Raw genomic sequence first — 288,358 nt, forward strand, 5'->3', positions numbered from 1 at the left:
ACAATGAAGTGCACAGACTATGCGTGATGCAATAAACAGTGAGTGATTAGTATGAATTTAAATAGACACCTGAAGCATCAGATATTACTAGCAAAAGTGTTTTACAATATTTTATTCTAATTTTACAACCACTTTGCCTCCTTGATCTGCGTCTGTCTGTACTTTATGGTATACACATGTTGAGCAATTAAGAACTGTAACCAATTTATTTATTATTAATCAATTTAGATCTTCTACGGGTCAATTCTCCTACACAGAAATAACATCCCATGGACCAAGAGCCAAAAAACATAGCCACATTGGTATTGTTTCATACAGTCGCAGTCAAATCGAACAAAATGAGTTTTTAAGGATACAAGTAAGCATGAGGAAAAGGGAATCATAAAGCTAAAGGATGAAAATATCTATGCCAGGAAAATACTAACCAGCTTATAGCTGTATTATGTCAAAAAATAATATTCTTTATTTCAAAATTGTGCCATAATGTGGTATAGAGATGATCACTTTCAAGTGATTAGATTCAGTTTGCTGTGAAAACATGGTAATACAATGCCTCATGTATCCATCCAACAGCTTCACTTTGGAAGAGCCCAAGAGATAAAGCTTCCTGGAGAAAATCATCAATCTGAACTTGACCCCGGGGCTGATCAAATCTCGTGTGATTTCAACCACTGATGCTCTGTTTTTTCTTTTACAAACTACATTGTAAATACTATCTTCTCCATAAATAATAGCCCACTCACTTCTTGGCTGAATACAATCCTTGCTTCTTTCATGTCTGTTACTTTTGTGTGACAGTTTCTCAAGAGAATTTTCTGTAACCCTTGTTTTCACATCCTGAACTCTCATTTCATTTTCGTGGGATCTCACCCCGTCTTATGACTGATAAACCCTTTATGAGCTAACTGTTCTCAAATGTATGTATTCAGCCAAGTTTCTTCTCCCACAGTTCAGACTTGTACTCAATTCCCTGTGGGACATTTTCATTAGATGTCTAGTAGTTACCTGAGACAGAGCAGGTTCATAACCAAACTCCTGATCTTCCCTGAAAAACCTACACCAGCTTCAATCCTCCGTCTCCTCCGATTCATATTCCAATTGTAAAGGAAAAGCTGAGCTGGGCCTAGCTCATAAATCTAAGTGTAACAAGTGTTGGATTACTGAGCTGAGTTCTGCTGGACTAACTCGTAAATCTAAGTTAATAATTATCGGTTTGCTGATTCCCTGCTCATGTTTTTTGTTTTTGTTTTTTTGCTAGCCAGCTGGATTTTCAGAGACATATCTGGCCTTGGAATGTCGGTTTGCTGCCTCCCTGCCTCTGCTTTTGTGATAATGATGCTGCTAAAGCTGTTCCATGCCCATTGGCCAAATACCCCAAGCTTGTAATTAACCCTATAAAACCACATGCACACGTCTTGGAGGTGCTCAGAGCTTCGGAGCAGAAGCCCCTCTGAGCCCGCAGGCATAATACATCTGAGTACTCCAACCCTCCGAGTGGTGCTTGTTTCTTGGCTGGCCTGTCAATTCCATTAGACAATTGCCCAGGCAAAATTTCTCAGACTTGCCCTCAAATCCTTTCTCTCCCCACATTTATCACATAGGAGTCCTGTTGGCTTCACCTTCAGAATTTACCAGGATTTGACCACTTTTGACCATCAACCCTGCTCTCCCCAAGTCAGAGCCACCATCATCTCACACTCAGAATCTCCGAAATGGTTTCTGGGCTCCCACCGATGGTATCTGTTCAACGAGCAGCTGCGCCCTGCTCACTTCTGGTCTAGGCTCCCATTTCCCCTAGAGTTAAGCCCTAACCCTGATGGGAATTCTCAGCGCCCGCCCGTATGAGGGAGCAGTGCTGCCCCTCTGACGTTGTCTCCCCAGCCTCTCCTTCTACGTGGCGTGGCTTTAGAAGCATCACCCTGCTTGCTCTTTCCCGGACACACCAGGTAAGCTCTTGGCCGCTGGGCCTTTGTACTGGCTGTTTCTTCTGCCTGGAAATAAGATGTACACATGGCTCAACCCCTCACTGTCCTCAGGTCTTTACGCAAACATCCTCTAACTTGTGGGCCGCCTCCCCTTACCACTCCAGTACCACTGTCACACGTCCCCACCGCCTACAGCACACGCCACTGGCCCTCATTGTCCACAGTGCCATCACTTGTTAGCAGAGTAATAAAATTATCTTTCTGTTTGTCATCCTCAACTAGAATGTGAGCTCTAGAAAGCGAGATTCTCTGCGTAATTGGTTCCCTTATCTATTTAATCATCCAGAAAAGAACGCGGCACAGCGCAGCCCACGAGTGCGAGGAAGGGAAGCATGAGCGGCGCTACCCGCTGGCGCCCTTCCTGCTGCATTCTGTCTCTCGCTTGCTTCAGGGCTGCTCGGGTACAGGTTTCCTGGGAGTGAAAAAAAAAGTCTGAGGAGTGGAATAAAAGACAGCATGCGCAGGGGCCAAGCACGGGCCGGGCCCCGCTGCGCCGCCTTGGGCCTCAGAGCTCCGCGCCCCCCCACGGCCCCTCGCCGCCTCTCAGCCGCGCGGAGCAAAGCCGCCCGCCCGGAGCTGGTTCCCCTGACCCTCCTGAATGACTTCACTGATAACGCTGAGCGCTGCCAGCCTTCTGCACAAGGCACGAACGTTTTTCAGAGCGAACCTGCGACCCCCGGGCAGACACCGCCAGCGTCAGAACAGGTGGAATGACAGTCACCGCCCAGCGAGGAGCTGAGCTCGCCGCGTGCGGACCCTTTGCGCCGCTTCCCAGCCCGCGCGGGCGGCCCTGCAGCCACCGTGCTGGCCGCAAACGTCCGCTTGGTACGCGGCTGCTCTTTTCCAACAGCCGTTAGGCTCTTAGAAGGAATGCAACCGTCCTCGTAGTCCCGGGAGGAAACTGCGTGGAGGAAGCAGCTCTGCCCGCGGGCGTGGGAACCTGGAAACAGACGCAGGGAGGGCGGCGCCCTGAGGCCCGCGCCGCCCGGCATCACCCTTCCGTCTTCCCCGCCGTCTGAAATCGCCTCTGCCTGACTCTGGATTGCCTCTACTTCCTCGAAACTCTTCTCTGCAGACCCAGGAAGGGCAGTGAGGGAAGGTGCGTCAGCCCCCAGCCCCGAGTGGACGCCTGGGGCACACCAGGCACCCAGAGCTGCCCTGTGGGTTCTTCCGCTCTGGGAGCCCGTTGTCCTCAACTGGTCGTGATAGAGGGTCTAACGCTTCCACCCTCGGTGGGTAGTCATACGCTTCCACCTGTCTGTGTACAAGTAACTCTCACTAAGGGGTATGAGACTTAAAGAATGAGGTTTTAATTAATTAGTTAATTAATTTGTGGGGGAGGTAATTAGGTTATTTATTTGTTTTTTTTTTAAAGGAGGTACTGGGAATTGAACCCAGGACCCCATGCATGCTAAGAATTCAGCCTACCACTGAGCTATACCCTCCCCTCAAAGAGAGATTTTGTTGTTGTTCTGGGGGGAGGTAATTGGGTTTATTTACTTATTTATTTTAGTAGAAGTACTGGGGATTGAACCCAGGACCTTGTAAATGCTAAGTGCACACTTCACCACTGAGCTATACCCTCCCCACTAAAAGAGTGAGGCTTTATAATGAGCTCTGATATTTCTGTTCATTTAATATATTAACATATCTGTGCAGAGGGCCTCAGCTACTGGCCCCCAGATCAAAGAGGACTCCGAGGGTCACTCCACCTGTCCCTTCACTGCTATCAAGGCGCTTTGCTATTCTGACATTCAAAATTCCAGACGTCCCTGTTTTTCTGAGCGCAGGATGATCTTAACAAAGTTATCTGCAAAATACCCGTGAAAAGACAAGGGCTGAACTCTACCCTGCGTGGGTAACTGCAGCCCTTAGTAGACAGAGGACGTCGGCAACCACAGTAATTTTAGGATTCTCAGGCTCAGTGGAAGTCTGGGCAATGCAAACCTTGTGCATTTTTCACACCAAGTTGGTTGAACAATCTGCTCATGATTTGCATGTATCTCAGTTTATACTGTGATGTGACTCTGTCTCTTCTCCCTTCATTTCGTTTGCTCCACTGATCTAATTCTGTTTGTCTTTTTCATGCTGAATGTGATTCCTTATCTTTTTCTTCTCATTTAAAGTGCTGCTGCATGAATTAGAACACTTGCCGTGAGAGCTCTGAACCAGCAGTGTGTGTGTGTGTGTGTGTGTGTGTGTGTGTGTGTGTGTGTGTGTAAGTAACAGGAGAGCGGAGGACCCTCTGTGGCTCCACCAGGGCCTCCTCTGTATCCAGACACAGGTAAATCCACACTCTCAGCACCAGAGTGGGTTCCTGCAGAAACACTGAGTGATTTAGAAAAACAGTGCTTTCTCTCTCACTTGCCCTTCTGGCTTAGTGGGTCATTCTCTTCAATCTGTCTGTAAAATACACTCACTGAAGTCCTCAGAATGTAAATCATAATTGCTTGGAGGATGTGTTCTGTTCCCACCTAGAAAATCTTATGTTTATTAAGAGTCAGTTGATTTCTTCCCCAAATTCTTTTTTTAAAAAACAAATTTATTGTGTTATAATTTCTGTGCAGTAAACTACACATATTTCAGGTATACAATTTGAAGGATGTTGATAGATGTATAAACCTATAAAACCACCACCACAATCAAGGTACTCAACATTTTCATCGATATGTGGAATCTGAAAAAAAGACACAAATGAACTTATTTACAAAATAGAAACAGACTCACATAGAAAACAGACTCACGGTTACCAGGAGGTAAAGGGAGTGGGAAGGCATAAATTGGGAGTTTGAAATTTGTATTTCTTCCCCAAATTCTTAATTCTAGTTTCCCTTTTTAAAAATCACATTATTAACTTAACACAAGATATACCACTAAAATATGACTGCAGATAAAAGCTTTTATTTAAAGGATTCCCCATTTCAAAGCTCTGGAAAACACCAGAACTTTAGATCCTTTCAATACAATTCCATAAGAGTTAAAAGCGGGTGTTAAGGTCATAAATGATTAGAATATAATATGTATCTATAACATTCTGTATTCAGAAGATTTCTGAAACATGTTGAAACCTTACGTGGCTTAATTCTAAAATATTAATTGTATTTAATTCATCAGTATTTTTCATAGACACAAAGAATGATACAAATATTTATCGGGGGGGTCCACAATAAAAAATTTTAAATGGAAGAAATTATGGAAAATTATGTATCTTAATGGTGAAAAATCAAATCTCATTTAATATTAAATTTGTATCTTCACAATCACATGTGAGGTGAGCATTTAACATATGTTTATGATTTTTTCCTCCTAGAATAATTATTTATAAGATTAGCCAGAATTTTTGTCTTTTATCAAACTGATTAATATGAGTACTGAAAATAGGACAGCTTCTGAGTTAATATGATTTATCTATTAAATATTTTCACATCAAAGTATTTCTTTTGGTATCCTTCTTTTTAATATATGTATGTAATGAATTCAGCTCTGTCAAAATAACTTTAGGGGAAAACTGGGCTCTGAAACCCATCAGATAGAATCTTCTAGGAAGAAAGACATTGACTCATCTATTCCTTGGTTGCCTGGAAAGGATGTCTGGGCAGAAAAGGCAAAATAAATGCTTTGATACTATGTCCCTTATTTATGAGTCTTCAGAATTTTTTTCCCTGAACCACTCCAAGGTTATCTAATGCTGGATTATTCTTTTTATAATATCATTAGGGATATATAGATTTTTAACTTGCTGTGTTTCAGTTCATTCATAACATACTTAACTTGCCTCATCAGTGTCGGGGAGAATCTCTTTAAACACGACCACCTATTTTATTATCTTTCTTACCTTTCCCGCTGTTTTAATACTGTGTCAAACAATGTTTCAGCCTCATCTTGTGAAGTTTCTGTTCCAGATTTGCGATCAGTCTTCTTTTCTGAAAAGCTCTAGTTCTATTACTGAAAGATCAGCCCCCATCCCTGATGAGCCAATAACCCAGAGACAAGGTCTTGGAGCTTAGAAGGAAAGACGTGATTTTATTGCTTTGCTGGGCAAAGGGGACTCACAGCAGACTAGCGCCTTCAAAACTGTGAGCCCCCCTTGGGGATGGGGTGGGGTGGTTACACAGCCATAGCTCAAACAATAAACCATCTATAACAATCAACAGAACCATTTTCTCATCAGAAGACAGAATGGCGTCATGATGCCTCCAGGTGACCAGCTCTCTAGAGGCCAGAGGCTAGATTTCTTTATCTTGTAAGCACTCAAGGTGTGGTCTTCTTGGTAACTCAGGCTATTTTGTAAGGTTATAGTCCTGTGATCTTTTCCCTGGAGATGGACTCAGAGACCAAGCATGATTACAGCTTTTGATGACTGGAATAAAGTAGAAACAGTAAAATCAATAGCTTTAGTTTTAACAATGGGCCTGGAACTGTGAGTAGCGACCGGTCAATCAGGTCCGTTGACTGTTTTAAGGGCGGGCATAAGAATAAGCAGTCTGTTAGCCTAAATGCCGCCATTTTATTAATCCTCCTTCAGTTCCTTTTATGGGGAAATTGAATTTAGCATTGACAGTCTGGGTGCCAGGCATGCTGTTATGAGTACCTACTGATTCTTCAAAACAAACTTAGTGATGTGGAGGTTTTACATTAGTTCACAGTTTTATATTTATATTTCTTGTTCCTGAGAAGCTTTTTCCCCAATGATGCAATTATTATTTATTTGTATCTGTTTTAAAACAATAGCAATATTTTTTGACTAACTACATGATTAAAGACAACATTTTAAGCATTTTTTGGTCAGGATGTTGTCTTTAGCCCATATCCCTCTTTGAAGATTTGGTTAAAACTCGTGTTTTAAAGTAACTTAAAAAACAATTTCTCTCTGCATGGTTACACCACCGTCTACACAATCAACTTCATGTTGGTTTCATTTCCTTTTTAGATCTAAAGATTCTTTTTTTCTTCTTTTAGTTCTATAGAATCTTTAATTTATTTTTTAATATAGTATAGTAGTTATTCCAACAAGCCAAGCCTTTAATGTGAGACCATTCAGAAAAACACCTTTACATACTTTCCCTTTACTCTGCTCAATTCCTTCCTCCATTGATAACCATTCGATGGTTTTGGCTGTTTAACTGTTTTCCTTTAAAATATATCCTCCCCCTCCTTTTTTTTTTTTTTTTTTTTTTAGAAAATACAGTATAGTATACATGCTGTCGACAAATAAATGTGATGCAGGAAAACAGATGTGGGGTGTAAGAAGGGATGTGTCCTAGGTCTCGGTTGAGCCCCCAGGACGTGCCCCGCCAAGTGTGGGTCCTTGGCTTCGCGCAGGAAAGAATTCAAGAGGGAGCCACGGTTGAGTGAAGGTAGATTTATTCAGAGATACCCTGAAAGGCAAGAGAAAGGCCATGAGGTGTGGGGATTGGGTGCTCAGATTAAAAGTAGGTACACATTCCATAGACAGAACGTGGGCCGTCTCTGAAGAGGGAGAGGGGTGGCTGCGAGCTGGCTGCTGTGTTGCTGGTTTTTATGGGCTTGGTGGCTTCATATGCTAATAAGTGGAAGGATCCGTCTAAGTAGCCTGGGGAAGGGGCTGGGATTCTCAGGAAGTTGGCCATTTCCCACTCTTTGACCTTTTGTGGCCAGCCTTGGGGCTGCCATGGCGCCTGTGGGCGTGTTATTCACCATGTTAATATATTACAATGAGCATATAATGAAGCTCAAGCTCAACTAGAAGTTAAATCTCTCACATCTTGCGCCTCAAGGCCTCCTGGGGGTTGAATCTTTCACCATTTTGATGTTAATTGCTGTAGCGTTCCTTGAATGGCTGTGCCCTGCCCCCTTCCTGTCTCAAAAGCACAGCCTAAAAGTTGAGAGTTATGTTTTATTTGGCGGGAGGACTCGAGCCAGGATGACAGCCTCTCAGATCGCTCTGAGGGACTGCTCTGAAGAGGTAGGGGAGGGGGCTAGGATATATAGGAGTTTTACAACAAAGACCAGGTAGTTGGAACAATAAAAGATTGCTTGCTAACTAAAGAAAACCAGGCATCTCAAGTTAAAGAATTTAGTGCTTTTCTATGTATGGGAGGAAGCAAACATTTGGGTTCATCGAATACATTCCTTTGACAAGCACCTAGCTACCTAGGGCCAGTATCCTGTCCTTTCTTATTCTGAGTCCCCTCAAAGGGCACCACTGTGAGTGGCTGCAGAGGCCAGGCTGCAGAGGCCAGGCTGCAGGCTTGTCTTCACTGGAGGGTGGCGGCAGCCGCTAATGACTTGATGGTTTCAGCATTCTTTGTTTAATGATATAGTTTGCAGTATTTCTCATTCACAATGCTATTCTGCACCCTGACTCTTGTTGCACTTAAAATACATTTTGATGGTAACTCCGCAGCAGTGTATAGAGAATTTCCACATTCATTTGTTACAACTATGAAGTTTTACAGTCTGTGTATATGGCAGAGCATACCTCTGCTGAGTATATATCTGCTTTACCCTATGTTTACATTGTTTTCAGGACTGTCATTTTACATAAAGTACTTCAGTAAAAAAGCCTTTGCTCTCATAAAAACATCCTCAGGGTTTTTTCTTTACTCGTGGTAAAACACATATTACGTGAAATTTATTATTTTAACCATTTATTTTATTTTATTTATTTTTTATTGAAGTATGGTTGATTTACAATATTGTGTTAGTTTCAGGTGTACAACGCAGAGATTTGGGGGTTTTTTTTACAGATTATATTCCATAATAGGTTATTACAATATATTGGGTATAATTCCCCGTGCTATACATTAAATCTTTGTTGCTTATCTACTTTATGTGCACAAGTGTGTATCTGTTCATCCCAGACTCCTCATTGGTCTCCACTGCCTCTGCTCTTTGGCAGTCATGAGTTTGTTTTCTATGCTTGTGAGTCCGTTTCTGTTTCTAGATTCATTTGTATTATTTTTTAATTCCAGATATAAGTTATATCATACAGTATTTGTCTTTCTCTGTCTGACTTATTTCACTTAGTGTAATATTTTCTAGGTTCACCCATGTTGCTGCAAATGGCAATGTTTCATTCTTTTTTATAGGTGAGTAATATTTATATACATCTCACGTGTTTTATGTCAGTTATCTGTTCATGGGCACCTGGGTTGCTTCCATGTCTTGGCTGTTGTAAAGAGTGCTGCTGTGAACACAAAGGTACATGAATCTTTTTGAATTAGTTTTCATGTTTTCTGGATACATGCCCAGGAGTGGGATTCCTAGATCATATAGTAACTCTATTTTTAGTTTTTAAAGGAATCTCCCTTCTGTTCTCCAACCTGATTGCACCAATTTGCATTCCCATCAACAGTGTAGGGGGGTTCCTTTTATTTCTTTTGCCTTGGGAGACTGATCTAAGAATGTTTTGCTATGATTTCTGTCAGAGAACGTTTGGCCTAGTTTTCTTCTAGGAATTTTATGATGTCTTGTATTATATTTAGGTCTTTAAGTTTAGTTTTGTATACGGTGTGAGGGAAGGTTCTAATTTCATTGTTTTACACGTAGCTGTCCTGCTTTCCCAACACCGCTTGTTGAAGAGACTGTCTTTTCTCCATTGTGTATTTTTACCTCCTTTGACACAGATTTTCATTTAAGGTTTTTTTTTTTTTTTTTTTTTTGGCAGAAGGGAGGTATTAGGTTTATTTATTTATTTGGTTTTTCAATGGAGGTACTGGGGATTGAACCCAGGCTCTTGTGCATGCTAAGCATGTGCTCTACCCCTTGAGCTATACCCTCCCCGCCTTGACATAGATTAATTGATCGTAGATTTTAGCCATTTTAAATGTGAGGCAGGAGGGAAGGGTGCAGGATACAACCACTAAAAGAATGACACAGCAGTTAGCACGAAGATGGCGGAAGATTCAACTTCCAGTGGAACTTAGGCTTCATTACACACTCATTATAATACAACAGCTGCTAGATGGCTCTCCCACAGGCGCCATGACAGTTCCAAGGCTAACCATAAAAGATCAAAGAGTGGGTGATGGCCCGGTTCCTAGGAACCCCAGCCCCTTCCTCAAAGTAGTTGGAATAATCCTCCCACTTGTTAGCATATGAAGTTACCGAGCCCAGAATAATGAACAACCCTGCATTTCTCCTGCCTTTTGAGATGGCCTGCACTCTGTCTACAGAGTGCGCATCTCTCTGAATAAACCAACCTCACTCCACTATGGCTCGCTCTTGAATATCTTTCCTGTGCAAAGCCAAGGACCCTCAAATGGGGGTGTGTGTCCCAGGGACTCCACCAAGACCTGGGATACAGCCATCCTCTCACACCCCATTTTTCATGTATCAAATGTGCAGTTTAGTGGCATTAAGTGCATTCATATTGTTGTGCAACCATCACCAACATCCATCCACCCACAGAACTCTTTTCATCTTGCAAAACTGAAACCCTGTACCCATAAAACAACTCCCATTTCTTCATCCCCTGGCTACCAGCATTCAACTTTGTCTCTATGAATTTGACTAAATATCTCACAGAAGTAGAATGATACAGTATGTGTCTTCTTGTGATTGGCTTGTTTTACTTAGCAAAATATCCTCAAGATTCAACCATCTGTAGCATATTTCAGAATTTCTTTCCTTTCTAAGACAGTAATATTCCATTCTGTGTATATACCACACTTTGTTTTATCCATTCATCTGTCAGTGAACACTTGGGTTGCTTCTACCTTTGGCCCTGGTGAATAATGCAGCTATGAACATGGGTGTACAACATCTCTTCGAGATCCTGCTTTCCATTCATTGGAATATGCCCAAAAGTGTACTTGCTAGATCTATGGTAATTCTATTTTTAATTTTTGAAGGAACTGTTACCAAAAATTTGGCACCTGTCCCTAATGAGCCAAATAACTCAGAGGCCAGGTCTTGGAGCTTAGAAGAAAAGAGGAAGTTTTATTGCTTTGCTGGGCAAAGGGGACTCACAGCAGGTTAGTGCCTTCAAAGCTGTGAACCCACCTTGGGGATGGGGTGGGGTGGTTATACAGCCATAGCTCAAACAGTAAAGCATCCATAACAATCAGCAGAATCATTTTCTCATCAGAAGACAGAATGGCGTCATGATGCCTCCAGGGGACCAATTCTATAGAGGCCATCAGTTAGATCTCTTCATCTCATAAGCACTCAAGTCTTGTTCTTAGTATTTAGCCTACTTTGTAAGGTTAAAGTCCTGTGACCTTCTTGGAGAAGGGCTCAGAGACCAAGCAGGATTATTACTTTCAATTACTGGACTAAAGTAGAAACAGTAAGGTCAATAGCTTTAGTTTTAACAGTGGGCCTGGAGCTGTGAGTAGCAACCGGTCAGTCAGGTCAGTTGACCATTTTAAGGGCAAGCATAAGAATAAGAAATCTATTAGCCTAAGTGTGGCCATTTTATTATTCCTCCTTCAGAACTACCAAATTGTATTCCACAGAAGCTGAACCATTTTACAGTCCCACCAATGGTGCACAAGGGTTCCATTTTCCCCCGCATCCTCACCAACTCTTGTTGTTTTCTGTGTGTGTGTGTGTTTAAGATTTATATTATATTAGCCATCGGAATGAGTGTGAGGTGGTCTCAATGTCTCTGCTTTTAATGTGGGGAAATATGTCAGGTTAAAGACTGAACATTTCTGGAAATAAGATTTAGTATATTCTTTCTTTTCCAGATTCTTCTGACTCCAAGTAAACAATATCCCTTAAGTATTGATGTGATGGTTTTTACTTACCTCGACTGGGTGATTATCTTCCTCACTCAGATGAAAATGGGGATCCTGGGAAACTCCTCACTTCCCGGTTTTTATATTTTCAGTTTGATCACTGGACAAAATCTCAGACCCAGAGGCCAAATCCTCAACCGGCTTGTCCTAGCCAACTGCCTAGTTCTTTTCTCGAAAAGAGAATGCCTCAGGCAATGGCACCATTTGGGCTGAAATATTTCCTGAATGTCACTGTATGTAAACTTGTGTTCTACTTTCATAGAGTAGCCAGAGGTGTTTCCCTCAGCACCACCTGCCTCCTCCGTGGCTTCCAAGCCTTAAATCTTTGCTCCCATGACTCTAAATGGATGGAGCTCAAAACTAGAATCTCAAAGTACATTGGTTTCTGCTGTTCTTTTTGCTGGATCCTGAGTCTCCTACTAACTATACACGTTGTTATAAAGGTGACTGGCCCAAGCAACACCACAAATAATAGTTTGGGAAAAGGATGTAAGTACTGTTCTGGGTCCACTCTGGTCAAACTTAACAAACTCACTGACAGCAAGCATAGTGTTTTCCATTGACTATGTACTTCTGGGTCTCATGGCCTGGGCAAGTGGCTCCGTGGTCCTTGTCCTGCACAGGCACAAGCAGTGAGCCCAGCATCTTCAAAGCAACAGCCGTTCCCCCAGACCTGCCCACCAGGCCAGAGCCACCCACACCATCCTGATCCTGGTGAGCACCGTTGTTTTATTTTATTCTCTTTCCTCTGTTTTGACTTTCCGTGTGGCCCTCAATGTGAATCCAGCCCCATGGCTGGTGAACACCTCCCTGTTTGTGGCTTTGTGTTTCCCAACTCTCAGCCCCATTATGCTCATCACGCAGGACAGGAGTGGTGCTGAGTTACGCTTTGCCTCCAGGGAAAGACAGCTTTTTCCTTCCTGTGGTGTAATCTGCTGTCCTCTGCAGGGCATTCGATTATTCATTTCCTTCTTTATTCCCGTGCAAATGTCTACCAAGTGCCAGCTCTCCTAGGCAATTTTGATTAAAGCAATGTATCGGGGCAAGGCATAGCTCAGAGCTAGAGCACACACGATGTCCTGGGTTCAATCCCCAGTCCTTCCGTTAACAAATAAATAAACCTAATTATCTCCCACAACAACAAAAAAGGCCTGAAATTTTTGAAAAATAATATTTTAAATGTTTAAAAAGGTAATGTATAAAAAAGCAAACAACAAAAAACCAGAACCTGCCCTCACAATTTTCCAATTTCCCCAAAACAGGACGTCTCTGTAAATACTTGTACAGAGAACGTGAACCTTATTTTCACCATGTCCTTTAGCTGAGGGTATTTAGAAATAGTGTAATGTAGGTAATGCCTACATTTTAAAATACAGGTAAAATATCAGTGTGTGTTTGACTTTTTTTCTACACGTATACTTAACATATTTCTACACACACAAGCACACACATATATATATATTTTTTTCTAAATGCATCTGTGTCAACAAACATTACTATATATAAATAGATAAACAAGAAGGACCTACCATATAGCACAGTATTCAATTTCTTATAATAACATATAATGGAAAAGAATCTGAAAAGAAAAAAAATGTATATATAACTGAATCACTTTACTGCCCACCTGAAACTAACATTGTAAATCAACCACACTTCAATAAATTTTTTTTAAAAAGGGCCATTCTTGTAGGTGAAAGCATCTCTGCCTATTGTAAACTATTTAGTAAATACTCAGTAAAAATAAATACACATGGTTGTATTAAAAGTTATACACTTTTAATTTCTGCTTACATTAAAAGAGCAGAACATTACTTGGTCCTGAAAGAGAACTCATTTCCAATTTGTAATAACCAGTATTAACCAGTCTTTTATAAAAGCAATTTAGTAACTAGGTTTCTGTAAAAAATAATTTTTTCACATACTGCCACATCAAAACAATAATGAGAAGACCTTAAATTCAATTTTTCTTTCTATTCTACTTTCTAAATTTTCATACCAAAAAGCCAATTATAATCCACTAACACACCCAGCTATTCGTGTTTTCAATAAGAATCTCATTTTAAGCTTTTATTTTTCCTAAGAGACGCAGGGATTTTAGGGCAATGTTTTTTGGCTTATCTACATGTCCACTGGAATTATATTTCATTTCTTGAGAATGCAGGTGTGTGATTTTTTTCCACTATAAAGCTTGCTGTCACTATTTTGGGTTTACATTTTCCATTTTTTAAAAATAGAAATTCTCACATTCCCTGGTAGGCTTTTTTGCCTGTGAGTACACAGCAGACAAGGAAGACTCCTTATTTCTGCCATCACTTCAGTTCTCACAGGGCTTACATTTGGGAAAGGGGGGAGTACTTTTCATGTCAAACCAACCAAGTGTTTTCCAGTTAGTAAACCAAGGCTGCCAGCTGGCATTTGCAGTCCGCAAACATTGGGTCCCTATCCATTCCAATTCATAACCATAAAATGAAATTTGTCGTCGAGAACTTGATGCTGATCTGACTAAACTCAGTTTACATGTGAACGTGACGGACCCATAGAGGAAACACTTCCCACCCTATTTTGATGGGATCCCCTCCCAGGAAGAACCACCTCGAAATAACAGTAAATACTGAATTTGCTCAGGCCATTTCTAACTCAGCCTTCTCTATGCCATGCTTCAATTTATCCTTTCCTCTCTCATTTTATTTAAAAAAACCCTTTTTTTAATTTAAAAAAGTTTTTATTACTTTGTTGTTGCTGGGGGGATAGTTAGATTTATTTGTTTGTTTGTTTGTTTGTTTAATGGAGGTGCTGGAGGTTGAGTCCAGGACCTCCTGCTTGCTAAGCATATGCCCTACCACTGAGCTATTCCCCCCACCCCATGTTTCCCCTTTTTTGGTAACACATTTTCTTACTTTAAATGGACTTTAAGAATATGTGCTTATTGCTGCAGTGGTTATTAATTGAAGTCTTATGGTGGAATCAATCTAGATGTCCACATAAAGGCTGCTGTTTGCATAAATGATGGACCATTCACATACTATATTTCTCTACTGGCATAAAGTGAATGAAGCGCCTCTCTAACCTTGTGTGATGTTACTTTCAGGATATATTCTTAAGTGGAAAAAGGGAGGTGAGATATGTTGGCAAAAATTCAATGAACTATCAAGTTAAGGGAAAAAAAATGGGGGGGGGGGTTATTCAAGCCACACTGAGAATTTTACCTTGGGGAGCAGATTCTCAGAAAGCTCTGAGAACTAGTTTGCCTGTTAGAAGTTGGAGGCACAGTCATATACATCTCCAAGACAAAGGATCATACATCAAAAGGACATGCTGCAATTTTGCATCAAATTCACCAAGGATACATAGTGCAGGTAAGCACGTACAAAGGAACAGCAAGTCACCATGATCCCCTACAGTGCTGGGAAAGAATGCTATTCCTTTAAGAAGTTACATTGCTAACATCAGAAGAGAGGGAAAAAAACTGATCTTTGTGGTCAAACAGGCACTCCCATCTTTGAGAAGCTCTGGCTAATGTGTGATGCAGATGCACTCTGCACGTGAGGGAGGGGCCCAAAAAAACACAGACAGAGAATTCTATTTTTAATTTTACTTGTCAAGACCTAAAATATAAATTTTATTTATTTATTTATTTACTTATTTATTTCTTTTTCTTTTTTTTTTTCAGACCTAAAATATAAATTTTATTTCATCAGGTAGAGGTTGTATAGTATTCTACAATTATTCTTATGGTTGTGAAGGAATAAGAATATAAATAAATGTAAATAGACACACAGGCACATATATACACAACTGCATTTTAAATATTTATTTTATTTTACTATTTAAAAATATTTAAGAATTAACCAGAATCTTAAATGAATGAGGATATAAAAGGGCAGAGCTGAAATAGTATGGAGGAACAGAAATAGAAACTAGACATATATGAATTAACCTGAGTGATAGTTTTGAATTTTGGACACATATAAATATTTTGTATACATTTTTTTCTCTCTCTCCCTCTCTGTGGTTCTTTCCGCATAATTTCCATAGCTACATCTTCCAGTTCACTAATCTTTTGTTCTACAATATCTCATATGCTGCTCATTCCATGCAGCATATTTTATATTTTAGATGTTGTGTTTCTTTAAACTTTTATAGGTTGATTAAGATTTGTTTGGCATCTTATATTTTCTCTTTATTAATTTCAATTTTTCTACCCATAACTCCAAAACAAAATGTAAGACATCAATAAAATCTATGTAACATGCTTGTATGTCAGTCTGCCATGTTTGTGCTTGTTTCCAATAGACTTTTTTTTCTAGTGCTGATAGGTCTTGTATTTCTGTTTCTTGGCAGGTATAGCAATTGTGCGTTGGATACCAGATAAGTAACCAGTGTAAGATTTTAACTTGACATTGTGGGGTGTTGCAGTTTATACCAGAAACACAGATGACTCTCAAAATACTCACTTGTGTGAAAGAAACCAGACAAAAGAGTAAACACTTTTTGTTCCATTTATATAATGCAAACATAATTTAGTGAAAGAAAGAAATCAGTGATGGCTGGAGTTTTGGAAGCTGGTAAATACACCTTAGCCTACCAGTGAAAGAAAAGCAAATTTATCCTAAATCAAGCCATAGAAACTACAAAAATAGAGCCCAAATAAATGAACTTTGAAAACGGGTAAACAATAGAGAAAAGAAATGAATCCAAAAGCTGTTTTTTTGAAAAGATTGTAGAGCTCATGTAATCTGACTCCTTGCTCTCAGGGTTCACTGTCCAGTGCTGTCTACTATGGAATATCTGAAAAACATTGTTGTGTATATTTTGACTGGTTTTCTAGTAATTTATGGTTGGTAGGTAAATCTGGTCTCCATCAGCCAACTATGGTTGGAATTAAAAACCTTTACCTGAGGATATTCGAGTTAAGATTTTCCAATAAATAGTAAGAAGTATAGAGATGGTTATGATTATTATTTTTGAGAATATTAGATACAAAAACACATAGGTAAGTCCACTAGTTTTTTTGCTACAAGTCGATGGGTTCCTGTAATGCGCTCTGGTCCTCTATTTTCAGAAGAGATGTCTGAGACAAACGGGACTTCTCCTCTTCGAGACTGACGCCAACTTTCAGACTCTGTTCTGGATATCTGGGATGTCTGAAACATTTGACCAAATGAGCCTGGAGAACATTCTTAGGGGTTTTCACAGTCTTCTTCCCAGGCTACATTGTTTGAGGGCTGAAGGTGGAGATATGGACAGACCTAGGTGTATCCCTCACTGTGGGGGAGAAGCAAGTAGGCTGAATGTCAGCAGCCTTACTGAGTAGGCCGTGGGACCCAGGTTCAAGGTCACCACAACTTGCCTGTGTATGAGGTAAGAGGTAAATGTACACATGCACCAGTTAATGTAAGCTTTATGAACAAAGAAAGTAAAGGTACGCATGCGCTAGTAGCGTTATGTAAGTAGTCTAAACAAAGAAATGAATAACGCACATGTGTGAGCAGAATAGATAAAAGTAGGACAAGTGCGCCACGCGGGCGTGCGCCCTCTTGTTGAACTAGAATAAGGTGCTGTTTCGCTCCATGTCAGCTCCTCGAGCAGTTTGTTTCGCAGTACGGCAGCTCCTTGCACATTTTTCCATTTGGGCAGCTCAACTCCTCGAATCCCTCTTCAGCCTCCTTGGCTGACCCTGAAGCTATGGGGTTTTGTTTGTTTGTTTTTGTCTCCATGACGCAGGAAATATCAGGGCAGAGAAATATCCCATTCCTGAGGGCTCTATAGTTGTCAGCCATGCAGGGGAAATAACAGAGAATGGCCGAAGCGAGATCCCTGTCCCTAAAAGCTCAGATCCAGTGAATGTGAGACGTTCCTCTGCTCCGGCCACTCAGAGATGACAATAGTTAATTTCATTTCAAACGTAAAACAATACCGACCTGTGAAGAAATTTAGATACACGTGAATAGTGTACCTGGCATTCTCCTTTCCCCACCAACCACAGCTGACCCCTGTTCACGTTCACATCCTGTCTTTCGCATGAAGCATTTTACTGTGGCGAACTGGCAAATTGTGTGAGCTCCTCCACAAAAAGGTTTATTATGTTCAGCAGCAGGTCTCAAATTCTCCCCGTTCACCGTTGGAGAGTTTGGAGAAGGCACGTCTCAGCCTTCAGGTTCATGCGCCGCCATTGATGGGTATCACGTGGGATTTCATGCCATATAATCACTGGGCCCAGTTACAAGGGAAGATGGGAACGTAGTTAATGCGGGTGGACACAGGCCCACGAAACGAGAGAATCCGTTCAAGCGGAAAGCTTGTGGTTTCCAGGCAACCGTACCGCCTGCTTCCGGGATCCGCCAGGCCCAACCAACCAGGTCTCCAGCCAGGATTCTCCACCTTCCACGGGTGGGCGGGCTCACTTCCTCCGCAGATACCTTCTCTCGCGAGATCAGCGTTCACGGTGCGCCTGCGCAGAGAACGCCACTACCCTCGACTCCCAGAAAGCACCGCGCGTGGACGCTGGAGGCGTGGGTAGAGTCCTCGGCCCTCGGCGTTTTCGCTCCTGGGAGTTTAACGCTGACTGAGTTGTAAGCGCGGGCTCAGGCGCGCGAGCGCAGGAAGTTGACCGGAAGGCCCTCGTCTCCGGGAGCCCTGGGTGAGACCGCGGATATCCGCAGGTGGGTTAGGGCTTCGGTAGTGTGTGCTGGCCCGTGGGAGCTGACGGGCACTTGCTGTGTCGGGGGACCGGTCAAGCGTCCGTTTCCCCTGCAGACGCCCAGCGAATTGGCAGTGCAGGGTGGGGAGGGTAGAGCTTTATTACACCATGCGTTGTACTTACGCCGATAACCGTAGCCAGGGGTCAGGTATTAGAGCGGTTGCCCCACTGTTTCAGAAGACGTGGATATTTGGGGTCTTATATTACTTACAGATGGTGTAGCAATTAGTAAAACCACTCTGAGAAAAATTATTCCCATCTGAGAAAGGTTTTTGCTAAAGAGCGGCCCCGCCTCACGTGAACGAGATGATGACGTGTAGGATAGTGTTCACAACAGCAACCTGGATATGGCTGTCGAAAATCCAAACCGCGCAGTAAGTAGAATGGAGCAGAAAGATGAGAGAGTTTTGTTTGTTTGTTTGTTTGTTTGTTTTGAGTAAAGGTAGATTTATTTAGATAAATACTGCATAGAGTGTAGGCTGTTTCAGAAAACAAGAGAAAGGCCACGAGGTGTGGGGGTTGGGTACTCACGTTAAAGTTGAAGTAGGTATACACTCTAGACAGAAAGGTGAGTTTTTTGCAACGGTTTCAGCCTGCAAGGAGGGAATCTCAAGGATACTGGAGCATTGAGTTCTCAGTTGCTCACAGACTGAGGGATTTTTATGGGGTTAATGTGGGAATTTGACTTTTTCATCTGATTGGTCTTTCGTATTTGGATCAGGGTAGCTGAGTCAGGAAGAAGGAAATCCAGAGATGGTGTGAACACACTTGGAGTTTGAGAATTGGCTGGTATCCTCTGCTGATTTTGAAGAACTGTAAACTCCTGCAGCTGCGTCAGGTAAGGTTAAGTTTGGTTTTCTTTAATGCAGCTGTGTTGGCCAACTTCATTTTGTCCGTCGTATAAGTGACTCCGTTTTAGTTTTGGGTCTACACAATCCAGGAAAGAGGATGGATAATTGGGCTTGTCCACAATACTGGACATATACTCAGCCCAGTATTTTTCCTTCTATGGTTGTAGTGAAACAGAGAAACATCACTATTTGCTGCAGAATTCCCCCTTTCTAGCATTTGGGCATATTCTGCATGGCAACCTGTAGCTTCTCAATGTGATTGAGCACTAATTTTTCAGGTGGAAACCAGCTCACTAATTCATCCCAGGTAATTTACCAACATGCTGGTGTTTGCCTCAGCTCTGTGCTGAACCCTTCTTTTTCTCCACACTGCCCTTTCCTCTGTATCTATCAATTCTGGAAATACTCACCCTAACCCTCACCATCTTTGGATAAAATTAATGAAACACATTTGGCTTTTCTGTTATCTGTTTGCCAACAATATTTCATTCTGTGAATTGCAGTCACCAATCCTATTCAAAATATGAGTATTTTTAAAAATTGAAATGTAATTGACATATGACATATTAGTTTCAGGTATACAACATAGTGATTCAGTATTTGTATATGTTGCACAATGATCAATATGTCTAATATCCATCACTGTACATAGTTACAATTTTTTCTTGTGATGGGAAATTTTAAGATCTATTCTCAGCAGCTTTCAAATATACAGTACAGTATTAATTATACTCATCCGTTCATTACATCATCAGTAACTTATTTTATAACTGGAAGACTGTACATTTTGACCATCTTCATCCATTTCACTCGTTCCCTATCCCCAGCCTCTGACAATCACAAGACTGTTCCCTGTATCTGTGAATTTATTTTAGGGGGGAGGGTTAGATTCCACATATAAGTGAGATAATGCAGTATCTTTCTTTTTGTGACTTGTTTTACTTAGCATGGTGTTCTCAAGGTCCGTCCATGTTGTTGAAAATGGCAAGATTTCCATCTATTTTTGGCTGAATAATTTTCCATTGTATGTGAATGTATACACCACACCACATTTTTCGTCCATTCATCCATTGATGGGCACTCAGGTTGCTTTCATGCCTAGGCTGCTGTACATACTGCTGCAGTGAACATGGAGGTGCATATCTTTTTTAAATACGTTTTTATTGAAGTCCAGTCAGTTTACAATGTTGTGTCAATTTCTGGTGTACAGCACAATACTTCAGTTATATAGGAAATACATATATTTGTTTTCATATTCTTTTTAACCATAAGTTACTACAAGATATTGAATATACTTTCTTGTGCTATACAGTATAAACTTGTTTCTATTTTGTATATAGTAATAAGTATCTGCAAATCTTGAAGTCCCAGTTTATCCCTTTCCACCCCCTGAAGGCATGAATCTTTTTGAGTTACCGTTTTTGTTTCCTTCAGATAAATGCCCAGGAGTGGAACTGCTGGATCAGGATTTTGTTTTTGTGGTGGATGTTTAGGCTCAAATGAGCAGCTACATATAGTCCAGGTGATAAACTGTGGATAAAGGATCTCAGGGCCCTCCATCTTGCCTTCAGCCCTTATGGGATGAGCAAGATCAAGTTTTATGAAGATAGGGAGAGACATAGTTAAAGGGCTTCCTATACGTGGAAGTGAAACATGTCTCCCATTCAATATAGAAGAGACAATGGGAAAATTGCTGAAGTTGGTGTGAGGTATGAGCCAGCCAAATGGCCTGGAGCAAGATAGAGACTCCCAGGGGTTTGGTTGCCAGACTAGAATTTTATTTTTTTCAAACAAGTTTATTGTGGTATAATTTGTATACAGTAAATTATACATATTTCAGATGTACAATTTGAAGAATCTTGATAGGTGTGTACACCTATGAAACCACCATCACAATTAAGATACCTAACATTTCTATCACTCCCCGAGAGGTGCAGATTTTGAACTCCCAGTTAATCCCTTCCCACCCCTTTCCCCTCGCTCCTCAGTAACCATAAATTTATTTTCTATGTCTGTGAGTCTGTCTTTGTTTTGTAAATAAGCTCATTTGTGTGTGGTTTTTGTTTTTGTTTTGATTCCACATATAAGTGATATCACATGATACTTTTCTTTCTTATCCTGGCTTACTTCACTTAGAAGGATGATTGCCATGTCCATCCATGTTGCTGCAAAGGGCATAATTTTATTCTTTTTTATGGCTGGGTAGTATTCCATTGTATAAATATACCACTACTTCTTTATCCAGTCATCTGTCAATGGACATTTAGGTTGCTTCCATGTCTTGGCTATTGTACGTAGGTAGTGCAGCTATGAACACTGGGGTGCGTGTGTCTTTTTGAATTAGAGTTCCCTCTAGATACATACCAAGGAGTGGGATTGTTGGATCATATGGTAAGTCTATTTTTAGTTTTTTAAGGAATCTCCATATTGTTTTCCATAATGGCTGCACCAAACTACATTCCCACCAACAGTGTAGGAGGGTTCCCTTTTCTCTGCACCCTCTCCAGCATTTATTGTTTGTGGACTTGTGAATGATGGCCATTCTGACTGGTGTGCGGTGATACCTTATTGTAGTTTTGATTTGCATTTCTCTGATAATTAGCAATATTGAGCATCTTTTCATGTGCTTATTGGCCATTTGTATGTTTTCATTGGAGAATTGCTTGATTAGGTCTTCTGCCCATTTTTGGATTTTTTTTTTTTTATTAAGATGTATGAGCTGTCTATATATTCTGGAAATTAAGCCTTTGTCAATTGCATGGTTTGCGGATATTTTCTCCCAGTCCGTAGACTGTCGTTTTGTTTTGCTTATGGTTTCCTTTGCTGTGCAAAAGCTTGTAAGTTTAATTAAGTCCTATTTGTTTATTTTTGCTTTTATTTCGATTGCCTGGGTAGACTGCCTTAGGAGAACATTGCTGAGATTTATGTCAGATAATGTATTACTGATGTTTTCTTCTAGGAGTTTTATTATATCTTGTCTTATATTTAAATCTTTAAGCCATTTTGAGTTTATTTTTGTTTATGTTGTGAGGGAGTGTTCTGACTTCGCTGATTTACACGCTGCTGTTCAGTTTTCCAGACACCACTTGCTGAAGAGACTGTCTTTTTCTCCATTGTATATTCTTGCCTCTTTTGTCAAAGATTAATTGACCATAGGTGTGTGGGTTTATTTCTGGGCTCTCTGTTCTGTTCCATTGATCCATATGTCTGTCTTTATGCCAATACCACGCTGTTATGGTTACTGTAGCTGTGTAGTATTGTCTCAAGTCTGGGAGGATTATTCCTCCAGCTTCGTTCTTTTTCTTCAATATTGCTTTGGTAATTCTGGGTTTTTTGTGATTCCATATAAATGTTAGAGTTATTTGTTCTAGTTCTGTGAAAAATGTCCTGGGTAATTTGATAGGGATCTCATTAAATCTGTAGATTGCCTTGGGCAGTATGGCCATACAAATAAATGAATAAACCTAATAAAAAAGTACCTCCCCTCCCCCCCCAAAAAAAGCAGAAGCAGCCTTTGGCCAACTTATAGCCATCATAAGTTGTTCAGAAAGTCCCAGGAGGCAGGACGTGTGTGTGACGGTGTGTCTGAGGGTACTAACAGGAGTGTTCGTGGACTTTAATTTGAAAGTAAAATTTACAAATGAGGAATAACATGCCACTGGAACACAAAAAGTACTCTTAAGCTTTTGGACTTATATATCCTTTTTTAAAATAGTCTTGTTTCTATTTTTTAATTTTTTACTTTATTTCACTTTATTATTTTTAATGGAAGTACCGGGGGTTGCACTCAGGACCTCCTGCATGCTAAGCACATGCTCTACCACTGAGCTGTACACCCCCACCCCCAATTCACACATCTTTGATAAGTGTGTCAAGTGAATTCCCTTGGAAGAGGATATTACCAATATGCTGTTATACCTGTGCTCCTGGAGAAAGGTGGATGCAGTGGAGGCCTCGTCTGCTAAGACTGTGTGTGATGGCAGAGCTGTTGAGGTCTTAGATGGGGAGTTCGGAAAAGGTATGTTTTGTCCCTTTGGGGGTAAAGGCAATCTGCAGTTGAGTGGCCTTTGAAATAGGCACTGAACAGAGCATATTAGCCAAATCTTCAAGAGTAAAATATTACTGGTTTTGACTGCGCAGAGTCAGCAATTTTAGTAATACTGGTTATTGAGTATGGGGCCTTGATGGATGGGACCACAGCGTTAAGATTGTAGTTATCCATCATGGAGAAGCCCTTTAGTTTTTCCAGATTTAAGAACAGCAAAATTGGGCTGTAAAATGGAGAAATATTGGGGACAATCACCCCTTTATTAGATTTTATATAATAAGTTTTCATCTTTGAAAGCCCTGTTTAACTTATATGAGACCATATTTACTATCTTAGCTAGGATTCCATGGGTCCCATTTTATCAAGTTATTTTTTTTGTTTGTTTTTAAGAGAGAAATTTCTCTCTTCCTCTTTTTTTTTTTCTTTCTTTTCTGTTATTTAAAAAGAATTTGGGAGGTGGGTGGAATTAAGTCTGCTTATTTATTTAATGGAGGTACTGAGGATTAAACCCAGGACCTCTTGCGTGCTAAGCACGCACTCTTCCACTTGAGCTGCACCCTTCTCCCCTTGTCAAGTTAATTTTTTAAGTGCCAAAGCTCACTTTAATTTTAACTTACTATCAGTTGTTTTAGAGTGTCTGTAATTAGTATGTAATATTTTAAGGCAATGGGTATCGTGCGTTTGGGAAATGTAGGCAAGACTCTGAGGCATATGTAGTTTTTCCTCTATTTTATATTTATATATCTTCCTAAGACTGTAGGCGTCCATTGCTTAAATATGATGTGTTCACAGGTGTAACTAGAGCTTGAGCCCCAGTATGAAGTCCAAATACTAAAGTTAATATAGAACTTACATTTTAGAGGCACAAAAGCCAATCAATGCTCATTTTATCTGTTTTTTTTTTCCTTTTTTGTTGTTTTTTTGTTTTGTTTTTAACAGACTTTATTTTTTTAGAGCAGTTTCAGGTATACAGCAGAACTGAGCAGAAAATAGATTTCCCACAGAGCCCTCCCCACCCACACATATATACTCTCCTACCCTCAATATCCCTCATCACTGTGGCATATTTGGTACAATTGATGAACCAACATGGACACCTTATCATCAACCAAATTCCATCATTTACATTCGGGTTCACTCTTGATGTTGTACATTCTATGGGCTTTGACAAATGCAGAACGACATGTAGCCACCACTATAGTATCACACAGAGTAATTTCATTGCCCTAAAAATCCCTTGTGCCCCATCTATTCATCCCTCCCTCCCTCCCTCCCTCTCCCAAAACTCCTGGAAACCACAATCTTCTTACTGTTTCTGTAGCTGTGCCTTTTCTAGAATGTCATTTGGTTGGAATCATACAGTTTGTAGCCTTTTCAGACTGGCTTCTTTCATTTAGTAATATGTCTTTTGAGTTTCTTCCATGTCTTTCATGGCTTGATAGCTCATTTTTTTTCCCTGCACATGTATTTTTTAATTTACATGTATGTACCCTTCATTGTTTCTAAGAACATTCAGAGCTTTTTTAACTTTCATGGTTATCGAAGGAATAAAGCTAACCACAAAATAAAAATTAATTCCAAAAGATATATACACCTTGCTATTAACAGCAACATTATTTATAATTGCCTAGATATGGAAGCATCCTAAGTGCACATCGATAGTTGAATAGATAGAAGAGGCAGCATACATATATGTATATATGAAATATATATATATATATTTAATGGAATACAACTCACCCATAAAAAAGAAGGACGTTTTGCCATTTGCAGCCCTTCATTCACTTTTTTTCACTTCAAAAGCCAGAATTTTATAACTGGCAGAGACATTTCCATTACATCAAAAACAACAAAATACCTAGAAATAAACTTAACCAAGGAGATTACCTATACACTAAAAACCAAAATGACGCAAAGAAATGGAAAGATTTCTTGTGCTCTTGGATTGAAAAAATCAACACTATCAAAATGGCCATACTACCCAAAGCAATCCACAGATCCAGCGCAACCCCTGTCAACATACTCATGACATTCCTCACAGAACTAGAACAAACAATTCCAAAATTTATAAGGAACCACAAAAGACCCTGAACAGCCAAAGCAATCTTTTGTAGGTCTCTCTCTCTCTTTTTTTTTTTTCCCCTCTTTCTTCTTTTTGTTCTCTTTTCTTATGGTTTGATGACTGAAGAAGGTGCTTTAACATCTGTTGTAAAGCTGGTTTGCTGGTGCTGAAATCTTTTAGCTTTTGTTTTCTGTGAAGCTTTTGATTTCTCCATCAAGTCTGAATGAGAGCCTTGCTGGATAGAGTATTCTTGGTTGTAAGTTTCCCCCTTGCATCTCTTTAAATATATTGTCCAGCTCCCTTCTGGCCTGTACAGTTTCTGCTGAAAAATCAGCTGATAACCTTATGGGAGTTCCCTTGTATGTTATTTGTTGCTTTTCTCTTGCTAGTTTTAATATTTTCTCCTTATCCTTAATTGTTGTCAATTTGATGACTGTGTGCCTTGGTGTGCTCCTCTTTGGGTTGATCCTGTATGGAACTCTCTGTGCTTCCTGGACTTGGGTGACTGTTTCCCTTCCCAAGTTGGGGAAGTTTTCAGTGATTCTCTCTCCAAAAATTTTCTCAAGTCCTTTCTCTCTCTCTTCTCTTTCTGGGACCCCTATAATGCAAATACTAGAGTGCTTCATGTTGTCCCAGAGTGCTCTTAAACTGTCCTCATTCCTTTTTATTCTTTTTTCTGTTTTCTGTTCTGAAATAGTGATTTCCACTAATCTGTCTTCCAGCTCACTGATCCGTTCTTCTGCCTCATTTAGTCTATTCTTGGTTCTCTCCAGTGTGTTATTCATTTCAGTGATTTTCTTCTTCAACTCTTGTTTGGGTATTCTTTATATTTTCCAGCTCTTTGCTAAAAACTTACCTCTGTGCATCTAGACTCCTCTTGAGTTCTCTGAACATCTTTATCATCATTGCTTTATACTCTTAATAGTCAGATAAATTGCTTATCTCCTCATCACTTACTACTTCTTCTGGGATTTCATCTTGTGCCTTGGCCTGGGAGATATTCCTTTGCCACCTCATATCTTGTGTCTTTCTGTGTGTTTGTGGATTCCTTCCACAGGCTTTGGGATTGTTGTTTCCTTATTTCTAGTATCTGTCCCTCCCATTTTATATTTTTGTTACATAAATCTTTTTAGTATATATATTTTTGTATATACATTTTAGGTTTGCAGTTGGGACAAATTAAGGATCTTTGTTTTAATTTAGTTTGTATCATATATGCATGTCTAGCATATATTTATGTTGAATTATAGTATATAAAACATATCATTTCTTTAATTATCTTTTCTACCCTCTGTCTAGGGGTTTTCTTTTTTCTTTATCTTTTTCCTTTCTTTTAAAGTTTATTTTACTTTTTGATTCTGACATGTAATCTCCTGAAACCATGTATTTTAGTTCCTGCCTCTGGCTGATAGTAGGAAGAGGGAGGATGGGGAAGGGCCCAGTGCCCCTAGGCAGCAGCCTCATTTTTTTTTTAATTCAAGTATTTACTGAGTTCCTGTTATTTGCCATATAGTTTTTTATTTCCATTTTTACAAATTGAAGTATAGTCAGTTTACAGTGTGTCAGTTTCTGGTGTCCAGCATAATGTTTCAGTTACACATGTACGTACACATAATAATCCTTTGGATATTCTTTTCCATTATGCGTTACTACACGATATTGGATATAGTCCCCTGTGCTGTACAGGAGAAACTTGTTTATCTACTTTATATATAGTAGTTAGTATCTGCAAATCTCAAACTCCCAGCTTACCCCTCCCCACCTCTTTTGCTCCCTGGTAACCATAAGTTTGTTCTCTATGTCTGCGAGTCTGTTTCTGTTTTGTAAATAAGTTCATTTGTGCCTTTTTTTTAGATTCCACATGTAAGCAATATCATACGGTATTTTTCTTTCTCTTTCTGGCTTTCTTCACTTAGTATGACGGTCTCCAGGTCCATCCATGTCACTGCAGGTGGCATCATTTTATTCTCTTTAATGTAGGCAGCAGTCTCTTGGGACAGCTCACCTGCAGCATGATCACTCTGTTTCCCCCTCTTCTTTTTCTCTCTTAAACAGAATCTTTTACAATGGCTTATATGTCCAGAATGGTAAAGTTTCCCCCTTTCTACCTTTTTTCCTTTTTGTCTCCTGTTAGTCCCCAAATGTTTTTTTCCCCCTTTTGGGGGTGTTTTCCTTGTAAACTCCTGGTGGTCTCGAGTTGCCTCTGTGGTGAGGGTCAGCCTCCCTTTCTAGGGTAAAACAGTCCACCTCAGGAGGGCTGGGGTCTGCATCTGGGAAAGCAGCAGTGCCTCATCCTGGTCTTGGGCAGCTTGGTTTTAAGTGGCGACTCAGCACATTGATACAGGGCAGGGCACAGAAGCGCCCGCACGCTGACCGGGAGAGGTGCAGGCACAGCTGCGCTGAGAAACGGCCCCTGCTGTCCTGGGTGGAGGACACAGAGTGCTCCTTCCCCTTTCTCTCTTTCATCCCTCACTGGGCCACAGTCTCCGTGGATGGGATCCCTTGTATCCAGTGAACTGTGACGTCAGCGGGGCAGGCAGCATGAGAGCAATTTAAGCTCGGAGCCACAACTGTGTTTGCCCGGTGCCGTGAGTCTTCACGGGGAGGAGGCCTTGCACACATCTGCCCGTGTGTGGCCCGGAACCCAGCGTGCCCACACTCTAAGGGATTATCAGCAGGGGATTCCAGATGATAGAAATCAAGGGATCGACTTGTGTGTCATTGAGGAGGGCCAGCTAGGGACCAGGGATCCCAGACCACAGCAGTTACGTGGGTGGCCCTAGTGTTCTGCAGTTGGCCAGGCCTGTGGAGCAGAATAAAGAGTCAGCAAGGCAGTAAGCCTCTCTGCTCCATCGTGGGGGTAGCTTAGCCAGTCACTCCAAGTGCTGGCACACAAGATACATCTTAAAACCCAAGGCAGGATGCGGTCATGGACTGACTTGTGTCCCCTCCCCCAGATTCATGTATTGAAACCTCAAATGGGATGGTATTTGGCGATAAGGCCTTTAAGGGAGATAATTAAGGTCAAATGAGGTCATAAGAGTGGGCCCTAATCTGATAGGGTTGGCATCCTTATAAGAAAAGGAAGGAAGGTATAGCTCAGTGGTAATGTGTGCTTAGCATGCACGAGGTCCTGGGTTCAATCCCCAGTACCTCCATTAAAAAAAAAAAAAAAAAGAGAAAAACAGGAAAAGACACTCAGGTTGGCTCTCTGTGTGTCCCCAGAAGAGGCTGTGAGGAGGGAGGTAGGAGGCAGCAGCCTGGAAGACAGGTCTCACCAGAAACCAGCTCCGGCGCCACCTTGATCTTGGACTTCTAGGCTTCAGAAGTGCAAGACAATAAGTTTCTGTTGAAGCCATCCCACCTGTGGTGTTTTATTGTAGCAGCATGAGCAGGTGCCAGCTGGGAACAGGGCATCCCAGGCTCTGTCACCTTAAGCTCCTTTATGGTGAAAAACCAAGGCAGGAGACAGAGCACAAAGTAGATGCAGCCACAGTGCAAGTGAGTGCGTTCAGCCAATAAGCCGAGGGCTGTCGGGAGGCCTGTCATCACCGTTTGTACCTGAACGACCCTGCTCGCTGCACCGTCTGTTCTAAAATTTGTACCCAGAATGTGTGTCAGTCATGTATGGGAAGGTAACAAGCCTGGAGACAGCTGTCTTTGAAAGAAGCATTTATTACTCACATTTCCGCAGAGAAAGGTACAGCCATGCCACCCGGGGCCGTGTGGAGAGGGCCAGGGCCAGGGCCAGCCAGGAGGCAGGAGGGCCAAGGGGGAGCTCAGGCCTGCGCCTTTGTTACCACGGTGGAGGGAGTGTTTTAGGCTCCGACTTTCTGTACTGGGCAGGAAGTGAAACAGACATCAGGTCTGTTTGGGGGGTTTGTAATGCGACTTCTGCATGCCTGGGTCGCAAGAGAGTTGTAAACAACTTTGGGCATGAGTTCGGCTCCGCAATTACTGGGTGCCAAATACAAAATCTGAGAAAATGCGCTTAGCACAGCTTCGTCCCGTGTTCCCCCAGCCTCTGCCCACCCGACGCCTGCGTCATCTGCACTTGGCAGAGAGCTGCATCTTTTTCGGCACTATTGATGACTCAGTATGAAATATCCAGGAGCCGCCCCTTCTGAGCTTTCTCTGTCTGCTCCTGGGTTTTACGCACACATTCTGCTGGCACAGGCATCTCTCTTTCACAGTCTTGTTTCTGTTTCCCTTGTCAGTCAAAGGTCCCGATGCTTTCTCGGTGGAGATGTCTGAGGGCCACCGAGCTCAGTGTTGCTCGCTCTGGTCCTGTGCTTCCTGTTGTCCTTGCTCTGCAAGTATCTGCGTTTTGCATTTTTGCCTGAACCCAACAGGTCTCAGCTCGGCCTTCCTCTAACTTTCCTTTAGCTGCCCCAAGAGTAGAGAGTCTATACGTGAGGGGGAAGCTGGAGACCAATCTGAGACCCAGGAGAGGAGGGGCATTGAAGAGTGGCCTCCGCAGCCAAGTCAGGGAGAAGGCAGCTTCTGGCTGAAGTCCACATGTGTCCCACTGAGACTAGGTCCCCATCCCCATATGAAATCTTCCTCTCGCAGTTACTTGGTTAAATTGATTTTTATTTCTATTTTATTTTTTTAAAGGTGTCCGACATGATGGTTTAATGTGCATATGCATTGTGAAACGATTACCACAATCATCTGTCACCTCACATGGTTGACATTTTTTCATTGATGTATAATTCACACTCAGTGTTAGTTTCAGGTGTAAAACATAGTGAGATAACATTTATATGTATTTCAAGATGATCACGATGATCAGTCTAGTTACCTCCTGTCACCCTAGAAAGATGTCACAGTGTTATTCACTATATTCTGTATTTTGTATATCACATGTCCATGACTTATGTTAAAAGTGGAAGTTCCTTCCTCTTAATCCCCTTCACCTACTTCACCCATCCCCACATCCCCCACTTTGGTTAAATTTATTGCGAAGTTTTTTTCTTTTTTTCATGCTGTTGTAAATGGAATTGCTTTTCATTTAATTTCCGAATTCATTTATTGCTTTAATTGTGTGTGTGTGTGTTCTTTGGCATTTTATACCTGTAAGATTGTGTCATCTGCAAATAGAGATAGTTTTGCCGATTTCTTTCCAAGTTGGATGCCTTCTATTTCTTTTTCTTGACTAATTGCTCCAGTTGGAAGTTTCAGTACAATGTTGTCTGGAAGTGGTGAAGGTGAGCATTCTGTCGTGTGCTCGATCTAAGGGGGAGATTTTTTCTGTCTTTCATCGAGCATGATGTTGCCTGTGGGGTGCTCATAAATCCTTTTATGAGGTAATCGTAGCAGGTTGAGTGTTTTCATCGTTGTGAAAGGGCATTGAATTTCTCAGAAGCTTTTCTGTATCAGTCGATGTGATTTTGGGGTTTCCCCCCCTCCATTCTGTTAACGTGGTGTGTTATGTTGATTGATTTCTGTAAGTTGAACCCCCCTGATGGGTTTGTTTTGCTAGCATTTTGTTGATGACTTTTGTATTTTTATTCATAGGGGATACAGTTCTGGAGGACTCTTTTCTCGTGATGTCTTTGTTTTCGGCATCATCCTACTGACCTTGTAGGATGAGTTCTGAAGCATCCTGTTGGTCATCTTTTTTTTTCCCCCACAGTTTGAGAGAGATTAGTGTTATTTCTTCTTTAAATGTTTGTTCCCATTTACCAGTTAAGCCGTTTGATCCTGGGATTTTCTTTGTAGATTTTTTTTATTACTGTTAATAGTGTCTTTATTTCTTGTAGGTCTATTCAAATGTTCTACTTCTTGAGTTAGTTTTGGCATTTTATTTGTTTGTAGGAACTTTCCATCTGCTTTATTGGAATATACTTGTTCGCAGCGTTGCCTCCTACTTGTATATATTTCTGCCAGATCAGTAATAATGACCCACTTGGATTTCTGACTTTAGTAATTTGAGTCTTCACTCTTTTTTTCCTCTAGTCAGTCTAACTAAAGGCTTATCAATTTTGTTGATCTTTTTAGAGTAACAGCCAGGATATTTGTCTTTAAGTGCTTTTGACAGATGGCACTCAGAAGGTCACTGCTGCTCTGGGACTATTGGGAGGGGGCAAAACAGAGGCAGATCACTCAGCTGATCCCCTGGGAGTGGTCAGACATGCTGCAGCTCACAGCCCCAAGTCTTCTGGACAAGTTCCATAATGCCCCCAAGTCATCAGCAAACCCGGGGAGGTGGGGGTGGTGGGAAGGTGAGTTAACAGACTGCAATATCGTTTTCCAAAATTTGGCAACTTCTTTGTTTATTAAACACTCCCCTCGTGATTGTAAGTTTCCATGTTAGATTTCAGATTCCCGAAAGAGCTGATTCTGACAGTTTTTTTTAACCAGAGTCATCTCTGCTTTAGTGGCAGGGCAGGGATTGCAGATTCCCTACGCCACCACTTTGGGTAATGTCACTTCTGTTGGTGAGGCTTCTTTTGGTTTGTTTTTCTTTGTGCGGAGGGATTAGGTTTGTTTGTTTATTTAGAGGAGGTAGTTGAGATTGAAGCCAGGACCCCAGTGCGTGCTGAGCACACACTCTACCACTGAGCTGTACCCTCCCCCGCTGCTAGTGAGTTTTATTTGCTAAGTATAAATATTTTAAATCAGCATCAAATGAAAGATACCAATTCCTTTCCTCACTGTAAATCTGGAAAGAATTGGTCAATGAAATGACAAAACCAGTGTCATAATAAAGCTTAAGTTTGGGCACAAAAATTCATAGAAATTATGTGAAATTTAATAAAAATTAGACTTGTGAGTCACACGATAAGTTCCTGGGCGAGTATCATAGCATCCTCTGGGAACCTGTTAGAAGTGCAGATTCTTGTGTCCTGTCTCTGACCAACTAGTTCAGAAACATTGGAGTTGAGGGCCCACAATCTGGGTTTCACAGACTTGCTTTTCTTTCTGATATGTGTTTGACTTTGAAGACCACTGTGATATGTAATCAAAAATTGTAAGATAGCTCTGGATTAAGGTCATAATTTTGGTACAAAAGATTAAAGGTTGTATATTTCCAGGAAATAAAATGAAATTCAAGACATTATGTAGCTAACTGTAAACATTTATGTGAAATATCTGATTTGCCAGGAGAATGACACAGGGATATTAAAAGCCTTAGAAGAACTTGAGAAGCCTTAAATGACAAGGATATGATAATCAGGTAATTGAAAAGAAGATTCTTTGTCACTTGAATACCAGGGAAAATAAAGAAGGAACATGTAACTTAAGTTATACTAAAAGTTTGGCCATTAATTTGCATTATCTGAGCATAAAAAGGGAATGTTAAGTAACAAAACCTTGACCCTACAGAAATTAGAGTGATTCACTTTTTAGGATCAGTTAATACAATTAAAAAATCAACTAAAATTAAAAAAGGTGAAAATGTAACTTTTTACAATAGATATGTATTTAATTGAATATTTACAAAAATAATTTATAATAATCAGAGCTGCTGATGTTGTCCGTCTGGCTAAACCTAAACTGGACTTACTATTCTTACAACACAGATGAGAATGCTTGGCTAGTTTGTGCCAAGCCAGTCATCACGTGTGTGTACTGCTTCACATTCCAGCACAGTCCCCCTCCCTCCGCATCAGCACCGGACGTGGCAGATGTTGTCAGGTCGCCGGGGGCTCCTTGTGACTTGCAATTAAGGGGTCTTTACAAGTGCTTTTTCTCTCCCTGGGACTACTGAATACAACGCTTTAAAAACTCAAATTTTCCGGTAACTCTATGAAAAACAAGTACACAACAATACTAGTCTTGATCACAAAATTTGATGTTTTGCTGCTTTGTACTTCCTCAAAGCTTTCCCAGGACTCTCCACTCTTTACAAAGAAGCATAAATTAAGTTCAGTATGACTGAGTATATGATTTCAATTTCTGGTAACACTAGAAGTTCTAGGAAAGTGGAAGTATGTTTGGTTTTATGCTCCATGTGTCACAGATTCCTAGCAGAATTCTTAGCATCTAATAATCACCTATATTCATTAAAGGTTTTTAAAAAACTAAATTTATTATTTACCCAACTGCACAAATCAGATGAATTATAGCTGTTTAGGCAGATCAGCAATAAATGAAATTCTGGCCCAGAAATCAAAGAAGAGTCGTGAGATACGGATGTCACTGGCGATGAGCAAAAAGGGACTAAGAGTCGGGAAGCGCGAAGCCAGGAACACGGGGAGGTCTACCAGCCGCTGACCTGGTGACGCCGTGAGCGTGACATAAAGAGCTGAAGTGCAAGAAAACGAGTAGAAGACGAAGGCGCTCGCCAGGGCCGGGATGGTGCGCGTGGCTCGGGCCTCGTGGGAGGCTCGGGTGGAGCGGCTGCTGCTGAGGACGTGCTGGCCTCGCTGCTTGTGTCTGGTCAGGAGGATGACCGTGGAGCCTCTAGCCCACGTGATGCGGCCCAGACATACAGCATCAAAGGAGAAGAATATGCCTGCATGCAATGCGACTGGAAATCTGTCTGATCTGAGTGAAAAACAGTATCTGTAGTTTTGGGGGGTTTTTTTGCACTTACGTTTTAGCTGTTTCTTGGTCCAACTACTCTCATTGGAATAAAGACATTTACCGAGAGGTGCAGGGCCCAGCGGAGGGAGCAGCAGAAGCCAGTGCACTTTGGGGATCTCATTTTGCGCTCCATCCACCTACAGGTTCTCAAACAGAGCTTAACGGCCTGGAAACCATTGAGGAGGCAGGTGGGGCTGAGGGACACCCCTCTGGCCACTCTGTGTAAATACACGACAGGTTTACACCCAGCATCGTCCAGGAAATTTTTCCATCCTAACTCTGCCATTGTCTGTGGGATCCCTCTGGAGAAAAGGACCAAGCTGCTGGCTAAGCCCAGCTGGTGGCGTATCATGTCTGTGGGTGTCAGCTTGTGTCCAGTGAGCGGAGTGAAGCTAAGAAGACTGAAGAGGAAGGAGTTGCCCAGGATCCCAGCTCCCGTCTGAGTGAGGAAGGCAGTCCCTGCGTCCAGGCTGGCAGAGCCCATCACGCCAGCCTCTAGGGGACGTGGCTAATTTGAGTCCAAAAATGGTAGAAACATAAACAAAAATGTATTTCCTTCATCCACCCAGCAGTTCCTAATGATAAATATAACACATTTTCCTCGTCTTTAAGCAAAACATTTTCTCAATTTAAATGGACGTTAATATGTATTTATGGGTTCAAAGCGCATTAGAGCCCCATATTGGGGGGGAAGGCATATCTCAGTGGTAGAGTGCATGTGCAGCATGCACAGGGTCCTGGGGTTGATCCCCAGCACGTCACCTAAAAATAAAAAATCAGACACACCTACTCCTCCTCCAAAAAAAAACCCCGAAAATAAATAAATAATTTGAGTCCCATGTTGGAAACAAATTAAATGTCCAATAAAAGAGAATGTTTAAATAAATAATGTACCATTCACACAATAAGACATCAGCGTCTGTAAAACTGAATGAAGAACCTCTCTATACATGTGTATGAAATTATTTCCGGGATATATTTTTAAGTAAATGAGAAGACAACAGGGAATGGGAAAGAGAGTGCAGAGTATGCTACAATTTTCCTATGGTTCTGATAATGAATATGGATATGAATACATGCATGTATGTGTATTTAATTGCTTTTAAAATCTGTATAAGAATGAGCCCCAAACCCATATGAAATGAATGACATACAGATGCATAGACAATCCAAGCTGGAGGAGCAGAAATGAAAGCTAGTTGTATATGAACTGCTCTTGCGTTACAGTTTTTGCTTTTAGATAGATATACATATTTTACATAAGTAACTAACAATATTCATTTTAAGTATAATTAAAACTCATAAAATTCAAAGGCAAAATTATGATAAAATATATAAGGCTCATTATGTAATAAGAGGTGTGGCCTATTCATACAAAGTAATAAGACTTTAAGTAACTTTAAAAAATGGACTATATATTTCTACTGAAATGTATCAAGGCAAAAATATCTACAAAGATGTTAAAATTTCCTATGACCATACTGTTCAGAAAAACAGTGATAAAAATATTTTGAAATTAAGTATTTTGACGTAGTTTGGAAGTGAGGCTTTCACTAAAATTAAAAAAAAAAAACAGAAATAAAAATGCAAAGCGTTTAAGGAGGAGTCTATACTTTTCATTCATTTGGAAGAATTCTCATTACCTTGACCTGTATTTTATCTGAAGCATAAATATATATTGTATATTTTTCCATTAGACCAACTCCCAGGTAATTACCATTCCCATTACGTCAGCTGTATTCAGAAAATGCAGTTTCTCACTAGAAGAAAATTTATATCTTAAAAAAATGTGTAACTCTAGAAGGTCTTCTCCGACCACCAAGTGAGGAAGCTTTCCCAAACATCTGGGGTCACTTTAGAATCTCACAGTGGTTAAGTTTTTAAGGAATTGAGTATTTATTCTAGAAACTGATAAAGGGATATTGAAACAAAAGTAAGAAGTAGTTTTATGTGTCAACTTCAGGACAAAATGTACATCAGTAGAGAGGTACATTGAAAACTAAAAGGGGAATTCTAATATTGAAAGTCATTCAATTTGCATAAGTGTGTTGATCTAATATTATTTGAATGTCAGTCTTTCTTAATTTTCTCTACAGTTTAAAAATGTTTTTAAAAGTTAGTAAGATTGAAACTTGCAATGAAAAGAATTTTCCCCTAACAAAGACAGAGTCTGCTAGCAATTGCCTTTACGGATGTTCATGTGTAGAATTAGGGATGGTATGAAACAGGAAGCCTGCAGTTAACATACACATACACACATTATCCTTAAATAAAAGTCAATTAAGATTAGTTGGAAAAATAATTATTTTACTTTGTTACACAGTATTAAAAGAATAGTGGTTGAAAAACAGAAGTAAATTTTTTATCTCACACCTTAGAGAGCTTTAAATAATGTATAGGACCTAAAAAAAAAAAAACTCACGGATAAAATATTGACTGCATTTTTATATAATCTTTGCTAGAGTATATCAATACTACATATGCTACAAACAAAAGATTATTTCATGAAATGATAATGAAAGCAAAAGAAATATATCACACATTAAAATTAATCTAAATAAAATATTTAACTTAAAATACTGAACAGAGTAGAATATAGTAGGACATAAAAAAGTATCAGTAATCACCTTCAGTATTGATACCAAACAGGTAAACAAAAGACAAAAGAAATGCTGCTGATATGTATGAAGATGCAGTCCTTAGGAAAAATAAAAACTTTTAACATAGTCTCACGAATCATCAGAAAATTACAAATGAATTTGAGATGACATTTGACTATTTTTAACTATTACATACATTAATTTGCCCCAATTTTATTTTGGATAAAATTCCTCTGAAAGAAGCTTTACATATCTTTAATTTGCTTTCACCACCCATAATTAATCAAGCATGATTTATAACTAGTAATTCTTTACCATGCTGTATAGTACATCCCCAGGACTTAGTAATTTTACAGCTGGTACTTTGTTAAACTAGCCTGGACGTTGAGAGGTGTTGAAAACCTTGAGTACTCAGTGATTTATGTATTTATATGTGTATGGTCTCATCACCCACTTTTACCTCAAAAGCATTTAAAAAACCCCTCCAATTTTAGGGGCTATTTCATGTAGGATTTATAGAAATACTTTGTAACTTCTTTTGCACTAATATTTCAGTTATCAATATATTAACTTAGTTACACAATTGAAATAAAGAGGGCAGCTAGAATTAAAGTTTGAGGGAAGAAAATTGGCTCTTGAGAAGTATACACACCAACCTGTGTATCTGGGAATCTTTTGAAAAATAAATCAGTAATTGAATGCAAGTAATAAAAAGTAGGTCAATAGATATACTGTGGGAATTATAATTAATTAAGGATTAAGAACGTTCTTTAAAATAAAAAGATGGTGCTGCTGTGGTTACTGGCGACCCACACTTGAAGAACTGCAGTGATTCACGGGAAATAAAAGCCCATGCTTTCCTATTGGTCACAGTGATATTGTGGATCCACAGAGGAGATCAGAATTAAGGGACTTTGGCTTTCAGAAGAGGGAGTAGAAAATAGCCTTCATTCAGGGTCTCTGGTTAGATTGTTGTTCTTTTTGAAATCCTCTTCTTAAAGTAGGTGGAAGGAAGGGAAGGAGAGGGAGCTGGAGGACCGTGGAAGGGAGAAGAGACTGGACAACCCAGGAACTTACTGAAGTTGGGGTATCATAATTACACAAAGATGGCAGTGCCCAGGCACTTCTGGGTGACCCACTGGCAGAGCGATACTTAAACCTCAAGATTGGTAAAGTCCACTAACTTCATTATTAGCCTTTATGTCTGAAGTCCACCATCTTCCTCCCTCCCCAATATTTATGTTTGTAGATGGTTGGCATTTCCAAAAACAGGAGAGAAAATGAGACTTTGACTTATCTAAATGGCAGGAAAATGTTAAGAACCTTATACTAATTAAAAATGCAGAGTGGGGAGGGTACAGGCCAGTGGTAGAGCGTGTGCTTAGCAGGCACAAGGCCCTGGCTTCAATCCCCAGCACCTCCATTAAAAATAAATAAGTGAACCTAATTACCACCCCCCAAATGTAGAAACCTTAATAGACCCCGTTAAGCCCAGGCTGTTCCTCCAGAGAGGAAAAGCCTGTACCAGCACCTGTCACACTGGTACCAGGTCTCTGCCCAGCGGTGAAGAGCCCACCGTCTCCGCCTGACTGTGCATCATGTGCCTGTAGCGTGAAGCCTGTAGAGCGCATGCTTGCGAGGTTCAGTATGTGTAGTCGGGGACAAGGGAGAGGGGACTTCAGCGAGGGCTGTAACTGGAAGGGCCGGAGTATGCGAGCATCCTCAGGTGGGTGGTCATTTGCCTTTGGTTTCCTCAGCCAACAAATTTCCTACATATCCATGTATAAAAATATGTGTTTCAAACTTGGAAAACAAGTATTTCAGCAAGAATAGGCATGACTAGACTTCCTGAGATACTTTCCTTCTAAGAGCGTGGACGTTACCTGAAGAGGAGCGTTCCTCGCTCAGCGCTGTCCACTCCCAGGACCGCTGAGCGGCAGGCCCAGCGCCTGTGCAGGCGTGGGAGGTGGGCATCGGTACCAGGGGAAAGGGATGTGGGCTCTATGATCTCATCGCTCTGCCGGGGAGGGATTATTATTCCACCTGTAATTGCAGTGATGGTATTTGCAAGGGGGCTGGAGGCTGTTTGTGAGCAACATTGGTGACTGGTGTACATCCCTGGAAACTAATTTCCAGCTGAAAATTTCCAGCAGGAGTTACCGAAGTACCTGGGGAACACCTTGTTCATGAAACGTAAAAATTAAAATCGATCTCAAGGGCAGGTAAGCAGAGGACACTGAGGTCTAAAAAGTAAGAGAATGAAAGTAAACACGTGGTTCCAGTGGGTGTTTAGCCATCATGAGGGTTTCAACACAAAATTATAGTCTAGTCTTTTCCCATTCAAGAGGGCACCAAGGCTTCTGAAGTTGAAAGTAGAAACAGGGAATGAGCAGAACAAAAAAAGTTTCCAAAGTGATACAAACGAACGGGAAATCTGATTCAACAAATATTTATTGCATACCTTCTGTGGATCATGCACTATTTTTTTTTTTTTTTTTGGTATATGAGATATATCAGAACCCAAAACTTAAAAGGAACTTTCCCTTTCGGAACTTACACTGTGGTTGATGGAAACATAGAATAAACAGGGCACCTCGGATACCTGGTATATCAGAAGGCAGCGAAGCCTATAGAAAGCAGCAGGAGCAGGCTACAGGGGATTAAGGTGGCTGACACAGTAATGGGTGTCCCTGGTAGGACTCAGAGTGAAGATGGCACTTGAGGAAGCAGCTGAGGTTGTGAGGAACGGCAGCTTTCTTCCTTTCCGATTGTCATACGTTCACTGTCTTGCCTTACTGCGTGAGCGAGCACCTCCAGCACCGCGCGGTGTGAGTGCACAGAGCGGCTGTGTGTCGTCTTTTGGTCCTAATCTCGGGAATATTTTAACAATCAACTTTGAGGTAACAATATTTGTTAAGAGAATTTGGTAGGTATTCTTTATAAAATTAATGAAGATTCATCTATCTTGGTTTTATAAATGTTTTGTGTCTCCATGTGTACAGAGTGTTCTTTAAAAGCCATTTTGAGAGTAAGTTGGGAACACTGAGCCGTTTCATCAGTGGATACTTCGGTTGTATTTCCTAAATGAGTGAACATTATCTCACATATTCTGAGTATAATGAACAAAATCAGGAAATTTAATGTCTTTTTGGTTTGTTTCTTGGGTTTTTTTGTATATATATTTTTATTGAGGTATAATCAGTTTACAATGTTGTGTCAATATCTGGTGTACAGAGTAATACTTCAGTCATATAGGAACATACATAGATTCATTTTCATATTCTTTTTCACCATATGTTACTGCAAGATATTGAATACAGTTCCCTGTGCTGTACAGTATAAACTTGTTTATCTAGTTAGTATCTGCAAATCTTGAGCTCCCAATTTATGCCTTCCCACCCCCTTCCCTGCCTTAGTGTTTTTTAATAACTTTTTTCTCATTTTTCTACAGCCCAGTATTTTATCCTTTTTTGGTGGGGGGGGTTTGGGGATTAGATTTATTTATTTACATATTTAATGGAGGTACTGGGGATTGAACATAGCAAGATTATAGGATCCATTCTCAACCTATAAAAATTTTTATTTCTATATGTAAACAGCAAATATATGGAAATTAAATTTAAAGTAGCATAAAAATATAAACTAGCCGGGATTGAATTAAACAAAATGCATCTAAACTCTCTAACTTTGAAGCAATGAAAGAATCCCAAGGGAGATTAAGGAAGACTTAATAGATGGAAATAAACATATTGAAAAGTTGACTCTAAGATACTGATTTTTCAGGAGGGAGGTTATAGCTCAGTGGTAGAGCACACATTTAGCATGCACAAGGTCCTGGGTTCAATCCCCAGTGCCTCCTCTAAAAATAAATAAATAAACAAACCTAATTACCTCCCTCTCCGCTCCAAAAAAAACGATATTGATTTTTCATAAAATAATAAATAGTGCAACAGAATCTCAGTTATTATCCAGCAAGCACTTTTAATTGTAGAAATTGACAGTCTTACTGTAACATTAATATGGAAAAACACAGGACCTAAAATAGAAAAAACAATATTTAAAAAGAAGAAAAACCTGTGACACTGACAATAAAGGTATGATAAACAGTATAACAGGCTGGCTTTAAGGTAGAGAAGCAGATGAGTGTACGACAAAGAGATTCCAGAAATAAGTGTAGACCTGGACTCAACTGATTTGCCAAAATGGTCATTCACTGGGGAAGGAAAAATCTTCAACAAATTGTGCTGTAACCATTGGAGAAGCACATGAAACAAAGTAAACGGAAGCCTTTACCTCCTGCTATGCAGGAAACTAATTCAGGATGGATCATGGATCTAATCATTACAACTTACACCAGATCACACTGGACAGGGAAGATGAAGCAGATCCTGTATCCCACAGAGTAGAGGCCTTGAACCTAGAGTCTGTGAAATCCCTACAACTCAGTGATAAAAACATCAACAGCCCATTAAATAAATGCTCAGAATACTTGAATGCATGTTTTACAACGGAAGGTGTCTGAAGGTCATAAAGCACTTGATAAAGTTTTAACTTTATCAGTCAGGGAAATGCAAATTATAACCTCAAAGATAGACCATTACAAATACAGTAGAAAAGCATGAAGTGATAAACTCTGATGACACCAAATACTGGCAGGAATGTAACTACATCTTACAGATGTTGATGGTGGGAATGGAAATGGCCAAGACACTGTGGAAAAAGATTGTCACTTTTTAATAACATAAAAGTATAAAATTAAATAATTTTAAAGTTTCAAAGAATTAATCAAGTAAAATTAAATACATGAACTAGCAATTCCACCTGAATGTATTCACCCAAGAGAAATATAAGTCTGTGCACACACAGGACTTAAAGCTATGGATCAACATACATAATCTTAATGTCTGCAAACTGGAAACAGCTCAAATGTCCATCAACAAGATGACAGGTAAACACTTTTGACATATTTTTAAAACACTGCATCCTACTCATCAGTAAAAGGGAGTGAATTACTAATAGACCATCTTGGATGAATCTCATAGGAGTTAGAAAAGTCAGACACAAAATAGTTCTAAGTGGTTCTTGAAAATGAATTCCTCTTATAGAACAAGTAAAACTTAAGTGCGTTTTTAGAATAACATAAAACGTTGCCTCTCTAAAGGGAAAGTCAAGCAAGCGGGAATTTTCTGGCATCGTGGAACTGATCAATGCCTTTTGTGGGACACGGACTAGATGGATAAATGCATTTACCAGAGTCTTCAAATTGTACAGGTAAAGTTTGTGCATTCCTTTTAATGTAAGTATTATCGTATCTAAATATATATAGATTTCTTGAACTCTGACCAGTAGTTTTGTTTGCATCCCTGGATGGATAACATTTGTGGACCTAATTTCATTATATTCTGAGAGAATCTAGAGGCAGTGGCTCACCAGCAGCATTAAATCCATCTCCTGCCTGGAACTTGGTTTCTCAATACCACTCTCCACAAAAAGGAACTAAAAAAACTCGATGGAGGAAAGGCTGATTGCCGAGCAGTGCAAGGAAGCTGCAAGCAGTAGTCTGTGCTTTCTCGTTGCACCAGAAGGAAGTACCCCAAGAACAGTGGTGACATGACCGGAGGACAAAGCAGCTCTAAGAAGCCCTCCCCGGCGCAGGCGGGGACACTCGAGCATCACAGTCTACAACTGACAATCGCCTCTTACAGCCCAGTGAAATATCTAGGAATCCATGAATCCTTGTGGATGTGAATACATGAAAGAATAAATGAACGAAGGACCAATAGAAGAAACGGGGGTCTCCCCCGCAGTAGAACATCAACTAGTATGTCTAGACTGAGAGAGTTAGAAAGTCATCAGTGGTTTTAAAGCTGGCGATGACAGATTGTTATGGATCAATGTATTTATATAGTTTCAAAATATTTTCTAATTATTTACTAAATATAATGGGAAAAGTAGTACGTTTAACGTTGGGAAGCCTGACAAAATTTCAGTGACAAAAAATAATATGATCAGTATCAAAAAACCCACAAACATCGTGTGTCTCCTGTACAATACTGGGAGAAAGACACATTTCCCTACAAAAATTAAAAAACTTATTCTAATAATTTGCAAACATTAGAGAAATAGGGGGGGAAATTTTCAAACTAGTGGACCTGTCATCTTAAAAATAGGACAAGTCCAAAGAACTCAAATAAAGGCTGAGGGACTTTTGTCAAAGGGGCATAAAGAGACGTGAAAACTAAATGCAATATATGAATCTGGATTTGGACCTGGATGAGGAAAAATACTTAAGAAGGGGAATACTGGATGAGGGGAGGCTATAGCTCAGGGGTAGAGCGCATGCTTAGAATGCACGAGGTCCTGGGTTCAGTCCCCAGTACTGCCATTAAATGAATAAATAAACCTAATTACTCCCCCTACAAAGGGCAATATTGAAACAAATGATGGTAATGTGTTATGTATTGTTATTTTAATAGTAGTATTGTGCCAATATTAAAATTCCTGATTTCAATCTAGTATTCTGAGTCTATAAAGGAAAATTCCCATTATTCCAGGAATTAAGCACTGAAGGATTCACTGGCAAAGAAGAAAAATATTTCCAAACCATACACCAATTGTTCAGTGTAAAAACATAAAAAGAAAGAAAAAAGATTCAAGTAAATACATCAAAATACAAAGTTTTTAAAGTTGGAAAAAAATGCTTACAAGTGTATCTTTTTGAAATCCTTGCAGCTTTTCTGTAAGCTGGAAATTATATCAGAATTTTTAAAATCCCAAAATGGTTTCATGTGTTTCACTGCTTAGTCGAAAATGAGATCTATCACATAATCATGTCAAATGAATCACATATAAAAAACAAATTTCTTCTTTTATAGCACCGGGCACTGTATTCAATAGCTTGTAGTAACCTTTAATCAAAAAGAATGTGAAAATGAATATATGTATGACCGAAACATGATGCTGTACACCAGAAACTGACACATCGCAACAGACTATACTTCAATAAAAATAAGTTAATCAAGTGGACCACATAATTTGATTCAATTTCAAGCCTTCTTAACATTTTTTGAAACGAAGTAGAAGTGGAAGGGGACAAAACAAAACCCTACCGCAAAGACCAGAAATAGGATCTGTCATTAAAATATTTCACCTACGTTCAGTGATGAAACAGTCACTGTATTTATTGTCCTTCAACATTAGGCCACAAGGACTATTCAGTAGGCAACACCAAGAAAAAATATCCGTGTATGTTGGATTGCAAACAAACCAGTTTTTCCTCATCTCATTAAAGCGTTTTCTTTTTCCTTTTTAAATTTTATTTTTATTGATGTGTAGTTGGTGTACAACGTTAGTTTCAGGTGTACAGAGAAGCGATTCAGTTATACAGTTACCTACATGTATATTTTTTCTTTTCAGATTCTCTGCCGTTATGTTACTACAAGAAATTGAATGTAGTCCCCTGTGCTCCACAGTAGGTCCTTGTTTATCTGTTGTACGTGTGCTAAAAAGCATTTTCTAAAATACTATCAGTTTGAGTCGTACTGTGAGCATCCTGTTCAGCCTACGCTCATGTTTTTCTCCATCTGTATCCTCTTCTTTCCTCTTTTTCATTAAGCCCGTCAGCTTCTAATAATGCACTGCATAATAACTTGGGTGCTTCACTTACTGTCTGGGTCTCTCAGCCAGAATAAACAGTCCACCGTGGCAAGATTACTTTAATGGTTTGCGTACTGATCTATCTCCTGGGCCCAGAAAAGTGCATGGTCCACATAAGCTATAAAGCATTTCTTGAAGCACCCAGTGTCACTGTCACATGCCTGGCTCTGAGTGTATTCATTGACTGTCCTCCCTTCAGCGTCAGTGGTACCTCAGAGGCTCAGGAATAAAAACAAGACTCATGTTTTGAAGACAAAACCAACAAGGTGATTAAAAATCAAACAGAGCCGTGTGCTGGACTTCCCCCGCTTGCTGGCGCTCCGGGTCCCCGGCTCCCCTTCCCTGGGGACCGCTGTTCATTTCACTCCCATCTCTGCCGTCCCCGTTGGCGAGCCCGTCACTCCCGTTTGCAGCTTTCTCCAAGGGCACAATCCACGGGTGTTTCTCACAGGCCCTCTTCCCTCCCTGGCCACCCTGTCAGTGCCCCGACAGGTGAAATGATAATCGCCTCCCGACAAGGAGATGTGGTCACAGAGGCCAAACCCTTATCTCGGGGCTGAGACGCCCCCTTTGCACACCCGCACGAGGGCTGCCCAGGCGCGCGCTGTCCTGACAGGACATGCCAGCCAGGTCAGCACAGTTCTGGTCAGGTAAGTGTCAGATTTGGAGACAGACATCACTAGAAAAGTCAGTCATCCTTATAGAGAAATAATTCTGTTTTGGGTGATGGGAACATAAAACTAGACACACACCTATAGACACACACATTCAGGACAGTTTTTTTTCATAATTTTTTTTTTTAGGAAGCCATGGCATATTGCCACCCTCGTTCACCTGCATTGAAACCACCTGACATCTCTCTCTCCTTCCTGCTGCAGCCTTCTCTGAAATCATGCCTCCTCTGTCCCTGACCAAACACGGGGGGCCTCGCCGCGTTCACTCTCAAGGCCTCGGGCTCCAGGCAGGTGACCAACGATCAGATAGACGTGCTCCCAGCTGCTGAGCTGGCGCCTGGTGTCCGAGTGACAGGCACCACTCTGGGCAGTTGTTTTGTCTGGGGGGAGAGAGCATGCCGGCCTAGGTGGAGTCTGTAACAATATCCCTGTAGCGTTTTGTCCTTATTAGAAGAATGTTAACATTTATTTAGAGAAGAGGAAGGCTCAGTCTTTCTGCCATGTCTGGAGCGGGAAGATGCTTATTTACAGAAATGTGGCTAACTTGTCTGTTTGGCAAGAGGTTTTAGGGACATTTTGGACGTTTTCTGCCCCACACTCAGAAGCATTATGTACTTTCAAGATACCTTGCTTTCTGTTAGTGAGAAATGGCTTTTGGATATCAGTCTTGGCACTTCAGGTGGTCGTTTCTGTGGACTTGTTTACGATGTCTGGATTCTTTCAGGGAAAAGAAATGCGAGGGAGAGTATAGCTCAGTGGTAGAGCACGTGCTTGGCACGCGCGGGGCTCTGGGGTCAATCCCCAGTGCCGCCTCTACGAATGAACAAGAGGATAAACCTGTTACCTCCCACCACCACCACCAGAAAGAGAAAAGATCTAAGGAATACGTACGTGTTTTACAGTTACATGCTGTGTGCCTTATTTCCCCCTAGACTTAGAGGCTTTTGAGTTTTTGTATAAATTATTTCTATATTCTCTTGCTTTATAATGAAAGTCTTATTTACCAATTATATTAATAGATTTTTTAATGTTTCTAATTAATGCCTGTATAATTAGCAAAATATGAGTCAGGACAAGTGTTTAGTATTTCTTTTAGGTACTTTAATTTTCCTACATGCCTCTGTGTAACTTCAGATTTTTTTACAAGTATGTATAGAACATCATGTGAGAGGCAACCAGGGTAATTTTTTTTTTTTTTGGATTTTGACATCTAATTTTGATCAATATTTTCAGTCTCTGCCCTCTAATTTATATTCCTCTCCCTTCTTATAATTTTTATTCTTTTCTTTCTTGGAGGGAGATAATTATGTTTATTTACTGGTTTATTTAGTGAAGGTACTGGGGATTGAACCCAGGACCTCATTCATACGAACCATGCGCTCTACCACTGAGCTACACCATCACCTCTCTACATTCAAAAATAAAATAAAAAAAGAAACCTACTCCCCACAGGCTCTGCATCTTGTCTTTTTCATGTGAGAGTACGTGGTTGGGAAGATGCGTGTCAGTACCCACGCAACCCCCCCACTCGTCTCTCCAGCCACAGAGGACCCTGCTGTGCGTCTGGCCACCTCCAGTCCCCCTGGGAGGTGAGTACGGAGGCTTTTTCCAACCCGGGTCTGGCGTTGCCTCTGCCTGCCTGAGCAGAGACTCCGCTGCAGACAGCACGTGACACTGTATACAGTGCAGGCCGCGTACTGAAAATTGAGGGACGTGGTGTTGACATCACCTTTCATTTGTTCTGCTGTTCAATCCTCTCACGTCAGTGAACCCGGTGCCCTCTCGGTGCTGATGTGATGTTTTCCCCCAGCTCGGAAATGGGCGTCGTGTTCCTCACTCAGACGGGAATCAGCCTCGTCGGAAATACCTCCCTCCTTTGTCTTTACAATTTCACTTTGCTCACCAGACACAGTCTGAGACCCACTGACCCGGTCACACGCAGCTGGTCTCAGCCAGCTCCGTGGCTCTCTTCTCCAAGGGCGCACCTCAGACTCTGGCAGCGCTCGGATGGACGTATTTCCCGGATGACCCTGGGTGTAAGCTGGTCTTCTGCCTCCACGGAGTGGCCGCAGGCGTTTCCTTCAGCACCGTCTGCCTCTTCAACGGCTTCCAGGCCATTAAGCTCAAGCCCAGTATCTGGAGGTGGATGGAGCTCAAGCTCAGATCCCTAAAGCTCATCGTCTTCTGCTGTTCCCTCTGCTGGATTGTGCATATCGTGATTAATTCATGTCTTCCCTTAATAATAAAGGGTCCGTTGCAATGGAAGAACCTTAGTATGAAAAGAAATTATGGATACTGTTCTTGGCATCTAGAAGAGGGTTTTGTAGGCTTATTACTGGCTGTCCTGTGTTTCTCCCCTGATACTATGAGTTTAGGTTTCAGTATCTGGGCCAGTGGCAACATCGTTCTCATCCTGTACAGGCACAAACGGCGAGTCGAGCACCTCTGCAGCCACAGACTCCCCCCTAGACCTTCGCACGAGGCCAGAGCCACTCGCATCCTCCTGGTCCTGGTGAGCTCTTTCTTTGCATTCTGTTTGCTCTACATAGTTTTGACAATCTGGATGACTCTGGTGGCAAATCGCAGCCAGTGGATGGTGAACGTCTCTGTCCTCGTGGCCATGTGTTTTCCAACGTTCAGCCCCTTCGTGCTCATCATCAGTGACACCCGCGTGTCTCGGTTCTGCTTTGCCTGCAGGGCGAGGAAAACGCTGTCTCCTCGTCCGGTTGTAGTTGGGTGGGTCTGGGCGGCGGTGTTCACCTATCCATTTCAACATCTGTGGACGTTTGGGGGCCTCTTAAAGTTCAAGAACAGGTGACACTGTTGCCAGTAAGGGCGGTGATGTCTCTGCCTGTATCCGTCTTAACAGGGAACTAAAAATGGTCGTGTGTATAATGAAGCAGTTTCTGTACTGTAAACCACACATACTTCAGATGTACAATTTGATGGATTTTGCTAGATGTGTACACCCATGAAACCTCCAGCACAATCCAGACAGCGAACATTACCCTCACTCCCCAAGAGGTGCAATTTTCAAATTCCCAATTTATCCCTTGCCACCCCGTTTACCCCCTGCTCACCATAAGTTTGTTCTCTATGTCTCTGAGTCTGTCTCTGTTTTGGAGGTAAGTTCACTTGTGTCTTTTATAGATTCCAAATACAAGTGATACCATATGGTGTTTTTCTTTCTCTTTCCGGCTGACTTCACTTAGAATGATGAGCTCCAGGTCCATCCATGTGGCTGCAGCTGGCACGATTGTATTCTTTTTTATGGCTGAGCAGCATTCTGTTGTAGAAATACATACACACCACATCTTCTTCATCCAGTCATCTGTCGATGGACATTTGGGTTGTTGGAAAATTCCTGAATTTAAGGCCCCAGGAAAGTCTGTCATTGTGGATCTTGTAGAGACTCCAGAAATGTTTTTTGTTTTTTACTTTTGTTTCCTTTAAATATATTTTTAAAGCATTGAGTTCATGTTCTCAACTGGAGGAAAATGGCCTGGAAAGACCCATGGGAGCAAGGTGTGTGCAGCCTCCCTGGAGTGGGATGGATCCCGTGTGTTAGGAGTATGAGAAATGGGAGAGCAGCAGGAAGTGAAGGGGGGGTTTGAGGTAATCACTAAGGACAGGCGGGGAAGTCTGAACTTCTATTTAAGAAAGGGCAGGGGAGGGATGTGATCAGGTGGGTGAAAATACTAGCATTCCTTATTGCAAATTATTTGTAAAATATTTAAAACATCTGTACTTGCTTTTACTAATTATACAATAACAGCTTACTGTTACCTTTGAAATTTTTTTAACATTAATGACTGAATACTCAGTCTAAAAAAGTCATGTGAAACTGGGCAATAAGGACTGAAGATCCGGGTACTATGGGGGTATGTTATAGTCATTGGAAATGCCGATGATCACATGGATTTGGAGTGGTTGCTCTGTGTGACCCTTCAGTTTCCCTGGGCAGATGCAATGTATGGGTCGTAATCATTGGGAAATTGCTTAACCCTGAAAAGAAACACATCATCAGGTTTTAATGGCCAACATGAAATATGTAAATAATTTTTTGTTTTTTAAAAAGATTTGGGGGGATTGTAAAATGACTGTTACTCAATAAAAAATGCTTAAAAAAAGAAAGACCTAGGGGGCCAATTAGCTTTCTAAATTTATTTACTTACTTATTTTAATGCAGGTACTGGAGACTGAACCCAGGGTCTGGTGCATTCTGAGCATGCACTGCACCGCTGGCATGTAGCCTCCCCCCAGGTATCTAAATAATTTAAAATTTGTTTCTCTCAGCTCCTTTCTCATATAATTAAAATTTTCACAGTATTTTAATTCCAAACACCAGTAGCTGATTTTATAAAGGTCTTTTTCTGTCTAGAAGATTGACTATACTCTTCTGTTAGTACAAAATTCATATTCGGTCTTTTGTAATCTGAACTTACAGCAACTTTACTGAAGTCTATGTATTTTTTTAAACATTTTTTGTTTTTTTATTCATTTATGATTGTATTATTTTATTTTCAAGGAGGGAGGTAATTAGGTTTATTTATTGTTAAAGGAGGTACTGGGGATTGAACCCAGGACCTCATGCATGCTAAGCATGTGCTCTACCACTGAGCTGTACCCTCCCCACTAAGTGAAGTCTATATATAGTGTACATACATGTGTAAACATCTGTCTTGAAATGCCAATAGCATGTGTTTAATACCAAAATTATGAGTCTTTATATATCCCTGAATTCCAAAATTATGAAATTTTTTATTTAGCTATTTTCTTGTTTTTTCAAGTCAACATAAATATATTCAGTGATTTTCTTTTGCTTATTTTATAAATACCAGTCTGTGAGAAAACTTCATCACTTTTATAGTAATTTTTAGTGGTTAAAATTAGTACAGGAGTTATTGATTTGCATATCATAGGTCCAGGGTATTAAAAATGATCTCCATTAAATAGTCCTCTAGTTAAAAAAAAAAAAAGTGATACTGACTTTTTTTTTAATGTTGACTTTTCTTTTTTTTTTTTGGATATATATATATTTTTGAAGTACACTCAGTTTACAATGTGTCAGTTTTTGGTGTACATGATAGTGCTTCAGTCATACATGAACATACATATATTCATTTTCATATTCTTTTTCACCATGAGTTACTACAAGATACTGAGTATAGCTCCCTTTGCTATACAGAATGAACTCGCTGTTAATTGGATTTTGTGAGAATCCTGTATTTTGAAGTGAGAGAACTGCCAGAGTTCAGCAGGTGTTCTGTGAGAGTCATGGGTCTGTAGATGTAACTCTGTGTATTTGTGGGAGAGAATGAGCTGTGAGTCTCTCTACTCCACCAGCTGGGCACCTCCTACATCCATTCTTTTATTTTTAAGGCAACTTTTTTGAACCATGTACTGATAACTCAGAAGAGATTCCATCTCTCATTGTCAACTGGCTTGCAAAAGAAATCTTTACCCCCTGCAACTAAGCACATAGTCTTTCAAAACTAATTCAAAAGCTACCTCACAAATCTCATAACATCCACACAGCGTATCCTCCTTTGCATTAGTCTGTGCAGTTATCAGAAAGTGTGAACAGTTCACATCGCCCTTCACTCTTGTGTGATTACAGTACTGCATCCTGTACTATTTCGAGTATTCCCCCATCGTTTCTGTTCGTTTGGTCCTTTCCTTTCCTGTACTATCTTGTGGTCAGGCCACAAACTGAACGTTAACCTATCATTTTAGCCCCTGAAATAATATACCTCGACGATCTTTCTGTATTTGGTGACCAGGGTGGTCAGGAGCGAGAAGCAGGGGAAGGAACAGGAAATCCTAGGACACAGCCTTTATCGGGGTGTCCGCGGGAGAGCGAGGCAGGGCTGGGTAAGCAGGCTAGGACTGGCTGGTTAGGACAGTTTCCTCAGGCTTTGGGGCAAATGGGACTTCTCCTGAGTCGTCTGGTACCTGGCCCTGGGTTGACTGAGGGCAGGGGAAACATTCCCCTGGTTGTGAAAGGAGGCAGAGCTCCGATCTGCACTTGAAAGGTGCTCAGGCAGGCTGGCTTGCAGTAGAGAGGTCAACAAGGTTCGCTCCGAGGTCGGCCCTGGGACTCATCCCTACCAAACTGACAACTGCAGAAGCTAAGCAAGCACACGTGGAACAACTGGCCCTGTGACTGTGGCATTATTTTAAGGAGACTTTGCGGTGATAATTGTGGTGACTTTTGGGGAGTGGGGTATACGTTGCCCTAAGGGGCATAGAAAATATTTTATTCTGAGAGTAGAAAAGACAGACCACAAAAAGGGAGTGGGAGGGTATAGCTCAGTGGTAAAGCATGCGCTCTGCATGCACGACGTCCCAGGTTGAATTCCCTGTACCTCCACTACAAAAAGGAGAAGGAGGAACACAGGTAGAGATAAAAGGAGCTCTTGCTGGTTGGCCCATAATTAGGTTTTCTATTTTTCTGGCATCCGCCAAGAAAACAGGTCTGAAATTTTAGGGGGTCTCTAACAATATCTTGGTGGAGTTGTAAAGTGTGTTGAAAGTATGAGATATGTAGTAACGGTTTATGTCTCAGGGAAGGAGGTAGGCCCGGCAGTGACGTTCTGGGACAGTGAAAGGTTATGACGCAGTCAAGTGCACGTAAGGATGCGCACTGTTTGTGTATAACCAAGGGGAAGGGGCGGTCATGGTCAGAGATGCCGGGCAGGGGGTCGTGTGCGTGTCTGGTTGATCTGAGTCAACCTGGGACTCCCCCTGGGGGGAGTGAGTCCCCCCTGGGAACTCCAGGGGGCGTCACTAATCTCCGTTAATATTTAGAGTGACTACTAGGAGGTTCGCCCAAGGCCTAGGGGTGTAGGGAAATGTTTTTGGCAGACAGTAATTAGTACAAAGGATCACGGGCTAAGCAGACGTCAGTCTCAAAACACAGTGCAACTCCGAAAACTAACGGGAAAAAAGAATAAAATGATCGTGTCCAATTTATGCCTAAGCTGCAAGTTGCCACTGTGGTGGAGGTTTCAGTGTCCAGAATGAAGTTGCCCTGGTGCACGGCGCAGAGACAGCTCCAGCGGTGAGGCCTTGCACTGGGGCGGTGTCGCCTGTGGGCCTGGGGCATCCTTTCCAAGTGGATACACAGCGGGTTCCTGTGGGTCTCAGGGTTTGGTTTATTTAATGGTAACAGTGGCTGACATGGGGTGGGGGTTGGGCCTCCAGGTGGGAACCCAGTGACGGCATCTATTCCACAGTAATAGGACCAACATTCAGCAGAACAGAATGCAGCGGCACTTGACAGATTTAATTTTTTTAGTGGAATTTTAGCTCAAATGGGTCCCACAGCAGATGAGCATCTTCTTGGCCAGGGGAAGTGTCTATGGTTAATTGGTCCCAGGGAATTGGCTCCCTTGTTCTGGCCTCTGTCCCTTATAAGATGGCGTGAGGCATGATTAAAAGTGTATTAAAGATAAGGTAAGGCCTGGAGCAGGATAGAGACCCATTTCAAGTTCATTTGTTGGATGAGGTTTTTTTTTTCTTTTAAAAATTTTTTAACTTCAGGGTGAGGGTATAGCTCAGTGGTAGAGCACGTGCTTAGGATGTATGAAGTCCTGGGTTCAGTCTCTGGTACCTCCACTTAAATAAATAACCTAAATAGCCCACCACAGAAATATTTTTTAATTTTAATTTTTATTTATTTTTTTTGCTTACTTGTTTTGGTGGGGGTTTAATTAGGTTTCTTTATTTGTTTTGAATGGAGGCACTGGGGATTGAACCCAGGACCTCATGCATGCTAGGCATGCACTCCACCACTGAGCTATTTACTGGATCCCACTGGACGGGAATTTTTAGAGGAGCTGTTTGAGGGGATCATTATTTTTCCTCAGTTAAGCAAGCGATTTGGGACCACTTAATGGTATGAAAATTCTCTTGTGACTGTTTCTTTCGAGACCCCATCTGTGCTTTGAGCCGTGAAGTGTGTCCCTTGGTTGGTATTCGTAGTGTCTGTGATGCCAGAAGGAACAGGTGGGTCTAGGCAAGGCCTTGTATTATGGTCTCACTATATGTAGAGAAATGTGTGGTTTTGATTTATATTTTAGGTGTGTGTGAGGCGAGAGATTCCTAGGGTCCTTTACCTGGCAGGGGACAATTTTTAGGCAGTGGTCCATCTATTCATTATAAAAGTGAAGGTGGGGCTATTTGTTGGCCAGGACATCCAGTCCTACGATGAGTATCTGATGTTTGGCCCAGTGTGCTGTTTCCCGGGCCCTGCTCTTTACTAGGCTGGCTAAGGGATGGAACGTAGCGGCATTCGGCCTGACGCTATCACATATGATGGCTGGCAGTACCATCTGCATCGCCCGCAAATTCTCATTGCAGTTCCCTTGATACACAGAACAGATAGATGTAAAACGTGATATCAAAAACAGTCATCGTGAGGAGAGGAGAGGAGAGTACAAATTCAGGGTTCTAAAAATGCATTTGAGATTAAGAGATCAGCAACTTAAAACAATCATCTAACAACAAGTTGTCTTTTATATTTTAATTACACAACTGAATATGCATAATCACTGTCATTGCCTACTCACTCTGTACGTGGAATCAATTGTAACAGCTTGTGAGCCTAAAGTTAAAAGTGAAAATTATAGTAATTCTAAAAGAAATCATTGGAGGTATCTTAATGATGTGGGGGAAGGTAAATTACCTTAAACACGACCTATAAAGCAATAAGTATAGTGGAATATATTGATAAAAATTTAAATCTCATAAACAGACATCAGTTTAAAAATAGAAAAGACACAGGCTTAAGAAAATCATCACAAGTCACATATTTGACAAAGAACTTTTACCTAGAATACATAAGAAACTACTCCAACTCAATAGTAAGAAAGCCAAAATAGTGAATTAAATAAATGCTTATAATATGTAAGACACTATATAATGAAAGATATGTGAGTTCCATATAATGAAAGATACACAATAAAACCTACGGACTTAAATATCAGCCTGGAAAGTAATTTTTCTGGCTAATTCTGAGAGGTTTTGAGCATCAAAATGAATACTGACTGTACTGGATGGTAGCCTATGAAATATGTTTCAGTATATGAATCCACAGCAATATAGAGAAGTGGGTGAATGAATGATGAGGATAGATGCTCTACCCGGCGATACCATGCCAGTTAAATATACAAGTATACAGAGAGTGATGGAATGAGGAAAACCGCTCATCATTTCTAAAAGATCCACACAGATCAGGACACTTACAGAGTTTCAAAGTATCACTTGACTAACTGCTTATCAGTTTTAAAGGTAAAAATATAGTAAATTTAATGTCAAGGGTCCAGGGAACCCAACCTATGAGAGATTAGAGAGAATCTCATCTCATTCATGAGTCTCCTGATCTGATGTAATAAAGGCACTATCACTTCTGTGGTTTCTCTGCCAAAAAAATTAAATAAAATTTAAAAATTTTAAAACCACAAAAAATAACCATAATTATCGGTAAATAGAGAAATGTTATAAAGCAGTTGGACTGTATTCTTCAAAAGTAACAAATCCAAGAAAAATCAAAGTAAAAATGAAGCCTCTCAGAGCATAAAGGTGTGGGAAAACACAGGACACGTAGATGCAGTGTGTGACTTTGGATTTAGTTCTGCACTGACAGAAAATACGAGTAAAGAGCTGTTGGTGGAGGGTGTAGCTCAGTGGGGCAGGGGATGCCTAGCACGCAGGAGGCCCTGGGTTCAATCCATCATAGTTTTGATTTTCACTTTCCTGATGATTAATGATATGGAGCATCTGTTCATGTGTTTGTTGGTTGTATGTCTTCTTTGGAAAAAAATCTGTTGAGATCCTCTGTCCATTTCTAATCAGATTCTTTGTTTTTTTGCTATTGAGTTGAATGAATTTTATATGTATATATATTGGATATTAAGCCTTTTTCAGATGTTCTATTTTCTCTCATTCATTAGGTGGCCTTCCCATTTTGCTGATGATTTTCTTTGCTGTGCAGAAGCTTTTTAGTTTGAGGTGGTCTCATTTATTTATTTTTGCTTTTGTTGCTTTTAGTGTCGGATGTAAAAATCATCACCGAGACCTGTCAAGGAGCTTACCGCCGAGGGTGAGTGTTTTCTTATCATCTGATCCCACCGACCAAGGGAGGTCCGTGCGGGCATTTATTTTGTGTTTTGTGCGCTTACACATCCTGTATTCCTACCAAGAGATCTTCCCTACACATGATACTTGATATCGTGGTGTCTGATAATTCATTCAAGAAATAGTTACCCCAGGCTTACTACTTGCATCCCCCTGTGTTCTTTCTAATCTGTTTATTCTCCAGATCTTCATTTTTGTGCCCTCAGTCCTCTCAGGAATCATATTTGAGAGACAAACCCTTCCTGTTGACTGAGTCCCCAGTTGGCCCAGCTTCCTTGCATCATTTATTAGATCACTGTGTCTTCTGTTCATCTTCCCATGGGATTTTCATTTGTTTCAAAATTAACGTCTTCCCTTCTGTTTCTGCCACTCATGTCAGATATCTTTATTACTTATTTTTAACAGCTTTCAGTAATTTGCACAATTCACGAAGGTTTCCCCAGATAATCTCTACTCCCATTTGCAGACACTCTCACTGCAATCACAGTTGAAATGAGGATTACTTCCCAACAAAGAGATGAGGTCATAGAATCCCCAGCCTTCATCTCAAGGTTCAGATGCCCTTTGCCACACCTGTGCAGGTGCCACCCAGGCACCCACTGTCCTGACAGCAAATGCCAACCTGGTAAGTAGCTTTTCTGTTCAGGTAAGTATCAGATTCTTAGAAGGAGTGTAGCTCAGGAAATCCAGAGATAACTATTTTCTTTTTAAAACTGGCTTTCTAGGGGCAGAGGGTAGCTCAGGGGTAGAGTGCATGCCTAGCATGCATGAGGTCCTGGGTTCAATCCCCAGTGCCTCCATTAAAAATAAATAAACATAATTACCTCTGCCCCCCCAAATAAAAATAATAAAATTGCTTGATTAAAAGAAAAGAATGAGAAAAAGATCACAAAAAATTGGCTTTCTAAGGTTAGAACACAATAAGTTTAGGTGGGAGAGAGGGAGGGGAAGGAGAGGGAGGGAGGGGAGGAGGAAGGAGGGAAGGGGAGAGGGAGGGGGAAGGAGAGAGGGAGGGAAGGGGGAGAGAGGGAGGGGAGGGGGAGGGGAGGGGGAGGGGAGGGGGAGGGGAGGGGAAGGAGGGGGAGAGAAGGAGGGGAGGGAGGGGAGGGGAAGGAGGGAGGGAGAGAGAGGGGGGTAGGTGTCTCTTCAGGGCAACAAAGATGTGTGTCTGTTTCTGGGTTTCCCAGTACTTCTTCCCCCTCCTCCCTGTTAAAGCTTTCTCTGAAATTTTCTCTCACTTGCCCCTGACTAAACACACTGAACCTCATAGCGTTTAGTCAAAGGAATGTAACAAGCAATAAGAAAACAATGGTATATGAAATAGATAAGCAACATGGAGCTACTGTACAGCACAGGGACCTATATTCAGTATCTTGTAATAACCTAGAGTGGAAAAGAACCTGAAAATGTGTGTGTGTGTGTGTGTGTGTGTATCCATATCTGCTATGTAAATAATGCTGCAGTGAACATGGGGTTGCATGTATCTCTTTTAGTGTTTTCATTTTCTTTGGACAAATACTGAAAATATGTATATATATAAATATGAATATGCATATTATAAACTGAATTACTTTGCTCTTCACCTGAAACTAACACAACATTGTAAATCAAGTATACTTCAATTTAAAAAAAAGAAAGATAGCAGGGAGGATATAGGTCAGCAGTAGAGCACATGTTTAACAAACACAAGGTCCTGGGTTCAGTCCCCAGTACCTCCATTAAATAAACAACCAAACAAACCTAATTACCCCACAAAATTTTTTTTAAAAGCTAACAGTGGTGATCTCCCAGTCTGCTGTTGTTCAAGTGAAGGTTGCTGGTGTATGCAGGTTCCTGGGAAGAGGGGCACTTTATTATAAATAGACTATATGGTAATATGTCTCTAAAATTTCTGTCACCAGTAGAAAAGTGTTAACATTTATTTTCCATTTAAAGAATGGAAAGCGTCACTTCTCTCTCATTTTTAAAACAGACTTAAAATAGTACATGAGAAATATGGCTGATAATTGTAGGGGGTGAGACAAAAGGAATGTATTTAAGTGTCAAGATACAAAGATTACCGTGAAATCCAGCTAGATAGGAAGCACACCTTGCTACTCTAATTCTCACATAATATGTGTGAGCCATCTTCCTTCCAAGATGGCTCTTTGTTCAAACAAAATAAAATTCAGTGCAGAGACACTTTCTTATGGAGACGTTGACTTCCTTCTCTCTGAGAGCAGGAGGCACTTGATTGAGGTCCTCTGTATGTCTCCGTAGAACCGTGTAACCAGGGGAGATTATGAGCAATTATTATCTCTGTATTGTAGCAACAATTTAAATGGCTTTCACTAACCACAGGCTCTTGTTGTGGGCTCTGTAATTGATAACTCACTTTTATCCATTGTAAACCCTCAGAAAAGTATCCTGTGTCTACACTTGTGACCATGATTTGTGCTTCATCTTCCACAACCATTCTATGAACCTAACTGTCCATTTCTTTACTGACAACAATTTGGCATTCAGTGATTCTACATGTTGAAGGGGCAGATTCTCTTAATTAAAATTAGGGTGGTTTTTTTTTTTTTTGTAGTTTTATTATTACTAGAAGAATTACAAGAACATTATCTTTTTCACTGGAATTTTTTAAAAACACCTTTGTTGTGCTGTGGTTCCTGTATAGTAAAGTACACATATTTCAAATGTACAATTTGATGAATTTTAATAGGTGTATACCACCACTACAATCAGGATAGCTAACATTTCCATCACTCCCCAAGAGACACTGTTTTTGAATTCCCAATTTATCCCTTCCCACCTCCTTTCGCCCTTGGTAACCAGAAGTTTGTTCTCTTTTGTAGGTAGGTTCATTTGTATCATTTTTTTTTTAGATTCCACATATAAGTGATATATGGTATTTTTCTTTCTCTTTCTGGCTTACTTCACTTAGAATGACAACGTCCAGGTCCATCCATGTTGCTGCAAATGGCATTATTTTATTCTTTTTCATGCTGAGTATTATTTCATTGCATATGTATACATACCACATCTTCTTTATCCAGTCATCTGTCAATGGACATTTAGGCTGTTTCCATGTCTTGGCTGTTGTAAATGGTGGAGCTATGAACATTGGGGTGCATGTGTCTTTTTGAATGATATTTTTCTTTGGACATATGCCCAGGAGTGGGATTGCTTGATCATATGGTAAGTCTATTTTAGACCGCTGTGACCAGGCCCCACCTTTCCCCCTAGACTCCAGTGGCAGTGGCTACACAGGTGGGTCCGATTCAGTTAAATGCCGCATCCTCCCGGCCTTCACCCAGCTCTTCTCGTTCTGTGGTAGTTGTGTTCTTCTCCGTAGTTCTCTTACAAGTGTCCTTTATTTATATTTATCCTCCGAAACCTTGGCTTTCTGAATTTTCAGATATGATGTGCTTAACAAAAAAAAAAAAAAAAAAAAACACCCACAGAACTTCCACGTGCACTGCCCAGGTCAAGAAATGTGACCCCAGAAATCACCTGTACAGTCTTTCCAAAACAGTCATCCCCATCCCCAGAGCTAAGGCGTTGTCTGATGTTACAAGTAAGCTTTCCCTCACTTTTCTTGATAGTCTTGCCACCTATTTGGAAAATAATTTGATGAGTGTAGTTCAGTTTTGCTCACTTGTTTTAAAACTTTTTTTACGAGTGGCATCATATTAGTATATGATGTATTTGCCTACAGTTACACACTATTGTGTGATTTTATCGATGTATTTCATGGCTATCAATTTATTTTCCTTTTTGTACAGGATTCTGTAGTTTGAATATATGAGTAAAGTGTCTATAAGTTCTGTTGAAAACTTTTCTTTGGGGTTTTTTTTGGTATATGTTTTCAGCAGTTATAAACATTGCTACTGTAGTCAAACCAGCCATGTGTCCTGAGGTATATATATTAAACACATTTGTGTAGCATGTTAAAATTATTATTGTATTTAAATGAATATTTGTTTTTTGATCTTGTTTTTAACTTAGCTCTCTGAAGTTATTACACTTAATCTTTTGACACACACACATGCATTACATAAACTTACTGTTTTACAGTGTACACACACTTAAAAAGCTTTCGTATTTTAAGAGATTGTACTCTTCCAGTAATTTTTATTTTACTGTTCAGTCATCGTTGGTGATTTTGGAAGAGAAAATGGTTATGATATTTTAAATCCTAACAGGATGTTTAGAATGCAAGAAGGTTTTTTCATGTTTAGGTAACTGAATAGAGGTTGGGTCGTATAGCTTGTTTCATTTCTCTTAAGTTGAGGCAGTCAGAAATGAGGTCCAGTTATCCCAAACTGCTGAAGGCCAAGCACTTTTACTGTGATGCTAGCAACAACCCTCTTACCGGATTTTCAGTGTGTGGTCAGTAAACGGTGGTTCAGTTCTCTACCCAGAAGAGAACAGCCTATAGGAAACTACAAGCAATCTCTCTGAACACTTACAGAAATATTTTAATGTCAAAACATAGATCAATATAAAAATTGCACATTCTTGAATTCTCTTATATAATGTTACAGTTATTTCAAGTCAGAATTTATGGATTAAACTGGAATATAAAACGATAACTTAAATTGAAGTATAGTCAGTTTCCAGTGTTGTCAATTTCTGGTGTACAGTATATTGCTTCAGTCATACATGAACATAAATATGCTCATTTTCATATACTTTTCCACCAGAGGTTATTACAAGATATTGAATAGAGTTCACTGTGCTGTACAGTATGAACTTGTTTATCTATTTTATATATAGTAGTTAGTATCTGCAAATCTCTAGCTCCTAATTTATGCCTTCCCACCTTGGTAACTATAAGTTTGTTTTCTATGTCTGTGAGTCTGTTTCTGTTCTGTAAAAAAAGATATGAGTGATATCATATGGCATTTTTCTTTCTCATTTCACTTAGAATGACAATCTACAGGTCTACAGGTCCATCCACGTTGCTGCAAATGATATTTTATTCTTTTATTCCATTCTACAAATATACCACATCTTCTTTATCCAGTCATCTGTCAGTGGACATTTAGGTTGTTTCCATGTTTGTCGATTGTAAATAGTGCTGCTATGAACACTGGGGTGCAGGTATCTTTTTGAATTCAGGTTCCCTCTGGATATATGCCCAGGAATGTTTTTAGTCAAAGTATACTCAGTTACAATGTGTTAATTTATGGTGTACAGCATAATATTTCACTTACATATTCATATTTCATTCACACACACACAGACTTGTTCACTTTTTGTATATATATATTTTATTGAAGTATAGTCAGTTTACAGTAATGTTATACTCATACCCTTTTCCACTATGTTACTACAAGACACTGAAGCATGCACAAGGTCCTGGGTTCAAACCCCAGTAACTTACCTTCCCCTCCAAAAAGCAAAACAATTTATCCCTCCCCACATCCCAGTAACCGTAAGTTTGTTTGTCGGTTTCTGTTTTGTCAATAAGTTTGTCTTTTCTTTTAAGAGTGATATCATGTGGTATTTTTCTTTCTCACTTTACTTAGAATGACATTCTCTAGGTCCATCCATGTTGCTGCCAGTGGCATTATAAATATGCCACAACTTCTGTATTCAATCATCTGTTGATGGACATTTAGGTTGTTTCCATGTCTTGGCTATGGTATATAGTGGTGCTGTGAACATTGGGGTGCAGGTGTCTATTTTAATTAGGGTTCCTTCTGGATATATGTGGTAAGTCTATTTTTAGTCAAAGTAAACTCAGTTATATTCTTTTTAACCATAAATCACAACAAGATATTGAATATAGTTCCCTGTGCATTACAGTATGAACTTATCTATTATATATATATATTAGTATCCAAAGTAGGGTATAGTTCATTGTTAAACTGCATGCTAAGGTCCTGGGTTAAATCCCCAGTACCTCCTCTAAATAAATAAATAAATGGTTATGTGGTTATATATCTATATCTGCAAATCTCAAACTCCCAACTTAGGGATACATTTTTTAGTTATCTCTCTGAGTCTGTTTTGTAAATAAGTTCACTTGTGTCCTGTTTTGTTTTTGTTTTTGTTAGATTCCACATATGAGTGACAGTGTATGGCATTATTTTGTTTTTTGTGGCTAAGTAGTATTCCACTGTATAAATTATACCACAACCTCTTTATCTAGTCATCTGTCAATGGACATTTAGGTTGTTTTCATGTCTTGGCTATTGTAAGTAGTGCTGCAGGTATCTTTTTGAATTTTAGTTTTTTGAGGAATCTCCAGACTGTTTTCCATAATGGCTGCACCAAACTGCATTCCCACTAGTGTAGGAGGGTTTCCTTTTCTCCATTTTTGAATGGTGGCCATTTTAACTAGTGTGAAGTGATACTTCAGTTGTGATTTGCATTCCTCTGATAATTAGCAATATTGAACAGTTTTTTATGTGCCTATTGGCCATTCATATTGCTTGTTTATATCTTCTTCCCATTTTTGGATTGGATTGTTTGAGAAATTAAGCCCTTGTCAATCTCATCTTTTGCAAAATATCTGCTCTTTTTCCATAGGTTGTTTTTTTTGGTAAGACAGTAATTTAATATAATGAAAGAACCAACTGTTACCTACGGGAAAAGAAGACTGTATTATCAGGAAGAAACAAGAGCTGGAATGAAGTGGAAGTGTCAGCAACAGAGCAGTACAAAAATCAGACTTAATTTTGATATTTGTGGCACATGACCTGCCACAACCATAGTCTGGTGTAGCCATTATGGAAAACAGTCTGGAGATTCCTCAGGCTAAAAGGAGACTATAATCCAGCAATCCCACTCATCCAGAGGTTCCCCCTGGACACGATCTCTTACTCAGCTGTACTCACACAGGAATGTGATAGGATTTGCATGTTTTTTCCTACTTTGGGAAAGCCTTTTCTCACAATACCCACTTGACTTTATATGTGGTTGGTTTACCCTTGAGCCTTTAGCACCACTTGAATTACTAACCGCTAATTAATTACTCATTCATCTTTGTGTCACTGATGAGAATCAAAGTGACATGACCCTGCTCTTCCCGCAGTTTGCACATTAGGCAGAACTCTCCGTCATGGCCCTTGCACTGGTGAGTGTCAGGTGTTCTGGAACTTTTACTTCCACTCTTCCCAGCTTTGGTGTCTGTACAGCAACCTACAGGCTGAGATGTGAAAGGTGTCTTAGGTACAGGGGTTAGTATGCACCGATGCTCGGAGATGAGGTTGAGAAGGGAGTGTGTTAATGAAATGTCTGGTGAGCAAGGGTCAGAGGCCTAGTAGCGGGTTTCTCTTCTGATTTAGATCTTAATAGGCTATCTCGTGCAGAACAGACTAGGGAAAAGGAAGGCGAAGATAATGGTGAGGGTAGGAGAATACTTGTTGGCTACTAGATTTGTTTTTAAAGTAGGTCTAATGTGAAGGGGTCACAGATGACTCCCAAGTTTTTGCCCTTTGCACATCAACTGGGATGGGGAAGGCAGAGGGAGTAGTTTTTCAATGAGAATATTAGGAATTGGGTTTTGGCCATGCTGAGTTTCAGGTGGTCCAGAGACTCCCAAGTATAAGAGACAAGTGAACATGCAGAGCTAGAGTGCTGGGGAGGGCTTCAGGTTGCCAGCAAGAGGAAGAGAAAGTCCAGTGAGTAATATGCATGCGGAGAAGGTGTGTGAATGAACTGCCCTGGGGCCCTGGCACTAGGAACTTAGAAGGATGGGCCCAGGTTTGTTTGTGGGGATGTGATCCTGGGGACTCTTGGGCTCTTTCTTATCTTGCAGGAAAGCTATCTGTCCCCCTGCTGATCAAGGAAGCAGAAAGAAAATGTGGGCTGGAGTTGGGGGTACTTAAAGAGAGGCTGCTCATAGACAAATCTGTCCCCCTCATCACAGGGCGCTGGGCCTTGGTACTTGGTGGTTTCACTAAGTAAGAACAGCATCCTGGGCTGGGCTCTGCACATATCTGTCACTGCTTCCCTGTCCCGTGTGTGTGTATATATACTGCCTCCTTTCACAAGTAGCTTTTTCTGGGTCAAAAGATTTGGAGTTAGTCTGGCGGGTTCTATCAGTCTCAGCTGTTCCCTGCTAAGTTGACCCTGTAAAGCCCAGGCAACCTCTGTGCTCCAAGGTTCTGTACCCTCCCCCCAGTACTGACTGCTCACTTGTCCCATCTTTTCTTTCCCTTAGGACTTACATCTTCAAAGTCCATTGTTGTCCAACTGGAGCTAGGAGAAGAACCCTGGGTACATGACTCCAGGCACAGCAAGAGAGGCTCAGAGTGGCAGATATGAGATCGTGGTTAGGTTCATGTCCTGGGCACAGGTCCTGATAGGCCAGTGACTGTGTGCTTCCTATCTATCATTCCGTAGGTTTCTACTCCAACTTCCAACCCTGGCTTATCCCTCACACCCCCCTGATTGGTCCATTCCTCACTCTACAGTATTGGCCTACACTTCATGTCCTTAAATACCAACTTCTCTCAGTGACAGTCGGAGTTTCCTGGGCCTGGACATACCCTTCCACACAGCACACACGGCCCTGTTGCAAACCATTCCTGGAGGAGTGAGTTGTGGACCTCTGGCTCCTCCCTGTGCCACACAGAGTAGAGGACAAGGAGACGGGCCACAAGTAAATTCTTCGAAGACAGACCTGTCCACCCAGAAGGCCCATCCCTGGGAACAATCGCTGGCAGAAATGAATGACTCCCTTCTGCATTTCTGTACCCTCTCCCTTCTCTTTTTATTAATAAAAGATGTGTTGAAACTTTACTTTCTTCAGTGACTTTGCTGGGTGGAATAAATGTGCGGTCCTCATTATTAACATTCTCCATTAGTTTAAGTCTAGACAGTTAACGAACTGTGGGCAGTTTCAAACTATTACCAGAACTAAATTCACTTCCAGAGGTAAGATGCCCTTAGAGAGATTTATCAAATAAAGATCAGGGTGGTCTTATGTGTAGGGAAAGATAGGTAGAGAAAAGGTGATTGTAGTTGATGTGTGCAGCTGTATCCCATGGCATGCTTAAAAATGGAAGATCTCTGCACAGGCCCAGTGGTTCCTGAAATGCAGGGTTTGATAAAGCTTTTGCACAGGTGTACACTTCTGAAACCAAAAGTTTCATCATGCCATTTGTAATTCACTCCCTTCCTTAACCTATAAAATTGGCATCAGAATATTTTTTCAAATCAAATTACTGGGTCATTTTTACATAGGCCCTACCCCCGCATTCCTTCTGTTTCTAGACCACTCCCTTCTCAAAAGCCAGCACCTTAACATTTTGTTTAGTCAAATCTCCTTCCTCTGTATGGTAGGATTTCTCTCTGCCTGTCTTTACTAGGAGACTTGTGAGTACATTACTAGGCAAACATAGATAACTTCAAACTAATTCCATCTCAATATTCCTCATCACATTTACATAATACCAAATAAGGTAATGTTTACAAGGTACAGGATGAGGACACAGACATCTTCACGGGACGTTTAATCGTCTTAAAAATGTGTTTAAAGTATATTCAATTCCATATACAGAGGGGACTCTAATTCGAAAAGACACATGCACCCCTAGTGTTCATTAAAGACCTGCGTGTGTATATATATATACACACACACTATATATAGTGTGTACATACAATAGAGTACCACTCAACCCTAAAAAAATTAGTGCCATTATGTAGCAACATGGATGGACCTGGAGATCGTCATCTCTAAACCAGCCAGAGAAAGAAAAATACCATACGATAACCACTCAAGTAGAATCTTAAAACACACACAAATGAAGTCACCTACAATACAGAAACAGACTCAGACGGAGTAAAACTAGTTACCTGGCGGGAAAGGGACAAATTGGGAGTTCAAAATCGGCAGATACGTATATAAAGCAAATTTCTTCTATATAGCCCCAGGAACTATTCACGGTATTTTCAATATCGTGAAAAAGGATATGAAAACAAACGTGTACGACAGAAACACTGCTGTACACCAGAAATTGAGGTAACGTTGTACATAAACATACTGCCATTAGGATATGAATGACCTTTTAAAAAATTCTAATTTGTCACTTCCTGGGGTCCTCTACCTGATAGATATGCCACCTTCTCAATTTCTCCTAAATTGGATCCGATACTGTTTAACGTGCTGACCATTGCTGGGGAAATAATTAACAAAAAACCTGCCAACCCAGGAAGTCTCCACAAAGTCAGGAGAGAAAGAAAACAGCTTTACGGGCATCTTCACTGTATAGTCAAGAAGGCAGAGTTCTCAAAATAAACCTAGTCTTTTAGTGAGAGCATCATTTGTTACAATTTATCCTAAATGTGCCTGGAAATTTAGGGGATGTTCTGCGGTCGCTCTTTGCTTTTTATCCAAAGGAATTCTGGAATTTCTCACCCATCTGTCTATGTCGGGACAGGTAGGACGGGCCTGCGGAGGCTGAGTCACTGCCTGCCTTCATGTTTTCTTTCCGAAGAGGTGGCGCCAAATCTCTAGAGAAACCCTTAGTTGGGGACGATATAGCTCAAATGATAGCGTGAGTATACAGTATGTAATAATGTTACTAGGTTCACTCCCTAGTCCCTTCAAAAAAAAAATTTAAGTATATAGACTTCATTAGTAAGCGCCCAAAACTAGTTTAAAAAAAAAAAACCCCTTAAAACCCGATTTTAAAGGAAGGTATTTTCACCTATTACAGTTTGAGGGAGCCCTGGGGGCCGGGCAGCAGCGCTAACTTGGGGAGAACAAGTGACCACGCCTGGCTCTGGGGCAGCCCGGCCCCAGCGCTGCGCCCCCCATATGCTTCTGCCCGACTCCGTGGACCCGCGTGAGATGGAGCGGCCCGGGTGCGCCTCCACGGGTCTCCTGCGCGGGCAAGACCGTTCCGTCCGGGTCTCCGGATCCGGACTCGGGACAAATTCCGCGGAGGCCCCTCCGCCCACCGTGACCCCCTCGAGTCCAACCCGAGCTCCTCGCGCCCTCCGCGGGCCTCCCCGCCCGGCCCGGCCGGTTCTCACCTCCGGAGTGCCGGCTTCCGGACACGGTCACCCTCACCTCTCCAGCAGAGGCGGGGCCCCGGTCGGTCTCCTCACCCGGAGGAGCCGCGCGGAGGCTGCTCTACGGGCCGAGCGGCCCCTCACCCGAGCCCCGGAGCCCGACGGGGGCAACTCCCCGTAATCCTACGGATCCAATCTCCGGCGAGAGCACAAGGCACACCCACTCCTCAAGACCGGGATGATCCTGCCCGCGCCGCCAAACTCCCGGAACTCTGGCTCGGGCACTGCGACAGAATCCCTCCCTTTGCGAAGGACTCCGGAGCTCGGGGGGGAAGCGACGATGTTAAAGTGGCCGCAAGGCGGCGCTCGACGACCGTCGCGAATGTCAGCAGGACGGGTCCGGATCGAGAGGCGGCGAGGGCCCACCGCTAGACGCCCGGATGCCCGACCTCGTCCCGGCCCACCTCCCAGCGCGTCTCATGGCCCCGAATTACAAACCCGCAGCCTGGGACTCCAGAACGTGCATTTTCTGTAGCGGGGCGCTCACTGCTAGTTCTTCGGGCCTCTGCAGTCATGAAGGCACAGTCCCGGTTCTCTCAGCTTCCTGACCTCTCATGGGACAGGCTTCCTACGTCCCTACTTGCACACTGGGCCTCTCATGTCCCTGGGGAACTTCAAATCGCATTAATCTCTCCGGTCCTCAGTCACCTCCATAAATTAAATCTCTGGGAGCACATTGGTACACAGTTATAAATCTGGGAAGAGATTTAAATAAAATATTTAGCTTTTGGAAAGATTTACATACATCCCAAAGGGACAAAGAATTTACAATTATTTGCTAAAGGAACACGGATGGATCTGGAGATCATCGTTCTAAGTGCAGTAAGCCAGAAAGAGAAAGAAAAATGCCGTATGATATCACTTATATGTGGAATCTAAAAAAAAAGTAAAGGACACAAGTGAACTTACTATTTTTAACTTAGGTGATTGATTTTGTGAATATACGTAAGCACATTTGACTGTCCTTTATGACTGGATTACTGCATTCTGTTGATTCTTATTTTGTGGTTGGCTTTATTCCTTTGATAACTATGTAAGTTGAAAAAGCCAAAGCTGTAACTGTTCTTAGAAACAATGAACAGTACATATGTGTAAATGTTAAAATGTATGTAGGTGCTGTATATTGTATATATGTATTTGCATGCAGTATATTGTATATGTGCAGTCAAATTGCAACAGTTCTACTTAATAAAGGTGAAAAATGAGGGTGAAAATTTGCTAAGGGAAATGCTCTAAGAGTGGAGAAAGTGCTCTACTTTTTTTTTGCAAAAGGGAGATTTTATTCTTAATTTGCTTTCACTATTATACCTATCCCCCATATTTCCTGTAAACTAGATATTAATGGGATGGGGGATTCAGGTCTAGTGCCGGTGGACATTTGTGCCATTTGACACTCCTGGAGATACACAGGGTGTGACCAGTGTGTGAATATTCACTAGGCAGCAGTAAGTAGGGAAGGGATGGAGTTAAACTGGTTAAACCAAAGTGTGCTTTGTTTTCCAGAAATTGTTAAGTTGCAGAAAGTTCCAAATACCAGATATTGTGAAAAGGTTACACAGCACATCCCAGTGAACATAACACAGTAAAACCAAACAACCTAGGGAACCTAGAGTTCCCTGTGCTATACAGTAGGTCCTTGTTGTTTATCTGTTTTCTGTATAGTGCTGGGTATCTGTTAATGCCAAACTTCTAATTTCTCTCTCATCCTCTTTTCTCTTTTGGTAACCATAAGGTTTTTTGTCTGTGAGTCTGTTTCTGTTTTGGAAATAAGTTCATTTATCTTTTTTTTTTTTTAAGATTCCACATATAAGTAATATATTTGTCTTTGACTTACTTCATTTAGTATGATAATCTCTAGGTCCATCCACGTTGTTGCTAATGGCATTATATTATTCATGGCTGAGTAATATTCGTGTGTGTGTGTGTGTGTGTGTGTGCGCGTGCGTGCGTGCGTGTGTGTAGATATAGATATCTCCCAACTTATTTATCCATTTACCTGTTTATGAAAAATTAGGATGCTTCTATGCCTCAGCTAGTGTGAATAATGCTTCTATAAACATTAGATTCCGTGTACTTTTCAAATTAGTTTTGTCAGGATATACGCCCAGGAATAAGACTGCTGGATCATACAGTAAGTCTATTTTTAGTTTTTCAGCAAACTCCGTAAGAAATAACGTTTACTTAGTGCTTCTGACCATGTTTTTGATTGGATTGTTTGGGTTTTTTTATATTGAGTAGCATGAGCTGTTCGTATATTTAGGATATTGACCACTTATTGGTCATATCACTTGCAAATATTTTCTCCCATTCCATAGGTTGTCTTTTTGTCTTGTCAATAGTTTCCTTTATGGTGCAAAAGCTTTTAAATTTAATTAGGTCCCATTTGTTTATTTTTGCTTTTATTTATTTTGTGCTAGGTAACAGATCAAAAAAATATTGCTACAACTTATGTCAAAGAGCATTCCACCTATGTTCTCTTCTAGATTATTTTCTGGTTTCAGGTCTTATATTTAAGCCTTAAATTCATTTTGAGTTTATTTTTGTATATGGTGTGAGGTAATGGTCAAATCTGTTTTACATGTGGCTGTCCAGTTTTCCTGGCCCACTTCTGGAACAGATTGCATTTTCTCCCTTATATTCTTGCTTCCTTTGTTATACATTTATGGACCATAGGTGCATGCACTTATTTCTGGGCTCTCTGTTCAATGCCATTAATCTATGTGTCTGTTTTTGTGCCAGTACTATGCAGTTTGATTACTACCGTTTGGTAGTATAATCTGAAGCATGGGAGGGTGATACCTTCAGCTTTGCTTTTTCCTCAAATGATTTGCAATGGTTGATTGCTTGTTTGTCCTTTTTTTCTCATAGCCTGTGAATTTTAGGATTATTTTTTCTACGTTTTTGAAAATGTCATGCGTCTGTGGATACAGAATGCATTACATCTGTAAATTGCTTTGTGTAGTATGGCCATTTTAACAATACTAATTCTTGCAATCCAGGAGCACATGCTGATTATCCATTTCTTTGTATTGTCATCAATCTCCTTCATCCGTGTTTTATAGTTTTCTAGGTGTATGTCTTTCACCCCCTTGGTTAACTTCATTCCTAGGTATTACATTCTTTTTGAAGCAGTTTTAAGAGATATTTTACTTTCTTTTTCTGATACTACATTATTAGTGTATAGGAACAAAAGATTTCTCGATTTTGATCCTCAGTATCCTATAACTTTGCTGAATTCATTAGTTTTAATACCTTTTGTGTGGAGAATTTAGGGTTTTTTATATAAGGTATCATGACACCTGCAAATAGTGACAGTTTTACCTCTTCCCTTAAAATTTGGATGCATTTTCTTTCTCCTATTTACTGTGGATAGGGTGTCCAATAAAAAGTTAAATGTAAGTGGTGAGAGTGGGATTTTTTTTTTTAATGTAGGTACTGGGAATTGAACACAGGACCTCACTCATGTTAGGCACATGCTCTACCACTGACCTACTACACTCCCCCAAAGAGTGGGAATTTTTCGCTCCTTCCTGAATTTAAGAGAAAGGCTCTCAGCTTGTTACCATTGATTATGATGCTGGCTGTGGGTGTATCCAAAAATGGCCTTTATTCTCTTGACATATATTTCCTCCTTACCCATTTTGATGAGTTTTTATCATATCATAAATGGATACTGAATTTTGTCAATTGTTTTTTCTGTCTATTGAGATAATTGTGTGATTTTTATCCTTCCTTTTGTTAATGGGGTGACTCGTAACGATTGACTTGTGAATGCTGAACCATTCTTATGACCCTGAAATAAATCCAAATTGATCATGGTGTATGATCCTTTTAAAATATTGTTGGATTCAGTTTGCTAGTATTTTTTTGAGGAGTTTTGCATCTATATTCACCAAAGATAGTGGCCTGTAATTTTCTTTTTCTTTTCTTTTTATAATGTCTCGTCTGGTTTTGGTATTTTAGATTCAATTTGGGAGTGTTCCGTTCTCTTTTGGAAGTCTTTTGGAATAGCTTGAGAAGGTGCTTCTATATTGGGTTCATATATATTAATGAGTGTAATATCCTCATTTTTTAGTGGTCCCCTTATGATTATTACTGGCCTTCTTTGTCTTTAGATACACCCTTTGTTTTAAAGTCTATTTTGTCTGATATGACCAGTTCCCCTCCACCCATTTTCTAGTCATTTTGTTTTTCATGAAATAATTTTTTCCATTGCTTCACTTTGTGTGTCTTTAGCCCTGAAGTCAGTCTCTTGTAGGTTGCATTTGGAAGGGTCTTTTTAAAATCCAATCACCTACAATGTCTTTTGATTAGAGCATTTATTCCTTTGACATGTAATGTACATAATGATAAGTATGTACTTATTTCCATTTTATTACTTGTTTTCTGGTTGTTTTTTGTAGTACTCTTTTCATTTCCTGTTTCTTCTCACAGTTTGATGTTTTCTTTAGGACTATGCTTCTGTTCCTTTCTTTTTGCTTTTTATCTGTTGTAGCCTTTTGATTTATGGTTACCAATCGGTTCGTATAATATGACCCATAATTATGCCTACTTGTTTTAAACTGTTAGTCATTTAACTTCAAATACATTCTAAAATGTCTTCATTTTTTACTCCCCTCCCACACATTTTGTGGTTTTGATGTCATATTTTACATCTTCATGCCCATCCCTTAAATGTTTTTTGTAGTTATAGCTGCTTGTACACTTCTTTTATATTTTAATCTGCTGACCAGCTTATTTAAGTGATCTTCATTCGTTAACATACATTTCCCTTTCCTGTAGATTCTTCCTTCTTTTCCATTTAGAGAATACTCTTCAACATTACTTTTAGGGTCGGGTTAGTATTATTTCTTTAGGTTTTTGCTTGTCTGGACATTCTTCATCTCTCTTTCTATACTAAATGGTAATCTGACTGGGTAGAGTATCTTAGGTTGCAGGGTTCTCCCTTTCAGTATTTGAATATATCAAGCCTGCCAAGGCTTGGGCTGCCAAGTATCAGCAGAGAAATCAGCTGACAGCCTTTGGGGATTCTCTTGTAGATGACTGCTTTTCACCTGCTGCATTTAGAATTCTCTTTCACTTCTGACATTGTAATTTTGATATGTCTTAGTTCTGGACTGTTTGGGTTCATGTTGATTGGGAAGCTATGTACTTCCTGTACATGGGTTTCTGTTTCCTTTTTCAAATTAGGGAAGTTTTCATCCATAATTTTTTCAATACATTTGCAATCCCATTCTCTTCTCCTTCTGGAACCCCTATAATTTGAATGTTGAATTCTAAATATACTCCTAGAGCTCTCTTAGATTGTTTTCATTTTGAAAAATTTGTTTTTCTTTCTGCCTGGGTGAGTTCCATTATTCTATCTTCCAGACGATCTATGCATTCTTCTCTATAACTTGCATTGTTATTCATTACTCCTAGTGAGATTTCTATACTGGCCATTGAGTTATTTATTATTCCCTGGGTCTTTGTATATTCTGGGCTGCTTCTGATGTACTGGTGGAGAAGTAACAGACAATGGCCACTGAAGTCCCACTTAGGCTCTGGCCCAGGTTACCTTTGGATCCCAGGGTTGAATGTTTTCTTGGCTGACACAGATCCATTGTCATGAGGGTGTGAAGTTAGCAGAGCCAGTACATTGGACCTGATCAGCCAAGAGGGTGTGGTTAGATGATCAGAGGAAACAAGTAGCTGCTAAATCAGACGTCCCTCTTCCCAGCATCAAGGGCAGGCAGTATACACACATTCCTTCCAAGCAGGGTCCAGGCTTCTCCAGGGTCTCTAGCTGTCCCACTGGTGTTCCAACCACTCAAGAAAGTTTATCTCCAAGACACAGACCCTAGGACTGGGAAGCCAAATCTGTTGCTTGACCCACTCGCTCCCCATGCTGGGTGTCTGCCCCTGCAATCACCCTTCTTCTCTGAGTCCCCAGCTCCAGACCCAATTGCTTTTCTTCCCTTTCTACCCACTTGTGTCTGTATCTTTCTTACAGCCATGAGTGTATACAAGTTCCTCAGCCAGTATCCAGGTAATTTCCAGCAAGAATTGCTTCACATCTAGATGTATATTTGATTATTTGTGGGGGAAAGTTGGTACCACAGCCTCTTACTCTGTCATTTTGATCACCTCTCAGGTGATAATTAATGAAATGTACTATAATTAATGAAAACAAACAAATGAAAAATGAACTTATGTTATTCAGAGAAAAAAAAGTCTCTTCCTTTATTGAACAAGTGGGACTGACAGACTCTCTGCCTAAGCTTTAGTCACACTCCACTGAGCTCTCTTCCCTCCTAGACCTGAACCTGGTACACATCCTTGAAGGGCATACTTAGCTCAACTTTATACAGATACCTGCAAAGTCAGCTTAGTAAGAGTAACACCATGCTGATCATCTAATCAAACCCTCATTTCCTACCCTTGGTAGCTGATTTCTCTAGCCATTCTTCAGCAAGATTCTTGTTAAGTCAGTTTAGCATAAAAACTCTTCACTTTTTTTTTTAAATTCAACCATCTTTCCTGTTAGTAATTTTCCATCCACTGACCCCTTCACTTAGCTCCTTGGCTACAGATCTGCAGCTGTCTTTACTTAAAGTTGAACTAAGTCCTCCAATATTATAATAATCTTGACACCTATCTCAAAAATCCAGGATAAAATATTTCTTACCATTTTAACAAGTGTCAACTGTAATGCACAGGGAACTGTATTCAATATCTTGTAGTAAATTAAGTTGGAAAAGAATATAAAAACGAACATATGTGTGTTCATGTATGACTGAAGCATTGTACTGTACGAGTTGACAGAACATTGTAAACTGACTATATTTACATATATATGTATAATGGGGGGGGGGATGTCAAAATAAGTTTTCCTCAACACTGTTAATTCCATTTTAGTCAAACCAGAACATACTTCTGTAGGCGTGGACAAAGGATGGAAGGACCCTTATCCACCTCCCAAAAGAGGCACCTACAGGGCCACCTGAGCACTGAGGGAATTGCATCAAACATGTGCCCTCTCCAGTCCTCTAAATCCAAGGGTGAAACTGATGATATTCCATTTCAGATCTGGTGAAAGGTCTGAAGCCAAGGGCCAACAGGGGGCTTCCTCAAGATCACATCCCCAGACGGGGCTCAGAGAGAATCCACATGGAGGGCTCTGGACTTGGCAGCCCCTGCTTGTCCCTCTGCCTTGGTCCAAGAACATAGGTTCTGAGGGTCTTTTGAGGAGCCCCATTTCTTCCCCATCAAACTGTGGAGGGGACTGAGGGTGTTCAGGTAAAGCAGAAAGTGGAAAGTTTAGGGACAGCACAGGAGTTGGATGAGTCTGAGGTGGCAACACAGCAGGAGGATGCCCCTGCATTAATCATGAGCAAAAAAACCATTTGTAGGGAGGAAACTGAGTCCCACAAAGGGTGTGTTGTCTCCTTGTGAACTCCTAGCAATGGACAGGGATTTAGGATTCATGCCCTGGTTCTGGGCATGAAGACTCTGGTCACTGCACTCCTCTTTGCCTCCTGAGCTCTGGAAACGCAAACACCTCGTCCATGCTAACACCCTCTTTCCCCCAGCCAGAGGGCCCTGCTCATATCCCCATCTGATGCTGATGGACAGACTATCTTTTCACTGATGGCTTTCCTGTGAGTGACCTGTTATCTACCCAACTCACCCAGTGTTCAGAATCTGTTATCCTCATTTCTGAAACTAAAGATCTGCTGCTCAGAGACACTGAGGCACTATGACAAGGGAACAGAGCTGCCAGGCCATTTATGAGTGCAGTCCCTCAACACTGCACAAGTCTACAGGCTTCTCTCCCCACCACCCATCCCAGCAGGGACTCCAACTCCTTCAATTACCTACCCCACATGTGCATCTCCACCAGGGCCTCAAGGCCCACCTCCCCCAATGCACATCTCCTTCCTGCAAACACCTTTCTTCTCCTCAAGTTCTTCACAGGGACAGCAGCACTGAACTAGACACCCTGGACAGGGTCATCAATGTCACTCCAGATGTGACCTCACTGCCATATGCAGTCATTTGTTTTCAAGGTCCTGTCCATCTGTTTCATAAGCCCGCTTCAAGAGGTCCCTTCTGCCTCATTGCCCAGTTGTCCTGGTCACTATTCTTGGCACTGTGAGACACTGAAGAACTAAGAATGTCTGATGCGGCCCTGTCCCTGAGGCTCTTCCTCTAACTTCCTGACCCATCACCCCATTGCTGCTTCCACTCCATTAGAAAAATACAATCAAGAAGGTGCCCTCCTTTCCTCAAGACCTACACTTGACCAACCTTATTCTAAATGCTGAGGGCTGAATGCAGGCTGACACCTTCCACATAGGCTGTAAGTATCCCACCGCATGTCCTCCTCCTTCTCAAAGCTACTCACACGAGTCTCCAAATTGTACTGAGGTGTTTACTGAGTCCCTGATCTGAACTCCATCAGTGCATCATCAAACATGGAGTGATGTGGGAGAAGTCCTTTCCAAGCCAGTCTGCACCCACATCACAGGTGATCCACAGAGACTGTGTGATTGTGTGCATGGCTTATACACTAGACTGTTGGGTATCCCTATCACATCTGTCCCAGTCTCCCTGGAGTGTTTACGCATTTGTGTGACCACACTTGATGTGGCAGGCCAGTACATTACATTATATTTCCCCAACAGGGTCTCACTGCTGTCACACATCCTTTGTGCAGTGGTGTATCAGTTGTAGGTAAAAGCTGCATTGAAGGGTATTAGCATTCAAAATCTGTCACACTGAATCCCCAGTTGTGCTAGTATACAGTAATAGTTAGAATACATTTATACATAATGGAGTATGAAAGGGCTCTTTGATTTCAGAAATGCATTCTAAGAAGATATGCATTCAACAATATCTGAAATTATAAACTAAAACCCACTAAGTGCATGATGATGCACACACACACACACACAAGCATGGAAATGATGAATGATGTGAGACTGGGGAAGGGTTCATCAGGCTTCAAATACAGTTATTCTGTTTATACTTATGTTGAAAAACAGTCGTTACAAATTTGATTATGTTCCTGCATCAGCAATCTTAATGTTGAGCATGACTTAAAAATTGTAGGAGGAAGCGTAGTGTCAGGAGTGTACAAGAATGTCACTACATCAAAATGTACATTTTAAATACATGAAATTAAAGTCAACATTCATTAAACTATTTAAAAAGACATGCAACACCTGTCACTTTATCATCATTGTACTATGGTTTATTAGTTACATTCTTAAAATTATCTGCAGCTAAGGTACCTAGTGTGATGGAAACAGAACACACTGGGCTACTGGGAATGCTTCTGAACTCCATGCTCCGTGACAGTTTGGTAATTTGACATTGCCTACGTTGGGAGTATTTACACCAGGGAAGTAGGGAAATTGGTAAACATTACAAACCAGGGTTTGATTCTGTTATCGAATGTCTGGACTTAAGAGTGAGTGATGGGGGGTGGTACAGCTCAAGCGGTAGAGTGCATGCTTAGCATGCACAAGGTCCTGGGTTCAATTCCCACTACCTCCTCTAAAACATAAATAAATAAATAAACCTAATAACCCCCGTCCCAAAAAAAAGAGTGAGGGACTATATGTTAATAATACAGATTGATCTTAAATGTGTATAAAGTATGTGGCCATTACATTTTGCATAGGACATTGAAGAAAAATAAGAAAATATTATTTTAGTATTCCAAATCACTATTCCATGTAGAAAAGTAGTCATTCATATTATTGCTCAACGAGTGAAATTCCAAAGATGTCTTTGCTATTTCCTATTCTTCTAATTGTCAATGAAAGAAAAAATAGCCAAAATTCAAAAAATTATAAGTAGGAAAAATACAGGAACAGAAACTTAACTAAACAAGACACACAGGCAAAAAATAGACATATGAAAGAAACTCAACTTCAAGAATCCCGGGAGAGATGCAATTAAACTCATGATTTTAGAGTGGGGCTTTATAGTCTTCACTGAAGTGAGCAGCAGTGTTATCTTTCAACATAAGGTTGATGAAGTGTGTTTCCAGGCAGAGGGGGAAAGTTCCTGCTGATTAATAATCATTAATCGGCGATTTACATCTTCCTGGTAAGGTGGGAAGAGCAGTGGGCCAGGTAAGGGGTGACAGGGAAGAGCCCTGGGGATGGGGACATGCGAGAGCCACAGTGGACACTCAGTCCTCCACTGCCTCACAGTACCCAGGCCAGTGACCTCATCAACTGAGAAACTGGGTGACAGGGACATCCTGAAGGAAGATTTTTGAAGATGGACAAGTCCTTGGAAATAAATAACTATATATGGCAACTGAAAGCAGTATCACTTCTGGGGTGACACCACATACCCTCTGGGGATGCCTGTGTTAGTGCTGCTGTCCCTGTTAGGAACTACACAGGAGAGGTGTTCTCAGAAAGGAAATGTGTATGGGGGAGGTGGAAGTGGACGTCCTCGTGGAGATGCACAAGGGGTGCCATGATCAGGGAAAAGCAGATGTGTCTGGGCAGGAGAGGATCCCTGGAGTCCACGCTGGGAAGGACAGGATGAAGCCAGCAGATGTGGCGTCCTGAGGAACCACACTCATCAATTCCTCGACAGCTGTGTCCCCTTGTGGAAGTCCCTTAAACTCTCTGAGCAACAGATGCCAAGTTTCAGAAATGAGGACAATAACAAGACTCTGAGCACTCGGTAGGTTGTGTAGATAAATGGAGTCATTTACAAAAAGCTATCAATGTTGGTTCTGAATGAAAGCATAGTCCTGTCCATCAGCAAGAGATGGCAGTACGAGCAGGGTGCCTGGGGTGGGGAAACAGGATGTCAGGATGGACAAGGTGTTCTTTTAGGTTCTTTGAGCTGAGCTGGGAGGGAAAGAAGAGTGCAGTGACCAGAATCTCCATGCCCTGAACCAGGCTACCTGGCACTGAATTCTAAATCCCTGTCCAAGCTGAGAGTTCACAAAATGACACACCCTCTCTGAGCCTCAGTTTCCTCCCTAGAAATGGTCTTTTGCCTGCACAATTAATAACGCACCTCCATCCTCCCAACCCTTTTACCTCAAACTCCTACAGCCTCAGTGCCATCCTTATTCTCTACATTCACAAGGTCATTTCTTCATTGTGAACTTTCTCATGTTGAAGCAAATGGCTCTCTTGGAAAAAAGATGTAACATACTGCACTCATAAAGTGTTTCTCAACTAGGAACTCTCTGACGGTAAAGGAGGCCAGACCTATCAGTAAAAGATTTCCCACATTCACTGGACTCAGGTGGCTTTCCTCCAGTGTGAACTCTCTGATGATAACACAGGCTAGACCTAGCAGTAAAAGATCTCCCACACTGACTGCACTCATAAGGCTTTTCTCCACTGTGAACTCTCTTATGATAACGAAGGCCAGATCTATCGGTAAAAGATTTCCCACATTCATTGCACTCATAAGGGGTTTCTCCAGTGTGAACTCTCTGATGATAAAGGAGGCCAGACTTACAAATAAAAGATTTCCCACATTCACTACATGTATAAGGCCGCTCTCCTGTGTGAACTCTCTGATGATTAACGAGGCCAGCCCTACCAATATAAGATTTCCCACATTCACTACACTTATAGGGCCGCTCTCCAGTGTGAACTCTCTGATGATATCGAAGGCTAGACCTAGCAGAAAAAGATTTCCCACACTGACTGCACTCATAAGGCTTTTCTCCAGTGTGAAGTCTCTGATGTATAAGGAACTTGGAGTTGTTGGTAAAAAATTTCCCACATTCACAGCATTCGTAAGGTCTTTCTCCAGTGTGAACTCTCTGATGATAACGGAGGCCAGATCTACCAATAAAAGACTTCCCACATTCACTGCACTTAAAAGGCCGCTCTCCAGTGTGAACTCTCTGATGGTAACAGAGGCTAGACCTAGAAGTAAAAGACTTCCCACACTCACTGCACTCATAAGGCTTTACTCCACTGTGAACTCTCTGATGTGTAAGGAATCTGGAGTTATTACTAAAAAATTTTCCACATTCACTGCATTCATAAGGACTTTCTCCAGTGTGAACTCTCTGATGTATAAGAAAACTGGATTTTTTGATAAAAAATTTCCCACATTCACTGCATTCATAAAGCCTTTCTCCAGTGTGAACTCTCTGATGTGTAAGGAATCTGGAATAGTAGGTAAAACACTTGCCACATTCACTACACTGATAAGGCTTTTCTCTAGTGTGAACTCTCTGATGTTGAATAAAGTTGCACCTTCGGATAAAAGATCTATCACAGTCCTTGCAGTCGTAAGGATTTGCTCCCATGTGGATTTTCCTATGGGCACTGAGGTGGTGGCTTCCGCTAAATGACTTCCCACACTCACTGCACTTGTAAGGCCTTTCTCCACTATGAATTCTCTGGTGTATAAGAAAACTGAATTTCCTGCTAAAAAATTTTCCACATACATTGCACTCGTAACGCCTTTCTCCAGTGTGAACTCTCTGATGTTGAGTGAAGTTGCACCTCCGGATAAAAGATTTGTCACATTCCTTGCACTCATAAAGCTCTTCTCCAGTGTGGATTCTCCTGTGCGTACTGAGGTGGAGGCTTCGGCGAAAGGATTTCCCACACTCGCTGCACTTGTAAGGCCCTTCTCCAGTATGAACTCTGTGATGTGTAAGGAAACTGGATTCCCTGCTGTAACATTTTCCACGTTGGTTGCATTCACACGGGTTTTCTTCAGGGGGAACTTTCTGGAGCTCTTGAATAAGGTTACACTTTTTGGTGCAAGCTTTCCCACAACTGCTGCACTCACCCAACCCTTCACTACAGAGGGCTCTTCCATCCTGAACAAGCACATTTGTCTGGCTGGAGGCTTTCCTGCATTCTCCCCAGCTGGGATGACTTCTTCCACTCTGAAAAACAGCTCCACACTCACTACTGTTGTTTACTTTCTTCCTGGGATCAGCGTCCTGTTGCTGAAGTCCCATGTTGGCCAAGAAGTCCTTCCCAATTTCCCTACAGGTAAAGAGATTCCTTGATGCATGGGCTGTGCAGGTCTTCAAAAATGAGGCTCTCCACAGATCACATCTGAAGGGTTTGTCTCTAACGAGCTGCCTCTGGTGCTGCTGAAGGTTTGCAGTGAAATAGAATTGTTTCCCACATGCTCCACATGTGTATGATTTCTGCTCCCTATTTCTTCCTTGGTGTTCAGCCAAGTGCAAGATGTCTCTCAAGACTGGAACACACATCCTACAGGGCTGGGACTTCTCAGGAGACACAGCTGCCTTGGGGGTCCTGATCTGTGACACTTCTAAAAGTATGCTCTGTTCACAAGGTGTCTCTTCACCCTCGACTCCATGCAAAGAATCTGGAAACAAACAAGTGATGGTAAAGTACATGGTGACTTTTTTTGGAGAGCACAGAGGGAGTGACACACTCTCACAATTGTACCTCTGACACATGAAACTACCAGTCCACAGGACTGTGTTCTGCAAATGGAGTTGGTGTCAAACTGAGGAAGCAGCTGCTCTGTGTTACTGGGCCTTCAGTTTACAAAATGTAGGCTTAAGTGTATGTCCAGGCCCAAGAAAATCTGCCTGGAAAAGGTAGTTGATGTTCAAGAAATATTAAAGGATACCTGTGTGCTTCAGGACATAAACAGTGTCATAAATTTGTATGGGGGAAACAGTGTGAAGACCACATGAGATAAGTGGTCTAGAGAGGTGGTAGGGATTTAATCCCAGGCTGGAGTCAGAATAAAAACAAGTCAGCAGAGTGTCAAGAATTAAAAAAGGATGATAGAGGTCATTTGTGGCCAGTGGCAATGGCACTAAAAAAATAATCAGGTAAGATTGGTTCCTGAAATGGCTTGAACACAGACCAGATATCAAGCCCTCTCCCAGCCGTAATTCATCACTCATCCAGGCCTCCTCTGAGCTGTTTTTGCTAAGACCAGAGCCATGTCCATCAGGAAACCACTAAGGACTCTCCAACCACAGTTGAACAACTACATGGAGACAAATGATACAAGTTCTAATGGAAAGTCAGAACAGGTGAGTGGCCAACACTGAGTTCCCAGAGGAACTCAGCTCACAACAGACGAAGAAATGATATTTAAATACTACAAAGAGAATGTCCAGTAGAGCCAGAGGCAAGGATGTACAGAGGATGGAGTACAAAGTGTTAGGAAGCCATCTCCCCACCTAAACAATTGTACTGGCAGAATCTAACTGATGTAACTATTTTGCAAAGCTGCAGTCTACTGAAGACTTGCAGTTTTCCAAATTACATTCATTTCAATCAAGTTCAGCTCTTGACATTTAATAGCTACCCATTCCCAACCCCTCAGTCCCATGGCAGGCAGCTGTGCACGTGTCCCTAGAGTGGTTTGCTTGTAGCCTGCAGGAGCCACAGTGAGCAATAATGACATGCTCCTCCAAATATCAGAGATTGGCACTCAGGTTGCTGACTGTTACTTCTGAATGCAGATGTGCGATGGGGGGCTGGGGGGACAGCCACTGTTGGAAATTGTACCACCGCTATACAAATACCCTCCTCCTCTGGGGGAAGCCAATCCAGGAATTTAGAGGGCCAGTACCTATTCTCTTGTTCTTCATTTTTCTGGTTTTCCCTTTGGATACTGAGATGTTTAAGGACAAAGACAATAAAAAACAAGCAGTTATATGGGGGAATTTTAAAAATCAAAGCACATCTGGAAGGAAAGGCACACTGAGAAGAACTTAAGTTTATACATCATGTTGGTATCTAGGAAAAAGACACCTTAAAAACAACAAAAAGAACCCACCACCCCAGCAAAACCTGGTAAGAGGTGAGAACAGGATCTCCAGTTACAATATTGTAAGATACAAATACTCAGTTTTCAGTAAGAAAAAGTCATAAGGCATACATGAAAGAGGAATGTAGAATGCATGCGAGGGAAAATAACAAATCTACAGCAGCTGTAGTTTATGAACAGGTACAGAAAGAACAGACGATTAAAGACATTAAAACAACTATCTAAAAGATGTTCAAACAGCTAAAAAAACCAAATGGACCAAAAAAAATTGTGACCTCAACAAAATGGAAATAACAACAAAGATAAGTATAAGTATTTTCAAAAATGAAATTAAGGAGCTGAAAAGTACGATTCCCGAATGAAAAAAACCACAGGAATTCAACAAAGGAAAGCATTCCAGATTTTATGAAAGACATGAATATAAACACCCAAGAACCTCAACAAACTCCAAGCAGGATAAACTCTGAGACCCACACTGCAGCCCATTATAGTCAAAACTGTTAAAACACAGAGAAAAAGAGAATCTGAAATCAGCAAGAGAGATGTGACTCATTACAGAAAAGGGAACCAGAACAATATTATCAGCAAATTCCTCATCAAAAATCTTGGCAGGCTGGAAAGCAGTGGCTGATAAATTCAAATCAATGAAGGGAAAAAATCCTGCCAAACAAGACTCCTATATCAGGAAGAATTATCCTTCAAAAATGGAGAAATTAAGACATTCCCAAGTAAACAAAAGCTGAGGAAGTTCTTAACCACTAGACCTGCACGTAGCAAATGCTAAAGGGAGTGCTTCAGGTTAAAATGAACAGACACTAAAGAGTAATTCAAAGTTATCTGAATAAATAATGGTTTCTGGTGAAGTAAATAAGTCCATGGAAAATTGTAAAAGCTACTTTCATTATAATGTTGTAACTGCAATTTTTGTTTTTCTACGATTTCAGAGACTAATACATTTAGAAAAATATTAGTCTCAGTTTAAACACACAAAATACAAAAGATGTACTTTGTGAAATGAATAACTGAATATGGTGGGCACAGAGCTGTACTGAAGCAGAATTTTTTTTAATGTTATTGATGGTAAGCTGGTATAAATTAAAATTAGTACGTTCTGGCTTTCTCATAGTTACTGTAATGCCCATGGTAACTACAAGGAAAGTTATATAACATACACAAAGGAAATGAAAAGGGAATTAGTATATTACACTATGAAACATCAATTAAATACAAAAAAAGGTAAACAACAAAAATAAGAGACAACAAAGCTCTATGGCATATAGAAAACAGAGCAAAATGTCTAAAATACTTCTTATCAACAACTGCTCTAAATGTATGTGTATTAAACTCTCAAAGCAGAAGACTGGAAGAATAGATTTTTAAAAATAATCCAACTATATTCTCATGACAAAAGACAAGTTGAAAATGTAAGGTTAGAAAAAGATTTTCCATGCAAATAGTAAGCAAAAGAACACAGAAGTGGCTATTATTAATACCAAACAATAAAGATTTTAAGTCTAAAAAGAACACATAGGATATTATATTTTAACAAGAGAGTCAATAAATATAAGATGCAATAATTACAAATATTTACACACCCAGTAATGGACCAGCAAAATATATGGTACAAAAACTGACAACTGAAAGGAGAAACAGTTCTTCAATAATATTTGGAGACTTCAATACTCCGATCTCAATAATGAGGAAAAATAGGTTTAATTACATAAAAATCATGCAAACTATCCTCTGCAACCACAACAGAAGACAGAAACCAGTAACATATGGAAAACCAAAATATTCACAAACTTGTGGAACTAAAACCACATGCTCTTAATCAACAGTCAAAAGAAAAACCACAAGGGAAATTAAAAAACATGTGGAGACTGACGAAAACAAAAAATAAAACATACTAAAATTTCCCTGGCGGTTAGTGCTGACAGTGCGGAGTGCATGCTCTGGGCTGGGAACACCCATTTATTGTTTAAAAACTCTAAAAAACAAAAAAAAATCTAAAACAACTTTAAAAAAAAAAAAATTTACAAAAACTCTGCGTCTCCCCCGGCAGAGACTTGCATACCTTTTCTTCCTCTAGTATCAAGCAACCTGGTGACGCAGCCCACTGCGCGCGGCCCCGCAGCAGCTCCAAGAAGGAACCAGGAGACCCGAGGCCCCCTTAGCCCCCTCGCTGAGGCTGCTGAGCAGTTTTCGATTCCGGGTGCTCTCTGTCCCTGCGCGCACACCCCTGCTCTTTGCTCCCCGGCCCAGCACTCGCTTTCCTCCTCCCCGGGCAGGTCGCGGCCGGTGGCCCTCTGGCAGCCAAGCAGAGATGAACCCAGCGCCCACAGCCACCCCACGGCCTAGCTCCACCTGGGGGATCTACACCCTGATGTGACACAGGCGATGCCCCACAGGAAGTGCAGGCCGGCCGGGCCCACCCTCTCCATCCGGGTCTGCAGGGCATGATCACCTGCTGCTCCTCGGGACACACCGAGCGCCCTCTGGACACCATGAGTTTTGATGTTATAAAAGGCAAAGCCAGTACACACCACGTGGTCTCAGCGTGATTCATCACTTCGCAAAAGTGCAGTGGGTAACACATTCATTAAACATTTGGACAAATCTACTGATAACAAAGCCCTGTATGATATATTTTCTGCTTTTGGTAACATCCTTTCATGTAAGATGGTTTGTGATGAAAATGGTTCCAAGCGTTATGGACTTGTGCATTCTGAGACACAAGAATCAGCAGCAAGAGCTACTGAAAAATGAATGGGATGCTTCTAAATGATCCTGAAGTACCTGTTGGGCGATTTAAGTCTTGTAAAGAACGAGAAGCAGAACTTGGAGCTTAGAGCCCAAGAGTTCACCAATGTTTACATCATGAATTTTGGAGTGCCTTAAGGATCTCTTTGGCAAGTTTGGGCCTCCTTAAGCGTGAAAGTAACGAATGATGAAAATCCAAAGGTTTTAGATTTTGTAAGCTCTGAAAGGCATGAAGATGCACAGAAAGCTATGGATGAGATGAATGGAAAGGAGCTCAATGGAAAACAAATTTACACTGGTCGAGTGCTAAAGTGTAACAGCAGACAGAACTTGAGCACAAATTTGAACAGATAAAGCAAGGTAGGATCACCAGACAGCAGGGGGTGTTAACCTTTGTGTGAGAAACACTGACGACGGGACTGACGATGAACGTCTCCGGAGGGTTTCCTCTCTTTGGTACAATCACCAGTGCAAGGTTATGATGAAGGGTGGTTGCAGCAAAGGTTTTTTTAGTTTTGTATGTTTCTCCTCCCCAGAAGCAGCCACTAAAGCAGTGACAGAAAAGAATGGTAGAACTGTGGCCACCAAGCCATTTTATGTAGCCTTAGCTCTGCGCAAAGAAGAGCGCCAGGCTCACCTCACTAACCAGTATATGCAGAGAATGGTGAGTTTAAGAGCTGTGCCTGACCCCAGAATCAACCCCTACCAGCCAGCACCCCCTTCAGGTTACTTCATGGCAGCTATCCCAAACTCAGAACCTGTTGCGTACTATCCCCCCAGTCATACTGCTCAACTAAGACCACGTCCTCGCTGGACCGCGCAGGGTGCCAGACTTCATCCATTCCAAAACATGCCCAGTGCTATCCGCCCAGCTGCTCCTAGACCAGCATTTAGCACTATGAGACCAGCTTCTTCACAGGTCCCACGAGTCCTGTCGACACAGCGTGTGGCTAACACACCAGCACAGACGATGGGTCCACGTCCTGCATCTGCTGCTGCAGCTACTCCTGCCATTTGCACGGTTCCACAGTATAAACACACTGCAGGAGTTCCCAATCCTCAACAACTTCTTAATGCACAGCCACAAAGTTACTGTGCAGCAGTGTGCTGCTCACGCACAAGGTCAGGAGCCTCTGACTGCTTCCATGTTGGCCTCTGCCCCTCCACAAGAGCAGAAGCAAATGTTGGGCGAGTGGCTCTTCCCTCTAATTCAAGCCATGCACCCTACTCTTGCTGGTAAAATCACTGGCATGTTGTTGGAGACTGACAATTCAGAGCTTCTTCATCTGCTCGAGTCTCCAGTCTCTCCGTTCTAAAGCCGATGAAGCTATAGCTGTGCCGCAAGCCCACCAAGCTAAAGAGGCTGCCCCAGAGAGCAGTGAACAGAGCCACTGGGGCTCCAGCTGTTCTCAGCTGGCCAGGGGCCGTGAAAAGAAACTTGTGCTTCACCGAAGAAAAATACGCCAACACCGAATAACTCGACTATTATGGGGAAAAAAATTGCAAAATATGAAATGAATTTAAAAAGGAAAGGAAACTTCGAGCTTTATGTACTGAGCAAATGCCAGGTCTAGCAAATATAATGCTACACCTAGATTACTTACTGATTTTAAAACAACAAAAAACTACAAAAAATAGTAAAATATAAAAACAAATTAATGCTTTATAGACCCTAGGAAAAAGAATTTTCAACAAAGTACAAAAATTTAAAGCATTCCTTTAATTTTGTAATTCTTTATTGTGGAATAGTTCAGAATGTCAATTCTCTTTTAAATAACAGAACTGACAACTGAGCAAGGAAATGTAATTTGGATTATAAAATTCTTGCTTTAACAAAAATTCCTTAAACAGTGAAAAAAAACCTTTTAGGATGCAGCAAAATGCAGTACTAAGGGGGAAACTGAAAGCTATAAATGCATTTAAAAAAGAAATGTTATGAATAAACCCATCTTTAAAACTTGACAAAATACAAAAATAACAAACTAAACATAGCTTTCTGAAAAAGGAAACAATAAAGACTAGAGAAATAAAACAGCCAGACCATTCTGTTTTTCTTAACAAGGCCTGCCTTCAGCAGAAACTATTTAACCAAAGCCCAACCATCTGCTTTAGTTTCATTAGAGCCTAACTGATCTGGGAAAAAGGATTAACCCAAATCCAGCCTCTCCACCCATCCGGTCCCACCTAAGGGAGAGAAAAAAATTGAGAAACACTTGTGAAGTTCATAGTCCTGACACACAGGCTCAATGAAGGACTTAAAATTAAAAATACTATGAATGCTTACAGGACTCCGCATGCTTCTCCTCTCCACATCTTACCAACACATCAGAGAGGCCTATTTACTATGGTTCCTTTCACCCAATACATCATGCTAGTTATCAAGAAAAGATGCAGGGCACATTAAAAGTCAAAAAAAAAAGTTTAAGTGACAAAGGAAGCTTCATTACTCAATCAAAATCACAGGGAGGCTGGAATGATCAAATTGGGAACATAAATGTTATGCTGCTAATGGATGAAGGAGACAGCATACAAGACCAGAAGCACAATGTAAGCAGAGAGACGGAAATAGTGAGAAGGAACCAAAACAAATGCCAGGGATCAAAAACACCGTAACAGAAATGAAGAATGATTGTGGTGGGCTTATTCATACAATGGACAAACCTAAAGAAAGAATCTCTGAGCACGATGTTCTCTTGGTAATAACATAGAAAGACTCAAAAAAAGAATAGTCATTAACTGTGGGATAACTCCAAAAAGGTTTAGCATACATGTATGGGAACATCACAAGAACAAAGAGAAAAAAAAAATTTTTTTTTGAACCAAAACTGATGGAAAATTTCCACCAAAGTAACATCAGACTAAAACCCACAGATTCAGGAAGCTCAGAGAATATCAAGCACATTTGATGCCAAAAAAACTATACCTAGGCATACCAAATTCGAATTCAGGGGGGAAAAAAATTCTGAAAGAAGCCCGAGGAATAAACACCTTACCTATAAAGGAGCAATAAAAAGATTACATTTGTGTTCTCCTCCCAGCTCATGCAAAGAAGAAACTGGAATGAGACATTTAAAGTGCTGGGAGGCATGAGGAAAACCTCACCAACCTAGAATTTGGTGTCCATCAAAATTACCCTTCAAAGGTGATGGTGAGATAAAGGCTTTCTTAGACACACAAAAACTGGGAATATATGAAGTTCTTGAGAGTTGAAAAATGATGGATCAGAAATTTGGGTATCATACAGAAAGGAAGAGCATCAGAGAACAAAAGAATTCCATTGACATATAATTGACATGTAACACTGTATTTGTTTAAGGTGTACAACATGATGATATGTGTACACATTGTGCAATGATGACCAATGTAAGATTAGTTAACATGATAGTCACAATAATTTATCTTGTGATGAGAACTTTTAAGATCTACTCTATGATTAACTTTCAAATATACAATACAATACTGTTAACTATAGTCACCGTGCTGTGAATTACCTTCCCAGGACTTATTCACTTTATAACTAAAGGTCTGTAGCTTCTGATACCCTTCATCGATTTCATGTACCCACCCCATCCCCTGCTCTGGCAACCTCTGTTCTTTTCTGAGTTAGTTTTTTTTTCCTTTTAGAGATCTCATATAAGTGTGATCATGTAGTACAGTTGACCCCTGAGCAACAGGAGTTAGAACTGCATGGGTCCACTTACACACGGATATTTTTCAATAAATACACACAGCACTACATGATATCCTTGGATGAACCCACAAATGCTAAACTTCAGAATCAGAGAGCTCATGATGGGACTTAAGCATCTGCAGATTTCAGTATATACAGCGGCTCCTGGAACCAGTCCTCTGTGGAAACTGAAGGACAACTGTATTTGTCTTTCTTTGTCTGACTCATTTCACTTAGCATAATGCCCTCTAGGTCTATCTATGCTGTTGCAAGTGGCAGGATTTCCTTATTTTTTTTTTTCATTTATGGTTGAATGGTACTGAATGATACTCCATATATTGCATATTTTTGGTAGCATTTATCCATCAATGACTCTTAGATTGTTTCCATGTCTTGCAAATGGTAAATAATGTGGCAATAAACATGGTATACAGATATCTTTTTTAGATGATTTCACTCCCTTTGGATAAATACACAGAAGTGGAATTGCTGGATCATATGATAGTTCCTTTTTTAATTTTTTAAGGATTCTCCATACTGTTTACTATAGTTGTTGCAATTCCCACCAACACCACACAGAAGTCCCTTTTCTCCACATCTTCACCAATGCTTATTTCTTGTCTTTTTGATAATAAACATTTTAACAGGTGTGATGTGGTATCTCATTGTGGTTTTGGTTTCCATTGCCCTGACCATTAGTGATATTGATCATGTTTTCACATAGCTGTTTGTCATTTACGTATCTTCTTTGGAAAAATATCTACTCAGATCTAACAAATAAAAGTCTTTTCAAAAGAACAATAGCAACGATGTACTCCATTATGCATTCTTATCTTTTTTTCATTATGCATTTTTATACACAACAGTTACGTATGCCTATGTAAAAATGAAATAAATGGCAGCATTAATACAATGGAAGAGAGAAAATAACTAGGATTTTTTAAAATTATAAGCTATTCAAACTACCCATGAAGCCATATAGTGGTCTTTAAAAGTGGGCTTCAATTAGTTTTAAACACATATTGTAAATTCCAGGGCAATTACATAAAAAATGGAAAGAAAGGAAGCACAGCTGATAGGCTAACAAAAAAAAAAAAAAGAAATTATACAAAATACTCAAAACCACAAATAGAAGAGCGTACGACTAAAACAGGCAATGTATAGACAATGGTAACAAATCTGTTAGATATTTACACAACTACACCAATATATTAAATGTCAAAACTCTAAATGTACCAATTAAAAGAGATTATCAGAGTGGATCAAAAAACAGGACTCAAATATATGTTCTCTCCAAGAAACCCACTTTCAACACAAAGATACACATAGTTCAAAAAAAGTGGACAGAAGGGGGAGGGTATAGCTCAAGAAGTAGAGCACATGTTTAGCATGCACAAGGTCCTGGTTTCAATCCCCAGGGACTTCCTCTAAAAGTAAATAAACCTGATTACCAACCCCCCCAAATTAAATGATACAATAATAAATAAAATAGGAAAAAAAAAAACCAAGTAAGTAAATGGACAGAGAAAGACTAACACTAATTCTAAGAAAAAGTGGTAGGAACTATATTTATAACAGAGCAGACTTCAAATAAGCAAAGATTTCAGGGACAAAGAGAATGACACAATGGTAAAGGGGTCAATTCTCCATGACGCACAATAATCCCTTACGTATCTGCCTAAAAGCAGAATGTCAAAATATAAGGCAAAACAGAACTACAAGTAGAAATAGCTAACTCTGCTATAACAGTTGGAGTCTTCCTTCAACACCCCTCTATCAGAAATGGACAGATTCAGCACACAGAAAATCTTTAAGGATTTTGTGGAACTGAAGAGCACTACCATCAATCAACTGGATACAATGGACATCTACAGGCTACTAGGCTACACCATCCAAAAACAACAGATCACAGGCCTTCTCAAGCTGACACAGAATATTCCCAAGATAAACCACATTCTTGGCCATAAAACACACCTCATAACATTTAAAAGAATACAAATTATACAGTGTCACTTCTCAGACCACAGCGGAATTACAACACTAGAAACCAGTAACAGAAAGATACTTGGAAAATCCAAAATATTGAGAAATTAAACAACACACTTCCAAGTAATACATGGGTCAGAGAAGAAATCAAGGGAAATTTCAAAATATTTTGAAATAAACACACCAACTGTCAAAATACGAGGATGCAATGTTCATGGGAAATTTATAGCACTGAATGCATATATTAGAAAAGAAGAAAGATCTGAAATCCATAATGTGTGCTTCCTCCTTAGGTAACTAGAATGAGAGACAATTACATACAAAGGAAGAAGAAAGAAATAATTTTAAAAATCAATTAAGAAATAGGAACAAAGCCAAAAAAAAAAAAAAGCTGATTCTTTATTTTTCTTTAAGGTTGTTGTTTTGTTTTTGTTTTTGTTTTTTAAATAAATGGAGGTACTGTGGACTGAATCCAAGACCTTGTGCATGCAAAGCAAGAGCTCTACCACTGAGCATTATCCTCCCCTCAGAGCTGGTTCCTTAACACCAATAAAATAAAAATAAAAAAATTCTAGTCAGGCTAAAGAAGAAAAAATGAGGACACAAATTACCAATATCCAAAATGAAAGAGGAAACATCACTACAGATACCATGGACATTAAAAGGATAATAACAAAATATGCCCATAAATTTGATAACTTACATGAAATGGATCAACTGAAAAATACAGTCTACCAAAACCCACACAAGAAATAGACAATCTGAACAGGTCTACATCTATCAAAGTATTGAAACAATCATGAATAACCTTCCCAAACAGAACTGGCCCAAATTGGTTCTCTGGTGAATTCTGTCAAACATATAAAGAAGAGATTATGATTCTCTACAATTTCTTTCAGAGAATAAAAATGGAGGGAATACTTCCTAACTCATTCCATGGAGACAGCTTTACTCTAATGCCAAACAAGATATACCAAAAAGTATAGCTCAGTATCTCTCAAGAACACAGATGAAAAAATTCTCATGAAATATTACTAAGTTGATTCAAACACTGTGTAAAAATAATCAGACACCAAGATCAAGTGGGATTTATGACAGGTATAGAAGGCTGGTTTAACATTTGAAAATCAATATAATTCATGTCAATAGGTTAAAAACAGATGACCTCATCAGTAAGTGCAGAAGAAGGACAGACAAAATCCAATATCCATTCACATGACAAAAATCTACATCTCCTAGTAAACTAAAAATAAAGGAAAAATTCAATTTGATAATCTAAATAAAACCCTATAGCTGTCATCATACTTTCTAAAGAAGCTGTCACACTAAGATGAAGAAGGTAATGGTGTTCCCTCTTACCATTCCTTTTCAACTTTGTACTGGAACCCATAATTAATGCAATGAGATGAGAAAGGTACATAAGAGGTATACTGATTGGGAAGAAGGAATAAAACTGTCCTCATTTTCAGATAACAGGATCAACCATGTAAAAAACACAAAAACAAAAAACAAAAAAAAATTCAGGAACTAAAAAACAACTATTGCAAAGTTTCAGCATACAAGATTAACACACAAAAGTCAATTACTTTCCTATATACCAGCAATGAACAAGTTAAATCTGAAATTAAAGACATAGTATCACAGGGGGAGGGTATAGCTCAACTGGTAGAGCACATGCTTAGCATATACAAGGTCCTGGGTTCAATCCCCAGTACCTCCTCTAAAAATAAATAAATAAACAAACAAACCTAATTACCTCTCCCCACACCAAAAAACATACTATGTGCATAAGACCAAAAAAAAAAAAAAAAAGGTGAGAGAAACATAGTTATAAATCTACCAAGACACACATGAAACCTGTATTACAGAAACTATAAAATTCTGATGAAAGAAATCAAAGAATAAATGGGAAGATACTAAACATTCACAAATAGGAAGATCCATTACTGCAAGACGTCAGTTGTTCTCTACTTGATCTATAGATTCAATGCAATCCAAACCAAAATCCCAGCAAGTAACATTGTGAATACAAACAAATAGATCCTAATATTATATAGAGAGGAAAAAGATCCAGAATAGCCAACACTATACTGGAGAAGAACAAAGCTGGCAGACTGACACTACTAAACTTCAAGACAGTATCTACAGTCCTCAAGGCAGTGTGGTATTGCTGAATGGACAAACTGATCAATGAATAGTATTAAGAGCCCAGAAATAGACCCAGACAAATGTAGTCAACTGATCTTTGACAGATGAGCAAAGGCAACACAACAGAGAAAAGGTAACACTTCTTAGTAAGTGATACTGGAACTGAGCATCACATGCAAAAAAAAAAAATCTAGACACAAACCTGTCATGTGTCACAAAAATTAATCCAAAATGGCTCATAAAGACCTAAATGTTAAATACAAAAAACTCCTAAGAAAACAACTCAAATACAAAATGGTCCAAAGACCTTTAAAGGCACTTCACTAAAATATACAAATGACTATTGAGCATAAACAAAAATGCAAGGAAATGCAAATTGACTCAAAATGAGATACCATTACCTTCTTATTAGAATGGCCAAGATCCAAACACCTGACAACAGCAAATGATGGTAATGGTGTAGAGCTACAGGAATTTCATCCATTGCTTGCTGGAATGAGTAAATGTAGAGCCCACTTTGAAAGATAGTTTGGTAATTTCTTAAAAAACTGAACTCTTCTATCACCCAATAATCCTATTCCTTGTTATTTATGCAAAGGAGTTGAAAACTTATAACCATATGAAAACCTTCACACAGATATTCACAGCATCTTTATTCCTAACTGCCAAAATTTGGAAGCACTCAAGAAGTCCTTCAGGAGATGAGTGGATGAACACCATACATCCCGATAAGGGGAACGTTATTTGGAGCTAAACTGCAGTGAGCTATCAAGTCATGAAAAGACATGTAGAAACAACCTACATGTTCATCAAGATGATTGGATAAAAAAGTTACAGTATATTTATACAATGGAATATGACTCAGCCATAAAAAATAAAATGCCTTTTGCAACAACAATGGTAGACCTGGAGATTGTCATACTAAGTAAAGTAAGCCAAGAAGAGAAAGAAAAATACCGTGTGATATCACTCATATGTGGAATCTTAAAAGACACAAATGAATTTATTTACAAAACAGAAACGGAATCTCAGATATAAAAAACAAACTTATGGTTATGGGGTGGGGGAAGTGGGAAACGGGGGAGAAGGTATAAACTGGGAGTTCAAGAATTGCAGATACTAACTACTATAAAAAATTAAACAACAGGTTTCTTCTGTGTATCACAGGACACTATATTCAATATCTTGTAATAACCTATGAGAATGTGAAACCGAATATATGTATGTACATGTATGACTGAGATATGCTGTACACTAGAAATTGACACTGTAAACTGACTATGCTACAATTTTAAATTAAAAAAAAAAAAGAAGAAATGTAGAAAACCTAAATGCATGTTACTAAGTGAAAGAAGCCAAGATGAAAAGGCTACATAATGTATGATGCCAACTATGTAACATTCTGGAAAACAGAAAACTATGGAGACAGTGGAAAAAATAATCAGTGCTTACCAAAGGGTACAGGGGAGGAAAGGATAAACAGTGGAGAACAGAGGACTTTTACTGCATTGAAAACATTCTCTCTGATGCTATAATGGTGGATACACATCATTCTACATTTATGAAAGCCCACAGAATGTGCAACACCAAGAACGAACACTCTTTATGTAAACTTCAGGTACTGAGTGATAATGATGTGTCTATAATTCATGTTTTCAAGGGATTCCATAGAGCCAAACAAGTACGAAAAAGAACAAAGCTCAAGGACTCACAGCACCTGGGGAGGGAATAGCTCAGTGTGCCTAACATGCATGAGGTCCTGGGTTCAATTCCCAGCACCCCCATTAAAAATAAATAAAATCTAACTACCTGCCCCCCAAAAAGAAAACAAAACAAAACAAAAAAAAGGACTCACAGCACCTTATTTCAAACCTTATTACAAAGCTACAATAATCAAAGTAGACTGCTACTGCCATAAAGACAGAATCATATTCCCATGGAATAGAACAGAGAATACAGTCTAAAAATAAACCCTCATACATATGATTTATTTTTGATAGGAGGACCATTACCATTCAGTAAGGACAGTGCTTTCAAAAAATGTTGCTGAGAAAACTGGATATCCACACACACAAGAATGAAGCTGGACCCTTACCTAACACCCTATATAAAAATTCACTCAAAATGTATCAGAGGCCTAAATGTAAAAGCTGAAACTATAAAATTCTTAGGACAAAAAAGGAGAAAAGCTTCAACTGTGGATTCAGCCATGATTTTTTGACCATGACAACAAAGCACAAGCAACAAAAAAGAAACAGGATTTCAAAACTGAACAATGATTGTGGCATAACTTTAACTCACACATTGTGTCCATTATACCTCAGTGATGATGGGGTAAATCAACTGAACAACTTTTGTACATCAAAGAACACTATGAACACAGTAAAAAAGGAAACCACATAATGGGAGAAAACATATGCAAATCACAGATTCAAGAAGGGATTAAAATCCAGATATGTGAAGAAAGCTTATAATTCAACAACAATCAAGAAACCAACATGATTAAAAAAAAAAAGGATTTGGAAGTTTGAGATTTACAAACGTTAGCCACAGTGTATAAAAATAGATTTTTTTAAAGTTTATTCTGTATAGCACAGGGAACTCTGTTCAATATCTTTTAATAACCTTTAATGAGAAAAAATTTGAAAAGGAGTATACTTATGTATGTGCATGACTGGAACACTGAGCTATACACCAGAAACTGACACACTGTAATTGACTGTACTTCAATTTAAAAAAAATGAAAAAGGACTTGAACAGATGTTTTTCTAAAGATATACAAATGGTCAATAAGTACAGCACTAGGGAAATGCCATCAAAATAATAAAGATGTACTACTTCCTACCCACTGGGATATCTATAACCCAAGGAACAGAAAATAACAGATGCTGGCACGGATGTGGAAGAATTGGAACCTTGGAAAGGGGTCTTCTAAGAACAGCTTATGGTCTGTTTTAGTAGTGACCAGGACAGTGACAAGTTTCTTGCACAGTCAGACACAAATCAATACCGGGTAGAGGAATGGGTCAAAACTTGGATACTATGGATTTGGACAGTCACATGGCCAAACAGATGGCAAGCAAGGAGGCATCTAGCAGGCTGACTGCAAGGTTGAGGACCTTGAGAGGAGAAGGATATAGCTCTATTGGTACAGCACATGCTCTAAAATTAAAACGTTGGTTTAAAAAATACCTAAATAAACTTAATTACCTGCCCTCCCAACACACCAAAAAAAAAAAAAAAAAAGAAAGAAAGAAAGAAAAGAATGAAAGTTAAATAAAGACACTCAAAAAAACAAACAAACAAACAAACAAAAAATCCCTAAGGATCCTGAATCCTAACCTGCAAGGCTTGGGGGCTACAGGTGAAGGGCACTAAGGAGTAGGGATGCACTCAGCATCCCCAAGTAACCACAGCACCTACCCAAGGATTGAACAAGAAAGTAGCACCCATGGTCCAAAGGTGAGAACAACAAAGCTGCTCCTGGAAAAAGGGAGAAAGACAGAGCCTAGTTCAGGGAATATGGGTGGGTGTGAGGACCTTACCCAGCATGGATACAAGGGCAAAGTTCTCCAGCATGACATCAAGGTACAGGCGTATCTGAACCTCATCAAGCAGACACCATTCCTCGCAGGAGAAATATACGGCCACATCCTCAAAAGTCACACTGCCCTGCAAAAACAGGGACAAACAAAATCATAAATAGCCTCACTCCCGAAAACCCACAGCCCATCTTCCCACACATCTACCCTATTGCCTGACCAGATGGAGCCTGAAGACCTGGGTAAGAAAACCTCCCTCCCTGATCTGAAGCTCCCATGGCCTCCAGAATACACAGGCAGTCATTTCAAACCTAACTCCTCCCTGCTATTTATTTCCACAAGAAATTACCTAAACTAGCTCAGCTTCACTTTAGTGCCTTTCCACAAACTGGTACGCGTTCCAGCAGTAACCTTTCAAACTTCATTCCATTGGTGGTGGGAAATGGCAACCCCCTCCATATGCCCAGGCCTGGACTCAGGACCCTGAGCATAGGGTTCTCCAGGGTCCCCAAACTAAGAGACTTGGAGAATGGCAGGCGAAGAGCCCCCAAAGACACCTCATATGTGTACGCAGGGCTCAGAAGAAGTGAAGGATTGGGACAGACCCCACTTAATTAAACTGCTTCTGCAGCCCTGGGAGTCTGTGGGGAAGGGCAGGCCATGGAGGAAAGTGACCACGGCGGTGCTCCAGGGGCTCAGGCCTTCCTGGACCTCTGCCCGGTACCAGCCAGGTAACCTCAGACTGCTTGTCTAATCTCCGTGCCTCAGTCCTCACTGCAACCTCTTACCTGTTATGACCTGGGAGAAGCCACAACTGCCCTCTGCATCCGTGTCCTCATCGCCCCTACATTCTGTACTTCCACTGAACAAGCTCTGGAGTATTTCTGAAACCTCACTCAGACCTTATCCTTCCTTGGCTCAAAACTCTCCACGGTCCCAGAGCCCTAAGAATTATAGTACAATCACTCCTGCACCGCTCCAGGTGCAAGTGGGCCTCAAACTTTGTTCCTCGGAGAAACAAGACAGACTCCAGGTTCCCCGAAGTTCCCGGTTCACTTGCCTCTCCAAGCCCCACCGACACCGCAAGACACTGGTGGGCAGAAACAGGGACCCCGTCCCGAAGGCCTCACGGTCCTGGACCAGGGGCCTGGACTAAAGAGACGGAAACAGGCGCCCCCCGCTCGGGGCGTTACTGTCTGGGTGGGAAACGGGCAGGGGAGAACCCGGAGCAGCAGCACTTACCTGAGCCCCGACCCTCAGCGCAGCCGCCGCCATCCGAGCCTCTGCGCGGAGCAGAGTGGCCGCAGCCTAGTGACCGGGTCGGCTCGGCACCGACACTCCTCGCAGGCGGCGGTGTCCCCGACCCTCACACCCGCCCCCGTGCAGCGCGGACACAACCTCCTCCTGCGCCCCCTAGGCCCGTCAGGTCGCTCCCCTCACGGGACACGCGACCTTCTCACGCAATCAACGGACTCCACAGCAACCAAAATGGCCGCCAGGAAGCCGCCGGAAGTCCCTCTCCGAAATGTTCGCTGACCCGGAAACGCCTCCTTTCTGGACTTTCATTGGGCTATGGTCTCTGCCCCTTGGCGCACAATCTTCTGGGTAATGTAGTGCTAAGGCCTCAGGGAAGGGCACTGAACACCGGGATCACCTGGGGAAAAGACAAAGAGCGTCGCGGGGGCGCTGGGAAATGACCTCTAGGGCGGGGGAGGGATTCATCCTTACGAAGGGGCGGGGCAAGCACGGCGGAGGGGGTTAAGAGCATTGAAGAAAGAGCCTTAGGTGCTCCTGATCACAAGTGTTTGGACGTGATCTCAGACTCCGTGAATCCAACCCAAGTTGATAGACACTGGTAACAGGAAACACATAAACGTTATCCTATTGCTCTTGAAATACATGCAGCCTGAGGTATGAAGGTCATTTTGGAAGCTTTGGTCAGGGACAAGAAAATAGACGTGACCATGACCAGAAGGTGGAAAGGAGATATTGGGCAGCACTATAGCAGATGGATAAAGGGGAGAGCACTACTTCTGGTCCCCACAGAAAAGGCTCTCCTGTCTGTACAGTCAGTGATAGTGTCCAACTCAGGGAGAAACGGTGTACAACCAGGCCACCCACGAAGGCTGTTCTTTTGCTCTTTGCACCTCCCCTGCACCACGAGTCCCTGCTTCACCTACGCCCTACTCACCTCACTGACCTTCCCTCTTAATCAGAGAGCCTATTCAGTAAATGTCTACAGAGTTGCTGCCTGCCCCAGCTGGTGATTGTTCTAACCTAAGTCAAAAGGTCTTCACTCGGATATTTCATGAAAGGCGCAGTAAGGGGTATGTTCCTCTGCTGATGTCCCTGATAACATATGAGCCAACCTGACAGCGATTCCCTCTAAAGCTGGTAACCTCCCTCTCCCCTGTAAGTTGTTAAGACAGCTGCCATATCCTGCTTGCTGTCTACTGACCACGGTGGAATGCTCCTCGGGGCCTTGCTTTGGGTGAGTAAGATCCCCTCCCCATTAAGCCATGGATGTCTCTGTAGCTGTCTCTGAGCTCTTTCTTCCGTCTTCAGGCTGGGCCATTACGAGGCTTGCAGGCCTGGGGGTGCACCCAACAGCTGATCTATCCCTAAAACATGGAACTGTTGTTTCAATAGAATATAAAATTGTTTTACACATATACATTTGTTTTTCAATATACGCTGCAACTTTATGAATAAAATATCAGAATGACTATTGTTAATAAAGGTGCACTACAGTACACAGATTTATGAAAAAGAAAGTGAAAAGTCTTATGGAGAAAAACAAAGTTTGCAGCATGGTATGTTTTTACAATTCTTTTGCACTTGAATACACCCTCTATGAGTGCTTGCACCGCGATATATATTCTGATACAAGTGTTTTCTGTTGTTGTTTAGTAAAAATAAAGTCACTCTGTATACAGGTCTGTCCTTTTCTTTCCTTACTTAATAGATCTCGCACAATCAAAATCTACTTCCTCATCTTACGCCTAACAGCTCCTTATCAGGACGCCTTGTCCACCTAAAAGCTGCCCCCTCCCTTTAGGTTTTGAATTATTGTGCCTCATCTGTACACACCACGGAGTCTGACTCGGGGCTACCGCTGGCCCCTCGGTCCCTGCAGGGCGCCTCCCCAAGGCATGGAAACTGCGTGGAGGTCTTCAGGGCTCGCTCTGCGCTGCTCAGTCCTTTTCCGACGCCCTCCGTGCCCTCTCAGCCTCCGAAGAAGGATCAGTCCCGGTGGCAGGTATATCGGGCCGCAGGGTTTGGGCTGCTTCCCGTCCTGCGGGACTGCCGTGAGGTGGTCCCGGCGGGAGTGCCGGAGGGCCGACTAGGGTTCCACAGGGCCGGGCGCGGGAAGTCTGACCCTCGGGATCCCAGGGGACCCGGGCACCGCAGAGCTCCTTTCCTTTCTTTCTCTTCGGAGCGCGGCCTCGGGCCGGCAAGGACTCACCGGGCCGGGAGGAGCGGAGACTCGCTGGGGGTGGGATGAAGCCTTGGGGCAAACCTTCCGGATTTCGAATCAAGACTCCGCCGCCTGAAACAAACAAATAAACAGAAGACTCCGCCTCCTGAGCCACCGAGGGGACACAGGCTTGTCTCAACCCCTAGGCCTTTCCTAAACGGCCTCCGCTGGGGCGCGAACGTCTCTAAGTGCCTCCCGGGTCCCGCCCGCTGCTGTCCTGCTGGACCCCATGGGTCTCCGCTCCCTAGTGTGGTTTCCCTCACCCCCCCCTCCTTTTCTCACTGTCCCCTCTGAAATGCGACCTCAGATCAGACGTGACCCCTGGACTTGAAGAACGTCCAGAGAGAAAAAGGCCTCACCAAGTTCCCTCTGGAATCCTCTGGAATATATTATTATTGAAGTACAGTCAGTTTGCAATGTTGTGTTAATTTCTGACGTACAGCACAATACTTGAGTCACATAGGAACATACATATTATATTCTTCTTCGCCATAGGTTACTACAAGATATTGAATATGGTTCCCTGTGCTATACAGTATAAACTTATTTATCAATCCTCCAAAATCTCCAATCTCGGTCTCTCCCTTTCCCCACTGCCACAATTATTTAGTGTAAGAAGTTTCTTAAACTAAATTTTGAATCAAAAAACATTAGACCAAATTACCTCCCCCCAAATTTAAAAAAAAATGTTTTAAGTGTAAAAAAAAAAACCAGAACTTTAGTCCAGATACCCTCACTGGCAGGCAAGTTCATCTATTGGCCTTTGAGAGCAGGGACGCTTAATTAAATCACAGAACCTCTGTGATCAGGGGAAATCATGAGCCATCAATACCTGGAAATTACCTCAGTTCTTCAAGGGCTGCAATGTTCGATAACCACAGCAAAGTGGTCTCCGTGGCATAAGGAACTCTCTCATGCCATATCCATTGGTCTACATTTTCTAATTTAAATATTATGATTTCTCTTCCAAAGACTTCTAGTTTTTACCCTTTCTCCTGCTCTTATTTTCACTCATTGTGCTAGTTGCATGATACATTTTTTTGTTACATATGACATTTCATGTCCTTGGACCACACAGGATTCCTAGTACTTGGATCAGCACTTTCCCTGCCCAGCCCTGGAATTTCCAATGGTTGATTTGCATGTTAATGAATAATCAGTTTCTTCTCCTGAAATTGTATGCTCCCTGCCCTCTTTATATCGTAGATATAATTGATAATGTAATGTAAAATACAGAAATATGATGAGAAAAGAAAATTATCATTTCTATAAATCCTAAATTAATATCTTAAAAAAAAAACCTGAGGGCTATTAGGAACTATCTTTGTGTAAAAGTGATTGATGAATCTATTCAAGGTTTTATATATATATCTGAATATTTTCAACTTAGTATTTCAATATTCTTTAACATGGTTGGATTATTTTAAAGAACTACTTACTGTATATCCTTTTGGTTAATTGAAATTTATGAGAAAAAATGGAAAAAAAGTAAAGCCCCTATGATAAGAACTTGACCTAAAATAAAATGTGGGCAACTTAATGTATGTTAGTTTAAAATGATAGAATATTTTAAATTTTCATTTACATTTTTGTTCATTTGTGAGACAAATATATTTTACAAATTCTTACCTTTTCTCATTACTGACTCTTACTGAACATGGCCTGCATCTTTATCAACTTTTGTCTAACTGATTAGTATCACTACTGAAGTGATCATCAACAGTTTTTACTTTTATATTCTACATCTTAGTATATTTCATTATGGTTCAATTTTATTTGTGGCGTATTTCACTTATGTTATTTCATTTTTAAGAAATAAAATGACCTATCACCTGTGCCTTATGTGGTTTTAATTTTCCCCAAATTACAAAAAAAATAGATACTTGATGTAAGATGGTTGTCTGTTTTTAGCTTTAGATCTTTTTATTAGATCTCTCTGTGTGGTCAGCATTTAGCTCTGTTTTTTTCAACTAAGTCTCTAACATATTAATACAACAAAATACCTTATTTTCCCAACTACTTCACATTTTAAATGATTCCATGTTTGTGTTTACAGACATCTTGTATGTCTAATTGAACTAATTGTGGATCTCTATAGCAGTAAATTATGCTAAAACAATATACCATGTTCAAGGCAAATTCTCTTCATTGTATGTTTTAAACGTATTCATTTTTATTAACTTAAAAGTACTTTGAAGGTATCAGAGGAATTTTAGACAGATTGTCACCTGCATGCTGTTACATTAGCAAGATACACATTGTGTGAATTGCATTAGTTATGGTATTAGCTTTTCTCTCGGTCTGCAGCGTGTCTCTGCTGTTAAACTTCATTTAACCGTCTATGATGAGGAGCATTTGCTTTTGCTTTACTATGCCTTACAATTAGTCTCATTTCAGTGTTCCTGGGCAAAATTTTAATTTCCTTTATTTAAGATAATCTTCTTTATCAATTAAAAGAAATAATGCTTATAGACACCAAATCTCCCTTTCAGCACTTTGAATATATCATGCCAACTGCTTCTGGCCTGCCAAGTGTCTACAGAGAATCTGATTTCCTCGTGCGGATTCCTTTGTATATGACTGTTTTTCTCCTGCCTCATTTATAATGCTCTCTTTAACTTTTGTCATTTTAATTATGATATGTCCTGGGGTAGGTCTACTTAGGTTCATCTTGTTTGGGACCCTCTGTACTTCCTGTACCTGGGTATCTTTCCTTTTTCATGTTAGGTAAGTTTTCAGCCATAATTTAGTCAATACATGTTCAGTCACTTTCTCTTTCTTCTTCTGAAACGCCTATAATTTGAATGTTGAAATTCTAAATGTTATCTTGGAGGTCTCTTAGGTTGCTTTCATTTTTGAAAAATGTGCTTTGCTTTCTGCTGCTCTGATTGGGTGATTTCTAGTCTTCTCTCTCCCAGATCACCTGTGCGATCTTCCATATTACTTATTGTGCTATTCATTACTCCTAGTGTGCTCTTTATTTCTGCTATTGAATTACTTATTTTTGATTGTGTGTTTTTTATATTTTCTAGTTCTTTTTTAAAATGTTTAATGCTAGGTCAATTCTTTTTTCTAGTTCAGTTAATATTTTTATTGCCAATGTTTTTGAATTATTTATCTGGTAAAATGTTAATCTTTATTTTTCATGGATTTTCTCTTGTTCTTTCAACTCAGCATAGTTCCTCTGCCTTTTCATTTTATGTAACTTCCTCTGTCTCTGAAAAATAGGTGAAACAGTTACCTATTGTGGTCTTGAAAGTGTGTCCTTATGTGGGAGTGTCCCTACGCAGACTGTGTGTACCTAGTGCTTTTGGAGGGAGGGCTAGATTTGATGTGGCTGCCAGTCAAGTCTTTCCTCAGGGTGTGCGGGCAACTATTAGTAACCAGGGCAGCTGGAGATGGAGGGGCTAGAGCCAGCACCCAGCCTGAGGTGCAACTTCCTCTCTGCTCAGTGGCCATCACCGCCTTGTCAGGTGTGTTATTGGAACAAAAGCCATGGGGGCTGGGCCAGGGCTGGCTCTTTTCCCTTTAAGTGTTTTTTCTTCCCTGTCCCCAAACTGAGACCCTTGCCCCAGAAGAGGGGAGTGCTGAAGCAAGTGGGACTTCTGTGCACAGAGAAGCCAGGTGGCTGCCTGTATAGGCATCCATGGCTACACTGAGGTGCAGCCCAAGGTCAAGTCTGTTCCCCTGTTGTGGCTGTCCCAGGTCAAATGCTGTACTGTCACATGGTATGAGCGAGCCAGAGCATTGGCCTGGGTCGGTCAGGGGTGCACTGGACTGGGGCACCTGGCAAGCAGGTCATGTTAAACTCAGCAGCTGCTAGAGCAGACCTCCCTCCACTCTGCCTTGGGGACAACACCCTGTGGTCTCTAGCAGGGGATAGTGTCTCCAGCCACCACCACTCCCACTCTTTAGTGATACCACTCCACAGGGGAGGAGCTAGGCCTGGGTGGCTTTCCTGCATATACGGTGAAGTGGATGAGCCGTAGCCAAGCAGCTGCCATCAGAAATCTGGGCTGTGTCCGAGGCACCAGTGGAGGCGGTACCAACAATGCTGCTGAAGTCCCACTCAGGCTTTTGCCCAGGACCGGGTCAGCTCTGCATCCCAGGGTTGAGAGTTTCCCAGCTCCTGGCTGCCACAGACACAGTGCCATGCTGCAGCATGCAGTCAGCGGGGCCAGAGCATTGGCTACCCCCTGGCTGGGGTGTGTGTGAGAGTTGCTAAAGCACAGCTCTCTTTGCCTGGGCTCAGGGGTAGGCGGGGGCATGTACACTCCTCTCAAGCAGATTCCAGGCTTCTCCAGGCTCTCCAGATGTCACTGTGGTTTTCCAACCAGAAGGAGGCTTGTCTCCACCACACAGACCATAGGGAAGCCAAGTCTGAGGCTTGACCCACTCATTCCCAGGATGGGAGTGTTGCCTGGGCAATTTCAGTGCCCTCCAATTCCCACGGTCCTGACCCAGTCGCTTGTCTTCCCACCCCACTCAATTATGTGTGGCTCTTTCTTACAGCCTTGGTTGTGCAGGAGCCCTTCTACCGGATTCCAGTCAGTTTTCAGTGAGAATTGCTCCACATCTAGACGCGTATTTGATGTGTTCATGGGAAGTGAGTGCCATGTCCTCTTACTCTGCCATCTTGATCTCCTCTCACCTGGTCCTTAATGAACAAAAGCAACTAAATGAGAAATGAATGTATTTTGTTCACAGGAACAAAGAAGGCCTCTTCCTTCCTGAGTAAGAGGGACGACGACTGTCTCTCTCTCTGCCTAAGCTAGAGCTGGACTCCTCTGAGCTCTTCCCCACTGGACCTGAACCCCTGTCCCATCCGTGCAGGACCTGCTTAGCCCAGCTTTATAAAGAAACCTGCAATGTCGGCTTAGTAATAACCCCACCCTTGGTATCTGATCTCTCCAGCTTTTTTTCCAGCAAGATTCTTGCTCAGTCAGTTTAGCAAGAACCCTTGCCTACCCTTGATGTTTCCTGTTAGTAATTTTCCATCCGCTGACCCCTTTACTCAGCTCCTTGGCTATAGATCCTCAGCTGTCTTTACTGTACTCAAACTTGAACGCAGTCTTTTCCCCCATATTGTAATAGTGTTGACATCTATCCCAATAGTCCTGAATAAAGCATTCCTTAGCATTTTAACAAGGGTCATAGTATTGTCCTTAAAAATGTTAAATCCATTTCGGTCAAACCCGAACATACTTTCTTAGCTTAAAAAAATTATTTAAATGAAGGTACTAGGGATTGAAGCCAGGAGCTTGTGAATGCTAAGCATACACCATACCACTGAGCTATACCAAACTCCCCAAAAGTGAACATACTTCTGTGGGCATGGACAGAAGATGGGAGGGTCCTTACCCATCTCCCAGAAATGGCACCTACAGGGCCATCTGGGCACTGAAGAACTTCCATCATACATGTATCCTCTTCAGCCCTCTAAATCCATGGGAAGAATGAATAATATTCCCATTTCAGACCTGAGGAAATGGAAGCCAAGTGCTAAGAGGGGGATTCCTCAAAGTCACAATCACAGAGGGGGCTCAGACAGAATCCACAGGGAGGTCTCAGGTCTCTGCAGCCCCCTCCCCTGCCTGTGGTTTTGTCCAAGGGGAACATATGGATGGTGTCAGAGAGGTCTGAAGACTCCCGTTTCCTCCTCATGGAACTGGGGGAGGGCACTTAGGGTGTTCAGGTAGAGCAGGAAACAGAAAGGTCAGGTATGGCACTGGGATTGAAGGGTTTTGAGGTGGTAACAGGTGGGCTGCAGGTGCAATCCAGGCACAGCAAATGGACCGTTTCTAGGGAGGAAACTGAGGTCTCAAGAGGGTGGGTCATATGTTTTTGAACTCCCAGCAATGAACAGGGATTTGAAATTAAATGCCAGGTTGCCTGGTTCAGGATATGGGGAGTCTGGTCACTGCACTCCTCTTTCCTGCCCAAACCAGCTTTGGTGACTCAAAGAACCCCCTGTCTATCCAGACACTCTGTCCCTCTACATTGAGAGCCCTGATCACATCTCCACCTCATGGTCATCTACAGGCCTAACTCTTCACCGGGAACAAATACTGATGGCTTTCCCTTTAATATACCTAATGTACCCAGTGCTCACAAACTATTATGATTCCCATTTCTGAAAGGAACAGTGTGTAGCTCAGGTTGAAGGACTTCCTCGAGGGCACACAGCTGCCAGGCCACTGACGAGCATGGTTCCTCTGTATGGGTCCACTGGCTTCTTTTCTGCCCCTCCCAGTAAGGACTGTATCTGCTTTGTCCAGATCATTAACCAACCAACCAACAGATGCAGACGGACGTCCGCATCTCCACCAGAGACTCCAACTCCACCTCACACACTGCGCACCTCGTTCCTACAAACACCCTCCCTCTTCTGAAGTTCTTTACACAAACAGGTCCAACCGAGGCAGCCCCAACAGGGCCATCCGTTGCGGGAGTGCAAACTTGGGTTAACAATTGCAATGATTGCTTTTACCAAATCATATTCTCACCTTTATGTAAGCACATAAAAAATCTATAATCAAAACCAATGTTCCCTGTATTTGTCTTTATGCTGCTACCTCAAAGCAAAATGTCTAAGCACAGAAGACTAAACTCTCAGTACCAGTCACCACCTTATCTACGGAACTTAGCTCAGTTACCTGGAAGCTGCCGAACTAGCAGGATATGCTACAAACTGTCTCCTCGCCGTGAAAAGCAGAGACATACTTTGCTTGCTTTGCTTAGTTTGAGGTCATAGGTTCAGAGCTGCTTGTGCTTGTGGAAAACCATAGCTCATCCCCTGCCCTAGCTGCCAGGACACGCATCACTCATCAGGCGCAGGTGCATCGTGTGGGCTGCTCCTCCTGCTCACAGAAGACTGACTGAGCCCTCAGCTGGGAACGGCTGGGCTGCTTCCCATGCTTACATGATTTCTGATCATTGTATGGAGACTCTGTGGTGGTCTGGTTTTCATTATCAATTGTTTGAAACACTGTAACCTTGCTCATGATTATCTAAGGTTTAAAATAACTGTTTGTATTATCAATACTGTAAACTAAGTATAAGTTAAGATTATAATGTTTCTGTTTCTCAGGAACTGAAACTGCTGACCTGCATCCCTGCACGTACACCATGCCCCTTACCCATTCCTATGACGTATTTCACTTTGATTGTTTGACTATTCTCAACAAATACAAGAGCTTCGGAGGAGCTCGGGGAGTTGGTCTCCAGCTCCCTCTCAGTGTCTTGCCTTGATAAAGTCTTGAGTAACTTCGTTCTTCTGCGGTGGGACTTTTGCTGGACAAAACTCACAACTGGTGACCCCAATTTGCAGTGATGATAACCCACAATCCATGTCATACCATATGTGACACAGGCCTCCACCGCCAAACGTAGTGATGGGTTTCCAAGGTCCTGTCCATCTTCATAAATCCACTTCAGGATTTCCCTGATGCCTCACTTCCCAGTTGCCCCCATCACTATTCCAGGAACTGTGAGGGACACTGAAGGACTAAGAATGTCCATTCTGGCCCTCTACCTACCCAAGGCTCTTCCTCCTAACCTTCTCACTCATCACCCCACTGCTCCTTTGACTCCACAAGAAACATACAAATCACCAAACGATAGTTGTTAATTAGCAAAAAAAAGTGTCATCCTCTTCTTGGAACCCACACTTTAGCAACTTTATTCCAAATGCCAAGGGAGGAATGCAGGTTGACACCTCCCACAAAGCCCTTAAAACCCCACTCCAAGTCCCCCTGTCTCTCAAAGCTGTGCACGTGTTGCCTCCAGGTTGTGCCAAGATTGTTTCCTGAGTCCCTGATCTGATCCTCATCAGTGCATCATCAAACCCGCAGTGACGTGGGAGTTCATTTCAAGTCAGTCTATACGCTCCTCACACGTGATCCACAGGGACTGTGTGTGTGTGTGGCCCACACACATTGTTGGGTATCCTTATCACATGCCTGTTCCACAATCTCCCTGGAGTGTTTGTGCATATGTGTGGCCACATCACCTGTGGTAGGTCAGCAATTCACGTATTTCTGCAACAGGGGCTCACTTCTGTCACACATCCTTTCAGCAGTGGTACATCAGTTTGTAGGTCCAGGCTGCACTGAAGGGTGCTGGCACTCAAAATCTGTCAGTGTCCCAGGCTATGCTGATATACACAAATAATTAGAATACTGTTATGTGTAATAAAATCCTGGAGTTATGAAAGGGCTCTATTTCAGAAATGCATTCTAAGAAGTTATGCATTCAATGACATGACAGCTGGGATTGTAAATTAAAAAACCACTAAGTGCATGATGATACAATCCACACAAAAAATGAACATGAAAATGATAATGATTTAAGACTGGGAAAGATCCATCAGGATTCAAAAAAAGTCATTCCATTATATACATATTTGAAAATATTCATTACAGAAGTGGAGTTTGTTCTTGTATCAATATTTTAATGAGGATCAACTAGAAATGTCAAGAGGAAACTTGGTTTCAGGGGCGTACACAAGTGTCACAACATCTGAAGGTACGTTTTGTGTGCGCACAACTTGAGTCAACCATACATCTACTAAACTGTTCTAAAAACAAATATGCAAAACCTGTCACTTCATACCCACTTTATGATGGCTTATTAGCTATGACCTTAAAACCCTTTATGGCTGTTGTATCTGTATGGTGGAAAAGTAATTTAACAGTGGGCCACTGGCAATGCTTCCCAACTCCCACGTTCAGTGACATGTCGGCAGTTAACTGGCTACGGTGGGAGCATTTACCCCAGGGACGTTGGCAAACACTACAAACCCGGGTTTAATTTACTGTGTTATTACACGTCCAGACTTAAGAGAGAGGGACTATACTTTAGTAATGCAGATTTATCTTAAATATGTATGCCTGTGGCTATTACATTGTGTGTAATACAAAAATTGAGGGGAAAAGTGAGAAAATGTTCTTCCAGAATTCGATCTCACAATTCCATGCAGAAAAGAAGTCATTCACATTATTGGTGAACGAGTCAAACCCCAAAGACACTGTTTTTACCCTATTCCCCTACTTGTCAAAGAAAGGGAAAGTAATCCAAATTCACAGAATTAAAGCAGGCAAAACATAGGGGTACAAATTTGACCAAACACGCAGGCGAAAAACAAACACATGAGAAAACACAACTTCAAGGCTTCTGGAAGAAACATAAAGTGGGGTTTTATATTCTCCACGGAAGGGTCCACCTGCATTCAATCTCAGCTTTTAAGCTAAGGTTGGTAAAGTGTGGGTTGTGAGGTGGGGGAAGGCAAGTTCCTCCTGAGTAACCACCATTATCTGGCGATTTGCATTTTTCTGGTAGGGTGGAAGGAGGAGCGGGGCGATGGGTAATGGGGTTAAGAAGAGCCTTGGGGGCTGAGGGCCACAGGGGACATTCTTATACCTTCAGTGTCCCTCACAGAACTCAGCAGTGTGACCAGGTCAGCTGAGAACCAGGGGAACAGGGCATGCAGCAGTGGGTGTAGGAAGAGGACTGAGAGGATCTTGGAAATCACTACATACAGTCCAGGAGGCCAGTGTCACATCTAAGGTAACATGATGACCCTGTCTTGGGTGCCTCAGCTGGTGCTGTTGTCCCTGTGAAGAACTTCAGAAGAGGATGTTTGCAGGAAGATGAGCACTGAGGGAGATGGAGAGGCACCATGGGTATGGGTAGTTAGCAGTACACAGCAGATGCATCTGGGCAGATGGGAACCTGGGAGTCCCTGGTGGGAGGGGCAGTAAAGAAGGCAGTGGAACCCTGTCATCAAAGGCCTGGGAGCTGTGCTCCCTCATGCAAGTACCTCAAACACCTGGAACTACAGACCCCTCCTTTCAGAAATGGGAGTAATAGATTCTGAGTACTGGGTACACTGGGTAGATTATTCACAGGAAAGTCATCAAAGTTGGTTCCCAGTGGAACTACTCCTGTCCATGAGCGTGGGACAGGGGTATGAGAGGAGCTCTCACGGTGAGGGCCAGACGGTGTGAGGAAGGACAAGGGGTTCTTTGAGTCCCAAAAGCTAGGTTGGGAGGGAAGGAGGAGTGCAGTGACCAGACTTCCCAAGCCCTTAGCCAAGCAACCTGGCATTGAATCATAAGTCCCTACCCATTGCTGGGAGTTCAAAAGCAGACGACACACCCTCTCTGGGCTTCAGTTTCCATTTGCTGCACTGTGCCTGCACCTGCCCCCTCCCTCCTGTTACTACCTCAGACTCCTCCAACCCCAGTGCTGTCCTCATTCACTGCATTCACAAGGCCCTTTCTCCAGTGTGAATGCTCTGATGTTAAATCTAGTGGCTCCTTTGGATAAAGAATTTATCAAATTCCTTACACTCATAAGGCTATTCTCCACTGTGGATATTCCTCTGGGTACTGAGCTGTTGGTTTAGCTAAAGGATTCAATGCACTCATAAGGCCCTTGCTCTAGCGTGAACTCTCTGATGATAATGGAGGCCAGATCTATCAGTAAAGGACTTCCCACATTCACTGCACTCGTACGGCCTTTCTCCACTGTGAAGTCTCTGATGGTAACGGAGGCCACATCTACTGATAAAAGATTTGCCACATTCACTGCAATCATAAGGCCTTTCTCCATCGTGAACTCTCTGATGGTAATGCAGGCCAGACCTATCAGTGAAAGATTTCCCACATTCACTACAGTCAAAAGGCCTTTCTCCACTGTGAAGTCTCTGATGATAACGAACACCAGACATAGCAGTGAAAGATTTCCCACATTCAGTGCATTTAAATGGCCTTTCTCCAGTGTGAACTCTCTGATGGTAATGGAGGCTAGACCTATCAGTAAAGGATTTCCTGCATTCACTGCACTTATAAGGCCTTTCTCCGCTGTGAAGTCTCCGATGGTAATGGAGGCCGTATCTACCAGTAAAAGACTTCCCACAGTCACTGCACTCATAAGGCCTTTCTCCGGTGTGAACTCCCTGATGTTGAATGAAGTGGCACCTTTGAGAAAAAGATTTACCACATTCCTTGCACTCATAACGCTTTTTTCTAGTGTGGATTTCCTTATGGACACTGAGCTGGTGCCTTTGGCTAAAGGATTTCCCACATTCACTGCACTGATAAGGCCTTTCTCCACTGTGAATCCTCAGATGATAACGAAGGCCAGACCTCCAAGTGTAAGATTTCCCACAATCACTGCACTTGTAAGGCTTTTCTCTACTGTGAACTCTTTGATGTGTAAGGAAACCAGAATAGTAGGTAAATATTTTCCCACATTCACTGCATTTATAAGGCCTTTCTCCAGTGTGAACTCTCTGATGCTGAATGAAGTTGCATCTTTGAGAAAAAGATTTATCACATTCCTTGCACTCATAAGGCTTTTCTCCAGTGTGCATCTTCCTGTGTGTACTGAGGTGGTGGCTTTGGATAAAGCATTTCCCACATTCGCTGCACTTGTGAGGCCTTTGTCCAATGTGAACTTTCTGGTGCTGAGTAACTGTACACCTTTGGGTCCAGGCCTTCCCACATGTGCTGCACTCACAAAACCCATCACTACTGAGGACTCTCTCATCCTCAACAAGTATGTCTCTGTGGTGGGACGCCTTCTGGCATTCGCTCCAGCTGGGATGACTTTTTCCACTGTGAAAAACAGCTCCACATTCACTACTGTTGTTTAGTTTCTTCCTGCAATTAGTGGCCTGTTGCTGAAGACCAATGCTGGCCAGGAAGGTCTTCCCAATCTCCCTGCAGGTAAATGGATCCTCTGATACATGAACTGTGCAGCTCTTCAAAAATGAGGGTCCCCCCATATCACACCTGAAGAGTTTCTCTGTAACCAGCTGCCTCTGGGGCTGTTGAAGGTTTGCAGTGAAATAGAACTGCTTCCCACATGCTCCACAGATGTATGCTTTCTGCCTGCTATGTGTTCCCTGGTGTTCAGCCAAGTGCAGGATGTCTCTCAGAACTGGGACACACATCTTACAGGACTGGGCCTTCTCAGGAGACACACCTGCCCCGGAAGTCCTGATCTGTGACACTCCTTCTACAGATACCCTCCGTTTAGAAGGTATCTCTTCACCCTCAACTCCATGCCAAGAACCTAGAAACAAAAATATTATAATGTAAGTGTTGACTATATTGGGCGGGAGTGACTTGACCACAAATGTACCTCTGACACATGAAAGAACCAGTCCACAGGATTGTGTTCAGGAAATCTTGGAATCAAACTGAGGAAGCAGGTGCTCTGCATTACTGGACCTTAAGGTCACAAAATTGAGGAGGCCTCAGCACAGGACACAAGGACTGGATGTGGCCCAAGAGTGAAAGGCACGATCTACAATTCACTCCTGTCAATGGCTTCTACAAGGACCACATCTGCTGGTGACCTGCAAATACTGTGCAGAAATGTATGTCATAGCCCCAGAAAATCTCCCTGGAACAGGTAGCTGGTGTTCAATGAATATTAAAGGCTACGTTTGTGTTTCAGGTCATAAACAAAGCCAGAAAGTACTATGGTGAAAACACTGCAAAGAACACATGAGATAAGTGGTCCAGAGAGGCGACAGGGAATTAATTCCAGGGTGGAGTCAGAAGAAGAATGAGAAGTAGCAGAAATGACAATTCTAAATGAGAAAGGATGACAGAAGTGGTCTGTGGCCACTGGCAATGGCACTAAAACAGCAGTCAGACAAGACAGGTTCCTAGTATGACTTCAGCAGAGACCTGACATCAAGCCCTTTCCCAGCTGCCATTCATCTTGGCCAGGCTACCCGTGAGCTCTTTTTGCTGAAACAACAGTCATGTCCATCCCAGGAGCACCAAGGACTCTCCACCTCCAGCTGAATGACTACATGGGACACAAAGGATACAAGTCCTAAAGGAAAGTCAGGACAGGTGAGTGGCCAACGCTAGCCCAGAGGAACTCAGCTCACAACAAAGGATGCATGTTTAAACATTACAAAAGAACCCCTAGTTCAGCCAGGGGGAAGCATGCACTCCATCCAGCAAAGTGTCAGGAATCCATCTCCCCACCTAAACAATTGTACTGGCAGAATCTAACTGATGTAACCATTTTGCAACTCTGGAGTCTAATATACAGTGTCCCAAATTCCACTAATTTTGGTCAAGTTCAGCTCTTCGCATGTAGGAGTTCCTAATTCCACAACCCAAGTCCCGTGGCAGGTGGCTGTGCACATGTTCCCAGAGCAGTCTGCAAGCAGCCTGCAGGAGCCAGAGTGGGCACTAAAAACCTAGTCCTTCAAATACGAGACATGTGCACTCTGACTGCTGCTTCTGAAGGCAGAAGTGTGGCACAGGGAAACGGCTACTGTTGGAAACTGTACCACCACTATACAAAGCCCCTCCCCCTCTGGCTGAAGCCAATCTAGGGGATTTAAAGGGTCAGTTTCTATACTCATGCTCTTCATTTTTCTGATTTTCCATTTTGGAGAGCGAGATATTCAAGGACTAAGACACTCAAAAGCAACCTCTTATATGGGAATTTTAAAATGACAGCACATACCCAAGGAAAGGCACACTGAAAAGACTTTGTTTCCACCTCATTAGTATCCAGGAAAGGGATACCCTAAAAAACATCACAAGAAAGAGAATCCCCCTGCCTCATGCAAATCCTGGTTAAAGATGAGAACAGAACCTCCAGAGCTGCAATGTTGTAAGATACAAATATTCAGTTTTCAACAACAAAACGTCACAAGACATACAAAGAAACAGGAATGTATGATGAACTGAAGTGAACATAACACATCAACAGCAACTGTAAGTTCTGAACAGGTACACAAAGAACATACAATGAACTGATTAGAAAAAAGACTTTAAAACAACTGTCTGAAAGATGCTCAGATCATTGAAAGAAACAAGTGGGCTGAAAAAAAAATATTGCCTGAATGTAATGGTAATAACAATAAAGAGATAGAAAGTATAAGTACTGTAAAGTAGAAAACTTGGCAGCTGAAAATAGAATTCCCAAGGTGAACAAAAATCACTAGAGGGAAACAATGCAGAAAAACATTCCAGATTTGATGAAGGACATAAGTATAAAAATCCAAGTACCTCATGAACTCTAAGCACAATGAACTCTGAGCCCCACAATGCAGAACACTATAACAAGTCATTAAAAAGCAGAGATGGAGAATCCTGAAATTAAGAGAAGTGACTCATCACAGAAAAGGGAACCAGAAAAACATTACCAGGTTTCTCATCAGAAATCCTGGGAGACCAGAAAGCAGTGGGCTGATAGAGTCAAATCACTGAGGGAAAAATATCCTGCCAACCAAGAGTCCTAGATCACACAGAAGCACCCTTCAAACATGAAGAAGAAATTAAGACATTCCCAGGTAAACAAAAGCTGAGGAAGGTCTTTACCACTAGACCTGCTCTGCAGGAAAGGCTAAAAGGAGTCTTTCAGAGTGAAATGAAAGGACACTGGTGAGTAGTTCAGTTATTTCAAGAAATAATGATCTTTGAACGTATGTACAAAAAGAAGACCAGATTCACATAGAGAAGAAAGTATGGTTACCAGTGGGTAAAGGGGATAGGAAGGGGTAAATTGGGAATTTGAAACTTGCACCTCTTGGGGAGTGAGGGAAATGTTAGCTATCTGGATTGCGGTGCTGGCTTCATAGGCGTAAGTATCTACCAAAATTCATAAAATTGTACATCTGAGACATGCGTAGTTTACTGTAGAGCAATTATACTACAATAAAGATGTTTTTAAAAAAAGTAATAGTCTTTGGCAAGGGTAAGTCCATATAAAATTATAAAAGCTACTACTTTTATTGTAATTTTATAACTGCACTTTTTGGTTTTTTACATTATTTCAAATACTAATAGGCCTTTTAAAATATTAGTTCCAGTTTAAACATACAACATATAAAAATGTAATTTTGTGAAACCACTAACTGATAATGGTGGGGACAGAGCTGTACATAAGCAGAGATTTTTTTAAAAATGATATTGATGGTAAGCTTGTATAAATTTCAATTAGTATACTAGAGCTTTAGGATATTAAATGTAATCCCCACGGTAACTACAATGGAAGCTATGTAATTTACACAAAGGAAATGAGAAGGAAATCAAGACATTTCACTACAAAAAAATCAGCTAAATACAAAAGGAGTAAATAACAAAAAATAAAGGACAAGAACACTCTAAGGAATATAGAAAACAAAGCAAAATGACAAAAAGTACCTCTCATCAGTAATTGCTCTAAATGAAATTGGATTAAACTCACAAAGCAAAAGACTAATTGGCAAAACAGATTTTTTTAAAAAGATTCAACTATATGCTTTCAAAAAAAGACCAAAATGTTGAAAATAAAAACTCAGAAAAAGGTATTTCATGCAATAGTAACCAAGAGAACGTAGAAGTGGTTATTATTAATAGCAAACAATAAAGATTTTCTGTCTAAAACTAGTACAAAGGGGAATGGTATATTTCAACAAGAGATTCAACTTAAAATGACACAATAATTATAAATATATGCATACACCCAGTAACAGACCTTCAAAATATATGAAGCAAAAACTGACAGAATTGAAAGGAGAAATAGTTCTACAATAATATTTGGAGACTTCAATACTCCACTCTCAATAATCAAGGGAAAAATAGATTTAATTAGATAAGAATCATACAAACTATCCTCTCCAACCATAATACAATGAAGATAGAGGTCGGTAACATACAGAAAACTGAAATACAAATGTGTGGAACTGAAACAACATGCTCTTAAACAACCAATAAGTCCAATAAGAGAATCACAAGGAAAATCAGAAAATCCTTAGAGACTAATGTAAACAAAAATATAACATACTAAAACCTTACAGGATGCAGCAAAAGTATCACTAAGATGGAAACTGGCAAGTACAAATGCTTACATTAAAAAAGAAATGTCATGAATCAACAATCTATCTTTACAACTTGAGGAACTACAAAAAGAACAAACTAAACAAACCTTTCTGAAAAGGAAAATGATAAAGATTAGACAAATAAAATAGCCACAACATTCTGTTCTTCTTAACAAGGGCTACCCTCAGTAGAAACTATTTAAACAGGGCCTAATCTGCTGTGGTTTTACCAGAGCCTAACTCATCTTGGAAAAAGGAAATATCCAGCTCCAGCCCCTTCTACCCATCCTGTCCCACTTAAGGGAGTGGAACATAAATTGAGAAGCACTTGTGAGGTTTACAGTCCAGACACAGAGGCTCATTAAAAGATTGAAAATTAAACATACTATGAATGCTTACAGGACTATGCATGTTTCCCTCACCACATTTTATCAACACACCAATAAAGACCTATTTACAATGGTTCCTTTCACCAAATACATCATGCTAGTTACCAAGAAAAAATTATAGGGCACACTAAAGAGCAAAAAACAAGTTTTGAAGAGACAAAGAAGCTTCAGAACCAAAACCAGAAATCACTGGGATGTTGTAAAGATCACATTGGTGATATAAAACAATTATGATCAATATACTCATTAGAGCAGCAGACATTACACAAGACCAGAAGGGCGATGAAGTAAGAGGTAGGACATTCTAAGAAAAAAACCAAAAAGAGAAGTCAGAAACACCATAAAAGAAATGAAGAATGACTGTGATGGGCTTATTCACAGACTGGACATACCTGAGGAAAGAATCTCTGAGCTTGATGTTATCCTAGGAGAAGCTCCCAAAATTGAAAAGGAAATAGAAAAAAAGATTAAGAAAAACGAACAGAATATCCAATAACTATGGGACAACAAAAAGGTCTAACATACATGTATGGAAACATCACAAGGAGAAAGAGAAAAAGAAACAGAAGAAATATTTGAAACAATGATGGAGAATGTTCATGAAATTAACATCAGGCACCAACCCACAGCTCCAGGAAACTCAGAAAACACAAAGCATGCTGAATCCCCAAAAAACTATACCTACGTATATCACATTCAAATGCAGAAAAAAAAATCCTGAGAGAAGCCCAATGAATAAACACCTTACCTATAGAAGAGCGATAAAAAGAATTTCATTTGAGTTCTTCTCACAACTCATGCAAACAAGAGAATGGAGTGAAGCATTTAAAGTGCTGGAGTTGGGGTGGAGGGGGCATGTTGAAAACCATACTACCCTAGAATTGGGTATCCAGCAAAATTACCCTTCAAAAGTGATACTGAAATAAAGGCTTTCTTAGACACATGAAAATTGTGGGAATTAATTAAAAGAAGTTCTTCAGAGAAACAGAAAATGATATAGATCAGAAATTTGGGTTCCACATAAATAGAACAGAGAATGAAAATATTTCAATGACATGTAACTGACACGTAACACTGTATTTGTTAAAGTGTACAATATGCTTTGATGTATGTATACATTGTACAATGATAACCACAGTAAGTTAACATCATAATTACAATTTTTTTCTTGTGATGAGAACTTTAAAGATCTACTGTCTCAGCAACTTTCAAATATACAATACACTATTATTAACTACAGTCACTGTGCTGTGCATTACAACCCCATCGTACAACTGAAAGTTTGTAGCTTCTGACACCATCTGCACATTTCTTTCACACACTCACCATCACCTGCTTTGGCAATTACTAATCTGTTCTCTATATCTGAGTTTGCTGTGTGTTTGTTGTTGTTGTTTTTTTAAAGAGTCCACATGTAAGTGTAATCCCATAGTACATCTGACACTTGAACAACATGGGCTAGAATTGCATGGGTCCAATTATACATGGATATTTTTCATCACATACACACAGCATTACATGATGTGTGCGTGGATGAATCCACAAATGCAAAGCCTCAGCATCAGAGGGCTGACTGTGGGACTTCAGCATCTGCAGATTTCAGTGTTCAGGGGCTCATGAAACCAGTCCTCTGTTGAAACTGAGGGATAACTGTATTTGTCTTTCTCTGTCAGACTTATTTCACTTCACATAATGCCCTCAAGGTCCATCTATTGTTGCAAATGGCAGGATTTCCTTCCTTTTTTTATGGCTGAATATTGAAAAATACTCCGTATGTAGCACATTTTTGTTATCCATTTATCCATCAATGGACTCTTACATTGTCTCCATGTCTTGAATACTGTAAATAATCCTGCAATAAACATGAGGTAAAGATATCTTTTTGAGATGATGATTTCATTCCCTTTGGACTGGATAAATAAATACAAAGAGGTAGAACTGCTGGATCATGTTATTCCTTTTTTAGTTTATCTAAGATTCTCCATACTGTTTCCCATAGTGGTTGCAACAATTTACATCAACACTGCACAAGAGATCCCTTTTCCCTACATCTTCACCAACACTTACTTCTTGTCTTTTTGATAACAGACATAATAGGTGTCAGGTGATATCCCACTGTGGTTTTGATTCGCATTTCCCTGACCATTAGTGATACTGAGCACCTTTTCACATAGCTGTCTGCCTTTGCATGTCTTCTTTCAAAAAAAATCTGTTCAGATCTAACAGATGACAGTTTGTGGAAAAGAACAATGGCAAAAAGGTACTCCATTACATATTTTTATATACCCACACTTAACATATGCCTAGGTAAAAGTAAAATGCATGACAGCAACAATACAACGGGGAAAAGAAAGCAACTAGGATTTCTGTTTAAGTTACAACATATCCAAACTACTCATGAAGCCATATAATGTTACTTGAAAGTGGACTTCAATTAGTTGTTAATATATATTGGAAACTCTAGGGCAACTACATGAAAAAATGAAAAGAAAGAAGTATAGCTGATAGGCTAACAAAGGACAGAAAATGCAATCACTAAATGCTGGACTGAAACCACCAAAATAAGAGTGTAAGAATAAAAGAGAAAAAAGGAACAAGGAAAATGAATAGAAAATGATGACAAATACGTTAGATATTTATACAACTATACCATTAATTAAAAGTAGTCTAAATATACCAATTAAAAGAGAAATGATCAGAGTGGGTCAAAACACAGGACTTTAGTCCTCCAAGAAACCTACTTTAAACACAAAGATGCATATAGATTAAAAGTAAACGAATACTGCAGCAAAAACCATCTTAAGACAGAAGTTGATATCTATACAGGCCTTCCTGAAATAACAAGAATCTCAAATAAACAACCTAACCTACCATTGGAAAAAAAATCACAAAAGGAAGAACAAACAAAACCTGAAGTCAAATCTCAATATTCATAGCAGCACTTTTTACAATAATCAAGACGTGGAAGCAATCTAAATGTCCATCGACAAATGACTGGATAAAGAAGCTGTGATATATATATACACAATGGAATATCACTCAGCCATAAAAAGGAATAAAATAATGTCAGTTGCAGCAACATGGATGGAACTAGAGATTATCATACTAAGTTAAGTCAGTCAGAGAAAGACAAATGTCATATAATATTACTTATGTGTGGAATCTAAAAAAAATGACAGGAATGTATTCACAAAAGAGGAAGAGACTCACAGATATAGAAAACAAACTTACAGTACTGGGGTGGGCAAAGAAGGATAAATTGGGAGTTTTGGATTGGCAGATATAAACTATGTACAGAATAGATAAATAACAAGGTCCTACAGTATAGCACAGGGAACTATATTCAATAGCTTGTAGTAACTTTTGGCGGGGGAGAGGCAAGGTAGTTAGGTATAATTATTTTTAACAGAAAACTAGGGATTGAACCCAGGACCTTGTCCATGAGCTATACCCTCCCCCTGGCTGGTAATAACTTGTAATGAAAATGAATGTATGTCTGTGTCTGTGTATATACGTATATGTATACATATATATACACACACACGTACACATATATACATACAGCTGAACCATTAAGCTGTATAACAGGAACTACTAATACAACATTGTAAACCAACTATACTTCAATTTTTTTAAAAATGGGGGGAAAAAACTCAGTAAAAAAATAACAACCCAATTTAAAAATGGGCCAAAGACCTTAACAGACACCTCATTAAAAGAGAATATACAGATGACACTATAGCATATACAAAGATGCAAGGAAATGCAAATTAAACTCAAAAGGAGATACAATCACATACTTATAAGAATAGCCAAATTTCAAAAACTGACAACATGAAATGCTGGTAAGGATATGGAACAAGAGGAATTTCATCCATTGCTTGGTGGAATGCAAAACTGTACACCCCATTTTGAAAGACACTTTGGTAGTTTCCTACAAAACTAAACACATTCTTATATCATCCAGTAATTATACTCCTTGGTATTTACACATAAGAGTTGAAAACTTACATCTACACAAAAATTTTCACAGGTGTTTAGAGCAGTTTTATTCCTGGCTGTCAAAACCTGGAGGTAATCAAGAAGTCCTTCAGTAGATGAATGGAGAAACATGATACATCCAGATAACGGGAACATTATTCAGAACTAAATGCGAAAGAGCTATCAGGTCATGAAAACATCACGCAGAAAACTTAAATTCATGCTACTAAGTGAAAGAAGTCAAAATGAAAAGGCTCATACTGTATGATGCTAACTATATGACATATTAGAAAAGGGAAACTAAGGAGTCTAAAAAAATCAGTGGTTACCAAGGAGTACAGGGGAGGAAAGGATGACGAGATGGAGCATGAAGGATTCTCAGTGCACTGAAAAATTCTATATAATACTATAATGGTGAACATGTCATCCTACATTTATCAAACCCCAAAGATGAACACCACCAATAGTGAACACTAATGCAAACTTCAGCTTTTGAGTGATAATGAAATGTCAGTGTAGATTTATCAATTTGAACACTCCAGTGGAACACTTGATTCAATGCAATCCCTATCAATATTCCAAAAATCTTTGAAATTGAAAACCTCATCCTAAAATTCATATAGACTCTAAAGGGATTCCATAGAGACAACACAATTGTGAAAAAGAACAAAGTTGTAGGACTCATGCCACCTGATTTCAAAATTTATCAAAAAGCTACAGTAATCAAAATAGCACGCCAGTGGCATAAAGATGGATATATACTCCAATGGAAAAGGACAGAGAACAGACTCTAAAAATGAACCCTCACACACATCATCAAATAGTTTCTGAAAAGAGGACCATTACCATTCACTAAGGACAGTCTTTTCAACAAAGGGTACAGGGAAAACTGGATATCCACATGTACAACACTGAAGTTGAACCAACCTTACCTAACACTATATACAAAAATTCATTCAAAATGTACCAAAGGCCTAAACATAAGCGCCAAAATGATAAAATTCTTAGAAAAAAACAAAAGAGAAAAACTTCAAAATGCTGGATCCACTTATGATTTCTTGACGACAATAACAAAGGCAGAAAAACAGAAGAAAACATTGACACACTGGACCTCATAAAAATGATCAATTTTTGGTGCATACCTTTAACTAACACAACATTATTTGTCAAATTATACATCAAGAAAGATGGAGGAAGAAAGAAAAACACTGAACAACTTTTGTACATCAAAGGACTCTGAACATAAGGGAAAAGGCAACCACAGAATGGGAGAAAATATTTTAAAATCATGTATACAACAAGGGATTAATATCCAGAATATATAAATAAAACCTATAACACAACAACCAGAAACACAAAGTAATTAAAAAATGAAAAAGGACTTGACTAGGTGTTTTCCTAAAGATACACAAATGGCACAACTTTAGGGGAAAATCATAAAATGGTAAAGATATACTACTTCACAGAAGTAGAAGAACTGAAACCTTGGAAAAGGGTCTTGCAAGAACAGCTTATGGTCTGTTTTAGTAATGACCATATCACTGCCTACAGTCTGTTGCACAATCAGGCACAAATCAATGTCAGATAAAGGAATGGAGCAAAACTTAAGTACCATGGAAATGGACAGTCAACTGACCAAAGAGAGGACAAGAAAGGAAGGATTTATCAGGCTGAGCGCAAGACTACTGACCCTCAATCATTGCGTGCAAGATGCTGGGTCTACAGAGCAGGGATTCACTCAACATAGCCACTGTAAACAGAGCACATCCCCAAGGGACTGAAGTAGGAAGTAGCAGCCATGGTCTAGATGTGAAAAGGATAGAGCTGTCCAAGGGGAAAAGAAGAAAGGCAGTTCAGGGGACAGGGGCAGATGTGAAGGCCTTACCCAGCATGGATACAAGGGCAAAGTTCTCCAGCATGACATCAAGGTACAGACGTATATGAACCTCATCAAGCAGACACCATTCCTCCCGGGAGAAGTACACAGCCACATCCTCAAAGGTCACACTGTCCTGCTATAACGGGGACAAACAAAACCATGAACAGTCTCACTCCTGAAAATCCACGACCCATCTTCCCACACATCTACCCTACTGCCCAACTAGATGGAGCCTTGAGACCTGGGTAAGAAAACCTTCCTGCCCTGATCTGAATCTCCCATGGCCTCCAGAATACAAAGGCAGTCATTTCAAGGCTAATTCCTCTTCCCCGCTGTCTACTCCCACCAGAAAAAAAAAAAAAAAGGAGACCACCAGTTAGATAAACCAGCTCAGCCTCACTTCAAAGCAGTTCCAAACGCTCATACTGGTTCCAGTAATAACCTTCCACACCTCCTACTATTAGCGTTGGCAAATGGGGACCCTCTACATATAACCCGGCCTGGATCCAGGACCCTGAGCATGGGATTCTCCAGGGTCCCCAAACCAAAAGGCTAGCAGAATGGCAGCTGAAAACCTCCCAAATACAGAGAATGTGTGGGTGGCGGTCAGAACAAATGAGAGGGTGGGACAAACTTCACTGAGCAAAACTGCTTCTGCAGCCCTGGGAACCTGTGGGAAAAGGAAGCCCACGGAGGAAAGCGACCACGGCGGCGCTCCGGGGGCCAGGCCTTCCTGGACCTCTGCCCGGTACCAGCCAGGGAACCTCCACACTTCAATCCTCAGTGTACCTCTTACCAGCTGTGACCTGGGAGAAGCCACAACTGCCCTCTGCCTCCATGTTCTTCCTACATTCCTTGATTCCTTTGAACAAGCTTTGTAGTATTTTAAAAAACCTCGCTCAGATCGTGTCCTTCCTTGACTCAAAACTCTCCACGGCTCCCAGAGCCCTAAGAATTAAGATACAATCACTCCTGCACCATTCCAGGTGCAAGTGGGCCTCAAACTTTGTTCCTCGGAGAGACAAGACAGACTCCAGGTTCCCCGAAGTTCCCGGTTCACTTGCCTCTCCAAGCCCCACCGACACCGCAAGACACTGGTGGGCAGAAATAGGGACCCCGTCCTGAAGGCCTCACGGTCCTGGACCAGGGGCCTGGGCTAAAGAGACGGAAACAGGCGCCCCCCGCTCGGGGCGTTACTGTCTGGGTGGGAAACGGGCAGGGGAGAACCCGGAGCAGCAGCACTTACCTGAGCCCCGACCCTCAGCGCAGCCGCCGCCATCCGAGCCTCTGCGCGGAGCAGAGTGGCCGCAGCCGAGTGACCGGGTCGGCTCGGCACCGACACTCCTCGCAGGCGGCGGTGTCCTCCACCCTCACACCAGCCCCCGTGTTGCGCTGACAGAACCTTCTCCTGCGCCTTCTAGCCCGTCACCTCCCTCCCTTCACGGGAGACGCAACTTCCTGACCAACCTAACGGACCCCACAGCAATCAAAATGTCGGCTACGAGCACGCCGGAAGTGCCGCTCCAAGAGGTTTGCCCCTCCGGAGATGTCCCCTTTCTGGATTTTCATTGGATAACGTCATTGACCTTTAGCGAACGACATTCTGGGTAATGTAGTGGTAAGGACTCAGCGAATAGCGCTTCGCACGGAAATCACCCAGCTGTATGCCAAGCATTACCGCGAGGGGCGCTGGGAAATGGGCTCTAGGGAGAGGGAGGGGCTCCATCCTTTTTAACCCGACGGGACAACCAGGGGGAAGAGGAGATAAGAGAATTGAAGTCTTTGGTGCTATTAGTCCCTGAAGCGTTTGGACAATCTCTCAGGCTCCGTGAAGTCTTCGCAAGTTAACATCCACTGGAAACTGAAAGCAAATACACATTTTTCTATTGCTCTTGAGATGCATCCAGCCTGAAGTGTGAAAGTCATTTTGAAAGCTTTGGTCAGGAACAGGAAAAAAGGCAGGCAGGACTGTGACTGGGAATATGGAGAGGAGATAATGGGCAGCCCTGAAGCAGATGGACAAAGGGGAAAGCACTGTTTCTGGTCCCACCGAAGAGGCTCTCCTGCCTGTATAGTCAGTGATAGTGCCCAACTCAGGGAGAAACGCTGGTGTACGTATGAACAGGCCACCCACGAAGGCGGTTCTCTTGCTCTTTGCACCTCCCCTGCTCCACCACTTCCTCCTTCACCTACACCCGACTCATCTGACGCACCTTCCCTCTTAATCAGAGAGCCTAATCAGTAAATAAATGCCTAGTACTTCATCCCAGCCCCGGCTAGTTATTTTTGTTAATCTTTAGATCAGAAAGTCTTCATTTTGATATTTTATCAGAGGGCGAGCTGAAAGTTGATGAGCCAACCTGACCCCAATTCCCTCTAAAGCTTGTAACCTTTCTCTCCCTCAAATACGGAAGACTACTGTCACATGCTGCCTGCTGTCTGTGGGCCACAATGTGGTGTCCCTCCAGGACCTCCCTTTGGATAAGTAAAATCCCTTCCCTATTAAACCAATGGTGTCTCTGTCGCCATCTCTGGGCTGTTTCTTAACTCTTGAAACTGGGCCATTACTCAACAACTGATCTATCCTTAAACATTAAGTTGTTTTGTACTTGGAATATAAAACTGTTTTACACATGTACGTTTGTTCTTCAATATACACTGCAACGTTGAATGAATAAAATATCTGAATGACTATTGTTAATAAAGGCGCACTTTAGTGATCAGTAGCACCAAAGGCTCTCAAAGCAAAATGCAACCTCCCTCTGCCACGGTTCTCCATGAATCCCTCCCCCTCCTTAGAAGTCATTTCCCAGTGCCTCCGCGGTGCTCCTTGGCTCTTTTCTGGATGATTCCAGTGTGGGGCGCCCTTCCCTGAGACCTTAGCACTACATTACCCAGAAGATTGTGCGCCAAGGGGCAGCGACGTTAGTCCAATGAAAACCCAGAAAGGAGGCGTTTCCGGGTCAGCGAACATTTCGGGGAGGGACTTCCGGCGTCTACTTGGCGGCCATTTTGGTTGCTGTGGAGTCTGTTGGCCACGTGAGAAGGTCGCGTGTCCCTTGAGGGGAGCGAGGTGACGGGCTGGAAGGCGCAGGAGGAGGTTGTGTGCGCGCTGCACGGGGGCGGGTGTGAGGGTCGGGGACACCGCTGCCTGCGAGGAGTGTCGGTGCCGAGCCGACCCGGTCACTCGTCTGCGGCCACTCTGCTCCGCGCAGAGGCTCGGATGGCGGCGGCTGCGCTGAGGGTCGGGGCTCAGGTAAGTGCTGCTGCTGCGGGTTCTCCCCTGCCCGTTTCCCACCCAGATAGTAACGCCCCGAGCGGGGGACGCCTGTTTCCGTCGTTTTAGCCCAGGCCCCTGGTCCAGGACCGTGAGGCCTTCGGGACGGGGCCCCTGTTTCTGCCCACCAGTGTCGTGTGGTGGCCGTGATGCAAGTGAACCGGAAACTTCGGGGAACCTGGAGTCTATCTTGTTTCTCCGAGAAACAAATTTTGATGCCCAGTTGCACCTGGAATGGTGGAGGAGTGATTGTTCCTTTATAATTAGGTCCCTGGGAGCCGTGCAGTTTTGAGCCAAGGAAGAATACGAACTGAATTAGGCTTTTAAAAGTATTCTAAAGCCCGTTCACTGGAAGGGCGGACTCTAGGGGGTGATAAGAACATTGAGGCAGAAGGCAGTTTTTGCTTTTCGAAGGTCACAACTGGTCAGAAATAGCACTGAGGAATGACTCAGGGAGGTTATGTTGCTCCAGGAAGGCCTGAGTCCCTAGCCATCGCCACGGTTAGTTTCCTCGTGGCTTCGCTTTTCCCACAGACTTCCAGGGCTGTAGAAGCACTTTTATTAAGTGGAGTTTGTCCCCATCCCCCTACGCACACATTTTGTGTATTTGAGATGCCTTCGCGTGTCTTCACCTGCCATTCTTCAAGCCCTTTGGTTTGGGGACCCTGGTTAATCCCATGCTCAGGATCCTGAGTCCAGGATGGGGAATATGGAGAGTGTATGCGTTTCCTACCACCAATAGAACGTACTGTGGGTTATTGCTCGAACCGGTTCCAGTAGGTGATAACTGGTTTCAAGTGAGGCTGAGCTGGTTTAGGTAATTTCTGATGGGAATAAACAGCAGTGAAGAGCAGGAGTTAGGTTTGAAATGAATGCCTGTGTATTCTGGAGGCCATGGGAGATTCAGATCAGGGCAGGAAGGTTTTCTTACCCAGGTCTCAAGGCTCCATCTAGTTGGGCAGTAGGGTAGATGTGTGGGAAGATGGGTCGTGGGTTTTCAGGAGTGAGACTGTTCATGGTTTTGTTTGTCCCCATTATAGCAGGACAGTGTGACCTTTGAGGATGTGGCTGTGTACTTCTCCCGGGAGGAATGGTGTCTGCTTGATGAGGTTCAGATATGTCTGTACCTTGATGTCATGCTGGAGAACTTTGCCCTTGTATCCATGCTGGGTAAGGCCCTCACACCCATCCCTATCCTCCGAACTAGGCTCTTGCCCGTGGGGAGCTCTGATTTCTCAGTTCTGTACCGTGGGCACTTACTTTTTTCTTCAATTCCCTGGATAGGTGCTGGGGTTACTATGGTTCGGCTGAGTGCATTCTTATTGCGGGAACTGCTGGTGTCCCAGCAACATGCAGGTAGTGATTGAGGGTCAGTGGTCTTGCGCTCAGCCTGGGAGATCCCTCCTTGCTTGCCCTCTCTCTGGCCAGCTGACTGTCCAGTTCCTTGGTATAGAAATTTTGCTCCACTCATGTACCTGACATTAAGCGGTGCCTGACTGTACAACAAACTGTTGTCATTGACATGGTCACTACTAAAGCAGACCTTGAGCTGTTCTTGTAAGACCCTTTTCCAAGATCCCAATTCTACATCCCCACCAGCATCTGTTATTTTCTCTTCTTTGGGTACTTGTCCTAACTGGTGTGAACTGGTGTATTTTTTACCATTTAGATTGCATTTCCCTAATGATGTGGTTATTGGCCATTTGTATATCACTTGAAAAATATCTGTTCAAATCCTTTTTCATTTTTATACTTGCTGACTATTTGGTGGTTGTGTTATGGGCTTTCTATATTCTGGATAATAATCCCTTGTTGTGTACATGATTTTTAAATACTTTCTCCCATTCTGTGGTTGCCGTTTTCCTGTATTCATAGTGTCCTTTGGTGTACAAAAGTTTTTCAGTTTTTTCCCTTTTCCCCATATCTTTATTGAAGTATCATTGTTTGCAACTATTTTCTTTCATTCAATAGTTTGTCTTTTTCTTGTGCTCATGGTTTCCTTTGCTGTACAAAAGCTTTTAATTTTAATTAAGCCCCATTTGTTTGTTTTTGGTTTTATTTCCATTACTCTAGGAGATGGATCCAAAAGAAAATTGCAGTGATTTATGTCAAGGAGTGTTCTACCTATGTTTTCCTCTAGGAGTTTTATAGTTTCCAGTGTTACATTTAGGTCTTTAAACCATTTTAAGTTTATTTTTGTATATGTTTTTAGAGATTGGTATGAATTTTCTATTTAACATTTTGTCTGATCCATTCTGAGTTACTTTTTGTGAAGGGTGAAAGGTTTGTGTCTAGATTCTTTTTTTTTTTTTTTTTGTATGTTATGTTCAGTTGTTCCAGTATCATTTATTAAAGACTTAATCTTTTCTCTGTGTATTGCCTTTGCTTATCTGTCAAAGATTAATTGACTGTATTTCTATGGGTCTATTTTTGGGCTCTCAATACTGTTCATTGATCGATTTATCTATTCTTTCAAGAATACCACCCTGGCTTGAGGACTAGATACTAATTTGGGGGGAGGGGCAGGGGGAGGTGATAAGCTTTATTTATTTATATTTAGAGGAGGTGCCTAGAGTTGAACCTAGGACTTCATGCATGCTAAGTTTACGCTCTTGCTCTTGAACTGTACCCTCCCCACTAATTCCTGAAATTTAGTAGTGTCAGTCTGTCATCTTTGTTTTTCAGTACTGTGTTGGCTGTTCTGGGACTTTTGCCTCTCTATATAAACTTTAGGATCAGTTTGTTTCTAGCCACAAAATAACTTACTGGAGTTTTGATTTGGATTGCATTGCATCTGTGGATCAAGTTGGATAGAACTAACATCTTGACAATAGTGTGTCTTTCTATTTATGGACATGAAATACCTTTCCATTTATTTATTTATTTCATTTCATTCATCAGAGTTTTATAGTTTCCCACACACACATCTTGTTGGTAGATTTATAAATAAGTATTTCTTTCTTGAATTGTTTTTCTTTTTTATAGTAATGTACACAGTATTGTGCTTTTAATTTTAAATTTCACATGTTCATTGCTGGTATATTGGAGGGTGATTGACTTTTGTATATTAACCTTATATTTTGAAACCTTGGTATAGTTTGAAATAATTGCTGTTTCATTCCAGGATTTGGTTTGGTTTGGTTTGGTTTGTTTTTTGTTTTTTGTTTTTTTTAACATAGTTGATCATGTTATCTGAGAATGAAGCGTTTTCTTCTTTCCGTCCAAATCAGTACATCTTTTACATAACCTTATTCCATGGCGTTAATTTTGAATTCCAATATAAAGCTGAAAAGGAGTGGTAAGATGGAACATCCTTGCCTTTTCTCAGTGAGAAAGCTTCTAGTTTTTCTCTGTTAAGTATGATAATAGCTGTAGGGTTTTATTTACATTAGCAAGTTGAAGTTTTCCTCTATGTTTAGTTCACTAAGAGATAGATAGTTTTCATGAGTGAGTGTTGGGTTTTGTCAGGTTATTTCCCTGCATTTATTAATGCAATCATTTGTTTTTTTAATCTGTTGATATGGATCATATTAATTGACTTTCGAATGTTAAACCAGCCTTGCAAACCTTGGGTAAATCCCACTTCATTGTGGTGTTTAATTCTTTTTATACAGTTTTTGAATGAATTTAGTAATATTTTGTGAGGATTTTTGTGCCTGTGTTCATGAGTGATGTTGGTCTGTGATTTCTTCTTTGATCTATGTGTTATTTGTAGATTTATTGTTTACTTTCACAATATTTTGGAATTTTGTTCCTATTCTTCTGTTACTGGTTTCTGGTGTAACCCAGTGTGGTCTGAGAAAAGACATTGTGTGATTTCTCTTTTAAAGTTTTTATTCTTGATACTCTTCCTATATGTGTGAAACCCAGATTTCTGATTTATATCAGTTTCCATCTGTAGAACTTGTTTTAATAAATTCCCACAAATTTTCTGTGTCTAAGAAGGTTTGTATTTCACCATCACTTTTGACGGTTAATTTTAGTGGATGTTGACTTCTAGGTTGTTGAGGCTTTCCCCGTGTCCCTCCCCAGCACCTGAAATGTTTCACTGCATTCTGTTTGCATGAGTTGTGAGGAGACTTCAAATGTAATTTTTTTTGTTGCTCCTCTGTAGGTAAGATGTTTCAGGATTTTTCTTTCTGCTTTTGAATATGGTATGCCTAGGTGTGTTTTTTTGGTATTCAACCAGTTTGATGTTCTCTGAGCTTCCTGGGTCTGTGAGTTGGTGTCTGACATTAATTTGGTGGAAGTTCTCCATCATTATTGCTTGAAATATTTCTTTGTTCCTTTTTTCACTTTCTCTTTGTGATGTTTCTATACATGTATATTAATTCTTTTGTAGTTGTCCCACAGTTCTTGAATATTTTTGTTTTATTGTTTTTAGTCTTTTTTTGTTTGCTTGCTTTACAGTTCTGAAAGTTTCTTTTCTTTTTCCTTTTTTTTTGAAGTTTCTACTAAGAGAACATCAAGCTCAGATTCTTTCCTCAGCTGTGTACAGTCTGTGAATGAGCCCATCACAGCCATCTTCATTTCTATTACTGTGTTTTTGATCTCTTGCTTTTTTTTTTTTTTTTTTTTTTTGGTTCTTTCTTAGAATTTCCACCTGTCTGCTTTATATTGCCCTCTGGTCTCATGTAATATGTACTTTATCCTTAGCAGACTTTAATTAGCACATTAATCATAGTTATCTCTTACTCCCAATATCAGTATTGCAACATCCCTGTAATAATCTGATTCCAGCTCTGAAGCTTCCTTTGTCTTCTAAAACCTTTTTCCCCCCTTTTAGTGTGCCCTGTAATATTATCTTGAAAACTGGCATGATGATAGTCCTGTATTGGTGTGTGTTGGTAAGGTGTGGTGAGAAAACAGGCATAGCCCTGTAAGCATTCATAGTGTGTTTAATTTTCAGGCTTTTAATGAGTTTCTGTGTCTAGACTGTGAACCTCACAAGGGCTTTTCAATTTATTTTTCCTTCCCTTAGGTGGGAGAGGATGGGCACAGGGGGGCTGAAGTTGAGTATTTTGTTTTTCCCAGACAAGTTTGGCTCTGATAAAACTGCAGCAGGTTAGGCTCTGGTTCAATAATTTTGATTAGGACAGGCTTTGTTAAGAACAGAATGGTCTGGCTTTTATTAATCTAATCTTTACCATTTCCTTTTCCAGAAAGCTTCGTTTACTTTGTTCTTTTTGTAGTTCGTCGAGTTGTAAAGTTAGCTTGTTGAGTCATGACATTTCTTCTATCTTGATGTAAGCATTTTTTGCTCTCAGTTTTCCCCTCAGTACTGCTTTTGCTGCATCTTCTAAGTTTTATTTTCTAGTTTCCTTTGTGACTTTTTTTCTTGAAACTATTGGTCGTTTAAGGGCATATTATCCGAGTTCCACAAATTTGTGAATATTTCAGTTTTCTGTATGTTGATTTTTATCTTCATTCCATTGAGGTTTGAGAGTGTAGTTTGTATAATCTTTATCTAATTAAATCTGTTGTTCTTATCCATTATTGATAGCAGAGTATTGAAATCTCCAAATGTTATTGTAGGACTGTTCCTCCTTACAACTGTCAGTTTTTGCTTTATATATTTTGATGGTGTATTATTCGGTGTGTAAATATATCTAATTATTTCTGCCTCTTAAGTTAAATCTCTTGTCAAAATATAATGTCCTTTGTACCCTTTTTAGACTTAAAATCTTTATTGTCTTGTATTAATAGTAGCCACACCTGTGTTTTGGTTACTATTTACATGAAATATCTTTTCTAACCTTTCATTTTTAACTTGTCTTTGGTCGGCAGTATATAGTCAGAGCATTTTTAAAATCTATTCTGCAAGTCAGTCTTTTGCTTTGGGAGTTTAATCCATTTACATCTATAGCAATTTCTGATGAAAGATACTTTTTCTTATTTTATACTTTCTTTCTTGTGTGTTTAGGGATTTGTTTGCCTTATTTTTTGTTATTTTCTCCTTGCATTTAGTTGATGTTTTTGTAGTGAAATGTCTTAATTCCCTTCTTGTTTCCATTGTGTTCCCATATATCTTTTGTTGTAGTTACCATTGGGATTACATTTAATATCCTAAAGCTAGAGCATACTAATTTTAATTTATACCAGTTTACCATCAATAACACTAAAAAATCTGATGGTATACAGCTCTGTCCCCACCATTTTCAATTACTGTTTTCACAAAATTACATCTTTATATGATGAGTGGTTAAACTGCGACTTATATTTTAACATGTGAGAGTCTCCGAAATCATGTAGGAAAACAAGTACATGCACTGATAATGTTATAATGAAACTGGCTGTTAAAATTTTCTGTAACTTAACTTTCAGATATCTTTATTTCTTCAAATAACTGAATTATTGTTTAGTTTCCTTTGATTTCAATCTGAAGGACTCCCTTTACAGGTGTAGTCGTAAAGGACTTCCTCAGCTTTTGTTTCCCTGAGAATACCTTAATTTCTCCTTACTATTGAAGGATGATCTTGCCTGATCTAGGATTCTTGTTTGCCACATTTTTCATTCAATGACTTGAGTGTATCAGCCCCACTGCTTTCTGGCTCCCCAAGATTTCTGTTGAGAAGTCTACTGATAATCTTGTTGGGGATCCTTTCTCTCTTGATGATTTTGAGATTCACTCTTTGTCTCTGCCTTTGAACAGTTTGATTATAATGTGCCGCAATGTGGGTCTCAAAGGTTATCCTGCTTGGAGTTCATTGAGATACTTAGGTGTTTATATCCGTGTCTTTCATCAAATCTGGAATGTTTTTCTGCGTTGGATCCTTCTAGAGATTTTTTTTTCACTTCAGAAATTGGCCTTTTCAGGTGCTCAATTTTTTATAGTACTTACTACTTATTGTTATTTCCCTTTTGTTTGGGCAATTTTTTTTCATCCACTTGTGTAGCTATTTGAACATGTTTCAGACAGTTGTTTTAAAGTCTTTTTCTAGTCAGTTCACCAACTGTTTGTTCCTTGTGTACCTGTTCAGAAGGGACAATTGCTATAGATTTGTTATTTTCATTTGACTGCATCATATATTCCTGTTTCTTTGTATGCCTTGTGACTTTTTGTTGTTGAAAACTGAGCATTTTTATCTGATAATATTGTAGCTGTGGAAATCCTGTTTCCTTTTTTTTTTTTTTTTTGAACAAGACTATTTAATTTACCCAAACTACCCATTGGAAAAAAAAAAAAAAAAAAACTAAGGTCAAGCCACCAGAGCTATTCACCAGGAAACTAAAATTTGGAGGGCACAACATTTTAGGAATAGATTTTTTTTTAATTGCAAATATAAAATTCTCTAGCAAAATTCCCTCACTATTTCTCTAGCCATTTTTTAGCTTCCTTCTGCCCCTGGGCTCAGCCCCTTGTCCATGGACTCTGGTGGAATGAAGACCCGGTCATAGACAGGTGGCCTTCTTCTTGCTTGCTTGCTTGCTTTAGGTCCTTTTCTCCCATGATATCCAGTGGTGTGAAAGCAACTCTTTTATTGTTGTTTTTTCCTACATGTCTTGAGAAACATGTAGTCAATATGCATAGTTTGGGGCTATTTTTCTGTCAGTTCTTTTTTTTGTTTGTTTTGTTTTCTTTTTTTGTTTTGTTTTCTTTTTTTTTTAACTTTTTTTATTGAGTTATAGTCATTTTACAATGTTGTGTCAAATTCCAGTGTAGAGCACAATTTTTCAGTTATACATGAACATACATACATCCATTGTCACATTCTCTTTTGCTGTGAGCCACCACAAGATCCTGCATATATTTCCCTGTGCTACACAGTACAATCTTGTTTATCTATTCTACATTTTGAAATCCCAGTCCCTTCCCACTCACCCCCATCCCCCTGGCAACCACAAGTTTGTATTCTATGTCTATGAGTCTGTTTTTGTTTTGTATTTATGTTTTTTTGTTTTGTTTTTTGTTTTCTGTTTTTGTTTTTGTTTTTGTTTTTTTTAGATTCCACATATGAGCGATCTCATACGGTGTTTTTCTTTCTCTTTCTGACTTAATTCACTTAGAATGACATTCTCCAGTAACATCCATATTGCTGCAAATGGTGTTATGTTGTCACTTTTTATGGCTGAATACTATTCCATTGTATAAATATACCACATCTTTATCTAGTCATCTGTTGATGGGCATTTAGGCTGTTTCCATGTCTTGGCTGTTGTAAATAGTGCTGCTGTGAACATTGGGGTGCAGGTGTCATTTTGAAGTAGGGTTCCTTCTGGATATATGCCCAAGAGCGGGATTCCTGGGTAATATGGTAAGTCTATTCCCAGTCTTCTGAGGAATCTCCTGTTTCCTTTTTAACCAAGATTTGCTGTGTGGTGTTTTCTCTTTGTTTTTGATGGTTTTAGGGTGTCTTTTCTGAATGTTAACACGAGGTGGAAATGTAAGGTCTTTTCACTGTTCCTTTGCTTGAAGGTGTGCTATGAGTTTTAAAGTTCCCCCATACAAATGTTTACTTTTTATTGTCCTGGTCCCTAAATATCTCACTCCCCAAAAGGGAAAACAAGAACGATGAAGAGAGGGAGAATAGACATTGGCCCTTTAAATTTCCTGGGTGTGCTTCATCCAGGGTTGGCTGGTGCTTTGTATGGTGCTGGTACTATTTACAGCAATGCCAGTACACCTCTGTGTCAACCGTCTGCTTTCAGAAGCAGCAGAGTGCACATCTCTGATACTTGGTGGACCAGGTGCTTTGTTCCCACTCCAGCTCCTGCAGGCTGCATGCACACTGCTCCAGGGACATGTGCCCAGCTGTCTGCCCTAGAACTTGGGTTGGGGTTGTTGGTGGCTACTACATGCTAAGAACTGAACTTAACAAAGTTAATGTAATTTCAGACAATGGAAATCTACAGTAGACTCCAGAGTTGCAAAATATTTACATCAGTTAAATTCTGACAGTACAGTTGTTTTTTAGGTGGAGAGATTGATTCCTAACACTTTGTACTCCTGCTCTTCCTCCTTTCCTCTAGCTCCTTGGAGATTCTTTTTTTAGTATGTAAGTATCCATTCTTTCTCTCTTGTGAACTGAGTTCCTCTGGGCCAGTGTTGGCCACTCACCTGTCCTGACTTTCCATTAGGACTTGTATCCTTTGTGTCCTATGTAGTCGTTCAGCTGGAGGTGGAGAGTCCTTGGTGCTCCTGGGATGGACATGACCGTTGTTTCAGCCAAAAAGAGCCCAGGGATAGCCTGGCCAGAATGAGTGGCAGCTGGGAGAGGGCTTGATGTCAGGACTCTGCTGAAGTCATACTAGGAACCTGTCTTGTCTGACTGCTGTTTTAGTGCCATTGCCAGTGGCCACAGATCACTTCTGTCATCCTTTCTCCATTGTTGACACCCTTACAGCTTGTCATTTGTACTGTTTCTCCCTTTTATCCTGACTTCAGCCTGGTATAAACTCCCTACCACCTCTCTAGATCACTTACCTCATGTGGTAAGTGATCACTGTTTTCCCCATACTAGTTTCTGGCATTATTTATGTCCTAAAACACAGGGGTAACCTTTAATATTCCTTGAACACTAGTTGCCTGTTCCAGTGAGATTTTCTGGGGCCTGTACATATACTTTTAAATAGTATCATAGGTCACCAGCGTTGACAGAAGAGTGAATTGTAGAAGATGCCTTTCACACTTGGGCCACATCCAGTCCTTGTACCTTGGGCTTGGTGAGGCCGGCTCAATTCTGTGATGTTAAGAGCCAGTAATGCACAGCAGCTGCGTCCTCAGTTTGATCCCAACTTGATTTTCCAAACACAATCCCTTGGACTGATCGTTTCATGTGTCAAAGGTACCCTTGTGTTGGTGTCGTTCCCGCCTCCCCCATTCCCCAGCCTCATTAAAGTCAGCATGTTCTTCAACATCACTTGTTCGTTTTCAGGTTCTTGTCATGGAGTTGAGGATGAACAGCCACCTTGTGAACAGAGCTCACCTGTAGGAGTGTCACAGATCAGGACTTCTGGGGCAGGTGTGTCTCCTGAGAAGGGCCAGCCATGTAAGATGTGTGTCCAAGTCTTGAGAGACATCCTGCACTTGGCTGAACACCAGGGAACACATAGAGGGCAGAAATCATACACACGTGGGACATATGGGAAGCAGTTCTATTTCACTGTAGACCTTCAACAGCCCCAGAGGCAGCACATTAGAGAGAAACACTTCAGATGTGATGTGGGGGGACCCTCATTTTTGAAGAGTTGCACAGTCAATGCATCAGGGAACCTCTTTACCTACAGGAAGATTGGGAAGGATTTTCTGGCTAACATGGGGCTTCAGCAACAGGCTGCTAATCCTAGTAAGAAACTAAACAGTGACAAATGTGGAGCTGTTTTTCGCAGTAGAAAAAGTCATCTCAGCATCAGAGAATGCAAGAAGGCCTCCAGCCACAGAGACATACTTGTTCAGGATAAAAGAGTGTTCAGTAGTGAAGGGCTTTGTTTGTGCAACAAATGTGGGAAAACCTGCACTGAAAGATGTAAACTTACTCAGCACCGGAAAGTTCACACTGGACAAAGCCCTTATGAATGCAGAGACTGTGGAATATCCTTTATCCAAGGCCACCGCCTTAGTGCCTATGGGCAAATCCACACTGGAGAAAAGCCTTTTGAGTGCAGTGAATGTGGGAAGTCCTTCTGTCGAAGGGAATACCTCGATGACCATAGGAAAATTCACGTGGGAGTAAAGCCTTATGAGTGCAAGTATTGTGATAAATCTTTTTTTCGAAGGTGCCAATTAGTTCGACATCAGAGAGTTCACACTGGAGAAAGGCCTTTTAAGTGCAATGAATGTGGAAAATCCTTTAGGCAAAGCAGCCACCTCAGTTTCCATAGGAAAATGCACACTGGAAAAAAGGCTTTTGAGTGCAATGAATGTGGGAAATCTTTTTATGATAGGTCTGGTTTTCGTCATCATCAGAGAGCTCACACTGGAGAAAGGTCTTATAAGTGCAATAAATGTGAGAAAGCTTATATTTGGCGTTCTAGCCTCCGTGTTCATCAGAGAGTTCACACTGGAGAAAGGCCTTTTAAGTGCAATGAATGTGGGAAATCCTTTAGCCAAAGCAACCACCTCAGTTTCCATAGGAGAATGCACACTGGAGAAAAGCCTTTTAAGTGCAGTGAATGTGGGAAATCTTTTAATGATAAGTCTAACTTTCGTTATCATCAGAGAGTTCACACTGGAGAAAGGTCTTACAAGTGCAGTGAATGTGGCAAATCTTATATTAGGAGTTCTGGTCTCCGTGTTCATCAGAGAGTTCACACTGGAGAAAGGCCTTTTAAGTGTAGTGATTGTGGGAAATCTTTTATGGTTTGGTCGGGCCTTCGTTACCATCAGAGAGTTCACAGTGGAGAAAAGCCTTATGAGTGCAGTCAGTGTGGGAAATCTTTTACTGCTCGATCTAGCCTGTGTTATCATCAGAGAGTTCACACTGCAGGAAAGCCTTCTGAGTCCAGGGAATGTGGGAAATCTTCTACTGATAGGTCTGGCCTCCTTTATCATCAGAGTTCAGAGTGGAGAAAGGCCTTATGAGTGCAAGGAATGTGATGTCTTTTATCCAAAAGAGCCATTTGCTTTGACATAACAAAGTTCACAATGGAAAAAGGGCCTTACGAATGCAGTAGATGAGAACCACACTGGGAGTGTAGGAGTTTGAGGTGATAAGAGGTTGGGAGGATGCATCTGCATTAGGCCTGCAGCCAAGAGACCATTTCTAGGGAGGAAACTGAGGCCCAAGGAGGGTGTGTCATCTTGTAAGCTCCCAGCTTGGACAGGGATTTAGGATTCAGTGCCAGGCTGCCTGGTTCAGGGCATGTAAAACAGTAAGATTAAACCATTACCTCATAACATATACAAAAATAAACTCAAAATGAGTTAAAGAAATATGTAAGACCTGAAACCAGAAAATGCCTAGAAGACAATATAGGTAGAACACTCTTTGACATAAATTGTAGCAGTATTTTGGGGGGATCTGTTTCCTAACACAGAATAAATAAAAGCAAAAATAAACAAATGGTGGGACCTGATTAAATTTAAAACCTTTTAGACAGCAAAGAAAACCATTGACAAAATGAAAAGACAACCTTTGGAATGAAAAAATATTTGGAAGTAATATGACTAACAAGTGGTTAATATCCTAAATATATGAACAGCTCATGCTACTCAATATATAAAAAACCCAAACAATCCGACCAGAAAATAGAAGTACTGAATAACCATTATTCCAGAGAAGCCATATAGCTGGCTCACGGGCATATGAAAAGATGGTCAACAATGCTAATTATTAGAGAAATGCAATCCGAGTAACCCAGAGATATCTCCTGCCAACTGTAAGAATGGCAGTCAGCAAAGAGTCTACAAATAACAAATGTTGGTGAGGATGTAGAGAATAGAAAACCCTTATACACTGTTGGTGGGAATGTAAATTTGTGTAGCCACTATGGGAAACAGTTTGGAAGTTCTTCAGAAAACTATAATTAGAACTAACTATGATCCAGCAATTCCACCCCTGGATACTTATCTAGAAAATAGGAAAATACAAATCCAAGATCTATGCACCCTGAAGTTCACAGCAGCCCTGTTTACAGTGGTTATGATATGAGGACAAACCAAATGCCCGTCAGCATACGAGTGGATAAAGGAGATGTGAGGCATATACACACGGACGTGACTCAGCTGTAGGAAGGATGAAATTCTGCCACTTGCAGCAACTTCCATAAAACTGGGGAATATTATACCTCGTGAAATAATGTCACACAGAAACAAATACTCTGTGATAACACTTATATTTGGAATCCAGATATACTAAGAATGAACATATATGCAAAATAGAAAAAAAAGCTTGCAGTTACAGAAAACAAACTAGTGGTTACCAGAGGGAAGAGGGGGGTGAGGTCAAATGGGGACATGGAATTAAAGAGACTTTCTTAAATATTCACTTTTGAATGTATTTCTACTAATATATATCCATGCGAAATACCTACAAAATACCTTAAAATTTTACCCATAAGTATGTTTTTCATAAAATTATACTAATATTATGAAATTAATAAGTATGTTATGTAAGTGGGAAGGATTTGACCAAAGAAAAGAAATTGAATGGAAAGGAATTTAAGTAAGCATCGTATCATTTTCATTTTGGAGAATAAACCCAACTCCATCTGGATTTGATTTAAAATATAAGTATATTCTATCTATGTATATCCTATGGAATGGGAGAAAAAACTGCAAACAAGGTGACAAGGATGTAATTACAAACATTTTGATACAGCTCATAGAACTCTATAACAAAGAAATAACCCAATAAAACAATGGGCAGGAAACCGAAATAGATATTACTCCAGAGAAGACATACTGATGGCCAACAGGCAGATGAAAACGTTTAATGTCTCTAGTTATCAGAGAAATGTAAATCAAACAACAATGAGGTGTCACCTCAGACCAGACAGAATGGCCACCCTTAAAAAGTCCACAAATGATAAATACTGGAGAGCGTATGGAGAAAAGGGAACCTTCCTACACTGTTGGTTGGAGTGTAATTTGGTGCAGCCACTATGGAAAACAGTATACAGATCCCTTAAAAAGTAAAAATAGAGTTAGCATATCCAGCAATCCCATTCCTGAGCATATATCCAGAGAAAATAATTGGAAAAGATACATGGACCCTAATTTTCATAGAAGTACTGTTCACACTAGCCAAGACACGGATGTATCCTAATTTTTCTTTGACAGATAAATGGATGAAGTCAGAGTGTATATATACAATGGAATACTACTTAGCCATAAGAAAGAACAATATAATGCCATTAGCAATGTGGATGGACCAAGAGATCACCATACTAAGTGAAGTAGATCCAACAAAGACACATATATCACTTCTATGTGGAATCTAAAAAAAGAAAATGATACAAATGAACATATTTACAAAACAGAAACAGACTCTCAGACATAGAGAACAAACTTATGGTTACCAAAAGGGAAAGTAGGATGAGGGATAAATAAGGAGTTTAGAGTTAACAGATACCCACTACTATACATAAAATAGATAAACAAGGTCCTGCTGTGTAGATCAGGGAACCATATTCGGTATCTTGTAATAACCTATAATGAAAAAGAATATTAAAAAGTAATGTATATATGTGTAGCTAAATCACCATGCTGTACACCGGCAACTAACAAAACAGTGTAAACTATATTTTGATACAAAAAAATCCTGTGTGGCACACAAGACTGCTCTGTTTTGAAGGAGACCTGTGTGTGGGCACTGTGTACATCAGATAAAAGCATCTTCAAACATAGATGAAAATGCAGAAATGCAAGCTAAAGTAATAAAATGTGAGATTGAACAACATTGGAAGGATCCATATTTACTTCAAGGAAGTTTCTTCCAGAAATACATGTGTAGTTAAGCAGTGGTCGGTGAAATAAATGTGGATTATTTTCAACTGGATTAAAAATGAAACGACTATACCAGCCACCACTATACTGACTTGCTAATTTTCTGCTATGGTCATTTCATGGGGAAGGAAGAATAGCTGAGATGTCAGTAATGCGTTTGAAAATGATACATGTTCATAGTTGCAATCTGAAATGATTGTTCACTCAAGAAACATAATGTGAGGGAGGGTATAGTTCAAGTGGTAGAGTGTGTGCTTAGCTGGTCTAGAGATCCTGGGTTCAATCCTTAGTATTTCCTCTAGAAATAAGTAAATAATCCCCCCCCCTACACAAAAGAAATAAATATTTTTTTAAACACTATAGAACCACAGTAAGCATTATTGGAATTAATAACAAGGTTTATGCTGCACATACATGTTAGACAAAATAATTAGAAATCAACAGATTTTTATATCTATAAGCTTGCTTTTAAATTATAAAGGAGATTATCTTAAGTAAAGGTAATTAAAATTTTGCCCAGAAACACTAAAATCAAATAATTGTATAATGTGACAAAAGCAGTAATTCTAATAGCCTCCAGTTTTTGTCTTCAAGGCATTTACTTTAAAATTTACAGAAAAGAATTTCTTTTTCATTGTATATCAGTAGTTACCATTGCCTTATCAATTGTTTCTGTGCTGTAGAGGGAGAGGGCAGGGAGCATCGTTTCGGGAGAAGAAACCAGCTCTTCACACACATGGAAGTCATCCAGTGGAAACTGCAAGGCTGGGCAGGGGAAGCGTTGATGCCAGTATCCTGTGTGGTCCATAGATGTGAAATGTCATGTGTAACAAGAACAGATCATAGAACTAGCACAATGAGTGAGAATAAGAGCAAGGGAAAGGGTAAAAACTAGGAGTCTTTGAAAAGAAATCATAATATGAATTTAAATTAGAAAACATGGGCCAAAGACATGGTGTGAGAATTAAGAGTTCCTTAAGCCACAGAGACCACTTTGCTGTGGTTGAACTGCAGCCCTTGAGAACTGAGGTAATTCTCGGGTATAGATGGGTCATAATTTCCCCTGATCACAGCGGTTCTGTGATTTAATTAAGTGTCCCTGCTGTCAAAGATAGGTAGATGAACTTGCTTGTCAATGAGAGTCTCTGGTCAGAACAGTTTTGAATCATAACTTGGGCTGAGAACCTTCTTAGTATACAAACCAAGTTTTGATTCAAAACACTATTGACCAAAACAACAACAAGAACCCACTATTGACCAGAAACCCTGGGATCAATGTCCAGGACCTCCATTAAAATAAAAAATTTTAAACCCTAATTAACTCGCCCTCCCAAAAGATATTTTTTTTTTTTTAAAAAAAAAAAACCTTCTTACACAAAATGATGGTGTGGGTGGTGAGACGGGGAGACAGATTCAAGAATTTGAAGAATATGTGACAACAGCAAAGCATTTTAAAATGTAATTCACTAACAGGCCGACTTTACATTTGACATTTTTTAAAGTCCCTGAGTATTCCTTTATATAATCCTTAGCAATATTTATTTTAATAAAGGATGGAATGCTTATAAATGGGAGAGAAATACTTGTTTCTCTAATTGGCTAATTAATGTAAAGAGCCACTGTTCTTGGGAGGGAGGTGGAGACTTCATTACAGACTTCCTCCAGCCCAGCGTCTTTGCCACCGAAAGAAGCACGCATCAGCACCTGACACTCGGTCACAAGGTGTGCTCGGGGGCTGGGAGGTCACTGTCATCATGTTACTGCTTACCACGTGCTTGTATTGCATGTGAAGTATTGAAGAGTGAGGGCTGCTTGGTTCACGATGTGTATTCGGGGTTGTGGGGGAGAGAAAATTACAGAGAAGGAATAACCAGGAACAAAAAGGAAAGATACTGAACAGTACCCAGGCTGGTGGACGGGAGTGATTTTTCTCAGCAAACATCTTTCCTTAAATACATGAGATTTGTGAACACTCTTGAGCCCCAAAGCAGAAATGCTTTACAGATTGATAGTCATTTCTGGATTTCTTCAGATACAATGCTTCTAAGAACATTGCTTATTGGGAGAGAATTCCCAATTACTTAGTTGATTCTTGCTGTCTGTATGGTGGTCCAGGGGCAGCAACCTAGCACATTCAGGAGCTGAACCCTGAAAAAAAAAAGGGTTTGGGATTCCATCTCATCTTGGAGTGACAGTGTCTACATGGGGAGTGAAGAATATCTGTGAAAGACATTTGTGAATTTTGTACACTACCGAAATCTCTTAAAATAATAAAGAGTTTCGCCACTTGTGGCAAAAGAAAAAAAAAAGCTGGGAAAGAATGCCTGGGAAATAGGAAAATAAAAACGGTGTCACAGTGGGTGAGTAGAGGAAATTGTTATCTATTAAGGACAGAATGAAATCAAGCAAATGACCGTTGCAATCATAGCCATCTTGAAGATTTTGTCTCCAATAGATGAATAGTTGGGTCCTGAATCAATCAGAAAGGAGATAAAAGGGATGAGTAGCATTTGAAAAAGTACCTGAAGTGATACAAATGAACAGCACACTCTGCTGTCGTATTTGTTCAGTGTCTCAACATTTATAGCATGAATCTTGTGGGTAAAGCACAGTTTATTACATGGGATATATTCAGGCAGGAAACAAAAGGCAGTCGTTATACACCTATCATTGTTGATGGGTAGAGCACCTAAGTAACTTGATTTCATGGACTACTAGAATGAGATGCTCCTTCAAAAAAAAAAAAAAAAAAGTAGGACAGAGCTGAGGAAAAATGGAGGTGTTTAGGATGGGTGAAAGCGTAAATAGGGTATCCAGAATCAGACTTATGAAGATGGACAGTTGTGGAAATACTGAAATGTGATCAGAAGAGGACAGCTTTCCTTCCTCTTTCCAATTGTTACGTATTTTCTTATTTATTGTAGATTGTACCTCTGGTATACTAAGCACTGCCGATGCAGAGAACAGCCATCCTGCTTCTGTTCCTATTCTCAGGATTATCTTTTAATAATGGGCTATGATGCAGGATATTTTGAGAGATATGCATTTCATAAATTAATATTACATAACTTCAGTACACTAATCTCAGAAAAGACATTTTGTTTTGCTACAATACTATGTACTTCTCGACCAATTATCCAAAGTGTCATATTCATGTCCTTTATATCTGGTTTTCCCAGTCTGGGATCATGTACAGTATAATAAACATCACTGACTTCTCTCCTCCCTTGAATATCCATTAATCTGGAACAATCTCTCTGATTTCCTCTAAGTTGTTCTCCCTTGCTATTTTTTAAAGATTATATGCCAATTATTTTTTAAAATTTCCCCCCAGTTAGTGTACAGTAAGATATCCTTAAAAAAATATTGAGTTTGTCTGCTTTTTTGGTTTGTTTTTGTTCTTGCTATTTTGGTTTTGTCCACGATAATACAAAAGTGTTTCATTGTCCTGATCAGTGTATGATAGCAGAAAACACATGTCTGTTTTCCCAGTATTGGTGATGTTTCCTTTGATCACTTCCTTGATCAAAGTGATGTCAACTAAAACTTAACACTTGCCATCTGCCTCTACCAGGATTAAATCACCTTGGCACTTGCCCTCTGCCTCTGAAAGGATTAAATCAGGAGCCACTGCAGCTTCTGACCTTCAACACACTCTGAAAGGAGTTCAGGGTGGAGATCAGGAATGAGTCACTCTGTGCTCTGGGAAAAACTCAGAACAGACCTTGAGACAGTTAGGTATTTTCAGGGGAAGATTTTAAGAGCCTGAATTCTTGTGTCTTCTCACACCTAGAAAAACACTAAAATCATTAGTGGAACAATCTGCTCCTCAGGACAAGCAGTAACCTCCATGGGAATAGCAGCAATCTTCTACAGAAAAGTTGTGCTGGGTTGCTTGTACCCCACTTCACCAGAATAACACATACTCACCTTCCCCTCAAACTCTTTGGAGCTGTTACTTGGAGCTATTCAAAATGCTGTCTCGGAGCTCTAGTCCTCATTTGGCCCCAAATAAAACTTAACTCACAACTCGAACATTTTGAGATTTTATTTCGGTAGACAGTGACATCCTTTGCCTTTTGTTCCTACTACTATTAGAGGCTGAGGAACATGTGTAGCAAGACAGAGTGGTCACCACTTTGGTTCTAAATTTCTCCCTGGCTTCTCTGTAGATAGTGAATCCAGTAAGGAAGAATTGATGGAGGACAGAGGGCAAAAACCACTGTATATAGTCCAGGAATCTGATGCCAAAGGACTGGCCTAGGATGCTGGCATTGGAGATGGTCAGGAGAGGATGAACTGGGACATGTTAGGAAAAACAGCTGGCAAGACGTGCATAATTAAGATGATGGGTTAAGCCCCAGAAAATGACTTTTTCCCTTTAAGACACTTTGCATCTGTGGACCTGAAGCGCTTAGCCTGTTTTGATGGATTTCTCAATCAGCTCCCAGCAAGCATATGTTGATTAACTGAAGTCAAACTTTCTAATTTTCGGGACACAATAGACGACCAGTTCCTGACAACACGATGGTTTCTTGGGTAGTTGAGTTTTTCATGGCCTTGATTTCCTTGGACCTGCCCATATTAGATGAGACTGGATAGCAAGACTTGCTGGGTGATGCTGTGTATCTGTAGCATCTGTAGATGTAGGTATCTGAGGATGCCACGGCATGTTAGTTGTTGTCTGAATAGTAATTCAAAACTTGTCCTTCAGCTTCACTTGATGAAAATTAAATCCCTTGCCAAGGAAGTCTAGGGCCATCCAAAACTGTTGACAGGGACTTGGATATTCCATACCATATAATGTAACAGTTGATATATTTAGGTTTAAATATATCCTCTTATTTTGTGAATTTATTCACCTACCTGTTTCAATTTATCTTGTCCTTTTAAAAAACTTAACACTATTTAGTAGTTATTTGTAACAATTTTTTGTTCTAGTTTTGAACATCTACACCCTTATCATTGAAGCTGAAAATCCCTTTTTTAACACATTGGAGCACAGAGCTATGGATACATATTTTTCTTCCCTCTAGATATTACAAAGGATTTACAACATTAATTAACTTGGCCCATAATAACATATATGCTATTCAAGTTATGCATATTAATTCCATCATTCTAAATCCATAAGGAAATATTGTTATGCTTTACACAATGAATGACACGTGTCAATCTACAGATGCACTTCTCTCTCGGATCATCATTCTATCACAGATCTTTCAACAGGAATAACAGTCCCTTGACCATTGTCCTTCCACATAACAGTTTAAATTTATCCGTGTTAGTTATACATTAATTTTTTCACTTGACTTCAAATTTTGTTTTGTACATTCTGAAGGACGTATTTAGTGTATATGGAAACCTTGTTTCATGAATTTCTCTTCAGCACTTGGCAGAGGCCCTCCCACTTGTGTCCTGTACCAGAACTATATATTGGGAGTGAATGGTGACAGATTACTTGTCATTTTATCTATAGTCTCCTTGTCTTAGTTTATGTTAGGGACAGAAAGGCTCACATTTAGACTGAGACAATAACTGGATGTGATTTGGAGCTGTCCCACTAAAGAGTGGCCGAGAGTGCTGTATGTGTAGGAAGAAAAAGAAAATGAGTATCTGGTGACCAGACTGAGGGATGGCACTAGAAACAGGATAGATCCTCTCCAAGCCAGTTTTCTTTTCTGAATCCCCAGCTTTCATTCTGATTAAGTTGAATGATGTAAACTCGAGTTTTACACAATGGACAAGGGGCAAAAGTGATTGTGAAATTGTGTCAGAACCTCGTGGGATCGGAAAATGAAACTAAGATTAACAGGACAAAAGCATCTGCATTTTATTGAATTTTTACATATATCTTGGAGACTTCAAAGGAGAACAAAGAAGTGACCAGAGTAGGAAGCTTTTATATACATTTACACAAAGAAAGAATAAATTATTAAAAAAAAAAAAAAGACTAATGGGTTTTGGTGGTGGGTAGTAAATGATGAAAAAGTAACAATTTATGTTTGCACAGTGTTCTCAGGCCTTTGTTCTCTATCCCTGTTGATGAAAGATGTACCCTCTGCTACAGAGTATCTTTCACATAGGAGATGTATCTCCTGATTTCACGGAAGAAGGGCAAAGGTGGGGAGTGTGCTGAGTGACCTTCCTGCTTCTGTGGTCTTCTTCAACTCTTTGAGCTTGATACTCAATATGCCAAGGTGCCATATTTTGAGTAGTGTGTACTGAACCCATCAAAGTTAACAGGAAATGGGTAGAAATGATCCCCTCAAGCCTCACTTCTAGGGTAGCATAGCTAGTCCCCCTATGGATTGATTCTTCTAGGAAATTAAAATGGAGTTATTTAGAGGGAACTGCTGTCAGGTTGGCTTATAGGGAAATGAACAGAGGAACACCCCTCACTGCCCCTTTCATAAAATATCAAAGTGAAACCTGATGTACAGGTTAGAACAATCATTGGCTAGTGCAGGGGATCAGGAGGGTGGGCAACTAAGCAGGCACTTACTGATTAGGCTCTATGATTAACAGGGAAGGGTGAGTTCTGTGAGGAGCCTAGGTGAAGCAGGGACTAATGGAACAGGGGAGGTTCAAAGAGCAAGACAACAGCCTTCTTGGGTAGCCTGATCATACACATCAGTGTTTCTCACTGAGTTGGGCACAATTGCTAACTATACAGGCATAAGAGCCTTTTCTGTGGGAAAGAGAAGCAGTGCTCTTCCCCTTGTCCATCTGCTTTAGAGCCGCCCAATATCTCCTCTCCATATTTCATGGTCCTGTCTGACTTCCTCCATGTCAAAAAGTGACTTTCACACTTCAGGCTGTATGTATTTCAAGAGCAATAGGATAATGTTTATGTGCTTCCAGTTACCTGGGTTGGACTCGCGGAGTCTGAGATACTGTTCAAACACTTCAGTGATCAGTAGTGCCTAAGGCCCTCAATGCTTTCAGCACCCCACCTCCGCTATGGTTCTGCTGCCCTCTTCAGAAGGATGAATCCCTCCCCCGTCCTAGGGGCCATTTCCCAGTGCCCCCCGCGGTGGTCCTTGGCTCTTTTCCTGGTTATTCTCTTGTGGGGCGTCCTTCTCAGAGGCCTTGGCACTACGTTACCCAGAAGATTGTGCGCCAAGGGGCAGCGACGTTAGTCCAATGAAAACCCAGAAAGGAGGCGTTTCCGGGTCAGCGAACATTTCGGGGAGGGGCTTCCGGCGCCTACTTGGCGGCCATTTGGTTGCTGTGGAGTCTGTTGGCCACGTGAGAAGGTTGCGTGTCCCGTGAGGGGAGCGAGGTGACGGCCTAGAAGGCGCAGGAGGAGGCTCTGTCCGCGCTGCACGGGGGCGGGTGTGAGGGTCGGGGACACCGCCGCCTGCGAGGAGTGTCGGTGCCGAGCCGACGCGGTCACTAGGCTGCGGCCACTCTGCTCCGCGCAGAGGCTCGGATGGCGGCGGCTGCGCTGAGGGTCGGGGCTCAGGTAAGTGCTGCTGCTCCGAGTTCTCCCCTGCCCGTTTCCCACCCAGATAGTAACGCCCCGAGCGGGGGGCGCCTGTTTCCGTCTCTTTAGCCCAGGACCCTGGTCCAGGACCGTGAGGCCTTCGGGACGGGGTCCCTGTTTCTGCCCACCAGTGTCGTGTGGTGTCTCTGATGCAAGTGAACTGGGAACTTCGTGGAACCTGGAGTCTATCTTCTTTCTCCGAAGAACAAAGTTTGAGGCTCAGTTGCACCTGGAGTGGTGGAGGAGTGATTATATCTTAATTCTTAGGGCTTTGGGAGCCATGGAGAGTTCAGTGGAAGTACAGAATGTAGGGGCTGATGAGGAGGACATCGAGGCAGAGGGCTGTTGTGGCTTTTCCCAGGTCACAAGTGGTTAAGAGGTAGCACTGAGGACAGAGGCGGAGATTAGTCAGCCCAAGGTTCCCGGCAGGTACTGGTCAGTCCAGGGAAGGCCTGAGCCCCCCCGGAGAACCGCCACGGTCACTTTCCTCCATGGCCACCTCTTCCCGCAGACTGCCAGGGCTGCAGAAACAGTTTCAGTAAGTGGAGTTTTTCCCAGTCGCTAATTTGTTCTGAGCCCTGCGCACATCACTCTGTATTTGAGGTGTCTTGGGGCTCTTCACCTGCGATTCTCCCAGTCGTCTTGTTTGGGCACCCTGAGGAACCCAAATCTCGGGGTCCTGAGTCCACGTCAGGGTATATGGATGAGGTTTTCATTTCCCTCTACTGATGGAAAGAGATTTGGATGGTTACTGCTGGGACAGGTACCATTATGTGAAACTATTTTGAGGTGAGGCTCAGCTCATTTAGGTAATTTCTGGTGGGAATAACCAGCAGGGAAGAGCAGGAGTTCGGCTTGAAATGACTGCCTGTTTATTCTGGAGGCCACGGGAGGTTCAGATCAGGGCAGGGAGGTTTGGTATTGTTTTTTGTTTTTGTAAATTCCTCTTTCTTTCTTTTCTTTCATGGAGGTACTGGGGATTGAACCCAGGACCTTGCTCATGGTAAGCATGCGCTCTACCACTGAGCTGTACCCAGGGGAGGGAGGTTTTCTTACCCAGATCTTCAGGCTCCATCTGGTCAGGCAGTAGGGTAGATGTGTGGGAAGATGGGCTGTGGGTTTTCGGGAGTGAGGCTATTTATGATTTTGTTTGTCCCTGTTTTTGCAGGGCAGTGTGACTTTTGAGGATGTGGCCGTATATTTCTCCTGCGAGGAATGGTGTCTGCTTGATGAGGTTCAGATCCGCCTGTACCTTGATGTCATGCTGGAGAACTTTGCCCTTGTATCCATGCTGGGTAAGGTCCTCACACCCACCCCTGTCCCCTGAACTAGGCTCTGCCTTTCTCCCTTTTTCCAGGAGCAGCTTTGTTGTTCTCACCTTTGGACCATGGGTGCTCCTTTCTTGTACAATTACTTGCGTAGGTGCTGTGGTTACTATGGGGATGCTGAGTGCATCCCTACTCCCTAGTGCCCCTACATCTGTAGCCCCCAAGCCTTGCAGGTAAGGATTCAGGATCAGCAGTCTTACAGTCAGCCTGATAGACCCCCCTTTGCTTGTCCTCTCTTTGGCCAGGTGACTGTCCAAATCCATGGTATCCAAATTTTGTTCCATTCTTATACTCGAGGTTGAGTTGTGCTTGACTGTGCAACAAACTGTTGTTATTGACACGGTCACTAATAAAACAGACTATGAGCTTTTCTTGCAAGGCACTTTCCCAAGGTTCCAGTTCTTCTACATCCATGGCAGCATCTCTTATATTCTGTTCTTTGGATAATAGCTGTCCTAGTTGGTGTGAAGAGGAATATCTTTACCATTTCAGTTGTGATTCCCTAATGGTATGCTTATTGGCCATTTGTTTATCTTCAAAAAAACTTAATGAAGTCCCTTTTCATTTTTTTAATCAGGTTGGCCTTTTCATTATTTTTAAGTTATAGGCTTTATCCATATAATCTGGGTATTAATCCCTTGTTGTATATATGATTTGCAAATGTTTTCTCACATTCTGTGGTTGCCTTTTTCCTGTGTTCATCGTGTCTTCTGATGTATGAAAGTTGTACAGTTGATTTTCCCCATCATCACTGAGGTATAATGGACACATAATAATGCGTAAGTTAAAGTTATGCCACAAACGTTATTCAGTTTATGAAATCCAGTTTGTGTTGCTTCTGCCATTGTTGTCATCGTCAAGAAATCATGGCTGAATCCAACAATTGAGACTTTTCTCCCTTTTTTAAGAATTTTATAGTTTCAGCTTTTGCACTTAGGCAATTGATTCATTTTGAGTGAATTTTTGTATAGGGTGCTAGGTAAAGGTTTAACTTCATTCTTGGGCATAAGGATATCCAGTTCTCTCAGCAACGTTTGTTGAAAGCACTGTTCTTACTGAATGGTAATGGTCTTGTTAAAATTTAATCATATATGGGTTTATTTTTAGACAATATTCTCTGTTCTGTTTAATGGGAATATGATTCTGACTTTATGGCAGTAGCAGGCTATTTTGATTACTGTAGCTTTGTAATAAAGTTAGAAGTAAGGTGCTGTGAGTCCTTCAGTTTTGTTCTTTTTCATAATTGGCTGTTTGGAATCCCTTGAAAATCTATATGAATTTTAGGATGAGGTTCTCTGTTTCTTGAGGATGTCAATGAGATTTTGATAGGGAGTGGTTTGAATCAACAATCCCCCACCTGAGTGTTTGAATGAAGACAATTTTATTTTTTCAGTCAATATACCTCTTATGTAACTTTCTCATCTCATTACATTAATTGTGTTCTAGTACAAAGTTGAAAAGGACTGGTAAGAGGGAACATACTTGCCTTCTTCATCTTAGTGTGAAAGCTTCTTTAGTAAGTATTATGATAGCTGTCGGGTTTTGTTTAGACTATCAAGTTGAATTTTTCTTCTCTATTTAGTTTACTAGGGGATGGAGATTTTTTATCATGTGAATGATTGTTGGATTTTGTCAGTCCTTTTTCTGCAGTTACTGATGAGGTCATCTGTTTCTTTTGGATGATACAGATTATATTAATTGATTTTCAGATGTTGAACCAGCCTTCTGTACCTTGCATAAACCCCACTTGATCTTGGCTTCTAATTTGTTTTATACAGTGTTTGAATCAACTTACTAATATTTTTTGAGAATTACTGCATCTATGTTCATGAGAGGCATTGGTTTACAGTTTTGTTGTGTGTCTTGTTTGGTGTTAGAGTAATGCTGGCCTCATAGAATGAGTTAGGAAGTATTCCCTCTGTTTTTATTTTCTGAAAGAGATTGTAGAGAATTCTATAATCTCTTCTTTAAATGTTTGACAAAATACACCAGTGAACCAATATGGGCCAGTTGCATTCTGTTTTGGGAGGGTATTCATTATTGATTCAATTTCTTTAATAGACATAGACCTATTCAGATACTCTATTTCTTCTTGTGTGGGTTGTGGTACTGTGTCTTTCAGCTAATTGATCCATTTCATCTAACTTATCAAATTTATGGGTTTGAAGAGTGTCATATATTTCATCATTATCCTTTTAATGTTCACAGTATCTGTAGTGATATTTCCTCTTTCATTTCTGATATTCATAATTTGTGTTTTCGCCCTGTTTTTCTTCATTAGCCTGACTAGAATTTTTTTTTTACTATTATCAGTCCTTGTAAAGAATCAGCTTTTTTTGGCTTATGCTGCTTCTTCCTTTGTATGTAATAGTCTCCCATTCTAGTTTCCTAAGCACTGGAAACACAGATTATGGATTTCAGATCTTCTTTTCTAATATAAGCCTTAAATGCTATAAATTTCCCTATGAACATTGTCATATTTGGACAAGTGGCCTGTTTGTTTCTTTTAAACTATCTTAAAATTTCTCTTGAGCTATCTTCTTTGACCTATATATTATTTGGAAGTGTATTTTTAAATTTCTCAGTATTTTGGGATTTTCCATGTATCTTTCAGTTACTGGTTTCTACTCAAATTCCACTGTGGTCTGAGAACAGATATTGTTGTTTTCTGTTCTTTAAATCATGAGGTGTGTTTTGTGGCCAAGAATGTGACCTATTTTGTGAATGTTCCTCATCAGCTGGAGAAGGCTTGTAATTTTTTGTTGTTGTTGGATGGAGTTGCCTCGTAGTCTATAGGTGTCCATTATATCCAGTTGATTGATGATGGTGCTTTTCATTTCCACAGTATCCTTACAAGTTTTCTGTGTGTTGAATCTGTCCATTTCTGATAAGAGGGGTGTTGAAGGAAGACTCCAACTGTCATTGCAGGTTCATCTATTTGTACTTGTTTTGCCTTATATTTTGACATTCTGTTTTTAGACAAAGGCGTTGAGGATTGTTGTATGTTGTAGAGAATTGACCTGTTTACCATTGTGTCATTCTCTTTATCCCTAATCTTTGCTTATTTGAAATCTGCTCTGATAGTAATATAGTTACTACCACTTTTTTAATGATTGGTCTTAGCCTATCTTTCTCTGTCCATTTATTTTTGATCTATATGCATCTTTATGTTGAAAGTGGGTTTCTTGGAGAGAACATATAGTTGAGCCTTGTGTTTTGATACACTTTGATAGTCTCTCTTTTAACTGGTGCCCTTAAAGTATTGACATTTAATATATTGTCACAGTTTAAATATCCAACATATTGGTTGCCATTTTCTATTCATTGTCCTTGTTCTTTGTTCCTCTTTTTACAGAATCTACAAAATCTCTAGACCACTTATCTCATATGGTTTTTCACACTGTTTTCACCATGCTAAGTTCTGACACTGTTCGTGTCCTGAAACACACAGTTATCCTTTAATGTCCTTGAACACCAGCTTTTCCAGGCAGATTTTCTTGTGCCTGGACATACATTTCTGCACAATATCACGTATCACCAGCAGGTGTGGTCCTGGTAAAAGCCATTGATAGAGGAGTGAACTGTAGAACATGCCTTTCATTTTGGGGCCATATCTGATTCTTCTGCCTTGTTCTTGGTGAGGCCTCCTCAGTTTTGTGAACTGAAAACCCAGTAATGCAGAGCAGCTGCTTCCTCAATTTGACACCAACTCCATTTGCTGAACACAGTTCCGTGGCCTGGTAGTTTCATGTGTCAGAGGTACAATTGTGGGAGTGTGTCACTCCCCATAGTGCCCACCACCCCAAGTCAACATGTACTTCATCATCACTTGATTGTTTCCAGGTTCCTGTCATGGAGTCAAGGATGGAGAGACATCTTCTGAACAGAGCGTATTTCTAGGAGTGTCACAGACCAGGACCCCCAAAGCAGGTGTGTCTCCTGAGAAGTCCCAGCCCTGTAGGATGTGTGTTCCAGTCATTAGAGACATCCTCCACTTGGCTGAACATGCAGGAAGAAATAGGGGGCAGAAATCATACACATGTGGAGCATGTGGGAAACAATTCTATTTCACTGCAAACCTTCAGCAGCACCAGAGACAGCTCGTTAGAGACAAACCCTTCAGATGTGATCTGTGGAGACCCTCATTTTTGAAGACCTGCACAGCCCATGCATCAAGGAATCTCTTTACCTGTAGGGAAATTGGGAAGGACTTCTTGGCCAACATGGGACTTCAGCAACAGGACGCTGATCCCAGGAAGAAAGTAAACAACAGTAGTGAGTGTGGAGCTGTTTTTCAGAGTGGAAGGAGTCATCCCAGCTGGGGAGAATGCAGGAAAGCCTCCAGCCAGACAAATGTGCTTGTTCAGGATGGAAGAGCCCTCTGTAGTGAAGGGTTGTGTGAGTGCAGCAGTTGTGGGAAAGCTTGCACCAAAAAGTGTAACCTTATTCAAGAGCTCCAGAAAGTTCCCCCTGAAGAAAACCCGTGTGAATGCAACCAACGTGGAAAATGTTACAGCAGGGAATCCAGTTTCCTTACACATCACAGAGTTCATGCTGGAGAAGGGCCTTACAAGTGCAGCGAGTGTGGGAAATCCTTTCGCCGAAGCCTCCACCTCAGTACGCACAGGAGAATCCACACTGGAGAAGAGCTTTATGAGTGCAAGGAATGTGACAAATCTTTTATCCGGAGGTGCAACTTCACTCAACATCAGAGAGTTCACACTGGAGAAAGGCGTTATGAGTGCAATGAATGTGGAAAACTCTTTAACAGGAAATCTAACTTCCGTGTACATCAGAGAGTTCACACTGGAGAAAAGCCTTATAAGTGTAGTGAATGTGGGATATCTTTTAGGGGAAAGTCTGGCCTTCGTTATCATCGGAGAGTTCACACTGGAGAAAGGCCTTTTAAGTGTAATGAATGTGGGAAATCTTATATTGGTAGGGCTGGCCTCCGTTACCATCGGAGAGTTCACACTCGAGAAGGGCATCATGAATGCACTGAATGTGGGAAATTTTTTGCTGACACCTACAGATTCCTTACACATCAGAGAGTACACAATGGAGAAAAACCTTATGAGTGCAATGAGTGTGGGAAAAGTTTTACTGCTAGGTGTCGCCTTCGTTATCATCAGAGAGTTCACAGTGGAGAAAAGCCTTTTAAATGCAGTGAATGTGGGAGATCTTTTATTGATAGGTCTGGCCTCCGTTATCATCAGAGAGTTCACACTGGAGAAAGGCCTTACAAGTGTAGTGAATGTGGGAAATCTTTTATGGGTAGTTCTGGTCTTCGTTATCATCAGAGGGTTCACAGTGGAGAAAAGCCTTGAGCCCAGTGAATGTGGGAAACCTTTTACTGCTGTCTGGCCTCTGTCATCAGAGAGTTCACACTGGAGAAAGGCCTTATTAGTGCAGGGAATGTGATAAGTCTTTTACCCAAAAGAGCCATTTGCTTCAACATCAGAAGGTTCACACTGGAAAAGGGGCCTTGTGAATGCAGTGAATGAGAACCACACTCGGGGTGTAGGAGTTTGAGGTGGTAAGAGGTTGGGAGGACGCAACTGCATTAGGCCTGCAGCCAAGAGACCATTTCTAGGGAGGAAACTGAGGCCCAGAGAGGGAGTGTCATCTTGTGAACTCCCAGCTTGGACAGGGATTTAGGATTCAACGCCAGGTTGCCTCATTTGAGGCATGGAGATTCTGGTCATTGCTCTAGTTTTTCCCTCCCAACCCTCTGTAGAAACTCTTAACAACTCCTTGTCCATCCTAACACCCTCTGTTGCCCCAGTCCAGGTGCCTTGCTCTTACACCCATCCCGCGCTGCTGTACAGGAGGGTCTTTTTATTCAGAGCCAACTCTGATGGCATTCTGTGAATGACCCCATTTGTCTAGACAACCTGCCAGGTGCTTAGAATCTATTATTATCCTCATTCTGAAACTAGGGATCTGCTGCTCAGTTTGAGGGACTTCCACAAGGGGACACGGCTGCGAGGGCATTGATGAAAGTGGTTCTTCAACACTCCACACGTCCACTGCCTTTACTTCTGTCCTTCCCAACAGGGACTCTCCTGCAGAGACGTATCTGCCCCCCTCCCGCTCCGAAGTAACCACAACCTTCCTGAAGGGTAAAGTATCTCCACCCAACCTTCTCCTCCACCTCCCCCAGTACGTATCTTCCTGAAAACATCTCTCCTGTGTAGTTCCTCAGAGGGACAGCAGCATCAAGCTAGGCATCCCCAGAGGGTATTCAGCATCACCCCAGATATGACACTGGCCTCAACTGCCATATGTAGTAGTTGGTTTCCAAGGACTTGTCCATCATATTCACAAGTCTTGCATCATGATATCCCTGTCACCCAGTTTCTCAGTTGATGAGGTCACTGGTCTGGGTACTGTGAGGCAGTGGAGGACTGAGTGTCCACTGTGGCTCTCACATATCCCCATCCCCAAGGCTCTTCCCTGTCACCTTCTTACCTTGGCCCACTGCTCTCTTCACCTTACCAGGATGATGTAAATTATCAAATTACAATTGTTAATCTGCAAGAGCTTGCCTGGGCTATTGGGAACCACATTTCATCAAACTTAGATTAAAAGCTGAGGGTAGGCTGACCACTTCAGTGGAAACTAAAACCCCACGATAAAGTTATTATGATTTTAATTGCATTTCTCCCAGGACTTTTGAAGTTGTGTTTCTTTTGTGTGTCTATTATTCACTTGTTAGTGTTCTTTAGTTAAATTTCTATTCCCGTTTTTGCCTGCCTTTATTTTGTGAATTTTGGCTGCTTTGCCTTTCATTGAGAAGTAGGAGAATAGGAAATCCCAAAGACAACTGTTTGAGATTTCACTCATTGAGCCCAATAATGTGAATGACTTCCCTTCTGCATGGAATAGTGATTTGGAATACTAAAAGAATATTTTCACATTTTTCCTCAATATTTTCACTATGCATAATGTAATGGCCACATACTCACATTTAAGATGAATCTCCATTATTAACATATGTATACTCCCTCACTCTTAAGTCCAGACATTCAATGACACAGAAAATCAAACCCTTGTTTGTAGTGTTTGCCTATTTCCCTGGTGTAAATACTCCCAACATAGGCAATGTCAAACTGCCAACTTGATATCACTGAACATGGGACTGGGAATTACTGCTAGTAGCCCACCATTACATTTTTTCCACCATACGGGTACAGTAGCTGCAAGTAATTTTAAGAATGTAGCTAATAAACCATAGAAAAATGATTATAAAGTGACAGGTTTTTCATATTTGATTTAATAATAGTTTAATGGATGTATTGTTGACTTAAAATTTCACATATTTAAAACGTACACTTTGATGTGGTATTCCTGTACAACTCAGACCAAGTTTCCTCTTAACATTTTTAAGTTATGTTCAATATTAGGATTACTGATGCAAGAACATATTCAACTTTTGTAATGACTTTTTAAATCTATGTATAAATGTAATGGCTGTGTGTAAAGCCTGGTGGACCCTTCCCCAATCTTACATCATTTATTATTTTCATACTTTTGTGTGTCTGTGTGTGCATGTGTGTTTGTACCATGCTGTTAGTGGTTTTTTAATTTATAACTTTGGGTATCGTGTCAAATGCATATATTATTAGAATGCATTTCTGAAATAAAAGAGCCCTTTCATACTCTAGTAACTAAATTGCATATAAAAGTATTCAAGGTATTAGTGTACACCAGCACAACTGGGGACTCAGTGTGGTAGGTTTTGAATGCTAGCACCCTTCATTGCAAGTGAAGTAAGCCAGAAAGAGGAAAAAATACCATGATATCACTTATATGTGGAATCTAAAAAAAAAAAAAAAAAAGACACAAATGAACTTACAAAACAGAATCACAGACATAGAAACAAACTTATGGTTACCAGCAAGGGAAGGCAGGGGGAAGGGATAAATTGGGAATTCAAGATTTGCAGATACTAATACGTATAAAACAGATAAGCAAGTTTCTACCATATAGCAGAGGGAATTAAACTGAATATCTTGTAGTAGCCTACAGTGAAAAACAACACGGAAACAAATATATGTATGTATATGTATGATTGAAACATGCTGTATACCAGACATTGACACAACAGTGTGAACTGACTATACTTCAATTTAAAAAAAAAAAAGGCCTAAATGTAAGACCTGAAACCAGAAAACTATTAAAAGAGAATATAGTTGGAATATTCATTGATATACATTATAGCAACATTTTTATGGCTCTGTCTCCTAAGATAAATCCAAGCAAAAATAATCAAATGGGACCTAATTAAATTAAAAACCTTTCCCTTTGCATAGCAAAGGAAACCACTGATGAAAGGAAAAGACACCCTACTGAATGGGAGGAAATATCTGTAAGTGATAAGACCAATAAGGAGCTAATACCAAAAAATAATATAAAAAGGTCATGCTACTCAGTATCAAGAAAATACATACCATCCAATTTAAAAATGTGCAGAAGTCCTCAAACACTGCAAAGACATAGAAATGGCTAACAGGGACATCTTGAACATGTTGAAAACACGTTCAACACTGCTAATTATTAGAGAAATGGAACCAAAATAATGATGAAATAGTACCTCTCACCTGTCAGCATGACTGTCAGCAAACATTCTACAACTACCGTATGTTGGCGAGGATGTGGAGAAAAGGGAACACTTGTACACTGTTGGTGGAAATGTAAACTGATGCGGCCACTAGGGAAAACAGTACTGAGGTTCCTGAGAAACTAATTAGAACCATCATATAATCCAGCAATTCCACTCCTGAATATATATCCAGAAAATACAAAACCACTAATCCAAAGTTCACAACAGCATTATTTACAGAAACCTTGACATGGAAGCAACCCAAACGACCATCAACGAATGGATAAAGATTTGCTGTATATATAAACACTGTAGTATTAGCTGTGGCATAAAACGAATAAAATTCTGCTATTTGTAGCCAGTTGGACGGAGCTAGAGAATATTATGCCTGATGAAATAAGCCAGACAGAAAAAGACAAGTACTGTATGGTATCACTTACATGTGGAATCAAAAGATAATACAACTGAACATATGTGAAAAATAGGGGGGAACATCTCACAAATAAACTAGTTGTTACCAAAGGAGAGGAGGGGGTGTGGGGCAAATTAGGGGTATGGGATTAAGAGAGACAAGCTACTATGTATAAAATAGATAAGCAAGAATGATATATTGAATAGGACAAAGAATTATAGCCACTATCATGTAATACCTTAATGGTGTGTAATCTAATAATATTGAATCATTCTGTACAAGTGAAGCTAATAAAATATTGTACATCAATTATATTTCAAATAAAAAATTAAAAATAATAAATTTTAAATGACCAGTTGAATTTTCCACATATAACTGATAGAAGTGTGTGTGTGTGTGTATTTATATATATAAATACTTGTATATATATGTACATCTATGTATATATATAAATTGCTTGAGATTGATGGAAGCTGACAAAATCAGTTGCCTTTTAAATACATCAGCAATACAGCGGCCCTTAGGCACACTGGATGAAGCTAAGAATTCTGCTGGTGTGGCACGACGCTGAAACCTGTGCTGTGCAACAGCCCACCTGCCCTGTCTATGCACGACCATGACTGTATGTCCTGCATGAGTGTCTAGCAGGTCCCCTCACAAGGGGTGTCATCAATGTTGCACCCTACTCGGGTGCCTGGGGACAGCTGGATCCAATTAAGTTCTTGCCAGCTGAGGTTGTATGTGATGGCTGAACTTCCGAGGTACCCCGTGGACAACTGAGTAAAGCTGTATAGTATTAAGTTCCTGTGTAGGTGGAGAGGCTGTTGAAACAGGCACTGAATAGAATACACATAACAGCAAAGTACCGGCCTGTGAAGACTGAACAGCCTCGTTCATTTGAATCATGTGAGGTATTGGGGTCTGAGAGATGGGACCAATGAAGCAGTAATCCACCATGAGATGCCATTCCTCCTAGGAACCTAACACCTACGGTGGTGTCTCACACCTAAACAAAATTGGTTATTTCTCACTTCAAGGTAATAAACCTTACTTGTAGATTAAATATATTTTTTGATACGTCTTTCAACATGATTTCTGGCCTTTTTAAAACTTTGCTCATTTCATTGATTACATTCTCTTATTTTGCCAACTACTTCCTTTTGTTATTTTCTCTTTAAATTTACTTAAAAACGTTCCTGTAAATACGTATGAGGATAAATTTAACACAAATGTTTTCCTCCCTACCTGGCTAAGTCTGAAGGGAAACAGACTTTATGGTTGTGGATCCTTCCAATGATGTTCACATTCACTGACATCCAGTAGCGTGTCTTCTCACTTGATCTGATCTCCCGGTTGTTTGAGTCATTCCATAGCACTGTCTTGGCTCCTGTTAGATGCCTGAGTACAGCGCTGTGGTTGTAGCTCTGAAGGTGCACACTTCAAGGCCCAACCCTGGATCTGCGAAAAACAGATTTCTACTCCAAAATATTACTGCTAATTGGACTTGTCATTACAGCATGTACCCAATATGACAACTAAAATATGATAGGCAGAGCAAAAGAGAGATTTCAATTAATCCTAGTTTATATACACTGAATAACTTTAGAAATTAGGGGCTAAAATTTGCCCTTCTGTTAAATATGGGTGATAATGTTGAGAATGTCTAAAGTTAAAATGCTTTAAATTATAACTGTGCTCCCTCGGAATGTTTTAAAATTTATTGAAATTCTCCAATCATTTTACAATACCCCAATTATTATGAATTACGTTGGATTACTTACGGCTTTTCTGTCAACAAGAACAAAGACACAAACTTCCAGAGGATTCATACTTAAAACAGTGTAGTTTTGACTCCAAAATAAAATGGAAAATTCCATCTCAATTTTTAATGTGCATTCTTACTGATCCTTTGAGGAAAATGTCTTCAGTTTTTTTTTCCCTCAAGAATTGCCTGTACTTTAAGTAGCTTGTCTGCTGTTTCTGTTTTTTTAAATAATTGATGTATTTAACTGAATAATTTACTGAGAAAGTGCAAATATTATAGACTGTCTTTTGTTTCCAATGAAAATTTTGTTTCAGACATGTAAGGATGTATCAAAACATCAAAATGTACATTTAAATATGTGCAGTTTATAAGTTAATTATACTTTCATTAAACAAATATTCAAGACATCACTTTCTAATAATTGTACTATGTTTTATATCATCTGTGTCCTACAGGTTATTGTAGCTACTGGACACTTATGGTGGAATTAGAATGACATACCTCTGGCAACTCTTCCTAATTCCACGTTTAGTGATACCATGTTGGCAGTTTGAAACTGGCCACAGTGGGCATATTTACATCAGGGAAATTAGAAAACAGTGCAAACCAGGACTTAAACTTGTATTACTGGAAGTCCACACTTAAGAATATGGGACTAATACGGATTAAACAAAGTATATTGTGTATGTGATAATTACGTTGTATACAGCATGCAAAGTAACTGTGGGGAAAAAATGAGCTATTTATTTGCTAATGAAAAAGGAAATGAGCAAGAGATATGAACAGACATTTTACCAAGAAGATACACAGATGGCAAAAAAACAAAAAAAAAAGTTCAACCTCATGAATCCTTAGGCAGATGTAATTAAAACTACCGCTTATTAAATTCAACAATTAAGAAATTCAAAAGATTGATCATATTAACTATTGGCAAGAATGTAGAAGCATTTTACATACTCCTGGTGTGTATGTAAATGCAAACAAACATTTTATGTCACAGTCTGGCAGTTTTATAAGTTAAACTTTCACCTATTCTATGACTTAGGCATTGTACATTAAGTTACTAACACAAGTGAAAAGACATACATACATACATATAGAATTACACGCAAATATTCTAGCACCTTTATTTACAACAGCCAAAACGAAAAAACTTAAATTGCCCATAACCAGGTGAATGGATAAACAAAAAATATAGAAAAGACTCTACTCATCAATAAAAAGAATGAACTATTTAGATAAGGATCACAGAAGAATCTCAGAATATTTATAAACCGTGGATGAAACCAGAAAACAAAAAGCACAGTAAACATTTTATGAATAAAATCTTACCAAATTCTAGAAAATACAAAATAATCTATTATAAATGAAAGTAAATCAGGGGTGGTCTGGAGGTCCAGGGAGAGGAAGGACAGATAAAATGACATGAGGTAAATGGGGATGATAGACATGTTCACTGTGATTATTTTGAGGTTTCATAGATTTATATGTAGGTAAAAATTTTTACACTTTAAATAGATACAAGATATTGCATCTTGACTATATCTGAATAAAAATTTACAAAACGGTTCAAAAGAAAAGTCTAGATCTATCACTGTTTTCAGAAAATCAAGTCTGGCAATCATATATTAAACTTTTTTTTTTTTTTGAATTGAAGTACAGCTGATTTACAATGTTAGTTTCTGATGTACAGAGTAATTCAAGTATATGTATATGTATGTGTGTATATACATATACACACATAACTTGCTTTTCTTTTCTAATGACCTGGGAGAAGCAGCCTTGCCTTCGTGGGAGCAAACACTGATGAGCAATGCATCCCTTCCCCCTGGGTTAGCAGGAATGCTGGCTAGTCACAGACACACTTCTCTGCCTGCTTAGCAATGGCCTTTCCTGAACATTCCAGAGAGACTACAGGAATCCACAAAAGCAATAGCGTATTTTCTCTGACAATGACCTCAGCCACAAAAGACACACATGCCTGGAGGTCCTGAGGATTTCTGTGCATCTGTGCACACTGATACTGCACAGTCACACTCACTGGAGCATCTGTGGATGCAGTGTGAGCAGGGGCACCCCACCTACTTCCCCGCCATCTCCTCTGCTCCAGTGGCACTTTACCAGCATGCTCCCCCTTGGCCCTTCAGTCTTTCAGTGGCACTATCTAGTGAATTCTGGGGACTGGGGATCAGGGCATGTGGTTCTTTTGCAGGGCAACTGCTGAGCATTACGTGATACTCACCGTGACCAAGAAAAACAATCCATTTTGTTCCAGAAGCACGGGAGGGTGTCACAACTTCCTGGCTCCTCAGGGTGTTCACTGAGCTCACAAAGAACCCTGACACCAAGTCCACAAATGAGGACCACAAAACTCGGCAGTCCTTCCTAGGAGACCCTGGGCAACAATGTACTCGGGGCTAAAGCCAGAAAGAGACCTACATTCTTCAATCACCCTGACGTGTCTGAGGCACACCACACAGGACCCCGTGAAAGCTGTGCAGTCCCTAATGCTGGTAGAGCCCAGCTGTTTTCAGATCACCACCCAGGAACAGAACCTGAAGGTCAGAGGTGGCTTAAACATTAGTGCCTTTATTATTACAAAATGCAAACAAACATGAGGCATGCAGTTGGTGACCTGGAGGCTGGGAAAATTCAAGATAAGTGTCCCCAGAAACTGACATATCCTTGAAAATGCAGTCCTTCCTGGAAAGTCACCAACAGAATTCAGATCAGGTCCACTGGACCTAAAATGAGCCAGTCCATGCCCTAACCTGGAAATGAGACAGGAATGAGGACCCCACACGGCCTGAGACCACTCTTATTTCCCCCTGCAAATGGGGATGGGACAGAAGTCAGCACCCTGAGAATGTTGGGACCTAACTTTTGCACACTGTGTGGACCTGCCAGGTGATAGAGGTGAAATGAATCCTGCCAAAGAACTGGCAGTGACATAAATCTGGCAAGGGTCCTGGGCAGGTAAGAAGGTGTAACACAACTCCTGAAAGATTCTCACATACTTGGACTGTAAGGAGAATGTCCCCAACGTGGATTTACAGATATTTTAGATGACTCCCTCAGTTTCTCTCTTCCTGTGTGATTACACTAGAAGGAAACTACATCCCAGCACATCTAAAGCCTTTCACTAGTGTGAAGTCTCTGCTGTTGAATGAGGTCAAAAATAAAAATAATTGTGGCTGGAGGATTTTTCCCACATCGACTGTATTCACGACCTTTTCCCAGTGTGAACTCTCTGGTGTTGAATGAGAGTGGAACTTTGGCTAAAGGATTTTCCACACGCCCCACATTCATAAGGCCTTTCTCCAGTGTGAATTCTCAGGTGTTTAACGAGGTTAGATTTACAGCTAAATGATTTCCCACAGTCACTGCACTCAACAGGCTTTTCTCCTGTGTGAACTCTCCAGTGGTTCTTGAGGTTGGAGCTATGGCTAAATGATTTTCCACAGTCCCCACACTCATAAGGCCTTTCTCCTGTATGGACCTTACGATGTGAACTAAAGCTGGAGCTTTGCTTAAAGGATTTACCACATTTACTACACACATAAGGCCTTTCTCCAGTATGAAGTCTCCTGTGGTGAATGAGGCTGGAACTTCGGCTAAAGGATTTTCCGCATTCACCACACTGATGAGGCCGTTCTCCAGTGTGAACTCTCCGGTGGTAAATGAGGCTGAAGTTTTGGCTGAAAGATTTCCCACATTCGCTACACTCATAAGGCCTTTCTCCAGTGTGAACTCTCTGATGCTGAATGAGATTAGATCTTTGACTAAAACATTTTCCACATTCCATACACTCATAAGGTTTTTCTCCAGTGTGAACTTTCATATGGCTATTGAGGCTGTAGCTTTGGCTAAAGGACTTCCCACATTCACTGCATTCATAAGGCCTTTCTCCAGTGTGGACTCTCTGATGTATAATAAAGCTCGAGAGGTAGGTAAAGGACTTCCCACATTCATTGCAGTCATAAGGCCTTTCTCCTGTGTGGACTTTCTGGTGCTGAATGAGGTTACATCTCCGGGTGCAGGCTTTTCCACACCTGCTGCACTCATAAAGCCCTTCTGCAGTGAGGGCTCTCTGGTCAACAAGCGTGCCGGTGCAGGTGACGGCTTTCTTGCCTCCTCCCCAGTTCTGATGCGTTCTTCCGCTGTGAAAGACACCCTCACAGGCATCACCGCTGTTTGCCTTCTCACTGAGAGTGGCCGGTTGATGGAGAAAGCCCATGCTGGCTAAGAAGTCCTTCCCAATCTCCCCACAGGAAGAGGATTTCCCTGACACACGGGTCGTGCAGCTCTCTACAAACAAGGCTCCAGCCACAGAACTTCTGTAGGGTATCCTTCTAATGTGCTGCCCCTGGTGCTGTTGAAGGTTGGCAGTGAAATAAAGTTGACTCCCGCACGTGTACGGTTTCTGCCCAAGATGTGTTCCCTGGTGCTCAGGCAAGTGCAAAATCTCTCTCAGGACTGGGCCACACATCTCAAAGGGCTGGGCCTTCTGGGGAGATGAACCTGCCTTGACAGTCCTGATCTGTGACACTCCTTCTACAGAAACGGTCTGTTCAGAAGGTGCTTCCTTATCTCGCACTCCATGCCAACAACCTGAAAGCAGAGAAGTGACGGTGAAGTACAAGTTCAGTCCACTGCGAGGGAGCAAAACCACCACACGTGTAATCTGGCACGTGAAACAATCAGTCCATGAACCCGTTTTCAGGGAAAGAGTTGGGGAAGTTCCTTCAGCTTGAGGAAGCAGCTGGTGTGCACCACTGGGTCCCTAAGGTCACAGAAAGGTGCAGGCCTCACCAGGCACAGGACACTAGGACAGGGTGGGGCCGAGAGGGAAAGGCACGTTCTACAGCTCATTCTTCTGTCCGTGACTCGCAGCAGGATTGTATCTGCTGGTGACATGTGATGCTATGGAGAAGTCTACTTCAGGCCCAGAAAAATCTGACTGAAAAATGGTCAACACGTGTTCAAGGATTATTAGATGCATGTACACCGCAGGACACAACAAACTGGGATAGCACTGAGGAGGGAAGAGCTGAGGAGTGAGTGAGATAAGCAGTGCAGAGATGGGGAGTAGCTCTCACCCGGAAGAGCCATAAAATGACGATAGAAATGACAAGTCAGCAAAGTGTCAAAGAATGGAGAAGGGAAGGTAGAGGTGAGGTGGGGCCACTGGTGTGGCAGCACTGAAACCCAAGTAAAACAGGACAGGTTCCTGATACATTTCAACCAAACCCTGAATTCACGGCCTCCCCCAGCTGCCATGCATCTGGGTCAGGTCCCCTCTGGGCCCATCTGGTTCAGAATGGAGTCATGTCCATCCTGGGAAGCACAGGGGACTCTTCCTGTAGCCCCAGCTGGGGAGCTGCAGGAGATCAGGATGATCCAAACCTAAGGGAAGGACAGGACAAGTCACAATACTCGCCCAGACAACTCAGCACACAACAGACCACCAGAAAGATACTTTGAAATACTAGGTACCTGTGGGCGCGGCTAGAGGGAAGATGGCAGAGTAGTAAAAGCAGGTGTTTCCTACCTGGACGACAACTGCACTGGTAGCATCTATCTGATGTGACTACTTTGCAACGCCAAGTTGCTTTAATTTTGGTCAACTGCAGCTTTCACCACTACCATGACATCAAACACAGACAAAGACACTACAAGAGAAGAAACCTACAGACCAACAGAACTGATGATTACTGGGGCTAAAGGAATTGAGAAAATACCAGCAAACTCTATTTAGCAACACAGTGAAAAAATTATACAAAATGAAAAGCTAGCATTTATTTCTAAAATGCCAGGATTGTTCAACACACAAAATTTGATCTATATAACATGTCGCATTAACAACAAAAGGGAAAAATCTATCACCTCAATCAGTGCGATAAAACCATCCAAAAAAGTTTAAAACCCTTTCATCATGGAAATACTCAACAAACTATGAACTGAAGGAAACCAGCCTTCCATAATAAAAGTAAAAAATTTAAAGCGTAGGGCAAATATCACACTTGATGGTGAAAGAATGAAAACTATTCCACTACGATCAGGAATAAGAAAAGGATACCAGTTTCCACCACTACTCTTCAATACAGTACTGGAAATTCTAGAAAGAGCAATTAGGCAAGAAAGAGAAATAAAAGGCATCCAATAGAGAAGGAAATAGGATTATCACAGCTCAAGAAATCTTAAAGATTCCACCACAAAACTGTTAGAATAAAAGAACTCAGCAAAGGAAGGGGATACAGACATAAAATGAAAAAAAGCAGTTATATTTCTGTACACTAACAATGAACAATCCGAACAGGAAACTAGGAAAACAATTCCACTTGTAAAGTATCTATCTAGGGTCAGGGGTATACCTCAAATGGCAGAGTGCACGTTTAGCATGCTTGAGGTCCTGGGTTCAAACCCCAGTACCTCCTCCATAAACAAACAAACAAACCTAATTACCTCCCTCCCCCCCAAAAAACCCAGAGAAATAAATAAATCAACAAAATTAAATTAAAAAATAAAAAATAAAAGTATCTATCTAAAGACTAAAATATGTAGAAATAAACTTAACCAAGGAAGTAAGGCTTGTACACTAAAAACTACAAAACATTGGTCCAAAAAATTACAGACAATAAATGGAAAGACTTTTATGCTCACGGATTGGAAGACTTAACACTGTGAAGATGTCAACACTATCCGAGTCATCTACAGACTCAACACAACTGCTATCAAAATTACAAAGGCGTCTTCTGCAGATATGGAAAAATTCATCCTAAAATTCATATGGAATCTCAAGGACACCAAGTAGCCAAAATAATCTTGAAAAACAACAAAGTTGGAGGAGACACACTTTTAAATTTCAAATATTACTGCAAAACTATAGTGATCAAAACAGTTGTATGGCTGGCATAAAGACAGGCATACAGAACAATGGAACAGAATAGAGAGCTCACAAATAAGCTCTCACATATGTGGTCAAATGATTGTCAACAAGGAGGCCAAGACCATTCAACGGGGAAGGACAGACTTTTAGGCCCATGATGCTGGGAAAACTGAATATCCACATGCATAAGAATGAAGTTGGATGGATACTGTATATACATAAATTAACTCGGAATGGATCAAAGGTCTCAACTTAAGGGCTACAACTATAGAACTCTTAAAAAAAATAGAAGGAAAGCTTCATGACACTGCATTTGGCAACGACTCCTTGGATATGACACCAAGGACACAAGCAACAGTCAAAAACAGACAAATTGGACTTCATCAAACTGAAAAACTTTGGTACATCAAAGGATGCTATGAACACAGTAAAAAGCCAACTCACAGAATGGGAGAAGATATTTGCAAACCACATATCTGATAGAGGATTAATATCCAGGATATATAGAGAATTCCTAAAATTCAAACAGCCAAAAACCCAAGCAACCGGATTCAACAATTGGCCAAAGACCTGAATACATATTTCTCCAGAGAAGATACACAAATGGGCAAGAAGCACGTGAAAAGATGCTCAACATCACTAGGCCCGAGGGAAATGCAAATCAAAACCACAAGGAGATACCACTTCACACCCATTAGGATGGTTAACACCTCCTCCTTATAAAAGAGGAGTTGTCAGTAAGAATAGAAGAAACTGGAACCTTTGTGCAGCTGCTATAGAAAACAGTATGGTGGTTCTTCAAAAAAGTTAAAAACAGAACTATCATAACAGCAATTCCAGTTCTGGGTCCAATTCCAAAGGAACTGAAGCAGGGACACTAAAAGGTATCTGTATACTCATGTTCATAACTGCATTATTCACAAGAGCCAAAAGGGGGAGCACCGAAGTGTCCACTGGTGGAATAATGGGTAAACAGAACGTGGTACAGACACATGACAGAATAGTATTCAGACATAAAAAGGAAGGAAATTCAGACACATGCTACAACACAGATGAATCTCAAGATATTACTACTAAGTGAAATAAGGCAGACATGAAAGGACAACTACTGTGTAATTCCACCTATATGAGACACCCAGAGCAGTTAAATTCATAGAAGTAGAATGACGGCTGGGGGTGGAGGGGGGCGGCTACTGTTTAATGGGTACAGAGCTTCAGTTTGGAAGATGAAAACCTTTGGTGGACGCACGATGGTGATGGCTGCACAGAGAAGGTACTAAACGCCACTTAGAGGTGGTAAATGTTTTGTCATGTGTATTTTGCCACAATTGAAGCCGGTAAAAAGAACCTGAGCTAAGGAATCTCGCAAGAACGTTTGTGTAAGGAGTGACTATGTAAGTGACTACAAGTCAGACACAAATAAAGGTGAGCTATAGGAAGGGCATGATACTAGGGTGCCATGGAGCTAGACAGTCACCCAGCAACGGAGGGCAAGACAGGTGGGATCCATCAGGATGAACTAAAGAATAGTGACACCCAAGCCTTCCCAGTGAGGCTGTGCGGCAGCAGGTGTTGCAGTGATAAAGGATGAGAAGTAGGCATGTACTCAGCCCAGCCCCAGTTAACAGCACATACCCAGGGAGCTGGGGAAGGAAGCTGTGCCCGTGGCTTCAATGAGGACATACTTACCCCTGGAGAACAGAGAAAGGCAGAGGCTTGCCCAGGGCATAGGGGCAGCTGTAAGCGCTTACCCAGTGAGGATGTCAGTGCCAGGTTCTCCAGCATCACATCGTGGTACAGGCATCTCTGAGCTTCATCAAGGAGATCCCACTCCTCCCAGGAGAAATACAGGGCCACGTCCTCAAAGGTCACACTTCCCTGCCAGGAGACAGACAGATGAAACCACGAACGGTCTCATTCCTCAACACCCACAATCCATCTCCTCACACATCCACCCCATGGCCTTCCTCCTCCTAAGATGCCCGAATCAGAGGAGATCCCAGACCCTGGTGCCATTTGGTGTCTGCTCTCTCCTCCCACTCCCATTAACCACTCTGCTCACGCTAACGTCCATTCCGCAGCCATATGGAGCCTGTTAAGACCTAGACGATGAGATCATCTCTCCCATCCGACCCAGACGTCTGATCCACTACCTCCAGAACAGATGCCTAACTTCACAGGCACTTGTTCCAAGTCTGACGCTTCCTCCCCACAACCACCTCCTTCTCACCAGAAAGAAAGGAGACCTGCAATTCCCTGAACCAGCTCAGTCCCACCTGCAAGGACTTCCCGTTTTTGTGATAAGCTTCCACATCTCTTTCCATTCGCGGCCTGAAATGGGAACCCTTCCATGTAAGCCCTGGACTCCACTCAGGACCCTGAGCTACGATTCTCCGGGGCCTCCACCCTCAAGGGCCGGGAAAATGGTAGGTGACAAGTCTCACGACAACGCAAATTTGGAGAAAACAGGGGTTTGGAGAAAACAGTGAGAAACGAGGACACCTCCACTTACCTGTATAGCTTCCAAAACCACTTCTGCATCCATGGAAACCTGCGGGAAGAGGCAGGTCTTAGAGGGATGTCAGCATGGAAACTTGCCAGGGGCTCAGGCCTTCCCTGTACCCGTGGTGGGCACCGGAGCCAGGTAACTCCGGGCCGACCGTCTAACCTCGGTAGGGTCTCTCAGCAGTTGTGTGTCCTTCGAACAACCATCAACCCCCCTCTGCCTCAATGTCCTCATCAGCCATACAATTTGTTCTTCTACTGAACAGCCGTTGGGAGATTTTTCAAGCCTAACTCAGGTCAGGTCTCTCCTCCTCAAAACTTTCCAAGGTTCCCAGGGCCCCACAAGGAAGGTAAAACTCCTCCACCTGCCACTGCAGCTGCGACTCTACCACCTCTGCCCCTCGCAGAAGCAACGTGGGCCCCAGGTTTCCCGAACGTTCCGGGCTGTCCGACCTCCAGGCCTCCGCACCTGCAGGTCCCCCCGCCTGGGGGCCCGTCCCCGCGCCGTCACGCCGTCTGTCAGAAACACGGCCCCACCCGCGGCCGCCTCCCCGGCCTGGACCCCGGCGCCCGGGCCGCAGGCACGCGAGCAGGCGCCCCGCACTCGGGGCTCTAGTGTCCGGCGGGAGAGGGCGGTGCGGGCCCGGAGGACGCGCGTTTACCTGAGGCGGGTCCCTCAGCGCGGCCGCCGCCACCGGAGCAACGGGCGGAGCCGAGAGCTGACAGTCGAGCGTCCCGGGAGGACACGGCACCAACGTCCCCAGGCCGGCCTCGCGGGCGGCGATGTCCCAGACCCTACAATCGCCTCTATTCTCTGGGGACGAAGCCTCTTCTCGAGCCTTCTCTGTCTGTCACCTCGGAGCCCACCGGACGCTCCCAACCTTCCCACCCCGAGAACCGCCAAAATGACCGCCACGGAAACACCGGAAGTCCCGCCTTCATCTGGCGCGCCCTCACGGAAATGCCGGCTCTCTGGATGTTGACTGGGTGTGCGCCTCTGCCGCTCAACGCGGAGCTCTCTGGGTAGTGGAGTTCCTCCAGCCACACAGGCCTCCCCCGGGGACGCGAAGCGCCTCTCTCTCAGGAAAAGGGGCCAGCGGCTCCCTGCAGCGGCTCAGAAAGGACCGCCCTGTTCTTCCAGGTCGGGGAGAAGCTTCGCTTCCTCTCAAAGGGGAGGAAGGCCTGTTTGAGGGGACGCGGAAGTGCGCTTATAAAGCCTTCGATCCTATTGAGCTCTCAAGTGTTCAGACGTGAAGCCGTCTCCAGTGAACAGAGTAATTCTCTCTAGCAAGTCTATAGTTAGAAATATACAGAGGACTACTCTTTAGGAAATAATAGCTATTTTGATATTTCATACAGTTAAAGTATCAACTGCATATTACGAAAATAATGTGCATTTATGAACGTTTTAGTTTTTTACGGAGAACAATTTTATGTTTTATGGATTAGGCGGTGTTTCTCACTTGATTGGGAACTATCATTGAGTAACAAGAAGCCCAGATCCCACTGTACACATCTGCTTCACAGCTGCACATATGCCTCGTCTTCTTACTTACTGTGGACCCGTGACTTTTTTCTTGTTCTTAAAGTCCTTGTGAAAACATACTAAGCTCACAAAAATGACTATAACGCCTCAATCTGCGCGCATTTAAAGAGCGATAAGATAATGTATAAGCACCCTGCCGCTACCGGCCGGCGTTCATTAGAGACGGCTTCACGTCTGAACACTTGAGAGCTCAATAGGATCGAAGGCTTTATAAGCGCACTTCCGCGTCCCCTCAAACAGGCCTTCCTCCCCTTTGAGAGGAAGCGAAGCTTCTCCCCGACCTGGAAGAACAGGGCGGTCCTTTCTGAGCCGCTGCAGGGAGCCGCTGGCCCCTTTTCCTGAGAGAGAGGCGCTTCGCGTCCCCGGGGGAGGCCTGTGTGGCTGGAGGAACTCCACTACCCAGAGAGCTCCGCGTTGAGCGGCAGAGGGGCACACCCAGTCAACATCCAGAGAGCCGGCATTTCCGTGAGGGCGCGCCAGATGAAGGCGGGACTTCCGGTGTTTCCGTGGCGGTCATTTTGGCGGTTCTCGGGGTGGGAAGGTTGGGAGCGTCCGGTGGGCTCCGAGGTGACAGACAGAGAAGGCTCGAGAAGAGGCTTCGTCCCCAGAGAATAGAGGCGATTGTAGGGTCTGGGACATCGCCGCCCGCGAGGCCGGCCTGGGGACGTTGGTGCCGTGTCCTCCCGGGACGCTCGACTGTCAGCTCTCGGCTCCGCCCGTTGCTCCGGTGGCGGCGGCCGCGCTGAGGGACCCGCCTCAGGTAAACGCGCGTCCTCCGGGCCCGCACCGCCCTCTCCCGCCGGACACTAGAGCCCCGAGTGCGGGGCGCCTGCTCGCGTGCCTGCGGCCCGGGCGCCGGGGTCCAGGCCGGGGAGGCGGCCGCGGGTGGGGCCGTGTTTCTGACAGACGGCGTGACGGCGCGGGGACGGGCCCCCAGGCGGGGGGACCTGCAGGTGCGGAGGCCTGGAGGTCGGACAGCCCGGAACGTTCGGGAAACCTGGGGCCCACGTTGCTTCTGCGAGGGGCAGAGGTGGTAGAGTCGCAGCTGCAGTGGCAGGTGGAGGAGTTTTACCTTCCTTGTGGGGCCCTGGGAACCTTGGAAAGTTTTGAGGAGGAGAGACCTGACCTGAGTTAGGCTTGAAAAATCTCCCAACGGCTGTTCAGTAGAAGAACAAATTGTATGGCTGATGAGGACATTGAGGCAGAGGGGGGTTGATGGTTGTTCGAAGGACACACAACTGCTGAGAGACCCTACCGAGGTTAGACGGTCGGCCCGGAGTTACCTGGCTCCGGTGCCCACCACGGGTACAGGGAAGGCCTGAGCCCCTGGCAAGTTTCCATGCTGACATCCCTCTAAGACCTGCCTCTTCCCGCAGGTTTCCATGGATGCAGAAGTGGTTTTGGAAGCTATACAGGTAAGTGGAGGTGTCCTCGTTTCTCACTGTTTTCTCCAAACCCCTGTTTTCTCCAAATTTGCGTTGTCGTGAGACTTGTCACCTACCATTTTCCCGGCCCTTGAGGGTGGAGGCCCCGGAGAATCGTAGCTCAGGGTCCTGAGTGGAGTCCAGGGCTTACATGGAAGGGTTCCCATTTCAGGCCGCGAATGGAAAGAGATGTGGAAGCTTATCACAAAAACGGGAAGTCCTTGCAGGTGGGACTGAGCTGGTTCAGGGAATTGCAGGTCTCCTTTCTTTCTGGTGAGAAGGAGGTGGTTGTGGGGAGGAAGCGTCAGACTTGGAACAAGTGCCTGTGAAGTTAGGCATCTGTTCTGGAGGTAGTGGATCAGACGTCTGGGTCGGATGGGAGAGATGATCTCATCGTCTAGGTCTTAACAGGCTCCATATGGCTGCGGAATGGACGTTAGCGTGAGCAGAGTGGTTAATGGGAGTGGGAGGAGAGAGCAGACACCAAATGGCACCAGGGTCTGGGATCTCCTCTGATTCGGGCATCTTAGGAGGAGGAAGGCCATGGGGTGGATGTGTGAGGAGATGGATTGTGGGTGTTGAGGAATGAGACCGTTCGTGGTTTCATCTGTCTGTCTCCTGGCAGGGAAGTGTGACCTTTGAGGACGTGGCCCTGTATTTCTCCTGGGAGGAGTGGGATCTCCTTGATGAAGCTCAGAGATGCCTGTACCACGATGTGATGCTGGAGAACCTGGCACTGACATCCTCACTGGGTAAGCGCTTACAGCTGCCCCTATGCCCTGGGCAAGCCTCTGCCTTTCTCTGTTCTCCAGGGGTAAGTATGTCCTCATTGAAGCCACGGGCACAGCTTCCTTCCCCAGCTCCCTGGGTATGTGCTGTTAACTGGGGCTGGGCTGAGTACATGCCTACTTCTCATCCTTTATCACTGCAACACCTGCTGCCGCACAGCCTCACTGGGAAGGCTTGGGTGTCACTATTCTTTAGTTCATCCTGATGGATCCCACCTGTCTTGCCCTCCGTTGCTGGGTGACTGTCTAGCTCCATGGCACCCTAGTATCATGCCCTTCCTATAGCTCACCTTTATTTGTGTCTGACTTGTAGTCACTTACATAGTCACTCCTTACACAAACGTTCTTGCGAGATTCCTTAGCTCAGGTTCTTTTTACCGGCTTCAATTGTGGCAAAATACACATGACAAAACATTTACCACCTCTAAGTGGCGTTTAGTACCTTCTCTGTGCAGCCATCACCATCGTGCGTCCACCAAAGGTTTTCATCTTCCAAACTGAAGCTCTGTACCCATTAAACAGTAGCCGCCCCCCTCCACCCCCAGCCGTCATTCTACTTCTATGAATTTAACTGCTCTGGGTGTCTCATATAGGTGGAATTACACAGTAGTTGTCCTTTCATGTCTGCCTTATTTCACTTAGTAGTAATATCTTGAGATTCATCTGTGTTGTAGCATGTGTCTGAATTTCCTTCCTTTTTATGTCTGAATACTATTCTGTCATGTGTCTGTACCACGTTCTGTTTACCCATTATTCCACCAGTGGACACTTCGGTGCTCCCCCTTTTGGCTCTTGTGAATAATGCAGTTATGAACATGAGTATACAGATACCTTTTAGTGTCCCTGCTTCAGTTCCTTTGGAATTGGACCCAGAACTGGAATTGCTGTTATGATAGTTCTGTTTTTAACTTTTTTGAAGAACCACCATACTGTTTTCTATAGCAGCTGCACAAAGGTTCCAGTTTCTTCTATTCTTACTGACAACTCCTCTTTTATAAGGAGGAGGTGTTAACCATCCTAATGGGTGTGAAGTGGTATCTCCTTGTGGTTTTGATTTGCATTTCCCTCGGGCCTAGTGATGTTGAGCATCTTTTCACGTGCTTCTTGCCCATTTGTGTATCTTCTCTGGAGAAATATGTATTCAGGTCTTTGGCCAATTGTTGAATCCGGTTGCTTGGGTTTTTGGCTGTTTGAATTTTAGGAATTCTCTATATATCCTGGATATTAATCCTCTATCAGATATGTGGTTTGCAAATATCTTCTCCCATTCTGTGAGTTGGCTTTTTACTGTGTTCATAGCATCCTTTGATGTACCAAAGTTTTTCAGTTTGATGAAGTCCAATTTGTCTGTTTTTGACTGTTGCTTGTGTCCTTGGTGTCATATCCAAGGAGTCGTTGCCAAATGCAGTGTCATGAAGCTTTCCTTCTATTTTTTTTAAGAGTTCTATAGTTGTAGCCCTTAAGTTGAGACCTTTGATCCATTCCGAGTTAATTTATGTATATACAGTATCCATCCAACTTCATTCTTATGCATGTGGATATTCAGTTTTCCCAGCATCATGGGCCTAAAAGTCTGTCCTTCCCCGTTGAATGGTCTTGGCCTCCTTGTTGACAATCATTTGACCACATATGTGAGAGCTTATTTGTGAGCTCTCTATTCTGTTCCATTGTTCTGTATGCCTGTCTTTATGCCAGCCATACAACTGTTTTGATCACTATAGTTTTGCAGTAATATTTGAAATTTAAAAGTGTGTCTCCTCCAACTTTGTTGTTTTTCAAGATTATTTTGGCTACTTGGTGTCCTTGAGATTCCATATGAATTTTAGGATGAATTTTTCCATATCTGCAGAAGACGCCTTTGTAATTTTGATAGCAGTTGTGTTGAGTCTGTAGATGACTCGGATAGTGTTGACATCTTCACAGTGTTAAGTCTTCCAATCCGTGAGCATAAAAGTCTTTCCATTTATTGTCTGTAATTTTTTGGACCAATGTTTTGTAGTTTTTAGTGTACAAGCCTTACTTCCTTGGTTAAGTTTATTTCTACATATTTTAGTCTTTAGATAGATACTTTTATTTTTTATTTTTTAATTTAATTTTGTTGATTTATTTATTTCTCTGGGTTTTTTGGGGGGGAGGGAGGTAATTAGGTTTGTTTGTTTGTTTATGGAGGAGGTACTGGGGTTTGAACCCAGGACCTCAAGCATGCTAAACGTGCACTCTGCCATTTGAGGTATACCCCTGACCCTAGATAGATACTTTACAAGTGGAATTGTTTTCCTAGTTTCCTGTTCGGATTGTTCATTGTTAGTGTACAGAAATATAACTGCTTTTTTTCATTTTATGTCTGTATCCCCTTCCTTTGCTGAGTTCTTTTATTCTAACAGTTTTGTGGTGGAATCTTTAAGATTTCTTGAGCTGTGATAATCCTATTTCCTTCTCTATTGGATGCCTTTTATTTCTCTTTCTTGCCTAATTGCTCTTTCTAGAATTTCCAGTACTGTATTGAAGAGTAGTGGTGGAAACTGGTATCCTTTTCTTATTCCTGATCGTAGTGGAATAGTTTTCATTCTTTCACCATCAAGTGTGATATTTGCCCTACGCTTTAAATTTTTTACTTTTATTATGGAAGGCTGGTTTCCTTCAGTTCATAGTTTGTTGAGTATTTCCATGATGAAAGGGTTTTAAACTTTTTTGGATGGTTTTATCGCACTGATTGAGGTGATAGATTTTTCCCTTTTGTTGTTAATGCGACATGTTATATAGATCAAATTTTGTGTGTTGAACAATCCTGGCATTTTAGAAATAAATGCTAGCTTTTCATTTTGTATAATTTTTTCACTGTGTTGCTAAATAGAGTTTGCTGGTATTTTCTCAATTCCTTTAGCCCCAGTAATCATCAGTTCTGTTGGTCTGTAGGTTTCTTCTCTTGTAGTGTCTTTGTCTGTGTTTGATGTCATGGTAGTGGTGAAAGCTGCAGTTGACCAAAATTAAAGCAACTTGGCGTTGCAAAGTAGTCACATCAGATAGATGCTACCAGTGCAGTTGTCGTCCAGGTAGGAAACACCTGCTTTTACTACTCTGCCATCTTCCCTCTAGCCGCGCCCACAGGTACCTAGTATTTCAAAGTATCTTTCTGGTGGTCTGTTGTGTGCTGAGTTGTCTGGGCGAGTATTGTGACTTGTCCTGTCCTTCCCTTAGGTTTGGATCATCCTGATCTCCTGCAGCTCCCCAGCTGGGGCTACAGGAAGAGTCCCCTGTGCTTCCCAGGATGGACATGACTCCATTCTGAACCAGATGGGCCCAGAGGGGACCTGACCCAGATGCATGGCAGCTGGGGGAGGCCGTGAATTCAGGGTTTGGTTGAAATGTATCAGGAACCTGTCCTGTTTTACTTGGGTTTCAGTGCTGCCACACCAGTGGCCCCACCTCACCTCTACCTTCCCTTCTCCATTCTTTGACACTTTGCTGACTTGTCATTTCTATCGTCATTTTATGGCTCTTCCGGGTGAGAGCTACTCCCCATCTCTGCACTGCTTATCTCACTCACTCCTCAGCTCTTCCCTCCTCAGTGCTATCCCAGTTTGTTGTGTCCTGCGGTGTACATGCATCTAATAATCCTTGAACACGTGTTGACCATTTTTCAGTCAGATTTTTCTGGGCCTGAAGTAGACTTCTCCATAGCATCACATGTCACCAGCAGATACAATCCTGCTGCGAGTCACGGACAGAAGAATGAGCTGTAGAACGTGCCTTTCCCTCTCGGCCCCACCCTGTCCTAGTGTCCTGTGCCTGGTGAGGCCTGCACCTTTCTGTGACCTTAGGGACCCAGTGGTGCACACCAGCTGCTTCCTCAAGCTGAAGGAACTTCCCCAACTCTTTCCCTGAAAACGGGTTCATGGACTGATTGTTTCACGTGCCAGATTACACGTGTGGTGGTTTTGCTCCCTCGCAGTGGACTGAACTTGTACTTCACCGTCACTTCTCTGCTTTCAGGTTGTTGGCATGGAGTGCGAGATAAGGAAGCACCTTCTGAACAGACCGTTTCTGTAGAAGGAGTGTCACAGATCAGGACTGTCAAGGCAGGTTCATCTCCCCAGAAGGCCCAGCCCTTTGAGATGTGTGGCCCAGTCCTGAGAGAGATTTTGCACTTGCCTGAGCACCAGGGAACACATCTTGGGCAGAAACCGTACACGTGCGGGAGTCAACTTTATTTCACTGCCAACCTTCAACAGCACCAGGGGCAGCACATTAGAAGGATACCCTACAGAAGTTCTGTGGCTGGAGCCTTGTTTGTAGAGAGCTGCACGACCCGTGTGTCAGGGAAATCCTCTTCCTGTGGGGAGATTGGGAAGGACTTCTTAGCCAGCATGGGCTTTCTCCATCAACCGGCCACTCTCAGTGAGAAGGCAAACAGCGGTGATGCCTGTGAGGGTGTCTTTCACAGCGGAAGAACGCATCAGAACTGGGGAGGAGGCAAGAAAGCCGTCACCTGCACCGGCACGCTTGTTGACCAGAGAGCCCTCACTGCAGAAGGGCTTTATGAGTGCAGCAGGTGTGGAAAAGCCTGCACCCGGAGATGTAACCTCATTCAGCACCAGAAAGTCCACACAGGAGAAAGGCCTTATGACTGCAATGAATGTGGGAAGTCCTTTACCTACCTCTCGAGCTTTATTATACATCAGAGAGTCCACACTGGAGAAGGGCCTTATAAATATAGGGAATGTGGAATATCTTTTAGTCCAAGATCCAAATTCATTCAATATCAGAGAGGAAACCCTGGAGAACGGCCTCATCAGTGTGGTGAATGTGGAAAATCCTTTAGCCGAAGCTCTACCCTCATTCACCACAGGAGACTTCATACTGGAGAGAGGCCATATGAATGCAGTAAGTGTGGGAAATCCTTTAAGCAAAGCTCCAGCCTCAGTTCACATCGGAAAGTCCACACGGGAGAAAGGCCTTATGAGTGTAGCGAATGTGGGAAATCCTTTAGCTGCAAATCTAACCTCATTATCCACCTAAGAGTTCACACTGGAGAAAGGCCTTATGAATGTCAGGAGTGTGGAAAATCCTTTAGCTGCAAATCTAACCTTATTAACCACCTGAGAGTTCACACTGGAGAAAGGCCTTATGATTGTGGAGAGTGTGGAAAGTCCTTTAGTCAAAGATCTGTCCTCATTCAACATCAGAGAATTCATAGTGGAGAAAGGCCTTATGAGTGCAATGAATGTGGGAAATCTTTTAGCCGAAAGTTTAGCCTCATTTACCATCAGAGAGTTCACACTGGAGAATGACCTCATGAGTGAAAGGAACATGGGAAATCTTAGCTACAATTGCAACCTCATTAAACACTTAAGTGTTCACACTGGAGAAAGGCCTTATGAGTGTGGGGCGTGTGGAAAATCCTTTAGCCAAAGTTCTGCCGTCATTCAACACCAAAGAGTTCACACCAGCAAAAAGTCCTGAGTGCAGTTAATGTGGGAAAAATCCTTCAGCTGCTAATGTGACCTCATTCAATACCAGAGACTTCACACTAGTGGAAAACCTAGATATGCTGGCATCTACAGTTTCCTGCTAGTGTATTTGCACTGGTGAAGAGAAGTTGGAGTGAGAGCCATCTACCTGAAGTAAAGCCCATACTTCTGAAAATCCACCGTGGGAAGATTCACCTTAAGGTCCAGGTATGTGAGAATCTTTCAGGAGTTGTGTTACACCTTCTTACCTGCCCAGAACCCTTGACAGATTTATGTCACTGCCAGTTCTTTGGCAGAATTCATTTCACCTCTATCACCTGGCAGGTCCACACAGTGTGCAAAAGTTAGGTCCCAACATTCTCAGGGTGCTGACTTCTGTCCCATCCCCATTTGCAGGGGGAAATAAGAGTGGTCTCAGGCCGTGTGGGGTCCTCATTCCTGTCTCATTTCCAGGTTAGGGCATGGACTGGCTCATTTTAGGTCCAGTGGACCTGATCTGAATTCTGTTGGTGATTTTCCAGGAAGGACTGCATTTTCAAGGATATGTCAGTTTCTGGGGACACTTATCTTGAATTTTCCCAGCCTCCAGGTCACCAACTGCATGCCTCATGTTTGTTTGCATTTTGTAATAATAAAGGCACTAATGTTTAAGCCACCTCTGACCTTCAGGTTCTGTTCCTGGGTGGTGAGCTGAAAACAGCTGGGCTCTACCAGCATTAGGGACTGCACAGCTTTCACGGGGTCCTGTGTGGTGTGCCTCAGACACGTCAGGGTGATTGAAGAATGTAGGTCTCTTTCTGGCTTTAGCCCCGAGTACATTGTTGCCCAGGGTCTCCTAGGAAGGACTGCCGAGTTTTGTGGTCCTCATTTGTGGACTTGGTGTCAGGGTTCTTTGTGAGCTCAGTGAACACCCTGAGGAGCCAGGAAGTTGTGACACCCTCCCGTGCTTCTGGGAACAAAATGGATTGTTTTTCTTGGTCACGGTGAGTATCACGTAATGCTCAGCAGTTGCCCTGCAAAAGAACCACATGCCCTGATCCCCAGTCCCCAGAATTCACTAGATAGTGCCACTGAAAGACTGAAGGGCCAAGGGGGAGCATGCTGGTAAAGTGCCACTGGAGCAGAGGAGATGGCGGGGAAGTAGGTGGGGTGCCCCTGCTCACACTGCATCCACAGATGCTCCAGTGAGTGTGACTGTGCAGTATCAGTGTGCACAGATGCACAGAAATCCTCAGGACCTCCAGGCATGTGTGTCTTTTGTGGCTGAGGTCATTGTCAGAGAAAATACGCTATTGCTTTTGTGGATTCCTGTAGTCTCTCTGGAATGTTCAGGAAAGGCCATTGCTAAGCAGGCAGAGAAACTAGCATAGAGAGAAAGGAGATGCCTTTGTTCACATTGTGGCTTTGTCACCAGCCAGCATTCCTGCTAACTCAGGGGGAAGGGATCCATTCCTCATCAGTATTTGCTACCACTAAGGCAAGGGTGCTTCTCCAAGGTCATTAGAAAAGAGAAGCAAGAAAAAAAAGAAAGAATACACACACACACACACACACACAAATATTTGAATTACTCTGCTGTACACCAGAAACTAATGCAGCATTGTAAATCAACTATAGTTCAATTTTTTAAAAAAAGAAAAGAGGCAGTAAAGGATTGCCAGACCTGATTTTCTGAAGAGTGGGAGATCTAAATTTTTCTTTCAGACTATTTTGTAGATTATTATTCCAGTAGAGTTGATGTGCAGTATATTAGAAGTGTACAATTTAAATTTTACACCCATGTAAACCCACAAAACCTTCTCATAATCACAATCATGGACATGTCTCGCCCTCGCAGTTTACCTCAGGCCCTTCCTCTCCCCAGGCTTCCAGGCCATCAATTATTTACCTTCATTTATAGGGAATTATTTTGTATTTTCTAGAATTTTATATGATTTTTTTCATAAAATATTTACTTCCGTTTTTTTTTTCTGGTTTCACTTATGGTTCATAATTATTTTGAGATTCTTCAATGATCCTTATATAAGTAGTCGATTCTTTTTATTGCTGAGTAGTATCTTTTCTATACTTATACCATTCATTTATCCATTTCTCTGGTTATAAGAATTTGGGTTACTTCCAGTTTTGGCTACTATAAAGGTGCTAGAACATTTGTGTATATTTCTATGTGTACATATGTAATTTCACTTGTGTTAGTAACTCGGAGTATAATGCCTGAGTCATAGAATAGGTGAGTGTTTAACCTACAGAACTGCCAAACTGTGACCTAAAAATCAACGTTTGTTTTTACAGACCTTGCCGGGAGTATGTAAAATGCTTCCACGTACCTGCTAACACTTGGTATGATCAGTCTTTTGAATTTACCCTTTTAGTAAGGAAACAGTTTTAGTTGCATTTCCTTAAGAATTCATGATATTGAGCATTTTTTTTCATGCGTTTGCCATCTGTATATTTTCTTGGTAAAATGTCTTCATATCTTTTGCCTATTTTTTTATGTGGTGGCTATTTCCCATTTCATTAAGAAGTAATCAGCTCATTTTTGTTCCTCATTTTTTTTGTGTTATATACAGTGTAATTAGCACAGATGTCATATACTCATAAATTTAATCTGCATTAAGTGTAGACTTCCAGTAATACAGTGAAGTCCTGGTTTGTAGTGTTCTCTAATTTTCCTGATATAAGTACTCTCACTGTGGCCAATTTCAAACTGCCCACATGATATCACTGAACTTGGAGTTGGGAAGAGTTGCCAGAGATACGTCATTACACCATACTTCTCCAGTAGCTACAATAACCTGTAGGACACAGATGATAATAAAAAAATAGTAAAATTATTAGAAAGTGATGTTTTGAATATTTAATGAAGGTATAATTGACTTAACTTATAAACTGCCATATTTGGAATGTACATTTTGATGTTTTCTTACATGCTTACACCCCTGAAACCAAAATTTTTATTGTAAACAAGATAATCTATCTAATGGCACTTATTCAGTAAATTATTCAATTAAATATTTCAATTTAAGAAACAAAAACAGAGCAGGCAAAATATTTGAAGTGCAGGCAATACTTGAAGGAAAAAAAAACCAAACAAGGTATTTTTCTCACAAAGGGTCAGAAAGAATGCACATTAAATTAAAAGTTGAGATGCAGTTTGCCATTTTATTTTGAAGTCAAAGCTACACTGTTTTCAGTATGAATCCTCTGGAAGTTTGTGTCTTTGTTCTTGCTGACAAAAGCCATAAGCAATCTAACATAATTCATAGTAATTGGGATTCTGTAAAGTGATTGAGGAATTTCAATAAACTTTAAAACTTTCTGAAGGAGCATAGTTATAATTTAAAGTGTTATTAGCTCTAGACAGTCTGAATATTATCACCCATATTTAACAGAGGAGCAGATTTTAGCCCCTAATTTCTAAAGTTATGTAATGTTTTTAAACTAGGGTTTATGGAAATCTCTATCACATTTCAGTTGTCACACTTGGTACATACCATAATAAATCCAATTAGCACTATGTTTGGGGAAGAAAATAGCTGCCTGTTACCCGCCACAGACCCAGGAGCTGGGTCTTGAAGGGCATGTCTCACGAGCTACAATCATGCAGCTGTACTCAGGCATCTAACAGGCCGAAAGAGCGCTATGGGAATGAAACAGCCAGGAAGTCGGATCGAGGGTGTGAGGAGAGATGCTGCTGTGTGTTGGTGAATCCAAAGGTCACTGGAATGTCAACTCATCGTTTACTTTCAGACCAATATGGTTGGGAAGGAAAGCATTTGTGTCACATTTAGCCTCATACTTAATTACATGAACAACGGAGTTAGTAGGTAAAATAATACAATTTAATCAATTAAATGAGAAAATAGAAAGGCCAGAAATCACGTTGGAAGACATATCGAAAAGTATATTTAACCTACAAATCAGATTCAGTACCTTGAAGTGAGAAATGACCAGTTTTGTTTAGGTGTGAGACACCACCGTAGGTGTTAGGTTCCTAGGAGGAATGGCATCTCATGGTGGATTACTGCTTCATTGGTCCCATCTCTCAGACCCCAATACCTCACATGATTCAAATGAACGAGGCGGTTCAGTCTTCATAGGCCGGTACTTTGCTGTTATGTGTATTCTATTCAGTGCCTATTTCAACAGCCTCTCCACCTACACAGGAACTCAGTACTGTACATCTTTACTCAGTTGTCCACGGGGTACCTCGGAAGTTCAGCCATCACATACAACCTCAGCTGGCAAGAACTTAATTGGATCCAGCTGTCCCCAGGCACCCGAGTAGGGTGCAACATTGATGACACCCCTTGAGGGGACCTGCTAGACACTCATGCAGGACATACAGTCACGGTCGTGCATAGACAGGGCAGGTGGGCTGTTGCCCAGCACAGGCTTCAGCGTCGTGCCACACCAGCAGAATTCTTAGCTTCATCCAGTGTGCCTAAGGGCCGCTGTATTGCTGACGTAGTTAAAAGGCAACTGATTTTGTCAGCTTCCATCAATCTCAAGCAAGCCAAGCCTACTTGGCTTCCAGAGGCAACATATTCTTCATTTACTACTGAGGCTTATTTATGTGCTCACCCAATAATCAGCCCACTTTGGGGCCTTTACAACAGAAGGCCCTAGAGTCAGTTCAGATGGCCAGCCATACAACAGGCACTTCTGGTGCCTCCTGGAGACGTGGGTGGAAGCTCTGGCACCCAACTCCTATGCTTTGTAGAGTCTGGGCCCGTGATGGCAGTGAGTTTCCCAGGGGTTTTCTGATGCAGAGTGCTGCCTGTCTCAACTTCACATTACGTGTCATTGAAGTAACAACAGCTGGCAGCTCACCGAGTCCTCTTGAAAAGAAGAGCTCTCACAGGACCTGAACTTGTGATGCTCTGCGCCCAGTAACCCAGTATTTCCTAGGTCATGAGAGCAACACCCCATAAACTCAGCATGACTGTCAAGGCCTTGATACATGACAGAGCCCAACCTGGATCTCTGGGTGTATCCCGCCTGCAGGAGGAGGTGGCCGCCGCCGTCCTCGGTCTCGTGCCAGATGCCACAGTGCTGAAGGATGGTACACCTCTCCTGGCCACTTGACTGCCTGGGTGTACACTCGGGGTCAACTAAGCAAACAACAGCGGGAGATGCCATACATCATTGACAGTAGTGCCACCAGGATGTGTGACGCAGCTCTCTGGAGGGCTGCAGCTTTTCTTTCTCTAAACGTGACTTCCCTGGAAAAGCTCAGGCCTGAGGGTCAGGAGACGGGCCTAACTCCAGGCAGTCATCTTACTAGAGGACGCCCTGGCCAACAAACAACCCCAGCTACAGTTCTTCAGGGGCTCCTGTGTCATTGCCAATTCTAGTTCTTCAGTGCAGCCAACAGAAACAACAATGTCTCAGTCAAGACTGCTCCCTTCTGGTGAAGAACTTTACTCCAAAGATATAAATTAAGGTCGTGTACATCTTTGCCCACACCAAGGCTCAGACAGCTGAGACCGAGTTTGGTTCCTAGGGTGATAGATCAGAAAAAATTTTAAAAACTAGAAAAACTTTGTCAGATGTCTTTAGTCTACTGCACTCAGGAAACAGTCATAGAGGAAACTCCGTCCTTGAAGCTTGGGCGGAACACAAAGGGCTTTTCCACTCCTCTGCTGCTCTCAACGTGGTGTCAAGTCAAGGCCCTCTGTGTGAACACCTGTCGTCAGCAATACGTCAGAGGGATGCCGTCCCTGGGGGGTCTTGCTGCTACCGTCACTGGAAATCAACATCATCAGGCCGCTGGCCTCTCTGCCAGTGCCACTTGTTATGACTTGACAGTGGTGGCTACCACCAGCCTTCTTATTTGTCCACTGCACTTGATATGCCACTGTTGAAGCTACCATACAGGGCCTCACAAAAAGTCTTCCTTCCTTTCGGAGTTCTAGCTATCATCCATAGTGAACAAAGCTCTCACTCTGCAACAGAGCATTCAATAGACATTTCAGCTTCCCCATCAGTCCCGGGCCGCTGGTCTTACAGAATGCCACAATAGCTGACTTAAACAAGCCTTCTAGGCATGTAAAATAACACCTGATCTTATAAACAGTCTCCCTCCTCCCACTGGACCTCATTTTACAAGAGTCCCAGCCTAGGGCCCTCTACTCCATACCAGATTGCACTGGAGGCACTTAGCCTTTCCTTGCCCGGTGCGGTGACGTATCAGGTTTACAAAGATCATTTTGAACTAAGCATGCCTCCTTGTTCCTCCTTTTACTTACCTTTTTTGGTCTCATCCCCATCCTGATGGGGTGGAAGCCAGGCCGAGTCTTGAATTGTTAGTAATGGCCCTCGCACTCTTGAATACCCCCTGGCTATCTGCCTGAGTTATGTCGCACCTTGATAATGTTGATTTGCCCAGCCTGAGCCTTAAGATTTGCCAAATATTCCTGGCTATGATGGGTATTTGATTTCTAGTGCCCATGATAATCTCACTTAGGAAGTAGAGACCATGGCTTCAGGACCCACACCCACAACAGTATGAATAAGCAGAGATGCCAAGGAAGATTAAAATTGGGCTCCTCAGGATCTTGCAGTAAAGAGTGCAGGCTCCCCCAACCACCACGCATACCTGAAATGGGGACATCGCGGGTCCACACCAGGCCCCCAGGGTCAGTGGGCCCTTGGCGACTTGGGTCAGAGCACGCACAGAACCAGTGCTATTGCTAGGCCTTCCGGTTTTCATAGCTTGCCTGTGCCTGCTTTGGATAAGTAATAGCCTGGGCCTGGGACACCACAGGCCGTGTTCAGACCCCACGTGGCCATGCCGTAGCTGCTCAGCTCTATTTTGCCACACTGACACCCTTACTTAAATGGCCTCTTAAACACCACTTCCACAGCTGACCAGTCCTTGGCACCATACTTTTGTTCCCATCTCAGTGGCAAAATTCTGTACAGTTGTATATGCTGTAAGGCTCCCTTTCAGCTGCCTGGCCACGTTGCAGCCCAGTTCAGCTGATCTTAAAGTTTGATTGTCGCACACCCACACTCTATTGATCTATTTGGCTGGCCACCTGTGCAAACCTAAACTTCAGCTGTTCTCTTGCCTTTCCCTTTGAAATACCAGCTCCATCCATGCAGGATGGTCGTTACAACATCCTGACCAAAATTCCTACTAGCAGTAGGGGAGGATATATTTCAGTGGTAAAGCACACATTTAGCATGCAAGAGGTCATGGGCTCAATCCCTAGTACCTCCCTTAAATAAATAAATAAGCCTAATTATTTGGAGTCAGATTTGTTCTTCCCTGTTACAGTACAGCTACATGCGTATCATTAATTTATTTTCAATAAAGTTGCCAAAGTAATTCAAAAGTGAAAGAATAACATTTTCAACAAATTATTCTGAAAAACTATTATATTCTCATGCATAAAAATAAAAAGGAACCTTAATCCATCCCTCAAAATACTCACAAGTGAGGCAGGGGAGCATAGCTCAGTGGTACAGCGTGTACTTAGCAGGCATGAGGTCCTGGGTGCGATCCCCAGTACCTCAATCAAAAAACTAAATAAATAAGTAAACCTAATTACCTCCCCTTGCAAAAAAAAATTTTTTTAAACTTAATTACCTCCCAACCAAAAATAAATTTTTAAAATATTCCCGAGTGAACTCAAAATGGATCATAGATCTTAATATAAGATTAAAAATACATATATTTTATTAAATATATCTTAAATATAACATAGGAATATAACATAGGACATTTATAGCATGTCATAAATATAACAAATATAACATGCTTTAGGCCAAGATTTCTTACACAGGAAAAAAAAAAACCATAAAAGAAAAGTATGATAAACTAGACTTTAATAAAATTAAAATTTCTTACAGTTCAAAAGATATTAAGACTCACAGACATAGAAAAGAAACGTATGGTTACTGGGGGGGAAAAGGGAGTGTGTAGGGGTAAATTGGGAGTTCAGGATTTGCCAATACTACTGACTATATACGAAGTAGATAAACAGTATGGCCCTGTATAGCACAGGGAACTATATTCAATATCTTATGAAAAAGAATATGACAAGGAGTATATATGTATATGTATAACTGAATCACTATGCTGTACACCAGAAATGAACACACTGTAAACTGACTATACTTCATTAAAAAAAAAAGACACTGTTAAGAAAAAAAAATCTGTCTACAGCCTAAGAGAAAATATTTGCAAAACCTATACCTGATACACAGCAGATATCCAGAATATGTAACAAGATAAACAACACTACTAAAAAATAGGCAAATCATTTGAACACGTATTTCACTAAAGATGGTGTATGAATCGTAAATAAGCACAGTAAGTTCACCACTATTAATATTTCCTTAAGAAATACAAACAAGAACCATAGTGAGATCCCACTGCACACTTATTTTGATGGGTAACATTAAAAGACCGACCAATTCCTAGCTGTTGAAGGTGTGAGGAAACCTGGAACTCATACATGGCTGGTTGGAGTGCAAAATAATAAAAATAAATGTAGAAGACACCAGCAGTAAATGAAGTTAGTCATCCACTCACCATGTGACATAATGTGATTCCTAAGTATAACCACAAGAGAAATGGAAAAAAGTAAAAATTTTTAGAAAGAGAAAAGGAAACCTGTGTCCACAGAAATACTTGAACATATGTGCAGGTTCCCAGCAGGTTTATTCTTCAAAGCCAAAAACTGGATAACAAAAACAAACATCCAGCCACAATGAATGGTAAGAAATTATGTTATATTTATAAATGGAAGACTCCCCATCAATATGAAAGAATAGATTACTGACACAAGGAGGAAAAGAACCCATCAATTTCAAAGCATTACAGTGAGTATGGATGTGTGCATCATCTTTATCAACAACTGCCTTAGAAAGACCAAAAGCCCTCCTACTGAGATTGGATGCCAGCATCTAGCAGGAAAACGGAAGGAAGCCCGGGATATAGTCCTGGGTGCCCAGTTCGGATGGGCCACCCCAGGCGATAGAACTGAAGATGTGCTCCTCATCTTGAGAAAGGCTGGGACCCAGGACCCCGTGCTGCAGTGCTTGCACCTGGGCAAGTGGCTGCTCCAGCAGCAAAACACAAAGAAACCATAACAGGCTGAAAATAGCTGCCTGCACGTGCAGCCGGGGCAAATTATAAAGAATGAAGTACAAAAACGGCCAAAACCCAACTGCCACTTTTGAGGTTCCAGGAGCAAGAGCAGGGTACTTGCAGCATGATCCCTGCAAGCAGCACCCCCAAGGGGGTGAGCAGACCACCTAAGCCACCCCTCCGACCGGACCCACTGATCTGCCCCTACCCCCCACCCCCTACCAGGGAAGGAGCAAGGGCATCTGTTGCTTGTTCTCACTCCCTTGTGCCACAGCACAAGTCCCAGTAAAGCCTTGCCTCAATTTCTTATCCGATCTCTTATCAAATTCTCTTGATTAAAAACTCCAAAAAAAAAAAAAAAAGAAACCCTAATAACAAGTAAATAAATAGATCTAATTACCCCCCCCAGCAAAAAAAAGTTGAGGAGGGTATAGCTCAGTGGTAAAGCACTTCCTTAGCATGCACGAGGTCCTGGGTTCAATCCCCAGTACATCCATTAAGGAATAATAAATAAAAAATCCAAGTACCTGAGTAGGTAATCTCTGAGCTGTACTAAATGGCTAGATTGAGGGCCACTGGGAGGCAGGAGAGAGCCTTCCAATTCACATGGGGTGGGAGTGGGGGCTCTTCCACCCAAATATCATTCTCCCTTTCCCTCTGTGCTGTCTCAGACCCCATCCCACCCCCTCACCATTTCCTGGTTAGGACTCTTGCCTTCCTGCATTCATTTCTCTGCCATGCCCACCAGCCTCTACACAGATGCCCTCAGGCAACATCTTGGTGCCCCAGACAAAAGTCACCTGTGCCTCTGTATTCTTGTCCCCTGACTCACCCACACGCGTCGTCCTGCCTCATCCCTGAACTCCTGCCACCTCTCCCACATGCTTCAGAGTCCAGCAGCTTAAGGATCTCAGGTCCACACCTGACTTAGGCTACTGAGTAGCCCCCACACCCCCTCCATGTCTGCTGCCAGGTCATCACATATTTTTCCCCTCTTTCAGACACTACTTGGATCCAGATCTTGGTGCCTCTACTTCCATTTTCTTTTTAAAATTTATTACTTATTCATTTAGTTAGTTGGTTTGGGGGGCAGTAATTAGGTTTTTATTTATTTATTTTTTAACAGAGGTACAGGGGATGGAACCCAGGACCTCATGCATGCTAAGCATGTGCTGTACCACTGAGCTGTTACCCTCCCCCTCCCCATTTTCTTTATGTTTTTCTACAACTAGCATTTAATAGCAATGGGTATTCACCTCTGTTTCAGAGGCATAAAGCAGAGAAAATCCCTTCCCACAGGCAGGTCACAACCTTTGCTTTTTCATGCTTTCTATTTCATTCTCCGACCTTTTGTTGTTGAGATGTCATCTTCAGTCTGACCATCGGACTAGTTCAGTCTTTAAATACCCCCATCCTCCTATTTATTCTATCTAGTCCTTTCCCTTTTCTTGGCATTGGGGGGGTAGGTAATTAGGTTTATTTATTTATTTTTACTGGAGGTACTGGGGATTGAACCTAGGACCTTGTGAATGCTAGACCCTTCCCCCATCCCAGTCCTTTCTTTATAAACATTTTCTGTAACAAGCATTTTCCCAGATTTTTTAAGCATATCTTCTTGATCCTATGGCCTTTGTCTTTCCTCATCTCCTGGATTATATCACCCTCTTATTTTAATTTCTTTGTACTTTTTTTCCAGTTCTTTATTCCATATAGTGTGTGAGGCTGACCATGCTGTTCTGAGACTGCCCTTCTTCTTTCATACCTAATTCCTTTGCCCTGGTTGTATGAGTTGTTCTGTATGTGTGTGGAGGAAAGGTCAGGGTCAGGCCAGGTGCCCTGGCAGATGCAAGAGTGTGAAATGAGGAGATGGGGACCAGGAAGGGAGCCCAGCTCCACCCCACTAGGAGACCAGGCTTATCTATTTTCATCTTAACTTGGCCAGTGTGGAGGCATCTGCTAAGCTGTCATCCATCACAAAGGTCTGTGGGGTGAGAGGGGATGGCCTGACAGCCCAGGGGCAGTGGATCTGCCTGACCTCGCCTCAAACCCTGTTGCCCAGATATCACTGTCTCTTCCAGCACCACAGTCTGAAGGTGGTACAGGAAGGTGGTGGCTGTCCCGAGGCCATGTCGGTGGTAACTGAAACCGCTTTTCTTTAACTCTTCCTTACCACAGCTTTGGACCTTCATCCAGGCAGGTCTGCAGTGACCTTGATTCCCCTCATGTTTTGGAACCGGACTCTGTGAATTGCCATCATCTGTGTTTCTCTCTAACTTCTAATTTCTCTACTGCAATTTGGGGATATAATCAGCAGCCTTTGCAAGATTGCCATCTCTCCTGGACCCTGAAACTATCTTTATTTTTTTAATTCTTATTTTTTTTATTTAAGTGTAGTCATTTTACAATGTTAGTTTCAGGTGTACAGCAAGGTGATTTAATTATACATATGCATACATATTTTTTTTCAGACTCTTTTCCATTACAGCTCATTACAAGAAATTGTGCTATATAGACAGTAGGTCCCTGTTGTTTATCTCTTTTATATATAGTAGTGTGTATTTGTTAATCTCAAACTCCTAATATATCCCTCCCCTGTCTTTCCACCCTGGTAACCATACTTTGTTTTCTATGTCCATGAGTCTATTTCTGGTTTGTAAATAAAATTTGTATTTTTTTTTTTTAGATTCCATATATAAATCATACTATATGATACTCTTTCTCTGTCTAACTCACCGGAGGCTGGGTTGAGGTTTCCATTCCATAAATCCTTCTGCCTTCCCAGCAGCTGCCACATTAGATTAGTCCATACTCTCTCATACCTGGAATATTCATTTCAAATTGACACATAGTAGGACCTGCTGAGTGCTGAGCTGTGTGTAAACCACTGGGAATACTGTGCTGAACACAGTAGAAAAAAAATTCCTGTCTATGGAGGCTGACAGACAATAAACAAGACAAGCAAGGAGAAGAGAGATTTTGTCTGATGGAGATCAGTACAATGGGGAAAATGCAGCTGAGAGGGTAGAGACAGATTGATCGGGGCCGGGGTGGGGAGGTGCTGAGCTTTAGAAAGTGATCAGGAGTTGTTTGGATAAAGAGCTGGAATGAATTCATGGAGAGCTGAGGTTTGTTCTTCTCCCAGGGAGGGAAGGGGGAGAAAGGCCCAGGGTAGGGGTGCAGCTGCTAGGTTCTGGGCCAGCCCGGGCCAGCGAGGGTGGAGCAGCGCAAGCAAAGGGGCAGGAGGAGGAGCTGAGGTGGTTAGGACCCCAGAGCCAGGTCAGCAGGGCCTCCTGGTCACTGTCAGGACGCAGTGTGTCCATGATGTTCGCGGTGTGGGCAGAGGACACCACCATTCTCCACACCTTCTCCCATCTGGAGGGAGGTAAGAACAAAACAGAGTAAACGTATAAATTCTAAGGGCAAGTGGTGGACATTTTACGTACATTGAGTCCGATGGCAAAAAAGACCTTGCACTTTGTATGGCTTGGTTTTCTTGTCAGTTTCACATTTCTGCTAATTCACATTTATTGCATTTTGTGAAATTGTGAGTCCATGGGGAGCAGGGATGCTCTTTACAGAGGCAGTCTGAGCTTTGCTCTAAGTGACTCGCAGCCACTGGGGGGTTTCCAGTGAAGAGAGACCTGTCCAGACTCAGTTACAACAGGGTCCCTGTGACAGCTGCTTTGAGAAAGAGACGTGTGTGTGGGAGGAGGGGAGGCCAGGTAAGAGCTGACCTCATTAATCCAGGGGAGGGATGATGGTGCCTGGGCAGTGGAGGGGTGAAAAGTGGTTTGATTCTGGATATAACTTGAAAGTAGATGGCAGTTAGTGTCAGGACGGCTGCAAAAGCCCCTTCTCTCAAAAAAACTCGAACAACTCTATCTGCTTCCCTAACTCTTCTCTCGTCTTCTGGGTGGTCACTCACTCCACTATGAGTCAAGAAACAGAAGTGTTGAGTTTTCCTGAAACCTATTCCTCCTGCTTTCCCTCTGGTGTGTACAGGACCCTCGACTCCCAGCCAGACCTTCAAACCAGGAGGCTCCGACCATTTTAACCCCCTCCTCTTCCTCAGTCCCCATAAGTCCATCAAACGTCATACACTTTCTTGACATAAAATAAGCACTGCTTTTTCCCTTCCCATGAAATGATCTTAGTTTCAGCCCCTGTGATTTGTTGGACTAGGAACCCTTCCTTTGGGGTCCCGGGGCACCCTCTGACTCATCAACCCCAGACTGGCACAGGAGGAGAGAACACTAGTTTTGTTCTCTGCTTCACTCATAATCCACAAATCTTGGAAAATTGTAAAGTGTTAGCAAGTCTGTTTAAGAGTCACTTAGGAGAAAATTAGACCAGAACATATGTGAGACTAAACTTCATATCCCTGCTTGTAAGTGTTGTTACATTTCACTGCAGAAACGTGAGTGTGTTTGGTTATGGGGAGCTGAAGCTGGAGGAAGATTCCAACAGGGATCCATCCCATCAACAGGCAGGTTTTATCCAATCAGGTCTTTAAATGCATCACTGTCCCAGGCTTTTTTTAAAAAGGGAGGAGTCTGGGGAAGGCACATCAGATGAACCCAGTGTGGGAAGCCAGTCGCCCAGCAGCTCAGCCTTCAGCCCAGGACTACCCAGTTTGAAGTTCAGTCTTCTCAAGGAGGTGAGTTTCCTGAACAAAAGCACCATGTCCAGTTTCATGTATGTGAGTGTGCATGCACGTGTATGTGGGCATAGCTACGGGGAGAGAATTCCTAGGGTCACAGATATGCTGTCTCTTGGGCGTGGGGGATGGTCTATTGTGACAGCCGCTCCGGCTGTACAAAACCTGGCCTGACTGAAGGAGATGTCTCCCAGGACAGTCTGTTTGTATGGCTTTGTGGTCTTGTTAATTTTATGTTTTAGTAATTCATTTTTACTGCAGCTTGTGAAAGTATAGGTCCGTGGCCAAATGAGGTTGAAATTTAAAGAGTGCATGTCAGTGAGTTAGCAAACTTTTACTGAGTGCTTACCATGTGCCAGCGAATGCTCCGTGTGCTTCACATACATTAACTTTTTAGCTTCCATGGCAGTTCTGAGCTGGGTGTCCTTGGCAATCACAGCCCCCATGACAAAGATGTAGGCCTCCTGGGTAATGTGTCTGGGGTCACAGAGCTTGTAAATGCCAGGCTCCAGATTAAGAACGTGGGCAGTGGGTTGGTGGGAGGATTGTGTCTGGTTTTTTTTATTGAGATGTAATTGACATATAACATTGTACTCATTTCAGATGTAGGACACAATGATTCAATATTTCCATGTATTGTGAAATGATCACCACAATAAGTCTAGTTAAGATCCATGGGAGGGGGTGGGTATAGCTCAGTGGTAGAGTGTCCTGGGTTCAGTCCCCAGTACCTCTATTAAATAAATAAATAAGTAAATCCCCGCCCCTCCCCACCCCCCGCCAAAAAAAATCCATTGGCATGGATAATTACATTTCTTTTTCTTGTGAAAATTTTTAATACGGTGATTTCAAATTCCAAGGCCTTAGCCATAATCGTGCTTCTCAGTTTTGTCTGTGTGAAACTGCACATCTGTATGTGTGACCATGCGGTCTGTGTGTGCCTGGGGTACAGAAAGAAAAGTCATGAGGAGGCCCAGATGAAAGAGGAGTTGTGAATTCTACAGAAAGAAAAAAAGAGAGAGAGAGAGAGACCGCCTACTGTCCTGGCTGTAGATAACCATCCGCAACAGCTCTGGGGGGGTGGCGGGGTGGGGGTGAGAACAGGCCCAGGCAAAGCCTGTGGAGACCGGAAGGGGCCTGGTGTTTCCCCCTGAGAGCTGGAGAGAGCCCTGGCAGGAATGCAGTGGGACAGTGGAGCGTGACCTGAGCAGATTAGCATTTTAGAAAGGTTGACGGGATAAGTGTGGTAAGTGGGTGAGGCAACCATGTGTTCAGTTTTCTCCTAAACCGTTTTTGGTAGGATCATCTTTGCCTCCTTGGTTGATGAGATCAAGGTGACCCGTCTGATCACATCACTGGGGAGGTTGGCACAAAGCATGAAGTGAATGAATCAACTAACAGAAACTAATTAGGTATTTGAGTGCCCACAAATCAATCCCAACAGACACCCACATTTTCTGATTCTGTGGCATGGCATTTGCTCTTTAAAAAAAATGCAAATCTTTGAAATGTTACCTATATATAAAAAAAGAAAAGAACACAAAAACAGAGCAATGATACAGAAAGAGGATTAAACCTTTTATCTATTTGACATCCCGAGGGGTGTGCCTGTGGCTGCCCAGATAATGTGATTTGCAGTCAGAAATCGATATTGAGTAATGCAAACTCAGTTTCACCCCTGAATCCTACATTCCAGCGGAAAAGGACAGATAGAAGAAACAGGTCAATATAAAATTATAACTTTGATAAAAAGCAGTGAAGCAAGGACGACTGCTTTTCATAAGGAAGTGTAATTGTTTATGTAAAAAGAAAGACAGTAGAGGTGAAGGTAAAGGGAACGTATTGTTGGGCTGACATGCTGTAGCTGGGGTGGTTCTGCAGATGTTTGTGTCTGATGCAGGGGTTTCCAACCCAGGATGGGATCATGCGTGTGGATTTCAGCCTGTCCTATTTCATTCACTGTATCATCAACTTTTAAAATAATATTTTGCCTTCTTACAATGACTGAAGGAACATCCTTGTCTTAGATCATTGCCTTCATTCAGTTACATCATGTCCAATTACCATTTAAGACCCCATTGACTCTTTAAAATGGAACATTTTTTATTGAAGTGTAATTTACATACAGAAAAATGAAAAAGTGAAAGCATATGGCTTAGTGGATTTTTATAGAGAAACAATCCTGTGTAACTACCTCCAAGATCAAGAGGTCCAGCCAAAACTGAATGTACAGTTTCCCAGGCACTCTTTGGTCCCAGGCAAGCAGGGATGGGCTCTCCATATGTACCTATCCCAGTATCTACTCTTATCTCCAAAATTGTAACCAACATCCTAAATAATGTTGATAATTTGTACACTTTCCGAAGAACGTAAGTGGGAATAAGTGGAGTGTATCACTCGGTGCCTGGATTATTCCATTTCGCACTGTGTTTTGTGGTTATCCCATGCTGTTGCATGAGGAAGTTCATTCATTCTCTGCTGTCAAATGTGCCTCTACATCAATTGAATATAATCTGTCCCCATTGAATGTTGGACACGTGGATTGTTTACAGAGTGGGAATATTATGAATTACATTGATATAAACATTCTTGTATATGTCTTTGATGCACATGAGTATATTTTTCTGTTGAGTATATGCCAAGGAGTAAACTTGATGATTCACAAGGAATGCATAAATATGAATTTAGTAGATACCAGTCAAAATATTTCCAAAGTGAGTACTCAGGAGCAGTGATTGAGCGTTCCAGGTGCTCCAGTCCATGCCAATGCCAACTCTATTTGATTTTAGACATACTGGTAGATATTTTGCAGCATGTTATTATAGTTTTATTTTGCATTTCTGGAATGATTAATGAGGTTGCGCTTTTCTTCATTTATTCACTAAATGTCTAGTAGAAATCAATCACGAACTCAACTGAACCTGGATTTTGTTTTCAATAATACCAATGCTGTAATTAATTCTCTTATTTCAAGCTTACAGTCTTTAAACCTCCACCAGTTCTTGAAACAGATCCCCTGAGAAACAAGTTAGTAGAGATTGAATCCCTGAAGTTGTGTCTTTCTGAGACTTCTTGTTAAGAATGGCTTCACAGCCTAGAATCTCCTTTCAAGGTGAACCATCTGGGAATGATCGTGGGTCAGGAAATTTAGACCTTAAACCCAGTCAAGGATCTGCCATCCATGAGGGAGAGGAGAACTCTGAATTCCCAGGCACTCAGCTCAGCTTATTTCAAAACAGCAATAACTCATGTGCAAGGCAGGAGCTGCAAAGACTCTATAAATTATTTCACTCATGGCTGCAGCCAGAAAAACACAGCAAAAATGAAATTATTTCTCAGTTGGTCCTGGGACAGTTTCTGATCAGTGGCCACTGCAGTGACAGGTCTGTTTTACAAGAGAAATGGAATGCAAGTGGCAGAAACCTGCAGAAATTCATGGAAGACGTGACTGACGATGGCATGAAGCCACCTGGCTTAGTAAGTAGAGGGTTCTGGCCGCTGGGATTGGGGGCAGAGGGGTGCAAGGAATATGCAGTCTGTTGGAGTTACCTAGAAGTAGAGGAAGAAGAGTTATTACAGATAGTAATCAAGCTTTGTTTACAGGTCCATGTCCACATGCAGGGACAGGAAGCCCTCTTTTCTGAAAATATGCCCTTAAGGGAAGTCATCGTTCACTTCACAAAACACTTGTTGACAGGAACCCCAGTGGGAGAGAATGTGGGGACACCTTTCTGGACTCCCCAAGGTACTTCCGTGGAAACAGGGCAGAGAGAGAAGGGTAAGTCCGGGTAGCAGGGGTGCTCTGTGTGGACTTGGCCTCGGGTACAGCTGCACTGAGTCACTTTCTCTCCACACCCCCCACCAGGAAATGAAGATAAAGAAAATGGCGGCAACGTTTCTTCGAAAACCTGTCAAGCAAATGACAGTATTACTAGTCAAAGTGATCAGACACCTTTCCTACTCATTGTCCAAGAAGAGAACTGTCCTCGGCTGGAAGAAGGGGGTGTTTCTCTGGAGAATCCACTCTGCTCCAGAAGAGCAGGTCCAGGCACCTCCAGGTCCCAGGAAGGGTCCCTGAAAGGACCCTCTTATGAAGATGTCCTTCTGGAGGAACCAGGCTTTCTCTCTGGGCCAGACCAGGTCACCCTGGAGCCTGTTCCTGCCCATCAGAGCACTGAGGGAAAGTCTGCTTGCGAGGAACAACGAAAAGGATTCCACGGAGTCCAAAAAGCATACAAATGTGAGGACTGTCCCAAGGTCTTTAGGTACTTCTCTCGGTTAAAAGTTCATCAGAGGAGACACCGGAATGAGAGGACATTTGTTTGTGCCGAGTGCAACAAAGGCTTCTTCCAGGCATCAGACCTGCGTGTGCATCAGAAGACCCACACCGGAGAGAAGCCTTTCCTATGCAGCACGTGCAAAGCGGCCTTCAGCCACAAAACCAACCTGCGGGCTCATGAGAGAATCCACACGGGGGAGAAGCCCTATGCGTGTCCCCTTTGCCGGAGAAGCTACCGCCAGTCATCCACCTACCACCGCCACCTGAGGACGCACCGGAAGGTTGCCCTCAGGAGTGTCCCCTCCATGCCACAAGCTTCCTTGGCCACGGCCCTAATGTAATGTCTATAAATCTGTATGCTAGGATGTTTATTTCCAGAGTTCTTCTCTATTTAGAATATACTTTATAATTTCCTGATTGTACTTTCCATTTATTGCTTCACCCCAATAAAACGTAAATTTAAGGACCACAGGGAATTTCTCAGTTTTGTTTATTGAAGTATCTCAGGAGCCTAGAAAAGTGGCTGACTCACTTCAAATAACCAATAGATAGCTGTTGAATAAATGAATGAATGTGTAACGTTGGTGATTATTCTTTAAAATGTAAGCATGTGCCCCATGTGGGAAGACAATGAGTTCCAGCCCCAGGACATGCACACGCGCTCCGTGGCCCAGTCAGTCTTCCCTTGTCTGCTGCCCATCCTCTGTCCATGCCCTGTAGATCTAGTGCAGCCACAGGTGCTTGAAAAGGTGGGGTGGAGAGATGGAAATCAGAAATAGGCCTTAAGAGGAGAAGAGAGGAGTTAATAAAACTGTTTTCACTTGGGAAAAATGGTATATATCGTACATATTTTTAATGTGAATTAAGGTCACATTGTACCTTTAAAAGATTTTTTTTTATTTTGTTTTTGTTTTGGAGGTGGGAAGTAATTAGTTTTTTTAAATTTATTTACTTATTTATTATTTCTTAATGGAAGTACTGGGGATTGAACCCGGGAACTTGTGCATGCTAGGCCGGAGCTCCACCACGTAGCTGTATTCCCCCCCCCCACTAAAAAAATTTCTTATTTCGCACATATATTTCTTACCTGAATATGAAGAAAATTACATTTATTTGTTACTTAGAACTAAGACTTTCATATCCATGACCTCATCTCACCTTTACACATACTCTGAAATACGCAAGTCAGTCCTTATCCTTTTATTCAGAGAAGAAAACTGAGCCTTGTTGAGGAAGGGGGTAAAAATCACATAATTTGTGATAAAGTAAGATTTGAACCCACGTCTTGTGCCTCCAACTCTCATTTCAGATTTCACAGTTAATCAAAGAGGTCTAAATTAAACTTTTACAACTTTTTGTTAACATCACATATTCATAAATTTTGGTGAGATACTCAGGTATGTTAAAAAACACAGTTGTAGCCCTCAAGATGTTTAATATCCAGTGAAAGGGGACAGTCAGTAAACCAACAACTGCAATACTGTGACATGTGTTGTACGGTTGTCACAAGCTAATACCTTGTTTGTTTAATTCTTTTTTGCAACTCATAGCTCAGTGTGAAATTTTCATAAAGTACCTCATTTCTTCCAATTTGGGGAAGGCATTAAATACAAATCATGGCATAGTGATTTCAAACTCATGCAAAATATTTTGTTTGGTGATAACAATGAGATTAAGGAATAATTCAAGCGTTGAGGAGGGTTGATAATTTCCCAGTCCTTCACTGGGCACTATTTTGGTGAATGCAGATTATTAGGCAGCCAGCTTTCACTTTATGTACCAAAATATTCCAAGACCAAATAAAAATTATGTTTAATTAAAAAAAAAGACGTCTCTGAAGAAAGGGACCCTTTATATTTAAATAACATGTAATCATTTCTTTAAATCACTAGAAATATAATAGATAAATTGGACCTAAGTCTGGCGACTGAAAGTTGCAGAATGCAGTTTTATTAACAAATAACCAGAAAAGTCACATGTTTACAATTCATTCCTCCCAGTAGATGGAGCATGTAAGTGTAGGGAGAACTTATTTGCGGGACCAGTTTGGAGGGCACTTTGGAGAGAAAGGATTCTGTATGCAGCCAAGGCAAAAGCAGGTGTGCCAGTTATCTGGAACACATTAGTGAGCTGGTTTCCACTAGGAAACTGGTAAGGATTAATCTCACTGAGAAACTGGAAGGTGCTGTGGACAAATGGCTTGAATCCTGGAACAAGGCACTCTGCAGGGTAAACTGTGACCCTTCTCTGGTTTCTGTCACTGCATCCATAGAAGGGAGAACTATTGGGCTGCAGACAAGGATCCACTGTGTGGAGAATCCCATTTATCCATCCTCTTTCCTGGGCTGTCTCCAAGTGTTTTGCTCTTGTGAATACTCCTGCAAATGCTTCTTGTATTAGAGATGGCTTTTCTTTGGAAAGACCTCTGCGAGGTGGGTTCTCAGATAACAGCAAATATATATATATTATATAATAATAATTATGTATATAAATTATATATCTATTTGGACTCTGCCTGGTTTCTTGGCACAGAGTGCCAAAAACCCTTGTATTTTCCTAAGAGATAAGAGTACCAGGAGCATCTTTTGTTCTAAAATTGGGTCTTTGACCCTGTTTCCTGACACAGAGCACCTAAATCTTTTGAAACTTCCTGGGTGAAAGGAGTGTCTTTTGTTTTAATGAGGTGATGTTGGTGGGGCTCCTGGTTGGCTTCAGGATGGGGACTGATCACCAGAAAGGCCAAACTGGGATTTGAAGCTTGGAGATTTCAGCCCACCTCCCATCCTCCAGGAAGGGGAGAGGGACTGGATATTGAGTTAATAGTGGCTTGTGCTTCCTTAAGTTCAGGGTTTGGAGAATCTTCTTGGTTGGAGAATACACCTAGGTGCCAGGTGGATGGCACACCTCAACTCTTCAGGGAGAGAAGCTTCTGTGCCAGACCCCTCCCGATCTCTCCCTGTGTACCTCGTCATCTGGCTGCTCATTGTCTGTATTCCTTATCATGTCCTTGAAGATATAATAAACTGGCTAAGTAAGTATTACCCTGGGTACTATGAACTGTTCTAGCAAATGATCAAATTCCAGAAGAGCAGTCATAGGAACCTCAGATCTGTAGCCAAATCAGACAGAAGTTGTAGGTAACCTGGGAACCTACTATTTGCGGTTGGCATCTGAAGTTGGGGGCTGTCTTTTGGGACTGAGCCCTCAACCTGAGGGATTTGTGCTAACTCCAGTTAGAATCAGATTTCATTGAATTGTAGGCCACCCAGTTCATGTCCTAAAGAATTGGTTGATGTGAGAAAAAGACACAATTCTGGTGTCAGAAATGTTGAGTGTTGTTAATTCAAAAAGATACATTAAAAAAAAGATACATGCACCCCAATGTTCATAGAAGCATTATTTACAATAGCCAAGATATGGAAGCAACGTAAGTGTCCATCAACAGATCAATGGATAAAGAAGATGTGAGATAGATAGTTATACACACACATATATATAAAAATACACATATACAATGTATATATATGCACTTGTATATATTATATACTTGTATATATTATATACTATATTCCATATACACACACAGTGGAATATTACTATCATAGAATACTACTCGGGTCATGAAAAAGAATAAAATTCTGTCATTTACAACAATATGGGTGGACCTACAAAGTATTATTCTTAGTGAAATAAAACAGAGAAAGACAAATATTCTTGTTATCATTTATATGTGGAACCTAAAAAAGAAATCAAATGAATGTATATGAAAAAACAGAAACAGACTCCCCGATGCAGAGAACAAACTAGTGTTACCAGTGGAAAGGGGTGGCGTAGGGATGAGATGGGGAAGGAGATTAAGAGATACAAACCAGTATGTATTAAATGAATAGGCAGCAGATATATTGCACAGCACAGGGAAATATAGCCATTATTTTCTAATAACTTTAAATAGAGTATAAGCTATAAAATATCAAATCACTATTGTATTGAATCACACCTGAAACTAATATAATATTGTAAATCAACTATATTTCAATTAAAAACGTGTTGAGTGTGGCAGCAGTGTGAGTAAAGGAGAAACACAAGTATTTCTCCAATACCTGGGGGCAAAGTTTTCAGAGGGTTTTTTACCCGTTACAATACCATTAGAAATGTAAAAGGTCCTGAATGTCTATGTCTTCTGAAACACCCAGTATTGTTGTTAGTTAGGTATACGGGGGCACTGGGCAGACAGGTGGAGGAGAGGAAGGATGGTCCGGAAGATGGCATTGTGCCTGCCTCCAGCATGAAAGGACTTTACTTCTAAATGAGTGCCAGCAAAAAGCCCAGTTAGAACCAGATAGTCACAACCGCGCTGCAGGGAAAAAACAGCTTTCTGGACACGTCCAATGTAACGTAACTCACATTGTGGTTCAGGCGCCCCCCTTGGGTTTTTCTGGTATACCATGAGTAAGGACACACGCAAAGGAAACAGACATGACTAGGCATTCCAGGGGCAAGAGCCATCAACCAGTCAAAAGACCGCCTCTAAGCGAGAGTATAAGGGAAAGACCAAACAAAGCCCACCACTTCCCCCCCGGGCCAGCCTGCCTCCCGTTCTTGGAGGTGTGCTTTTCCTTTTCTAAACAAATCTTTTAAAATCCTCGATACACAACGCATTGTCTCCTGATTGTAAACTTACCTTTGGGATGTGACAAGAACTGGGGTCTTTACCTTTTGGGGTAAAATTGTGAATGGTCTGACTTTAATACCTGGTCCTTGGGTACAGTTTATTGGTATCAGCAAGTAAGATAAAGAATTAAAAAAAAAAACACCTCTTTCTTTCCCACCTTCTACTTAGCCAATATGCTTGGATTTTGCAGGTCAAATGCACAGTTGACAGTTCTCCCTGACACACCAGCTACATGTCTGACTCTACTTGGCATCATACAGGTACTGAAATCACAAATAGAATGAGCGCCTGGCCTCTACCCAGCTCCAAACCCAGTGATCATATGCAGAGTTCAACAATACAAAGGTGGGTCCCCACTGGTTCCCTCCTGCCCAATTTGACTGAGGTGGAGATTCAGCTGTGAGTCCAGATTAGCACATTTTGGGAGTTTCTGCTTATAAATTGGGGATTTATCTTTGCAGTTGCCATCTGTTTATTCCAACTGGAATATCCCTTACAGTCATGAATCTATTTTCCTCTTTAAGATATTTATTTATACTTGAAAAATGAATTCATTAAAATATTTAAGAATGCTTATGTGTAGGAGCCTTGTGCCCTGGGTTTGATGTAGACCCAAACAAGGCTCAAAGTAGGAATAGGAGAATTATTCCAATGACTTTGAGGAAGGGGTAGGGATTCCCAGAAATTGGGCCACTGCCCACTTTTTGACCTTTCACAGTCAGCCTCAAAACTGTCATGGAGCTTTTGGGTGTGTCATTCAACGTGCTAATACATTACAATGTGTAAAATGAAGCTCAACTGGAGGTTCAACCTCCTGCCATCTTGGGCCTCCATGTCTATTGGGAGTTGGCTTCTCCACCATCTTGGTGCTAAGTTCTGTGTCATTCCTTTAATGGCTGTGTCCTGCTCCTTTCCTTCCTGTCTCACATCCATGTTGCTGCAAATGGCATTATCTTATTATTTTTTATGGCTGAGTAGTATTCCATTGTATAAATATACCACAACTTCTTTATCCAATCATCTGTAAGTGGGCATTTAGATTGTTTCCATGTCTCAGCTACTGTAAGTAGTGCTGCAATATGTTTTTATTTATTTTATTTTATTTTATTTCTTAGGTTTTTATTTATTTATCTATTGGAGGAGGTACTGGGGATTGAACCCAGGACCTCATGCATGCTAAGCACATGCTCTACCACTTGAGCTATACCCTCCCCTCTGCACTATTGTTTCTTGACTGCTCCTCCTCTGTTTCTGTGTTCCCTCCCTTCCCTAATTAGCAACTGTTTGAATCTGCCCTTTGGAACTCAGGGAAAGTCTAAGAGGCTGATGCCTTTTTCCTACAAACAAGAAATGGAGGCTGTTGTGGCACAAGGCAGGTGGGTAGCAGGGGTGGTAAAAGAACTTACCAGAGACAAAGCAAAGTGAAAGAAAAGTTTATTAGCGGTACGCTTCCACAGACAGCAGTGGGCCACACAGACAAGAGGTGCCTCTGTGCACCAAGGGTGAAAGCTTAGGGTCTTTTATGAGGAAAGGGTTGGTGAACACAGGGGGCTGTGTGATCAGCTCGTGCACAAGTTTCTGATTGGTTGTACTTGAGGTAAGAAAGTTAGGGTCTGTGAAGGGGTGGTGAGATTTATGACTCTGATAAAGTGGAGACATGGGTTGAAATAAACCAACCTGAGCTGCTGCAAGATTTGGCATTACCTAGGGCTATTAGTTCTGCTGGGGCAAACACACATCAGAAAAGAATATACTTTATCTTTTCAGGGACTGCAGGTGGACATCTGGAGCCAGGAATAGGGGTTGTTGGAATTTGAGGGGTGCCAGTTGGCCCCACAGAAGACATGGGGGGGGGCTTTGTACCAGAAGGGTCCCACAGGGTCCTGCTCTGTTTCATTATGACCATTTTTCTCTTTCATTCTCACAGCAACCTGGGGACACGGGAACTATTACTGTTTTTCTGGGGAATCCAGGGTCATAAAAAGGAAGTATCTTCCTATAGGATCCGGCCACCCAAGATGGCCTAAATGCCTAGATACTTGCCCCAGGCCCCAGCTGGTGATCTTCCTAATCTTTAGATCAGGACTGTCTCCTCTATGATAGTTTATCAAATCTGTGGTGAGGTGCTGCTCTTCTGCTGGTTTTCATGGCAACAGATGAGCCAACTTGATGTCAATTTCCACTATAATTGGTAACCTCCCTCTCCCCCTGGTAGTGAAGCCTACTGCCACGTCCTGCCCGCCGCCTGCCACACACAGTGGGGTGTTGCTCCAGGAACTTTTAGCTTCAAATGCACAAGATCCCCCATCTAGTAAACCACTGATGTCTCTGCCCCTGACTCTGGGCTCTTTCTTCAGCCTTGAGGCTGGGCAAGTACAGAAAAACTTCCCCAAGGACACACTGCAGGAAAGTTCTGGACCCTAGAGGCTGGATCCAAACCTCCAGACAGGTCCCAGAAGCAAGTTTAAACAATTTACCAGGGCTTGTGAAGCCCTCCACCCCAGGGCTGGCAGATGGCAAGGACCACACACTGTTGGAGTTATACTTGTGACCATTTCCCCTCATCTGTCTGACTTCCCAGAGCACTTGCCATCTGCCTCCAGTTCTCAAGGGGCACCATCATCCATCAGCTCCCATGCCTCTCCCGTAGGAGGCACTTCCCTCAACCACAATTCCATTACATCCAGCAGTTGCAACTGCCTCCCCCTTGAGCGCAGAACACAGCCGGTTGACCAAGAAACTGGTATGAATGAGAACTAAATGAAAAGGGGAGGGCTCTTCACACACAAGTGGCCAAAAGTCTCCTTCCATCAGGGTCCTACGTGTTTCCCAACACCTCCAAGCGATTAACTCAGCTCTGACACCGCCAGGAGATAGCATCAGATCCCACAGATTAAGGGCTCAGACCCACAAGCCTGCCCCTCACTTCAGATGCCAGTCAGAAGGCCAGGTTGTTACCTGTGCTTCTGACCGGTGGGCTACAGATCGAAGTTTCCAGCGACCCCTTTCTTGGGGTAGATTAATTTGCTACAGTGGCTACAGAAATCAGAGAAAACATTGACTTACATTTGCCAGTTTATTATAAAGGATATTATAAAGGATACAGATGAACAGCTAGAAGAAGTGGTACATAGACTGTGGTCCAGAAGGGCCCTGAATGCAGAGCTTCTGTCCCCATGGAGCTGGGGCATCTCACCCTCTGAGCATACATTCACCAACCAGAAAGCTGATCAAATCTTTCAAGAATTTTTATAGAGCTTTATCTGCACCTCCCTCCTTCCCTTTCCCAGAGGTCTTGGGTGAGGCTGAAAGGGCCCACCTTAATCCCTAAGTCTCCATGGTGACCAGCCCCATCCCGAGGCTATCCAGGGGCCCCGCCCTAAGTCACCTCAACAGCATGAGCTCAAACGGAGCCCCTCATGAGTGACAAAATACACTCCTAACTCAGGAAATCCCAAGTGTTTAAGGAGCTCTGTGCCAAAATATTTCTTATTACATCATGTGGCTTTCTCCAGAATCTTGGGTAGCAACATTATAAACATGAGTATCATTCCCACAAGATTCTTCGGCAAGCAATACTTTTCATTGAAAGAATAGCTTGTGCACCAGGGAGAAGACAAGTATTGCCGGAGAAGAAGTTCTTCTCTTGTCCCAGAAAGAATTCAGAGATGAGACACGAAGATTAAGAAAGTAAAGTGAGGATTTATTAAGGGACAGATAGTACACTCTCGGGGGCAGAGCCGGCAGGCTCAGGTGAGCAGCTGTGCTGAGTTTCTTTGATAAACTTACCTAGGGTGTGAAAATGAATGGGCAGAATATTCACTGGGGAGGGAAGGGTTGGGGTCATATTCCCTGATTTCCATCCCAGCTCCACCTTCCCAAGGGAAGGAAGGATTTTTTTTCCTTATTTAGTCTGGATCAGAAGTGTCATGGTGTTAGTGCATGATGGGTACTTCTAATCTGCAAGGCTAATTTTATTGAAATGAGGGCGCAATGTGCAAAAGGTTACATTTGGACACTGAAGATTCCTGCCTTTTCCCACCTTTCTGTGTGATCCTTTTAATCAGTCTGGAGGTTCATGCTTTCCTCTGCCTGCCCAAGGACCCCCGTTGTTCACAAGATGTGTGGTTTCCTGCCATTTGGCCTGTGCCCCACTTTCTCTGCTCATGTCTCGCCCTCTGCCTGCTCTAACATTAAGGCCCTAAGTAAACTTTTTTTGCAGCCCCTTGCATGATACTTTTTGGTTGATACAAGCCACAGGCATGTAAAGAGCAATTAGATAATGTTGATGGAAAATTAATTAATAGTCAATTGAAGAAAGAATATTGTGGGCAGTCTGGTGGGAGTGCCTGGCTCCTGGTCTAGGTGGTCACCAGGCCCTGCCTTGTTTGGAAGCTGCTGGCTACTGGTGGATGGGATTGGGTCACAAAGCTGCCAGCTGTGGGTCCCAGAGTGAGTGAAACCTGGGAGACAGTCTTTCAGGAAGCTCTAAAGACTGTTTCATCCATTAGAGGTCCGAGCACAGTTATATACATTTTCAAGACAAAGGGTCAAAGGATTATACATGGAAGTAACATATTGAGAGTTTACATAGTCCAGATCTGCATGTGAGGAGTGGGTCATCGTGATCCCTTACAGGATTGAGGTTATGTTACCCTCTAAGGAGTGATCTTGCTGGCACCAGGAGAAAATCACTCATTTCTGGTGAGCAGGCTTCCTGTGTCTTCTAAGGAGATCTGGCTAATGTGTAATGTGGATGCACAATACATTCTGTGGAGGGGTAGTGGCCCAAACAGGCAGAGAGAATTTTATGTTTAAGAATGTGCCCTTTTTTGCAGCCCCTCCCCTTCGGAGATGGCCTGCGCTCTCTGTCTATGGAGTGTGTGCCTACTTTTATTTTAACCTGAGCACCCAATTCCCACACCTCTTTCCTTGCCTTTCTCTTGCCTTACACTCTATACAGTGTGTATCTCTAAATAAATCTACCTTTACTCAAAAAAGAAAAATCTTGTCCTGCCTTAAAAATGATTTTATTTCATCAATGATGAAGACGAGTTTCACGTGGCTGAACCACCTGTTGCCTGAGTGACAGTTGCTGGGTTTTTTGTTTTTTGTTTTTTCAGTCTGAGCCTGTTGTGCTAAATAGTGTTTGTATAAACATATCTATAAATCTCTCTCATCAATAGTGATGAAATATGCAGGAAACTATATTTGATATCTTGTACTAGCTTATGGTGAAAAAGAATATGAAAACAAACATGTGTGTATTTGTGTATGACTGAAGCCTTGTGCTGTACACCAGAAATTGACACAACATTGTAAAGTGACTATACTCAATTTTTAAAAGTAAAAAAAAAAAAAAGGTGATGAAATAAAATTCACATTTTATAGCAAAACATGAAAAATGTAAACTTTAAGATTTTTCTCTGCCCATGTGTTGTATATGCTGTGCATTTGTATTAACCAGCTCCTTAGGAGATCACCTTCCTTCTTAATCTTGAAAGGGATCACCATGAGCCATGTATGTGCAGATCTGGATTGTGTAAACTGTCAATACATCGGTACATAAACCTTTGTCTCAAAAACATATCACTACGCTTTTAACAAGCAGAACAGTCCTCAGAACTTTCTGAGAGAACATCTCCCAGGCTATAATCCTCAAGTGGGCTGGAATAAAATTTTCCATTTTTTCCTTAGATTAACTATCGAGTGATTTTTTTATCAATGATAGAAAGGTGTTGACATTTATTTTCCATTTAAAGAACTCAAGAGCTCATTTTATCATATTTGGTTCAGATGACAAGAATCATCCAGAAATTTAACATTCTCAAGATATGACTGTTACCTTGACACATAATCAAAAATTTTAAGTACTTGGCTATCAAAGTCTTCTATTAATCTGTGTCCAACTATCCTCTGAGGGGCTATTATTGGGGCCCAGAATAGGCCGCCCCAAAATATGCTTCAATAGCAAATTGATTCTTTTCCATTAAGTTACTTCACAAGTGACCGATGCAAGTGGGACATTCTTACCCTTCTTTCTGTCTCCTTGAAAGCAGGAAATGAACCTCTCAAGTGAAAGGAGCGCTCCCTATGTCTACAGGTAGAGGACATCCTTGTTACCAGAGATGAGGAATTCAGGCTGAGATGCCTATATAAACAAACCTTGTTACTTCTTTAATTAAGTATCCAAGCCCAAACCCTGTTTCGATTATTCATTAATTGGACACCCAAAACCTACATTTCTTTGTTCATCAATTCCTCACAAATTTATTGTTTCTTTGCCTAAGAAGTGAAAAAGCTGCCTGTTTTGGCCACTTCTCGTAGGAATGGGACCTAAGAAGTGGCCAAAACAGGCCATGCTCATGAATTAAAATTTGCTTCTTTTTCTCCTATTAATCTGTCTTGTTTCACTCTTATTATTAGTTCAGCCACAAGAACTCAAGAAGGGTACAGGGGAAATTTTTCCCCTACCCAACATTTTTTTTTTTTTTTTTTTTTGCAGAGAAGGAAAAAAACAAAACAAAACAAACATAAAATGATGTTCTGACCAGACATTGTTCCTTAGGTAGGCTCACCTTTCTGTGTGCCTGAGGGCAGGAGGCATTTCATTTAGACCCTCTCTGGGTTTCCATGTAACCATTAAGATCAGGGGGAAATTGTGAACCTTCATTGCTCTGCAAATTTCTCCTATTCTTAAAGGGCTGGAGTCACCCATAATCACGGCAATTTCCAAGTTCTCAGGACCCTGTTATGTTCTCTCTGACTCAAACAAACTTTAATAGCCACCCTACCCTCCCCCATCTACTGAATTCTCTGTCTTTATTTCAGTTCATTTTATGATTTTGGTATGTTGCCTGATTCATGAATTATTCAGCAAAGCCAATTAGATCTTTAAATTTACTCAGTTGAATTTTCATTTCTCAACAGTTATATTCCACCTTTCAGTAAATTTTTACTTTTATGAATTTGAGTATGCCAACTAAAATTTTGCACCTTCCTAGTTGGTTCACACTTAATAATGGTTTCTCTAGTCCAAAATTATAAAAGAGTACTACTCTGATAAGTTTGTCTTGGAGATTTGCCTTTCTTCATGTTGGAAAATATATTTAGTAGCTCTAGGATGAGAGCTAAAAATGTGTTTACATTTAGCTCTAAGATGGGAGCTGAATTTTTCCCTTAGGTTTTCAATGAAATTTCCAAATATTTTAATACCATTTTTAGAATAAATTATTTTATTTATTATGCCCAACTAATTAGTAACAAACATTTATCAGATGTCAATTCCCAGAAATTATCCTACATCTGCTTCTAAACCTGGCTTGTTCTCGGGCTCCATAAATCTCCAAGGTAAATTTATTAGACTAGTACATTTACGTGGTTAATAAAGTTCATTTGCAAGTGGGCAAGTTTTCTCCTTTGCACTTGGTTTTATTTTTTGAAATTTTTATACTTCTGCAATTAGTAGATGAACTTTAGAAATTTTAGTATTTTGAACTGGAATTTCAATAAATGTGATCCTTATATTTTTGAATTGCGTTGTTTATCGTGAAAGACTTTCCATTCAGTCATGCAGTTTTAATTTAATTTTATTTATTTTTTGGGGGGGAAGGTAATTAGGTTTACTTATTTATTTTTAGAGCAGGTACTGGGGATTGAACCCAGGACATTGTGTATGCTAAGCATGCGCTCTACTACTTGAGCTATACACTCCCTCCTCAGTCATGCAATTTGTTTCAGCTAGTATTTAAAATAGAACTAATGATTTAAATGGGCTTTAAAAAATTTATTTCAGTGTTTCCCTCATATATCTTAATTGTATTGAAATCATAGTGGGGAGGGCATAGCTCAGTGGTAGAGTGGGTACTTAGTGGTGGAGTGAGTCCTTAGCATGCAGCAGATCCTGCGTTCAATCTCTTGTACCTCCGTTTAATTAATTAATTGATTAATCTAATGACCTCCCCTCCAAAATTTTTTGATAAAATTCTACCTTGTCTGTCTGATAGACATCTAAAGCAGAATATGTTCAAAATATACTTTTTAAAATTTTGATGGAGATACATGGGGATTGAACCCAGGACCTCATTCATGCTAAGCAAACACTCTACCACTGAGTTATACCCCTCTCCCCCTTAGGCAACATATTTGAACAGAATCTTCACTAAGGAATGTATATAATGGTCATTAGACATAGATAAGTTGTTTAACATTAAAACTATTGTCAAAAGATCAGACCCAGTCCCTGATGAGCCAAATAACTCAGAGACAAGGTCTTAGAGCTTGGAAGGAAAGAGGCAGCTTTATTACCCTGCTGAGGTAAAGGGGACTCACAGCAGGCTAGTGGCTTCAAACCTGTGAACCCACCTTGGGGTTGGGGCTTAGTGATTATGTAGACAAACGTGTGGGAACATAGAGGTGATAACAATCAACAAGGGTGTCTGGTGAAAATTTCTCCTAAACCTTGATGAGTCAGTCATGGGACCATCTAGTGGTCTGGAAGGTCATCAGCCCACACCTTCTTTATCTGGTTAGACCCATCTGGTGTCACGGAGGATCTCTGAACGGTCTGGTCACTCTCCTAAGTTTGTTATTCCATAACTCTCTTCCTGAAAAATGGCTCAGAAAATAACTATAAATTTTAGTTGTCAGAGCAAGGTAAAAACAGCAAAGTCAACAACCTTAGCTTTTAACAATGGGCCTGGGAACTGGGAGCAGGGTCCGGTTAGTCAGGTTTGCTGACTGTTCTAAAAGCAAGCAATAAGCCAAGAATTTGTTAGCCTAAGTGTGGCCATTATATTATGTCTCCTTTAAAATTCCCACTGTCAATTTCTCTCATTCCATTTCTATGGAAATAATGTTCATCTGGCTGCTTCCTGTTGAACAGAGGCATCATTTGGGGGTTTCTTAGATGGAATGAGCAAACTTGATCTTGCCATAGGACTGGGGGGTCTCAGAAGAGTCTTAGCTGTTCTCTTTCTGCACAATAGACAACAGAAGACTATCAGCCTAATTATCACATATATACCTACTCCCATTAACAGAAGTGATAACAAAAACAGCAGAATCTCCATAAGGATAGATCTGAGACCCTGTGTTATCCATGAAAGGAGGCCAGAGAACCAAGTATTGACTTGAGAGGTAATTTCTTGTGCACAAGCATTTGAGTCCCCTATATTATGTATTTGCTGTTCATGTCCTCTAGAGCTATTGTAATACTTCTGGACTCATCTGGGATGAAAGTACAACAGGCAGTATGGATAAGAGCGCAAGTTCCTCCTTGCAATGCGCAGAGCGTGTCAGGAGCCATTCGGTTTTGTAAGATGAGCTTTCTCGTTAGTTGCACTTCAGTATTAAGTAGTGAGATTCCCCTTTGGCTGTCATTGAGGGCCTTTTGGTGGGTGAATTTAGCCAAGACCTCAACATGAAGGGTAATGCTCTTCAAGCCAATGTTTGGTAGGAAGAAATTAAACACATGATAATACCATTTGAAAACAGATCGGCTCCAGCAAGAATGGAGGAGTGGCATATTGGCAATATGGGTGGAGAGCAGTGTTGCATATCGATGACCTTGGGCCCTTGGGAACCCAAGGGTGCATTTCCCTATCCACCCGGGTGGCAACCATGGCCAATGATTATTTCCACATAGCCATAAAGTACCATTAGGGGCATTCCATATTGTGTTCAATTTGTACTCCCAGTTGGTGGCTGGTCAGTCAGTTTCTTTGAGAATAATAGTATGAGTACAAGTTCCTGGGGCAATCCATCCCATATATCTGGTGGAACCCTTGGATGTATCTAATGAATGATTTCATTGCTCCCAGCGCAGCAGAGCTGGCATACTGAGTCTCCCAAATTCTGGAGTAAGCCCACAGCTGCCATCCCAAATGTGATCAAACCCTTCTTTAATTCTGTGGTGTCGTCTGGGTCTGAGTCCCATTTGTGCTCTTTTTGAAATTCCAAGTAGGTATTTATTCACTGTGTGAGAGTCTCCCCATAGCAGAATGTGAAGTTGTGGCCCGGTATTTCGAGAGTATTATTAATGGGCCAACCTAGGGGATGATAATTAGTAATCTCTTTTGCTTTTTATTCAGGTATTAATGGAAGGATGGGGAAGGATGGGGTGGTACCAAAATTGCATGATCTTTCTCTGCTCTTGAATCTATTTAAATATTTCTTTCCAGTCGGTTCCTTGAAGTGGAGACACCCACCAAGGGAGACCAGAGTCTCCTGAGACTGGAAGTTGGCCACAGAACCAACAATTAGAATAGTTAAATGAGTTTGCATATGAAGAGGCCCGTTGTATGAAAACATTACTATTCATAAAAGGAAACTGTATAAACATAAGAAAGATAACTTTAAGTAGCAACATTTTTCTTAAACAAATGCTTATGTTCACCCAGAGGTTGAACTTTCCGCCCAGCTGCGTCTACAGGAGTCTGTGGAGTATAACCCGCAGGAGGCTCCTTAACTTGAGTGTGATGGATCCACAGTTTGACTCCGTAAAGTATGAGGGACGTGTGTGGGGTAAGCAGCATGCCGTGGGGTCCCTTCCACCTTTCTTCAAGCTGTTGATCAGGTTCTGGTTCTTTCCAGACCTTTAATAGTACTCAGTCTCCTCGTTTGAATGGATGCAGGGGGGCATCAAGCTGAGGTGCAGACCTGGAAGAAGCAAACTCATGCACAATAGTTAGTATTTGACCAATCTGTTGTACATAGTGTTTGACCCTAATTTCTCAGGTCAGTTGCAAGATTTCTCCTTTTCCCCTAGGGTTTAGAAATGGCCTTCCAAAAACAATTTCATATGGCCTTAGCCCAAGCCTGCTTCTTGGGGCTACTCTTACTTGCAACAGGGCAATAGGCAGTACCTTGTCGCATTTTAGCTGAGTTTCCTGACATAGTTTGGCCAAGGTCTTTTTAAGTGTATGGTTCATTTTTTCTGTTTCCTTAGATTGAGGCCTCCATGCGGCATGTAACTTCCATTGAATTCCCAGATGTCTGCTTACTTGTTGTGATGTCTCTGCAGTAAATGCTGGAGAGTAGGTGGAAGTCCATATCTGAGAATGAATTCCTTAAGGATGACCCAGAAAACTTCAGTGGCTTTCTCCATGTGAGCTGGGAAAGCTTCAGTCCATCTTGGAAAGGTGTCTACTAAAACAAGCAAATAACGTAGGTTGCCTGTGGTTCGAGGCATCTGGGTGGAATCCATTTGTCAGTCATCAAAGGGGTGATTCCCAGTAAACTGTTTCCTTGACGGAGATTTTTCTGAACAGACTTTGGGTTTTTTTTTATGCAAATAGGGCATCTTTTAATGAGCTGCTGTATGGTTAGATGAAGTTTGTGGCCTCTAATCCGAGATCTAGTCAAGTCCATTAAGGCACCTCTTCTGTAGTGGGTATCACCATGCAGGTGTTTAATTACGGGCCACACTAAAGCCTGGGCAACAAGGTTAGGCCATGGCCATTCATTTTTCAAGTATTGGAGGGGTCTGTTTTATCAAATCCCAATTCAGTAGCTCAATTATGATCTTCTTTTGAATATTTAGGCTGGTACTGAGTTCAATCTAACTGGGGGATGAATGCCCCCTGGGCTGGGGGAAATGTCCTCGGAGGGCAGCTGCTTCTGCTGCCTGATCTGCCACGTGGTTTCCTGTGGACAAACAAGATGTAAGTTTCTGATGTCAGGGTGGTGCCTCTGGCTCTGTTATAGCTCTTAAAAGGGCCAGTATTTCCTTGGGATGTTTAACTTCTTTATTTCCTGAGGTTAAAAGACCTCTTTCTCTCCAAATCGCTCCGTGAGCATGGATCACCATGAATGCATATTTAGAGTCTGTATGAATGTTGACTCTTTCCCTTTAGGTACCCGAAGGGCCTGGGTCAGTGCTGTAAGTTCGGCCTTTTGTGCAGAGATACCGGGGGCAGCACAAATGACTCTATTACTTGAGACTCAGTAGTTACCGCGTAACCAGCCTTGTGTTGCCCATTTTGTTGTTTTTGTTACCCACCTTTTATACAGCTACTTCCATCCACAAATAGCTCCCAGTCAGGCTCTGGGAGAGGCTTGTCAGTTAAATCTAACCTACTCGAGTAGACAGTTTCTAGTGTTTCCAGACAGTCATGGTTTAATTTATCATTTTCAGGTTCTGCTGTGGGTGTTGGCAATAGGATGGCTGGGTTTAAAGTGGTCACTGTTTTTAAGGTTAACATTTGGGTTGTCTAATAAAGTTGCCAGATATTTTCCCATTCTTCCTGCAGTGAGCCAATATCCCTCTTTCTGCTCTAATATGGTGACTTGATGAGGCAAGTAAGTTACTATGGTCTGTCCAAGGGTAAACTTTTCTGCTTCCTGTCGTAGATCACAAGGGGCTGCAACCGCTTCTGAGGCATGGGGGCAACAATTCACCATGTGGTCCAATTGCTGGGACAAATATGCAACTGGGCAAGAGATAGTCTCAAGCATCGGGATTAAGACACCCAGCGCTATTCCTTGCCATTCATGCACATATAACATGAATTCCTTTTTTAAGTCTGGCAACCCCAACGCCAGCGCTGAGAGTAATCGAGTCTTGAGAGTGGTGAATGCCTGCTGGCACTCCCCCATCCACACCAAGGATTCTGTAACTGTGCCTCTCAGAGTGTCATAAAAGGGTTTGGCTGTCAGTCCAAAATTAGGTATCCAATTTCTACAAAAACCGGCCATCCCCAGAAATCCCTGTAACTACTTTTTGCTCCTACGGACCTTCAAAGTACAGATTGCCATCTCGTGGTCATGCAAGAGATTGCAGGTTCATTGTGAAATATGAATTCCTGGATAGGTTACTTGTTTTTTTTTACAGATTTTACAGACTTTGTTGGGGGACTTTGTATCCACACCAAGCCAAGTGATTAAGTATGGTTATGGCATTTTCCTTACAATGACCAAAGTCTGAGCTTGCAATTAATAAATCATCCACATATTGTAGGAGGACACCCTGATTGAGGTGTAAATTTCTAACATCCAGAGCCAATGTTTCATTAAAGATAGTAGGGGAATTTTTAAACCCTTGAGGAAGCACAGTCCAACAATATTGAGCCTTAACTCTGGTGTTGGGATCCAGCCACTCAAAGGCAAATAACAATTGCGACTTCTTTTCAATACGTATACCACAAAAAAAAAAAAAAAAAAAAAGCATCCTTTAAATCCAGGACTGTGAAATATTTAAAATCTCCGGGGATTGTAGTCAGTAAGGTGTATGGGCTTGGTACCGTTGGGTGAATGTCTTGGACAATGTCACTAATAGCCTTTAAGTCCTGTACAAACCAATATTCTTCAGAGTGGGGTTTCTTTACTGGTAGTATTGAAGTATTATAAGGTGATCTACATAGCTTAATCAGTTCATGTTTCAAGAAACGTTCCAAAACTGGCTGTATTCCTCTTAGGGCCTCATCCTTTCATGGATATTGTCATTTTCTAGGCATAACAGAATTCGATTTTAATTGAATAACCATCAAGGTGGCAAATCTTGTCTGTCCTGGGACCCCATCAGTCCAGATGGGGATTTCTTCTGGAATTTGTCCAGGTGCTTTAGTTGTGGAGTTCGGCTCCTGTTGCAGCCTCAGGGTGGCATCTGGCAGAACAGCTACACAAATTCTTTGAGTCTCTGGAGAGAAAGTTATCTGGGCATTTAGTTTGCATAAAATATCTCTTCCCAGCAGTGGGACAGAGCACTAAGGCACATATTGAAAAGTTTGAGTCAGGGTCTTTTCTCCTAATCTGGATTCCAAAGGCTGTAGCAACAGTTGAGTCGTTGGCACCCCTGAGACTCCTTCTACTGGGGCAGAAGTCTTTGACAATGCTCCTAATTTACTGTTTAAAACTGAGTATGCTGCTCCAGTATCCACTAGCAAGTCCACTAATTGAGACCCCAAGGTCAGTTGTACCCGAGGCTCCTAGGTGGCAATTGTTATGAGGGTCCTTAGCGTGGCTAAGAGCCCCAGGCCCCATCAGTCACTGTCTTTGTCTATAAATCTTTGGGTGACCCTTACATTGGAAGACATTCGTACCTGCGTCTCTCTCTTTGATTTCAGTTTTGGCCAGTCCTTTTTCCAATGCCCTTTCTCCTTGCAGTAAACAAACTGATCATGAGTCACAGCTCACTTTTTCTCATCTTCCTTTTGTCCTCTGGGTCTTTGTTGACTAAAAGCTCTCAGGTGAGTTGCTGTCATAACATTGACAGGTTTTCTGTTCCTTTCTTCTCTGGCATTATGAACTTTAAAGGCAACCTCCAGTAATTCCCCGGGACCTTTGGCTACTGCACTTTCTATCTTATTTAATTTGTGCCTTATATCGTCTGAGCTTTGGCTTGTAAAAGTCATATTTACCATGCATGCGTTTTCAGGACCGTCAGGATCGAGGGTGGTGTGTTTTCGATAAGCGTGTTGGATCTCTTCCAAAAAGGCAGACGGGGTTTTCTGTTGGCTCTTGTTTTAGAGCTTGTACCTGGTTAAAGCTAGTCTGTTTCAGAAAGCCCTTTGTGAGGCTGGCTAGGATGCACTGTCTGTAATTATTTAACATCAGACCTTCAGTTGTATTGGGGTCCCAGTTTGGCTTGGAGGTTGGTACAGCTAGATCTATGGCGGGCATTTGTGGGATTTCCTTGCTTTAAACATTGAGCCTCCCTTTGAGTGGGTTCTAAGATCAGTCTCTTTTCATCTGAGGTTAAAAGCATTCCAAGCAGCAGCTGTGTATCAAGTTGGGCGATGGCTTGAGAAAATAGTTTGAAAAATTTCAGCCACTTTCTGGGGGTCCTTACTATATGATGGATGTTGATTTCTCCAATAGAGCAAGTCCGTAGTTGCAAATGGGGTATAGGCCCATATATAATTATCAGGAAGTCCACTTGTGCTAATTCCAACTGGCAACTGTCTCGAGGGCTATTGCCCTGCTATGGGTAAAGGCTTTCCCAGGCCAAATTGGGTACCCTGTCAGGTCCTGTAGGGGGAGGCCATTACAAATTCCTGTCCTAGAGTGAATGGGGGAGGCAAAGAGTCTATAGGTAGGGTAGGGTGCGGCGGAGGAAGAGGCAAAGTGACCGAGGCGATGGAGTTCCCGCGGGGCGGGTGATAGAAGGCTAGCAGGAGGAAATGGTAGAGATATTGGAGGTGGTGGTGCAATGACTGCCGAGGGTGGTGGTGAAGTGACAGAAGAGAAAGCTGGAGAACAGCTGTTTGAGCAGGAGCAGTCAGCTGGGCTGCCACCAGAGCTGGAGCAGAGGGAGAGGCCAGGGGAGTTTCACCCCTTGATGAATACCCCTCTTCCAGAAAGCAATTCATTGTTCTGTCTCTAGATCTTCTTCCGTCTGTTGGTCGGGTGTCTTGTCATCAAATATTTCCTCTAACTTTTTCTTTGGTTTTATAGAAGATTCTTCTCCTTCCCTCACTTGTTTAGTAATCTTTTTTTGTCCAGTCTAATGTTTACCTTTTACTTCTCTTTGAACCATCAGTCTGGCTCCTAGTTTACTCTCTTCCTCATTATTCACTTTCATAAAGGTGTGTACATTTACCATTTCTGCCCATTTACCATTTTTCTGACAGAACATCTAACTGGAGGATAGTATAGCGATCTAATGACCCATTTTCAGGCCACTGTTCCCCAGAGCCTAAGTTATACAGTGTACAAGCAGTATTACAATGAAATATCATCTTTTTCTTAGTTATAGATGGTTAACTATAATTTGACCAATCATTCAAGATTTTACCCAATGGGCTGTTAGATGGACTAGATGGCACGCCTCCCGTAGTAACTTATTTTGAATACAAATGCAAATGCAAATGCAAATACAAATACAAATTTTAGATTGCAATACCAGGCCTTTATCAGTAGACGGAAGCACAGACTTACAAATGACAGGCTGAAACAAATTCAAATTCCAAGCTTACAAATAATTCAAATTCCAAATGTATTTGCTTCCAAGTTTGCTTAGCCGGAGACCTCCGCTACAAATGGATACCTGTTTCAAATGCAAACAAGTATCCCCCACCTGTCCAACTAGGGAACTCCCAAGTGATATCAAGGGGTCTTGGTCATCACTGGGAACTTACCCTAGGCCTGCCGATCAAATGCAAATGCAACACTTCAGAAGAAACAGAGCCGTCTTTTCTTCCTCCAAGGACTCAGTTTGGGCGACAGTGGTCCATTGATAGGTGGAAGGGCAAGGGATGAAAAGGATCCCTAGAGCAAAAGGGGCTCCATTTTCCGTGTCCCACCCATCAGCACGGAGGGGCAATCATCCAAGCCCTGTTGGCCCAGCAGCAAGGCGGAACCTAAGGCCCCTCTTAGAAAAGAGGGGAGTTCTGGCCATGCATTTGGTGCCACAAGTTTGTTGCTGAAAGGTCAGCCCCCATCCCTGATGAGCCAAATAACTCGGAGATAAGGCCTTGGAGCTTAGAAGAAAAGAGGCAGCTTTATAGCTTTGCCAGGCAAAGGGGACTCCCAGCAGGCTAGTGCCTTCAAAACTGTGAACCCACCTTGGAGATGGGGCTTAGTGATTATCTAGTGAGCAAACTGGGGCATAAAAGGGGCTGTCAATCAGCAAGAGTCTCTGGGGGAAGCTTCCTCCTGAATCTTGGCGAGTCTGTCTGGCATCATGGGACCGTCTGGTGGTCTGGAGGGTCACTGGCCCCATGACCTTCTTTATCTGGTAAGACTCATCAGGCTCCAGGAGGAACTTTGGAGGGTCTGGTTATTTTCCTGAGATTATTGTCCCGTGACTCCCTTCCTGCGGGAATGATTCAGAATCCAAACATGACTGTAAATTTCACTTGCCAGAGTGAGGTAAAACAAACAAGGAAATCAATAACTTTAACTCTAACAGTGGGCCTGGGGCTCAGTCAGACTTGCTGACCATTTTAAAAGTAAACAGTAAGTATAAGGCCAAGAATTAGTTAGCCTAATGTGGCCATTTTATTATTTCTCCTTCACTGTGTTGTATACATGACATTAATACAATATTATAAATCAACTATATCTCAATTAAAAATTTTTAAGTAAATGTTTAAATGAGGGGGGAAAATTGAGCTGATCTTAACTCATCTCTTCTCAGACTTCAGTGTCTCCTAATAAAAATTATTGAGGTCTTAACCTTTTCACCCTCCCCAGATTGTTTCTACAGAGATATCTCTACCACTATCTTTAAATAATTACATAATCATCAATTGTTTCCTGTAATTTGCATTTCACAACTTTTTTTCCTGCTATATCATCAATTCCTCATACACAACAGTCCCAGCAATCACTGAAGAAATGATAACCTCCTCTCAACTAGGAGATGAGATGATGGGGTTTAGATGCCCCCTTTGCACATGTGCTCTGCCTGAGAATACTATCACTCACTAAGTAGGCACTATCCCATATCAAAATGAAATTTCATAAGTTGCTGTCTGTTTAAAATAGATGTCAGATTCCTAAAAAAATTAAATATATTCTAGGTTATTGAGTAAAAAATATTAAGTGGATGAACAGCGCTGCTTTATGATTTGGACACAATCACTGAGTATATAGGCAGGAGAGATGTTCTCTAGGAAACAGGCAGAGCTAACTCGTCCTCTCATTTCAGGGCTGTTTAAACATCTCTTCTTATCTTCCAAGTCATGGCTCTAACTGAACATACAATTACCATACTGACATTTCTGACTGCATGCATTTGAATAGCAAGAAAATGTTTATTATATTCCTGCTAAGAGTGGATGAATTTTGTGTCTGAATGAGAATATGTTCACTTGCATTTGTAGTCTTTGGGGATAATTGAGATACAATTTTTAGCCACATGGGGCATTCTGAGCTTACGGAGTCTGAAATAATGGCTATAATCAAGTGATCGGTTGCAGACAACACTCCCCCAAACCTGAGAACGGCCCCTTTAAAAAGGGATAAGTGCATTCCTTTCCCTGAAGGTTAAAGTCGTCATTTCCCAGTGGCACTCTCAGTGCCCCGGAACCATTTTCTATTCTTTTCTTTCTTTTTTAAATTGAAGTATAACTGACTTACAATATTATATTAGTTTCAGGTGTACAACATAGTGGGTCAATATTTTTATAGATTTTACTCCATTAAAGTCATTACAAAATAATGGCTGTATTTATGGGCCGTGCAGAACGTTTACTCCTCGAGGTGGACAACTGGGACCTCTAACTCCACCTGCGCATCGGTGGAAACTACACTACCCAGAGGGCAATGCGCCCAACGGTGGCGCAGTTGAGCCAATGAAAGCGCAGGTCAAAGGCACTTCCGTGCGTGGGCATCGCCTCGGGGAGGGACTCCTGACGTCCTCCTCGTGGCGGTCATTTTGTCTTTTGTCGGGTCAGTTGGTCCGCCCAGAGGCTCCGGAGCCAGGGGTCGCGAAGGAGAAGGCGCCGGAGGAGTCCCAGAGAGGCGGGTGCAAGGCTCGGGGTGGCCCGCAACAGGCTGGGATCGGGACCTCCGTGCCTCCCAGGCCCCGCTGCGCCCTCAGACCCCGATGGCGGCGGCCGCGCTGAGGGACCAGCCGCAGGTAAACGCGCGTCCTCCGGGCCCGCACTGCCCTCTCCCGCCGGACACTAGAGCCCCGAGTGCGGGGCGCCTGCTCGCGTGCCTGCGGCCCGGGCCCCGGGGTGCAGGCCGGGGAGGCGGCCGCGGGTGGGGCCGTGTTTCTGACAGACGGCGTGACGGCGCGGGGAGAGGCCCCCAGGTGGGGGGACCCGCAGGTGCGGAAGCCTGGAGGCCGGGCTGAGGCGGGGGCGGAGGGGGGGCGTTCGGGAAACCTGGGGTCCATTTTATGTCTGCAGGATGTAAAGAATTCGAAGCGACGTTGTGCCTGAGGAGTTTTACTTTCATTTTCGGGGGGAGGGGAGGGTGAACAAAAGAGTGACACCGAGATAGGCTTCTAAAAGTTTACCAAATGCTGGTCGGAGGAAGAGCAGACGAGTAGAGTGGCAATAATATTTAGGTACAGGAAGGTCGACTCCTGTACAAGATTGCATGACTGGCAGGAGTCTGCTCTGAGGACGGAGGTCCCGAGGTAATGCAAACACCTGGAGCTCAGCTGGCACCTGGGCTTTGCAAGAGTGTTTAGTAGCTTGAGCCCATGGAAGCTGGCCGTGGTTGCCAGGCTCTCAGGTGACCTCCCTTTCCGCACAGATTCCTGTAACTGCAGAATCTCTTAGGGACTGTGGTTTGTGGGGTTTACTTCCGGGCCTCATTAGTCCTCACTCCACCCTGTGGTCTCCGGGATAATAGTGTTTCTGTACTATTGCGCCACTCTTTCAGCCCTTGGACCCAGGGACCTTGAACAAACATGAGGCCTAGGATCATGTGGAGTGGCCCAGGGTTCTAAGTCCAGGCCCAGGCTTACATGGAGTGGTTCCTATTTTTGGCAACCAGTGGAATGAGATGTGGAAGGTACCAGATCAGACATAGGTACCAGAATGTGCAAAGGCCTGGAGAGGAGGCTGAGCTGGTTCAGGGACCTGCGGGTATCTTTTCTTTTTCGTGGAAACTGGGAGCAGTGAGTGGAGCAGGAGTCAGGTCTGGAACAGCTTTGTGAAAATTGAGTGTCCCTTCTGGAGGTGATGGGAGCAATGAAAGATCTGGAGCAGTGGAGACAGGTGATCTGACTCCGGTGTTATCAGGCTCCCTGTGGGTGCAGCATGGAGAACAGCATTGGCGTGAGGGAGGTGGTGGGGAGACCATGGAAGAGGCTACTGCTGTGGTCTGGGTGAGTGTGTTGGTAGCTTGACCAAGGTGGTGGCTGTGGAGGTGGGAGAAGTGGCTGGTTTGGTGTGTTAGGTACAGAAACCTGAATTTTCTAATTCTGAGGTTGAGAGAATGGTAGGAGTCAGGGATAAATAAGTGAAGGTTTGGTTTTAGCATCTGGAAGGATGGAAGCTCCATTAGGTGAGACAGGGAAGTCCACAGTAAGACTAATTTTCTTTGGGGATATCAGAAGTTTTATATTTGGCCTCTTAAGGATATGAGATCTTTCAGAGAGCAGTTTGTGGGCATCTAGTACTCTGAGGAGGAGTTCGGGATGGAGACTTATCCAAAGGGCAGTGGAGAGTGTGTGGCCCAGGGAGGAGCTTCTTATTTTTTTTTTTAATGGAGGTACTGGGGATTGAACCCAGGACCTTGCACATGCTAAGTATGTGCTCTACCACGGAGCTATACACCTCACCTCCTGTAGATCACTTTAGTGTGGGGAATCCAGGTCAGGATGATAATGGTTAATAGTAGCCTAGGACGATGAGGGTAGGCCTGAGGACTCGGTTTCCTGCTTGGGCCCCTGGCTGTGGGAGGTGGGTGTCACAACACAGGTGAGAGAAGTGGTCGTGGGGAGGGTGGGGAAGGCTATAGTTTGGCATGTGGGCAAGGCCTCTGAGGGATCGGTGGACATGAGATGGTTGTGGAGGCATCATCAGGAGGAATTCAGACAAGCTGGTGCTTATTCACTGCTCTACAGACTGACCAGGATTTTGTTGTAACCCTTGGTGGGACCTGGGATGTTGTAGTCAGGCTGGTGGATTAGCTTGGAGGTGTATGTGGTCATCTGGGAGACTCACAGATGAGGTAGAGGGCCAGGCACTGGGCCTTGAATGAGGGTTAGGTGAAGAGAGGAAAGCTGTGACTGGTCAGGATTCATCAAATGCAGCACAACTGGCAGAGGGCCATGGGTACCTGAGATCTGATATGGTTCTGGGTAGGTGAGGTTGAAGCAGGGAAGGAGGCCTTCATGGCAGGACTCAGGGCTGCCTTTGTTAATGGGGATCATCAGCATCTCGGGTAGTACTTGATCCTGTTTGACTTTGACAAGCATTCTGTGGACCGTTTGTGCTTGGTCATGATTAGGGAAGCTAAGGAGGTGATTATGGTGTAGGGCAGGAGGAGCTGTGGCTGGGTAAGACCGTCACACCCTTCTTAGTGTCCTGAGATGATGTCCTCCTTTTCCTTTTTTCCCTCAGTTCACTTTATCTTTCCCTCAGCTGGACCATGGGCTCTGCTACCTTCCTTCTCTTTCTTGTCAGACGTGCTGTGGGTGCCATCATGGAACTGTGTGTAGTGCCCTAAGCAGTGGACTCCCCAGGCAGCCCTAGCCCAGCTGCCTCTGAAAGTGCAGAACGGATCTGGGAGTCAGGAGTCTTGCAGGCAGCTCAGTGAATCCCACCTGGCTTGCCCTCTCCCTGCTGGAGTGACTGTCCAGATCCGTGGCCTCCAGGTCTTCTTCCTCTCACTAACAGTTCTGCATGACTGCCTGTGCCAGGCCGTGGTCATTACTTCATGAACTATGGGCTGTCCTTGTAAGACTGGGCTGTCCTTGTACGGCGTTCTTCAGTTGTTTGTAATGTTTTCTTTCCTGACTACTGTCATATATTGAGCTGCTCTGGGCCAGTGCTGGCCACTCAGCTATGCCGTCTTTCATGAAGACTTGCATCATTCAGGTTCTGAGTAGTTGCACAGTGGAGGGTGCAGGAAGAACCTTGGTTGTTTCACAGAGTAGACATGATGAGATGGCCTCAGAGGAGAGGAGGCCTGGGCCTGGTGAGTGGCATCTGAGGGGGGACGTGATAGCATGACTATGTTCAGATCATACCAGGAACCTGCCCTGTGTCCAGTAGTGTTTTGGTGCAAGTGCCACTGGTCACACCTCATTTCTACCTTTTCCCCATACTTGACACTTTGCTGCCTTGTCCTTGCATTGGTGACTTCCAGCTCCTGGCTGCCTTAACCTTTGTGGCCTCTGTGGGTCACCTGTTCCTCTGCACTGCAACATCTGCAGTATTGACCTGCACATGTGTCATGAGGTGTGCACATATCCTTAAGTAGTCCTTGGACACCAGCTGCTTGGTTCCAGTGGAAATTTACCAGGGCAGGACACAAGCAGCCTTCCTCACAGCATGCCCACATCACACCTTAGATGAAGGCTGTTGGCAGAGGAATGAGTTAGACACCTTGCCTCTGCTCCATGTGGTGTACTCCATCCTTGGGCCCTTGGTCTGGTGAGGTCTCCCCTATTCCTGCCCACTGCTGCCAGGCAGCCACTTCTTCAGCCTGCTCCAGCCCCCTTGTTTTTAGAACAAGCTCAAGAAACAAACTCATTCCTTGTTGTGTCTGATGCACCTTTGTAATGGGGCTTGCCTCTCCCATCAGGGTCAACATGCATTTCCTCAGCATTTCTCTGTTTTCAGGTTATAGACATGAAACAAGATGAGGAAACCCCTTCTGGGCAGAGTTTATCTGTAGAAGGAGAATCTCACATCAGGGCTTCTGAGGCAGGTCGACCCACCCAGAAGACCCACCCCTGTGAGATATGCATCCCAGTCTTCAAAGGTATTTTGCACCAAGCTGAGGACGCAACAATATACCCTTTGCAGAAACCGTACTTGGGTGTCCCACGTGTGAGATGCTTCTGTTTCGCTGCAGACCTTCACCAGCAACAGAAGCATGACAGTGGAGAGAAGCCCTGGAAGAGAGATGTGGACAGGGCCTCATTTGTGAGGAGCTGTAGCTTCTTCATGTCAGGGAAGCTTTTCACCTGTAGGAGGTCGGAGAGGACTTCCCGGCCACCTCAGGCCTTCTCCAGCGCCAGGCCTTTCCCAACAGTGAGGAGCCACAGAGTGGCAGTGAGAGTGGGAAGGCCTTTCACAGTGAAAAGAGTCTTTACAGGCAGGGTGAATGTGAACTAGTTGCCATCTGCAACCACACACTTGTTCAAGATCGGAGTGTCTACTCTGAAAAAGGGCTTTACAAGTGTAACAAATGTAGGAAAGCCTTCAACTGAAACTTCAGACTTGCTCAGCACCAGCAAATTCATGCTGGACAAAGGACATATGAGTGTAATGAATGTGGAAATTTTTTTAGCCAAACCTCTGACCTTAAACACCAGAGAATTCACACTGGAGAAAGGACTTATGACTGCAATGAATGTGGAAAAGTCTTTATCCACAAATCCAAACTCATTCACCATCAGACACAACACGCTGGAGGAATGCATTATGAGTGTGGTGAATGTGGGAAGTCCTTTAGCTACAAATCCAACCTCACTGAACACCAGCGAGTTCACACTAAAGAAAGACCTTATGAGTGCAGCGAATGTGGGAAGTCCTTTAGACAAATTTTTAACCTTATTCAACACGGGAGAATTCACACTGGAGAAACGCCTTATGAGTGTAGTGATTGTGGGAAATCTTTTAGCTGCAAATTCGAACTCATTCAGCACCAGAGAATTCTCAGTGGAGAAAGGCCTATGTGTGCAGTGAATGTGGGAATTCCTTTAGACAGTTCTCCAACCTCATTCGACATCGGAGTGTTCATACTGGAGAAAGGCCATATGAGTGCACTGTTTGTGAGAGATCCTTTAGTCGCAAATTTATCCTTGTTCAGCATCAGAGAGTTCACACTGGAGAAAGACCTTATGAGTGCAGAGAATGTGGAAAATCCTTTATCCGTAAATCTGACCTCGTTCAACATCAGAGAGTTCATACTGGAGAAAGGCCTTATGAGTGCAATGAATGTGGGAATTCCTTTAGCCAAAGTTCTAGCCTCATTCAACACCAGAGAGTTCACATGGGAGAAAGACCTTATGAGTGTAGCAAATGTGGGAAATCCTAAAAGTGAAAATCTAACCTCTTTGGACACCAGAAAATTCACACTGGAGAAAAGCCTTAAGTGTGCAGAGGTGGTTTTATTTCCTCACTCAGTATAACAGCACTCGGGGAGACTGTGAGCCGTTTACCTTTATTTAACCCACTTTTATTCAGACTTAGACTGTGCAAGATTCCTCATAAGCTTCAGTTATGTGTGAGGCTTTAGGTGTGTTGCACTTTCTACCTGCCCAGAGCTGTTGCTAGATTTATGTCACTGCTAGTTTCTGTTGCTGGAGCCATTTCACCTCTACTGCCTGACACACCTACGCGGTGTGCATCAGTCACCACACGAACACGGAGGGAAGCTGACCTCTGTGTTCTCCCGTTTGCTTGGGGGAATTATGAATAGCCCAGGCCCTTAGCAGCATCCTCATTCCTTTCTTTTCTTTTTTTTTTTTTTAACTTTTTTTATATAAACTTTTTTTATTGAGTAATAGTCATTTTGTAATGTGTCAAATTCCAGTGTAGAGCACAATTTTTCAGTTATACATGTACATACATACATTCATTGTCACATTCTCTTTTGCTGTGAGCCACCACAAGATCCTGTATATATTTCCCTGTACTACACAGTACAATCTTGTTTATCTATTCTACATTTTGAAATCCCAGTCCCGTCCCACCCCCTATCCCCCTGGCAACCACAAGTTTGTATTCTATGAGTCTGTTTCTGTTTTTTTGGTTTTTTGTTTTTTGTTTTTTTAAGATTCCGCATATGAGCAATCTCATATGGTATTTTTCTTTCTCTTTCTGGTTTACTTCACTTAGAATGACATTCTCCAGGAGCATCCATGTTGCTGCAAATGACGTTATGTTGTCGGGTTATATGGCTGAATAATATTCCATTGTATAAATATATCACATCTTCTTTATCCAGTCATCTGTTGATGGACATTTAGGCTGTTTCCATGTCTTGGCTATTGTGAGTAGTGCTGCTATGAACACGGGTGCAGGTGTCATCCTGAAGTAGGGTTCCCTCTGGATATATGCCCAGGAGCGGGATTCCTGGGTCATACGGGAAGTCTATTCCTAGTCTTTTGAGGAATCTCCATACTGTTTTCCACAGTGGCTGCACCAAACTGCATTCCCACCAGCAGAGTAGGAGGGTTCCCCTTTCTCCACAGCCTCTCCAGCATTTGTCATTTGTGGATTTTTGAATGATGGCCATTCTGACTGATGTGAGGTGATACCTCATTGTAGTTTTGATTTGCATTTCTCTGATAAGTAGTGATATTGAGCATTTTTTCATGTGCCTATTGATCATTTGTATTTCTTCTTTGGATAATTGTTTGTTTAGGTCTTATTCCTTTCTTTTCTGATTTTAGGGAATGGACCTGATCCAGTGTAGGTCCAAAGGACCTGTCCTCAGCTTGCTAAGAAGGACTGCCTTTCTCAGGGACATTATTGTTCAAGCATCATGCTTGTGATGAATTTTCCCCAGTTCTAATTCACCAGCTTAGAAATTGCTTGCTGCACATTGCTCTGATCTTTTCGTAAAGGACTGTTTTTGCAACTTTAATTTTGGTGGTTCTATTCACCACTTTGGGGGTAATTTTGAAGCATAATTACGGTCTGTTAGCATGTAGGGATGAACAGATTTTGTGGGGATCCCAAACTTTCTGTGCTTTGGGAGGGACTGTATGACCAACATTTGTCTAATTTGTATTGCTGCCCAAGGCCTTGAAAGAAGGACTGCAGGGCTTTGTGATCCTCATTTGTGGACTGGTGCCAGGAATTTTTGAAAAGTCAGAAATCTCCCTAAAGAAGAGCGCTTTGTTGTGAGAACCCCCAGTGTTTCTATGAACAACAAATTTTATTCCCTTGTTCACAGTGTATATTATATAATTACCAAAAATGTTGAGGGGCCCTCTTCCTCAGGTCCCGTAAAGGAGCCATGTGCCATGATATACAGATTTTCATAGCCTATGACATTTGTTGTTAGACTAAGAATCAGAACCATAACTGGTGTTACTGAACTAAAATCAGATCTGCTCGCCCGTGCACAGCACAGCCAGTCTACTGACACTGGGTTGTCATGAAGTACAGCATTTATTGCAGGGCACCAAGCAAGGACAATGGGCAGCTAATGGTCAAAAGACTCTACCTCTCCAGTGGTTTTCAGGGAAGGGTTTTTAAAGGCAACATTTGGGGTGAAGGTTGCAGCTCATGGAATTCCTTCTGATTGGTTGGTGTTGAGGTAGCAGGGTGAGATTTCAGTTGTCTTAATCATCAACCTCTGGTTCCAGCCCACCTGGGTCTGCATTCTTGTGGTCAGTGTGTAGTCCCCATCCTCCACCTGGGTGGAGGTCTTAGTTTCTGCAGAACAGCTCAGAGATAAGGGTCAGGTGGTTCTGTGTATCCCTTGAGGAGGAATTAGGACTGTTACTGCCACACTGTTGTTTAAGCTATCATTATTTTTCTTTCTTGACTGCATTTCTTTTGTTTCTACATCCCCTCACTTCCCTAATTAGGCTCTGCTTGAGTTTGCTTTTTGGAAATCAGGGAAGGCCTAGGAGACTAAAGCCTTTTCTACAAACAAACAGGTGACGTGCAGGGACTTTTGTACCCAGAAGGGCCCTGCAGGATCCAGCTTTTCTTTGATACTTTTCAGTCCTGAGGGAAACAGGGGCAGGACAAGAAAGGGAATACAGTTTTGGATAGAGATGTTGATCATAAACTTGACAGGGGAAGTCAGTTTTCGGAGGGTTCAATTTCCTTGGTGCAGAAACACTGGATTAATAGGGAGAAGAGAGACTACAGTAAGCTACATGGAGTGTGCCTCTTGTAAAAGTTCATCCACAGGTGTTCCAGTGACTGCATCCTCTGAGATAAATGTGTACAGAAATTCTCAGGGCCTCCATGACTGTCTTCTGTAGGTGAGGTTCGTGGATTCTGGGAGTCTTTCCGGCTGTCTCCTCAAGGCCATTGCTCTACCAGCAGGAAAACGAGGATAGAGGGAAGGGTTATCCTGCAGTCCAAGGATGCGTCTTTGATGACCCAGCCAGCAGTCTTGTTGATTCAAGTGACAACAGCCTTCACTGCTTGCCCACATTTGCTGCCACCGAGGCAAGGCTGCACCTCCCAGGATAGAAGGAGAGATGGCAGAGACCATACAGCACTGGCAGCCTAATATTCTGAGGAAACTGGGACACCTAGGCTTTTATTTGGAACCACTTTTTAGGACTTTATTAAGATTTATCAAGGATTAAGGTTACCCTTGAACAACATGGGTTTGAACTGCATGAGTCCAGTAACACATAGTTTTTTCCCAGTAAATACATGCAGTACTACACAATCCATAGATTGTTGATTCTGTGGATTTGGAAGCACAGATCTAAATGGCAGACTGTGGCACTAGAACATCCACAGATTTTGGTATCCATGGTGGGTCCTGGAACCAATCCCCCTCAGATGCTGAGGGACTACTGCAATTCACATAATTGACATGCCACAAAAGTGCAGTTATCTAATGTGTACAATTGATGAGCTTTGACATACGTATAAAGCTGTGAAACCATCGTCACAATCGTGAAAATGTATTTGTCACATACTAACCTCACGCCTTTTTAGAATCTCATTCCATACATTCCTCAGCCCTCCAGACAATCATTGGTTCCTTGATTTACTTTCCTGCATAGGAGATTAATTTGTATTTTCTATAATTTTTCTTTAAAGAAGGCATCTCTTTTATCTTTTTTTAAATCTTTTATTGCAGATTGAACCCAAAACCTTGTGCCTGCTAAGCAGGTGCTTTACCACTGAGCTGTTACCCTCCCTCATGCATTTTCTGTAATGTTAAATAGGCATCATAAGATGTATACTTTTTTTTAACTGGCTTACTTCGTGCTGCACTATTATTTTGAGGTTCAGCAATGATGCTTATGTGAGTAGTTAAATCTTTTTATTTCTGAGTAGTCTCTTCTATGGGTAACCACTCTGATTATCCATTTTTCTCTTTATGGATGTTGGATTATTTCCTGGTTTGGGGTATTACAAATAAAGTTGCTTTAAAGACTTGGTTCAGTTCTTTATATGGATATATGTTTTATTTCCTGTGTGTTAATAACTCAAACTATTACAGTGTAGGTAGATGTTTAACATTTTAAGATAATGCCAAACTGTGTTCTAAAGTGGTTGTTCTCTTTTGCCTTCCCACCAGCAATGTATAAGAATTGTAGTTCCTCCGTGATGCAGTCAGCACTTGATGTGGTCAATCTCTTTAAATTTTAGCCCTTGAAATAAGTCCACAAGAGTCAAAATGTGGAAACAACCCAAATGTCCATCAACACAGAGAAAGACAAATATCATATGATACCACTTATATGTGGAATCTTTTTAAAAAATGATACATTCTATTTATAAACAAAAACAAATTCATAGACATAGAAAATAAACTAATGTTACCAAAGGGGAGGGATAAATTAGGGGTTGGGAGTTAACAGACACACATTACTGCATATAAAATAGATAAAGAAGGACCTACTGTATAACACAGCGAACTATATTCAATTTCTTGTAATAACATAATAGAAAAGAATCTGAAAAGAAAATGTGTATGTATATGTGTGTGTGTGTATGTATATATATATAGGGGGTGTATGTATAAACCATGTAAATGAATCACTTTGCTGTACACCTGAAATTAACTTTGTGAATCAACTACGCTTCAAAAAAAATTTTTTAAACATCTATCAGCAGATGAGGGGATAAACACAAAGTGGTCTATACATACAATGAAACATTATTCAACCCTGAAAAGGAAGGACATTCTGGTACATGCTACAACAGGAGTGAACCTTGAAGACATGCTTAGTGAAATAAGCCAAACATCAAAGGGCAAATGCTATAGGATTCCGCTTACAGGAGTTACCTGGGATAGTCAAATTCAGAGAGACAGAAGCATAATAGAGGTTCCCAGGGTCTGAGGGGAGGAGGGAATGGGGAGTAATTGCTTAATGGGTACAGAGTTTCAGTTCATAATGATGAAAAAGTTCTGGAGATGGATGGTGGTAATGATTGCACAACAATGTGAATCACTTAATGGAACCACTGAACTGAAAATTTAAAGTAGTTGGAATGGTAGATTTTGTTAAACACATTTATCCCAATGAAAAACAGAAAATAGCTTCCCCCCAGTACTATAAATAACCTGTGTAGTATGACCACATCTATTTTTTTATGCAAGATAATATACTGAGTATATGCAAAAGTCTTCCAAGGAAGGAGAATACACATGTGAATTTGAGCTCTGATTCTCACTGCTGTGGTGGGGTTGTGGGAAGTCTTTTTCCCCCTTTGTGCTTTTCCACTTCTTCCAAAATGATTTAGTGGGAAAATAAAATTCTTGCTTGTGAATGTAGAAAGAAAGAAATATTAAACTAAAACAAGCCTTGGTAGAATAGATTAGTTATTGATAATTCAATAATTGTGTTAAAAGTTCATGTTTATGTTAAAAGTTATTTTTGACAAGGAAGTATATCTCAATTCATATAGTAAAAGAATACTGATTTTAAAGCAAATTTTGACCTTTTTGAAGCAAAATGTAAACTTATTTATCAAATCTTCCCAAATGTCACCACATTTTCCTTGACTCCTATGATCAGGAAACGTGCTGGACACTAAAGTCACCTAAGTCACGTCTCAGGCAGATGCTCTGTAACACAGGTGCTTACAGCTTTTGATGGGAACACATAAAGAAAGAAAGTGGTGCACGGTGGTCTCATAAGGCCTCTAGAAAGAGAGAGCTGAGGGAGCATGTGGCACCTGGGGATGAAAGGAAAGTGTAGGGTGGCAAAGACCTTAAATGAGCTAAATGAATTCCTATAGTTATACAAAATATTGGCTGTAATCCTTGTGTTGTACAACATATTCTTGTTGCTTCTCTATTTTATACATAGTAGTTTGTATCTCTTACTCCTGGCCCCTCCCACCTCCCCTTTCCCACTGGTAACCATTAGTTCTCTGTATCTGTGAGCCTGTTTATATTTTCTGTATATTCATTTGTTTTATTTTTTAGATTCCACATATAAGTGATAACAGAGTATTTCCCTTTCTATGAGTAATTTCACCAAGTATCATACTTTCTAGGTCTATTCAAGTTGCTGCAGATGGCAGAATTTTGTTCTTTTTTATAGCTGAGTAGTAGTCTGTAAAGTCCATCTTTATCTACTCATCCACTTTTGATGGATAGTTGGGTTACTTCCATATCTTGGCTATTATAAAAAAACTGGGGTGCATGTATCTTTTCAAATTTGTGTTTTCTTTCTTTTTTTTCTTTTGGTGGGGAGACGATATATACCCAGGAGTGGGAATGTTGGGTCATATGGTAGTTCTGTTTTTAGGTTTTTTGAAGAATCTCCATGCTGTTTTCCATAGTAGCTGCACCAATTTACATTCCCACCAGTGGTGCATGAAGGTTCCCTTTTCTCCACTTCCTTGCCCGCATTTGTTACTTGTAGATTTCTTGATGGTTATTAGTATAGTTTAAATAAATAAATAAATAGGACTAAGTATATGCTTTGTACATAGAAAAATCAGTGCACTTAATAAATCAATGTCATTTCCTCCTGAAGAGAACAGAACCTGGCAAATGCTGCTATGGTTAAAATTCCCTTCCAGTGGATACTGTGTACTGAGTAGACTCAGGCACCACCAGACCTTCCTGTTAACTGTTGCTGCTGGTATCCTGGGGAAGGTCCCCTTCCTCATTCCCTCCTTCCCTCCCTTCCTTCCTTCATTTATTTGAGAAAATTTTTGAAGAAGAAAAGTGGGTTCTGGGTCCTGGTCTTGCCTCTAAACTGAGGTCAGATTTCTAAACTTTGGTTTTGGTTACAGTCATTGCCCGTTTGCCGTCTTTGTCATCTCTGATGTCAGCCATACTGGATCTCTGTTTCTTGTACTGTTCAGTGGAATCCTCAAGGATAAAGTTGTTCAAGTTTTGATATAGTTATGAAACCTAGTCTTTATAGTGCAGTTACAGATTGCATTTCTGTCTTCTATCTGCTCTTCCAGTTGCCTACTGAAAACGTCGTATTGCCGCTTCACATCACAGAGCCATGGGCATTTTTATAGCGCCCCCTGCAGACGATGGTAGGTAACACAATATGTGGGAAATTCCTGATTTAGGCAGAGACCAGATCTCATGACCCCACCTGGAATATGGTTAATGTTTGAGAGAGCAGGATATGCTTAGGAAATCAGGATTGTGCCTCCATAGGGAACTGGCCTCCAGAGGTTCTCTGAGAATCCTCAGTTTGACGTGCCCTCTTGGAGCAGACTTCCAGTTGTGTGGGATTCTGAATCTCTTCTTTAGCTGTGAAACGTGAACCCCATGAGTGACTCCCTGGAGTTTCACTGATACATTTATTATGAACAGCACCTGAAGGGTCTCTCCCAAAGATTCAAGAGTAGTTATTCTCTGATGTCTCTTCTAATAGGTGAAATCTACTAGTTGAAGATTAGGAAGAATCTCTGTTTAAAAGATGTTTTCCAGAGGTGGCCGTAACGACTTGGTGATAGGGGCTAGGTGTAGTGCACGAGTCCCTTGTAATATTTTGCTAAGTCTGCATTCAGAGGGCAGAGTCTACTACTGGGGGTGAAATTCCTAGCCACGTGGGCCTTCCAGTTAGTAATTCCTAGCGGAGAACCAATTTGTCAGTGGACTATATGACCGTAAGGGCTAGTGGGAGTATGTTTGGCCAAGGGAGCTCAAGAGTTTTTGAAAGTTTTGCTGATTTTAAAAATGCCATCAGCCCTTTCAGCTTTCCTAGAAGATTGTGGGTGATGAGGACAGTGTTGTTTCTGAGTTGGGGGTAACACCTTACAGAATTCTTCTCTGAAGATCCCCATAGTATGACACAGTCACTTGATAGAAACATTGGGATTACCCAGGTTGGAAACAAAATCAGTCAGCTTTTCAGAGATTCTTATGGTAGTAGCTGTTCAAAGAAATGGTTTAACCCAGCCTGAAAACAGACAATAACTAAAACATATTCAAATTGCATGGAGGGTAGAAGCTGGGTAAAATCCATCAAAAATGTTCAAATTCATCTTGGTGGTGCTTGGGAAGCCCAGGTCATGCGTGCAGTACCTATTCATGCCCCACCCCATCTGGAGACCATCCAGTAGGGATCAGAACTTTGGTCAGAGCCAGGTGTAAACCCTGCCCACCTCTTCCCCCTCAACTCCCTGCCCCAGAGGCACTTTACCCCCCTCCCCCAGAATGATCAGGACTCTGAGGCTAGCTCCTCACTTCAAGCCCTTTCTGAAGCTCATGAGCTCTTAAACATCCTCCAACAGCCCCCAAGGCAAGTCTGCTCCCTCTCCCCATTTTGTACTGGGGGAAACTGAACCTGGGTTGGGGGATAGAGGGGAGTCTCTTGCTGTGACCCCTAGTGAGGGGTGGGGACCCAGGAATCAATTCCAAGTCCATGGCCTAGTACCTCGGGGAGTCTGTGTCCTTAGTCTCGTCAGGGGGCACCGTGAGGCATGACCCACTCCTACCTGCCTATCTGAATTGTGTACACTGTCAATTCATCACATGAAATACGACCATGTGTCTCAAAAAAAACCATGTGTAACGGTGCTGTCACTTCTAACCAGTAAAGCAGTCCTCAGTGCATTCTGAAGGACTGTCTCCCAGGTTTTAATCCTCAAGTTGGCTGGATAAAATTTTCTATTTTTTTCTTAGATTTGACTGTTGATTAACTTTTTGTTGACATCAAATACTTATACTGAGAAGCATTAAAGACCGATTTGTTGCTTTATGTATGTTTGGTCAGGAAGCAAGGGGAAAATACTCCAGGTAAGGCTATCACAGGGAAGACCGTGGGTAGGGGAGGGGCCACCCGGAGGCAGTAGTTTAAGAAAGAAAGAAGGAGAATCTTTGTAGTTCCAACAGAAAACCTCTCTCTTGTGTATATCCCTCTGGGGTAGCCCCTTGCCCATCTGGCCACCCTCTGGGGTACCAAGGGGGTGGGTAATAGCCGGAGGCAGAGTAAGTGCTCAGCATGCCTGAGGGCCTGGGTTCAATCCCCAGTACCTCCATTAAATAAGTAAATCTAATTACCCCCCAAAAAAGAATGTAGGAGTCAAACAATAATAAATAGTATATTGGTAACTATAATACAAGTTATTTCACAATACATGACCTACTACAGCACAACCTATAATATAGCGTAAGTGACACGTGGTATTATGCCCTCTGCCTGATCCCTACACTCCTTGTAAGATAACTAGCATATCAGCATAATTTGTCAGGGCACACAGGCTCAGGCTCATACTTTGCAAGGTGAATATTTTAGGCCAGTGGTTCTTAATTTGGGTGTGTGTAAGCATGACTGTTACTGAACCGAACTTGGGTCTGCTCATTTGAGCAGTAAATCCAATCTGTTGACACTGGGTTGTGGTGAAGGAAAGTGCAGTGTTTATTGTAAGGCACCAACCAGGCAAGGAGTCCAGGGCAGCTACTGCTCAAACACACTCAAACTCCCTGATGAGTTTCAGGGAAGCATTTTTTAAAGGCAAGGTGAGGGGCGGGGGGAGTCATGGGGTGTGTGATCTGCTCGTCCGCAGAGAACTGATTGGTTGATGCTGAGGTAACAGGGCAATGTCACAGGCGATAACATGATCAGTCCTCAGGCCCCAGTAGGTCTGGGGCTGTGTGCTCATGGTCATCAAGTAGCTAACTTCTCCCACTTGGTGGGGGTTTTAGCATCTGTAAACCACTCAGGGATGTGCATCAGATACTGCCATCTACTTCTGAAAGGCACTGAAGCTTCTGTGACTACCATATGGCTATTCACTGTTTAAAAGTTTACTAGTTTTCCTGGCTGAACTCCTGATTTTCTCCCTATATGTTCACATCCTTTCCATCCTTTCAATCATTAGTTCTTTTTATTGCAGGGTGGGAGGTAATTAGGCTTCTTATTTTTTTGATAGAGGTTCTGGGGGTTGAAGCCAGGACCTCATGCATGCTGGGCAGGGGCTGTACCTCTGAGCTACACCCTCCCCCCATCAATCATTAATTCTTTTTTTTTTTTCCTGGCTTAAAATACTTTTTTTTTATTGCCCAGGATATTTTTTTCGTGTGTCTTATTTTTTTTCCATTTGTTTTATTTCCTTTTGTTTTGAATAACTATAAATTCAAGCTTCGGGAAGCTTGCCTTTGTCTTGAAAAACTAAAAAGCATAGCTTTTGTATCATTTGCTAACCTGATCTGGTTTTGAGAGAGAGGTGGGAATTATCCTGCAAGAGTTAAATTTATCCCACGAATGATGCAGGTCTAGATCTGTTGGTACTAAAAGGAGATAACAGCATTGCTGACAAAATTATCATCTGCTGGTGGCATTTGTGGAAAAGAAGCCCTTGCAAATTTCTAAACAACAGTAAACTCTGTGAGGAAATTCTGAAGTGTTTTATGGGCCAAAAAGGGAATGAGGTTAGTAAAATACCCCAAAAGAGTTTGAATACTGGATTTGAGAGTTACTGGAACTTGGATATGTAAAAATAGGGAGGTAGGTTGGGTCATGGTTACAACGGTCTCAAGTTCAAATAAACTCCTGTGACAAGACACCACTTCACAAGTCACACACTTTCCCACGGCTCTTCTTTCCTTCAGCAGGTGCTGGCAGGTGTGCTCGCTCATTTTCCAGTGTAGATGCCTAGCTCCAAAGCCGAAACATGGGAGAGGAGGAGAGATGGAGTGAGCACCTTAAGAAACTCTGTGGAGAAAATACCCCCTTTCTCCATGGCGCCACTTTTCCTTGTGCTTAGAGAGACAGAGTGCCTCGGGTGCCTGAAGTGGAGCTCCTTGGGCGGGGTGTTTTCAGGTCTACTGGGCCCGCTGGACACCCAGTCCACGCTTTTATTCAAAGCATCTACTTCTTCCTCTCCTGCTGCAACTTCTCCTCTCACTGGGCGCTCTGGTCCCCGCTGGTGTGCATTTCCACCTCAAACATGGTCTGCCCATCTTCTTGTGGGGAAGGGCTGTCACAGTGAGAACTGCCTCTTGAACTACTCTGTCGAGATTCGTGCTGTGCATCCTGTTCTCCATGTCTCCACTGTGGATAGAGGAGCAGGAGGGTACGTGTTCTAGCCCCTCATTTTCCCCAGTGCCATTATCATTGCCATTACTGCTGTTCCTGGGGAGCTCCACCAGGAGCTGTGGAGGCTGGCTGGCAGGGCAGAGGCTCTTCACCTTCCTCACGGTTGTGGGGGGCGGGGGCTGCTCTGCTAGATGAGACGACGTTGCCGGGCGGCTGGAAGAGCTGCGGCCTGAGCAGGCCTGTCTCCGGTTCTCGGGCAGCAACAAAACAAGCTGAGTCCCCCACCAATCATTAATTCTCGAGCCAGGCTTCTGTGCTTGGGGGGTGCCTCGGAGACTACAGCTCTTCTATGAAGAAGAGGCAGGCAGAGGAATATTTATATATATATATATATATTTTCTGATTCTTTCCCATTATAAGTTATTACAAGATACTGAATATAGTTCCCTGTGCTATACAGTAGGTCCTTATTGTTTATCTGTTTTATGCCTAGTAATGTGTATATGTTAATCCCAAACTCCTAATTTATACCCCCTTCCCGCTTTCCCCTTTGGTATCCATAGGTTTGTTTTCTATGTCTGTGAGTCTGTTTCTGTTTTGTAAATAAGTTCATTTGTGTCATTTTTCAGATTCCACCTATAAGTGATATCATATATTTGTCTTTCTCTGTTTGACTTCCTTCACTTAGTATGATAATCTCAAGGCCCATCCATGTTGCTCCAAATTGGCATTATTCCATTCATTTTTATGGCTGAGTAATATTCCATGTATATTTATACCACATTTTCTTTATCCATTCATCTGTTGAAGGACATATAGGTTCTTTCCGTGTCTTGCTATTGTAAATAGTGCTGCTATGAACATTGGAGTGCGTGTATCTTTTCCAGTTAGAGTCTTCTCCAGATATATGCCCAGGAGTGGATTTGCAAGATCATATGGTAACTATTTTCACCTTTTAAGAAAATGTTTATTTTTCAAAGGTCTCACATATTTATTACCAAGCCAGAGCAATAGTGGAGAAACACTGACACAAAGAGAAAAATCATGTCCCCAAACACATCCGGCCATTCAGACAGCAGCGCTGTTTTCAGAGTGATAGGGTAAGATGCAAGTGACCTTGTGTACCACCTCCTGTACGGCTCCTTACAGACCCAGCTTGGTTCTTCTCCAATGTCTTCTCTTGGAGTTGTACCTGATTTTATTACCAGTCTTCATTCGAATCCTTTGGGGAATGGGACCATTCTGCTTTTGTTGTTAGCCAGAAACCCCTTGATCCTGAAAGTCTTGTGAGAAGACTCGATGCAGCCTGCAGCATTGGCCCAGCTCACAGACACCTCCAGTCTTAAAGCCACCCCGGAGCCAGTGGTGACAGATAGACTTACCATGATGAGGACCTATTTTCACCTTTTAAAGGACCCTCAATACTGTCCTCCATAGTGGCTGCACCAATTTACATTCCCACCAACAGTGTAGGAGACTTCCTTTATCTCCACACTCTTTCTAGTCTTTATTATTTGTAGACTTTTTAATGGTGGCCATTCTGACTGGTGTGAGGTGACATCTTATTGTTTTGATTTGCATTTCTCTAACAATTAGTGATGCTGACCATCTTTTCATGTGCCTGTTGACCATCTGGATGTCTTCTTTGGAGAAATGTCTACTTAGGTTTTCTGCCGATTTTGATATTAAGCTGTATGAGCTGTTAATACATTTTGGAAGTTAATCCCTTGTCAGTAGCATTGTTTCCAAATATCTTCTCCCAGCCCATAAGTTGTCTTTTGGGTTTTTTTGTTTTGTTTTGTTTTTTGGGGGGTGGTAATTAGGTATTTTTAGAGGAGGTACTGGGGTTTGTACGCAGGACCTCCTGCATGCTAAGCAGGCACTCTATCACTTGAGCTACACTCTCCCCCCTTGTCTTTTGGTTTTGTTTATGGTTTCCTTTGAAGTGCAAAAGCTTTTAAGTTTATTAAGTCCCATTTGTTTATTTTTGTTTTTATTTCCATTACTCTAGGAGATGGAGCACCCCCCCCCCCAAATTGCTGTAATTTATGTCAAAGAGTGTTTTGCCTATCTTTTCCTCTAAGAGTTTTATAGTATCTGGTCTCACATGTAAGTCTTTAATCTGTTTTTACTTTATTTTCACATGTGGTGTTAGAGAATGTTCTAGTTTTATTCTTTCACATGCAGCTCTCCAGTTTTCCCAGCACCACTTACTGAAGAGACTGCCTTTGCTCTATTATATATCCTTGCTTCCTTTGTCACAGGTTAATTGACCATAGTTGTGTGGGTTTATTTCTGGGCTTTCTGTCCTGTTCCATTGATCTATATGTCTGTTTTTGTGCCAGATTGTTTTGGTTCCTGTAACCTTGTAATGGTCTGAAGTCAGGGAGCATGATTCCTTCAGCTCTGTTCTTCTTTCTCCAGGTTGTTTTGGCTATTTGGGGTCTTTTGTGTTTCCATACAAATTAAAAATTTTTGTTCTAGTTCTGTGAAAAATGCCATTGGTAATTTGACAGGGATAGCATTGAAGCTGTAGATTGCCTTGGGTAATATGTTCATTTTAACAATATTGATTCTTCCAATCCAAGAGCACAGTATATCTTTCCATCTGTTTGTATCACCTTCAATTTCTTTGATCACTGTCGTATAATTTTTGGAGTACAGTGCTTTGGCATCCTCAGGCAGGTTTATTCCTAGGTATTTTATTCTTTTTGATGCAATGGTAAATGGGGTAGTTTCCTTAATTTTTTTCTTTCTGATATTTTGTTGTTAGTATATAGAAATGCAGTGGATTTCTGTATATTAATTTTGTATCCAGCAGCTTTACTGAAATCATTGATGAGCTCTATTAGGTTTCTGGTGGCATCTTTAGAATTTTCTATGCATAGTATCATGTCATCTGCAAACAGTGACCGTTTTACTTCTTCCTTTCCAATTTGGATTTCTTCTATTTCTTTTTCTTCTCTGACTGCTGTGGCTAGGACTTCCAAAACTATGTTGAATAAAAGTGGTGAGCGTGGGCATCCTTGTCTTGTTCCTGATCTTAGAGGGAATACTTTCAGCTTTTCACCATTGAGTATGATGTTGGCTGTGGGTTTGTCAGGTATGGCCTTTATTATGTTGAGGTATGTTCCCTCTATGCCCACTTGCTGAAGAGTTTTTTTTATCATAAATGGATGTTGAATTTTATCAAAAGCTTTTCCTGTATCTACTGAGATGATCATATTGTTTTTATTCTTCAATCTGTTAATATAGGCTATCACATTGCTTGATTTGCAGATATTGAACAATTCTTGCATCCCACTTGATCATGGTGTACGATCCTTTTAATGTACTGTTGGAGTCAGTTTGCTGGTATTTTGTTAGGATTTTTTTGTTGGTGGTCCATTTTTTTTCCCAACTTCAGCTAAAAAAAAATTGTACAGATTTAGACAGAACACTTGCTAAACACAAGGAAGGTAGGTACATGTTTCTGCAGAATACACAGCAAAGGGATGGGTATTTCTTGAACATGTATCAGAATCACTTGGGAGCTTGTTACAGCACAAGTTCTTTGGCCTGAGCCACAGAGTGCCTGATTCGATTCTGGGTTCACGATTGAGAATGTGTATTTATAGTGAATTCCCTAGTGACACTGATGGTGAAGGTCCAGGGATCAAAATATGAACCAGGGTTCTAGGAAAGCTGAGGCTGCCTGGTTCTAGGCACCAGTTCACCATAGTGGAAATTTTCAAGCTCTGAGAGGCAGTCAAAATTTATTACTCACATCCCTTGAGTGTCTCTGCCATGAACAAAGCAAAGGAATGGCTAACAGGGCTGGTGTCCCAGGCTCTCCACTGCTGAGACCTGTGAAGCCTCCACCCACTGAACAACCTAGTCACCTTCTTCTTTGGCCTGAAACTTATTGCAAAATTACCCACAGGGCTCATCCCTTACCTCCATTTCAAGCCTTTTTTGCAATGGCCCCCTTATTAAGGAGGCTTCCCTTTCTGTTCTGTGTAACATTGTATTTCATACCATAGTTCTTAGGACACTTACCTTGCCTTCTTTTTCCAATTTGTCTGCCACATTCTAACATACTATATAATTATCTATTCTTTTATTTTTCTGGTCTTTCTTCCTCGAATACAATTTAAGTCCCATGAATTCAGGGGTCTTTGTCTCCCTTATGACCCAATGTCTCCCATTAAGCACCTAAAACCAAACATTTGCTCATTGATCATTAGTGAGACCAGGCAATAAACATGAAATCACAGCTTCCCTGTATATCTTTACAATTCTGGCTACTCTAAATGTCTCCTTTAACTCTCCTTCCAGTATTGCTCAAAATTTTCAGGAATGAAGAATAATCACATTTGGAGGCAAAACCTTCAGAGTGACCATTCTAGTCATGCGTTCAGCTTAATTCTATGTCTTCTCAGCTATGATTGCTAAAATTTCTCTGAGGTCTGAACTTTTTTCACCTTCCAGTGATGTTTCACCAGAACTATTTCTGCTACCACATTTGAATCACCACTTAGACATTATTAATAGCTCTGTATAATTTGCATTTTGTAAATATTTTCTGAGATAATATCAATTATTCATGCAGACCCTCCCTGCATTGAAAAAGAAATGATAATCACTTACTGGCAATGAAATCACACATTTAACACGCTCCCAATATCTTCAGGATAAGAGCACCCTTTGCATATATGCTCCAACTATGAACAATGCAGCCATTGGAAAGCATCAAAATAGCATGTTTCTCATTGTCCTCTTTTTTTTTTTTTTATTGTCCTCTTTTTGAGATTGATTGTTAGATTCCTAAAAGAAACTGAATGTATGTTAGGATATCAAGTAAGAGATACTAAATGGATAAAAGTGTTGCTCAATGAATTGGACAGAATAATTGACTCTACAGACAGGGGAGATGTTTTCTTTGGGAACTACAGACTGATCTTTTAAAGAAAAATTATTCAGACACTTGTAAAACGTTGAGATTTATAGCCAAGGAGCAAGGGGGTGGGTTGTCAGTGGAAGAGTGTAGGGAAATTCTTCCTAAACTGACCTAACCAATTCTTGCAGAATGAAGGGCAGTGTGATCAGCTATCACCCATCTGATGGTGAAGGATGAGGAAATTTCATCAGATATCAGTGGTGGTCAGATATCAGTGGCAATCAGATATTGAGGATGGTAAATTCTTGCCAAACCAACTTCGCAGAATTCTTGCTCTTAAGGACAAGGCCCAAGAACTGGGCCTGATCGAAAAAAGGCCTAGGGAATCCTGACTAAAGTTTAGGCAGATCTGTTAGATCTGTCTTTACACTCCTGATTCAGGGTGGCCCAACATCCTTCCTCCATCTTCCTTGACTAAACACCATCTAGAGGGGGCGAGGGTATAGCTCAAGAGGTAGAGCATGCACAAGGGCCTGGGTTCAATCCCCGGTACCTCAAACAAAGAAATCAATAAACCGAATTACTTCCCTCCTCAAGCACAAAAACAAACACAAAAACAAAAAACCCACAATCTGGAGTATTTTCTCTTTTCTCCCTGACCAAAAATATACATAGACTGGCAAACTGGCGTTATGCTTTGGAGGGCATGCATTTGAACTGAAATAAGATACTGTTTATTCGCTTCTGCTAACAGTGGACACCTTGTGTCTGAATGACTATAAAAACGGTATGTTTATTTGGATTTGTAGCCTTTGGTGGCATCTGAAATAGTATTTTTAGCCTCTGAGAACATGCTGAACTTCACCGAGTCTGAAATAGTATGTCTCCAAACACTTGGGTAATCAGCTGCAGAGAGCACTTGGCAGCATATGATGAAGACTCCTTTAAACAGCAGGCGAAGCTCACCTGGGTATGCCGTTTCCCAACTTCTACCGGCGGAACTCGGCCTTGCTCTTCCTGCAGAAACCTGTTCGCACGGAGTCTGCGGAACTGCGGGGACTACATTATCCAGAATGCTCAGAACGAGCGGCAGCAGCGCCACCCAATGAGAGCTTAGCGCGAGGAAGTCATAAAAGCTGAGGGCGGGACTTCCGGCATCCTCCTCACGGTGGCCATGTTAGCTGCTCCCGGTTTTGTTGAATCGGTGTGAGAGGTTCGGGAGTTGTGGTTCATTCTGAGGTGACCGAACCGAGAAGGTCAGAGAGGAGGCGCTGTCCCCGCCGCACAGAGGCCGGTCCGAGGTTTGGCGACGCCGCTTGGGGACCCCCGCGCCCCCCTCCTCTCAAGCCGCTCCCGCCCTCAGACACCGATGGCGGCGGCTGCGCTGAGGGACCCGCCTCAGGTAAACGCGCGTCCTCCGGGCCCGCACCGCCCTCTCCCGCCGGACACTAGAGCCCCGAGTGCGGGGCGCCTGCTCGCGTGCCTGCGGCCCGGGCCCCGATGTGCAGGCCGGGGAGAGGCCCCCAGGCGGGGGGTACGCCTGCTGAAGGGCGAACTGAGCACAGAAGTTGAGTAGCTACCCCGAGTCTCAGTCTTCAGGGCCAGGCGTGGGTATAGGACGCGGCGCTGAGGTCCCCGGGCGGCGTCGCCTGAGCCATCCAATCCCGCCATAGATGCCTGCCTTTTCAGACATGCCCTTTTCCGCATTCTCAGGGCTGCAGAAGCGCTTACGGAGCCAACACAGCCAGGGGCGTGTTGGGAATGGGCTCATTCCCGCACTGCCCCTAACCTCCGCCCACATGTTCCCTGAACTGTGGTTTCTTGTGGCTCTTACGTGCCGTACCCCCAGCTTGGGGTCGGAAACCCTGGAGAAACCGCAAGCCCAGGGTCCTGAGTCCATGCCAAGAGTTACATGAAAGTGTTCTGTTTCTGGCAACCGGTGTAAACGGTTGTGGAAGGTTATCCCAGAAACTGGTAGCAGGCTGTGCACATCTTGAGGTGAAACTGAGCTGAGAGTTTGCAGGAAAAGACAAGTTCTCTTTTCTTTCAGGTGGGAACAAAGATCAGGGAACAGGAATCAGGATTGGAATGACAAGTTGCGTGTCTATTCTGGTGGTGACGAGAGGTTTGGGTCAGAGGAGGGAGGTTGTAGTACCAAGATCTTAATTGTCTCCATCTGATAACTGTATAAAGTATAGACTGTGGGTTTGAGGGAGAGGAGCCTCCAGGGTGGAGGCTACTGCGGTAATCCAGGTGAGGGTCAGTGGGCCAGAGTCTTGATTGCAGAGATGTGATTGGATTCTGGATGTATGTTTTAAAAAGTGACAACTGTTTTCTAATGTGGACCACGAGGGAGTGAGATAGGATTTCGGGATGTTCCTAAGATGTTTTTTCTTAGCAGCTGTGGGAATGGAAGCTCTGTCACCTGAGGTGAGGAAGTTGGTAGTAGCAGTAATATTCCCCAGAAGTATCAGGAGCTTCTGAGATGTTTCCAAGACCATTAAGTGGAGACATTAAGTGATCAGCAAAATACACAGGTCTGGAAACCTGGGGTGTGGGACACTGAGGTGGTGGTGACCATAGGCATGTGGCTGTGGGATCCAGCCTCAAGGATGATGCATCCTTGGAGAGGGCATATGCTTGATGACCCCAGGGCCCTGGTACTGAGGCTTATGTGACCTTGGCCACACCAGCCAAATAGCCTGCCATGAGCCTGTGGATCTCTCTGTGCAAGGTCCACAACTTAGCTGTTTACTTGTCCACCTGCCTTTTCCTGCTGATGGTTGGCCCCAGTGATCGGTGGGGCCATTTGAAGACAGTGGCACCTATGGTGCCAGGGCCTTGTTTCTCCTCTGAGTTGGAGAGCTTGGGAGGAGGATGGGCATGTGTCGGGGTTGGATTATTGTCCTTGAGAAGGGGCTGTTTATGGTTTCATCTGTCCCTGTCTTGCCAGGGCAGTGTGACCTTTGAGGATGTGGCCGTATATTTCTCCTGGGAGGAATGGGATCTCCTTGATGAGGCTCAGAGATGCCTGTACCACAACGTGATGCTGGAGAACCTGGCACTTATAACCTCCTTGGGTAAGGCTCTCGGACCCACCCCTGTGCCCTGAGCTAGTCTCTGCTGTCCTTCCCCTCAGGAGCAGTGTACCCTTGTACATCAGGCCTGGAGGCACTGCTTTCTCCCCGGTTTTGTGGGGAGGCACTGTGGTTGGGTGCTGAGACTAGCGCACTGCCCTCTCCTTCCTTCAGCAGGCCCACTGCTGGCTTCCCTGTGGACTTGCAGGGAGGGAACCAGGGGCAAGAGTCTGGCGTGAGCCTGCTGTGTAGCACCTTGCTTCCCTTCTCCCTGACCGAGTGCCTTCCTCTGGATTTGGGCCACCTGTGTGCTCCACGTTCTGCTTCCTTCCTCCAGCTGACGTTCCCTCATACCTGCCTGTGCCGGGAGTTGCTATCACTGATACAGTTAATACTTAAATGAACCACAGACTGATCTCGCAAGACCTCCTTGTGAAGTTCTCTGTGTAATATTTAGTTTTCCGTCCTGTGGGCTGTCATGTGCTGAGTTGTGTGGGGACAGTGCTGGCTACTCATCTACTCATCTGTGTGTCATTCCCTTAGTTATTGTATCACCAAGGTGCCATGCATTTGATCACTGAGGAGGTGGCTCTCAGTGTGTATATGAATCAAGCAAGATGCCTCAGAGGGAGTCTGGCCCTGCAGAGTAGCACACGGAGGAGGACTTGATGACAGTGCTGTGTTCACATCATGCTAGAGAACCTGTTATGTTTGACTGGTATTTTGATGCCAGTGTCCATACTTCATTTCTGTTTTCCTTCCCCTTTTTTGATACTTTACTGATTCATCATCTCTGTTGTCACTTCTACTCTTACTTACAACCTAGGGTTAAACTCATGTTTCTGGACTCTCTCACCTGTTCTTCTCACCACTCCATCTGCAGTGCTGTCCACATTGGCCCCTGTGTGTTGCATCATGAGGTGTGCACACATCCTTAAACAGTCCTTGAATACCAGCTGCCCTGGTATCGTTGTGTTTTCTTGGATCTTGACACAACCCTTCTATACAGCATTCGTGTGTCACCAGCAGACAAGTTCCTCTTGAAAGTTGTTTACAGAGGAATGAATTGCAGACCCCATCTCTTCTCTTTGTGGCCACCACATGGTTGTGTCCTTCACCTCATGAGGCCTCTTCCAGTCTGTGATCTTTATAACCCAGTATTGCTAAGCACGCCATCCTCAACCACAACCAACTCCTTGGTCCTACAAACAATCCCATGGACAGGTTCCTCAGTTACTACATATACTTGTGTAGTAGCTGCTCCCCTCCTACCAAAGTCACTGTGCACTTGACCAGCATTACTTGCTTTCAGGTTGGCATGGAGCAGAGGATGAAGAGGCATCTTCTGAACAGATCATTTCTATACAAGGAATGTCACAGGTCAAGGATCCCCATACAGCTGTGTCCCCCCAGAAGGCCCATCCTTGTGAGATATGTGGCCTGGACTTGAGAGACAGTTTGCACTTGACTGAGCACCAGAGAACACACTGTGGGCAGAAATTGTACAATATTGAGCCATCGGGAAAACAACTGTATTTCTGTGCAGAACTTCAGCATCAGAAGCAGCACGTTGGGGAGAAATGCTTCAGAAGCAACATGGACAGAAGCTCTTTTGGGAAAGACTGCAGATTTTTTGTGTTGGGGAAGTCTTTTCCCTGTGGTGAGGCCACACACACTAGGGAGAAGTCAAACAGGAGAAATGCATGTGGGGCAGCCTTTCACAGGGGAAAAACTCATTACAACTCTGGAGAATGCACAAAGGACTTTGGTTACAAACACGTACTCGTTCAGCACGAAAGAGTCGTAACTAGAGAAAAATGCTACATATGTAGTGAATGTGGTAAATCTTTTAGCAAAAGCTATAGCCTCAATGACCACTGGAGAGTTCACACTGGGGAAAAGCCCTATGAGTGTGGGGAATGTGGGAAATCCTTTAGGCAGAGCTCTAGCCTCATTCAACACCGGAGAGTTCACACTGGAGTAAGGCCTCATGAGTGTGATGAATGTGGAAAATTATTTAGTAACAAATCTAACCTCATTAAACATCGGAGAATTCATACTGGAGAGAGGCCTTATGAGTGTAGTGAATGTGGGAAGTCCTTTAGTGAAAGCTCTGCCCTCCTTCAGCATCGGAGTGTTCACACCGGAGAAAGGCCTTACGAGTGCAGTGAGTGTGGGAAATTCTTTACATACCACTCGAGTCTCATAAAACACCAGAGAGTTCATTCTGGATCAAGGCCCTATGAGTGCAGTGAGTGTGGAAAATCCTTTACTCAGAACTCTAGCCTCATTGAACACCATAGAGTTCATAGTGGAGAAAGGCCTTATAAGTGCAGTGAATGTGGGAAATCTTTTAGCCAGAGCTCTGCACTTCTGCAACATCGGAGAGTTCACACCGGAGAAAGGCCTTATGAGTGCAGTGAATGTGGGAAATTCTTTACTTACAGCTCCAGTCTCTTAAAACACCAGAGAGTTCACACTGGATCAAGGCCTTACGAGTGTAGTGAATGTGGGAAATCCTTTACTCAGAACTCCAGCCTCATTAAACACAGGAGAATTCACACGGGAGAAAGGCCTTATGAGTGCAGTGAATGTGGAAAATCTTTTAGCCATAGCTCCAGCCTCATTAAACACCGAAGAGTTCATACTGGTTAAAGGCCTTATGAGCACAGTGAATTTGGGAAATTGTTTACCCATAGGTCCAGTTTTAATGTTCACACTGGTGAAAGGCTTTATGAATACTTGAATGTGGGAAATTATTTACCTCAAACTCCAGGCTTCTAAAACACTATAACATCACATTGGATGAAGGCCTTATGAATATGGCAAATATGGAAAATCATTTAGCCAAAGTCTTGCCTCGTTATACTCCAGAGAATTCACAGTGGAGAAAGGCCTTATGAGTTCAGTGAATGAAAGAAAGCCTTCAGCTGAAGGTCTTACACCTCATTGGATACCACCAATTTCAAGTGGGAGAACTAACTTCAGTGTGCAGGTACATACGACTTCTGTTCAGTGTAACAACAATGGAGAAGATCCTTTATGAAGATGCTGTTTGCCTGTATTGAACCTCAGCCAAACATCCACATGAATTCCAGGTATGTGAGAGCTGCACTGTACTTTTTAACCTACCCAGGGCCCTTGCCAGATTCATGTCACTGACAGTTCTACAGCAGAAGTCATTTCCCCTCTAACCACCTGACAGATGCCCATAGTGTGTAACAGCCACCCATCCCAGTGTGTTCAGGAAAGGAAACCCTGGTGCTCTCCCATTTGCAGGATGATTCATGAGTAGATTGAGCACTTAGTCTTTCCCCCTTTTGTCCCCCTTTCACCAGTTAAAGCATGGGCCTTCCCCAGTTTTGGCCTGAAGGAGTCTGTTTGTGATTTGAAAAGGTGGTCTACATTTTTCAGGGATATTATTGGTCTCCTGAGACTTGTGGGATTTTCCAGCCTCCAAGTCACCAGCCTGGGGAACAGTCTGCCACCCATTGCTCCTGTTTGTATAGTAATGAAGGTCTTGTTTAAGCTACCATTAATCTTAGGGGTTCTATTCACTGTAGGGGGTGGTTTGAGGTTCACAGAGTTTGCTAACATGAAGGGATGAACAGCTCTGGTCAGGATCCCAAACCCTGTGTGCCTCAGAGTGGACAGTATGATGGCAGAATATGCCTCTCCAGCTTTGGCCTACGTTACATTGCTGCTCAAAGCCTTCCAGGAGAGACTGCAAGGCTTTGTGGTCCTAATTTATAGCTTGGATGCTGTGACATCTTGTAGGTTCAGAGTTCACACTGAGGAGGGGGCCGTTGTTGGTTGTTCTGACAACCTTCAGTGCCTTTAAGAGTAGCACAAACTTGTTCTCTTGTTTGCAGGCGATACTGCATCGTGCTCAGCACTGATGAGGGAAGCCTGTTCCCTGGTCCTACAGCGGAGCCATGTGCCCAGATGTCCTGAATTCTGTAGGGTAACATCACAGATTTTAAGATTTGAGGGGGCAGGGGAATAACTGTTACAGAAACACTGGATTCATAGAGAGTGGAGGATACGACTTTCTGGTTACAATGTGCCTCTTTTGAAATGTCGTTCACAGTGGTTAGTCCCTGCGGCTGTGAAGGATGAGCAGGTACAGAAATTCTCAGGACTTCCAGGATTGTGCATTTTGTGTAGCTGAGAGTCTTGTCAGAGAAGATAATCTGAAGGTTTTGTGGATTCCCGTGGCTTCTCTGGGCTGTTTCCCTAAGGCCTTTGCTGTGTACACAGGGAAACAAGGACAGAGAGAACGGAGCTCCTTAGTCCAGCGATGTTGTCTCTGTGACCCATCTGGCATTCCTGTTGAGTGAATGTTTTCCACTTTGTTTCCACTTCACAAATTGCTCATGTATTTTGGTTGCCACTGAGGCAAATGCCAAACTTACCCATTGAGTCAGTATGGTTGCCAGACCTGATTTCCTAAACTGAATTTGAACCATATTTGTAAAGTTTTAATAAGGTATAAGTTACATGCAGTAAATTGTCTATATTTAAACTATGCAATTTGATAATTTTGGACATTTATACAAGTCCATGAAACCATCAAACAATTATGATAGTAAATATTTCCATCACCTCCATAGTTATCTGTGTCCTTTAATAATCTCCCTGTTCTCCAGGCCACCATTGATTTGCTTCTCGTTACAGTGGATTAGTTTGAATTTCTAGAATTTTGTATGACTGAAATCATGAAGTGTTTAGTCTTTTTTTCCCTTGGGTGTCCTTGTGTGACATACTTATTTTGAAATTCATCAGTGGTGCTTAAGTGAGTAATTCATCCTTTTATTATTTCATTATTGAGAAGTATGTTGCTATCCCACTATTTATTTATTCATCTGTTTATGGGTATTTTCCATACCCATACATGTTTCCAGTTTTGCTATTGCAAATAAAAGCATCACAGAAATTGGATACAGTTGTTCATATTGTCATGTTTCCTTTCTTGTGTTAATACCTCAAAATGCCGTACTTGAGTCAGACTGTAGTTGAACATACAACTTTTTATGAAACACCAAATTGTCATCTAAAATGACTGTTCCCAAGGGGAGGGTGTAGCTCAGTCGCAGAGCCCGTGCTTAGCATGCGTGAGGTCCTGGGTTCAGTCCCCAGTGCTTCCATTGGAAAACAGTTGCTCCGTTTTCTGTTCCTACCAGTAGTGTGTGAGAGTTCCAGTTGCCCCATATCGTTGCTGACAGTGGATGTGGTCAGCTTTTAAAGCCTTGACTCTTTCAGCAAGTGTGTGGAATTACGTTGCTGTGGTTTTAACTGCATTCCCCTGATTTTGTTGTTGTTGTGTTGGAGGGGGGTGATTAGGTCTATTTATTTCTTCAGTTTCAGAGGAGGTACTGGGGGCTGAACCCAGGACCTTGTGCGTGCTAAGCATGGGCTCTGCCACTGGATCTACACCCTCCACCCTACCCTGATGTTTCATAATGTGGAGCATAGCTGGTGTACAGGGAATATGGAAGAAGGGTGAGCATGTTAAAGAGTGTGAAAGACTCAGCAAGCCAAATCTAGATTTTGGCAAATTCTAATGGACAAATGGCTTAGCAACTTAATCAAGTGAATAATATGAATTTAAAAATAGGAAGTGGTACAGAGAGGCTAAAAACTTGTGTGACACACCTTATTATCACCTAAGATAAATTTGCATCCAGATTGCAATCAGTTTGCATTAAATCGTGAATACAGCTGACAAAGTTCAGCACTTATAACAGTTTACCATAATTTTAAATATTTTGATTTTATGCAGTAGGGTTATTGGAGTTATATAAGGGCCTTTACATTTTAGAAACACATCCTGAAGGGATTATGCGTAAAATGACATGATGTCTGCAATTATAAATAAACCACTACGTGCATGGGAATAGATAAAATAAAAACAACCAAAAAATGACAAATAATAACAGAACAATTACTTCCTACTAGTCTTTTCAATTTCTGGATATATTTGAAAATAGCCATTACAAAGGGTACGGTATGTGCTATTTCATTAGAGTAGTTTCGTATGTTGAGAAGGATAAATTTAAAAGGGCAGGAGGAAACTTTGAGCTTTAATACTCTAAGCGTGTAAACTTCAAACTGTGTATTTTAAATGCAAGCAGTTTAAGTCAATCATGCCTGAACCAGACTGTTTAAAAAGCAAATATTCAAAACTTGTCACTTCTTAATCTTTTTTATTTTCATTTCAATAGATCTTATTTTGTGTGTGTGTGTGGCCATATTCCATTTTATTTGATCTGATATATAAAATCCTACACAGGTTTCAAGGGTCCTTTGTAGCTTTAAAGTAGAAAGAAACAATGTTAACCACAGAAAGTTGAAACAGGAAAAAGCCTTGTGTGGCGTGAGGCCCATTTTCCTTCTTTCATAGAGAAGTAAGTTAGGACCCAGGAAGGGGAAATGAGTGACTTGCACAGCTAATTAGTAGCAGGATTGGAAGTAAACCTAGGCTTAGTAACCCCTTGGTCCAACGTTTTGTTTCATATATACATTTTTTATTTTTTTTACTTAAAGACAAAATTTTTCTAATTTCACAACACTATGCGTATCACCTTGCCCTTTTGGCGTGTGTGTGTATTTTAAGAGTTACTTAGTGCTTTTTGGAGGCGGGGAGGTAATTAGGTCTATTTATTTCTTTATTTTTAGAGGCAGTACTGGGAATTGAACCCAGGACCTTGTGCGTGCTAAGCGTGTGCTCTGCCACTTGAGCTACACCCTCCTCCCTTAGGTTGGCTCTTCCACTTAGTAACATGCACTTAAGATTCCTCCATGTCTTCGCATGGCTTGCTACTGCATTCCTTTTTACAACTGAATGATTTTCATTATCTGGATATACCACCGTTTATCCATGTACCTACTGAAGGAGCCATCTTGCTTGCTTCCAAGTTCTGGCAATTATGAATAAAGCTACTATGAACAGTTCTATTCTGGTTTTCATAGGAACAGAAGTTTTCAACTCCTTTGTGTAAATACCAAGGAGCACGGTTGCTGGTACGAGTCTGTTTGTTTTCTGAGAAACTGCCAGCGTGTCTTCCGTGGTGCGTGTACTGTCCTCCCCAGCGATGAATGAGAGATCCTGTTATTTCACATCTTCATCAGCACTTGGTGTTTCAGTGTTCCAGATTTTGGATTCTAATAGATGTGTAGTGGTATCTCATTGTTGAAGATTTTTGCATCCGTGTTCATGACAGAGATTGATCTGAAATTTCCTTGTAATATCTTTTTTAAAATACCTTTATTATGGTAAATTACACATATTTCAGATGTACAATTAGATGAAGTTTGATAGATGAGTTAGGAATTACTCCATCTGCTTCTCTCCTCTAAAAGAGATTGTAGAGAACTGGTATAATTTCTTCCTTAAATGTTTACTAGAATACCCCAGTGAACCCATTGTCAGTATGGTGTGTTCTGTTTTGGAAGCTTATTACTGATTCAATTTCTTCTGTTGCTTTTTCTCTTTCTGTTATTCCTGTTATTCATCATTTATAGCTTTTGTAGTTGCCCCACAGTTCTTGAGTATTCCATTTTGTTTTTGAACTCCCCTCCCCCAGTTTTGGACATTTCTATTGAGATATCCTCAAGTCAGATTCTTTTGTTAGCTGTATCCAGTCTATGAATACGTATATCGAAAGCATTCCTCCTTATTGTTACAGAATTTTTGGTCTCCAGCATTTCTTTTCTATTTTAGAATTTCCATCTCACTTTACATTGCATGTCTGTTATTTTATTAATTTAATTTAATTTAATTTAATTTTTAAAACAGAGGTACAGGGGAATGAACCCAAAACCTCACACATGCTAAGCATGCACTCTACCACTGAGCTATATCCTCCCACTGCATGTCTGTGTAAACAAACAAACAATAAATAAACACTAAAATTCTCCCTGCTCTTCCTTTTGAATTACAGCACCTACATCTACTATCATTTACAATTTTTATCCACTCCAAGGGTATAAAATATTTCAAATTGCTGACCCCTGGTTTTCCACACTGCTGTTGACCCTCTCCAACAGATCCAGGAACTCCCTTATTCCAAATCAAGGAGAGGATGTTTTGTTTTTGACTGTGGTTGAAAATATATATCACATAAAATTGATCATCTTGCTGTTTATAAGTAGCATTCACATCCTCTTTGTTGTGTTAACTCTGTTCAATCTTACGGTTTATTTATTTTTAGTTACTGGGGATTGAACCCAGGACTTCATGCATGTTAAGCATGTGCTTACCATTTGAGCTAACACCGTCCCCCAACTCTGTTCAATCTTTAAAACAGCTGTGGGACTTTGACTCACAATTTGCCCAATGAAATCACTCCTCTTCTCAAGGGTTCCATTTGTGAGGTTCAGTCATGTTTGTCCATCTTTCTTCCTTTTTTAGGAGTGAGGAGGCAGTGTGTGACATCCAAAAATTGGCCAGATGATAGCACTGTAAATTCAAAGTGACCCACACACCGGGTCAGCCATATGCCTCCCGAAAGTGAGCTCACATGCTGGTGGCCCCGGCATCCATGACTAACCTTCTCCAAGCTCTTCTCGCTCCACTCACCCTCTTTTCGCCTGATACCTTGCCTGATCATTCATGGAGGAATTAGAACCCAAACAGCAAGAGCCAAGTCATCTTCCCAACACACAAGAAAAGAATACGCACAACCTGCTCCTGTCTTACCCTTCAGCCTCCCCTGCCCTGTCGTGTCAGGAAAATGTGTCCATCTTTCTGCCAAAAGCCACACTTAGGGTAAAAGATGTAAGGGAAACCAGAATCTCGTGTTGAGCTACAGATGCTTTTAAAAAACAACAGTAACGACCCCCGCCCCAAACAGCAGGTGTGAGAAAGGCACCCTGTCCCTTCCCCTTTTCCTCCCGGATGCAGGAGGTATCGCCCCCCCCGCCCCCCAGTGGAAGATGCCCTCCTTGTCCCAGGAGGAGTGTGACGTTCTTACAGTCAAGGATGAGAAGTTGAGAACGAGAATTGTGTACAAACTGACCTTGTAAAAATAATTCTTGACCTACTGCATAGCAAAAGGAACTATATTCAATATCTTGTGATAACCTGTAATGGAAAAGAATCTGAAAAAATATAAAACTGAGTCACTTTGCTATACACCTGAAACTAACACGTTAAAAATCAACTACACTACAATTAAAAAGAAGAATTCTTAATCCTCCTTTAGTCTCCCCGTATAGTGTAGTTACTTTTCCAAGATCACCTCTCTGTTCAACCCAATATAAAAGTGTTTAGGTTTTGCCATTTCTTTGGGTCTTCATTTCCTCAGGATGGCTCCCATGTCATGTAAAACTTATAGGAGATAAATTTGTGGTCTGTCTAGTGTTCATTTTAATTCTCAGGCCCAGCCGTAAACCCTAAGACAGCGGAGGTGAGGTTTTGCCTCAGTGACATATTCCTTTCCAGCATCTTCACGTTCTGCCTCCTTCATTGGCCTGATTCTTTAGTGTGCTGACATGCTCTCAGCTACTATCTTAAGAAACCCTAGGAATATGGACACATGGTATCTTTCAAAACTGAACATACTCTCATCATATGATCCAGCAATCGTGCTCCTTGGTATTTATTGACCCAAATGAGTCAAACATTTACATCCAGGCAGAAACATGCACGCAGACATTAACAGCAGCTTTTTCATAACTACCAGAACTTGGAGGCAACCAAGGTGTCATTCAGGAGGTGAATGGACACGTAGATTGGGGAACATTCATGCAATGGAGTGCTATTTGGTGCTTATAAGACATGAGTGAGCTATAGAATCAGGAGAAGACAGGAGGGGAACCTTCAATGCACATTACTCTCCGGAAGAGGGCAGTCTGAAAGCTTACACACCTGTGGTTCTAACAACATGTGACATTCCAGAAAAGCAAAACTATGGAGAGGGTTAAAAGATCAGCGAGTTGCCAGGGGCTGTAAGGGTCGGGGAGTGGGTAGGGGAGCACAGAGGACATTTAAGGCAGAGACTATTCTGAACAACACTGTAGTGGTGAGATACATCTGTCAGCACCCTTAACATGTGCAGCATCAAGAGTGAACCGTAATGCATGTGGAGTCAGCACACTGCTCTGGTTTGGAGGGTTGACAGGACAGTGGGGAAGGGCTTTCTCTCATTTGTGGGGGTTGGCAGTGGGGACCAGCAATGGCAGAGGAGGGACATACTGGAACTCTGTGATCTCCACTCAGGTTTGCTGAGAACACGAAACTGCCCTTAAAAAACCCAATACAGAGTCAAATTGTGAACACTTGTTTCTTCAACATGTATCCTTCCAGTATCTTCACCCAACATTCGCGCTTTATTTCTCCACACTCTTGCATCTCCCACTGGATCGTGCCAATCACTGCTCTCTTGCCACGGACACGGATGGCCTCTGTGGTGAACATCTAATGCTCACTTCCCATTTACCATCTTACTGGACATTCTAGCAGCTATAGGGAAGGAAAAAATTCTCCTCTGCCCTCTTTAGGGTCTCTGGCTGGGCCTCAGGTTGAAACTGACCCAGGACAGATTAACAGGAGATGAGCATACACATTTTATTAAATGTTTACAAGTACATGGGAGCCTTCACAAGAGACTGAAGACCCGAAGATGTGACAAGAACAGGAAGCTTTTATACATTTTGGACAACAATTAATACATTTGTGAAGAATTCACAAAGGGGTTTGGGCTGTGGGTAGTTCATAGTGAAGGAGTAACTAGGGAGGTAGGGACAGATAGAACAGTGTTTGTTGGTACATATTGCTCAGTCCCCAACTCTCCCACCACCTTCTGCTTCTCAGAAGAATGACTGTCTTCCTCTTGGTACAGAAGGGACCCTTTCACATGGAGTTTTACCTCCTGCTCTCAGGAAGAAAAAGGAGGGTCAGAGCATCTTTCTTGCACTGGCTGTATGTTAAGTGCCTGAAATTTGAAATAATGTGCCAAAGAGTGGGTGACATTTTGGGTGACATATCCTGGTTCCTTTCAAAGTAGTAAGTGGCCCTCTCATCTTGGTTTCTCGTGACTCTCTCATCTCCCATTCCTGACAACCAGAGGGTTTTCTTTTTATTACTACCTTTCTTGGTACTTCTCCAGCATAGGCTCCTCTGCATGGCTGTTAAAATTTGAAGTGCACCTGTTGCTTGACTCTGGGCCCTATGGAGTCTATTCCTGGTGATTTATTTTTTCCTAATGATTTAAATTTAAAAAACCCTCTGGATGACCTAGTCCATTTCTAAGGCATTCATTATGAATGATGAACTCTGCTTATAAACTTCAAATTTCAGCTCCTTCCAGAATTAGATAAACAACCATATAGTTGGTTTTCTTTCTTTTTTCTTTTTTTATTGAGGTACAGTCAGTTTACAATGTTGTGTCTATGTCTGGTGTACAGCATAGTAGTTCAGTCATACATATACATACATATATTCCTTTTCATATTCTTTTCCATTATAAGTTACTCTAAAATAATATAGTTCCCTGTGCTATACAGTATAAACTTGTTTATCTATTTTATATATAGTAGTTAGTATCTGCAAATCTCAAACTTCCAATTTATCCCTCCCCACCCCTTCCCCCTAGTAACCACAAATTCGTTTTCTATGTCTGTGAGTCCAGCTGGTTTTCTGACTTGGGTGCCTCATACAAATGACATATTAAAAGTGGTTCAACCCTAAGATCTTGGTCGTCGTCTTCCTTGCCTTGGCCATGCCCCAGACTTCCCATCTGAATGGATTGTACCCCTGTTCACCTAGTGAGTCGTTCCCAAGCTCCAGAAGCATTTCCTCATCCTGTTTCTCCCCACGTCACAGACAAGCCATTGTCCAGTCCTGTCCATTCTTCCTTCATTATGTGTCTCCAAACCTATTTCCACAGTTACTCCTACCCCACCCCTGCCAAACATTTCTTTCACTATTCACTCCTTGAAAGAATCTGTGTTGTTTCCAGTTTGGGGCTGTGATGAACAGAGCTGCCAAGAACATTCAAATCCAGGATTTTGTGTGAACATAGTGCTGTCTGGCGGGAGGTGGGTGGGGTCTACCAAACCACCCTCAGATTTGATTCCTCACTCGTTAGAAGGACTCACAGGACTCCATAAAACTGACTTTCTGGAGGTCAAATTATACTGCGTGGCCCAAGGCCCCACCATAAATCACATTGTTAGCTTCCACTAATCAAGGCCCCAACAAAACAAGAACACTCATGAGGCATTCCCAGGGCTTCGCAGGAGCCAGGCAAGGCCCAGCCTTTCTTTGAAATGTACAGGTCCTGAACACCCCAGACCTCCTGAGTCAAATCATTTACAACACAATCCACTTTTATTTGGCTGCCTGGATAGATGCCTGGGGTTGAGTTTCTGGATCATACGGTTCTTGCACCTTTTGTTTGTTTGTTTTTATCTGTGTGTTTGGAAATGACTACAGTGTTTTCCACACATCACCACCAATGATACAGGAATGCTGGGTTCCTCCACGACCTCATCAGCTTTTTAATACCATTCTGCATTGTGTCTAACGTGTTCTAACAGATGTGTCCAGATAACTCACTGATTTTCATTTGCATCCCCAGGAAATGCCTCACATCTTTTCAGGTGCTTAGTTACCATCCAGTCATATCGCCTCCTCAGGTGAAATGCCTGCTCTACGTGTTTTGTCTGTTTTGCATTTAGATTTTTCTATCCCTTGGATTGAAAATGTTCTGTCAGTTTCCAGTGTACAGCATGCATGGTCTTAGAGGGCATTATGATAGGTGAGAGAAGTCAAAGACAAATGCTCTAAGAGTTCACTTCCATGTGGGATCTGCAAAAATGCAATGACCTAGTGAGCATCCCAGAAAGGAAACAGATTCACAGATGTAGAGAAGGAACTAACGGTCACCAGCGAGGAGAGGGAAGGAGGAGGGGCCTGGTGGAGAATGAGGAGGGACAAACTATCGGGTATAAAATCAGCTGCAAGAATGTATTGTACACCGTGGGGAATAGATACAGTGGTTGATAATAACAATCAAAGGAATATCACCTTTAAACATTGTGAGTCACTCTATTGTACCCCTGTAACATGCCCTGTTGTACATGAACTCTAGTTTGAAAAGTATGAATTTGTAAGAGATAGGTCAGTAAATCAAGTGACAAACAGAAAAAGACAGTAAGGCGGGGCTGCGGCCCACCCTGCCCCACCCCGCCCGTCCTACTCCTTCCTGCCGGCCACCCAGGACAGGAGAGCAGGCAGCTCAGGGGGTAGCCGGGCCGCATCGCTCCCCGAGGAGGAGGGCGGGGAAGACGCAGACGCCGCTGCAGCCTCGGCGGCACAGGCTGCCGCGGCGGGCGTCCCGCGCGCCTGGGTCTCCGGAGAGCCCGGAGCCGCGTTCGGGTTCTTTATAGAGGTCGTACTGTCGTGTTTGGGTCTTCTTTACGTATTCGTATCTGTTGTGCGGTTTGCACACACTTTCTCCCAGCCTCTGTCCCGAGTCCTTCATCCTCTTCAGAGGGTATTTCACAGAACCTAGGTTTTTTTAATTGAAGTACATAGTCAGTTACAATGTGTCCATTTCTGTTGCACAGCATAATGTCCCAGTCATGCATACATATACATACATGTATTTCTTTTCGTATTCTTTTTATTAAAGTTCATTACAAGATATTGAATATAGTTCCTTATACTATACATAAATTTGTTTTTTAATCTTTTTTTATATATAGTGGTTAACATTTGCAAATCTCAAATACCCAAATTTATCCCTTCCCACCCTTTCCCTGATAACCATAACCATGTCTGCAAGTCTGTTTCTGTTTTGTACATGAGTTCATCAGTGTCCTCTTTTTAACTTTTCCTTTCTTTCTTTCGTTTTTTTTCTTTTTAGATTCCATGTATGAGTGGACTCATACGGTATTTTTCTTTCTCTTCCTGGCTTGCATCACTTAGAATGACGATCTCCAGGTCCATCCATGTTGCTGCAAATGGCATTATTTTATTCTTTTTTAATCACTGAGTAATATTCCACTGTGTGTGTGTGTGTGTGTATGTGTGTGTGTATACCACAATTTCTTTATCCAGTCATCTGTCAGTAGACATTTATGTTGTTTCCATGTCTTGGCTATTGTAAATAGTGCTGTTGTGAACAATGGAGTGTATGTATCTTTTTGAATTGGAGTTTTTCTCTGGATATATGCCCAGGAGTGGGATTGCTGGATCATATGTTAAGTCTATTTTTAGTCTTTTAAGGAATCTCCGTACTGTTTCCCATAATGGCTGCACCAAGCTACATTACCACCTGGAGTGTAGGAGAGTTCCCTTTTCTCCACACCCTCTCCAGCATTTATCTTTTGTGGACTCTTTAAGGATGGCCATTCAGGGAACCTAGGTTTTTTATTTTGATGATTCCCAGTGTCTGCATTTCTTTTTATGGACCACACTTCTGGTGTTAAGTTTTAAAATCTCTTTGCCTGACCCTAGATCACCAATCTTCCTCTAAGAATCCTCCCCCCACCCCCGGCCCGGAATGTGTTCTGATGTTACATTTTACATCGAAGTATGTGATCCATTTCAAATTCATGTTTATATGAAGTATGAGGTTTAGGTGTTTAGGTTAAACATTTTTTGTTTGCTTTCTTATTTTAGTGTTTTGCTATGGATATCTGATTGCCTTACGCCCATTTAATAGAGAAACCATCTTTCCTCTAGTGAATTGCTTTTGCACTTTTGCCAAAAATCAGTTGGGCTTGGGCAAATTTGTTTGAATCTCTGTTGTGTTTCGTTGAACAACGTGTCTGCTAACATGTAGTCTCTATCAGCTCTATAAATGAGCATTAAATTAGGGACAACTTTTCTCTCGGTTGTTGAAATTGTAGCAATTCTAGTTCCTTTGCTTGTCCACATTTTTTGGGGAGAAATGTATGTATATATATATATATATATAAAATACACACACACATATATATCAAAGTGAGTTTTGCACCTTTTTAAAAATTTTCATGGAACACTTCATCAACATTTACCTCATTTCAGGCACAATTATGCATGCATTCTCTCTTACTGTTGCGTTTTAGATGTACTGAAAGTTTATTTAGTGAATGGCTATTAATCACCCCCAGTTTTTTATGGGTAAGTGATGCTGAAATGAATATTCTTATCATTTAACGTGCATTGGCACCAATGTTCCCCACATCCATTTTTTTGTCTTTGAATTTTGTTGTGTTCTATGCAGAGATGGATTTTGTTTAAACTTTTATGTGGTTGAGTTTATAAATTATTTCCTTTATGGCTTTGGGGCTTTGTTTTTATGCTTGAGAAAGACTTCTGCTCAAAATGATAGAATTAAAACACTCATCTCTTGTTCTGTGGGTACTTCTATGGTTTCAGTGTTACAGTGGCGACTGCAAATAAGCCCACCTGGGAACTCGGGAACTCCCTCGTGGCTCTGGGTAGCCCAAGTGGCTTTCCTAGGATCCGGACCCGTCCAGAAGACGTTCGCGCCGATCGTCGGGCGCCGCTTGGCGGCCACTTTTATAGCACCTTCCCTCCGGAGCTTCGGCGTGCTTTGCAAAGGAAGGGATTCGGCCGCGGTATGCGAGGTAGAGTTCCGGGAGGCCGGCGGCACAGGCGGGATCTTCCTGGTCTTGCGGGTTGGGCGCAAATCGTGCTCTCGGCGGAGATTGGACCTACAGGTAAGTGGGGAGCGATGGGCGATGGGCGATGGGCTCCGGGTTCGAGACTCTGGCCTCCGCGAGGAGACCGACCTCGGCTCGGCCTCCGCGGGGAGAGGAGAGGGTGTCCGCGTCCAAAGGCCCGTTCTCTGGAGGTGAGAATCGGCCTGGCTCAGTGGCGAGTCCGGACCCCCAGGCCAGGACATCGCGCCATGGTCCCAACGGAAGGAGTGGAGGGGGCTACCTGGCGGTGGTTGGGCCTCGTGCTCTCGGCGCCGATGGGAAGGTGAGACTCCCAGGGTGTGGGGTGGGATGGAGGGCTCGCTCCTAAAAGGATACTGGGCACCTTGGCTGAGATCTTTTCTAAGTTTGGTCTCCCTGTCTGTAGATGTGAATTCTCCGCGGACGTGCTGGTGGGGCTCTTCTGCCCTTAAAATTCGTCCGACTCTCAGCGGTGCTTTGGTGAAGACAGTGAACAGAATTCTCGTGAGTTGAGGGACTTAATGGTTATCCAAACTTTGAACTCACTTGTGGATCCGGGGTCTTCCGAGGGCGACGACTGTCGGGGACCCTCTCCACAGGTTCCTGGCAGGGGGCGCCGTTACAGGGCATCATCGGCGTCCGTGCTTGTTAACAGCCCCCGGAGCAGCCATGAGCCCCACCTGCGACTCAGTGATGATTCCGGGCCGGGGCCTCCCTATTATGAGCTTCCCTTGACAGGAAGTATTCAGTCACCATGACACCGGGTAAAAGTGTCAAGTCTCGTGTTTAAACTCTGAATTCGTGCAGTGGACTAGCGTCCTATCGGTGGTACCAGTGATACCGCGGAACTTGGCATTTTTCTCAGAAGTGAAAATATGTATATATATGTACACATGGAAGTATATTCTGGGCGTAACGATGTTTCCTCCGCCCCAAGTCACGTGCCCTTATGCTACTGATGAGGCTTTTGTTTACATAGTTTGCAGCCCAACCCAATCCACCACCACACTACCTGTCCTGCTTCTGCGCTACTTGTTACCTATGCCATTTTTCTCTCCCTTAGAAACCTTCGCCCTAGTAACTTTCATAAGCCGTTTTCCCAGTTTTAGTTTTCTCATGCATCTTACACTTAGAATGTTCCAGGACGTCTCAGAGCGAACGTATAAACATAAAAAATGTGTTCTCTTCCCTTACACTTCCAGTCGCCTCCTTTAAGTACTATTCAAAGGCAATCCACTAGATGGATTAAACTTTGTCATCAATGTAGTGTTTCCTGCCAAAAGTGTTTGTTGAAACTCTTCCGAGTTTCCCAAGCTTTACTTCCAATCACATCACATTCATTATAATTTCAATTTCACAGCTTTATTTAAACTGATTTTGAATTGGGGATGTGAGGTTGAAGTTTTTATTAATCATTTGAACTTTCTTGAAAACGTTTTAAGTATTTAAAATGTAAGAGTGAAACGGACGTGGATGTATGTATACCAAAGAAAGTTTTCCATAATGTAGATTAATACAGTAAGGAAGTTTAATTTGCCCTGAAAGTCACCTCAGTCTTGCAAAAAGTTAGTTTTAAAATACTTCTCAGGGGCGTAATTGTTTTATAAAAATTCACAATTTGTTGGTGCTTACAGTTGTGCAGTGCTATCTGAGGAGACTTCATCTTCAATTTTCACAATTCATGATTGCAATTACAGTAAGATGTTTGGATTTTAGTATTGCTTCCTTAATACTAAAAATGCAAAAAAAAAAAGTGTTCAGCTCAAAGGAGAAGGGTTTTTCACTCTCTAGACCTGAACACAGTGCTGTAAATCCTGATAGATTCTATCCTTGAATGACTACTTTTGTGTGTACTACATTTACTTTTCAGCGGCTTAAACATCTGCAAAGTCCTCAACGTCAAGTGACACAAAATGTGTATCACTCTGAATACTACAATACTGCTGCATATGAAAGAAAGAACATCCCAGCTAAGCAACACTGAGACATCTCTAGCTGAAATCCCTACATTAATAAAGGAGTTTTCTCCAACCACTTTATGCTAGCCTTCAACCTTAATGTACTAAAAAGAGCATCCTACAGCTAGCAGAAGGCAGGAAGTAATAAAGATCAAAGCACAAATTAATAAAATAGTATAAAGAACTCAGGGAAACGATGAAGTTCGCCAACTTTGCATTTGATGGGGGTCCCAGAGGAAGGTACTCAGAAAATTTTTGAAGAGATAACTGAAAACGTCACACAAGATCAACTGAAAGAAACACACCAAGGCACGTAGTAAACTGACAAAGATTAAGACGAGGGAAATACTAAAATCAGCAAGAATAGCAACAAACATAGAAGTGAACTCATCAACTGATAACACGAGAAATTCTGCAGGGCAGAAGGGAGTGGAGTGTATGATATAAGTTAAAGGGGTTGAAAGGGAGACTTACAGCAAAGAATACTACTCTTGTTCAGATTTGATGGAGAAATCAAAATTCTACAGTTCCATATGTTTGCTCTAGTTCTGTGAGTAGTGTATTCTTTGGACACGTAGTTTGCTTTGGGTAGGGCTATCTTGATTAATGTTGATTCTTCCAATCCGTGGTATTATTAGCTTCAGTTTTCTGAGTATAAAAACCTCCTTGGTTAAGTTTATTTCTAGGTATTTGATGCAATTTAAGTGAAAAAAGTGAAGGGGCTGCAAATGGCAAAATACCTTTTTTATGGTTGAGTCATATCCCATTGTGTATGTAAGTATGGGTATCATCTTTATTCATTCATCTGTTGCTGTGCACTTAGAATGCTTCCATATATCTTCACAATAACAAATAATGCTATTAATAGTGGGTGTACCCTTTTGAATTAGTATTTTTAGGTTTTTTGACTATATGCTCAGGAGTGGCTGCACCAATTTACTACATTCCCTCTAACAGTGTACCTACCCTTTTCTCTACATACTTTGCCAACATTTGTTATTTATATTCTTTTGGATGATGATGGCCAATACTCAATCGCCCATCTCATCTCTTACAGTATCTTCTGAAGGGGAAAAAGGAGTCAGTGTATTTACACAGCTGTAGAGCCAATAAAAAGTGCTGAGTGATATATAACATAAGATTATCAACTAATTCAAGATGATAGTGGATTGAGAAGGGGGTTCGTAAGGCTCCATCACACTCTTTTCCACTTGTGCATTCATAAGGCTTTATTTGTAGCCCCAAACTGGAAACAAGCAGAAGGTCCATTAACAGATAAACGGATAGACAAAACCATGGTACCATACGGGTGAGTTACTCAGCTATAAAAGACTGAAGTATTTACATAATAAGCAACATTTATGAATCACAAAGTATGATTATGCAGCATGGAGAAAAGCACAATTTTTTAAAAGTAAACATTTCATGATTTGAATCATAGAAAATTCTATAAAACTAATCTGTAAATCAATAGTGGCTGTGAGGGCAAGAAGCAACTTGCTTTAAAGGGTCCTCATATTAATGCTGCTCTGTGTCCCTCCCTGGGGAGGGAACCCTTCATGTTTAGTTCCAGTTTTCTGGAGTTTTCTGGAACAAAGAACCTAAAACTGAGTTATAGATATGGTCAGTGGTTTCACAGGTATACACTTTTGTTAAAACTAGTCATAAACAATTTAAATCAATTATACCTCAAATAGAAACCTTAAATCCTCTTTTCACCCCCTCATAACCAGAGGTTTAGAAAACCTAAACTGACTCCACTCTTCCTCCTCATGTCTTGGGAAGGGCAGCCCTGCATCAGGGGTGGGGGGACCCATTTCTGAGTCAGCAGTAACCATGCTGGGCCACATAAACTATATCCCTGGGTGGTGGGACCTCCCTTCTACTCTTGTCTATGCAGCAGTGTCCAGAGGCTACAAAAATAAAAAATTTTTTTTTTTTTTTTGCTTTGACAGTGGCCCCTCCACAGAAGGGACACAGGTATGGTGTGTACATGCTCATCCCACAGTGGCTGGACCATCTGTGGAGGCACAGTGTCCTCCAGTGTTTCTGTGTGAAGATTACAACCTCGGGTAGTTTTATAAACCAGTGCCACCAGAACTCTAGCCATGAAGGTCCAGGGAAACAGCTTCCCTACAACAGTGCTCAGCATTATGTGACATCCTTGGGAAAAGGGAACCGATTTAACTTCGCACAGAAGCACTAGAGGTTGTCATGACAACTCCAGCCTCCTCCAGGTGACTGCTAGGTCTGCGGCATCCCTGGCACCCAGGCCGTAAGTTAGGACTACAAAGCCCCCCAGCCGTCCCAGGGGACTTCGGGCCGCAATGCAAGCTAGACCAGAACCGGAAGAAGGTAAACCTGCCGCTGCTATTACCCAGATCTTATCAGCCAGAGGGGAGGGAAAGAGGGGCCCCTGAAAATTAATCATAGTGTCCTGGAGAGAAGCAGGACAGAAAACAGACACACCTGCTCTCCCTGACTGCACTGGGTGCCTGACACACTGTTGGAACCTAGAACCTGCCAAGTGGTAGAGGTGAGGCTTCTCCCACAGAAGCTGAAAAGGATGCAATTCAGACAAGGGAACCAGTAGTAGAATATGCAAACAGGCTCCTGAAAGCCTCCCACAGGGGATGCGCAGGTGTACAGGTTCAACTTCAGATAGTTCCCTCACAAAGGAACTCCTGGTTCCTGTAGGTGCAGTCATGAGGTCATCTGGTGTGAAGTTTTCTGTGTTGAATGATGTGGGAGCTTTGACTGAAGGATTTCCCACACTCCCCACACTCATAAGGCTTTTCTCCTGTGTGAACTCTGCGGTGCTGAATTAGGTTGGACTTCTGGCTGAAGGATTTCTCACACTCATCACATTTATAAGGTCTGGCTCCTGTGTGAATTCTCTGGTGTTGATTGAGAGTGGAGCTGTGGCTAAAGGATTTCCCGCATTCACTGCACTCATAAGGCCTTTCTCCAGTGTGAATTCGCAGATGCTGCACGAGTTTGCATTTATAGCTGAAGGATTTTCCACATTCACTGCATTTGTAAGGCCTTGCCCCACTGTGAATCTTCTGGTGCTGAATGAGGTTGGAGCTCTGGCTAAAGGAATTCCCACACTCACCGCACTTATAAGGCCTGGCTCCAGTGTGAACCCTCTGGTGTTTAATGAGAGTGGAGCTGTAGCTAAAGGCTTTCCCACATTCACCACACTCATAAGGCCTCACTTTATTGTGGACTTGAAGGTGCTGCACAAGTCTTAGTTTGTAGGTGAAGGCTTTTCCACATTCAACGCACTTGTAAGGCCTTGCTCCAGTGTGAATTCTGTGGTGTTGAATGAGTTTATAGCTTTGGTTAAAGGATTTCCCACATTCATTGCACTCATAAGACTTTGCTTCTAGGTCAGCTCTCTGGCAGTTAATTAGAATGGAGCTTTGGTTAAAGGGTTTCTCACAGTCATCACAGTTGTAATAACTCTCTCTAGTGTGAATTTGCTGATGCTGAAAAAGTGTGTATTCATAACTGCAGAGATCCCTATATTCACCGTCCTTGAAATGACTTTTTCCACTGTGAAAGGATTCCTCATGCTTGAAGCTGCTGTGTGGTGGTGCCCCTTTGAGGGTGGCCTGATGTTGGAGAAGATTCAATACCGCCAGGAAGTCTTTCCCAACTTCCTCACAGGTGAAGGGCTTCCCTGAAACACGGAATTTGCAGCTCGTCACAAAGGAGGCCCTGTCTACGTCCCTTTTGAATGGCCTCTCTGCATTGTGCTTCTGGTGCTGGTGAAGGTTTGGACTGGCCCAGAACTGCTGTCCACATGCCTCACAGGTGTGTGACTCCTGCCCAGGATGTGATTCTTGGTACTCAGCCAGGTACCAGATACCTCTCCTGGCCACACATTTCTCACAGGGCTGAGTCTTCTGAATGGACGGGTCTGGATGTAGACTCTTGCCTGGTGAAATTTGTTCCACAGATACCTTCTGCACAGAAAATGCTTCCTCGTCCTCCATTCCATACCAACAACCTGAAAGCACAGAAACGCTGGTGAAATGCATGACTCATGTGGGAGGGGCAGCAACAAAAGTGTGTCAGACACCGCAAAGAATGAGTCCACTGGATTGTTTTCAAGACAAGGCTGATGGAGGGCTGTTCTGCAGCACTGGGACTCTACAAGGTAAGGGTGGGGTGCAACACAGCAAGAAAGAAGGTGTCAAACTCAAGTCTCTGCCAGTGGCCTTCTTTAAGGATATGTGCATATCTTGCAACTCATTATGTGGGATCTAAAGTTGGGGAACAGTAGAGAAAAGCTGACACAGAAGGTAGAAGTGAGGTGTGGTCATGGGGGATGGCGTCAGCAGCAACACATTGGTGGAAACAGGACAGGTTCCCAGTATGATCCCAACACAGTCCCGATGTCACACCTCCCTCAGCTGCCATGCACCAAGGTCAGGCCTTGGCTGGAGCCATGCCCAGCCTGTGACTCCATCCCAGGACTCTTTCTAAACTCCAGGTGAACAACTGCCTGGAACCTGAGTCCTAAGGCAGTGACAGGACAGGTGAGGGACTAGCACTGGCCCACAGCAATTCTGTACACGACAGACAACAGGATAAAGCATCCTCAGAGAGGCCTCTTATAAGAAGAGGCCAAAGTCCCCACAGGTAGCCAAAAGGTCAGGAACGGTAACTGCACGGGCAGAGGCACCAGGGAGGGGGCACATAAGGTGTGACCCAGCAGGCTCACTGGGGCTGCAGGTCTGAGAACAGCCCTATGGACTGGCACCTAGCCAGGGCACTGGGAAAGGGAGTGGTGCCTCAAATCCAAATGTGAGGAGAGCCGAGTCTAGCCCAAGGCACTGCAGCGGGTGTGAGGGTCTTACCCAGTGAGGTCACAAGTGCAAAGTTCTCCAGCATCACATCATGGTACAGGCATCTCTGAGTCTCATCAAGGAGACCCCATTCCTCCCAGGAGAAGTACACAACCACATCTTCAAAGGTCACACTGCCCTGCCATGAGGGGGAGAGAAGAAACCACACATAGCCCCTCTCTGAAAGACCTACAACCCATCACCCACACATCTATCCCATGCTTACCCTCCTCCCAAGCTCCCCACCTCAGACAAGATACCAGGCCCTAGTGCCATTGATGTCACTCCCTCCTCATGGCCCCATTAATCACCATCCAGCCCTGGGCAATAAAAGGCAGGTGGACCAAAAGACATAATCTAAGTTTGAGGCCTGGCCTGCAGGGGCCCCCAGTGTGTACCTCCCAGGTACAACCAAACCTGCACTCAACCCTCACTCTTAGTTTCCAAGACCACGCTGTGGAGTTAGGAGCTCATGCTTCCTCTCCATATGCACATCTTCCTTTGCAACTCTCTTGCATCTCTGCCCCACCCCCCGTAAGTGCATCCCCACAGCCACACAAGTCCTGTGTACCCACCTCACTCATCATACAGCACCAAGAGTGTGTGGTAAGTTACACAGAGCCCCTCCTACTGCAGACCTCTGGTGGGTCACACTTTGGGGCAGCTGTACATCTGGTCCTCCTTGCCTGCCTCAACTCTTTGCTTGGGTCTCAAGACACCCCTGGCCCTCTTCCCACCTATAGTTGTACCTGATGTCCCCTCACTAATTCAAAGCCTAGCTTCTCATGTCTATTCATTTTCAAGAGCTACCATAATAGAGTAGCTCATACTGGGTAGCTTAAACAACAAAAACTTAACTTTCTGACATTTTTGGAGACTAAAATACCACAATCAAGGTTGCTGGTACGTAGTTTTATGTGCAGTCTCAACCCTTGGCTAATATATGGCTCTTGTGTCCCTGTGACTTGATTTGGTCTTCCCACTGTATCTGGGTCTACATTTCCTGTTGGATGAAGGTCCACTTTAATAACCTCATTTTAACCCAGTTACCTCCTTAGAAACCGTATCTCCAAGGACAGTCACATTCTGAGGTACTGGCAATTAGTACTTTAACATAAAACTTTAGGGAAATGAAACTCTGCCCATAACACAGGGCTAGGTAACTCACAGATGAACATATTTGCCTGGGCTCATCTACCAGCCTGCTTGAAACACCCCAGGTTCCACAAAAGGTCAGCACAAAATGCTGGGGAGTCAAGAAGGGTGAATAAACCTCAGGGTCATCCTGCCTCAGTTACTCATGTGCCTTTGCATTTCTCTCATTTCCCCTCTTCCCCTGGAAGCCTTGGCCACCTGCTAGATTATCCTCTCCTCCCCCTACTCTCTGGCCATCTCTCTTAAGACCTTACCTGTGTTTGAGAGGCTACCTTCTCCAGCAAGGTGCCCAGGTAAAAGACCCACAATTGGCACCAACCCTCTTCCTGGCTTGTGACCAGAATTCTCCTCCTAAACACAGAGCTCCACCAAATCCACAGTAGCCAACAACTATGTGTTTCTGACGCTGAAGTCTGTCTCTAGATCTTTGTAACCTGCTAACCACTTGATGCCTCCATTCCATGTTTTCTGAAACATGTCAGACTCTTCACATGGCCAAAAATCCTGGCATTGTCACTGGAAATCCATCTTATGATCCAAACCTCCCCTTGCTCTTACCGCCTCCACAAGTGACGCCCAACTTCTCAGGGAGACACTCCAGGCCTGAGTATTGCCTCCCTGCTCAGTTCCCATCAGAAGGAAACCAACATTTCCCTGAATGCACCCAACTTAGCTTTACCTTCAAGCATTCGGCACATACTGGTACCCGTGCCCATGACAACTTCACTTTATTGATTGTAAGAGCTGGGAACACCTCCAACCCAGCTCTGTTTCTCCAAGGTCCCAGACACCATATGGATAGGGTCATGACCACTGAGGCCCTAGGACACCCTCCTCTTACTTATATAGATTACAAGAGTGTTTCAACTGTTACGGGAACGTGGAGGCAGGCAACCATGGTGGAGCTCAACAGACTCTGGTCTCCATTGTACCTCTGCCCACCCCTGGAGCAAGAACTCACGCTGTCTAAACTCTAGGATTCAGGCCCCAGTGCTGACTCTTTTCAGTTGTGTGATCTGCACAAGGACTCAGTCTCCTCGGGCCTCACTACCCACAACCCTCTCCGGTCTGTTCTTCCTTTAAAGACTCTCTTGGGAAACTTACATCCCTAACTCACAGACTTTCTCCTTCCCTGAAATTCCCCATGGCTCCCAGAATGAAGGAACCACCCCTCAGTTGGCCAATACAGATGGCACTCTATCTCAATTCTGTGTTCCCTACAGAAACACGTTTCTAGAATACTCCCGGCTCAATCTGACCTCCACCACACTGTCAGAAACAGCGCTGTACCCACGACCTCCACCCCCGCCTGGACTCCGGGGTCCGGGCCGCAGGTACGCGAGCAGGCGCCCCGCCCTCGGGGCTCTAGTGTCCGGTGGGAGAGGGCGGTGCGGGCCCGGAGGATGCGCGTTTACCTGAAGTGGGTCCCTCAGCGCGGCCGCCGCCATTGAAGTCTGTGGGCAGAGCCGTCCTGATTCAGACCCGCTTCTGCGCAGCAGGAATAACTCCTCTTGTCTGCGTCTCCTCAGTCCAGTCACCTCGGACCCGACCCAGGGCCCGGGAACCGCTCAGCAGGAAAGAGACCGGACCACCACCACTGGGAGGTCGCCAGAAGTCCCGCCCCAATGCGATGGCACGCACGGAAATGCCCTGGTCCCGGAACTTCATTGGCTCCACGCCGGCGCAAGGGCTTCTGGGAAATGCGGTTCTCACAGCTCAGTGCCGGACCTGCGCCCCACACCAGCTCCTCCTGAAACAAAGGTGAAGCCCGCCGCCGTGAGGGTCCCAAGGGCAAGGAAGGGGACTCGTTCTTTAAAGGGACTGTGCCCAGATTCCCGGAGGTGCCTGCACCTGATCAATGAAGTGTTTAGAGATACTACAAAGACTCCATGAAGTTCAGCATGCTTCCAGAGGCTACGAGTACTATTCCAGGTGCATCCAAAGGGACATAACATTCCATAGAATCCATCACACAGTGTGTCCACTTGCAGCTGAAAATGAATAAAGCTTATTTTATTGCTTCTCTTGTGCACATCATTCAGCTCTGTGGTGTAACGTGTTTGTGAGTATATTTCACAGGGTCAAGGTAAAAGAGACCTCTGTGGGAAGCTGTGAAGAATGGACCTCACCGATTAGGCTTTCATTCTCTCAAGGGTCACAGAAAACCTTTTCACAAAGAAGGCGCCAAAAGCGAAGGAAGCCCTTCCCAAAGCAAAGGCTTTGAAGGCCAAGAAAGCAGTGCTGAAAGTTGTCCACAGCCACATTAAAAAAAAAAAAAAAAAAAAAAAAATCTGGATGTCACCCACCTTGCTGCAGCTCAGAAGGCAGCTGAAATACCCTTGGAAGAGAGCCCCTAGGAGAAACAAGCTTGACCACTATGCCATCATCAAGTTCCCCCTGACCACCAAGTCAGCCATGAAGAAGATAGAAGACAACAAGACACTTGCGTTCATTGTGGATGTCAAGGCCAACAAGTACCAGATCAAACAGGCTGTGAAGAAGCTCTATGACATTGATGTGGCTAAGGTCAAACCCTGATCAGGCCTCATGGAGAGAAGAAGGCATATGTACGATGGGCTCCTGACTATGCTTTGGATGTTGCTAACAAAACTGGAATCATCTAAACAGCCCAGCTGGCTAATTCTAAATATAAAAATTTTCACTATTTAAAAAAAAAGGGGTCACAGAAAAGTTCTTCCCAACATCTGAAAGAACTTGCTTCCCGTATTTTTTTCAGTGTTAGTCATTTACAGAGGAAGTATGAGTCAGACTATTACAGCTTCACAGCCAGAACCTATGACACACTTGAAGAAAATGAAAGTGATTCTGAAGTTTTTAAAACCTAATTCTCTAATGGAATACTATTCAGCCATAAAAAAGCACAAAATAATGCCATTTGCAGCAACATGGATGGACCTAGAGATCATCATTCTAAGTGAAGGAAGCCAGAAAGAGAAAGAAAAATACTATATATTACTCATATGTGGAGTCTAAAAGAAAACAAGGACACTATGAACTCATCTACAAAACAGAAATAGACTTGCAGAGACATAGTAAACAATCTTGTAGTTACTGGCAGAAAGGGGGCGGCAAGGGATAAATTTGGGAGTTTGAGATTTGCAAATGTTAGCCACTATATATAAAAACATAAAAAAAAAGTTTCTTCTGTATAGCACAAGGAAATAAATTCAGTATCTTGTAATAACCTTTAAAGACAATGAATATGAAATGAGTGTATGTACATATATGCATAACTGGGACATTGTGCTGCACATCAGAAATTGACACACTGATTGTACTTCATTCTCAATGCACAGCTTTCTTTACACTTTGGGAAATTTGGGGATTATTTACCAGTTTTTGGCTACATTTTGGACTCTTAACAGATATTGGTTAAAACAGAAAGCTCCAACCAAATTCCCCCAAATGTTCTATCAGCTGACTTGCAGTCATGAACACATTCACTGACACCAGTTTTGCTCACTAGATGATATGGCTTTTGAAGCTGAGTCTTTTCCTATTTTTATTATTTTTGTTGATGTAGAACCCAGTAGAAGACGGTGTAAAGGGATACTCACGCAAAACTCAGACTAGAGAAGACAGAGACCGGAGCACTGTGAATGTGTACTCATTCCTGGATTGAGGTGGTTCTGACTTACTGAGTGCATTTCAATTAAAGCAGTGAGTATATATTTTATCTATTTAGTAAGTTTAAATAGATAAGATAGAAACTCTTTAAGGATATTATGAGGTATTTATTCTTCAGCCAAAGGTCATACCCATTCTCAGGAAGATTTTGTGAAAGTTAATTGCTAATCTGCGTGTATATAAATCATCTGGTATGAAAGGTGCTCAAAGTCTCTCACTGAAAATACCATGTAAACTGAGGTACCTGGGAAGGTCAAGCCCTCCAAAAAAGTGCATGCATATACACAAACCACTGCATGGCTTTGTAAGCACAAAGAACATTTCCAAAATGTGTGAATTCTTGAAAAAACACAATAGCTGCACCAAGGATAACTTTTGGGATCTTGATTTAGAAAACATTTTAAAGCTCATAATTTTCTTGGAAAAGCATTGAACAGGTTTTGTATTTCAGAGCGTGGACCCCTAGTCAAAGGGCCATCTAGGTAAGCCACTGAGTGCTTATGTAAAGCCTGTGAAGACTGAATACATCACATAAATCCCATAGAGAAAACATTCAGATTCTCAACTGATTAGATGATTAAAGAAACAGCTTGTACTATGAGAAATGGTGTTTCTGCTGAATTCCTCAGAAGCAAGGGTAAGGGACCAAAATATGCCACATTGGCACAGACATCTTGAGCTGGAGGCAAATGAAAATCAGTACATGCAGAAGGAAGCCTTCCCTGAATGTCCCTTATCTGATGAAAAGCAGAAACTTTTGAGAAATGAGGAGTGCTATCAATCTCTCCTAGAGTGGTTTTATGGCCACAAAGAAGACAAAGCTGGAGCTGAGGTCAACATGCACAAGCCAACCTCAATCCATCAGTTTCTTCATATTTTACCTTCCTACAATTTGCTGCCCTGGGAAATCTCAAATCCTTTTGTCTTGACACCTGTTTACAAATTTATTGTTCTTTTGTTACGATGCCACTAAGCCCAAGTTCTAACCATCTCTTTGGTGTTACTCATCACTGAGTTCTCCCACATAAATGTGCAATGCATGGCTCAATAAATTGTTCTTCTCTTGTTAATTTGTCTCCTGAAAGTCTAATTCCTAGGACTCCAGCTAGAGAACCTAAGAGTGTAGAGGGGAAAAGTTTTCCTTCCTCAACATAAGCATAATTAATTTTGTCAGGATTTATCATTCATAGCATCCATATTACTTAAATATACTGAGTAAAGCTGCTATTTAGACAATTTATAAATTTATATTTATATTCACCAAAGTCCACAAGCATCTTCCCAACTCAGGATAGCTCCAGGTCATTTTCCCTTCACTTGAAACAGTCCTTATCTGCTATGATTACAATATTTGGGGTGTTAGCTTAAAATACAAATTAGCATTGAATTTCTACTGTGAAACCTCCCAAAACCTGAAAAAGTGATGTTACATTTTAGTGAAATTCTCTAAAATAACACTATACAATTTTAGTGCAACATCTTTGAATATTTACACAATTATTTCTTTTGTACTTACAACTACTGTGAGTTATTACAATTGTTATTTAATGCTGAATGCAAATTTCCCAGCAGATTAACTGGCATAGTTTTTAAGACTATAAACTTAAGAAGAAAACTTTATTAAATACATGATTGAATGTCTTGGAGGGAACTTAGAGCCCACAGGCAAAGCAAACCTTAGGGACAGAATTGTTGCTGCTAATCAGCAAAAAGGGATAAAATGTTGAGAAACATGAAGACACAACTGAAAAAAGGTTTTCATGAGCCAATAGCTTGGGTTCACAACCAGGACTATCCAAAAGGACAAAAGAGAAGCGAGTAAGTAAAAAAAGCCACACACTCACCAGGATCAGGATGGCGCATGTGGCTGTGGCTTCACAGGATAGTCCAGAAGTTTATTGCTGAGAAGGTATTGAACTTACTGCTTGTATCTGTAAAGAACAAAGACAATGGTAGCCCAGCCCACATTACAAACACATTACATCAATACCATCTTTGCTGAGTGTATTTCCTCTCAATCGGTCTGGAATATCCCAGGAAAATATGTGTACATTTCCCTACCATACCTTTGTTTCTGCTCATCACTCATAGGAATGTCAAAATATACAGGGAATTTCAGGATCTAGCAGAGGCCAGTGAACTCTGGGGATCAAACTCTCACACAGGAGGCAAGTCATGCTGGGGGAAAGCCCCATGCCCAAACTGTATAATTAGAAGACAAGCTTATACCCAGCATCATACAATCCAAAACCTGCCATTGGTAGATGATCCCTTTAAAGGACCAACTGACCCACACAGGACACATGCCCCAACATGAGCTATAAAGAGTGAGGAATTTCCCAGGATCTCAACTCAGTCTGAGTGAAGATAATATCCAAATTTAAGTTAGTAGAAAGTAGGCCATCAATTTAGAAAGCATATTAGAGGGTCATTTTATTTGAATCAAAGGAATCTAGTGAAAAGAAAGAATACTGGGCAATTATCATTACACCAGAAAATTCCTTTGCTCACAAAACAGATGTTTTAATTTAATAATAAGAGCAAGTCTTTTGTAATAATAAAGCTCTGTGTAACTATTTTATCATAATAAAGATCAATCAACCTACTATCTATCAATAGGAGACTGAATAAATTATGTTGCATCCTCTTAACATTCAAGGTGGTTGTGGACGTGATCAGTAATTTTCTCCACTGCCAAATCTTCAGGTCATAACCTTAGTTTTTAAAAAAGTATCAGAATATCATATGCAGTACCATAAAGGACATTTATTAGTAAAAAAGAAGAGTGAGCACCAGGATTTAAGGCAAGAATAGGTTAACTCTACTGTTTTGTACAAATGCAGGCAGGGTTATGATGAGGACTGACCTCATCTATAAACCTGCTAACCCATGGGACTAAAAGGAAAAAATAAACACCAGCTACCAGTCTTTGGGTTGGACAAGAACCCTGTTTCTGGATGGCTTCCATTGACACTTTGTCCATGAAGTCAGTAAGTATCTTGCTAGTAAGGGACTGCCTTTTATAGTTATTTTAAGTCAGACAATGCCCCTGGCCAACCAGAACCCTGTGAGTTCAACACCAAAGGCCTAAAAGTGGTCTACTCACCCCTAAACATATGCCTCTGATTAAGTACCTAGATAAGGGGGTACAGTACAGACCTATGAGGCTTACTTCATCTGAGGAAAGGATGGTCAATGCTATGGAAGAGAACCCCAACAGAGAGAATATCACGGAGGTTGGGAAGAATTACAGCACTGAAAATGCCACCGTTATACAAAAAAGCTGTGAATACCATCAAACCTGAAACAATAAATTTCTGCTGGAGAAAGCTGCGTCTAGATGTAGGGCATGACTTCACAGGACTTAGGACAATCAATCAAGGAAATCACGGAAGAGACTGGCCAAAAAAGTGAGAGGTGAAAGGTTTCAAGGTATGGATTTTGGAGAATTTCAAGAGCTGACAGCATACCACAAGAATTAACAGATGACCTGGTGGAGACGAGTGCTTCTGAACCAGTGCCAGATAATGAGAAAGGAGATGCAGAAGCACTGGCGCCAGAAAACAAACTGACAGCAGACAATCTGGCAGGGGGTTCTGATTATTCAAGACTGCTTCTGTCTTCTTCTATGACATGGATCCCTCTAAAATGTGGCATTGAAACTAAAGCAAATGGTGGAAGAAGGGTTGGTACCACACAGAAACATTTTTAGAAAAATGAAAAGCAAAAAACTCAGAAACTATATATTTATTTAGTTGCATGGAACGTGCCTGCCTCTTCTATCTCCTCCACCAACTTCCTCCACCTCTATCACCTCTGCCACCCCTGAGAACAAGACCAACCCCTCGTCTTCCTCCTCTTTCTCAGCCTACTCCACATGAAGACCACAAAGGTGAAGACTTTTAGGATGATCCACCTCCACTTAATAAACAGTAAAGCCATCACGCTATACAGTTAAGAAACTTACCTATTGTGTATGTGTGTGAGTTTGTGTGAAAAGTCTGATAACTGTATGGCAAGAACTCTATGAGACTTTTTTGTGTCATCACCTAAGTATTCATTGCATAGAATACTGTGTGCAAGACTTGTATTGAAGTGGCTACCCTATCCTAACATAGTCATAAGGTGAATGATACTTAATATAAAATTAATAATGTGTTAGTTTTCGTACTGTTCTATAACTTTGCTTTCAAAGAGCTACATTATCATACAGCCTCTCTCAACTGCAGAAACTGTGATCAATCTATCATCACAGCTAGGCGGTTTTTGGAAAGTAACAGTGTCTCCAATACTGCATTATGACAGTAATACTGTATCCCATAAAAATTTTATAACCATTCATTAGTGTATAGCCTAGGCTACTGTGAGGCAATCACCTCATTTACACTAAGCTATCATAAAGCAATTGTATTGTGGCTTCTTCATTATCAATGAATAAGTTGTTATATCTGTAAATAAGTATGATTTTCTCTTACATATTATCTCTTTTTAAACTAAGGCATAGTTGACTTACACTAGTACATAAGTTTCAGGTGTACAACATAGAGATTCACAATTCTGTCTGAATTATTTCACTAAGCTTAATATCCTCCAAATCCATCCATGTTGTTGCAAAAGGCAAAATTTCATTCTTTTATGGCTCAGTAGTATTACATTACTTTTATACATACACATATACAGTTATCTCCCACACCTTCTTTCACCATCCATCTGTTGATGGACACTTAAGCTGCTTCCATATCTTGGCTATGGTAAGTAATGCTATGAACATCGGGGTGCATATATCTCTTTGAATTAGTGTTTTTATTTTCTTTGGATAATATGCCCAGGAGTGGAATTGCTGGATTATATGGTAGTTCTATTTTTTAGGTTTTTTTTGAGGAACCTCCATACTGTCTTCCACGGTGGCTGCACCAATTCACGTTCCCACCAACAGTATATTTTTTCCTTTTCTCCCTATCCTTGCCAACATTTGTTACTTGTGGTCTTTTTGATGATAGCCATTCTGGCAGATTGTGAAGTGATATCTCACTGTGGTTTTGACTAGCATTCCTCTGATAATTAATCACAATGAGCATCTTTTCATGTGCCTGTTATCTGTATGTCTTTGGGAAAATGTCTATTCAGGTCTGCTCATTTTAAGTCAGGTTGTTCGTTTTTTTTTGATGTTGCGTTGTCTACACTGTTTATATATGTTGGATACTAATCACTTACCAGTCATATCATTTGCAAATATTTTCTCCCATTCAGTAGGTTGTCTTTTCATTTTGAAAATGGTTTCCTTTCCTTTGCAAAAGCTTTTCAGTTTATTTAGGCGCCATTTGTTTATTTTTGCAGATACTAACTACTATACATAAAATAGATAAACAACAAGGTCCTACTGTGTAACACAGGGAACTACATTCAATACCTTGTAATAGCCTATAATGAAAAAGAATATGAAAAGAAATACATATATAACTGAATCACTATGCTGTACACCAGATATTAACACATTATAAGCAGACTATACTAAATAAATAAATAAAGTTAACAACAACAAAACAAAAACACTGACAAAAGAAACTGAAGACAACATAAACAGATGGAAAGTTACACTGTTTTCATGGAGTGGTAGAATTAATATTGCTAAAATGACCTTACTACCCAAGGCAATCTACAGATTCAAGCAATCCCTATCACGTTACCAATGGCATTTTTCACAGAATCAGAACTAATAATTTTAAAATTTGTATGGAAACACAAATAGCCAAAACTATCTTCATTTTTGATGTTGAGTGTAAGATGTATAACATCTACAATGTTTTCTATCATATAAAACAGTATGGAGCAAATGCAAACTTATGATATCCATAATTACAGTACTATAAATGTATTTTCTAATGATTTTCTCAGTAGAATTTTCTTTTCTCTAGCTTACTTTACTATAAGAACACAGTATATAAAATATGTGGTCAACAATAGGCCTATTAATAATTAAGTTTTGGGGGAAATCAAAAGTTATATATGAATTTTTTGTGCAGGGAATTGGTGCCCCAATCCCCATGTGTTTAAAGGTCAATTGTACTTACAATGGATCAAAACATAAATTTGTAAAAATTCTTTGTGTTTACTACTACCAAAAACAAACAAACAAAAACAAAAAAAAAACCCTCAACTTGAAGAATGGCAAAGGAACAACCATCACAATGAGAAATGAGAAATAAAAAGCAAGGTATTTTTGAATATCTTCTTCTATATGAACTTCTCCTTCAGTAACTTTCTTGTTTGCAAAAAAAAGTGTTCCACCTAATAAAGGAAAAGAGGGTGAAGAACTGGACCATCACCTATATCGAGAGTACAGGCAATAATCATTAATGGCTGCCAAATCCCTTAGATGACAGAGTGACTCAGGTGTAGTCAATACATTAACGACTGATCACAATTTTACAAAATAGAAAAGTGGGATATTAGTTGCTTTATAATGTGATGCAAAAGTAGACATGGACACACATGAATAGTTCTGAATCTGATCTCATTTCTAAAATAACTACCTTTTTCTGCAGGAAATATAAAGCATAGCAGGTCATGATAAAAGACATCATGACAGTTCCCCCATAGTACAGGGGGAGCCACTTGTGGGGGGAAGAAGGTGGGGCTGGGAGAGCTGTAGCTGCCCCTCACTTCTCCCCCACTCAATACAATGATCTCAAACCACACACACACACACACACACAAAGACATAATGAGAAGGAAGTAAGCCAAATCAGAGTATCAGAAAATTCTACATGAAACATGATCTCTTTCAGCTCTTTCCCTCCAAGAAGGTGGTGGCGGTGGCAGCTTGTACAGCCATGGCCAATATTAAGGCTTGAGACCTTCGTGGCAAGAAGAAGAAGGAGGTGCTGAAACAAATGGAGGACCTAAGGGTGAAGATTTCCCAGCTGCGCAACGCTAAAGTGACAGGTGGCATGGCTTCCAAGCTCTCCAAGATCCGAGTTGTTCGCAAATCCATTGCTCTTGTTCTCGCCGTCATTAACCAGACTCAGAAAGAGAACCTCAGGAAATTCTACACGGGCAAGAAGTACAAGCTCCTGGATCTGCGACCCAAGAAAAGGTGTGCCAGGTGCTGAGGGCTCAACGAGCACGAAGACAGACTGAAGACAAAGCAGCAGCGGAAGGAGGGGCTGCACCCACTGCGGAAGTACGTAGTCAAGGCCTGAGCATCCAGGCATCAATGAAAGAAACTGTCTGATATTGCAAAAAAAAGAAAAAAAAAAAAAAGAAAAAGAAAAAGACAAAAGAAATATATCTTTCAAACAAACAAAATCAATATATAAAAGGAGTTACCCACAGAAAATGAATAAAGCAAGAAATGTAAAATATAATAATAGATAAGAAATGCTTTCATGTTTCTTTAAACATCCAGGAGATTCTGAGTACTGTTTGGTACTAGATAATATGGAGGAATTATTGCTTATAGTTACATGTGATAAAGTATTTAGGGATGTAGTGATATGGCTTTTGGAGTTTGCCTTAACATGAACAGGATTATAGATGAAATGATTTTGGCAGTCAGTCCAGTTGTAGCTTTTGATGGGTTCTTATGGGTTGGTTTTTTCCCCAATTACCTTCCTCCTCCTCATCTTTCTAGCCATTTAAAGAACTATGTAATATTATTTTACAAAATTCTTTATATTAATAATTAAACATGCTGAGTTTCTTTATTTGCTATGTTATTCTTTTAGTCTATAGTGTTTCATATCTCATAACCTCTCATGTTCAAATGTTTCATTGAATTCTCTTAATATTACTGTATTTCTCTTCAATTTTCATTAGTAAATTTAAAAATACTGAATCTGTTCAATCTCAGGAGATATTAGACAGATAAGCACAGTCAGCCACGTTTGCAGAGTTTTAATGTGGGGAAGTGAAGACCCACTTAGGTGGGTTACTTCATAGTTCTCACCAAGTTTTCACATCTATTACCAGGTCATCAAACTCAGACTGTTATCTATAATAACAATTTAAACAATTAAAACACCATGTAGGCACTTATATGTCTACTATTAGGAGAACCTTATGGACTTCCAATATTCCAAAACTGACTCAGTATCTGATACCATTCATGGGTAAAGATGCAGTACATTAAGGGATACTACCAGGATTTCTAGTCAAGATGGCGGAGTAGTAGGACCATGAGCTCACCTCTCCTCACCACTACAATGAAACCACAACTGCTAAGCCATCAGAAAAAAGGACTGGAACCTAGCAGGATGGTAGGAGGCATGCTTGAGAGATAATCAGGCCCCACACCCCCCAGGTGGATGATCCACAAGCAGAAGAATAAGTTGCAGAGGCCCTACCACAAGAATGAGACTTTTGAGTCCCAAGTCAGGCTCCCCAGCTGGGGTTCTGTCCCGAAGAGACCTCAGGACATCTGGTTTTGAAGGCCAGTGGGGCTTAACTCCAGGGGTCCCACAGGACTGGGGGAAACAGACACTTCATTCTCTTGGGGAGTGTACACAGAATCTCACAAGTGCCAGGTCCAAGGGCAGAGGTAGTGATTTCATAGGAACCTGGGCTAGATCTGCCTGCTGGTTTTGGAGGGTCTCTTGGGGAGGTAGGAGATGGCTGCTCCTCATCCAGGGGACACAAAAGCTGGTGGTGGGCATTCCAGGAGTGTTCATCTACATGAGCTTTCCTGGAGGCTAACATCTTGACTGGATCTTTAGCACCAAAACCTAGCCCCACCCAACAGCCTGCAGGTTTAAGGGCTGGGAAGCCTCAGTCCAAACAACATACTGGGTTGGAACACAGCCCCACCCATCAGTAGACCTCCTGAGCCACAAAGGCCTCTAGACACCAGAGGTCCAGGACCAAGCTTCACCCAGCAGTGGGCAGACACCAACTCCTGCTGCCAGGAAACCTGCATAAGCCTCTAGTCCAGCCTCATCCACCAGAGGCAGATACCAGAAATAAGAAAACAACAATCTCAAAGCCTGTGGAAGGAGTCCACAAACACAGGCCAGACTCTGCTCTGGGACCAGCTGGACCCTGGCCCTCGGGAGATAAGTATACTGCTGGGATTCATAGGACATCTCCCACAGAGGGCCACTTCTCCAAGGCCAAGAAATGTAACTAATCTACCTAAAAATACAAATAGACAATATGAGGTGGCAGAAGAGTATCTTCCCGGCCAAGGAATAAGATAAAACTCCAGAAGAAGAAGTAAGTGATGAGGACATAGGCAATCTATTTGAGAAACAGTTTAGAGTAATGATGGCAAAGATGTTCAGAAAACTTGAGGAGTACAGTTGGAAAGAGGGAAGTTTTTAGTAAAGAGTTTGAAAATACAAAGAACACCAAGAGTCAAATAAAATTGTTGAAATGAACACCACACTGGAAAGAACCAAAAATAGACTAACTGAGGCAGAAGAATGGATCAGTGAGCTACAAGACAGTTTAGTGGAAATCACTACTGCAAAACAGAAAAAAGAATGAAAAGAAATGAGAATAGTTTAAGAGAACTCCAGAACAACATGAAGCACACTAATATTTGCATTATAGGGGTCCTAGAAAGACAAGAGAGAAAGAAAGGATCTGAGAAAATTTTTGAGGAGATAATATCTGAAAATTTGCCTAATTTGGGAAAGGAAACAGTCACCCAAGTCCAGGAAGTGCAGAGTTCCGCACAGGATCAAACCAAAGGGGAATATACCAAGGCACATAGTAGTGAAATTGACAAGAATTAAGGATAAGGAGAAAATATTAAAATTAACATGATAAAAGCAACAAATAACATAGAAGGGAACTCCCACAAGGTTATCAGCTGATTTCTCAGCAGAAACTCTACAGGCCAGAACAGAATAGCAGATATACTTAAAGTTATGAAAAGGAAAAACTTAGAACAAAGAATACTCTATCCAGCAAGGCTGTCATTCAGATTTGATGCAGAAATCAAAAGCTTCACAGATAAAAGCTAAAGGAGTTCAACACCACCAAACCAGCTTTGCAACAAATGTTAAAGGAACTTCTCTAGTCATCAAGCCACAAGAGAAATGAAGATGGCGGGGAAAAAAAAGACCTATAAAAACAAACCAAAACAATTAACAAAATAGCAATAAGAACATACCCATTGATAATTACCTTAAGTGTAAATGGATTAAACCCTCCAACCAAAAGACACAGACTGGCTGAATGGATAAAAAAACAAGACCCATATATATGCTGCGTACAAGAGACCCATGAGAGCTAGAGACAAATGCAGGCTGAAAGTAAGGGGATGGGAAAAGATATTTCATGCAAATGGAAACCAAAAGAAAGCTGCAGTAGCAATATTTATGTCAGAAAAAGATAGGTTTCAAAATAAAGACTGTTACAAGAGACAAGGCACTACATAACGTTTAAGAGATAAATCCAAGAAAAGGATATAACAATTGTAAATATATATATGCACCCAACATAGGAGCACCTCAATATGTAAGGCAATTGTTAACAGACAAACTGAGAAACTGACAATAACACAATAATAGTGGAGAATTTAACACCTCACTTACATCAATGGACAGATCATCCAGACAGAAAATCAGTAAGGAAATACAGGCCCTAAATAACACATTTCAGACCAGATGGACTTAACTGATGTCTATAGAGCATTCCATCCAAAAGCAACAGAATACACATTCTTCTCGAGTTCACACTGAATATTCTCCAGAATCGACCACACGTTGGCATACAAAGCTAGCCTCAGAAAATTTAAGAATACTGAAATTGTACCAAACATCTTTTCTGACCACAATGCTGTAAGGTTAGAAATCAACTACAAGAAAAAACTGCAATCACATGGAACCTACACTATATGCTACTAAACAATCAATGGATCACTGAAGAAATCACAGAGAAAATTAAAAATAACTCTGAGACAAATGAAAATGAAAACACAACAATCTAAAACCTCTGGGACACAGCAAAAGCAATTACCAGAAGGAGGTTTATAGTGATACAAGCCCACCTCAGGAAACAAGAAAAATCTCAAGTAAGCAACCTACCCTTAAGGCTAAAGCAGCTAGTGAAAGAAGAACAAACAAACCCGAAAGTTACTAGAAGAAATCATAAAGATTAGAGCAGAAATAAGTGAAATAGGCCAAAAAAAAAAATAGAAAAGATAAATGAAACTAAAAGCTGGTTCTTTGAAAAGATTTTTTTTAATGATAAACTTTTAGTCAGATTCATCAAGAAAAAAAAGAACAATCAAATTAATAAAATCAGAAGTGAAAAAAAAAGTTACTACTAACACCACAAAAATACAAAGGCTCGTAAGAGGCTACTATGAGCAAATATATTCCAAAAAAATACAACAACGCAGAAGAAATGGACAACTTCTTAGAAAGGTACAATTTACCAAGACTGAACCAGAAAGAAATAGACAATATGAATAGACCAATTACCAGTACTGAAATTGAATCAGTAATTAAAAACCTCCCAACAAACAAAAGCCCAGGGACAGATGGCTTCACAGGTTAATTTTATGAAACATTTACAGAAGAGTTTAACATCCATCCTTCTGAAAATATTTCAAAAAATTGCAGAGGAACACTTCCAAACTTATTCTATGAGGCCATTGTCACCCCAATACCAAAACCGAAGATATCACACACACACAACATTACAGTCCAATATCACTTACGAATATAGATGTAAAAATTCTCAACAAAATACTACAGAATCAACTCCATCAATGCATGAAAAGAATCATATGCCATGATCAAGTGGGATTTATTTTTATCTCAGGGATACAGGGAGTTTTCAATGCAAATCAATCAATGTGATACACCACATTAACAAACTGAAGAATAAAAGCCATATGATCATCTCAATAGATGGAGAAAAAGCTTTTAATAAAATTCAACATCCATTTATGATAATAACTCTCCAGAAACTGGGTATAGACAGAACATACCTCAAACAAAATAAGGCCATATATGACAAACCCACAGATAATATCATACTTAATGGGCAAAAGCTAAAAGCATTTCCTCTAAGATAAGCAACAAGATAAGGATGCCCACTCTTGCCACTTTATTCAACATACTTGGGCAGAACAGCTAAATAAACATTTCTCCAAAGAAGGCATACAAATGGCTAACAGGCACATCAAAAGATGCTTAATATCACTAATAATTAGAGAAATGCAAATCAAAACTGCAATGAGGTAACACTTCACGCTGATCACAATGGCCATCAACAAAAAGTCTACAAATAATACATGCTGGAGAGGGTGTGGAGAAAAGGGAACTGTCCTACGCTGTTGGTGGGAATATCAAGTGGTCCAGCCACTATGGAAAACAGTAGGGAGGGTCCTTAGAAAACTAAACAGACTTACCATATGCTCCAGCAATCCCACTCCTTTGCATATATCTGGAGAACACTGTAATTCAAAAAGATACACACACCCCAATTTTCACAGCAGCACTATTTACAAGGGCCAAGAGATGGAAGCAACCTAAATGTCCATGGATAGATGAATGGATAAAGAGGATGTGGTATCTATCTTTATTTATCTACCTATCTATCTATCTATCTATCTATCTATCTAGATAGATACATATCTACACACATACACAATGGGTATTTGTCTCAGTTTCTGTTTTATTGTTAATTAATTAAAAACTCAGCCATTAAAAAGAATGAAATGGTGCCATTTGCAGCAACATGGATGGACCTAAAGATTATCATATTCAGTGATATGAATATCTCAAAGACAAATATCATATATCATTTATATGTGGAGTAAAAAAAAAAAGATACAAAGGAACTTATTTACAAACCAGAAATAGACTGATAGACATAGAAAACAAATTATGGTTACCAAAGGGGAAGGGAGAGAAGTTTGGGATTAACATATACACACCAGTATATGGAAAACAGATAAGCAACATGGACCTACTGGATAGCATAGGGAACTATATTCAATATCTTGTCAATATCTATGATGGGAGAGAATTTGAAAAATAAACACATATATCTGAATCACTTTGCTGTACACCTGAAACTAACAACATTTTAAATCAACTATATACTTCTATTAAAAATATAATATTGGGGGACTTTTAAAAACTTTTTTTATTGAAGTATATTCAGTTTACAATGTTGTGTCAATCTCTGGTGTACAGTACAATGCTTCAGTCATACATGAACATACACATATTCATTTTCATATTCTTTTCACCATAAGCTACTAGAAGATATCAAACGTAGTTCTCTGTGCTATACAGTATAAACTTGTTTATCTATTTTATATAATACCAATCAGTATCTGCAAATCTCAAACTCCTAATTTATCCCTTCCCACCCCCTTTCTCCCTGGTAACCATAAGTTTGTTTTCTATGTCTGTGAGTCTGTTTCTGTTTTATAAATAAGTTCATTTGTCTTTTTGTTGTTGTTGTTTTTAAGATTTCACATATAAATGATATCATATGGTATTTCTCTTTCTTTCTGGCTTATTTCACTCTGACATTCTCCAGGGCCATCCATGTTGCTGCAAGTGGCATTATTTTATAATTTTTTTATGGCTGAGTAGTAAGTATTCCATTGTATAAATATACCATAACTTCTTTATCCAGTCATCTGTCAATGGGCATTTAGGTTGTTTCCATGTCTTGACTATTGTATATAGTGCTGCTAAGACACTGGGGTGCAGTGGGCGACTTTTAAACCCCACTCACATCAATGAACAGATCAACCAGACAGAAAAGTAAGGAGACACTGGCTGTACAGGACACATTACACTAAATGGATATAATTTATATGTAGATAGAGAGCATTCCATCTGACACCAGCAGAGTATACATTCTTTTCAAGTGCACATGGACCCATTCTCCAGGACAGATCACACGGTAAGCCACAAAACAGGCCTCAGTAATAAAAAAACCAAAATCATATCAAGCATCTTCTCTGACCACAACACTATGTGATCTGAAATCAAATACATGAAAAAAGCTACAAAACACAAACACATAGAGGCTAAACAATATGCTACTAAACAATCAATGGGTCACTAAAGAAATCAAAAAAGAACTGCAAAAAGAATACATACAGGTAAATAAAAATGAAAATCTCATCACCCAAAACCTATGGGCTACAGCAAAAGCAGTTCTAAGAAGTTTATTTTGATACAAGCTTATCTCAGAAAATAAGGAAACATTCAAACAACCAAACCTAATGCCTAAAGGAAGCAGACAAAGAAGAACAAACAAAACTAAAGCTAGTAGAAAGACAGAAAGCAAAGATCAGAGTGGAAGTAAATAAAACAGAAACTGAAAAAAAAAAAAAAAAAGAAAGAAGAAAGAAAAAAATCAGTTGAACTAAAAGCTGGTTCTTGGAAAAGATAAAGTTGATAAACCCTTAGCCAGACTCATCAAGAAAAAAATATGAGGACCCAAGTCAATCAAATCAGAATTAAAAAGGAGAAGTTAGAAACAATGCCACAGAAACACAAAGGTTCATGAAAGACTACTAATGAAGAACTATATGCCAATAAATGGACAACCTAGAAGAGATGGACAAATTTTTAGAAAGGTAACATCTGCCAAGACTGAATGGGGAAGAAATAGAAAATATGAATAGACCAATTACTACTCATGAAATTGAATCAGGAACTTAAAAAACCCCAACATCATATGTCAACAATACTTACAACAAACAAACAAATGAATAAATATATAAAAAAATAAAAACTTTAAAAAACCTCTCACCAAATAAAATGTCCAGGATTGGAAGGCTTTACATGTCAATCATTCCAAACATTTAGGGAAGTGTTAACAACTGTCCTTCTCAAACTATTCCAAAAAATTGCAGAGGAAGAAGCACTTCTGAACTCTATGAGGCCAGAATCACCCTGAGAGCAAAACCAGACAGGTAAGAAAATTACAGGTCAGTTATCACTGATGAACACAGATGCAAAACTCCTCAACATAACACTAGCAAACTGAAGCCAACAATACATTAAAAGGATCGTACAGCATGATCAAGTGGGATTTATCCTGGAGATGTGAGGAATTTTCAATACCCACAAATCAATCAGTGTGATAAACCAGATTAACAAATTGAAGAATAAAAACCATATGATCATCTCAATAGATGCAGGGAAACATTTTGACAAAATTCAACAGCCATTTATATAAAAACTCTCCAGAAGGTGGGCATCAAAGGAGTATACCTCAACATAATAAAGGCCATACATGACAAACCCACTGCTAACATCATGCTCCGTGGTGAAAAGCCAAAAGCATTTTCCTAGAAGATCAGGAAAAAGAGAAGGAGGCCAATGCTCACACCTTGTAGTCACCATAATTTTGGAAGTCCTAGCCACAGCAATTAGAAAAGCAAAAGAGAAAAAAATAATCCAAATTGGAAAGGAAGAAGTAAAACTGTCACTGTTTGCAGATGACATGATACTATACATAGAAAATCTTAAAAGATGCCACCAGAAAAATTGAGCTCATCAATGAACTTGGTAACATTGCAGGATGCAAAATTAATATGCAGAAATTTGTTTCATTTCTGTATACTAACAATGAGCTGTCAGAAAGAATTAAGGAGATGAGCCCAGGTACCATCATATCAAAAAGAATAAAATTTCTAGGAATAAAACTATCCGAGGCAAAAGGCCTGTCCTTGGAAAACTATTAAGACACCAGTGAGAGAGACTGAAGATGATACAGACAGGTGGAAAGATATACCATGTTCTTCGACTGGAAGAATTAGTATTGTTAGAATGACCAAACTACCCAAGGCAATATACAAATTCACTGGAATTTCTATCAAATGACCAAATGCATTTTTCACAGAAATGGAACAAAAAAAGTTATAATTTATATGGAAACACAAACGACCCTGAACAGCCAAAACAATCTTGAGAAAGAATAATGGAGCTGGAGGACTCACTCTCCTTGACTTCAGACTATACTACAGAGCTACCATAATCAAAACAGTTGGTACTGGAATGAAAAGAGACACACAGATCAACGGAATGGAATAGAGAGCCCAGAAATAAACCTGCACACTTAGAGTCAATTACTCTACAACAAAGAAGGCAAGAATACACAATGGAGAAAAAACAATCTCTTCAATAAACTGGACATCTCCCTGTAAAAGACTGAAATTAGAACATTCTGTAACATCATATACAAAAATAAACTCAAAATAGATTAAAGACTTAAATGTAAGAGCAGATACTATAAAACTCCTAGAGGAAAACATCGGCAGAACACTCTTGGACACAAATTACAGTAATACTTTTTTTTGAACCACCTTCTGGAGTAATGGAAATAAAAGCAAAAATAAACAAATGGGATCCAATTAAACTTAATTAACTAACTTGCACAGCTAAGGAACCATCAACAAAACAAAAAGACAACATATAGAATGGAACAATATATATGCAAGTGATGTGACAGACAAGGGACTATATACAACTCTCCAAAGAAGTCAGATTACCAAAAAACACATGAAAAGATGCTCAACATCACTAATTGTTAGAGAAATGCAAATCAAAACTACAATGGAATATCACCTCATGCCAGTCAGAATGGCCATCACTAAAAAAGTCTACAAACAATAAATGCTGGAAAGGGTGTGGAGAAAAAGGAACCCTCCTACACTGTTGGTGGCAGTGTAACTTGGTGCAACTACTATGGAGGACAGTATGGAGGTTCCTTTAAAAACTAAATATAGACTTACCATATGATCCAGAAATCCCACTCCTGGGCATACACCCAGAGAAAAATATAATTGAAAAAGACACATGCACCCCAATGTTCATAGCAGCACTATTTACAATAGCCAAGACATGGAAACAACCTGAATTTCCAACAACAGATGACTGGATAAAGATGTGGTGGGTGTGGGTGTGGGTGTGGGTGTGTAAAATGGAACACTACTCAGCCATAAAAAAGAATAAAATAATGCCATGTGGCAACACAGATGGACCTGGAGATCATCATTCTATGTAAAGCCAGAAAGAGCAAGAAAAATGCCATATGATACCACTTTTATGTGGAATCTTAAAAAAAAAAAAGACACAAATAAATTACTTATTATTTATAACTTAGATGATCAATTTCTTGAATATGTATAAGGACATTTCACTATCCTTTATAATTGGATTATTGCATTCTGTTGATTCTTATTTTGTGGATGGCTTTATTCCTGATAACTATGTAAGTTTAAAAAGCTAAATTTCTAAACTGTTGTTAGAGAAATGAATAGCACATATAAACAAACAAACCAATCTAACCACCAGACCTCTCCCAAAAAAAGTTCAGTTTTAAAAGGTGAAAAGATGAAAGAGACAACAGAATAGGAAATGTACTGGATCACTGAGGGAGGAAAAACTATTTTGAGAATACAAGGGTTTATAATATTATTTTTAAAAGAGATTGAAAGAGAAAGAGCAGTAACAGACAGGTTTTCGGTCGTAACAGTTGATAAAGAACCAGTCCCCAGAGAAGTTAAGACCTGCAGACACGATTCTTAGTTGGTATTAGTAAATCACCTTAAATTAGAGGGGAAGAATCATTTCTAGTTTGACACAAGTAGTCCGTAAGAGTTAAAGAGACTTATTTTAGGTTTGGAAGCAGAAAGTGTTTTCAAAAGCTTATGTCTTTGTTCTTTGTGTTGGGGGGCAGGGGCAGAACATCAAGACAGAGGGGAGTAATATTGAGGAACTTTATGAGCTAACAATTAAGATGCCAAAAGTTTAGCTCAAACTATATTGAGCCAAGAACTGCAATCTGGAGGGAAAATGCTGCCAGTCCAGGGAGAGTATCCCCAGCCCCGTGGCCCCTCTGCCCACTCGTACAGAGGGCGTTATTGACATGCGAAGCATGTCCAGCATTGATAGCTTCATTAGCTGTGCCACAGACTTCCCTGAAGCCACTAGATTCTCTCATAGCCCTTTGGCATCACTCCCCAGCAAGGCTGGGGGCAGCATGGCCCCTGAGGTAGGCTGGCAGGGAGCTCTGGGTGCCACTGGTGGTAGGTTTGTGGAGGCCAACCCCACCCCTGATGCCAGCCATCGCTCTGCTTTCTTCATCGAGAGCCCCAAGAGTTCCATGAAGACCACCAACCCCTTGAAGCTTGGAGCACTTAAAGTCAACTTCATGGAGGGTGATCCTAGTCCATTAGTCCCCGTTCTGGGGATGTACCATGACCCTCTTAGGAACCGGGGGGGCGCTGCAGCAGCTGTTGCTGGACTGGAGTGTGCCACACTCTTGGACAGGCCTGTGCTGAGTCCAGAGTCCTCCATCTACACCACAGCATGTGCTAGGACCCCACCCCGGTCGCCCGAGAAACACAGCAATAGCATTCAACTTCGAAGCAGGTGTCCACCAGTACATTGACGCGGACACAGATGATGAGGGGCAAGTGCTCTACAGTGTGGACTCCAGCCCTCCCAAGAGCCTCCATGGGAGCACCAGTCCCAAGTTCAGTGTTGGGATGAGATCAGAGAAGAACCACTTTGAAAGCTCCCCCTTACCCTCCTCCCCTAAGTTCTTAAGGCAGAACTGTATTTACTCTACAGAAGCATTGACTGGAAAAGCTCCCAGTGGTCAGGAAAAGTGCAAACTTGAGAACCACATCTCCCCCGACGTCCGCGTGTTGCCGGGGGGAGGAGCCCATGGAAGCACACAGGATCAGAGCATCTGAACCACCCCACATGGAGGAGAGACTTGTGGCAAGGTCCAAAGAGCAGTGCTGTTCAGCTTACCTGCTGCAGAACTCTTACCTGCTGCATGAACTCTGAAACAGAAAGGCTCTGCAAAGCCCCCAGAAAGAGAGACTCCAGAGAAAGCTCCCTTAAAATCTTGAGAGCCGGAGAAGGTCCATCAGAATGAAGTTGGCCAAGCCATAGGGTACGGTGCCTCCTTGTAATGATTCCACTGCCCTCTTTGGAAGATGACAAGAGTAGAACTCATAGCCACCACTTTCACATTCTAGACATAACCAAGGCCACCTACTCCCCATCCTTCTCTCGTGGCTCTCCATCACAGCCTCTGAGGGCAGCATCTCCATCCCTCCTGGCTTCAGCTGGAGAAGCACGCTGGAACAAGTGGCTGGTGTTAAAAGAGTGGGTTGACCAATCTGGTTTCGGGTGTTGCCTGGCCACCTCTAGGAACTTCTGTCCATCACCTCCTGGATGGATCCCATGGTTAGAAGGCTAAAGGGAATTGCTCATGACGTGGGGAAAGCTGCACTGTAAGCCACAGTCCCAGCACAAAACCCTTACTCAAATGTCTTCATTGACTTCAGTATTCTGTAGTACCTGAGATTTTATTTTGAGATATCATCAGGGTGAGTTGCACCACTTGTACTCAATTCTAATTGCCCCCCTGGCAATCTGGGAAGGGTTCAGAACGCGGGCACTCAGCCAA

General features: G+C 41.9%; 11 protein-coding genes, 2 long non-coding RNA genes, 1 other non-coding gene and 3 pseudogenes across 21 annotated transcripts; 11 read left to right on the plus strand and 6 right to left on the minus strand.

Annotated features, from left to right (window-relative positions):
• Positions 1 to 18,073: 18,073 nt before the first annotated feature.
• Positions 18,074 to 63,804, plus strand: LOC135322084 (uncharacterized). Its single transcript, XR_010382401.1, has 6 exons — positions 18,074 to 18,375; positions 19,135 to 19,251; positions 49,029 to 49,102; positions 54,893 to 54,944; positions 55,446 to 55,604; positions 63,141 to 63,804. It is a non-coding gene; the product is annotated as an uncharacterized LOC135322084 (long non-coding RNA).
• TRNAT-CGU (transfer RNA threonine (anticodon CGU)) lies at positions 46,170 to 46,241 on the minus strand. Its single transcript has one exon. It is a non-coding gene; the product is annotated as a tRNA-Thr (tRNA).
• Positions 46,657 to 47,766, plus strand: LOC116154672 (vomeronasal type-1 receptor 1-like). Its single transcript, XM_031457392.2, is given in 2 exon segments — positions 46,657 to 46,771; positions 46,774 to 47,766. Coding segments are annotated over 2 exon segments (999 nt in total). The 3' UTR covers positions 47,658 to 47,766.
• Positions 63,805 to 75,207: 11,403 nt separating the features above from the next.
• Positions 75,208 to 98,370, minus strand: LOC105105038 (zinc finger protein 211). 2 transcript variants are annotated; one of them, XM_064489562.1, is made up of 4 exons: positions 98,337 to 98,370; positions 96,113 to 96,524; positions 94,874 to 95,000; positions 75,208 to 79,336 (listed from the first exon to the last, which is right to left on the minus strand). In XM_064489562.1, exons 2-4 carry the CDS (start codon positions 96,143 to 96,145, stop codon positions 77,193 to 77,195), a joined length of 2,304 nt encoding a protein of 767 aa, XP_064345632.1. In that variant the 5' UTR covers positions 96,146 to 96,524; positions 98,337 to 98,370; the 3' UTR covers positions 75,208 to 77,192. The 2 variants fall into 2 exon arrangements, with proteins under 2 accessions (XP_064345632.1, XP_010997100.3); XM_010998798.3 differs by lacking the exon at positions 98,337 to 98,370 and adding an exon at positions 97,961 to 98,072.
• Positions 83,147 to 85,001, plus strand: LOC105105043 (polyadenylate-binding protein 1-like; annotated as a pseudogene).
• An 8,409-nt stretch (positions 98,371 to 106,779) lies between the features above and the next one.
• Positions 106,780 to 121,951, minus strand: LOC105105037 (zinc finger protein 211). 3 transcript variants are annotated; one of them, XM_064489564.1, is made up of 3 exons: positions 121,688 to 121,951; positions 120,448 to 120,574; positions 106,780 to 110,429 (listed from the first exon to the last, which is right to left on the minus strand). In XM_064489564.1, exons 1-3 carry the CDS (start codon positions 121,718 to 121,720, stop codon positions 108,775 to 108,777), a joined length of 1,815 nt encoding a protein of 604 aa, XP_064345634.1. In that variant the 5' UTR covers positions 121,721 to 121,951; the 3' UTR covers positions 106,780 to 108,774. The 3 variants fall into 3 exon arrangements, with proteins under 3 accessions (XP_064345634.1, XP_064345633.1, XP_031313217.2); XM_064489563.1 differs by having other exon boundaries at positions 120,448 to 120,577; XM_031457357.2 differs by lacking the exon at positions 120,448 to 120,574.
• A 1,460-nt stretch (positions 121,952 to 123,411) lies between these two features.
• Positions 123,412 to 141,326, plus strand: LOC135322143 (zinc finger protein 211-like). 2 transcript variants are annotated; one of them, XM_064489947.1, is made up of 3 exons: positions 123,415 to 123,697; positions 124,759 to 124,888; positions 133,594 to 141,326. In XM_064489947.1, the coding sequence occupies exons 1-3, from the start codon at positions 123,665 to 123,667 to the stop codon at positions 135,237 to 135,239; spliced, it is 1,809 nt and encodes a 602-aa protein (XP_064346017.1). In that variant the 5' UTR covers positions 123,415 to 123,664; the 3' UTR covers positions 135,240 to 141,326. The 2 variants fall into 2 exon arrangements, with proteins under 2 accessions (XP_064346018.1, XP_064346017.1); XM_064489948.1 differs by lacking the exon at positions 124,759 to 124,888 and having other exon boundaries at positions 123,412 to 123,697.
• A 3,810-nt stretch (positions 141,327 to 145,136) lies between these two features.
• Positions 145,137 to 154,451, plus strand: LOC105105050 (zinc finger protein 211-like). The gene is made up of 3 exons (XM_064489953.1): positions 145,137 to 145,572; positions 146,762 to 146,888; positions 150,765 to 154,451. The coding sequence occupies exons 1-3, from the start codon at positions 145,540 to 145,542 to the stop codon at positions 152,246 to 152,248; spliced, it is 1,644 nt and encodes a 547-aa protein (XP_064346023.1). The 5' UTR covers positions 145,137 to 145,539; the 3' UTR covers positions 152,249 to 154,451.
• A 5,821-nt stretch (positions 154,452 to 160,272) lies between these two features.
• On the minus strand, positions 160,273 to 168,195 carry LOC105105042 (zinc finger protein 211-like). Its single transcript, XM_064489958.1, has 4 exons — positions 167,760 to 168,195; positions 167,105 to 167,143; positions 166,344 to 166,470; positions 160,273 to 162,314 (listed from the first exon to the last, which is right to left on the minus strand). The coding sequence occupies exons 2-4, from the start codon at positions 167,135 to 167,137 to the stop codon at positions 160,927 to 160,929; spliced, it is 1,548 nt and encodes a 515-aa protein (XP_064346028.1). The 5' UTR covers positions 167,138 to 167,143; positions 167,760 to 168,195; the 3' UTR covers positions 160,273 to 160,926.
• Positions 168,196 to 169,049: 854 nt separating this feature from the next.
• On the plus strand, positions 169,050 to 176,289 carry LOC135322144 (zinc finger protein 211-like). Its single transcript, XM_064489961.1, has 4 exons — positions 169,050 to 169,403; positions 170,020 to 170,058; positions 170,693 to 170,819; positions 174,849 to 176,289. Exons 2-4 carry the CDS (start codon positions 170,026 to 170,028, stop codon positions 176,144 to 176,146), a joined length of 1,458 nt encoding a protein of 485 aa, XP_064346031.1. The 5' UTR covers positions 169,050 to 169,403; positions 170,020 to 170,025; the 3' UTR covers positions 176,147 to 176,289.
• Positions 176,290 to 176,324: 35 nt separating this feature from the next.
• On the plus strand, positions 176,325 to 194,836 carry LOC105101776 (zinc finger and SCAN domain-containing protein 4). Of its 3 annotated transcripts, XM_064489963.1 has the most exons (4): positions 176,325 to 176,533; positions 189,975 to 193,563; positions 193,690 to 193,864; positions 193,952 to 194,836. In XM_064489963.1, the coding sequence occupies exons 2-4, from the start codon at positions 193,168 to 193,170 to the stop codon at positions 194,704 to 194,706; spliced, it is 1,326 nt and encodes a 441-aa protein (XP_064346033.1). In that variant the 5' UTR covers positions 176,325 to 176,533; positions 189,975 to 193,167; the 3' UTR covers positions 194,707 to 194,836. The 3 variants fall into 3 exon arrangements, with proteins under 3 accessions (XP_064346033.1, XP_064346032.1, XP_064346034.1); XM_064489962.1 differs by having other exon boundaries at positions 189,975 to 193,864; XM_064489964.1 differs by lacking the exon at positions 176,325 to 176,533 and having other exon boundaries at positions 190,006 to 190,086; positions 193,199 to 193,864.
• A 22,478-nt stretch (positions 194,837 to 217,314) lies between these two features.
• LOC116154674 (zinc finger protein 551-like) lies at positions 217,315 to 222,744 on the plus strand. The gene is given in 3 exon segments (XM_031457426.2): positions 217,315 to 217,560; positions 221,228 to 221,576; positions 221,579 to 222,744. Coding segments are annotated over 3 exon segments (1,548 nt in total). The 5' UTR covers positions 217,315 to 217,527.
• Positions 222,745 to 233,114: 10,370 nt separating this feature from the next.
• LOC105101779 (BCL2/adenovirus E1B 19 kDa protein-interacting protein 3-like) lies at positions 233,115 to 235,165 on the minus strand (annotated as a pseudogene).
• A 3,359-nt stretch (positions 235,166 to 238,524) lies between these two features.
• Positions 238,525 to 267,584, plus strand: LOC105104379 (zinc finger protein 154). 2 transcript variants are annotated; one of them, XM_064489959.1, is made up of 9 exons: positions 238,525 to 240,011; positions 241,563 to 241,689; positions 242,999 to 244,784; positions 245,559 to 245,650; positions 257,060 to 257,629; positions 257,732 to 257,829; positions 259,196 to 263,448; positions 266,518 to 266,628; positions 266,824 to 267,584. In XM_064489959.1, the coding sequence occupies exons 1-3, from the start codon at positions 239,979 to 239,981 to the stop codon at positions 244,339 to 244,341; spliced, it is 1,503 nt and encodes a 500-aa protein (XP_064346029.1). In that variant the 5' UTR covers positions 238,525 to 239,978; the 3' UTR covers positions 244,342 to 244,784; positions 245,559 to 245,650; positions 257,060 to 257,629; positions 257,732 to 257,829; positions 259,196 to 263,448; positions 266,518 to 266,628; positions 266,824 to 267,584. The 2 variants fall into 2 exon arrangements, with proteins under 2 accessions (XP_064346029.1, XP_064346030.1); XM_064489960.1 differs by lacking the exons at positions 238,525 to 240,011; positions 241,563 to 241,689 and having other exon boundaries at positions 244,337 to 244,784; positions 245,559 to 245,645; positions 257,060 to 257,364; positions 257,499 to 257,629.
• LOC105104378 (zinc finger protein 211) lies at positions 261,164 to 266,843 on the minus strand. The gene is made up of 3 exons (XM_031457374.2): positions 266,710 to 266,843; positions 264,152 to 264,278; positions 261,164 to 263,298 (listed from the first exon to the last, which is right to left on the minus strand). The coding sequence occupies exons 1-3, from the start codon at positions 266,740 to 266,742 to the stop codon at positions 261,995 to 261,997; spliced, it is 1,464 nt and encodes a 487-aa protein (XP_031313234.1). The 5' UTR covers positions 266,743 to 266,843; the 3' UTR covers positions 261,164 to 261,994.
• A 98-nt stretch (positions 267,585 to 267,682) lies between the features above and the next one.
• LOC135322145 (uncharacterized) lies at positions 267,683 to 270,012 on the plus strand. The gene is made up of 2 exons (XR_010382511.1): positions 267,683 to 268,975; positions 269,734 to 270,012. It is a non-coding gene; the product is annotated as an uncharacterized LOC135322145 (long non-coding RNA).
• A 5,724-nt stretch (positions 270,013 to 275,736) lies between these two features.
• On the plus strand, positions 275,737 to 276,677 carry LOC105104381 (large ribosomal subunit protein uL29-like; annotated as a pseudogene).
• The last annotated feature ends 11,681 nt before the right edge of the window (positions 276,678 to 288,358 follow it).

This window comes from Camelus dromedarius, chromosome 9, assembly GCF_036321535.1.
Source record: "Camelus dromedarius isolate mCamDro1 chromosome 9, mCamDro1.pat, whole genome shotgun sequence".
Classification (NCBI taxonomy): Eukaryota; Metazoa; Chordata; class Mammalia; order Artiodactyla; family Camelidae; genus Camelus; species Camelus dromedarius.

What these genes read in the sequence shown, in the direction of transcription:
- LOC105105038 (XM_064489562.1), bottom strand. Translation starts at nt 96,145, where the DNA reads ATGGCGGCGGCTGCGCTGAGGGTCGGGGCTCAG. An exon ending in CGCTGAGGGTCGGGGCTCAG is followed by an intron (nt 95,001 to 96,112) that starts GTAAGTGCTGCT and finishes CTGTTTTTGCAG; the next exon opens with GGCAGTGTGACTTTTGAGGA. An exon ending in TGCCCTTGTATCCATGCTGG is followed by an intron (nt 79,337 to 94,873) that starts GTAAGGTCCTCA and finishes GTTTGTTTCCAG; the next exon opens with ATTCTTTGCATGGAGTCGAG.
- LOC105105037 (XM_064489563.1), bottom strand. Translation starts at nt 121,720, where the DNA reads ATGGCGGCGGCTGCGCTGAGGGTCGGGGCTCAG. An exon ending in CGCTGAGGGTCGGGGCTCAG is followed by an intron (nt 120,578 to 121,687) that starts GTAAGTGCTGCT and finishes TCCCCGTTATAG; the next exon opens with CAGGACAGTGTGACCTTTGA. An exon ending in TGCCCTTGTATCCATGCTGG is followed by an intron (nt 110,430 to 120,447) that starts GTAAGGCCTTCA and finishes TTTTGTTTCTAG; the next exon opens with GTTCTTGGCATGGAGTTGAG.
- LOC135322143 (XM_064489947.1), top strand. Translation starts at nt 123,665, where the DNA reads ATGGCGGCGGCTGCGCTGAGGGTCGGGGCTCAG. An exon ending in CGCTGAGGGTCGGGGCTCAG is followed by an intron (nt 123,698 to 124,758) that starts GTAAGTGCTGCT and finishes TCCCCATTATAG; the next exon opens with CAGGACAGTGTGACCTTTGA. An exon ending in TGCCCTTGTATCCATGCTGG is followed by an intron (nt 124,889 to 133,593) that starts GTAAGGCCCTCA and finishes GTTCGTTTTCAG; the next exon opens with GTTCTTGTCATGGAGTTGAG.
- LOC105105050 (XM_064489953.1), top strand. Translation starts at nt 145,540, where the DNA reads ATGGCGGCGGCTGCGCTGAGGGTCGGGGCTCAG. An exon ending in CGCTGAGGGTCGGGGCTCAG is followed by an intron (nt 145,573 to 146,761) that starts GTAAGTGCTGCT and finishes CTGTTTTTGCAG; the next exon opens with GGCAGTGTGACTTTTGAGGA. An exon ending in TGCCCTTGTATCCATGCTGG is followed by an intron (nt 146,889 to 150,764) that starts GTAAGGTCCTCA and finishes GATTGTTTCCAG; the next exon opens with GTTCCTGTCATGGAGTCAAG.
- LOC105105042 (XM_064489958.1), bottom strand. Translation starts at nt 167,137, where the DNA reads ATGGATGCAGAAGTGGTTTTGGAAGCTATACAG. An exon ending in TGGTTTTGGAAGCTATACAG is followed by an intron (nt 166,471 to 167,104) that starts GTAAGTGGAGGT and finishes GTCTCCTGGCAG; the next exon opens with GGAAGTGTGACCTTTGAGGA. An exon ending in GGCACTGACATCCTCACTGG is followed by an intron (nt 162,315 to 166,343) that starts GTAAGCGCTTAC and finishes CTCTGCTTTCAG; the next exon opens with GTTGTTGGCATGGAGTGCGA.
- LOC135322144 (XM_064489961.1), top strand. Translation starts at nt 170,026, where the DNA reads ATGGATGCAGAAGTGGTTTTGGAAGCTATACAG. An exon ending in TGGTTTTGGAAGCTATACAG is followed by an intron (nt 170,059 to 170,692) that starts GTAAGTGGAGGT and finishes GTCTCCTGGCAG; the next exon opens with GGAAGTGTGACCTTTGAGGA. An exon ending in GGCACTGACATCCTCACTGG is followed by an intron (nt 170,820 to 174,848) that starts GTAAGCGCTTAC and finishes CTCTGCTTTCAG; the next exon opens with GTTGTTGGCATGGAGTGCGA.
- LOC105101776 (XM_064489962.1), top strand. Translation starts at nt 193,168, where the DNA reads ATGGCTTCACAGCCTAGAATCTCCTTTCAAGGTGAACCATCTGGGAAT. An exon ending in AACAGGGCAGAGAGAGAAGG is followed by an intron (nt 193,865 to 193,951) that starts GTAAGTCCGGGT and finishes ACCCCCCACCAG; the next exon opens with GAAATGAAGATAAAGAAAAT.
- LOC105104379 (XM_064489959.1), top strand. Translation starts at nt 239,979, where the DNA reads ATGGCGGCGGCTGCGCTGAGGGACCCGCCTCAG. An exon ending in CGCTGAGGGACCCGCCTCAG is followed by an intron (nt 240,012 to 241,562) that starts GTAAACGCGCGT and finishes CTGTCTTGCCAG; the next exon opens with GGCAGTGTGACCTTTGAGGA. An exon ending in GGCACTTATAACCTCCTTGG is followed by an intron (nt 241,690 to 242,998) that starts GTAAGGCTCTCG and finishes ACTTGCTTTCAG; the next exon opens with GTTGGCATGGAGCAGAGGAT.
- LOC105104378 (XM_031457374.2), bottom strand. Translation starts at nt 266,742, where the DNA reads ATGGCGGCGGCCGCGCTGAGGGACCCACTTCAG. An exon ending in CGCTGAGGGACCCACTTCAG is followed by an intron (nt 264,279 to 266,709) that starts GTAAACGCGCAT and finishes CCCTCATGGCAG; the next exon opens with GGCAGTGTGACCTTTGAAGA. An exon ending in TGCACTTGTGACCTCACTGG is followed by an intron (nt 263,299 to 264,151) that starts GTAAGACCCTCA and finishes CTGTGCTTTCAG; the next exon opens with GTTGTTGGTATGGAATGGAG.